Here is a 274,016-nt window from a genome sequence, read left to right on the forward strand (position 1 = left end):
TTTTCTTCCCCGAGAATTAATGCACCTGTCATCTTACAATCTTTAAGCAGTGATTTCCCCTTAATTTTTCGGCGTTTGTGTACTTATAAATGGAAATAACCGCTTCGAGGAGTTTGGACTACTTTCGGTATTTGCAAATAAGCGTATCAGGGTCTGATATTTCGCTTCCATTGTTTGTTTGGTCTGACGACCCAAACAAATAAAAACAGTCTATTTTCTTATAAACACAACATAACAACTATTCGTTACAACAATATGGTGACACTTTGTGACAAATTGCATTATACCTTTGTAGTATTAGTTATAATTTGTTCGTACAATACGTATATTGATCGTCAGATGACTCGCACTTAATTTATGACACGTAGGTCTTGGTGAAATATGCACCAATTTAATTATTATGAGATACATTTTGGTTTTTGATGCATTGTTGTATATTTTACGGTATGGAGTTTAGATGCGCAGTTATAAAATAATGAAGGACGTAGGCCTGAGTTATAAATTGCAACGATATTTATAGTTGAAGTGGATAACTAATACCCCTTACTAATCAAATTTGGACGCTTGTATATACAGTGATAGAAATTTTCCAGATATTTCCAGATCCGATATTTTCCCTTTCTACAAATGTACTTTGTACTCCAAACTTGGTATGTGTGCTTCTTAAATGACCCAAAGTGCAGTGCACTATAGAATCGTTACACTGCACTTATTTTTTAAGCTATTGCCCATTTGTTTATTCTCTCTGGGCCATTTCTCCTAAACTATAAAGCTATGGACCTGAAAATTCGTAGGATGATTTGATAGATCTCATTGAGAAGAAGTGCAGTTCACAAGAACTAGTTATCTGCACTTCATGATTTTAGAGTTTTTGCCCTTTGTTAATGTTCATGCTTAATAGGCTTGTCGAGTGAATTAATGACTTTGTTAATGTTCATACTTTATTTTTATCTGGGGCAATTCTCCTACACTTTAAAAACTTTTAACTTAAAACCACTTAAGATGATGGATCTCGTTGAGAAAAAGTTTAGTACACAAGAACTTGTACTTTGCACTTTATGATTTTTGAATTATTTCCCTTTGTTAGTTTTTAAACTTAATAGGCTTGTCCAGTGAGTTAATGACTTTGTTAATTTTCATACTTTGTCCGGGGCAATTCTCCTACACTTTAAAAAACGATTAACTTGATAATTCATAGGATGACAGATCTCATTGAGAAGAAGTGCAGTGCACAAGAACTAGTACTCTGCACTTCATGATTTTAGAGTTTTTTATCCTTGTTAATGTTCATACTTAATAGGCTTGCGAGTAAGTTAATGGCTTTGTTAATTTTCATACTTTATTTTTGTCCGGTCCAATGCCAAATCTCCGGTAGTGTGACAATGTAAATGTCTTTTTAACTCGAGGTCACACGTTATTTTTTATTGGTACAAGATTCATAATCCAGAAGTTTCATTGTGAAGAGTGTCCATTTCCGATGAAGAAAATATGGAGTGTGTACAGGTTTAAACACAACGTAAATAAACACTTTTTACATCTTTTATACCTTTTATTTCAAATTGTCAAATTGTAGTTTGCTTTGTTTGGTTTTGGTTTTTTTTTGTGTTTTTTTTCTGTTTTTGTTTTTTTAATCTAAAAAAGATTTATTGATTTTTTCCGTTTTATATAAACTTTATGAGTGAAAATAGGGTAGCTAAAAAACTTCTACACAGTAAAACACCATGTATTGTGGGTACAAATGTTCAGAATTGTATTCGTATATCTGTTATTGAAGGTATATTTATACCCTAATGATATCTATTTCAATTAACCGTTTTTTTTTAAATATGCTTTTTCTGAATATTTTTCTTATTATTCCATGGGAATGATTCTTTTAGCCACTGTTTGAGCAAAGTGCAAGTGTTGGTTTTCAATATAACTTATTCAATTTTACAACTTAAATAGTTAATATTTTTCAAACATGATTTTGAACTCTTATTATTTTTCGTGTGTCAAGAATATAAAATAGTTTTTATAATTTAAACTTTTAGATGTTTGAAATAATATCATTTGTACAACTAATAACTTGAAAATTCTAATGTAACGATCTTAATATAGAATAATTGGAACATCTATTTAAAGTAATAATACTGGTCAAAAATAAAGCATAATATAGTTATCATTTGTGTTTATTTACATATAGTTATCGCCATTTACAAAAAAAATACTTAAATGACTGAAAAAGTAACAGATACAGACGCGGTTGTTATTCCCGAAAATATTTCATGGTCATGAAAACGTTCCTATTTTTCCGGAGTGTTACGAACGTAGTTCACTTAAAAATACAGAAATAGTGTCACGTGATATAATTCGAATGTTAGAAACTACAATGGCAGGCTAAACGAAGCGAAAGCGTAGTCGTCTGCGCATTTCAGATTTGGTTAGTGAAATATGAAAAGTTGAAAGGAAATAGATAGACATTGCTCAAAAATTAATTTCGAAAATGAACTATGGTGAAATTGCATAACAATATGCAGAGCTACAAAAAATGAAAACTTAACAATATTGATGACATTGTTATAATTGCATCACTAAAAAATACTAGAACAGATCATATATAATATGTAATAAATGATAATAATAATGCGTAGTTGGTTAAACGCCGCTTTCTTATAGTGTTTAAGTTATAAGTGGCGGTTATAAATCGGAGGTTAGCAAGAGCAAACTTCTCCATTCTCCATAAGAATCAGAGATGTAGTACAAATTATTTTATTCAAAATATTTCATTTCAAATTGTCATGAGGAACTTATGCTCAAAACACAAGAACACGTTTTCTATAGACCTACACTTGCCCACCAAGCAAAGCTAAGCGGATAAGCTTAGCTTCTTATAAGTTTGAATGTTAAATAAGGTGAATGTAGCACATAGTATTCAGCGTGTATAAGGTAATTTCCCGATTACACCACCGCGGCAAATACACTAAAGTTCACTATGTTATATCGACAATGCCGTTTAGTCCAATTTGTTTTTAACATATATCCGTTTATTTTTGGTTTTCCGGCCGATATGCAATTAACAAATTATGATTCCTGCCGTAAACTTGCTACAGGCAACGGAGAATGTTCGCCAATTCTAAAAGTACAAAATTCCGTTTCCATCGGCAGTATATGTAAATATTTTTTGATATATGCCATATGATTTCTACCTATGTTAAGCTTTGAAATTTTACATTATTATTATGTTTTTTTCATATTGCTGATCAGTATTACTACTTTAAATAATAGAGGGTTAATCTAATTATTATGTATAACGATTGTTCTCTATATAATTTGATACTTAGTGCTGTTTTAAAATGATTGCTACATATACAATCCATGTTTGTAACGTGTATGGGTGAATAAACTTGATTTAATTAGATTTGTTTGTTGTTGTTTGGTTTTTTTTGCATGAATTCTAAGACATGCATGATCAGTTAAAAATAAACAATGAACATGATTTATTAAGATATCAAACTGAATGTTTAGCTCACAGGAGCATAAAACAATCTCCAACGTAGCGCCCACCCCCTTTGTTTCGCTACCCAAACCACTGCTATTTCAAGATTTTTTTATCAAAATTTTGATTAGAACGCATACAGAATAATTATTTTGATTGTGATATTTTTTTTGTATATATCATAAAATGACATTTTTCGCTAATGTTTGCTTATATTGGAAACGGAAATTAAAAAATATATATTATTATGATGCGGGTACATCTAGTCCTGTTGTTCTAGTTTGTTTGTTTATCTTAGTAAAATAAAAGCAGCATGCTTGTAATTGCAATTTTTGCCTGGAATTATATTCATTTCATGAATTAGTTTGGTTTTATTAGTTTTCTTTCCAAAATAGCAAATATAACGTTTGTTTTTTGCCAGACGTTTTCGACTAAAACAGTTTTCACTTGAGTAGTTTTAGTCGCCTCCATTTTGAAGTCACATGCCGTTTTTTATGGTCACGTGAAGTGTGTAAAGTCAGTGACTTAAGTGTAGCCAATCAAATCACTATGAGAAGTTTGGAGTACATACTGCTTTTATGATCTCAATGTGTCCGTTGTCCGTCATTGACATTTTTATTAAAATCTAAAGTGCTTGACCAATAGTGATGAAACTTTACTAAAATTTGCTATACTGCAGCCGGCGCACTGAACAAAATGGCTGCCAATTCTTTAAATTGAAAAATCGTTTAACGGCTTCTCCTCCTCGCCCACTTTGTAGTTTGTTGAAACTACAGAAATGATAATAAGGTAGTTTTTTACTAAAAACTAAAATACGCTTAAATGACATCTCATCAATCACTTGATAGATTTTGATGAAACTACATAAAATATCCTTTAGTTATCTTTTTCTAAAATTGATTTAATGTTTCCGGTCCGCTGAAAAGGAATACCGCCAGAGCTTAAAATCCAAAAAAGTAAAAGATGTATCCTTCTAATTGGTATATATTCAAAAATGTAAAATATTGCTGATTTGCAAAGAAACCAACCTATTTTGGGACCAAAACAACAACAAAAAAGCAAATACAAAAATATTTCGATCCAAATAAGGATCAATTTTAGGATCAGGATCAATATTTGGATCAACTGTAAAATGGCTGTATTTTGCAAAAAAAATAACAATAAGTTTATTCTAAAATTTCATAAACTTGCTATTGCAAATCAAGTTGTACCTTATTTATATTAGATATTTAATCTATGGGGATAAACAACATGAATACTTGAGTTTTTAAGTTTGATCCTGATCTTGATCCTGATCGGAAATCTTTGTTAACACGGGGCAAGGTGGAAGAAGACCTCAGGTGCCCCTTCGTGCATTTCTTCTCCAACAACATTATGGTCGATTCTGTATAACCTTTTCAAAGATAAAAATTGTTTAACCTATTATCTAGAGTACAACTACAATGGAAAGGGAAAAAAAACATGGATCTCATATATGGTATCTCATTTTTCTGTGTCACACAGTTTATGTGCTCCACTAGGTATTTTATTTAACAGATCTCTAGTCGAAAATATTTACCCTAATTCATGGAAATCAGCAGTTGTAATGCCAATATATAAAAAGGGCAGTAAAAACATGCCTATGAATTATAGACCCATTTCTCTAATAAGTTGTGTAGGTAAGGTATTTGAGCGAATTGTTTTTAAGCACATTTATAATCATTTACATGTTAATAATCTTATATATCACCAACAGTCTGGGTTTTTACCGGGTCATTCCACCGTTTTTCAACTTATTGATATTTATCATCAAATTACTCAAGCCTTTGACAAAAAACAATCTACATGTATGATATTTTGTGACATTTCGAAAGCATTCGATAGGGTATGGCACAAAGGGCTTATATTTAAATTGCGGCAATACGGTATTGATGGCGATATATTAAATTGGTTGAGCAACTATCTTTTAAATCGGCACCAAAAAGTTTTTGTAAATTCAACTTTCTCAAGTGAGAAAATAACTACTGCGGGCGTTCCCCAGGGATCAGTCCTGGGTCCGTTGCTATTTCTAATCTACGTTAATGATATTGCGGATAATCAATTAAGCATTACCCGCCTCTTTGCAGATGATAGTTCGTTGTCGATATGAATTTTATAGAAAACACATTAAATACCGATCTACATACTCTTCAAGAATGGTCTCATCAGTGGTTAATTAAATTTAATCCAGATAAAACAAAAGTAATGTTTTTTTCCTTAAATGATGAACAACGCCCTTCTCTATTCTTTGAAAATACCCAACTTACTTATGTTAAAACGCATAAACATCTTGGACTTACATTGAGTGAAGATGGAAAATGGCACGAACACATTAATAATATTATGACATCAGCTTTTAAAGTTCTAAGCTCAATGCAATCATTGAAATTTAAACTCAAACGAAATACATTAAACCAAATTTATTTATTATATATGCGACCAATCCTCGAATATGCCTCCACTGTTTGGGATGGCTGTAATGAAAATGATAAACATTCTCTTGAAAAGATGCAATATGAAGCAGCGCGTGTTGTCACAGGCCTAACTAGATCGGTATCTATAGACCGATTACTTAGAGAAATTGGCTGGGTATCTTTGTCGGATAGAAGAATTGTGCAAAAATTAATAATAGTTTACAAAGCCCATCAAAACAATGTTCCAAGCTACTTACTCAATCTTTTCCCAAATAGTGTCGCTAATTCTACTCCATACTTCCTCCGAAATGATAACAACTATGTGACAATCGCACGGAGAACACAAATATTCGCAAAATCTTTCATTCCTTCATCCATAGAGTTATGGAACAATTTGGATGATCATATTAGACATGCGGCTTCTCTTAATATTAATATTTTTAAATCTCGTCTCAAAGAAATTTATAAACCACATACTGTTCCTAAATATTTTGTATACGGAGATCGAAGTTTATCTGTTTACCATGCACGTATTAGAAACGAATGTAGTAATCTTAATGCGGATCTTTGTAAAAATCATCTACGAGATAACTCACTTTGTAGCTACTGTACATCCAGTATTGAAGATGCCGAACATTACTTTTTTAAATGTCCCAAATATAACGAAATAAGAGTGCAGTTATTCCGCTCAACTCGCAGTTTCCATCCTTTGAGCGTAAAGACCCTTTTGTTTGGAAAAGAATCTCTTTCTGATGAGAATAACTTATTTATTTTTGATAAGGTACAATTATTTATTAAATTATCGTGTAGATTTGAATCTTAATTTTTTTATATTATCTGTACTACTTGCCACGTTCAATTGATATCCCTACTTACTGAACTCTATCCCCTTTTTTTCTTTTCTTTTTATATAATGTTTTTCTTCTTCTTTCTCCTTGTGCATTTTTCCCTAATTGCTCTACTATCATACATTTTGGTTTGTAACTGTCTTATTATTATTAGATAATTCAATATATCAGGGAAGAACCGTTTGCTGATGTTGTAAGAACTCGTGGTTCAACCCTTTTGCTACTTTTGTATTTATACTATGATAATATAATGTTATAAATGTGTAAAAAGAGCAATAAAATATGTTTAAATCAAGTCACACAGTTTATAGTTTTTAATGTTATCTTAAATATCACATTACATGTATATAGTTGACATAATCATGTAAAATTGTATCCAAAATTACTTTCTTTGTTCATATGAAAATATTTTACTTTTTCATACATTTTCAAAATTTTCATTTAAATAAGCATGAATCTGAAAGTATGCTGCTTTAAACAAATAATAATTCTGTAAACCACCATTTTTAAACAAAATTACATAAATAAATAACTGTACATGTAGTAACTACGGTTACGATATTTGTCTTAATAAAGTGAGATTAACAGTATTTAAAAAATATATGATTATATCACATATATTTGACTGAAAGTTAATGTTCATTGGCGCCTACAAAGTTTCTTTAGCAGTTGTTTCCGTCTCTCTCTCTCTCTCTCTCTCTCTCTCTCTCTCTCTCTCTCTCAAACCATGTCAAACACGTGTCAAATGTAATTTTCTTTACAAGAATTGCGTTGTGAACTTTTTTTAATATTCAATGTTTCCTTAATTGTTTTTTTCTTATAAATTAACCTTTGCTGTTGTTTTATCAAACACAACATATGCCTTATTATCATTGACAGTAATAGAAATATCGGAAACTGATGAATTTTACAGGTTAAATTTATAAAACTTCATTTCTTTTCTTTATGTAACATTTTATTTATCTTTTCATTAGTTACTGTCAACAAGAATTAAAATACGTTATACATAAAATAATAACAGCAAAATTAAAACAATTTAACAAACGTTTTGTATCCCGAATGATTGTAGTAAAATTGCACTATTTCTGTAAATGTTAACAGTCACATATATTGATCTTGGTTCATCTGTTGATTATCCTGCAGATTTGAGTTTTTATTGTCAGTTTTTATATTGAAAACACGAACCACAATCGGTTCTAACATTATGATAACGCCAGCTGAAATGTACACGCATCCTGTGAGCAGGAATGAAGGACCCCAGTTACCGTAAATATCATACAACCAACCTGTAACAAAAGAAAATAAATATCGTATTCAAATATATGTATGTATGCAAGTAACTGTAAATGAATCATTCATAATTAATTGGGGATATTTGGTCGTAACAAAGTTCTTTAAAAGCGTTATTTCAGAAAAAAATGTCTAAAAGTATTAGACCTAGACACATGTCATTTGTGCATAAGCATGGTGTTACTCAAATGGAGACAATCAATTAACGTTTAAATTGGCTTAATAATTAAATAACTGTACAAATAGTGTTAAATGTGATCATGTACAGCAATGTGTTGGGTTAGAAACAATATGGATAACACTTAACTTATATCATGAATGCACTATTAGGTAAAACATTGTTCATTGTGACTGTAACATATTCCTTGCAACCGTTATATTAAGAATCAATTGTCATGGCAATGATTATTACATCGACAGAAATATATTTAATCATATAATTATTATATGGAATAGATCTAGTACTTTGTAATTGTAGTTTAGTAACTAAATGCTAAAATAATATAATAATGTATAACTATCAAAATAGTAAGCTTAAGAAAATAATAAAGTTTTGATTAATGGAAAATATCCATTTAACATTCCGTTCGTAGTTGCAACCATTATAATTCAAACTAAATGTGAAATATTTTATTAATTTGAAGGCTAATATTTACCGACTGCAGGATGACTAGGAATATTTGCAACTGCTAATGACAACGACAGTAGTCCAAAAGCTGGCGAAAAGTTTTCTAATCCTACAACCTCTATAAGAAGCACCGAAACTAAACTCATATATGAACCTGGAAATGTTGCCACAATTGCTGCGTACACAGCCATAAAATTAAAGTGTCCGAAACAAGGAGCTAGAACCGAGGCGATCCCTCCAATAAACATACTACCCGCGTACATATATTTCCGCTGAATGATATTTAAATCTGCAACCCACCCCATCAGTATTCTAGCTACCACTTCCACACTTCCGAGAATAGTTACACTTAAAGCCACGTGGGTGTCATCATATCCTAGTGCTTTTACATTTGCTGGAATGAGCACGATACTAGCAGCAAATCCAAATGCACAACACATAAAAGATAATACATATAGAGTAAACAATGGACGTCTAAAAAGGGAGAATTTTAGATCTAAATCTTTACAACGTATTTTCTCCAGTTTTTTAGCTGTTCTGTTTACATCACTATCGATGGACATTTGGTTTTCTTCACTATCACAGTCATTTCGCGTGTTACTAGTTCTTAACGGGTGTGGTCTTTCACTTGTTTCTATACTAAATTCACTTGGTTGGCGAAATATGCAAGCTGCTACACATATATTTGCAAAAATAGCTCCACTTATCCAGAACATACCCTGTATACCATATTGCTCAATAAGAAACCTGAAATATTGTGGAAAAACACTTAAATCTCTGTGTTTTTAATGCCAATGTCGTACTGTCATTTGAAGAATTAAGGAGAATGGCAACAAAATGATAAATACATAATATTCTAAATCGATTTCGATGTGTTGATTAACAAATAGTCGACAAATAAGTATATAAAAGTTGACTGTATAATACGATACTTGCGTAAAATCATCGGTATCTTAAAGAGTTTGTCCGATGACAGGATTGATTCTTAATAAAGATGATATCTTAAATGAACGTTTTCTAAGCATATTATCCATACTTTATTTTATACTTTATAAAAAATGAAAGGTCTAATTATCCAGGAAACGACATACTTGTAAAGAAACGGAAGTGCTACTGCTCCCAAGCCACTACCGGAAACTGTTATCCCGTTGGCAAGTGCTCGCCGCTTTTCAAAATAGAAACTTATGATTGTGGAAGATGGCGCAAAAACGAGTCCATATCCTATGCCTGAAATTAATCTATTTGAATTTTCTCTTTACAATTTACTTAATTATCAATAAACTCATACCATTTAACATCTGATAAACTTTAAATATAATTAAAACCATGCATAAATTGTAATTTTTTTTAAAAATCTAGTAATCAATTTATCCCCTTACCTAAAGAAATATGTTATATCATTTAGGAAAATCGACTGACAGAGTTAAGTGAATAACAAAGATGGGTAGAAAAAAGTAAATTATCTGAGAGTAAAGAGTGTTAAAGCTTTAATTTTAATTCATTGTTAGTAACAAGATTACAATCATCAATGAATTGATTATTAATTTTCCCCCGGACGATGCCTACAGTATGCAAAAACTGAATTTATCCATGCTATCAGTGCATACCCAGATCAGTTTATTTAAATTATATAAAATAGTTTGTATGTTAAATATACAAACCCGTGCTAAGGAACGTTAAATACATCATCTCCATCCTTGTAACAAATCCCGACAGGCAGTAACCCAGCGCCAAAAATATACCACCAATAAACGTAATTCGCCGAAATGAGTATATTTTACACAAAAGGTTGGATAAAGGTCCTAAAATAGTTGAAAGTTAGGATTATATAAAAGATATAATCTCGATAAAAATCATTTTAACTTTGATACAATTTTCTTTGTATAAAAACCAAAGTATTTTACAGACATGTTGTAAACTATATATAAAATATTAAATATGTACGGCTTTAGAAAGTATTAATCTTGTTATAAATGTACTTTAAGAAACAAGTTATGAAATGCATGATTTAACTGTACAGCTATACCATGAACATTGTACGCATTTGAAACGTATTTTAATTATCAGGTGTATTATTACACTATTGTGATATAATGAAATTTATTTTATACATGACTACGCACATCAGCTTAAATGCGAAATTATAAATGTTACATATATATTGGACAAAATATGTTTTAGTTACACGAACACTTTAATTATAGTGATATTGCGTCATTTTAGATTTTTCTGTCTCGTACACATATTAACGTCTGCCATACGTTTTATATTCCAGACACACGAATGCATATGTAAATATCCTTATTAGAGAATAATAATTAAAGTCACTGGGTCACATCGGAATTGCATGTTTATTTTCATAAACATATTTTCATATTTTAGATAAGGTTGCGAAGTATTACACCTGTATTATTTCATATGTTGTCCGCAAGTAACATGACGACGGGCTTAAGGCATAGACATAGTTTCTATAACCAGATGATCTTTGGTCCATGTACTGTGCAAATGGTTCATCAAAGTTCCTTTAACCAAATTGTCTTAGATCCCAAATGCGCCAATTGTTTAAGATATAGCCTGTTTCTTTACTTCATTTTATCCGCGTCAAATTAAGTTCAGGTGATGAGAATACAGACAACTTTTCTTATCGTTTTGACAGCTTACTCATCGGTGACTTTTTGTTTACAAGAATAATGGTTGGCCATGATACCTCATAAATCTTGTCACTTTATATGTGATAAAGTTCTGAAACAAAGACCAAAGTATACGTGCAGGATGAAGGCTAGAAAAAAATACTGAATTATACCTAAGCCAAAGAGTAGTATCAAAGCTATGCTTCCGATCCAAGCTGTATTTCCAGACCCAGATGAGTAATATTCTACCATCTCGGTGTACAAGACTCCATACGCCTTCAAACTGCCTACCACAAACACGTACATTACAAAACATCCTGGTACGAAAAACAAACATCAAAGTATTGATCAGTCAATGCAAAAATATACCATGAATAAATCTTTATAAAAAATAAATAATGACATTCAGAAATGATATCATGAGATAGCATCTTTTGCAATATGTATACATATATAAATAATATACATTGTTATATTAAATTTTATGTACAAAAATGCGATATATTTTGCTGTAATCCAGTTGCAATTACATTGTACATTTCTTTAAAATAATTATCTGGATTAACGCTAATACAGAAATGATTTTATGTCATTTATAAAAGGTTTAATGAATTCTTTTGACAATTAAAAGTTTTTGTTTTACAATAGCTCTTGTTTTATTAAAATCCAAAACTTCACTTGAATACTTCAGTAAAGATGTTATACAATAAGAAACAAGATAGAACATAATACACTATTTGCAGACGTTATGAAAAAAGCTTTTGAAGCTTTGTTTGCTTATGTATTACTTGCATTCATAAAAGATCCACCTCTGGAAATACCTAAATAGTTATAAAAATACAAAAAAAATCATCTCTATATATCCTTCAATTTAATTTACTTTAATTTCGTAATATTTGGTGTTTTGTATGGGTTTTTTTTTTAAACATTTATTTCTACTTCTGACAATAATCTTTATATTAACAGACTGAATTTACGTTATTTTATAATTTACAATAAAAATGCTATATGCTTACATACTTATTTGACATACATCGTAATTTTAGGGCATGTATAAGACATTGCAAATGTCACGTAATTAGCAACTCATATTTCAAATAAATTGAAAATAGCTTTTTACTTCCATTTTCTTTAAACAACATCGTGTGTTTTTATTCACAATTAAAGATGTAATTAAATTGAGTAAATAATTGAACATTAAATAAGCAAATAAATAAATTAATCAGTTAACTAACAATGAATGAAAAAGTTATTAATTTTTATAAATTTATTAATTAATATTTCAGATCATTCACTGAAAGTTAACGTTTCACAGAAACGTTTTTGAAAACTACCACTGTTCACAAATATAGTTCATGCATGTTATCAAATCACAAAATAATTTATGATAAATTATATTTATTTCATACGATCAGAAAAATGATGGAATAAAAGATACATGTATAATAAAAGGTATACTTTTTTACTATTTTCATTTTCTTGATTGTATCAAATTAAGATAGTGTGATTATTATTATATTTATCATAATTTTAAAGTGAAAATTTTAAAACCCGAATTTCAAAAGAATATTGGTGTACGTTTATATATAAATACTTTCTTTATCATATCACATTTATAAGTTATTCTTTTCATGTAGGCAAATCCGTACAAAGAGTATATAAACACATGTATTAATCAAAAAAATTTTATAAGATAAAAAAATATTTTAAACATTTTAAAACTATAATATTAATTTTTTTTTCTTTTTTATTATACATCTTTCAATTTTAAATTTTTATTATATTTTATTTAATTGTATGTTTCATGTTTTCCTTTTCCCGTTTTAAGTTCCCCGTTTGATCTCATTCAGATTTTCAAATTATGTTTCTTGGTATTTTTGAACCGCAGGGGGGCTCCTTTAAAACTATTACCGCTTAATATGATGGAACCAAAAGGTAAAAATCCTTTTCGACCAATATATATATAGAGCCAGGCCATCCTGCACAGCCGTGCAGTCTGTTTGGTTGCTCGATTATTTTTATGTTGATATTTGAATCTCCTAATATTTAAATGGTCAGTTTCAAATTCAAAACAGGGCCAATCCATTAAACAGATTCAGCATTATAAGAATTAATAAACTATGCCAGTAAAGCTGTTATTTTGAACTGAGAGTAAGATTTCATTATAGAATACAAACCTGCTAATATTATCCAAGCATATCCAGAATCCACATCATGAGTATATTTCCGGGATTTTCTCCTGGCACCATCTACTGTTAAATCGCTCATCTTGTCACTGGTATCAACTCCTGAATAATATTGAAAACTACAAATATTGTAGAAACTTTTTAGCAAATAGCCTAGTAATTATTAAAATGACATCTCCGTATATTTTATAATTATTAATGTTTCTACTTGTTAATGATTAACAAAACACATATAAATGATTGATCCCGTGTTATCGTGTGGATGCATCAAGACGTACTTATTGAAAAGCTTGTTAAACATTATTTAGTACGATCCTGTCCATGTAACATAAATGCCTTTTAAAGAAATTCAAAAACACACCAATCTTGAATGAAATCCATCTTCTTATCTAATTATATCACGTACCGGATTAGACATTTAATATATCTGCCTACAGCCTGTACCAGATAGTGCTTTCAAATGAATAAATAAGTAGATATAAACACATTAAAGTAATAAATTAAAAAACACACTCAATAAATTCTTCCCCATATTCCCGCTATATTTTTGTAGCATTAATAACGCGGCTAATGATCCAACAAATTACATTTTTACAGTAAACACTTTTTATGACACCTTTTTGTATAAACAAAATTCACGCATGGAGTGAGTTCAGTTTGTTTTCTTCTTTATGTATTCATTATTTTTGTATGTTTAATGTATGAATTCATCTCATATTTATGCACATAAATTAAGATTGCACCTTGTAAATTGAATGACTAATGCAATGACAACGTTGTAAAGTGAATACCTTGAATAAATTCTGTTCATCTATTATCATTTTTATTATTCTCATTTATTAATTATAATCATTTTATTATTATTATTATATTATTATTATTATTATTATTATTATTATTATTATTATTATTATTATTATTATTATTATTATCACACTCCTCTTTATAATCATTTTTATCATAACAATTGTTATAACAAGTATTTGTATAGAATCTACAATTATCGAATTTTATTTTAAAGATGATTTTACTTAGCATCAGTGCTTACATGAATTGTATATGAAAGTATTTTATTATGTATTATTGCACTCTGCAATATCGTTCCGAAATGGAATACCAAATAATAATTAAGCATAGTTGCTTTTTGTCTTCGTCGTTGTTGCTTTATTATTATTACTAGTATTATTATTATTATTATTATCATTATTATTATTATTATTATTATTATTTTGTTGTTTTTTATCTTCATTTCGCAGACATCAATTTCAATGCACGTTTTAGTCATAATTATGTAGAATGTTTTTAAAATTATTATGGTTAATATTTAAAAAAAATGATACAAATTCTAAAATTTGAAAATTGTCAACATTCCAATATTGTAATTTTATTTTAATGCACTTTTCAAAACACATCTATTTGGTTTTAAATAGTTTCATATTAAGAAGATGTGCATGCCCTCGACAATTTATGGGATATTAATTTCCTCTTACATACTTTTACTTTATTGATTCAATCTTTTATTCGTTCTATTTGAAACATCCTCTTTACTTGTATTGCGTTTGCATGATAACATAATTTATTTTAATACTTTCCATGTTAGGTTAAGGCTTTTTAATCAGTTGATACGTAGATGTCATTCCTTTCTCATATAAGAAATTTTATTTATTTGCATTGCATGCTTTCTTGGTATTCATATGAAGAAGTTTATTTAGCGACATTATTGTTTGATCTCATTTTTATATGCAATAAGCGCAAAACCGATACAAGTCATGCGTTTAAATATATATAAATATATTCATACATGTACTTTACTTCAGTGTTGTTATATTTTTCTGGTCCTTCAGGATAATTGATTCCACCACTTTTAAGTGTTGAAATTTGAGTACCTCTCAAGCCGGTGCTAGGAGGCATTCTATAATGGTGCAAGCTAACTCATATCATGCTAAAGATACTTGTTAAAACAAAAAGATACTTTGCTTCTTGTAAGCTATGTAATAGATAGTGTTTAAGACAAATTAATAAATGTATATTGCAAGAGTAACTTATGAAAGTTTCTATGACTCTCTGGTATTAGTATAATTGTTATTACATAATGTTACATTTTGTATCTATTATTTGAAAGCCGTAACCTTGCAAATAGTATGAATACTGATAATGATTGTGAAATTTATATCAAACATTGATTAAGTATGGGTAAGAGTTCGTATTAAGACGACCGTAGGGAGTCTTATCGAACTCTTACCCATATAACTGCAAATCGGCTCTTACGACTCGATATCAGATAAAAATATAGAAAGTGTCACCTCTTTAATTAAGCATAACATTATTTTTCCCCCCGCGTCCGTGTGGGGGGCCAATTCTTAATCTGGGATGTAAAACAAAGAGTTTTCAAAAATACCCAGGATTTTTCCCAAGCATCATCGTCGAAACAAGAGTATGGTCCAATTACTTTTGGCATGTAAAACAATGTAATTAATAATTAACATTTTTCTAGAGTTAAAAGGATATCAAAAAGTTAATGTGTTCTCATTTGTCTCTGCGAGCTGAGCTCCACGTGTATTATCTATGTAATAAATTTGAATGTATCCTCACATTGCTACAGTGTTATCAGCCTTTTTAGAAACACCTGACCTGGCTAATTAAAAAATGCCAATCACAATTTTCACTATCAGCACTGGTTTCTTCATGAAAAAGGGGCTACACTAATTACTGCCGAGTAAGAGCCGATTTGCAATTATCATTGGAGTAGAGTTTTTTTATGATATCTGCCCACAACGATATGTAATATACTGTGCCAAAAGACATGTGCTGTGTTCTCTGCCACTGACTCACTGAAGAGCAGAAAAATGTAGATTACTATGTATTTTGTACAATGTACAAATATACTTGTATCATGTTTAAACGTTATACAGGTAACTAAATGCTGGCTAAGATCCGGACCGAAACTGTTATTATACTTTTCATAATATCTTAATATTTAATATAATAAAGTTTATAGCGAATACATAGTAGTATATTTCATAGTTATCATTTTCAACCGATATATGATGCAAAATTAGAGGTATTTATCATTTTATCATTGTGGCCTAGATTAGGACATTAAGGATGAGTTCACTACGGTCAAATAATCATAATAGTAACCATTCTTATTATAAAAGTGCCTTGAGAGTTTGTGTGCAATATTTCAGAATGATAATACGCTCACTCCGTTTATCCAGAATAATCATTTTTATTGTTGAAAATGACCAAAAAATGAAAGCGTATAAACGCTTTTAACAAAAATAATCAGTCTTAATATCAAGAGATGTGCAAGTAATTTTTTTGGTATATTTCTTTATTACATTTTTTTTGCGTTTATCTTAATGAGATTTCAAAATTTATCACCTTCAACGGGGCTCCTATAAAGTTAATCTTTAGTAAAAACCAACGATAACATGCGCGAATAGTTGGTTGAAAACCATTTAAGTTGTTACTTTAAATTTGATAACTGTAAAGTTTTTACGATTACCTATTTTGTTATGCACATATAAGTATATTTATGTTTATGTTAAACTTGAACGATCTGATAAACTTGTGCGATGATTATATAAGATTTCAACTTTATTAATTGTATCTATTTCAATATGGATAAAATTATGATTTGAAATCTAAAATGTAAGATTGTTGTACATTAAGAAAATCCAAATACTTCAAAATACCGTTTTTTATGAAATATTTACTATATTGTTAGACACATTATAATGTTTGGCAACATGTAGTTGAATTTAGAAATTCTAGGATATTATTAAATAAACTATTTACAATGAAAATCTGCATGAGATTATAGAATAACAATGGCTAATATTAAATAGATTAAATAATGTATGGTAAATTCTTTTCTCCAAGTTTGAAAAAAAAATGTCAAATGAAAGGATTTCCTACCTTTTTCACAAACTCTTCCATCTGCGTGAAGTGCAAAATCCTATATAATACGTCACAAAATCCTATATAATACGTCACAAAATCCTATATAAAACGTCAAAAGCGAAAAATCTAACTACAATCAAGTAAATATGTAATTATGATAAATAAAACGTCAATATTCGTCAACAAAATACTTCTGAATGAGTAATTCGTGTTGATGCAATTCCTTTAAGGTAATTAACCTTTAATAATAAATAGATAATTGTTATCTTATCGTATGTTAAAACAAATAATTCAAGCTGATACAGGGAGTAACAAAACACAAGTTTACTCGGATATACAGTATATATACGAAATTACAAGCACGTATAACACCTTTCTTGAGAGCTTGAACATTTATTGCGATAACAGGAAGTAGACGTGTTTAGATACTGTAGTATATGTTACTCGCTGATTAACTTTGTGAAAATTTGCGCACTTCTGTTCTGGTATTAGTGTTTTGTTTTTTTTCGTTTTAGTCATTTTGAAACCAGTTCTTTAATTGACTTTTTACAAATATGAATGAAGATATACCTGGATGTAATTATTACATGTGTAAGGAAGGCAGTGCCATAGTATATATTAACCGGTACTTTTTCCGGAAATGCTTTTAAATTTCCCAAGGCCTCTTCATTTTCTTAAAATTTTTAATAAGTGCACACGGACTACAGAATCTTTAGCGTTCAAGTTAAGCAGTAGTTTTTAACATTTTTTAAATCTGGTTCCATACATATTGCTTTCTAAATAAAAAAATAAAACATTTTTTCTCAATTCATTTTATTTTCCAACGTAGACCCAATCATCCGAATAATATCTACTCTGAAAAATGGTAGTTTTCAACCTAAAGAATATTTCTGGTATAAAATATTTTTTGAAAGCAATAGTCAACAGTTAAACTCTCCGTTTTTTTCAACGGTAAGTAATTCAATCCCAACATAAGGGTATTCGAAATCTGAAACATGCCAGACCCAATTAAAGCATCGAACAAAAGGATTTAAAATTTAAATTTTACCGTTAATTTCGAGCATACAAAGTTTGCAGAATCATCGTGTAGGACCAGTCGTTATTTTCTAAATGCACTTTGTCAAAAACTATGCGAAGAATATTCTGGATGCAGAAGGATCAGATTTCACAGATCATGAGTCATGACCTTATAAATGGGTTAGTGTTTTGTTTTCTGAACAAAACACAGCTTATTTTATCTTTATGACTGGTAGATATCATCACTTGCATAAGGAATAAAAGAAAAACATCTTCTCAAGTAGGCCTACAGTACAGTGCACTTAAAACTTGCAAGGTAAGGACAGTTTAGTTATTGCTTCTCTTGGCTTATTTTTGTTACAGTTAGACAAACTGGGTAACAGTATTTTCCTCGGGATGATATTTTTACTGTTACCCACAAACCCATGTGTTATTTATATACTATCAACGCGGTTGTTCCGGAAAATACGTTTAATCTCCAGCGCATCGGTCACTCCGTTCACTTTTTCTTTTGAAGTAGTAACGGTTGTATATAATATGGAGCGTACGGAAACTACAGACATACTTTAGGCGATTTCGGAGCATTAAGTCTAATGATGAGTTTAATAATCTATTTTTTTTAACCATTATTCTTACATATAACATATGACTTTTGATGAAAAAAGTAAAACATCTTGGTCTATCAATTCAAAATTTTATCATCTCACAACCAGTAGAACCAAGGTCATCCTAATAGAATTCTACCTGAAAGACCCTGGTAGGGCACACTAATAATGAATATATCTCTGTACAAGTGTTTTACCTTGAAAGCAATATAAACAAAAAATAAATAGTTTAAACTCTCAGACTTTCTTATTTAGTTTTAAGCGGCTTAAGCGGTATTCAATCCTCAACGATAAGGGTATTCGAGTCATAAAAATGCCAGACCGGTATGTCAACACGAAGACAAAGCGATATTAAATTAACTTTGTACGTTAATACCTGGGCAGTAACAAAGTTTCAGAAATCTCCCATACGTCGTGCCCGTTCAGTTTTTTCTACTAAACTATTTTATTGTTATGACAGTTTTCACAAAATATGACCAGTGTGCTTTGAAAATGTAACCTTAGTAGGAACACGGATTACAGGTTGATAAAAGTGTCATGAAGATGTTATATTATGTTGTGTTGGGACATTTTCACATTTCACCACCTCATGTGTTTTCTAAATGTGTTATTGTTATAAAGTAAGGTAACCAGAATGAATTCATATAAGCACTTTATACTTTTGGTTCTTTTGACTTTAGCATTCATATAACAAAATGAAAATGTTATTGATGACATTAAACCCCTAAACATATATCTTGCTGGAATCGCAATTTTCTAGAAAATCGTGACATTCAATATTGCTTGCAAAAAAATCTCCTCAAAATTATGAATATTAAACTAAAATCATATTAAAATGTGGATATCTCTCTCGCAAAATAACCCAAGGAAATGGCCTGACCTTTAGAAAGAAAGCATTGCTGCATATACAATAACACAAGCACAAAATTGATTGCAAAAAGTTATTAACTCAAGAAATACAAATGCAATTGTAATTCAGATCAAATGAAAGAAAAGATGTTTCTTTTAGAATATATGCCCCTTTACAGAACTGTGGAGTAAGGAAGGAAAAAAGGGGATGCCAATTAGTACAACATTGGACTTGTGGGGTTTGGGTTTGAGGCGGGTTAAAAAGAGAATTTTACTTTGTTTTGATCGCCCGAACACCAATGAACTGATTTGTTTAAGTACTGTTAGACGGATGCTGATACAAATAACGATTCTTATTAGCCAGCTCATCCCGCAATATCGTTTCTTTCATCGACCATCATAAAAACTGCGAATGCATGACATAGCTATAGCTATCCGAATCCCTCCCGAGGCAGAAGGCAAACGACAGGTCAAGGTCAATTCATCTCCAGTGCCAGAGACGATTGGTTGACCTGTCGTGACTAAGGGTGGTGCTAACAAGAGCCGTTTTTGAAACGTGATGCCTTTGAAGTACTATGGTCCCAATCACCAATAAGGTATAATGTATGACTACCGCTAAAAAGAAACAACCAAACACAAGTTAGTGAGTGACATTTTTATTTTTAAACATAGTATCTATATATAACATACACAATAATAGAAATAACTGAAAAGATGATAGTAAATATTAACAAACACAGCAGAAATTAATAATACCTTTAACAATATCATATTAAAATATGGAGGTTTCTTTTAGAAAATGGCAAAAAGATAGAACTTACAAAAGCTTATCTCTCCAGGAAATGAGTAGGTATGAACGAATATATTTAATGATGTAAGGATGGTTATTATATCATCGCATAAAGACATGATTAGGTAGGTAAATTCTGTCATATTGTGAAATTCTGGTTGAGCAAATGCTGCCTTTTCAAATCAAGATGCGTCTGTATTTATTGTATAAAAAGCAATAGAGGATTATAAAATATGTACTTTATATTTGCCGGACTGACATGGACTTTACATCGTACACCTTAATATCACTTTTTATACTTTGTATTATTATGATATGTACTTTTATAACGTTTCCTTAAAGCGCGGGGAAAAAGCAATGAAAGGCGTGCAACAACTACCGAACGCTGCGCATACAAAAGTAATTTAAGTTTATACTCATCATTGCGGTGTAACTTTTAGCTATAATTGTAAAGTAATGATATTTTAATCGAGAAATATACCATAAAGAACAAAATGCAAACAATATTTTTTAATTATCAGTCTACGATATATGGTCATTGAATATGAGTCTCAATCTATCTTTAGACTGGGAAAATCTAATTCAGCCAGTGAATATGATACTATACCCAGTGAATATGATTCTATAAAAACTTATGTTGACTACTGTTTGGACCAATGAGATTGCAGCTATATTTAGATCATATAATAATATAGAATATTCACGGCATTCAAAAGCTGTGGGAATGCATATTGCAATGTAATTTGTAATTTATCAAATGTTTGCATTAGAATCAAAATAGGTGCATTTAAGTACACCATGCGCAAATGTAATTTTCCCCTCTCATTTTTGCAATCAAAATACAATTTACGTTTTGAATTTTAATCACAGACCTAAGTTTGATTTAACATTATGATTAGACTGTGTTCCATATTTTGTCAGTCACTACTCATTGTTTTTTTTCTGCAAAATGCGTTCATATATGAATATAGTCGCATGATGCCGCATATAATAAGCGATTTGCATGTCTATTTTTATAGCATAGAAGGACAAATTATTACGAATTGACATGTATTAAAAAAAGATTTAACGGTCGTTCACGTTTTGTTAAAAGAGAACACAAAAACTGGTCGTTGCTACTTTCGTCATAATATATTCTCATCTGATAAACTACTCAAACTCTTACAGATAATATAAGGTAAGAACAGTATTCTTCAAATGAAATAATCATAAGTTATAAAATTTTATTTTTCTCCATGTTTGAGAATACCTGATATTTATATGATATTTAATAAAATAATTTATTTGTTGAACAATACCAAACCTTGCACTAAAGTTTACAGGGTTGAAAAAATTGGTTAATTGATAGGACTTTAATAGTAACGGAATATTGTTAATATTTCTTCTCATAATAAGTTATACTTTTATGAATTTCTTTTAAAAGTGCCCTTTTTTCATAATGATCATAATAAAATACAATGCTTTTTTATTTCATATTGGAGAATAAGCCTCGTACTTGTTAACCATGAAAAGTGATCACAAAGAAACAGATTTTTCTGTTTTATCTTAGCAGGTTTGCATTTGCATATTTTTATGCTCCCCGAAAAATTTCGTCCGTCCGTCCGCTTTTCTTGTCCAGGACATAACTTTGAAACAACAAGAGGTATCAACTTGAAACTTTGTAGGTAGATAGATCTCATTGAGTAGGTATGCAGTGCACAAGAACCGTAACTCTGCCTTGCCTAATTTTTTAATTATCTCCCTTTGCTTATTTTTATACTTTGAACTTTGTCCGGGACATAACTCTAAAACTATAAGATGTATCAACATGAAACTTTGTAGGTTGATAGATCTCATTAAGTAGGTGTGCAGTGCACAAGAACCGTAACTCTGCCTTGCCTAATTTTTGAATAATTTCCCTTTGTTTATTTTACACTTTGAACTTTGTCTGGGAAATAACTCTAAAACTATAAGTGGTATCAACATGAAACTTTGTAGGTAGATAGATCTCATTGAGTAGGTTTGCAGTGCACAAGAACCGTAACTCTGCCTTGCCTAATTTTTTAATTATTCCCCTTTGTTTATTTTTACACTTTGAACTTTGTCCAGGACATAACTAAAACTATAAGAGGTATCAACATGAAACTTTGTAGGTAGATAGATCTCATTAAGTAGGTTTGCATTGCACAAGAAGTGTAACACTGTCTTGCCTACTTTTGGAGTTTTTGCCCTTTGTTCATTTTGACACTTTGAACTTTGTCCGGAACATTACTCTAAAATTATAAGAGATATCAACATGAAACTTTGTAGATAGATAGGTATCATTGGGTAGAAGTGCAGTGCTTTAGACTTATTACTCTGCCTTGCCTTATTTTGAAGTTATTGCCCTTTGTTTATTTTTACTTTTTGACTTTTGTCCGGGACATAACTTTAAAACTATTAGAGATATCAACATGAAACTTTGTAGGTAGCTAGATATCATTGGATAGAATTGCAATGCTTAAAGAACCTAAACAAAGCCTGGTCTTATTTTGGAGTTATTGCCCGTTGTTCATTTTTACACTTTGAATTTTACCCGGGACATAACTCTAAAAACTATAAGAGATATCATCAGGAAACTTTATAGATTGATAGATCTCATTGAATAGAAGTGCAGTGCAAAAAACATAACTCCGCCTTGCCTAATTTTAGAGTTTTTGCCCTTTGTACATTTTTTGATACTTTCCTGTGTCCAGAACCTTCTCGGGGAGCATCACCCGGTTCAACCGGCTCTTGTTGTATAAGTTGCATTTAAAAGTATGTCAAATACTAAATACAAAATTCACTATATATTAACAGGTCCTTTCTGATATGCAAATAAAAAAATGACAATTTGTTTTCTTTCCTTTCAAGTCAAAATGTTTTAACAAATACGCGTAAATATTGAGTGTATTTTCGTACAATACTACATACGCAGCAAGGTGTTCAAATGTGTTGAAACTTAGGCTTGTTCAGCTTCTATATTTAGGAACTCTCCGTTATCAATTTTAGGGATATCAATTAGAAAATCTGAAAATATAGTCTACCAACAGTTAACAGTCTGTTCAAACTGTACAGAAGTGCAGTTTGTCCTGCCTCTATACTGGTGACAAATACTAAACAGTCGTTTAATTGCAAACGGTAGTTATGTTTCTCAAACCGATATAATATATAAATCAGGATGTTGCGTAATATTTATGACAGTGGTTGGAAGTCATAGAGGTTTTGCAGTGATATACATACACATGCTAGAGAAGTTTTCCCATGGAGCGGGAAATACAGCATGGATTGGAAGTTTACCTATCTTTCTACAGTGCGGCCTTGGTAAGTATCTTAACATTGGATACTAGTATAACATCCAGTTGATCAGTGTGTTCTAACTTATCAGAATGGGGCTCAATCAAATCAAGACTGCGATTTTCACCTATCTTTTTGTCCGACATGTTTTTCTGAATTTTCACATAAACAACTTTTGTTTGTTTGTTTGTTTGATTGGAGCTTACGCCACACCGACACATGACCCATATGGCGACATTCCAGCTTAAATTGTGGAGGAAGACCTCGGGTTTCCTTCCTTGCATTACTTCAGGTACGAACGGGCAAATTAGTAAAACCACCGACACAAACAGCATCAAGTGTTATAGTAGCAGTATTATATATAAACAGGGCGTTTTGTAATGTATATGACTCATGTGGGAAGTCATACAGGTTTGGCAATGATATATATATGTTTATAGAGGTTGGGGAGCTGGTAATTCAGCATGGCTCGGTATTTTTTAATTTTTGAAACAGGTTTTTCAAAGGAAAAAACTGGTTATTAGATTGAGGTATGTCAGCGGGCGGATAGGCGGGTGGACGGGCGTAAACAATTTCTTCTGTCCTCCACTCAGCCTACATTTTTCAAGGGATTTTGACGAAACTTTCACAGAACCTTTGTCATCAAGTGCCCTGGCGCATATTGTCAGGGTTATGAGATTAAAAAATGTTTGATCTAATAATGGCCCTTTATTTTTTTTTCCTTTTATGGAATAAATACATGTAGTGAACAATTCCTTCTGTGCGCAACTCATCCTACATTTCTCAAGGGATTTTGATAAAACTTTCACAGAACCTTTGTGATCAAGTGTTCTTGTGCATGGTTTTGTCATTTGATATTTTTTTACCTAATCATGGCCTTTTGTTTTTTCTCCTTGTATAGAATTTATAGTGAACGCTACTCCTCCCCCATTTTTTAAGGAATCACAGAAGCTTTATCATCAAGTGCCCTGGAGCATATTATCGGGGTTTATGATTTGATAATTTATTTTTTTATGTAATTTTGGCCCTTTGTTCTTTTACTTATAAGGAATATATAGTGAACAATTCCTGTGCGCAACTTCTTCTTTAATTCTCAATGGAATAATATATTTCATTTAAACTTGGTGTATGGTAATAATATGAAAATACCTTACTTTGGATTGTTTTTAGCCCCCTTTGGTTCCAGGTCAATGTTACTAAAAATAGAAACTCAGTTTCTAGTCAATAACTTGAGTTTGGAACAAGATATTCCAATGCAACTTGGTGTATAGAAAGCTTAGATAGATATTTCTCTTCTGATTGCTTTTGGATCCCTAGAGTCAATGTCACTGTTACTAAAAATAGAAATTCAGTTTTCAGTTAGTAGTCACTAGAGTTTGGGATGAGATATTTCAATAACACTTGGTGTATAGAAAGCTCATGTGAAGCTTTTACTTGGAATTGCTTTAGGGTTTCCAAGTATCAATAAAAGGTCACTGTTACTAAAAATAGAAAATTGGTTTCAGGTCTTTAACTTTATAATTTAGGAATGAGATTTTAATTGAACTTGTATATTATTCCTACACTATTTGAAAGCTCGATCAATTGAGATTGCTTTTGAGCCACGTAGGGTTATTCTGTACATTGTTTGTATGACAATAAAACAGTTGTGATAATAGAAAACCTGATTTCGTGGCATTGCCATGTTTCTTGTTTCTGCAATGCGATTGTATACATTTGAACGTTGTATAGAACATAGAAACCGTCAAACTGGTCATTTGTGTAAATTTACGCCTACTTGCTTTTGTTTTCATTGCTGTTAAGGGATCACATATTTTTGAAAATAAATTCAACTGGTTGGGGCAATTTGTACGAGACATAGAAATGGGGAACGTGTAACAAATCAATGCGAAATAAAAATTTATCCACTATATTTGTTTATTTTTCTCCGTACATTTAACACAATTTGCAGGTTTTATAGCAAACCCTCTTTGCAGACTTTATTCATTTCGACGAGTGATATGTACAGGTGGTATTTTAATTGGGCTTGGATATTTCCTTTCGGGATTCGTGACAAGGATGGAGTACATGTACACTACATTTTTTATAATTGGTTTTTACACTTTTCTTTATGCACAAATGCTTCTATATAACATTTTGTAAAAAGCGCTCTTATATATTCAATACGTCCGATATACAATACGGATAAAATTACAACTGACGTTTATAGTCATCCATTTATATTCAGTTAGAGACATTCCCTGCCTTTCATAACGATTTTTGTGAGCGTTTAAACAATAGTATCAACTCGTGTTTAAGAACATTAATAAATAGTGGCTTATAAAGTAAAGAATTTGCCTCATCGCCTTTGTTAATGAATTTACCTGAACTTATTTCAAAATCATCGATAACTAAAGCTACCGTGTTTACTCGATAAAGATCACTGATTCAGGGATTGGCTTTGGTCTGACATTTACTCCGAGTATAACAATCATTACCTATTACTTCGATAAACATCTAGCACTTGCAAACGGTATCATATTGTCCGCGAGCAGTGTTGGTGGAATAGTGCTTCCGTTCCTGTACACGTAAGTGTAAAATGTAAAAGGACACTTGTTCAATTATACCTTTGAAATATTTTTAAAAAATATGAAATAGCATATAATCATTTTTAATATACAAGTTTTATAGGTGTTTCGGCGCTGAAAGTGTATTGAATTATTTAGGTATATTTTATTCTGAGTCTGTTTTAACACGTGAGTGACATTTTGAATGGTTGATGATATATATATATATATTTACATTTATTTATTTGTAGGTATCTCTTTGAGCAGTATGATATGATAGGGACGTTTTGGATTCTTGGGGCAATTTTTGCTAACAATTGCGTTGTAGCCTGTTTTTTTAAGGCAGCCTAGTGTCTTGATTGATGAAAAAAAGGCGTTTTGTTATTGAACAAAGTGAAGAGAACTGTATTGTATATAATAAAAGTGGTAAAAAGGAGGACAGAGGGTGTGTAAGTTGCAATACAACAGTTAATCGAAAACTGTGTACTATATTAGACCTATCACTCTTTAAAAACGTCACATTTACTCTGTACTTAATTTCATTCGTGTGCTGCACCTTTGGATACTATGGAAATATGCTTGTTGTACCAGCATATGTCAATTCACTTGGATACGACAACATTTACGTGTCTCTCAGTGTAACAATGTCGTCCTGCACTGAAGTAATTGCTAGAGTACTGATTGGCTACTTTGCAGAGTTAAAATGTATCAATCGTAACTATTTATTTGTAGTTTGTATGTTCATAGGAGGAACAGCTTCTTTTTTAGTTCCTTTATTGACGGATTTTACTTATATTTCAATCTACACGGTGATTTTGGCTGCATTTCCTGGCTCCTACTTTGTTCTTTTATCGGCTTTACTCAAGAATGCAGTAGGCCTAGAAAAATTTGCGCAAGCATTTGGGCTTCAATCGTTAGTAATAGCAGTTTCACTTTTTATTTGCCAACCGAGCATGGGTAAATGTAAATCATTTTGTACACACTAAGTTAATTTATGTGATAATATTTAGCCCTATTTTTTTCAAATTTAATTTATAAAAAATATTCAATCGATTAATCTTATTTTATAGGCTCTCTATATGTTATAAAGACCTAATATTATATCGAAATAATATAATACTTCTCTGATATACATCCTGGCTGAAATTCCAAATACATTTATTTATTTTGGAAAGTTCGATAATTCTTTCTTTAATTAAAAAAAAATGTCACTAAACAACAATGTTTCACCAAAATAAGGTGTAAGGGCATGTGTTAACATGGAAAAACTAGTTTTTGGGTAATTCCAAGGGTTTTCATAATTTTTTCCCTCATAGAGACGTGTTTTGACGGATTTTTGCCCCCCTCCCTTTTTTGAGGCCTCAAACAGTGAAAAATACCCTATTTAGGCTCCAAACACTGTTTTTCGTTGAGAAATGTTGTTAAAAAAGTGACCACTCTTTCAGCACCGCCCCCGTCAAAATTGTTTCATCAAGGGGTTGCCAGAAGGGAGGTGTGCCCCCTTCTGTTTGGGGGTTTTGAAGGGAGGGGCGGTAGTCCCCCTCATCGCTAAGAAAATTTTGGACATGTGACAGGCTAAAAATGGGCTCAGGTCGATCTTTGGGTAACTAGTAACCGACGCTGAAAAATCTTTTACTCTCAATTCATTGAGAAGTTGCATCACTTTGAAATCAGTTTTGATTTGAAAAACAATGCAAAGTAGTGATTTTTCGCAATTTTGAGACGTCCCCCCGTTGCCATGGTAAAAAATACGATGTTAGATCATGCTGTTAGAGAGGCTATGGTCCAGTCAACATTTGTGCCCAGTTTCGTCAGTATTGAAGCATTTTTCATAGTTTCATATCAGTTTGAACTTGTAACAGGAGGCGTTTCAATGAAATGGCCATTTTTTCACAATATGCTCATGGGGTAAAAGGTTAATTACAAAAATAAAAAATGTCACTAAACAACAATTTTTTACCAAAAATAAGTGTAAGGGCACGTGTGAACATGGAAAAACTAGTTTTTGGGTAATACCAAGGGTTTTCATAATTTTTTGTTAATTAAAAAATAAAAAATGTCACTAAACAACATTTTTTACCAAAATTAGGTAAAGGGCACGTGTTAACGTGGAAAAACTAGTTTTTGGGTAATACCAAGGGTTTTCATCATTTTTTGTTAACCTTTTCCCTCATATATACGTGTTTTCACGGCTTTTTCCCCCCCCCCTCCCTTTTTGAGGCCTCAAACAGTGAAAAAATACCCTATTTAGGCCCCAAACACTGTTTGTCGTTTGAGAAATGTTGTTAATAAAAGTGACCACTTTTTCGGCGCCGCCCCCATCAAAATGGTTCATTAAGTGGTTGCCAGAAGGGGGATGTGCCTGCTTCTGTTTGAGGGGTTTGAAGGGGGCGGTAGTCCCCCTCATCGCCAAGAAATTTTTGGACATGTGACAGGCTAAAATGGTCGATCTTAGGGTAACTAGTATCCGACGCTGAAAAGCCTTATACTCTATCTCAATTCATTGAGAAGTTGCAGCACTTTGAAATCAGTTATGATGGGAAAAAAACAATGCAAAATAGTGATTTTTCGCAATTTTGAGACGTCCCCCCATTGCCATGGTAACAGGAAATTTACGATTGAGCATGCTATTAGAGAGGCTATGGTCCAGTCAACATTTGTGCCCAGTTTCGTCAGTATTAAAGCATTTTTCATAGTTTCATAGCAGTTTGAACTTGTAATAGGCTTTTCAATGAAAACGGCCTTTTTTCACAATATGCGCATGGGGTAAAAGGTTAAATGATGGGCATTTTGAGATTAACAGATATCAACATTAGGTCATTAATGAACGTTAAATGATTTGGTGTTGTTAGGGTTTTAAGTCACCGCGACGTAGCGACTTACTTTCCAAAAATTTAATAGTTAAGAAAGACCTAATAGCTAGATCTCAACGTGTCCATTCTACATTATTGAAGGCGCAAATAATGCACCTGGTTAGAACCACCGACCTACCGTAAGCTAATTGTGCATTCTCATGTCATAACAGTACCCACAGACCATGGCATTGTTCGGACCCACAGCGCTGAATGATCGGAAATTAGCAACCTTGGCCATAGATATTAGATATTATAGCGGGAGCAATAGTATTATTCGAATCGTTATTTATCCGAAGGTGCACTTATTCTTATAATGTAGAAAGTAATATAAGTTCTAACGAAAATCAATGTGAAGAAAGACAAGTGCATGATCTTTGTGAAAATGATGTCCATATGTAATAACATCAGAAGAGACACACCTCTGACTGGACAGGAAATAACGTTTTTATATAAACCATTGTTAAAAACTGATTATATATCAGGTTCTATTGATGAAACGCGAATGAAAACGGTCTTTGTCGAAGTTTCATATCTTGTTATGTCTTACAAAATCATACAAATAGACTTTATCTTCATGTAACGGAGTATTTGTAATTTGGCGGTAAAGAAATGTATTATGAAAAGGGACGAACTTACCATAATCTTTGTTGGCAAAAATAGTAAATAAAAAATTGATACAACTGCATGATTTTACATATAATATGTACATGTATCTTGTCAAAATGTATCTTTTTGTTAAAGCAGTAATCGTAACATACACACAAAATTATTCAAAGGTTGTAGATACATTGGAAAATAAATTAGAAGATTTTCCAAACGATAAATACAGATCGGTTTGTTTGAAAATGAATTTATCTGGCTGTTATAATGATAACAACTTATTGTATGACGCGTCATCAATGAAAATGCACGTATGATATACAATGACATATGCATTGGTGTGAAAAAAAACATGAAATATATTTTCTACCCACATTGTAACTTCTAGAATGTAAACTGTAACTAGTAAATTGAGCGGTCAGATTATATACTGATAAAACTCATAAAATAAATCATAACACAATTCACACTCAAAACATTATGACATTAAATCATTAATGTGTATACAATATTATAACACGGAAGCAAGTATGTATCATGCTAACCGTCATGTAGCAAGTAATCGCTCAAGTTTGCAAAGTTGTCGTTATATTCCTCAAAAAAATGTTGTTACGTTTTGATGTTTATGTTTGTTTAAACAAAACAAACTATATAAACTAATAAAGCAGGCTCAACATTTTAATTCGTAATTATGTTGTCCGTTGGTCCAAGCATTTCGACATGGTTTAACATCTCAAATTAATTGTTTCAAATCTGTGTTGGATAACTTCAGACACTTGATTTATGCATTGATGAAACTCGTAATAATGCTACTACATGTTTGCCACTAACGGTAAACAATTGACACCTTAAAGGCAATAAAAATAACATAAAAAAGGCTAAGAATAAACTTGCCTACAATTTTTTCAAAGGAAACAAAACATTTTTTTAATTTTAAGAAAATGTATAAATAACAGGCAACGTGACACTGCATAATATGTACAACATATTGTTAATCATCGTATTTCAACAGCGTTACAGCGTACATGATTTGCTTAAATTATTATATTGTTACAAAGAATTGTGTGGAACTTTCATAAAGTTTGCATGTTAATGATATTTGCAAGCATATTACTTAAAGGGGAACAACTGAGTTGTTTGACTGTACCTATGTTTTTTCTAGATTTATATACCATTACTACAATCTTGTGCACAAAATTTCAGATTTTCTAGCAAACGGTTTAATCCAAATCGGGCTAAAAATCGCACTAAATATCGATTTACATCTAATTCAAAGTATTTTTCTTTTTTAAACTCTTTTTTGAACATATGTTCTTCTTTAAATGCCCCGGTTGATCTATGTAAGATTTTCAAATTTTGTTTCAAGCATTTGAAACTTAATGAAATTCCATTATACAAACATAATATAAATTAACGTAATTGGCTGTAATTATTGTTTCTGTTCCCTATATATTTTGAAATATACAGTTGTTACTTTTCGTGGCATCTGCAAGTTTTGTTTTGTATATTTCACAGATTAATGCCACGTTTGGTAGATAGGGTCATAACCTCTTTTGCAATAAATGTCAGTTTTTACAACGGCATTGTGATCATGTTTGACATTTCTCTCCGATAGTTACTTCCTTCATCTTTCTGGCAAGCATAGAGAATGACTGAATTATACAAGCCTTTGATGTTATCTTTGACTGACCACACATGGATATATTCTCTTGAAACTTGTCTTGAATGTCTATATAAAAGAAACAAAAGAAAACTTTGACACAATATGTTAAATAAAATGCAACAAACATAAATATTGTGTTAGAAATTTTAAAAATTACAGTTATAATTACGTATTAGAATTAATTTATTTGATTTTTTTTGTACTAATTATAACAAATTCTGAATTGCCCTATTATATCTTAATATGGTTAAGACAAAAGCATTCTTGAATTGAAAAGTAAACAACACACTTTATAATATAAATTATTAGTTTACTTAATGAAAATATCTCACTTTTGTTCCCTGCTGCCAATAAATGGCTATATTTAATTTGTTTTCGAATCTCTGCTGCAGGATGGACAGTAAATCTGTTTCTGTTAATTCCGACTAGCGCCTCTTAAAGAAAATAAATAATCAATTCATTACCAGTTACATAATTATTCAACGTGAGTTCTTGTCGGAATGATATTTATAATTTAAAATACATGTAATCATAATTTTTATCCGTAACAATATATGAAACCTGTTTAATATAGGCCACAAAGATGAAATTTTCATGAAAATATACAACGGAATATAATTCTTGTGAATTTCTTTACATTTAATGACGCTATGTTTTCCATGTCCATGTTTTGTGTGTATTCTATGTAGTACAAAACCACGGGGGGGGGGGGAAGTGTTACACGAAGGATGGAGTTCTTATGATAACTTGTTTGGAGTTCTTATGATAACTGTTACGGAGTTCCTGGAAAACGTTACGGATTTCTGTGGAAAACTTTTCTATTTACTTGGAGAACTCACGTGAAAAATGGTCATTTTAACTTTAAATGGGGAGTTTAAGGTGCTAAATTAAACTTTGATAATTAAGCTTGCCCTACATATTGTATAATGTTTCAGAAAAACCTTTTATTCCATTTTTCATCGCCTATTTATAAAAAAATTTGGTAGTTTTGAGTAAAATTTCCAAATTACTTGCTCATTCGTACATATTGACCTTTTCATTTGTGATCTTCTTCGTTGCTATACATAATTACATAATTATAATGCAGAGTTGCAAACATAAAGCCCAGGCTAATAAATTTATACCCGATTTTTCAAATGTCACGGAGTTCTTGTGATAACTCAAAATATGTCCTGGAGTTCTTATGATAACTTTTGTTACTGCCAGTGTGTTTCTTGTGCTAAATTACGGCCCGTTTAAGCGTATTTTATTAGTCAATAAGTGTGTAAATCATTATGAAGCATAGTACGCGTATCATTTGCACACACATTTGGTTATTTAACGGTGGTTTAGAGTGTATTTCTGTTCAAGAGATATTTTTCTTACCTCTGTTTCTTGTGTTTTTTTGTGTTTGTTTGCGTTTTTGGGTTTGTTTGATTGTTGTTTTTTTCCATTTCATTGGTATTAATGACTGAAAACATACTTGATGTAGAGCATTTACTTACAGGATAAAAATACGCTTTGAATTTAATATTTAAGCATGATTTCTTCATGTATACATTATTCTTGGCAGTTCTAGAAAACATAAAGTAATTATGCTATCGGTCTGCCGAAACAAATTACATGTAAATGGATGGTTTGCAGCAAAAAAGGAAGTAGTATGCACTACCTTTATCTAAATTTAATGAGGTGGGTGTCATCTTTAGATATTCAATGGATATCTTAATTTCTAAAACGTATCAATTTTGTCATAGAAACGTAAAAAGTACTATGACAATGATATGACAATAGAAAGTAAGAATTGAATAATATATGTGAGTCACCATTAAATTCTTACTTTCTATTGTCATATCATTGTCATAGAACTTTATACGTTTCTATGACAAAATTTATACCTTTTAGAAATTAAGATATCCATTGAATATCTAAAGATGACACCCACCTCATTAAATTTAGATAAAGGTAGTGCATACTACTTCCTATTTTGCTGCAACCATTTACATGTAATTTGTTTCTGCAGACCGATAGCATAATTACTTTATGTTCTCTAGAACTGCCAGGAATAATGTAAACATGAAGAAATCATGCTTAGATATTAAATTAAAAGCGTATTTTTATCCCGTAAGTAAATGCTCTACATCAAGTATGTTTTCAGTCATTCCAATGAAATGGAAAAAAACAACAATTAAACAAACCCAAAAACCCAAACAAACACACAAAAAAAACAACACAAGAAACAGAGGTAAGAAAAATATCTCTTGAACTGAAATACACTCTAAACCACCGTTATATAACCAAATGTGTGTGCAAATGATACGCGTACTATGCTTCATAATGATTTACACACTGATTGACTAATAAAATACGCTTAAACGGGCCGTAATTTAGCACAAGAAACACACTGGCAGTAACAAAAGTTATCATAAGAACTCCAGGACATATTTTGAGTTATCACAAGAACTCCGTGACATTTGAAAAATCGGGTATAAATTTATTAGCCTGGGCTTTATGTTTGCAACTCTGCAATATAATTAAGTAATTATGTATAGCAACGAAGAAGATCACAAATGAAAAGGAATGAGCAAGTAATTTGGAAATTTTACTCAAAACTACTAATTTTTTTTTATAAAAAGGCGATGAAAAATGAAATAAAAGTTTTTTTCTGAAACATTATACAATATGTAGGGCAAGCTTAATTATCAAAGTTTAATTTCGCACCCCAAACTCCCCATTTAAAGGTAAAAATGACCATTTTTCACGTGAGTTCTCCAAGTAAATAGAAAAGTTTTCCACAGAAATCCGTAACGTTTTCCAGGAACTCCGTGACAGTTATCATAAGAACTCCAAACAAGTTATCATAAGAACTCCATCCTTCGTGTAACACTTCCTCCCCCGTGAAAACATTTTGGTTACATGGTGAACATTTTTTATATCGGACCATTCTGCGCAGAAAACTTGTCTGGTTACATAATTATACAAATATATATGTTACAACTATAAATAAATGTTTTTGTTACTAATTTGACATAAAAAAGTAAGGATATCAATTATCTCGGATAGGTAAAGCCGTTATATAAATATGTTACATACAGGCTTAGAAAGCACTTTTCCGCTAAGCATTAGAGCTGCATGCCTCCAGATGACCCAAAATATTTCAAGAAAATTAAACTTGGAAAAACCATACTAAAACTTTGATTAAAGATTCAAGTGATAATTTATATCTTATGTGCAATTAATGACTGTATTTTGTAGTATTTATGACCATATTTCTACTGCGTTACTAACGCAGTAGGGGCAATTTATGCATATTTTGACCTCTTTTTTGGTAATTGACGTGGATTTTAAGTGCCGATTGTAATGTGTCAAATACTTTCTTTGTTCATTTCACAATATTTTACCTTTAAATACATTTTTAAAATTTTCATGAAAATTAGGATGAATCTGGAGGCGTTAAGTATTAGACACTTTTGCCATTGTGAATTAAAATCTGCTTCAATAACTCTTCAATTCAATTACATTTTTTCTATACCTGTATAATAACAAGAATAGTATGAATATTGTAAAATGACTTACCTTGGTTGAATTTGTTTATTTTCCATGTCATTGAGTACACTGTATCTTTTTCTACGTCGTCAAATCCAATGAAAATATATGAATTATTTTGATACCTATAAACAAGTCTGTTAAACTGAGGCGGCAAACATATTTTCTTAATCAACTCCTGTATAGACATGGAGTCTAACTGTGTGTCTATGTCCTTTGATCTTTGCACTTTTACTCGCTGTTTATTGCGAGATTTTCTTGTCTCACATATTTTCACAAGTAGTAGCAGATATAATATCCACATAATATCTACATGTATTCTCATTGTTTTCCTTTTTTTATTTATTTTCTGTTTGTAATACTATGCATTAAAAGCATACTTCTGGTATTTTAACTGTAAATAAAACGATAAATTTATTTATTATACGCGATATCGCTGTAATAACATGGCAATTTATACAAGCTGGCACGAGCATGAGCCAAAAATATGAAATAGATGTTTCATCGAGATTGTGGTAACATTTCATTTTATGTTTTAATTTGTTTCAAAATATCTACCTGTTGATATTTCATATGAAAATTATTGTAGCTATTTAATATAACATTCAATAAGATCACTTTATGAAATCAACAATCATAATTTAAAATTTAGGTATTTTAAATGATGACCATTTTACACTATATACTACCAGTAATAAAATATTCATTAAATGTTGTAATTAATAACATGTTGTTAATCGACCTGAGCACGAACGTTACATTGTAATTTTCATATTGATGTATGAGAAAAGTAATGAACCAGAAATATTAATTGCTCTGCTATTGTTGTCAACAGTTTAGCATTGTACAATTTTTCGTTTAATCTTATATTTTCATCATTGAAATAAGCCTTATCTTTTTAAAAGAAGTGTTTATATTTTTATTATTCCTGTAATAAGATATAATCAATTTTATTGTGAGCAATGGCGCAAAAATGTTTTTAAAAAATGAATTTGAACTAATTTGTCAAATTAATCTTCAGTAATGAATATAATTGAATGTATGAGATGATGCAGTTAGGTATAAAAACTTTACTTTTTTCTGTTAAATATTTATTATCCAGTTCTTATCAAACAAACAAATATCCTCATTATCCTCGAAATTTTAACACAATTTGTAATTTGTAATATAAAAGGCGTCTAACATATGCATTCAATGTAACATAATTCACCTGATCCTCACGTTCGTTTAGAATTTATAGGTGAAACTGTGGGTTGGTGATAAAGCGAACAACTGTTATCGACTTACGTTGATAGCCCACAGGAAAATGTATCTTTGCATCAAACCGACAATTACATTGGCAGCTGACAAACATATAGTTTACAGACTGTCTGCATTCGTTACATTTTTACAGATGATAAACCTAATACTTTTTGTAATGATTTGCTTATTTTTGTTACAATTTAGTAAGAAGGCATATTTTTGATAATATTACATTGCAACTGATTGTCTTATCATTGTATTTTAGATTTGAATTATTCCAGATCTCAATATAAATGTATTCTCCTGAAATTCTGTAACTAAAATATCTGATTGCTTTATGATAAATACGTAAGAAACTTTCACCCTCTTCATTACTATACATTCCGGGAACTAAGTGCAAAACGCTAGAAATAAATAACAGAGTATAAATGTTATGACTGGATGCTTTGAACTGATTTTTTATGAATGTTATCCTTTTCTTGAAAACAACGAGATTTTTTCGGATCACTTGCAGCTGTAAATCTTAATATCTTTTAAATCAAATACTCTCTCATCTCGTATTTTTGTTGTTGTTGTTGTTGTTTTTGTTGTTGTTTGTTTGTTTGTTTTTTAACTAAAATTATGTGATGACGTCTGCTATTGTAAAAAATGATTTAATGTTTATCAAGATGAATGTTCATAGTTAATTATGTATCCCTTGGTCGCTCTGTCTGGATTTAAGATATTCCATCCATGGATGGTACAAATAGTAGAAATTGTTTTAAAATGTTGATATGTTTTCCTAGATTTCAATGAAAGTCTTATTGCTGGTTGTTTTACACGGTAGCTTGGTGAGTGACATTTTCTACGTTTTTGCTAAGCTGGTCACACCTTTGTCAAGATATACAGGGGCATTTGTTGTATATCCAACTACTGCTTCAAATCACTGAACACATACCAGTAGATTTTTCCTAACAATAAAACAGACAACAATTGTACATTAAGTGTCAATAGATCTAGGTGCAAATTATTAAGATATCCTATATGTCAATAGATCTAGGAGCAAATAATTACAATATCCTATATGTCAATAGATCTAGGAGGAAACAATTACAGTATATTATATGTTAATAGATCTTGGAGCAAACAATTACAGTACATTGTATATTATATGTTAATAGATCTAGGAGCAAATAATTACAATATCCTATATGTCAGTAGATCGAGAAGCTAATAATTACAATATCCTTTATATCTGTAGATCTGGGAGCAAATAATTACAATATCCTTTATATCTGTAGATCTGGGAGCAAATAATAACAATATCCTATATATATGTAGATCTAGGAGCAAATAATTACAATATCCTTTATATCTGTAGATCTGGGAGCAAATAATTACAATATCCTTTATATCTGTAGATCTGGGAGCAAATAATTACAATGATTATATTTACAGAGTATGTTATGACTTGATGCTTTTTACTGTTTTTTTTTAAAAGAATGTTATCTTTTTTTTAAAGAACGCGATTTTTTCGGACCACTGGTAGCTGCAAATCTTAATTTCTTTTGAATCCAATACTCTCTCATATCGTGATTTTGTTGTTGTTTTTTTATTTTAGTGTTTATATGTTTTCCTAGATTTCAATGTAAGTCTTATTGCTGGTTCGTCTTAAAAGGTAGTTTGGCAGATGACATCTTCTACGTTTTTGCTAAGATGGCCTTACTTTTGCCAAGATATACAAGTACATTTGTTGTATTATCCAACTACTGCTATAAATTACTTAACACATAGCAGTAGATTTTTTTCTCAGAATAAAACAGAAAAACAAATGTATATTAAGTGTCAATAGGTCTAGGATCAAATAATTACAATATAGTATATGTCAATAGATCCAGGAGCAAAAATTACAATATGCTATACATGTATGTCAATAGATGTAAAAGCAAATATACTATAAACAACAATTAAAAACAGACTGTTTTAATTTGGTAATTTTACATGTAAAATATCAAACAACTGAACTTATCTGGTAATGAATATAAAATACTCGGTAACTGTCTCAGTTTATCTTTAAATATTTGTGTAACCCATCACAAAATACTGGTTTCTCTGCACTACATGATCAAGTTGTTTTGCAGTATTCGTGGGAAGGCAATACATTAGATTTTCTAGATATGACATAAAAGTTAATTCAGCATTTTATGACCGTGTTATTAACTTTTATATGTTTATTGTTTACTGTTACATGGAACATGAAAAGGCATGTTAGCAAGTATTATTAATGGAGTTAGCAGGTGTTGGATTATATAAACAACGTGTTTAAACATTTGGGAGATAGGAAATGAGGTCCAGTAATTAAACAAAAGCATTCAGAAGTTTTATGATGCACTTTAATTTCCACAAACAAACAATAGATTTGTAGTTTTTTCAACAATTGTCTTTTTTTTAATTGACACACTTTGCATAAAATTTTCCGTTTCCATTTTTCGTGATCCTTTGGCTGCTGATTTAAAATCATTCGCCCTTTTATTCGTGCAGATTCGAATCCCAACAGGGAAGTTTTTTCATTTGATAAAGATAAACATTTAACTTAAGAAAGGTCGGTGATTCAGATCAGGTTCTTGAATATGCCTTAAAGATATAATACAAGAAGGGAAACCTGAAGTTTTCCTTAATTGTTCTTGTTGTTTTTATTTGTTCTTTCTTTCTGATTACATACTTTTCTTTCCGGTAGCATACAGGAAAGTTGATCTAAATTGATTTTAAGCTTACCGTTGCTTTCATGGTTCCCTTGCATTTATAAAAGGAAGGAAGAGTTATAAAAGCTCAAGTTTAATTAACGATTACTCTTATGTGACATAAAAGATGTGATAATAAAAATTGTATTTCTTGATATTTTCTGATTTTGACTATCATACTTATATGCATGATAAGGATAATTTACCTTTATTTATATATGAAGAGAAAAAAAATCAGATACAAATAAAAATAAATTTGGCAATCAAACAACGGTCTTTGTGAGCAAAGTTTCATATTTAATTATGTCTTACAAAATCATACAAATATATATAGAGGACTAAGAGCGTATATCGTTCTTCATGTAACAGAGGTTTGCAGTCTGATGATTAAGAAATGTTCCATAAAAAGGACAGGTATTTATCTTTGTTAACAAAAAAAGTAATATATTAATGAAATAACATCACTTTATAGATTATATGAACATCGTATATCTTATCAACATTTATTATTTGTAAAAACAATAAACGAACATACACACAAAATTTATTCATAGTTTGTAGATACATTGGAAAATAAATTATTAGAGGATTTTCCATACGATAAAATCTAATCGGTTAGCTTAAAAATTAATTTATAGTGTTATAATGATAAAAACGATGTAACAGAACGAAGGAATTTATTTTAATGTCATGACGTGTACGTAAGGAAAAACATAAAATATATTTCTACCCACATTGTAACTTCCAGGATGTAAACTGTAACTATTAAATTGATCGGTCAGATTATATACTGATAAAACTCATAAAACAATTCACACTTAAATCATTATGACATTTAATCATTAATGTGTACATACAAGATTAAAGCACAAAAGCAACTATGTAACATGCTAACACTCATGTAGCTTGTAAACGCTCAAGTTTGTAAAGTTATCGTTATATTCCTCAAAAAATGTTGTAACGTAATTCTTAATGTCTATTTTGTTTGTTTAATCAAAGCAAACAATAATGCAGGCTCAACATTTAATTCGTTATCATGTTGTTCGTTGGTCCAAGCATTTCGACATCGTTTTACATCTCAAATAAATTGTTTCAAATCTGTGACCTCAGACACTTTTCAACATGTCTGGCCCCCAAGGTAACAAATTTAATCTTAAAGGGAATAAAAAAAATAAAAAGCTCAAAAAAAGCTTGCCGAAAAATTTTTTAAAAGAAAAAATTATTTTATTTAAGAAATGTGTAAAAAACAGGGAAAGTGACATTGCCCTAAATATTCAACATTTTTAATCTGTATTTTTCCACGTTAATTGTCCCTGCTTTGCTTTAAAAAAAAATTTTTGCTACAATTTTGCAAGTATACATTAAAGGGAAACAACTGAATTGTTTGACTGTACCTATGTTGTTGTTTTTTCGAGATGTTTATACCATTTGAATTAGGTCCATACTAAAATCTTGTGCACAAAATTTACTCCGTTTTTAAGAAAAATCACCTTTGTTTTGTAAAATGACCATTAAAATGAAAATCTTGCAAACGGTTTAATACAAAACGGGCTAAAAATTGCCCTAAATATCGATTATTATCAAATTCCGAGTATTTTTCGTTTTTTATACACATATTCTTCTATAAAGGCCCATTTATTCTATTTAAGATCTATGTAAGATTTTCAAATTTTGTTTTAAGCATTTGAACATCAGTGAAATTTAATTCAAATTAGAATCAGCATCATCATGCAAGCAAAATGTAAATGAACATAATTGGCTGTAGTTATTGTTTCAGTTCCTTGTATTTTGAAATATACAGTGGCATCTGCAGGTTTTGTTTTATATATTTCACAGATTAATGCCACGTTTGCTAGCTAGGGTCATAACCTCTTTTGCAATAAATGTCAGTTTTTACAACGGCTTTGTGATCAGGTTTGGCATTTCTCTCCGAATGTTACTTCCTTCATCTTTCTGGCAAGCACAGAGAATGACTGGATTATACAAGCCTTTGATGTTATCTTTGACTGACCACACATGGATATATTCTCTTGAAACTTGTCTTGAATGTCTATACGAAAGAAACAAAAGAAAACGTTGACACAATCTGTCAAATAAAATGAAAAAAAAAAAACATAAAAAATATGTTAGAAATTTTAAAAATTACAGTTATAATTACGTATTAGAATTAATTTATTTGATTTTTTTTTGTACTAACTATAACAAATTCTGAATTGCCCTATTATATCTTAGTATGGTTAAGACAAAGGAATTCTTGAATTGAAAACAAAAAACACTTTACAGTATAAATTTGTAGTTAATATTAAAATTATTTAAAAATATCTCACTTTTGTTGGCTGCTGCCAATAAATGGTTATATTTAACTTCTTTCCGGATCTCTGCTGCAGGATGAACAGTAAATCTGTTTCTATTAATTCCGACTAGCGCCTCTAAAAGAAAATAAATACTCAATTTATTACAAATTAGATAATAATTCAATGTTAGTTCTTGTCGAAATGACATATATAATTTAGAATACATGTAATTATCATTTTCAGTCCTAACAGCATATGAAACCTCTATAATTTAGGTCACAAAAAAAGAAACAATAGTCATGAAAATATACAGCGGCACATAATTGTAGTGAATTTCTCCACTTGTAATGAAGTTATCTTTCCCTTTCCATGTTTAATGCATATTCCAGGTTGTTTCCCGATATACAATACCTTTTGGTTCTGAAAAACTTTTATAATGAAAGTATTATTCGGAACATTCTGCACAGAAAAAATATCTATTTACACAAACTAAGGTATATCATTAATGTATATGTAACTACACCTTATATGCGTTCGTTAATCCTATAAGTTACATTGACATAAAAAACTGTGTCACAAATCAGTAAGGATTTCAGCTTTCTCGCATATATAAAGCCATTATTCAGATATATTACATTTAGGTTCCGAAAGCAATTTTACGCTAGTATTAGACAACTTTGCCACTGTGAATTGAAATTTGCTTCAATAACTCTTCAATCAAGTTACAATTTGTCAGTTAACAAACTAGTATATTGTAAAATGACTTACCTTGATTGAATTTGTTTATTTTCCATGTCATTGAGTACACTGTTTCTTTTTCTACGTCGTCAAATCCAATGAAAATATATGAATTATTTTGATACCTATAAACAAGTCTGTTAAACTGAGGCGGCAAACATATTTTCTTAATCAACTCCTGTAAAGACATGGAGTTTAATTGTGTGTCTATGTCCTTTGATCTTTGCACTTTTACTCGCTGTTTATTGCGAGATTTTCTTGTCTCACATATTTTCACAAGTAGTAGCAGATATAATATCCACATAATATTTACATACATTCTCATTGTTTTAATTTTCAAATATTTTGTTTGTATAAAGTACTTTGCATTAAATAGTGCTTCTGATGTTTTAACTGTAAATAAAACGATGAAAGTATCTATTATACGCGATGTCGGTGCAATAGCATGGCAATTTATACAAAAAATATGAAAATGATGTTTCATCGAGATTGTGGTAACATTTCATTTTTTTTTTTTCATGTTTGAATTTGTTTCAAAATATCTACCTAAGATTTCATCTAGAAATTATTGTTGTTATTTAACACGATATTCAATAAGATCACTTAATAAAAAAACAATTATAACACAAAATTTAGTTATTCTAAATGATGAACACTTTACACTATATACTACTAATATTATGTTATACATTAAATGTTGTAATATGTAGTAAAGGTACATGAACAAAAACGTTATGTTGTGTGTTTATCTATACTTGATGTATGAGAAAATTAATGAACCAGAAATATTAATTACTGTGTTATTGCTGTTTACAAATTAACATGGTACAATGTACTGTTATTCGTTTTATCTAATATTTTTATAATTGATGTACAGACTCAAACTTTTGTCAAACCGAGTCTGCAATTTTTATGTAATTTTACTAATTTTACTGCTTCCGAGGGGGTCATTTTTTTCCAAATACTTATCTCTTTATAAGAAGATATATTCTTTTTTTTTGCTGTTATAAGATCTCATCAAATAAATTTTGAGAAAACTTAAGTGTAAAAACACTTTAAAAACTAAGTTTAAATTAACTTGTCAACCAATCTTCAGTAATAATAATATTAAAATTGAACGTATTTAATGCATTTAGGTTAAAAAATCAAATAAAGATACTATAAATTTTACTGTTAAATATTTATTATCCAGTCCTTAAAAAACAAACAAATATCCTCATTATCTTCGGAATTTTAACACAATTTGTAATTAATAATATAAAAGTCGTCTAACATATGCATCCAATGTTACATAATTCACCTGATCCTCGCGTTCGTTTTAGAATTTATAGGTGAAACTGTGGGTTGGTGAAAAAGCGAACAACTGTTATCGACTTACGTTGATAGCCCACAGGAAAATGTATCTTTGCATCAAAAACCGACAATTACATTGGCAGCTGACAAACATATAGTTTACAGACTGTCTGCATTCGTTACATTTTTACAGATGATAAACCTAATATTTAAGCAACGTTTAGCTTATTTTTTGTTGTTGCATTTTAGTAAGAAGGCATATTTTTGATGATATTACATTGCAACTGATTGTGTTATCATTTTAGATTAAAATTATTCGAGGAGGTCTCAATATTGATGTTTTCTCCTGAAATTCTGTTACTGAAATATCCGACTGCTTTGTGATGAATACATTAGAAACTTTCACCCTCTTCATTACTATACATTCCTGGAACTAAGTGCAAAACGCTAGAAATAAATGATTATATTAACAGAGTATGCTATGACTGGATGCTTTGTACTGACTTTTTTAATAATGTTATTATTTTTAAATAGAACGAGATTTTTTCGGATAAGTGGCAGCTGTAAATCTCAATTTCTTTTAAATCCAATACTTTCTCATCTCGTGTTTTTGTTATTTTGTCGTTGTTAGTTTTTTGTTTGTTTATTCGGTTTTGTTTTTTGTTTGTTTGTTTTTACGTTTTTTATACATTTTATTCATAATAAGAACTAAGATTATCGCCCATCAAACTACGTGTAAAACGAACCAGCAATAGCAATAAGACTTTCATTAAAATCTAGGAAAACATATCAACACTACAAAAAAAATTACCATCCGTGTATGGAATATCTTAACTCAAGACAGAGCGACCAAGGAGTACTGAAACATTTTTATTCAATAACAGACGTCATCACATAATCTTAGTATCAACACTTTAAATGTAATGTATATTAATACCCGGTAATTGTCTCAGTTTATTTTAAAATATTTGCGTTACGTTTTCTTCACCCCATCACAAAATATTAGAATGCAAAAGAGAATGGTTTCTCTGCACTACATGATCAAGTTGTTTTGCAGTATTCGTGGGAAGGCAATACATTAGATTTTCTAGATAAACAAATTCCGTTTTGACATAAAAGTTAATTTAGCATTTTATGACCGTGTTATTAACTTTTATATGTTTATTGTTTACTGTTACATGGAACATAAAACGGCATGTTAGCAAGTATTATTAATGGAGTTAGCAGGTGTTGGATTATATAAACAACATGTTTAAAACATTGGGGAGATGTGAAATGCGGTCCAGCAATAAAACAAACGCATTCAGAAGGGTTTTTTTATGATGCACTTTACATTTCGCAAACAAATAATAGATGTGTAGTTCTTTCAACATTAGTTTTTTTAATTGACGTACTTTGCATAAAAAAATAAGTTTCCTACTTTCATGATCCTTTAGCCGCTGATTTCAAATCCCTCGCCCTTTATCCATGCAGATTCGAATCCCAACAGGGACATCTTTCGACTTATAAATCTATACACATAAATTACAAAAGGTTTTTGGTTCAGATCAGGTTCTAGAATATGTTTAAATATATAATTCAAGAAGGTAAACCTTAAGTCTTCCTTTGTTCTTGTTGTTTTATTTGTTTTTTCTTTCTGATAACATACTTTTCCTCCCGGTAGCATACAGGAAAGTTTACCTAAATTGATTTTAAACTTGCCGTTGCTTTCATTATTCCCTTGCATTCATAAAAGGAAGGCTGAAGTTAAATTTACGATTGATCTTATGTGACATAAAAGATGTGATAATAAAAATTGTATTTCTTGATATTTTCTGATTTTACTAATTATAATACTTATAAGAATGATGACGATAATTTACCTTTATTTATATATGAAGAGAAAAAAATCAGATACAAATAAAAATAAATTTGGCAATCAAGCAACGGTCTTTGTGAGCAAAGTTTCATATTTAATTATGTCTTACAAAATCATATAAAGTATGTATAGAGGACTAAGAGCGTATATCGTTCTTCATGTAACAGAGGTTTGTAGTCTGATGATTAAGAAATGTTCCATAAAAAGGACAGGTATTTATCTTTGTTAACAAAAAAAGTAATATATTAATGAAATAACATCACTTTATAGATTATATGAACATCGTATATCTTATCAACATTTATTATTTGTAAAAACAATAAACGAACATACACACAAAATTCATTCATAGTTTGTAGATACATTGGAAAATAAATTATTAGAGGATTTTCCATACGATAAAATCTAATCGGTTAGCTTGAAAATAAATTTATAGTGTTATAATGATAAAAACGATGTAACAGAACGAAGAAATTTATTTTAATGTCATGACGTGTACGTAAGGAAAAACATAAAATATATTTCTACCCACATTGTAACTTCCAGGATGTAAACTGTAACTATTAAATTGAGCGGTCAGATTATATACTGATAGAACTAAAGCAAATCATAAAACAATTCACACTTAAATCATTATGACATTTAATCATTAATGTGTACATACAAGATTAAAGCACAAAAGCAACTATGTAACATGCTAACCCTCATGTAGCTTGTAAACACGCAAGTTTGCAAAGTTATCGTTATATTCCTAAACAAATGTTGTAACGTTATTTTAATGTCTATGTTTGTTTAATCAAAACGAACTATAAAACAGGCTCAACTTTTAAATTCGTTATCGTCCAAGCATTTCGACATCGTTTTACATTTCAAATAATTGTTTCAAATCTGTATTGGATGACCTCAGACATTTTTCAACATTTTTGCCACTGACGGTAAACAATTGACATCTTAAATGCAATAAAAAAATAACATAAAAAAGGCTAAGAATAAGCTTGCCTACAATTTTTTCAAAGGAAACAAAACATTTTTTTTAATTTTAAGAAAATGTATAAATAACAGGCAACGTGACACTGCATAATATGTACAACATATTGTTAAACATCGTATTTTGCAAACGTTATAGCGTCCATGCTTTGCTTAAATTATTTTATTGCTACAAATGTTGCAAGTACATTACTTAAAGGAAAACAACTGAGTTGTTTGACTGTACCTATGCTTATACCATTTAGGTCTATACTAAAAACTTGTGCACACAATTTCAGATTTACTCCGTTTTCAAGAAAAATCACCTTTGTTGTGTAAAATGACCATTAAAGTAAAAATTTTGCAAACGGTTTAATCAAAAACGGGCTAAAAATCGCGCTTAATACGATTTTCATCTGATTCAAGTATTTTTTCTTTATACACATATTCTTTTTTAAAGGCCCATTTGATCTATTTAAAGGGACTCCACTGAGGTTTTTTGACATGACGGGACTGGAAATAATTTTTTTCAGATTATTACTCCATTTGATGTAGATCTATACTAATAACTTATGTGCAAAATTTCAGATCATTAGCTCGCTCCGTATTTCCAGAATAATTATTATAATAGTGAAAAATGACCCAAAATTGAAAAGCGTTTAAACGCTTTTCACTCAGTCAGTCGAAAATGGCACAATCATATGATTTTCAATGTTTTTCTTGTATATTTCTTGTTTATATTTTATCAATATTTCTGTTAAAAGTTCTCATATTTATAATCGATGTGAAAAAATTAAAATGTTATGTTTTACTCTTATAAACCCCAGTGGTGTTCCTTTAAGATCTATGTAAGATTTTCAAATTTTGTTTAAAGCATTTGAACCTCAGTGAAATTGAATTCAAACTAGAATCGGCATCATCGTGCAAACAAAATATAAATGAACATAATTGGCTGCAGTAATTGTTTCTGTTCCTTGTATTTTGAAATATACAGTTGTTATTTTTCGTGGCATCTGCAGGTTTTGTTTTGTATATTTCACAGATTAATGCCACGTTTGCTAGCTAGGGTCATAACCTCTTTTGCAATAAATGTCAGTTTTTACATCGGCATTATGATCATGTTTGACATTTCTCTCCGATAGTTACTTCCTTCATTTTTCTGGCAAGCACAGAGAATGACTGGATTATACAAGCCTTTGATGTTATCTTTGACTGACCACACATGGAAATATTCTCTTGAAATTTGTCTTGAATGTCTGTATAAAAGAAACAAAAGAAAACTTTGACACAATCTGTCAAATAAAATGCAACAAACATAAAAATTATGTTAGAAATTTTAAAATTACAGTTATATATACGTATTAGAAATAAATTTATTTGATTTTTTTTTGTACAAATTATAACAAATTCTGAATTGCCCTATTATATCTTAATATGGTTAAGACAAAGGCATTCTTGAATTGAAAACAAAAAACACTTTACAGTATAAATTTGTAGTTAATATTAAAATTATTTAAAAATATCTCACTTTTGTTGGCTGCTGCCAATAAATGGTTATATTTAACTTCTTTCCGGATCTCTGCTGCAGGATGGACAGTAAATCTGTTTCTATTAATTCCGACTAGCGCCTCTAAAAGAAAATAAATACTCAATTAATTACTAATTAGATAATAATTCAAGGTTAGTTCTTGTCGAAATGACATATATAATTTAGAATACATGTAATTATCATTTTCAGTCCTAACAGCATATGAAACCTCTATAATTTAGGTCACAAAAAAAAGAAACAATAGTCATGAAAATATACAGCGGCACATAATTGTAGTGAATTTCTCCACTTGTAATGGAGTTATGTTTCCCTTTCCATGTTTAATGCATATTTCAGGTTGTTTCCCGATATACAATACCTTTTGGTTCTGACAAACTTATATAATGAAAGTATTATTCGGAACATTCTGCACAGAAAAAATATCTATTTACACAAACAAAAATATATGTTTCTACTATAAATTAATGTATATGTAACTACACCTTACATGCGTCCGTTAAATTAATGTATATGTAACAAATACACCTTACTTGCGTCCGTTAAATTAATGTATATGTAACTACACCTTACATGCGTCCGTTAAATTAATGTATATGTAACAAATACACCTTACTTGCGTCCGTTAAATTAATGTATATGTAACTACACCTTACATGCGTCCGTTAAATTAATGTATATGTAACTACACCTTACATGCGTTCGTTAAATTAATGTATATGTAACTACACCTTACATGCGTTCGTTAAATTAATGTATATGTAACTACACCTTACATGCGTTCGTTAAATTAATGTATATGTAACTACACCTTACATGCGTTCGTTAAATTAATGTATATGTAACTACACCTTACATGCGTTCGTTAATCCTATAAGTTACATTGACATAAAAAAAACTGTGTCAAAAATCAGCAAGGATTTCAGCTTTTTCGCATATGTAAAGCCATTATTCAGATATATTACATTTAGGTTCCGAAAGCAATTTTACGCTAGTGTAAGACAACTTTGCCAATGTGTATTAAAATTTGCTTCAATAACTCTTCAATCAAGTTACATTTTGTCAGTTAACAAACTAGTATATTGTAAAATGACTTACCTTGATTGAATTTGTTTATTTTCCATGTCATCGAGTACACTGTATCTTTTTCTACGTCGTCAAATCCAATGAAAATATATGAATTATTTTGATACCTATATACGAGTCTGTTAAACTGAGGCGGCAAACATATTTTCTTAATCAACTCCTGTATAGACATGGAGTCTAACTGTGTGTCTATGTCCTTTGATCTTTGCACTTTTACTCGCTGTTTATTGCGAGATTTTCTTGTCTCACATATTTTCACAAGTAGTAGCAGATATAATATCCACATAATATTTACATACATTCTCATTGTTTTCCTTTTCAAATATGTTGTTTGTTTAAAGTACTTTGCATTAAATAGTGCTTCTGATGTTTTAACTGTAAATAAAACGATGAAATTATCTATTATACGCGATGTCGGTGCAATAGCATGGCAATTTAAACAAAACAAAATGTGAAAATGATGTTTCATCGAGATTGTGGTAACATTTCATTTTTTATGTTTGAATTTGTTTTAAAATATCTACCTGTTTAAGATTTCATCTAAAAATTATTGTTGTTATTTAACACGATATTCAATAAGATCAGTTAATGAAAAACAATTATAACACAAAATTTAGTTATTCTAAATGATGAACACTTTACACTATATACTACTAATTATATGTTATACATTAAATGTTGTAATATGTAGTAAAGGTACATGAACAAGAACGTTATGTTGTGTGTTTTTCCATACTTGATGTATGAGAAAATTAATGAACCAGAAATATTAATTACTGTGTTATTGCTGTTTACAAATTAACATGGTACTGTTATTCGTTTTATCTTATATTTTTATAATTGATGTACAGACTCAAACTTATGTCAAACCGAGTCTGCAATTTTTATGTAATTTTACCAATTTAACTGCTTCCGAAAGTGGTCACTTTTCTCTTTATAGGAAGATATATTCTTATTATTGCTGTTATAATATTTCATCAAATAAATTTTGAGAGAACGTAGGTTTACTTTACACACTTTAAAAACTGAATTTGAAATAACTTGTTAACCAATCTTCAGTAATAATAATATTAAAATTGAACGTATTTAATGCATTTAGGTTAAAAAATCAAATTAAAATACTATAAATTTTACTGTTAAGTATTTATTATCCAGTCCTTATAAAACAAACAAATATCCTCATTATCTTCGGAATTTTAACACAATTTGTAATTAATAATATAAAAGTCGTCTAACATATGCATCCAATGTTACATAATTCACCTGATCCTCACGTTCGTTTTAGAATTTATAGGTGAAACTGTGGGTTGGTGATAAAGCGAACAACTGTTATCGACTTACGTTGATAGCCCACAGGAAAATGTATCTTTGCATCAAAAACCGACAATTACATTGGCAGCTGACAAACATATAGTTTACAGACTGTCTGCATTCATTACATTTTTACAGATGATAAACCTAATATTTTAGCAACGTTTAGCTTATTTTTTGTTGTTACATTTTAGTAAGAAGGTATATTTTTAATGATATTACATTGCAACTGATTGTGTTATCATTTTAGATTAAAATTATTCCAGGAGGTCTCAATATAAATGTTTTCTCCTGAAATTCTGTAACTGAAATATCCGATTTTTTTGCTTTGTGATGAATACATAAGAAACTTTCACCCTCTTCACTATTATACATTCCGAGAACTAAGTGCAAAACGCTAGAAATAAATGATTATATTAACAGAGTATGTTATGACTGGATGCTTTGTACTGACTTTTTTAAGAATGTTAACCTTTTTAAAGAACAAGATTTTTTCGGATAAGTGGCAGCTGTAAATCTCAATTTCTTTTAAATCCAATAATTTTTCATCTCGTGTTTTTGTTATTTTGTCGTTGTTGGTTTCTTTGTTTGTTCGGTTTAGTTTGCTTGTTTTTTTTTGTTTGTTTGTTTTTAACGTTTTTTATACATTTTATTCATAATAAGAACTAAGATTATCGCCCACCAAACTACGTGTAAAACGAACCAGCAATAGCAATAAGACTTTCATTAAAATCTAGGAAAACATATCAACACTACAAAAAAATTACCATCCGTGTATGGAATATCTTAACTCAAGAGAGAGCGACCAAGGAGTACTGAAGCATTTTTATTCAATAACAGACGTCATCACATAATCTTAGTATCAACACGTTAAACACTTTAAATATATCTAGTAATGTATATTAATACCCGGTAATTGTCTCAGTTTATTTTAAAATATTTGTGTTAAGTTTTCTTTATCCCATAGCAAAATATTGGAATGAAAAAGAGAATAGTTTTTCTGCACTACATGATCAAGTTGTTTTGCAGTATTCGTGGGAAGGCAATACATTAGATTTTCATAGATAACAAATTCCGTTTTGACATAAAAGTTAATTCAGCATTTTATGACCGTGTTATTAACTTTGATATGTTTATTGTTTACATGAAAAGGCATGTTAGCAAGTATTATTAATGGAGTTAGCAGGTGTTGGATTATATAAACAACATGCTTAAAACATTGGAGATGATATAAAATTAGGTCCAGTATTTAAACAAACGTATTCAAAAGTTTCTTATGATACACTTTACTTTCCGCAAAAAAACAATAGATGTGTAGTTCTGTAAACTTTATATTTTACATTGACGTACTTTGCATAAAATGATTTAAGTTTCCTAGTTTTATGATCCTTTAGCAGCTGATTTCAAATCCCTCGGCCTTTATTCATGCAGATTCGAATCCACACAGGGAAATTTTTTGAACTGATAAAGATAAACACTTAAGAAAAGTTGGTTGTTCATTGAACGATCAGATTCTAGAATTTGCCTTATATAGATATAATACAAGAAGGGAAACGCAGAGTCTTCCTCAACCACTAAAGCTAAAAGTCGATGTATGACATTTTGTGACTTAGAACGAAACAAACATTTTATCTATTTACTGCATTTTGATTTATTAAGTTCAGGACCGACCAACTAATTATATATAAAAGTGGTTGTTGTTTTTATCATAATTTATTCTTTAAGAAAACACAAAAAAGACTTCTTACATAGATCAACTGGGGGTACTTAACAAATATAATACAGAAATATACTCAGAATTAAATTGAAAACCCATACTTTGTCGATTTGCTCAGTAAAAATGATTATTCTGAACGGAATAATAATAATGGACAACAGAATAAGCGATTGATGTTATTGATAAAAGAGACTTGCGTACAATGATATAAAAATCTCGTAAATTTTTTACAGTCCCGCCAAGACAAAAAAAATACTCTGTGAAGTCCTTGCAATACGAGCGCATATTATTTCTGTGCAACGTGATATATTTTTAGCATTGTTGGGAAAATGAGGGAAGCGATGCCTTTTCAGATTTACATTATAATTTTTTACCAAAAATATTATAATAATTTAAAGAGATATTTTAGAAAAATATCTACCGGTTTCACCCATTAAAGGGATCATCAAGATAATGACGTTAACATTTTGTAAACATCGCCCTATGTCTCATTAATCATTAGTTACCTTTAATTGCTTTTTAATTGAGCGAGAAGTGTTAGGTCATCGTCTTAACAAGTTGTTCTTTTTATATAAAACATGGTAATTTTTTCTACTCATCAATCATGTTTTGTAAATTATGTGTTTCCACTGCTGATAAAATTACATAGTTTATTTAGACTCGAATATAAATTGGATCATACGTACTAGTATGCCTTTCTCTTGTGCTGAATAGAAAGGAATAATAAAAAATTATATGTAACTCTGTAAGGTAACGACAAACAAATATATAAAAAAATGAAAATGAAACTGACACTTTGATATTTCAACTAAGGCGCGTGCCAGAAGCGTTTCCTTGACATTTAGATGTAACATGTGCACCAAATGTGCAACTATCGCATGTATTTATTTGCTATTCGTGAATAGTCAAGTACGCAAATCGTAAAATATGAAGTATAAATAATTGTACAAAATAAAACTCTGTATTTTGTTACCGGAGGGATTTAATTCGACTGATTAATTTTCTAATTGTTTTCTTAGAAGTATGAATGGATATTTTATTGTGCTCGGGATTGTGTACATTTCAGTTTCAACTTCCAAATGTGAATGCAGGAGGCGTCGTGATAAATTACGAGACAAAACTAAAATATCTCAAACAAAAGAAGACGGTATAAAATATTCTAGAAATGTAATTGATTTAATAGAAGAGTTATGCCTGCCTAGTGACACAAGTAGATTGTTTTACAGGATTCAAAATGAGTCGCACATATTTGTCGGTTTCGATGATGTTAAGCTTGGATTAGTGTACTCAATGTCATGGAAAATAAGCAAGGACAATCCAGGTATGACCACAGCTTCGTTGATAACTTCATTATTGAGCATGTTGAATACCTTCTGATGAGCCAAAATAAACTTGAGAAAATTGTTCCAAGATTTTAAGAAAAGCAAAATGAATCAAGATGAAATTGATTACTTACATTTTATATGCGATTAATGACTGATTTTGCAGTATTTGTCACCATATTGCTACTGCGTGACTTTAACGCAGAAGGCTATGTTTGCATTTTTACATCTTTTTGGTAATTTATGTAGATTAAGTGCCTTTTTGCAATGTGTAAATTACTATATTTGTTCCCTTTACAATATTTTACTTTTAAATACATTTTCAAAATTTTCATGAAAATTAGCATAAATATGGAGGCATGCTGCTTTAAAATATACAGTAAGCATATAGTGAGCATCTATTTATCATCGTACGTTTACTATACTATAATACTAGGTTATACTAATTTATCTTGTTTCAGAGAAGCTGACAGGGAACAATCAGGGTGGTTTTCAGGTACTCTCTGCGATCGATGTAAGAAAACAAATGAAATTAGAGCACTTGCTGGCAGCAGCCGATCAAAGTGAGACCTAACTTCATTCATTATGGAAAACGCATTAGGTCGACTCTATTTAAAATAATCAAAATAATCATATTAAAAATCAAATTAGAATGGTGCAGACGTGCCAGAATATTGATGAGAAATGTGCATTTACTTATATGTCATTTCCAACGTGTATTTTACAGAATGCTTCTATTAAATCTTGGATTGCTGCAATAATAAAGTTTTACATTTTTTTAAGAAAACTTTATGTAAATATTTATTTTATGATCCCGCTCGAATATCAGTTTGCAATATTAAATGGGAGTTTCACAATTTATACCGCTTTTTTTTCTTTACATCAGCGTTTATTTCAAATAACAGTGTTCAAATCGGATTTGGCACATTGTTGCCGTCTACCGAAATGTTAATAACATATGATATATTAAGGACTCTTATCTTGCTCGCAAATCCCATGTATGTAAACATACTGTTCTCACTTCCTATACTTTATTATACAGATATCAAGTTATGTCTGATACATTTTGGTTACTTGGAACCTTTTTCTGTTTAACTCTTTCAAACTAACTTTGGTTAGACGATTGATTACGTTTCCAATTCAATTTAGGACAGGTATTTGAAAACAAACATAATACGCCGTATATTTGTTTTAAAAAGTACATGTATATCTGAATAGTCAGTTACTATGAAAATGATATTCCTTTATCTATTTTTCTAGAGGTTCAGGACAAATTTCGAGTGAATATATCACAATGTAGTCAGGCCAGGATCATAAAAAAAACCTGCGTTATTCAATCACTTGCTGGAGTTGCCAGGAAAATGAAGGAAGTGAATATTGGACAAAATTGTAAAAATTGACACAAACAAGCAACATTTGATGTTTCAAATTTACTTCACAAAAGGAAAACTTGAAAATAAATAGTTCAACAAGAACAAAACCGTTTGTTTTTTTCTATAGATTATTTTTCTTTGTCCCTTAATTGCAATTTCTCTCCTAAATTGCAAACTCTCTAATATATATATAAATACCATCATCAATTAAATACTGATTCAAAACAAAAAAGAGATCTTAAAATGTAACAGAATGTTCATTAGATTGTATATATAAAATATATATGGACGGAATAACTGTATCACATTTGCTTTAACATAGAAAATTTACATATAATAAATAAATGATTTTCATGGAATGTTGAAAAAAAAAAACAACAACATTCCCTTTGTCTTAAAGTTTTTTCGGTACATTTTTCCTACATTTAACAATTTATTACCTTTTTTAAAAACAATTGTGTTTTTGTTTTTGGCAAAAATAAATAATACATTGAAAAAACGCTTTAAAAAAAAAAAAACAATTATAAATACTGTCTTTATAAATAATGTGTATAATAATTATCACATATCTTTTTTCACTGAGATCCAATGGACGGAATGTAAAAATCAACTTAAGTATCTAATAGTGCACAGTTTTCATGGAATTTCATTCTTTTGAATCAAAACTGAAATTTGACAATACAATAAAGTTCTCACAAACAATTCTTATATATTCACAATCATGGTTGAATAATAAACGATTTATATATTTTTCTATACTTTGTTCTTCTATCTACTCATTATGTTGATTTTATATGTTGATGATGCTGGCAACGTTTGTTTAGATATTTAAATGTTATCTTTTTAACATCACAAAGTTCAGTTTGTATTTGGTGTAAATCCACATTATAGTCTGTATTTAGTGTAAGATTCACATTTTAGTCTGTATTTAGTGTAAGATCCACATTTTAGTCTGTATTTAGTGTAAGATCCACATTTTAGTCTGTATTTAGTGTAAGATCCACATTTTAGTCTGTATTTAGTGTAAGATCAACATTTTAGTCTGTATTTAGTGTAAGACAGACTCCCTGCAACACCCAATGACTGATATGTTCAGTGGTGGCCAAGTCAGCCTCAAACACTAGACCTACTCCCATAGCATTACGTCTCTGTGACGTCACATACACCGGTGTACGGAATGTATTCTGAAAACACAAAAACAACATTCATTACTAACAATTTGTACAATAAGTTGTAAGTAACCTTTGAAAGGTATGTGAACATTTCTAAATTAATGATTAATCAAAATGATTTTCAAACTTCGAGTTTTTAAGTGAAGATACAATTTAAATGTAACTGCAAAATTGTAACAAAATGACAAATCAATCAATTAGTTTATTTATATTAGAGAATTCACTTTAAATTTATTTGAATTGGATTGAATTATGAATTGAATACATCATTTTAGAATATCTATTGCCTAGGAAACGTACAAAAATGATCAACTAACTTACAAATGAACTGAGGCCACCAATTATTAATTAAAGAACACTCTGGATATTTTTTGCATTTGTTGCACTTATAAATTTACAAACAAGTTTAAATAACCAAGGAACTAAACTGTTATTAAAGTATTTATAACAGAAAGACATATTGAATGAAAGAATTTTCTGGCATTGAGGTTATAAAACTTTTCTGTCTTGAATCTCAGGATTTTCAATGGTCAATATAATCCTATGCTGGTTTTTGAAAATTCTTAATAACCTTTGACACAGGGTCTGCTGTTACAAAGATCATGGGTATCTGATTGGCAGCAAGAGAATGTTCACTAACCAATGAAAATCCTGAGATTTGAGGCACAACGCAGAAAAAAAGTTTTACAACCTTGAAACCCATGGAGCTTTGAGAGTGTTTTTATAATCTTCTTACCTGAAGTTTCAGCCTGTGAGCCTCAATTGGTATAATCTTCAGGATAGGTAACTCTTGTATCAACTGTTTAGGTTTCTGTTTTATCAGACACATTTCCTCACGATTCCAACCTGCTCCCTCCAAATACAGGCCATGTACAAAACATCCTGAAAACCAACAAGATTAAAATATGATGTATTAAACAGCTTTACTTACATTATAAATAAATGATGAATGATTCAAAGTTATGATTTTGTTATGAATTTATACAGTGAAAGCTAAGAGAGCATTGTTTTATAGCAAATCTCAGTTATACATAAACATCTTTTACTGAAATCTTGTCCATTCTAATAATCTTTGTTTTGTACATCATATTACCAGTTTTCATTCATTTAAATTAACAAAATTAAGTTGTCATCTGTTAATGTAACATGTGAATATGTCAAACATGTTGAACAAAACAACAGTTGTTCTTTACCATCAAATGTCTATCCTTTTCCCATCAAATGTGCATATCTCATACAAAGTTCTGTGTAAACCTCTTCCATGTATTAGCATACATAAAGCAGATTTATACTTATTCTATCATCAAATTATCTAACTCTAATATATTCATAGAGTATCATAATAACTAGCATTCTAACAATGTTTTCTATTTGATATAATATATCCTAGTAGAACGTATATACCAGATATTATATAGTAGATATAAATTCTAATTTCTAGACTTACATACTTCTAAGGAAGTAAAATCAAACTTCCATGTAAGATTGTATAATTTATGATTTATAACTGATTTTATATCTCCTGACTACATCTCATGATGCTTCAAATTGAAAAATAATAATAGGTGTGGTCAGTATACTGATATTTTTTCTCAATGAATAAAGAAAGCAAATTTTTTATTTTTATTTTTGAAAAGTGCCCTAAATAGCCACGTGGTTCTATTTGTGGAATGGTTGTTATGTATACTGTGTTTTTACTGTATACTTCAAAATGGGAACCTTATTCAGATGCCCAACATGGCAAAATTGAAAATGTTGAAGTCTTGATTTTGTGGAGACTCATTCAGCTAATAATTCAGCCATCAACATTTTAGATAGTTAGATACAAAGGCAAATTTATCTAAGTCATATATATTCCCTCAGATTTTCCAACAGGTATGTATACTAGTCTATTTAAAATTTAATAAAATTTAAAAAAAGAAGAAATTGGCCAAGATCTTGAATGAGTTGGTCTGAAACTCGAAGAAATAATGAATTGTTAAATACTTTATCATTAAGATTATTTTTCAACAGTGTTTTAATGCAGCATTTTGATGAATGCAACCCTGAAATAAGCTGACAAAGTCCTCAAATATGCTTACATTTTTGTTGTTGTATTTTTTGACTAAATGCCAAACCTTTCTATTTGATATAGTCATACAGAATTGAACTTTTAACTTTACTGTATATATCAGAGGACAAAACATGTGAAGCAAAAACATGCATGCTATATCTGACTAACTTTTGCCAACAAATGTTCTGTTGTATGATTTGTCTACATTCATATATCTTTTAATAACTTTGATTGTAATTGAATATATAAATAAACAACTGCATGTTGAAAGCAAGTAAAATCTAATTGAACACTCCTTCTTCAAATGTGACTTTAGAGTTCTTTTACATTACATTTCATAATTTACAAAAATATCCTTAAATCTGTTACAAAGAAAATCAAGGAAAAAATGTTCAGCATTAAAAAAATGTTCAAAACATAAAGACATCTCGCATATGTTCATATACATATTTTGCTCTCGTAACAATTGCTATAATTATACAGAGGAAGAATAGCTAATATAATGATTATATTTTGTAGCAACATAGGGGAGAAAGATTTTAAGCAAACTTTCATTTAAAAACAACTTCCCTGACCTGAATTCAATGAAAGGGTTTATAAAACTAAAAGCAAATTATATATTCATGGGGAATTTTTTCCCCATTATTTAAATCATGATTTTGTTGTTGCGCCAATGTCTAAAGTCGTTCTATTGCATTTTAAGATTAAGTTATAAAACTTTTCTCATTTTAGTTTATAAAGCACTTTCTAAAATAGATTTTTTTCATAAGCAGAATTTGAACAATATGAAAATGGTCATTTACATAAATTACAAAGTAAGGCCTTAAATGTGGCCAACCATTACGTTTGACAGCTTAAAGCCAGAAAATGGCAACAATTGATTTAGTTTTATAACCCTTTTCATGAAATTTCAAAATTCATCACATTCTTTTGCTGAATAAAACTGTCTTATTTTCAAACACTGAGTAAACATATATGCAGGTATAATGTTATATACACATATGCAGTATCTACCATAATGGTTATGTGCATTATGCCGTGTACTGTACCTTTCATGTTGGCAAAGCTACTAGTTTCACTCGACATGATGTTACCGAGGCCTAAAAATGAGTACATGTTAGTGGTCTAGTTTTTACTAGGCAACGTCACAACAATCTCCTCTTGTTTCATATTTAGTTTTAGAACAATAAATAAAGATGGGCATGAAAATATTAGATTTTAGTGTATCAAGTAAATAATTCTGTTGTCAAGGGATTTTTGTGATTAGGTAAATAAAACAGAAACAAACAAAAAGCAAACAAACAAATAGAAAGCACTCTATAGTTATTTGATTTGATATTAATGAAAGAAATGTTGACTTTTCTAATAATAATAAATTTTAATAATAATAATTATGTAATATTTGTTAATCATAAAAGGTATATAATGATCTGATTGAGATATAAAATGAATAACAAAGTTGTTTGAAATGAATAACAAAGTTGTTTGAAATGAATAACAAAGTTGTTTGAAATGAATAACAAAGTTGTTTGATATAAATTAAAAGTGAATTATTTCACCCTTGAAAGGAAGTAACTTAATTTTAACACACAACTCTAAAAGCTCTGCTCATATTTTAAATAAAAATCTCCATGATTTATTCTCAAGCATATAAATGAGTAGTATGGTAAGTATGAAATAGTCTAACAAATTTTTTTAGAGGACTTCAACTTGAATGATGAAAAAGGAGCTAGAATCTTACAATAATAATATGAAAAAAAAAAAAATAAATAGATAAATGAAATAGTAAATATGTATTTGGTAAAAGAAAAAAGAAATAAGTATGTATTTGATAAAAGAAAAAAAAAAGAAATTGTGTTAAAATTTGCTTGAAAACAATTGTTATACAGTGAGTAGTTAAACAGTAAGCCATGTTTTATAATTTATTTAAAGAGTACCAACCTTGATGTGCCTTTTCTGTGACATCATCTGGGTTTGACCATTTTGTGACCGAGGTATACAGGGTAGACTTGTCCAGGGGCCATCCATTCTTCCTACAGGTAGCCTGCACAAGAGCAGTTAGGTAGGATTCTGGGATATGAAGACCAGACAACCACATGACAGCTGGCTCTCCCTCATTGACCTGTCATAAAATTAAAATATTTCTTGAACAAATGATATAATACATGATCAAACAATTTAGATTATACCATCACTTCCAAAGAAATGTTAAGTAATTTTAGAAAAGAACCAATTATATGGGCAAAGAAAGCATACATAATTTCATATTGAAAGCAATACAGCATAAAAACAGCCCAAAACCTACATTATTGTGTGGACAAAATGAAATAACTTACCCAGCCATTGTACTGTTTATATCTATTTTCAAAGTGGATGATCCAGTTACCGAGGGATTTGAGAGTCTCAGGTGCGAGTCTGCGCCAGATAGAGGGTATTTGACCATTGAACAATGACTTAGCTACATCATCCAGCTCACTTGACATACCAACCTCACCAGCCAAAGCCTGAAATAGTGTTATATAATCTAATAGAAAACAAAAGTGGTCAAAACACTGTGTATCTTTATCATTTGAAACAGTAACAACATTAAGATAAAAGAACAAATAAAAACAGTGGTGACTGACTACAACAATTTATATTCTCCAAAACATTTTTGAAAGTACATTTTATGAATGACTCACACACTGATGCCTGCAATTCATGAAATTAGATGCAGATGTCCATGTTTCATGACACTGACTACAGATGCTTATGTTTTATGACATCAGACACAGGTGTCAATGTATTATGACACTGGACTCAGAAATGTATTTGCATACCAAATATAATATGGCTCGGGCATAAATAAAAAGATAGAAAATCTTATTTTGGACATACCCTCTTCAGTGTAACAAGGGATCGTTTCATTCTGTTGACAAGCAAATTCCATCTCTCAAGTTCTTGCAACAGTACGACAGTTGTTGGTGAAATCTCTAGCCCAAACTTCTTACGTATCTTGTCTAATTCAAACTGCTCCGGGATCTTACCTTCCACATCAGTAGCAATCTTTTCAATGAAATCTTCACGACTGATGCCCGATGAACTCTCACCTTTACACAAAAAAACAACAAAAGATTAGATGTTACTTTTCATGCACACTTTATAAAACACTATTAAGGCTTGTTCAGGAATACGTAAATATCAAAATATAATTGATGTTATTAAAAATTATTGTTTTTCCTTTTTTTTTGTTATTACAATTATTGATCTTAAATGGTTCAATCTCTATACATCACTAATTGTTTTAACCAAAGCCTGCCAATGGAAACTGATTCTTCCCATACAAGCAGTGCAGACCCAGATTAGCTGGCACATATGCGCCGTCTGATCATGGTCTGCACTATTAGCTATTCTGTCAGAATATATTTTCAGAATTTCCACTAAAATGATTAAATGTTTGTCCGAACTGAAAGAATGAGAGATGGTTTTGTCCAGATTGAAAGAAGGACAAGCGAATTTAAGATTTTGGTAAGGCTTAATATATATTAATATTCATCTGATAGTTAAATATATTTACAATAGAATAGACATAATTGATCTGTGTTTCTAGGATGGTTTGGGATGAGTAGCTTTCAAAGTTATACAAATTTACCTCACTACAAATATAACAACAATCTTTCATCAAAAGGTACAGATAAGGTTACCAAATTTTGTCCAAAGTATTTATGGTACAATAACAACTGCATTGAATATAAGCTATAAATCCAAATTTTTACATGCTAAATGAAACAAGTTCATCAACAAAATGTACCTTTTGATGTGTATGTTGTTTACACATTGCAACAATGTAAAAGGTAAAATAAAACTGTTCCTGTCAGAGTACAATACATATGTATTTTTGTTTGGAATGGAAAGATTTGAAACTATTTGGATAGGTTGCATGACATTTATTTATAGAAGTATTTTCTCCGTACCAATACCAAGCTGTTCATTTAACAAACAATATACAATTTTTTTTTCCAATATTGACATTATATTTTCGAAAAATTTTGGTATTGTCATAACTTCTTAGATTCCGTAATATCAGCTTGATACAGGTAGGAAATCTCACCCTTAGAACCTGTACTAGGCCTCTTATAGATTATAAATTCTGTATAAATAAAATTAATGTACTCTCAAATTAACTGAAATAAATTTAACTCATTTTGTCAATAATCTGTCAAGCTCATTCAAAATTCCACAAAAGGTATCATTACCCTACATAATGTCTCTAATTAACCAAGGAAGTAGTTATTTCACAAACTTTTCATTTATTGGTAAAAAATTTTCATCAACTCATTGAGTTCTTAAAATGTTTCAGTAGATATTAATTAATATTACACTTTCATATCAATAAATGTATAATGCAAAATTAAATGTACATAAAATGAATATGGCAAAAAAAATCTAAATTAGTAATATCTTGCTGAACTGATTTTATAATTGAATAATGAAAACATTGTCATTGTAAGAGTGGCAGTATATACCTGTCTGTGGTTGTAGCTCCACCAAATGTAGCCACATATCTCTGGCAGCCTGGGTATAATACCCAATCTCAGCATTAGGATGAAGACCAAACACCTCAGGTGTGTTCGCTAGTGGTAACTCCTCTATGAAATCTACAACATACAACATAATATCTAATATATCATCTCACCACCAGAGTAAAGCCACTAACCTCAAAATAACACCAAAATTTGTGTTTGTGAATCAAAAACACTACTAAATATTGTATTTACATTCAACACATTAAAGGAAACAATACAAAAATCTTTATTAAAGTTTACTAATATCATCTCACATAGACTTTTATCTACTCACTTACAGTAACAAAAGCATGTAACAACTGATTTTATTAAGTATAAATAAGATCTTAGGATAGGTTTTAAAAGTTCTATCAATTTTTTGGGATAAGAGACTGTTCAAACAAAGACATACCAGTATAGTTGTCTCGTGGACCATCTTCTGGGATCCTGTAATCTACTTCTTCATTGTGATAGAAATGGAATGGTTGGAATGTATCGAAAATGAAGTCTCCCATGTATTCACTCATGTACGTGTTCAATATACGACGATCAAAGTTGTCAATAGCACGTCCTCCATACATCACCTACACATAACACATAAAATGATCATTGTCTTCGTAAAGCAGAAAATTTAAAACTTAAATGTAGAACAGTATTTCAAACTTTCAGAAAAAGGAAATTCCTTAATTATTCAATAAATAACATTTTATTTTCACTTTATCTTTCAACTGATGTATGTTGTCTAAAAAAAAACGCTTTTTTTTGTAAGATATGGAGACATAGACACAATATTATTAAATATAACCCTCTTTCTGAGTAATTGTTGCTTCTGCAATTTAATTAAAAAATATTTTGCAAAACCGAATGTAACATTTATCATTAGGAAAACATTTTTGATAATTCATGATCATTTGACATAATTACTCAAAACCCATGTAGAAGTACATTTGTACCTACCGGTATACATAACCTCTAAAATGCATTAAGTATAGTTTCTTACCTCACCGATGAGGTACTTCAAGCTGTTCCAAGGTATCTTAGCCTCTCCAAGGTCAAATGATTTCTGTAGATATGTTTTCAATATCTCCATACACACTGAGAAATCAGATTCATTAAAGTCATATGGAATATTCCAGCCAATCTTGCCATATTTCCTTCTCTCTTGTACAACAGCATGGAAGAATGCCAGCACAAATATGAGAGCTGGGAAAGCCTGATGTGGACATTCTGTCAAGGCTGTGTTGGAAATCTTGTGATATGTGTTCCTCAAGTTCAGTTTTAAACCATTGGGAGGTTCTGTCACAACCTAAAATAGAATTAATCTGTAAGTTACAAATGAAATTCTGATAAAATTTCCTCGAGAGGGCTTTGACATTATTAAAGATAGAATGAAATATAGTTTTCTGTCATAGCTAAAACAAAATATTTGTATCAGTTTCATTCAAAAATACATAAATCATCACAAGATGCCAAAATAACAATTAATAAAATCTATTTTCTGATGACATTATAAATAACTTTGGCAAAAGCTTATCACAAGGAAAGAAAGTCAGTTAAGGAAATATCATTTGAGTGGAAATGAAATTTAAAATAAGAATAAACTTGTACCTTAAGAGATCTCTGTAATATACCAATGGGGAAAGCAAGTATAGGTTCTGTAGTGAGCCAGAGACGGAAGTCTGGATGAGGTTTGGTAAGTTTCTCCAGCTGTTTCTCCAAATCACGCAACCATTTCACCAACAAATGACAGTTCTGTAACATCAGCCACTGACCACGAGATATAGCTGTCTCCAATAGTTGTAGGGCAACCTAAAATAAGTCAGGGCTAGATTCAGCTGGGAAGACTTTGATTTTTCTAAAATTTCTATTAGCATTCATCAGCAGATTGAAGAAATGGTGCTGTCAGAAACAGAAATGGAAAAAAATGAAGACTTGATTTGTTCCTTAAACATTTGAACAAATGAAATACATATTGATGAAAAAATTATATTTCCCACATACATACCTAAATGTGATTTGTTTCCTTTGATAGAATAAAAAGAATCATATATAATCACAAAGAACATATTGTGTATATGAGCAGCATCATGACAAAACAACATAGTGCGTTTGCGACCAGCATGGATCCAGACCAGCCTGCAAATTTCTGCAGTCTGATCAAGATCCATGCTGTTTGCCATCAGTTTCTCTACTTGTAATAGGGTTTGTAAGCGAACAGCATGGATCCTGATCAGACTGTGTGGGTGTGCAGGCTGGTCTGGATCCATGCTGGTGGCAAATGGACTATGTTGGTTTTGTCTGCTTTTTGTTAGCTCATATATGAAGATGTATTTTAATAAGAAACACTGTCTCACCTTTTCTTGACCTTGACCCATAGACAGGAACTTAATCTTGTTGCTTCCAAACTCAATCCTCTCTGCCAGCTTCATGAGATCACTGGCAGGATCAGATCCTGGACTCAGAATAAACACAATAGGGGACATAGGGGTACTCTGCTCGTATATAGCCTCATAACTGATGATGGGTGGGGTAACATATTTCTCACTCATGCATTTTGTTACAAACTCTGTGATGGCCCTGTATATACGATCAACACGGAAACATCGGAGTAACATAAGGCGCTTGAATCCTTGTAGACTGTCCTGATATTTCAGTGGGAATGGTTGAGACTCTGGTGTGTCATGATCATACCACTGTAATGACAAAACACAGGATTAAAACAGACAAACCATATCTAAATTGATGGAAACCAAGGAAAACTCACCCAATGGAAAAGGAACATTATATAGAAAAATACGTATACAATTAGCTTTACATGGCTTAAAACTACAAATCATACTGACCAATAATTAATCATCAAACTAAAAGAATGCTTTCCCCGATTCAAAAATGTTTTATAGTAAATAAGCTTATATAAACTTAATGATAATATAAAAGAATCCTAACATACCCTCTTCCAAGGCTTTTCATTCTTTTCAATATCTTCAAGCAGGGAACTAAAGTTATCTGGGAACACCTCAGCCAATCGTATCGCATCTTCCCAGCCCTCATCTGGGAACCAGGCATATGGTTTCTTACGTTTACTCTTCTCTAATGCAATATTACCCTGAAATTGTTTAATAACAATGCATTCTTAAGATGCAAGCCAACAGATGACTAAACAAACTTTCAAAATATCAAAGTGACTACTACCAATGGTGTATTTGTAGGGAAATTATTATGTGCTGAGTTTTTCTGCTATTTATATGCAACAAGTGCAGAGTGTCAGGAACTCATTTCACTGGCTTTTTAAGCAATTTTTGTTGCTCAAAAGAAAGTATTTTGTCTTCACTGGTCACATGGTAAGAATCTACTGCCACCCAGCAGGCAAGGAGTTGATAAACTGTTTCAAATAAATTCATAGGACAAGACAAATCAGTCAAATATTTACAATAGTAACTGCTTTCAGCAGAAAAATCAATTGTTTACCTTGATAAAGAAGTCCACTTCGTCTTGTTGTACATGCTGAAGATCTTGTTCCAGTTTGATACAGATTTGGAAGGAGAATAACAGCTTATGCTTCTCAAATATACCTGGAATATTTAAATTATCATTTGATTCAGAAGTAATTTACTAGGGAAAGCAATTAAATGTTTTTAACACTTTCAACCTAACCTGACATGCTACAAAACATATTTAAACTATTAAGAGATTACTTAAATCTGAGAAAATCATCATCAAAATCATGGAGTGACTTTATTATCATCATGCTTATCAAAAATCTTTTGTCAATTTTTTATCACAAGAGCAATACATAGACAAAACACTATATAAAATGTTATTCCCTGACAGGGTGAAAAAATATTTCCAAACTAAATCATTGTGACCGAGTCTAACAAAGTGAACAAGAATAAATTCTTCTTATTTCTAAATAAAAAAGTTTAATCTTAGTGAATTTGTTTGTTCTTTAGCCTTTAACATGCTGAAACTGATATGTCTTTGCAACCAGCATAGTCAGGACAGAGACCAGTCAGCATATCTGTGCAGTCTGACCAGGCTCTACCATGTTGCTAGCTGAATTTTTGCATTTTGATATAAAAAAACACCTAAAATTTCAAATGGACTGTTCCAAATTCAAAGCAGTGCAATTCCATAATACAAATTCAACAGGTTATGGGTAAAATCAGTAAACTAGACTGACTGTTAGTAAATAAAATATAACCAACCTGTACAGCCGTAATCATATACATTATGTGTTAGTGTGTCCATTATATTCTTCAATCGTTTCTGTAGGATTGTATCTGGCATACTCTTCTTCAGTGAATACTCAAATACCTCCAGGTATGATGACAGGGAGTACTGGTACATGCTGTTGATAGATGACAGATCTGCCAACACGAAAAACAAAATGGCTCCCCTCCTAGCTGCCGGACGGTACCCATCTCTCAGTTTATCAATATCTAAGGCTGTTTTGGCTCCTAGCTTCAGTTTCTCTGACACCTTAATGTGGAAAAAAATTATGAAAATAACATGTAAAACAATGTTCTTCTTTAATAAGATTCAAGCTTATTAAGTCAACCAAGATCATTTAGATCTATCTCAGAAATAAATATCCATCACATATAACACAGACTTTTCATTCATAAGGAACAGTTGTATTCTTTTGAACATTTTTTATTGATTGAAGAAATCGAAGAAAGCCACATGGGAAATGATATAAAATTTAAGTGAAATCCAAAACTTGAAAATACCAATCTCAAACAACATAAAGTGTCACTAAGCACAAACATGTAGAAGCAACAGGCTTGTGGGTATGGTGTTGGCCTCTCATCCATAAATCAAGGGTTAGAGCACCATTTTAGTGACGACAACATTTTCTCATAGACTGAATATATACTGACCAATGAAAATCCTGATAAAAAAAGTTTATTAACCTTCCTGATAAAAAAAGTTTAATAACCTTGAGGCCAGATTGTCTTGTACCTTAAGCTTAAATAAATATATTTAACCTAAACAAACCTCAGTGGCTTTTGTTTTTGTCTCCTCCAGTGTTGAAATAAGTTCAGTATTATCCAACATGTTTCCCTGTGACTGAGCTAACTCTCTCAGTAGAGAATCTTCCAGGTCTTTCAGAAGTTTCTTGTTCATACTGGTCTCCTGGATGAGTCTTTCACGTTGTTCCTCCAGCTCTCGTCTCTCAAACTTCACTATCACACTCAATAACTGATCCTCTAAACCCTGATAGACATAAATACATATATATCACAGTCAACTAAATCTTTTCATGATTACAGTGTACATTGTACTTTATTTCAGTACATAATAAATTTCTTTTTTTGCTCTATTTACCTCAGTAATCAAGGCTATTTACTGGTATTTAATGTCATTTATACAGAATGTGTACTGTTGGTTCTGGTGATGGTTTATTTGTAATGTAAAGGCATTACTTAAGTCATGTTTCAAACTGTAGCAATTTTTCACTGACTTCCTAATCATAATGATTCATTTTTCCTTAGTGGACTGATTTATTGTGTTTTAAAGCCTAATTAATTATGAATTAACAGACTTTCACCAATTTTACAGACTTTCAAAATTATCTTGATGTCTCTTTGACAAGTCTAATTAGCTGCACTTATATAATATTGTGTTTATAATTTTGACGATTCCAAAATGTCTAAGACTTTTTAATGTAGAAAAACATTAAAATCAGTAAATCATCAAAGTGAAAGCAACTAACTGCCTTACCTTCAATGTCACAGTGTAGTTGATGACCATAGATTTACCAAACACATTGGGGGAGTATTTCGGGTTGGCGAGTTTTGTGTTCAAGTAGAGACGAAAGTTGGGGTCATAATCCACCTCTTTGTCTCCAAGGATCACAAACTCACGCCCTTGACCACCTGTTAAATATAGAGGGAAAAAATTGTCAAAATTCATAAATGTTGATATAAATGATATAATAAACAAATATAAAAGATATAAATGTTACTGGTTAGAAAATGTGAGGCTATTACAAACTAAATGTGATATACAGAGATAGGAAAAGTTACAGAAATATCATTATAAACACAGAATTTTTTTGCTAAAATGCTTCATTTCACCATCTTTACAACCTTATCTCAGCTGAAAAAAAGATTCAAATTTATCAAAATATTTCACACAAACAGAGGTAAAAACATATAAAAAGTAAAAAAAAATAATATTGCAACTTGGTAAAAATGTTATTTTTTTACATTTATTAGATTAACCAAATTAACCTGACAGTCATCTAAAAAAAACTGCTTTACACAATAACATTACCTGTAAATCCTGTCAATAATAATGTGATAATTGTAATAAGGAGTTAATTGTAAATAAAGATTTCAAAGTGCATGCAAAAAAGTTTTTTAGCATTTATAAAATGATTTACTTCTTAAAATTTTCAATGATAAAATGTCTAAATGAATCATTTTCTTTTGATTAAATAAATCTAGTCAATTTTCTATTACAGATAATTTAATTCAGACATAAACATATCATGCAGTATGTTTATACAATAGTTGTATATAATATAGGTACATGATTATTGGGTGATCCAATGTACATGCAAACTGTTTTCACTTTATATTTAATGTTACATTGCCACATTGTAACATGACAGTATAAGATACACCATCATTATATCACATTGTAACATGACTGTGTATATCACATTACACATGATTATCATATCATAATGTAACTTGACTGTGTATATCACATGATCATCATATCACATTGTAACATGACTGTGTATATCAAATGATCATCATATCACATTGTAACATGGCTGTGTATATCAAATGATCATCATATCACATTGTAACATGACTGTGCATATCACATGATTATCATATTACATTGTAACATGACTGTGCATATCAAATGATCATCATATCACATTGTAATGTGACTGTGTATATCACATGATCATCATATCACATTGTAACATGACTGTGCATATCACATGAATATCATATTACATTGTAACATGACTGTATATATCACATGATCATCATATCACATTGTAACATGGCTGTGTATATCACATGATTATCATATTACATTGTAACATGACTGTGCATATCAAATGATCATCATATCACATTGTAATGTGACTGTGTATACCACATGATATCAACATATCACATTGTAACATGACTGTGTATATCACATGAATATCATATCACATGAATGTGTATATTATAACTATCACATTACATTGAAAAGAGCTGTCGGTAGGACAGCAACGCTCGACTATTCTTAGTGCTTGATAGTAAAAACAATGCTTGATAGAGTTACCTCCTCCTGTTTACAGGTTGGGGTCATGATGTTGAACAAGTGTGCAAAGTTTCAAAGCCATATGTCAATGGACTTTGAAAATATTTGAGGTATTACAAAAACTTTAACGTAAATTCTAAGTCGAAAAAGGGGCATAATTCTGTCAAAATGCTTGATAGAGTTACCTCCTCCTGTCTACAGGTTGGGGTCATGATGGTGAACAAGTGTGCAAAGTTTCAAAGCCATATGTCAATGGACTTTGAAAATATTTGAACTATTACAAAAACTTTAACGTAAATTCTTAGTCGAAAAAGGGGCATAATTCTGTCAAAATGCTTGATAGAGTTACCTCCTCCTGTTTACAGGTTGGGGTCATGATGTTGAACAAGTGTGCAAAGTTTCAAAGCCATATGTCAATGGACTTTGAAAATATTTGAGGTATTACAAAAACTTTAACGTAAATTCTAAGTCGAAAAAGGGGCATAATTCTGTCAAAATGCTTGATAGAGTTACCTCCTCCTGTCTACAGGTTGGGGTCATGATGGTGAACAAGTGTGCAAAGTTTCAAAGCCATATGTCAATGGACTTTGAAAATATTTGAACTATTACAAAAACTTTAACGTAAATTCTTAGTCGAAAAAGGGGCATAATTCTGTCAAAATGCTTGATAGAGTTACCTCCTCCTGTTTACAGGTTGGGGTCATAATGTTGAACAAGTGTGCAAAGTTTCAAAGCCATGTGTCAATGAACTTTGAAAAAAAATGAGGTGTTACAAAAACTTAAATGTAAATTCTAAGTTGAAAAAGGGGCATAATTCTTTCAAAATGCTTGATAGAGTTACCTCCTCCTGTCTACAGGTTGGGGTCATGATGGTGAACAAGTGTGCAAAGTTTCAAAGCCATATGTCAATGGACTTTGAAAATATTTGAACTATTACAAAAACTTTAACATAAATTCTTAGTCGAAAAAGGGGCATAATTCTGTCAAAATGCTTGATAGAGTTACCTCCTCTTGTCTACAGGTTGGGTTCATGATGGTGAACAAGTGTGCAAAGTTTCAAAGCCATATGTCTATGGACTTTGAAAATATTTGAACTATTACAAAAACTTTAACATAAGTGGTTACGCCGACGCCGACGCTCGGGTGACTGCAATAGCTCTACTTATTCTTATCGAATAGTCGAGCTAAAAATGACGGCATATCATAACATGATTATTATATGACATTTATATTATATGACATGTAGGCATGCAAGTGCCATGGTTATATGTACAAAATCTAACGTAAATTGCATTATTAAAATTGGATATTTCATTAAATCATTGGTAGAAGCATTTCTTTTATAGTTTTTTTTTCCAAGTAACTTCTTAAAATATTAGGTATGATCACAATTTTTGTTTTTTAAATTCCTCAAGTTATGATATTTTTATTATATTTGGAACTGATTTTTTAAAAAATATATATTGATTGTTCAATCAATGAAACAAAAACAGCAGTATAAGTCATTTTAAAGAAATGAGCATTTTAGTATGTATTAGGCTTGTAACAGAAATATGGATTATTAATTATAGGATGTTACTGTCATTTGCAAGGTCCAGTAAATCAAGTCCCTTATTAATATCAATTATTTCAAGAATTATCATCTTCAATATTGTACTTCCACAACTTATGACAGAATTTGACTGATTAAATTTGCTCTTTTATTTAACAAATAGTCAGTAACAAGTGATGTTTGTTTATGCTATATATACATATATATTAGACATTTATATATACATGTAGAATTACTATACAAGTACTACCTTTATCCTTTACTACTGCTTTATCTTTTTTAATCCTTTTTACTATCCCAACTATTATGTATACATATATAAAATAACATGCATTAATCATAGTGTATATAAAGTAAAAAAATTACAATATCTAAATTTTAAAAAATAATGATGAAATATTTTTCTAAAATATTTTTTTTTAAATATAAATTAATATTTTTCTAAAATAATTTTTATTGTAAAATATAAATAGATATTTTTTCTAAAACATTTTTATTTCAAATATAAATATTTTTCTAAAATAAATATAAATATTTTTCTTACATTTACTACAAATACCAAGAATTTTGTTCTTTTCAAAAGTTTACAAACATTTCAATTGAATTCACTGGTTTTTCTTTTTTCACTTTCATTTACCAGTGAACATTTAATATAAACATGTATAAAATTATAAAAGTGAATCTGGTATGTAGAATATTGACTTATGTATTCAAGTGAAAGAGACAATAATAAATTGTTACAGTGTAAAACAATCACCTGCAGATTTGTCAGATGTAGGAATATCTGTACAAGTAAATACAGGATACATTGAACTAAACTAATATACACAAAAATGTACAACAATTTACACGGCATTTTATTTTCTTGTCTGAAATTATCGCTGCTTTGATTTCAATATATCAAATGTACAACAATTTACAAAGCATTTTATTTTCTTGTCTGAAATTATCACATGAAACCTGGATACTTTGCTTTCAAGATATTTAAACTATCACTTTGAACCTTGTTACACATTTGTCCACTTTATAAACATAGGAACTTTAATATTACTTGTTGTTTACGTGATATGAAGCACTGAAATCACAATTTTATGTTTAAAGTAAAGGGAGATTATATAGTTATAGACTTATGTTTAGGTCTATATATTGAGCTTGGATCTGAGAAAAGTTGTACTGACTGATGACGATCATAGTCTGTGGCAGATAATACTTTTATCAAGTCAAAAAACTATATATTGACCTCAACATTAGTCATATGTTAAACTGTAATAATTATACCGGTTCTAAACACGTATAATTTTCCAATATATTTTTCATATTGTATACCAGTCTGACTATAATAGAGTATATTGTCACTTTAGTGCAGTAATGGGTTAACTCCTTAAATAACTTAATAGGAGTTAACCCATTACTGCACTAAGGTGATGATATGTCTATCATTTGAAAGAATAAGATGCCGTGATAAAACAATCTGGTCTACACATTCTTTTCCAACTTGTTATGTCAACACAAATCAGCCAATTAGAATGGCTCTTTTATAGATGGTATACAATATAACAATAAACTTATGGAATATTCTAACAAATTTCTGCAACATTAAATAATTGATAGGAAATCTGTCTTTATCAGAACTAAATTGTTTTAAATATTTATTCTAAACATTGAACGGTCATTTAAACAACACTGAACTTATTCCTAAAGCATTTACCAATATAAACACTGCAAAAAAAAAATTTCTTTAGCACAATAAAAATCTGTCTATCTTGTTTCATATTTTGACTTCCATACAAAATACTAAATGACTGTAACTGTACTTATAGCCAAAAAGCAACATAAGAAAAAGATGGTTCAGGTAATTGACCGAGTAACATTTTTGAAGAAAAAAAAACATAATGAAAGTACACCAAAAATAAAAAGCTTTTGCAAAATAAATTAAAACAATTGCTTAAGCATAATGGGCCTTTAAACCATGAAAGTATACAATATTTGATGCATTTATGCTATTTGCATAATTATATGCTAGTATTACATGTCATATACAGTTAAAATACCATGTATGTATCAAAGCTGGGACCTTTTTTCAGACTACACATTTAAAATATTAGATATGTTAACCATTGGGAGATAAGATTGACAGATTTTTTTGTATAGATACAAAACAAGACATCAATTTGTGCCTACCGGAACCTCTCAATGCTTTCTTTTGCTCAGACTTTTTTGCGCCTATATTCATTAAAACATATCACATATACTACAGTAAAATCAGAAAATTTCACAAGGAATTGAATTTCGCTAATTTCACAAAATGATCACTAAGTATCAAAATTATTTATCAGAACTGAAAGAAAAAATCTGTGAAATATATTACTTTGCCAATTAGTCTCGAAAAGTTGACTTTGCAAAATTTTAGCATCACAAAATATCTGGTTTTACAATATACTTTACAAAGTTTTCATAAATTTGTTAATAGTATAATAAAGTTTATCTGTATACTTTATATACATGTATGTCTTAAATGAGAATTGCACATTAAATTTTAATTCATTCTAAAGATTTAATTCATCATAAAACTGGTATTTAATTCAAGTTTTACATTATTAAGCTATTCAATTATCAATTTAATGAGAAACTGATTTATATTTTCAACCATGTGAATCATTTATGTTCTTGTCATTGTTTAATCATTTTTAATAAAATCATTCTTGAAGTTCAAACAGAAAATGCTGCAAAACTCAACTGGTCAATTAAAATAGAAGTATAACATAAAACAGTTTTAACTTTGATAATTATATAAAATTACTTTAAACATTTGTTGTCAACAACAACATTACTTACCAACTGTTTTTGCAAAAATAAGTAAAAAAGAATATCATAATATCAATGATCTTAAGATTTCTCAGTAAATGCATAACTGGTTGTTCAACAGAGTAAACAAGAGCTGTCACAGGAGACAGCGAAGCTCGACTAATAAAATACTGGACGCAGTAAGGAGGACACAACTATGAAAGAAAAATCCATTATGTATAATTATGTATTAAGTTATAGAAAAAAAATAACATTTGTTAACATTAATTCCAAGATCAAGGGGAATAATTCTAGAAATAGTCATCCTAGAGTTATGGACCTTGTCACACAACATTTGTGTAATGATAAGAAATATATATTTGAAGTTTGAAGTAGATACCTTAAAAAGTAAAGAAGTTATTATATTTCTTAAAGAAAATCCTAAGTTCAAAGACAGATAAATCTGTAAATATTGCTTCAAGAGTTATGAACATTGTCACATAAAATGTAATTGATGATAAGGAATAAGTTATTTGAAGTTTGAGGTAGATACCTTTAAAAATAAAAAAGTTACAATAAAAAATAACATTTTTCTAGTAAAAAAATCTAAGTTTATGGAGAGATAATTCTTGCAATATTGGTGCTAGAGTTATGAACCTTGTCACATAAGATGTGGATGGTGATAACGTAAATATATTTGAAGTATGAAGTTGATCCCTTTAAAAATAAATAAGTAACAGTAAAAAATAATATTTTTTATGGAAAATTCTAAGTTCAAAGGGAGCTAAATCTAAAAATATTGGTGCTAGAGTTATGAACCTTGTCACATAAGATGGGGATGATGATAACGTAAATATATTTGAAGTATGAGGTTGATCCCTTAAGAAATAAAGAAGAAACAGTAAGAAATAGTATTTTTTTTAGGAAAATTCTAAGTTCAAGGGGAGATAAATCTGAAAATATTGGTGCTAGAGTTATGAACCTTGTCACATAAGATGGGGATGATGATAAGGTACATATATTTGAAGTATGAGGTTGATCCCTTAAGAAATAAAGAAGTAACAGTAAAAAATAGTATTTTTTAAGGAAAATTCTAAGTTCAAGGGGAGATAAATCTGAAAATATTGGTGCTAGAGTTATGAACCTTGTCACATAAGATGTGGTTGATGATAAGGAACATATATTTGAAGTTTGAAGTTGATACCTTAAGAAATGACAAAGTTATAGTGAAAAATATTTTACTGCACCAAAACTTTAATCTAAAATCTGGACGCGGACGCGGACGCCGACGCCGACGCCGGGGCGAGTAGGACAGCTCTCCATATACTTCGTATAGTCGAGCTAAAAATGTTTACCCATATTTCTGTAAAATATACTAATGTAAGATATTAAAGAAACAATCAAAAGACATGTTCCAGGCAGTAAGTAACCACACTTAAATGTGAATTGCATAGTTATTTAATCATATGACTTTATAACTGTGCGAGTAATTTACAAAGCATCTACATAGGACCATATTAAGTAACTTTAAAGAAGAACAGCTGGACTTTCTTGAAATTCTATAACGCTTGGAAGAAAATGAATTTCTATTAAAACAGAAGGCAGTTCATTCAGCCGAGCTATTATTGACTTGATAACACAACACCAAATAATGTCATATGCATCTTGTACAATAGCTCCAGATTATCTAAATTTTACCTAAAATTATTTTACTTCATTGTTCAGGTATCCTTGCCAAGTTATAATTCCTATCATTGCAAATTAGCATTAAATTACTATATATTAAGGTTACATATTAGAGAGAAAGAAGAATGGATTAATATTTATCTATTTATAATGCACAAAGCTTTTCTTCTTGGATTTTTGAAAAAAAAATCCAATTAAAAGATGAAGAAAATAGAATGGCATAAAAGTAAACAATAAAATCTATAGTAAGATATATAGAGGATATTTGTTTGTTTTGCATGTAAGATTGAAATATAATTTCACTGAGTGAACACCAGATGCAATATTTTCACGAGTGGCGTAGCCACGAGTGAAAATATAATAGCTGGTGTTCACGAATGAAATATATTTCAATCTTATATGTAAAACAAATAAATTTTCTTTTTATTTCATGCTTTTTAAGTGATTTTAAGTATTTTTTACTGATTTTGCCGCGTAACGTCGCGCATTCTCCTTTGTGACGTCATCACATCATGACGTCACATCATCAATTTTGAAATATAGTTCTGTTAAATTTCTCTAATTTTGTTACATTTTTAACATGATGTATGGTGACATCGACTTTCTTTTCCTAAAGAAGCAAAATTTACGTATGACGGCATTTATTTCTGCCTGTTATTCCATTTAGTTTAATTTTCTTTTCATCCGCATTCAGATATAGTCCGGCTACAGTGAAAATTATATTTTATAAATTTCACTAGTGGTTTATCAGAATATAATCATCTGATATATTACAATAAAACACTGGAAAGCATGAAATAAATATATATATATATATATATATATATATATATATATATACAGAGGTCAGGTGATAAATAGCTTCACTGCAAACTCAAACTGTGATAGATGTAAGAGTAAAATGGAAACAAACCTTTAATGTTCTTCTCCAGTACATTGTCAATTACAGGATCTATGTACTCATCTACGTCTTTAAACAGGAATGGGAAACCATACTTGATGGCCAACTCTAGCTGCTTCAGGAAATCTGGGTCATTGAAGGTGCACACCTAAAAATGATGCAGATTTGTTTAATATATTGTATGGCAAAATATGCTTATACTTCATTAATGCGCTTTACTGATCTAATCTGGCCTTTAAAGTTTTATTAGGAATGTCATCTGACTGTCTACAGACAGAATTTCCATTGTGTAATACTGTAAGTTTAAATATAGAAATCAACTCCAGTTTCAATTTAAAACTGTAATTATTTTATTTGAAAAATATACTTTAATACAAAATACAACCTAACCTTTCCTAAAGAATGGGTGGGGGAGCAGGGGAGACACTAAATTAATGACAAATATTGTAAGCAATAGTAAATCACTTATGCTGCAGATGTTATGAAATGTCCCAGAGTGTTATAAGAGTGGCATAAACTGACCTTGAGATTATTAGCCTCCTCCTTTTTCTTGATCCAGTTCAATGCTTGTTGTTGTGGATCTATACATAGAGGAAACCTGCTTGCCCGAGTGGTCAACATTCCGTTCTGTATAGATAACTCATCTGGTGGCAGATTCTCTGATGTCCATCTATGAAAATATACCATCACATATTAGTCTTGTGAAACTTAAAACATCAAACTATATAAAACAGCAACAAAAACAGATATATGTGATAGCATTAACTTTATTTAGTCCAGGAATCAAGATAGGTAACTTCAACAAATATTCAACAAATATTTCTTAAATAACTATTGTAAAATGGTCTCATTATTTTATGTTGTTGCTGTAGTTGGGTTTCAAGTCACACCGGCACTGTAATGGTCATATGGCGACTTTCAAGATTTACTGGTGGAGGGAGACTTCATGTGCCTCTCTGTGCATTATTTCAGGTACAAACGGGCACTAGAGTAGAACCACCAACATTTCAAAGCTTCCTCACAAGAAAATTTTTAAGAGTCCCTAGCAAGATTCCAACCTGTGGTGAGAGGCAAGTGGTTCAAAATTATCAGATACAAGTTAATAACATCAATTAAGCATGTGTCATACTTGCTGATTTCCACATCATTTGTGAGCAGATCTTCCAGTTTAAAAGGATCACTGAGAGGTACTCCTTTTTCCTTGAGATTTTTCAGCCACTCAAGATTGACAAGGTCATTACGGAACTCCCAGCTGAAAGCTCCTACATAACTGAGGAAAGCTGAGCCGATCAGACAGTCACCTAGCAACCTTACACGCTGGCCCTTTAACTGCTGTAAGTCATTGTTCCATCTGAAATTACACAATGAATCATTATAACAAACTGAATATAGTGTTTGAAAAAATAAAACATGATCAATAAAAACATACAAGTCAACCATAATTACAATATATCTTCATGTTTAAAATCAGATTTGATTCTTCTTTTTTTGGGGGGTTGGGCTTAGCATCGCACCAACACAGTATGGGTTAAATGGCAACTTTCCTGCATTTACTAGTGGATGAAGACCTCAGGTGCCCCTCTGTGCATTATTTCACGCAAGAACAGGGAGCTAAGTAGATGTTCCATAACCTGGCTGGAAAGCTTCCTAACAGAAAGAATCCAAAGACCCTGGCAGGATTTGAACCAGAGCTGTGAGGGCAAATGGTTCAATAACAAACTCATCTTAATTATTTCAGAAGCAAATGTTTTAGCTATATATATCACAGTTTTTTGGGGTTTTTTTTAAATCTGTCAGCAAACTTGGCATAACTTAATCTCAAAAGCCATATCAACCTTATAGAAGTATCAAAAATTCTTTCATGTATGCTAAAGAGTGTTTCAGAGTATAAATCATTAACCTACCTAACATTCTCAGAGCCTAGACCCGAGATCAACTTATCAGCAGCAATTAAACGTCGTTCCATAATGGCTGCTTCATCAGACAGCTTCTTTTGTTCTGCCATGGCCTCCTCGTATTTAAGTCCCAAATCTGCAAGTTCTTTCTCTAGAGAGTTTACTTCATTTGTAATCTTATCCAAATCACGCTTGGCTTGGAAGTAATTTCTTTCAAGTTTTGCCACCTGCAAAAAAAAATTTAACACATGTAACACTTGCTCATACTTATGGTGCAAGAAATATTTAAGAAAGGCATCTTTTTTTTCCCCATACCTGGTTTGTCAACTTTACTCTGGAGCTCACAGTCCATGGAGAAGCAAATAGACTCAGTCTTATGGCAACATGCATTATTCTGAATACCATAAGTTTTACTTTATAAATGAATAAGGATGATATGGTTTACAAGTGTTGAATGAGTACACAATTTACAAACAAGCTTTACTATAAATTTATCTCTACCATACACATAATTTATAACAGTAGTTCAGTACATATTGACATTATCTTCTTATGTCATGATATATATATCGATAGGTAACAATCTGAAATTTAATTGCTATATACATGTCAACAAGACTGACCTTTTCTCTCTTAGGTTTGATTTCCCTAGCAACAGCACAGTAACCAAGGATGGCATCAACAAACTTGAGGAGACCAGCACCTGCTCTACTGACTGCCTTCATCTCATCTATACTGATATCTATCTCCTTTAATAATGCTGAAAACAAGATCGTATGTTTATTACAAATCATTGATACAATAATATTAACAAAATCAAATATGCTATTGTAAATAAATTCCAAAATAATCTTTGTAATTATTTTTTTTTTGTTGGGAGTCAAATAATGCAATAATTCTCACTTTTTGTAGCTCCTGTCTGTTTTTGTGTTATACTGTCAACATCCATCTTTTTCAGAGCAGCCAAAAAGTTAGCCTCAGCCATCATAGCTTTGGCTGATTTCCATGAAACTTCACGGATACCTCTCAGAATGACTACACATTCACAAATTGTCTGTACAGCTTTCGGGGGCTTGGCAAAAGATCTGAAATCATCATAGACAAAAATGGTCTGAATGTCTTCAATGTAACAGTGTCATCATAGAATAGATGGCACAGAAATGATTCATATTCTGACCGTTTTACCTTTAACTGCTCTTGAAACAAAGATGTTTCTACTTTAACAGCAAGCCTTTCTAATCTTTAAAGGGGAAAAATGCATCTGAATAGGTATTCTACCATATCTTAACAGTTGATACAAATATTCTAACTGTAAAGGGATATGAGAAATATTGCCTAGTTTATTGTTTCTTATGTGAAGATTCAGTCGAAACTTAGTCATTGTTCTCATTTGTTTGCTTTCTATGCGCACATGGGGTCTTCACTTTTCAAATACAAAGTCTAAATATATACAATATTATCATGTTTTTACTATGGTGTTTACCTAATTTCAGTGACATCAGACTTATCAAGGTCATCAAGAGCCAGTCTGGCAGCTTCTAGAGCAGGAAGAGCAGCGGCTAGAGCTTCCTCTGCGTCTTTCTGTAACACAATACATCATTCATACAATCAACATGTTTCAAATCACGAGCAAAAAAAAAGAATGGTTACGCTACCAAAATTTTATCAAATTGAAATGGACTGAAAAGTCTATTTCTTTATATCTGCAAAGTCTCACATTTACTACATTTGGGCCTACTTCCTCTTTTCAAAATGTAATGCAACAACAAGTTTACCTTTTCCACTTCAATGATTTTGCTGGATTCTGCAATTTCTTTTCCCTTAGCTTCAGCGAGCTTCTTCTTCTCTGTAGCACGTTTGGTACCCGAGGCAATTACTTTAAGAAGCTCTTCACAAGCAGCTGTTTTCTCTGTTACAGCAACTTTCTGTACAGCTAACTTTTCATTGAGAATGGCAAGCTGTTCACTAGCCTCGGCAATCTTCTGTAAACCTCCGGCCAGACGGTCACACTGAAATCATGTGTTATATGATATACTGTTTAATGTCCTAACATATAATCCATGCAATCATTAGCTATGGAAATTTTATTAGAACATCTACATCTTCAAATAAAGAAATCAACTTTATGATTCAACCATAGATTTACAGATGAAAAAAAACACACATGAGATCTGGAAACTGTGGTTTTTTTTTGTTTTTCTTTCTACAATTTTTTTATATTAAAAAAATGTAAAAGAATTCTGTATGTATCTTATTAAAGTTGTTATCTAATACTGAGGCCTTTTGATACAGTGAGGCCTTTTGATGAATGTGCTTTAAATAATATAAAGAATTCATTTAAAACATTATTAATATTTTACCTGTGCTTGATTGAAGTTATCTTTATCTTGAAGAAGTTTTAGGTATGTGTTTATAAAGTCAAGGTAATTTTTGGGTGTTACGTAATTGCTTCTCCTCAATCTCTGGGCAAACTGCTTACTGTAAGCACCGACACTGCTGTGTACAAGGACGATATGTTCTACAACATGATCACGCATGTCGTCTGCTATCAGGGGATTCTGTAATAACATATTGTTATTTCTTTTATTCGTTACTACATGTTAAATTGTTCAAAAACATTAAAATATGCCGTAAAGACTGTTCACTTAACCAGCAACAATTTTTCATAATTTTATCAAGGGCAAGTGATACTTGATATATCTTTCACATACAGAAAAGGTTTGAAGATAAACCTGTGAAAATTTTAAAGTATGGATGATGAACAAATTAAAATAAAACTCAATCGCACATTTTTTATACTTTTTCAAACAACATATTTTACAAGAAATGGAAGGTGATTTTAAAAAGCCACTTATTAAAATACATCATACTTCTGATTTTAAATCATTAACATTTCACTGTATGGTGCATTTAATATTAATCATTTTCTATTGCTTATCAAATCTCATACCAATACTTTCTGTCATGAACAGAAAAGTACCAAAATTTAGACACAGGCAACAACAAATATCACTCACAATATAATATTTAAACAATTTGAACAAAGAATGAGAAAATGGTAATTTTCAATATAGATGTATAGACAACATGTTATAGTTCACACTCACACCATCCTGGCGCCTCAATGCACTAGATGGCATTTTACTCTATAAATATTATAACAGTATAACTATCAAGATATTATTGTAAAATATATACTGACTGAACAGCAAACAGTGCAGATCAAGATCTGTCCCCCTATTCCATACACAATCTTACATGAGGAGCCATTTCAAAAAGATTTTAAATTATTTAAGGAACCTTACATCATTTCCAAGGCAGATTTAATATGAGTATATAAAGACAACTTAATGAAAAACCACTTAACATTTACAGAATAACACTTCAAAAAGGTAACAGATTGAAATTTTTCTATTAAGGCTTCTTGAAAAAAGAAATGTACTTTTAGTTCTATACATAAGATTGGTATTTCATGAAGAAATTGAATACCACATCTAAGTTAAAGTATATAGGAATAGAAGTTATCATAACAAAAAACAACCAACTTACATCTGGTGAAATAAAGACACTAGCTACAGCGTACAGGGCTTGTTCTGGCCATGGGAAAAACCAATCAATGTTTGCACAATTAACCATACCTGCAAATAACAACACAATATTCTATAATTGTTGACAGGTATTTGTTTCAACTGTAATAGAATACAAAATATGTCTAGCTTGTAAATATTTTTTTACTGTTGTTTTTTGTTAAGTCACAATGAATACATTGTAAGACATACCATTTTTACTGGTGGAGGAAGACTGCCCACATTTGTATGTGCATTATTTATGGCACAAGCGAGCACCAGAGTAATATATATTAAATATATATTTAAAGAATTACAATGGTTTCAGTGAACCCTTTATCTTATGAATTTGTGAAATGGATTTGCCAAGTTTTGAATTGTGAACAGTCCATTCAAAGTATTTAAGATTTCAGTATCAAAATTAGAAAAAACACACAAAAAACACAAAAAACTGAGTTACCAACAGTATAGAGCCTGCACATCTCAACTCTAAACTGATTGCAAAGGCCAATCATATTTTGCTAGCTGGTTAAGGGGTAAACAAAACGAAAAAACATAAAAAGATATGTTAAATTACCGGGGAAGTTTCTGCAGCGTGTCCTGAGGGCATCTCCAACAGGTGACATAGCTAATACAATATGTAAATTGTTGGAACATTTGGTGACAAAATATTGCCAGATACTCTCGCGTGCGTGTCCAGCACCAGCATTCATGGCCTCTTGTCGGATCTGTTCAACAAAGTTAAATATATAACATTACATATCAGATATCAGGTAAAACACATATCACTACATACCAAATAAATGCTGCAGCATTGCATAAACCACTTTTTATACATTTTAAAATGATAAGACTTATTACTAATAACAATCTTAAAACATTTATTAGATTATGCATGAATCTGACAGCATACTTTTAGAAGAGCAGGAATTAGTTAATGTTTTCAACAAAACAAAATGGTTTGCTCAGATTCTCTTACAGAATCACTGATATCTCGTAAGGAAAATGTTAATATGTTGTATTATTGAACTGTAAAATATTCCCATTTGCTGAAGTTAACAAGAAAGTAATGAAATATCAATCATTTCAATAAAGAAGTTACCACAATCTACAGGTGATTTCTGACGGTATTACACAACTTGTGATATCACAACATGGATGTTGTAGATAAATAGTGTATAACCCAAATCATACACATTATTTCAAGTAATGATGATGACTACAAGAAGAATATGACAGTCATCACACTGATCATATAAACACATTATTTCACACCTTATAAACAGTAAATATCGAAATTCTGGCTTTTGCACCATGTTATATCTCCCAATATTAATCACTATCGGACCCAATTAAGCCTCTTTTTCTTTTCCCAGTCCAAAAAATCCATATTAAAACACTATTGTAATTTACCTTGCCCAGTTTCATTTTCCAAGTCAAAAAAAATCATTTTAAATTCTTTTTGTACTCTTTGGTAACAAAGTTATGTCAAAAATTTGGTGGTGTAATTATACATTGTTGAGTACAATATTGCTTCTATTGGACTCATACACAGATACAAAACCTAAATCAGACTTGACTGGTGTCAAATCACTTTTGGCAGCTGTATATTTGCCCAATAAAATTCAGTATTGTACTCAACAATGTACTATAACGTAATATCATAAATTTATCAACAACAAGTTCACAGTGAGACATTTAACCTTCCCTACCTGACGATCTAACATTAGCTAATAAATGCAGAAAAACACCAGTGATTAATCATGCAGCATAATCAAAATAAATCAAGAAATCATCGCCATATTAAATGAATAAAATAGGAGAAAGATAACTGATAATGATGAAATAAAACATTTGCTAAAATGATTTTCTTACAATATTTGTAATGAGTGAGTAAAATAACAAGGTGAGGATTTTAGATGTACTGCATACAAGTCACCTCTGTATTGTTTTCAACCTTTCCAAAATGCAACAAATATTTTAAAAACAATTTTGTGATCTTAAAAGATAAATTGTTTCATGCACTACTAAGATAACTGAAATTATGTATGTATGTTCATCATAAGCTATTTTCAATCATTTCTAACATCAAAACTGTTAAACTTACATTATTTAAAGATTTTCCACTCAATAAGAAGAAGCAATGGATTCTTAATTATGTTACATGTAGCAAGAAATGTTTGTAGTATTTTTTAACATGTATGTATTATTTGCTTCTATTTTTATTTTTTTTTTTTTTTTTTTTTTTGGGGGGGGGGGGGGGTATTTTTAAAGTCTTATCAACACAGTAAATGTCATATGGCCTCTTTCCAGTTTTACTGGTGGATGAAGACCAAACATACCCATTCAAGCATTATTTTATGCAGAAGCATGCACACAAGTAGAACCATAAACTTTCTCTAAGCTAACTGGGTAACTTCCTCACATAAATGAATCTACATGTACTTCCCTAGTGGGATTCAAACCAAAAGCAGCAGTTAGGGGCAAATCATTCCATGTTAGCAACCTTAACTACTCAGTCATGGAGGATTCTTAAGTTAGCAGATCAAGTAAAAATATAATTCTGAGGTAAATCAACATAATCTAGGTACAATACTAACTATTCAACAGCCTCTAAAACTAATACTGTCTCACTATGGCACAAAGCAGACAAACTTTTATAAATGAAAGTTGAAATGGTAAGATTGTTACTAAACAAGAAGCCATTCCAAGACAATATAGGCAGAATAAGCGTATTTGTAATTTTATTAGGAGCTGTGATAAATTCTGTAAAATTTGTATAAAATGTTGTTGATTTTAATAGATGTATAAATAAACACATACATTTCCAATAATTTGTTCTTTTTCATCATCTGGGTAGAGTGCTGGTACCATACCAGATGTCAACATATTATTGATGTTCTCCAAAAACCCTGAAAGTTAAACAAATCTTCATTACTTTCATTAAATATTTTTATTCTCTTGGAGATTACAATAGTTTTATTTCACTTTTCTTTGTCTTTCAAGTTTGTATGTAACTTTTCCCACAATTGAATAATGAAATGACCTTGTCTGATTATACAGTTTAAATTGTCTCTTGTTTTTAGATAAATTTAAGCAATTTCAAAATTTTTTAATAACTGAGCATCTAAAGATTTATAATAGTGTCATTATTGTGACATAGACCCCATATTACTTGCCGTCAGACTCAAAGATCTGTACTTGATAGCAAAAGCTACTTTTTTGCACCATTACAGGTGGATGGACCCTTATTAAACATAGACAACAAACTACATAAAATTAAAAATTAATGAGTATAATACTTCAAGATAACAAACCACTTTCCAACTATTCAACATACCTTCTTCTGCAACATGCTGATCTGTAAACAGGAATACCATTTTCTTATTTTCTGTTCCGAGTTTATTATATAAAACCTTTAAGTCTTCTCTAAATGATTGTTCACTATATCCTCTACTAAGTTGTATCTCAAACACCTCACAGCCTGACGTGAATGAAGCTAATTTACATAAACTCTGTTTGCCACTACCGCCCACACCCACTAAGAGGGCGTGTCCTTGGTCCATACGGATTACACGACATATACGTGTTAAATGTTCTAGAGCATCGTCAAACAACACAAGATTCATAGCTGTATGACTCTCATTATATTCCTCGGCAATCTGAAACATAATTAAAATACTTTGTCATCTTACCTCATACAAAATAATGGACTTAATTGATCTTCGAAGAATTTGATGCAAATTGCAATGGAATTTTAAAGAATTTCAACATCAAAATCCTTACAATAAACAGCTATACATCATAATCAGATGGTAACAATTATGCAGGCTGGGCTGGCTATATAGTGGTGGTTTAATTAATTTCTGTGTTAAGACTGCCATCACTCTGGGAGTAAGGTAATACTTAGGTGAATGGAATGTCTTTTGTAAGTCTTAATGGCTCTTTCAATACAAATCATGTCTTAAATCTAAAAAGAATCTCAAAAATGACTGAATTTTTAAAACAAATAACTATTTTCCAATACAGTTATCAAAAGGAATTTTATAGTATTTAGTCTTTTCATAGAGTATTTCTGTAAACATCACCAGGAAACAAAAGATTTATATCTGATATCAGCCTTGTAAGCTGATGATGATGTTAGAGGTAATGTTCATACCTCCTGGAATAAAGCTTTGGCAGCATCGTAATCTTGGATATCCTCATACAATCTTGGTTCACTCTCTTCCAGGGCCGTACGGAAATCACCAAACAGACATGGGTCACGCATGGCATACTCTGTATGCATCTTGAAATTATCATCCAATAATTCCTTGATCTGTTCCTAAAATTATAAACAACAAACACGAATGAAACACAATTAATTCACAAAATTAATTCACAAAAACTGATCGATTGAAAATGTTGTATGTTCACATCTACAGAGCCTCCAAAAACAGTTGCTCTATAGAGGTTGTACTTGGGATATGTTTTGTGACACATGGGCACAAATCTTAAAGGAATCAGACTCACAAATGTTAATGGATCAAGTTAAGAATTCGTAAAAGCTAATTATAAGTTACAAGATTTGTATATTGTGTAGCAATAACAGTAGAGAGTTATCACATATATTTCAATATGAGTGTGCAAAATGAAATTGTGATATCATAATAAGGATTGATCAGAACAGAAGCTTACGTTTAGATAGTTTTTGTCTGTATCACTGATCAGTCTGTCACTGATTACACGAAGACATTCATTTCTCCACACACGTACAAACTGATCAATCTTAGTAAATCTGTCTGAAGTTGTTAGACACATTCCGTGATAGATGCGAGACAAATCTCTCAAGTTGAAAATGTAGTGGAACTTTGATGGTGTTGGTGGCAGATCTTTGATTATTTTGCTGAAAATGGAGTATTGTAGATTAGTTAAAAGAAATTATCTAAATATAGTATAAAATATATGAATATTAAATAAAATTCTCTGACCCCTTAACCTGATGAAACCTCAAGTGATTATTGTTAGCCACCAGTTTAGAGCCTAGTCATTTGTGAAGCCTGACTAGCATTATACTTTTGGCCGACTAACCTTAAATTTTTATATTAATACCCCAAAATTGATGATGGACAGTTAAAAAAAATGGAAGGTGAACAAGTTCATTTGTGAAATCCTGCAGGTTAAGGTAATACATCCTGGCCCATCCATTTTAAACATTATTGCATGATTTAGTATCATTCTTTGTTTTGTAATGATCAGATAGACATTGACAGTATATAAAAAATACCTGTAAAGAGCCATTGTCATCCTGGTTATAGTTGAGACAGTTCCTTGTATATCAGCAGACAGGGCCTGTGCATGTCCTGACAGAATAGAATTATAGATCTTGAATAACGACTCCTCTGACGGGAACGTCATGTTGAATACACAGAACAGAGATACAAATCTTGGATCTGTCTCATTTCTACCACCACCAGCTTTACCCATAGCAGCGAGGTAACCAATATCTCTCATGTTCTTCCAGTTCAGATCTTTACCTCTATCATAACAACCTCCTCTCTCAAGTAGCAGTTTCAACAGGGCAATAGGCTGTTGTGTACCATATGTGTCAACCTGAATTTGTCAAAACAAGGTAATGTTAATTAAAGGTACCCAATGCCAAGTGAGTAGGACAGCTCTCCAAATGCTTTGTATAATCAAGCTAAAATTTGATTGGTTGAATTAGAATAATTTTTTGGAATAGACAGCATTACCAATAGAGGTAATACAGTGTCACATTCAGTTAAGCAAAAATTTCTTCTCGACATTAATATATTTACCTGAGGCATGTTCATGTCATCTATAAAGATAAGGAGACGTTTGCCAGGTGGTGGACCGTACATGTCTTTTGTCCTCTTCTCTACGTTCGCTTCTAAGTTACGCTGTACATCAAGGGACGTAGTTCTGCTAGAAAAGTTCATGTTCAACAACAGATGAGACTCCTGATCTATTTTACGGAGGAAATCTGCAATAGTTGCAGTTTTTGATGTACCGGTCTCTCCTATCAACACAACTGGGCGTTTGATACTGACCATCAGGTTAAGGATCCATGTTGTTCTTACTGTATCTATTGTAGGTACTAGAATTTCATTGTACTTCTTTTCAGGAGCATGGACATATTTTGGTACAAGTTTGGCCCATGGAATCCATTTCTTCTGTTCCAAGTCCCAGAAATATTCATACAAAGTTTCATGTGTTGAAGGGAGCTCCCCTGTAATAAAAGTTTTATTTTTATTTTGTGACATGATTTTATATTGTAAAAACAAACACATTTATTTTACATACTTGTATATACTTTCTGTAAAATCTCCTTACAATGTTTTTTGCCAATTAAAAATTTTAGTAGAATTATCTATTTAAATTCTTTTAAAAAAAATTAAAAATGACGATCAAGCCCAAAATTAGAGATCTTCAAAGCTAAAAATCTTATACAAAATGTATTTCAGACAAGATGGTTGTTTCTCTATTGATACATGGAGCCAAATAAAAACATTTGAGAATCAGTTACAGACTTACCAAGTCCAGCTAAAGTTTTGTCATCATCCGTGACATTTGACATGGCTGCCAGAGTTTTCACCTGGGCATCAAACTTGATCCTGCCTTCCTCCACCAGGCCAGCTCCAATAGACCAGATCAAGGACTGTATAAATACTGCCTCTAGTTCATCTGCCTCAATTAGCTCCTTCACCAGGATTGAGTCTAACATATGAGACAATTGTGTCACCTGTAATAAAATATGTGATTAATGTAGGATTTTCATTTTTAATTAAAAAATGTTATACACCATGTTGAACTATGCTCAATATACTTTTAACATTGTAATACATCAATTCCTTATAATGATTAAAGTTTGTGTTTCTTTTTTTACGCTGATTTCACCACATTTTATCAGCAGTTGATCCTTCTAACAGGCTTTCCTGGATAAATAACCAAAAATTACCTATTTCTCAATAAGTGACCAACTTCTTACCCCGAATGATTTCTATATCAGTATTGAGAGAGACAAATAACTATTGGATCAAATGCCCAAATTCACTGGTAACTGAGAAATTTCCCCTCGCTTGAGGATCAAACCAATGGTGCCTTGATTAATAATATGATGCTCACCTTCTTGAGCAAGGCAGATGGACAAGAATGATTAAAAAGCAAAACAAACAACAAACAAAAAAGCCCATGCATGAAGAAATGCACGCGCTCAAGTTTAGTTTAGAGTAGTTATTCATACTAACAAGGTTGAGATTTGTAAGTGGGATGATGGTTTTCATCTTCTCTCCTTGACGACCATCAACCACGCCTTCTATCACCATGTCAATCAATGTTGGTACATATTTCTCATACAATCTCTGTAGGTTGTCCTTCTCCACCTTTGTTGTACGTGAATTTGACCATTTTGTCCAGAAAGGTTCGTACCCGAGATTCTTTGGATCAACGTAAACCATACCACATCGAGACACAGTGGCTGGCGAGGCATACTGTAGATCATACACCTGAAATACACACAAAATAATTCACTCATACAATCCTTATGCCATTTTACTTATCCATATATAAATAAAATTATGAATATTCTTCAATCAACTGACTCCTACCAGTATTTTTCAAATATAACATATATTTGTATGTGTTCTTTAATCAACATAGAATTTATCAGTTGAATGATTACCTCAAACAACATGGCACAATGTTTCTGTAGACGAATTCTTTCACCGTTGGCCAGTGTCATCAGTCTGTTGTCGTCCATGACAGAGTTCATGTTCTCTACCCACAATGCATCAACATCACCGTCATACACAATATACTTCTTCTCGTTCTTGTCAGTCGGTTTGTTAATTTCACGGAAAATGTTGGAGAGCAGACCATCAGTCCAGTCACGGGTGATTGGATCCAGTATACCATATAACTCTATCACACTTCTGTCTTTAGGATTGATGGTGAATAACTTGGTATGAGTACCCAATCTTTTAAAGAAAAATTGTATACTTTCGTAAATGATAAATAAAACAATTTGTATTACTTGATTTTACTATCAATGAATATTACCTGATTTTACTGTCAAATAAAACAATGGTATCTGAAATCTTTTATCACTTCAATAAAATTTACAACTAGTATTGTTTTAAAAATGTTCGAGGTAGTCCCAAAGGCTAATCAGAAATAAAATATTTAATAATGATAATTTTTTACAAGTATAGGTTATTTAACATAAGTATAAAGAAAGGAGTTACCTGGTTTGAGCTTGAGCTAGTGTGTTTATAACAACAGATTTTCCTCCTCCTGTAGGTCCTACTATCATAGTGGTGTGACGTGTCATCATTGTCTCATACATCTGTACTACTTTATCAACCTTAAATCATACAATACATAATGTTCATTATAACAAGCAATACACTTTTCACAATCATACAATAATCATACAATATATAACATTCATTATAATAAACAAAACACTGTTCACAATCCTACAATAATCATACAATACACACTGTCCTCAAACTATGTTTGCAATTCTGAGGGCCATAATACACAAAATCATGCACATACATAACACACAATATTCACAGTCATACAAAAAACATTGTTCACAATCATACAATACACAATATTCACAATCATGCAATAAAAATGGTCATGATCAGACAAAACACAATGTTCACAATCTAACACTACCAAAATATTCACACTCTATTCTCGCACTTCAAGTTAACTGATCTATAAAATTAGTTCCATGCCTACATCTAATAATATTCTTCAAATAAAGCATTGTTGTGTTTATTTTCAAATTTGTTTTAATTAAGTCATTAAAAATTTACAGTTTTACATCTACAAGCACTTGTGCTTACTTTTCTTATAAGATTTTCTCTAAAAAGCTACATTACTACACAAAGACTTATGTTTAAGGAGTGAAAATCTGAAAAATGGACTATACCTGTACAGGAAGGAGAACATAACCGTTTTCTTCCAAAATGCCCTCTACAGCATCGTTGAAGTTTGGATAACGTACACGTGGGCAGTCAAGACCAGGGAACAAATCACCAATAAGACCAAGGAAGAGTGGTACATCCTCAAACACAAACTTGGGCAAGTTCATATCTCTCAAAGCTCTCATCAGTACAACATCCTACAGTAATATTGTATATATTAGAGATTACCAAGAATTTTGTTTAAACATGTCATAGGCTGAGTACCATGTTTACGGTTATGAAATATGTTTGAAATATGTTACAGAGTTTATCCAGTTTGCATTAGAAAGGGAGGTAAAAATTAATATCATCCGGGTTCTTGTCTCGTTTCTACCAAGCCAAAAAAACAACTCCTTTTGTCCTTCAATTTCTAGGTGTATACAGTGTAGAAGTTGTTCTGAAACCTCTAAATTAAGTATAATAGACAACTGTTTACATGATTATTTACAATATTATAATTTGATAATGTTCTTGTGAATATTTGAGGCTCAACATAACATTCTTTGTTTATATAGATAATGCAGAACATGAAATAAGATGAAACATGAAATTTGTGTGTGATTCTTAAATACAGAACTTTTTAATCATATCGCATAAAAATTTAGGAATATATCAAAAAGACCAACAAAGATTTACTAACCTCATGAAGATCAGGGGCACCTCTCTTCAACTCTCCTGCCATCACCAGCACAGATTTCAGCGCTCTCAAACCAAAGTCATAATGGTATTGTTTGGATAATTGTTCCTTAGCAAGTTTGTACAATACTGTCATCTTCTTTGCCAAAACCTGATTTAAAAGCAAAACACTGGTTTATTTCTCTGGTTTTTACTCCAATTTTAAAAAATTTCTGGTCATGTCACAGTGGTCAGTCTATTTTACCTTGGATAACTTACCAATAATGACAGATTTCGTTACAATGGACCAATTACTTATTCTACATAAGCAGTCACGAGAAATGACCATAAGACTCAAAGTCTGAGATCAACTCTAAAAGAGAAATTTCGCATTGGCTGAGGATCAAACCTGAAACCCCTGGATTACAAATCAGATGCTGAGGTGGGCAGGCAGACCAAAATACACCATTTAAACATTTAATTTTAGCATGCACATATTTTATACTGATTACAATCATACATATATGTATATATATTAACAAAACTTGTCAAGGTCAGACAATCTGACATAGATTCTTTTACAAATTTATTGCAACCTAATCCAGACTGAACTTTGCTAGAAATATTTAGTACAAAAGTTTATCCAGAATGATTGGCCAATGCTATAAAAAGTAAAGATTGGCCATATCTAGACTGAGGTTTTTATTGATTTGAAACCAGCCAATAATGTGACTTCATATCTGATCTTGTACAGAATTTCTATTATTTTGGTTCAAAGCATATTTCATCTACCTTGAATATTTTTTTTTATCATAAACTTAAGTTCACAAAAATTTAGCGCCTATGATATTAGTATAATATATAAAACAAACCTTTGCTAGAAGGAAACCTTCAGAGAACAACATGATCTCACAGATTTGTTGCAGATCTGGTACAATTACAACTACAGGACGGAACAGTGCCTTCACAGACTCGGGCAACTCTGTACGTCCAGCGTAACCGGGGTTCATGGTAATAAATATACCAACTCTAAGATCCATGTTAATCTCAACACCCTCAAACTGTAAAAGTAAAAAAAAAAACTCATATAACATTATAACACCATAATTTGTATTTTTGAAGATGATCTTCTCTAAAAGAATATATAAAACAAGAGCTGTCGGTAGGACAGCAACGCTCGACTATTCTTAGTGCTTGATAGTAAAAAAAATGCCTGATACAGTTACCTCCTCCTGTTTACAGGTTGGGGTCATGATGGTGAACAAGTGTGCAAAGTTTCAAAGCCATATGTCAATGGACTTTGAAAATATTTGAACTATTACAAAAACTTTAACGTAAATTCTAAGTCGAAAAAGGGGCATAATTCTGTCAAAATGCTTAATAGAGTTACCTCCTGCTGTCTACAGGTTGGGTCATGATGATGTTGAACAAGTGTGCAAAGTTTCAAAGCCATATGTCTATGGACTTTGAAAATATTTGAACTATTACAAAAACTTTAACGTAAATTCTAAGTCGAAAAAGGGGCATAATTCTGTCAAAATGCTTGATAGAGTTACCTCCTCCTGTCTACAGGTTGGGGTCATGATGGTGAACAAGTGTGCAAAGTTTCAAAGCCATATGTCAATGGACTTTGAAAATATTTGAACTATTACAAAAACTTTAACATAAGTGGTTACGCCGACGCCGACGCTCGGGTGACTGCAATAGCTCTACTTATTCTTATCGAATAGTCGAGCTAATAAGGTTTTTTGTACTTTTCAGAACTGTATTTATACTATATATGAAAAGTTTTTACAGATTCAGGCATGTAACATGTCATATCATTTTGTGAAAAAGCATTCTTTATGATAACAACATACAAATATCAAATCGTAAAGTCCTGTTATTACAATATTCCACTAATTGTAACCATAATAATTTTACAAGCAACTTACATGAAACCTCTTTAGTTTCAGGATGAGAGCATTTTGAATTGTCTTCAGCTGTGTAGAGATGACAGACAACACGGAGACGTCAATACGATTAAACTCGTCAAAACAACCCCACGCTCCACACTGACACAGACCAGAGTAAATCTTACCAACTGCCTATAAGTACAATCAAAACATATGATATAATAAATACATCTTTTCAAAATATAAAATACTTTTTGCTCTCTATATAGGAATCATTTAGAAACCTTTTTGTACAAAATTCATTGTTCCATCTGACAGTTTTCATGGGTGAATGATCTTTAAAGGACATACAAAAACGTGGAAATAAAGAAACCTTTTTGTCTTTCACTCGTGACTTTCATGGGTAAACGCGGGTAAAAAAAATGATGTTGGTAAATTAAATTTGATAATTTAAAGAAAACTATGGTGCAATTATAAAAAAGCTAAAAAATAAGTTGTATAATACATGTATCTACATACCTTGTAATCCATACCTTCACCACAGTTGGTGACAACGCAGAGCAGACCAAGAGCTTTAGCTAAATCTTTCACGGTCTCGGTTTTACCTGTACCAGCTGGACCGGCTGGGGCTCCACCAAGCTGCATGGACAATGCCTAAATACAGAATGGTACATTAATTAGTTTAAAACATTATTATTTAAGTTAAATAACAAATCAATTTTCATAAAGTCATAATAAATCTAATCTCTGCATTGTGTTATGATATCTTTTGAGTGTAATATAACCTAAAATATTTGTGAATGAAGGAAAAATAAACAAGAGTAAATTTTATTGATAATCTTATAATTCTGCAAAATAAGAAATTTTTGCCAGGGATTAAATTTACTAATTTCCAATAAAATAATACATGTATTGACGAAATAACGAACACTGCGGACCATGAGTAAAACGCATATAAGCTAGCTGATCTTGTTCTAAACTGGGTGCATGGGAAGATGAAGTCGCTGCCAGCATGCAAAGAGTTTTGATATACATAGTCCTGAAAGCTATTTCATAATTATGAATAGATAGATCTAATTTTAAAACACGACACTTCCAATGCATATATTGTTTGTGGCAGATGATACATACCTGTGTTATTGTAAGATAGATCCTGTCCGTAAGTGGTGTGATAACAAGACGTCCATTAAGACCCATATACTCGTAACCGTAGCCAAACTCTCCTGTACATTGTCTTACTAACAGCTCATCTGGTTCCTTCACCCAGTAAAATCTCAGCTGAGATTCCCACTCAAACTCGTTAGCCCCCATGATACTGTAATATTACAACCAAATCAGTTATTTCATTCAATATTTAACTAAATACCTGTTATCTATTAAACTTTTAACTTCCAGTCAACTGAATTAGATATATCTTCAAATATTTATTAACTTTTAAATATTTATTTATTGTTCATATTTTTAATTTGAATTTCTTTAAAATGTTTAAAAATTTGTAAAGCTAAATAGTTAAACATCTAAATTTTAACTATTTTCATTTCCAAAATGTCTTACTGTTTATAACCATTTATCTGAGAGAAATAACAGTTTTGAGACAATAACAATTCTGCACTTTGCTACAGCAGCAGTTACAAATGGAGTAATAATAAAACAAGGGAGCTAACCTGTCTCTGACAAAGCTGTCAATGATATCTCGAGCATGTACGTCTATAATCAATACAGTGTTAAACTTGGATCTGTCATTCTTTGACAGTTGTGAACGGATCTACAAAGGAGGGGAAAAAAAATTTGAGATGGGAGATATATAGTGAATGTAGTAAATTAAGAATTTACAGTCATAAAAAGTACAATATATGTATTTATCTATTGACTTACAGTCATTACCAGTATAGTTTAAGCAGTTATCTATTGACTTACAGTAATTACAAGTACATTATATCTATTTATCTATTATTGACTTACAGTCATTACAAGTGCAGTATAAACAGTTATCTATTACAGTCATTACAAGTACAGTATAAGCAGTTAAATATTAACTTACAGTTATTACAAGTTCGTCAATCTGACCATGAAGTTTTTTAGCATAATCTTTCAGTGCTGTTTTCTGTCCTTTCTTCACCTTGTTAAATACATCTTCTACCTCCCAGGTCCACCATACCTGGTTCCCAGCAAGACACACCATGCCCTGGTACCCCATCATCCATTCTACCCTAAAATTTTATTACCATATTTTGTTATTCAACCAAAAATAATATCAATATTAATAAGCAAGAAGCTTTAATTTTTCTACCTTAGTTTATATAGTCTACACCAACATCAGTTCAAAAGATTGAACAATAACACAAAATTAATTCACTGTAACATACATATGAGCCGTGCCATGACAAAACCAACATACTGCGTTTGTGACCAGCATGGATCCAGACCAGCCTGCGCATCCGCACAGTCTGATCAGGATCCATGCTGTTCGCTTTCAGTTTTTCTACTTGTAATAGGGTTTGTAAGCGAACAGCATGGATCCTGATCAGTCTGCGTGGATGAGCAGGCTGGTCTGGATCCATGCTGGTCGCAAACGCACTATGTTGGTTTTGTCATGGCACGGCTCATATAATATGACAATCCTAAAATTTTCCTAAAAATCTACCAAACACTTTCCAGTTTATTGCTTGTGCCAATGACCATCTGAATGCTTTATTTAAAAAGTAGCAATAAACAATTCTACAATATTATTTTTCTGGGGGGAAAAGTTTACCTTAAATCAGCACACAAGTATATGTTGTTTTTTTTATAAAATACATTCAACATGATAAAAGGAACTCATTACTTTAAAGAATATTCAGAATTTAACATTGTTCCGGAATAATTATGGTCATTCCCTCATATTTTTTCTGTCTGTTTTGTAAAGACAATGTTATATGATCAGATAGTGAAAAAGTTTGACAAGTGAGTGAAACATTCAATGCACATGTTGTAAATTTACAGTGTACCAAGGTTTCCCTGTTGACATACATTGTGGCAACAATAAAGTGACATAAAACTAACGCAGACAATATGATACCTTAAATAAAGTTTCTCCTCATTGTCCCAATCATCGCTCTCAATATTAAAACTATAACACCAATTCGTATATGTTCATATAATAAATTAGATTCTTTCAATAAATTGACAAATAGATTGTTCATTCTACACCAAATGCAACTATATTCTTCAAATCCAATGAAGGACGATAAAAGTAACAACCCAAAACATTTAATTTTAAACTAGAAATGTGTTTATTGAACAAGGATGCTCCAAAATTCCACTGCTTTGTCAGTCTAGCAACAAACAACATGACAGCAAGAAAGCAACATCGACAGGTTGCAGCAAATCTCTATGTCCCCCCTTTAAATTGGGGCATAAAAACAGACTAGTTTCTGATTAAGATTTATTTTTCTACAACAAACTAACATAATTCATGTTTATATACCTTTTCTTGCTTTCACAATAGAAGAAGATAGCCTCCTTGGTGATCAACCTGTTAGTAGCCCTCATCTCCTCCAGCATACTTGTCATCCAGTCTTCAACACGACCCTCAGCTGACACCTGGGTACGGAAGTCCATCACTTCACCCTCAGCTGATATCATGGCTGTAGCCAGAGCCTCATTGTTGTTTCCCTTACTGAACCTCAGTGATGAGATGTTGTCAAACATCTAAACATACAAGTTACACATATATTTCATCATATACATTATTCTCAAAAAGAAACCCATAAAACTTTGATGTTCTACATCTCATTTGAAAGCTGCATATTGGCACTTTTAATGACATACAGCAACTTTCTACTTGTGTAGTAAGACCTTAAGTGCCTCTTAGTGACTTATTTCAGGCAACAGTGGGCACCAGAGAAGATCTATCTATTGAAGCTAACTAGATAGCTTATTCACAATGACACATAAAAAATTAAATTTTCAAAAACTTACAACTTCTTCAATCATACAACTCTCAGGTTTTCCTTTTATAATCAAATTTTCTCTAAAATATCCAATATATAATTAGGCACTTTACAGAATTACTGATATAAATTCAGATAGAAACCTTTATCATGTGTTCCTGGACACACTCAGGGTCACTGCTACCCAATATACTCAACAATTCATCATCAGAAATGAAGAAGAATCTTGGGAAGGCATTTCTCTTGGAGTCAAGGTAGTCATTCAGAGATTTCTGACATTTCTCAAGACCCATACTGAGTGCCTCGAGATCTTGTAGACGATTCTGGGCGTGACATGCCAGCTTGATTGTCGGTACTTTATGAGTGTCAGTCATAATCTAAAATAATTAAACACAACCAATAGTAAAAATCAATGTATATAAAACAAGAACAGACTATTTTCAGTGTTTAAATAGTAGAACAAAATACTAGATAAAGCACATATAGTTTATAATGCTAAAGTTATAGACTTTAGTCAGTGACTGACAATAATGACAAAAAAGGCACATGTGAAACATCATGAGAATACAGTGGCTGTGAAAATAACATTTCAATTTGAAATACTTAACCACATTTTTTTTCCTTTTTGATTTGTTAAATTTCTTAGTTCCTAAAAGAAATATAGGGTCTTAAATAGTAACCTATAGATCTCATGATCCAAAAGATGTAACAAGTTTAAACATTTTTTAAATTTAAAATGTCTCTTTCACTAATCTTTTCATAATTATTGAATATAAAATACATATATTAATATATAAGACTATAAATAGATATAAATACAACTAGGAAATTCATTAAAGATCCTTTTTTTTACATATATTTCATTACTGAAATGATATTGGTGTGGAGAAAAGAGCACATAATAAGCTACCTTTTTGAATGTTTTGTCAATCTGGTCAAACTTTTTGGCCTCCTCTGGTAGCTGTGATCTGATATCTCCTCCAATAAAGATACCCTCTAGATACATCCACTTTCTCTGAACAACCATCCATACCTAATATACAAACACATGGCTACATTTATCATACATGAAACAAATCATAGTGTAATTAATAAAATTAGAATCAAGAATCTCCATTGATCCCAAGCATTTCTTGTAGAATAGGATGGTCCATTCTGCACAAATCCTTTGAAGCATTGCCTTATTAAGTAAGCATATTGCTTTACAAAGGAAGCTTTATTTCAAATTACCTGTTCATGTCATTTTAAAATTAACATCATTCCTAAAGATCACTGCTTTTGCCTTGACCTTTAATAATATATCATTGTATGACACAAATAATTATTGAATCTTTACAACTTGAATATTCTAGCATATGATACAGTGAATTTGACTCATATCTAAATACATATATGTTTTTAAATACACTACAACTTCTGCATAGCAAGACAAAAACTTTAGTTGTTGCTGGGAGGTGTTGCTTTAGTGAGATTATCTTATTGTCAATTATTTTTGAGAAAAATTGAAAGTACTGTTGTAAAGAGGTAGTCACTATACAGAGGGCTTCTTAAAGCAGAAGTTGCACTTCAATGTAAAATAAGAATTATTCTTATTAAGAAGTAAGAAGAATTTTATGCAAAGAACAGATGTACTTACATCAAGAACTTCTGAGATATGTGACAGACTCTTCTCCCAGTTCTGTACACTGTTCAAGAATGGACCAATAAATCTTGATGCAGACATACTCTGTAAGTTCATGGAACTGTCGTCCAAACTCTGTACAATCTCATCAATGGCTCCGAGAATAAAGCCACGATGTGATGTTCCTTTCATGTATGGTACAACAGTAAACTTCATACTGTTCCATGTTTCCTCTATTTCTTTCACTCCCTGAGGAATAAATATTCTAAATGTATGTTTTTTTTTTATATATTCATTTATATATATATATATATATATATATATATATATATATAAGTAATATTTGCTCCCTTTCTTTCATAATTTAATCAACTGCATGAATTCAATACTTAAGATAGTAACAAAGTGGTGGCATGGCTGTATTGGCCGAGTGGTTAACACATTGGAACTAGTAATCTTAGTATTGCTATTTGCGTGGGATCAAACCCTGTCATAGACAAGCTGTTGTTCCTTGAGCTAGAAACTTTACACTCATTGCATAGAACTGGTTTGTTCCAGGAATGGGTTCAAAAGTGTGTCTATAAGCTACAAGCTTCCTACACAATTGAAATGAAATAAATTCTGTATAAACCAAGAAAGTAACATTTGCTTGTTATCTCCAATATAAAGTGTTTTCTTACAAAAAAAAACAAAAAACATGGAATAATCACATAAACTTATCTTTGACCAATCATAAATAAAAATATAAAGTAATGACATATATATGTTTTACATAGCTGATTCTTAATTACTGAATACAACACTGGATAGCACTTCTATCATGTAATACTTCACTCTACCTTTTCTATTCCCATTTCCTTGCTAGCCATGGTGACAATTTCTCCAATGGTTTCATGGTATCTCTGTAACTCCATAGCAAAGATGTTTGCCAGGGTAAATGTCTCTGGGTTAATATCAAACTTCTGTCCGGTCTTTGTCATCAACTCTTTCCAATGACTGTAAACAATAACACACATTATTTCTTTTATTTTTATTTGGTTTTACGGAAAACCAACAAAATTTAGGTCATATTGCATTAAACTGGAAAAATGATTTTGGCTTTCCTTGGGTGTTTCAAACTCTTTCCTTGGGTGTTACAAACTTAAAGCAACACCAGAGGTCAAAACCACCTTACCTGCTGGAGCTAAGAAATTCATAGACTCAAGTAATTCAAACCCATTTAGTCGCCTCTTACAATCACGCAAGGATAATCGGTGGCTGCAATTCTGATGCCTCAAGACTTAAAAGCAATCCCTTAGCCACAGGCCTTGGTAATATGTTGCTAAAAACTAGAACTGCCACTATCATGGCGTGAATACCTCCGCATACCACTTTGTCAGAATCAACAGTGGCCATTAAGAGCTCAAGGACAACCTCCCTGCCAAATCTGAGGTTACTAAGCCAGTACATTGCTAAGTTATGTATTCTACATGCTTCAAATGTGAAAATGTCAAAATCAATACATTGCGGACAGGACATTCTTTAGCAATTGAGAAGAAAAGCTTCTTTTTTTTGTCAAGGTCCCTGTGACCTTGACCTTTGACCCAGTGACCTTAAAATCAATAGGGGTCACCTATAGTCATGATCAACATCCATGCAAAATATGAAAACTATGGGTCAAAGGAATCATAAGTTAATGGGTGGACAAACTTTTTAAAGTCAAAGTCCCTATGACCTTGACCTTTGATCCAGTGACCTCAAACTCAAAAGGGGTCATCTACTAATCATGACTAACCTCCATGCCAAATATGAAGACTGTGGGTCAAAGGAATCTTAAGTTATAGGGCGGACAAGCTTTTTAAAGTCAAGGTCCCTGTGACCTTGACCTTTGACCAGGTGACCTCAAAGTCATTAGGGGTCATCTATTAATCATGACTAACCTTCATGCCAAATATGAAGACTGTGGGTCAAAGGAATCTTAAGTTATTGGGCGGACAAGCTTTTTGAAGTCAAGGCCCCTGTGACCTTGACCTTTGACCTGGTGACCTCATAGTCAATAGGGGTCATCTATTTATCATGACTAGCCTCCATGCCAAATATGAAGACTGTGGGTCAAAGGAATCTTAACTTATTGGGCGGACAAGCTTTTTGAAGTCAAGGCCCCTGTGACCTTGACCTTTGACCTGGTGACCTCAGTCAATAGGGGTCATCTACTAATCAGGACTAACCTCCATGCCAAATATGAAGACTATGGGTCAAAGGAATCTTAAGTTATTGGGCGGACAAGCTTTTTGAAGTCAAGGCCCCTGTGACCTTGACCTTTGACCTAGTGACCTCAAAATCAATAGGGGTCATCTACTAATCATGACTAACCTCCATGCCAAATATGAAGACTAAGGGTCAAAGGAATCTTAAGTTATTGGGCGGACAAGAAAAAACCGACGGACAGCCGGACAAGCTGATTCCAGTATACCCCCCTTACAACTTTGTTGTGCGGGGGTATAATAATAAAAAATAATAAAAAAAACTTAATAAATACTAAAACCATAAATTGATATTATCCAAAGATAATTACAGATTCTATGAACTTACCGATCTCTGAGAGCCTCATGTTTCAGGTCAACAAACAAGGGCAGTGAATCTCTGAACTCCTTCATCTTCTCCTCTAATGATCGAGCTACGGGCATCTGTCTCACATCACGTGGCATCTTACGTAAGTTCTTCAAGAAAGATTCAATACCATCCTGTAGAATCTGGATGTTCAAATTGGCCCACAATGTCTCTGACCATTGCTCCCTGGCAGCCTGTATACAAAATAACAAGTGCAAAATATTACCATAACATCATTAACAATTATGCAAGATTTAGAATAAACCTATTCATTTAACATTTTATCAATTTCGAACATTTTTGTATCTTCAACATTATATTAGCAAAATTCCAAAGGTCCTGTTTAAGGAGGCACAAACGAAATCAGTTTCTGAGCCTTTAAATGCTCGGTGAAACTAAACAGCTTGAAACAAATTCAGTTTCTTTGCCTTCACATGTGAAAATGTGAAAGCTTCAACTGTCGTAGTTTAAATAGCTTGCATTTATCATATGATCTAACAATTCAAGCTATATTGACTGTGACTTTGATTCTCACCTGTTGTTCCTCGTACAGGGCATAGATCATCTCAAGACCTTTCATCTGTTTCTGTACTTGTTGAAGATCCGGGTACATTGTTATTGGTAGATCAAACAGCTTCTCAGCATTGGCTAACTCTTGACGTTCTGCCTCGTACTTGTTCACCTCCACACGATATGCTTTCATCAGCTCAACACCTGATTTATACAAATTTATATGGTTAAATTTTGATGTAAAAGAATGAGGTTTCCACATTATTAAGTTCAATTCTGATAACACAATTATGTTCCTTAAACATTAAGTTGATCCCTCATCATGAATCATGACATTAGAATTCATGTTTACTCAGGACAATATACAAATAGTCTAAGCATGTAAATAACAAATAATAAGAGAGATTAGTTCACATAGGATAATCTGCCTTCACACAACAAACAAAAACTTACAAAAATGCCTATCATGTTTAGCTTCCAATAAAACATTTTATATAAAGAAGCCTTATTTTACCCTTGTCAAGATTAGGTCCAACAGCACCAGGTCCTTCCAAGTAGAATCTGTCAGCAAACTCCTTCAGTTCCCCACTGAAACCCTTTATCTGCTCTTGTGTTATCTACAATATAAATCATATGTCACAAAACTGATAAATTATACCATTACATTCCAACCAATCAAATTTGCCTCTGCACAACACCTCCATTTGTGTAACAATTTACATTTCTTACTTTTTTCTAAGCAGTTATATTAAGAGTAAACGTTCTGTGAGCAATTATCAAAACAACATAGCATTTAATTACACTGATAAGAAAAATGGTTTTGAATTTCAAACACATCACGCTGATGCTTTTAATGACAATTACTTCAAGCTTTAACACTGGCCCAAAAGTTGTGTGTAAAGATATTCTCCATAGTTTTGATATATTATTAATTTTTGTGAGCTGACAATACAACATTCAGCCAAATGTGAAACAATGATTACCTTATACAAAAACAACAGTGCTTTAAATTCATGACACCATGTATACATTTTTATCATTTACCATGCAAAAATTATAAACAATAACCTATTCATATCTGAAATGAAAAGTTCAACAACTGAAACGTGTTCACTGTAAAGTGAGTATAAAACTATTTGTTTTGTGATGGACAACATATTACATCATCTTACCCCTCCTTTTCCAGTTGTAAACAACCCTTTCTAAACAGTCAGCATAATCAATGAGTAATAATTATAAAATCAGAAAAGCCTAAAATACCACCAGAAATCAACTATCTGCCAGAAAAAAGTCTAAAATCGTCACCTTAGTGCAGTAACGAGTTAACTCCATTTAAAAGTTGATAGAAGTTAACCCATTACAGCACTAAGATGATATAACTTTTTCGAGGCTTGACCTGCAAAAGGCTAATTATTTACAAAGTGACTGAGATTCAGGACTGTCCAAATCACTCCTTGCACCTTACACTCATTCAAGGTAATTTTACATTTATTATAGAGTAAAAACAAATCTCTTTAATCATAATCTAAGAATAAAAGAATATTCCATGTTAACAACATTTTCTTCATATTTCATACTTGTTAAGGTATCTAAAGTATTTGAAAAATTGTAAATACCTCTTTGAATTTTTTCTTGACGGCAAAGAGACTAGCATCAACATTTTTAGATTTCCAGACAAGATCTTCCCACATCTGTGGCATCTTCCATTGTAATTCTTTCTCTTGATCCGTAACCTGTATGTATCATATAGAAATACTGAGTGTCACATGTTTATTTACTGTTGCCATAGTAAACACATATTACGCTCCAGAATTATCATTAATTCTATTTTCTGAAATATAGTGCACAGAAATTCACTGTTTCAGAAAAGACCCCTTAAATTATGCATAGAATAATGTAGAGCATCATTGAGAATAAGGGGATTTGTAATTAGACAAACAACTGGCTGGTCTGCCAATTGAATGGACAATGTATTTGAGAAAAACTAAATAATCATAGTTATCATACCTCGATGTCATACATGGAGAGTGTCCTGTATCTCTCTTGTATATCTCGAATCTTGTCCTCTACCTCTAGTGACATGGCTTTAATGTCGGAGATTGTAGTCAACACAAACTTCAGGTCCTCAAGTGTGCTTGGAGTCTGCTCTAAATCATCTGACTTGGTCTATACAAATACATATAAAATCTTATCATACAAAATTTCAAAGCATGTTTTTCATTCCGCATTTTATATAATAAACAACAACAATATAACAAACATACAATAATGGCAAAATTATGACTTTATTTGATCGAAAAAGTACATATTATTATCAAAATGTTTCATTATACAATTCTATTTTTTGGAACGGCTGGAAGGGCTTAATCTAATGTTGCTAGAACTTGTTGCCGAACCCATTTGCTTTTTCATTATTTGTATATTAATTGACAAGTATTTCATGCAATAAAATACGTTTAAATTTTTTGATTTACAAATTAGTTAGACAACTGAATGCACTTACATCTAGGTTGTCACTGAGCTGGAATAGATTATCCTTGGCCGAATCTCTCAACAATTTACCAAGACATCCAATCCATTGTTTGGCATGCTCTGTAATTACAGTATAACATTTAGCCCTTATGTTCATCCATCATTAGTAACTGCTTTTTAATTGATTTGAAATTAATCACCAAGTTAAAAGACAGATTTCTAACAACTTAACACTATGCTAAACTGATAAAACTCAGAATATGGATGTAAGGGTGACCAAAACAATGTGTGGTCCTTATGATTTGAGAAAAGAAACATTCAAATGAAACTAAGAAGAATTCATTGTATATTTCTCTGGGCAATATCAAACTCTATAACATGTTAAATGTTAGCAAAATCTGTAAATACCTCATCTACCTAAAGATGTTTACAGTGAGACTATTTTATCTATAACCTGCTGGAACTGGAACAAAAAGCCACCAGTATAGAGCCAGGCTAGTCTGCACATCCAGACAGTCTGACCAGGCTCCATACTGTTCTTAGCTCAAATCGACATTTCATTTTTGTTATTATATCTGTTAATAATTAAATGGACTGTTGCAAATTCAAGGCAGAGCAAATACATTACACAAATTCAAGGCAGGACAAGTCCATTACACAAATTCAAGGCAGGGCAAGTCCATTACACAAATTTCAAAGCAGGGCAAATCCATTACACATATTCAAGGCAGGACAAATCCAATAAACAAATTCAATGCAGGGCAAATCCATTACACATATTTAAGGCAGGGCAAGTCCATTACATAAATTCAAGGCAGGGTAAATCCATTACACAAATTTAAGGCAGGACTAACCCATTACATAATTTAAGGCAGGGCAATCCATAACACAAATTCAAGGCAGGACAAATCCATTATACAATTCAAGGCAGGGCAAATCAATTACACAAATTCAGCAGGTCAAGTGTTAAGGTCAATATTTATTGATGTTACCTTTGACAGATGAAGCTAGTGGACCCATGTATAGTCTGATACATTCCTGATCCTTTACTACGGGTATAGTCTCTACTTCATCTATTGTCTTGAAGTAATACTGCAGTTTGTTGTCAAACGATACAACAGTTGGGTCCTTCTGAAACCAGCGGTCTGCAAGGGCTTGCTGTAAAAGAAATTGAAAATTATTTAACTGGGTTAAATGTCAAAAAAGAACTGTATAATCAAACTCATATGTCATCTTTTAAATCTCAATAAATTCAAATCTCAGTAAATTAAAACCTCAATAATCACTATGATCAGAGGGATTGGTCTAAAATGGTTTACTTTAAAATGCTTTAAACTAGTGTTGTCAAAGTTTCACATTGTCAAAAAACTGTTACAGTATTTTCATTTACATTTTCTTGAATCTGCATAATTATCATATTCAAAATTAAGTTTTGCTGAATGATACATAATATCTGGCTAAAATATTTATTCACGTAATTAGGAAATTGCAAAGAAATTATTTAGTGACTATTAATAGGGAAAATTAATCTAAACCAAATAAAATCAGTCCGGCAGAAAATAACATCACATAAAGAAAAAGTTAAGAGTTTCTTGAAGACCTGGCATCTGACTATAAAGACTGCAATTTTCTTTTTTAACAACACTGGTCCTCAAAGACCGGTTTAACTGTACATTAAGCATATAGATAGTATTACCTTGTCCACCTTCCAGATGCTCCTGTATTTCTTCCACCTGTTAAGGTATCTCTGCATGTTAGTGAGTGTATTCTTGATGTTATAGTGTATAGTCTGCACCGTGTCGATTGTCTCGTTGTTCACGGATATATCGGTGAAGAATGTAAACTGATACAGCTCATCCTCGCCCTCCACTTTCTGCGGCTGACATTCTATACATGTACCATTCATCCAGCGCACAAACAGCTTTGTGCTGTAACATACATATCATCGTAATTTATAACACTAATATTTGTTGTTGTTTTTTTCAAATTAAAGGGCGTAAGAGCAAAGTCTGAGGTTTGTTTTTTCAATCATCAGCTTTGAATGATTAGGCCACTTTTTTATTCAATTTTGTACACATTTCACACATACAGTACTTACAACCTTTGCAGAGCAACCCACTGTGGGGCAATATTCTCTAAACAACAGCTGTAACAATTCGTCCAAAAGTAACATTTTCACATTTGATAAACCTTTCTAGAACAACACCTTTTAACAACAACTCAAGTCTCTATCCCAAAGGATATTGCTGACCAGAGGTGGAAAAGTATCAAATGTAACAATGAACAAAATTCTTTCAAAAATTGTAACATTAATTCATGTTATTGATAAATTTCTTCTTTTGTTTTTACTGAATTTATACTGAATTATCATCTACATAAGAAGGAAAGAGTTTTACCATTCAACACAGTCTCTGACACATTGAAGTGTGAGCTTATACACCTCGTTGGCCTGGGGATGTAGGACAACATCGGGTGCTGCTAGAAGGGTCTCCACTTGAAACAGTGGCTTCTCAGATCTCAAAGCAATCTCAAATCTCTTCAGATTATTTAGAACCAACTGAAAAAATGAATTTCAAATATGAGGTAATCATCTTTAAAATGGATCAATGAATATAAGATATCAAGAGGACCCAGAAGACCACAAATCCCTCACTTGAAAAATCAGCCATGTAAAAACTAAGGTTCATGTCATCTACAGCTTAAGTTGAATTGTATAAAAATTACTTCTACTATAAGCTCTTTTGGTCATTTTATGATGCTTACCTGAATAATTTCAGCAACTTATGTTCAGGATCATCCAAAGATCATTCCTGTATCATTTCATCAAATTTAGCCATGTAGTTTAGAAAATGCTTCTTAAAAACGGATGTGATATGACAATTAAAATATTAATTACTGAAGTGTTTTAAGAAATATTTAAAAGTTGCATACCTTCAACAGTGCCTCATAGACTTTCTTCTCCCAGTGAGCATAATACTGATGTAACTTGGGAGATTTCCCAGAGTTTGTATGTACAACGAGACCCTCCATCTTTGTAAGGAGTGGACCTATAGCTCTATATTTCCTTGCAAGAATCTCGCTGTCCTTGGACCGTTCTCGTTCTATATGCTCGAAATATTCCTTGCAACCAGGCAGTGTGTCTGGGTATTTCTGTGGAGGTGACTTGAAGAGGTTGGCATTCTCAATCATCACAAGACGTTGATTAATGTCCTTGGCATTCTTCTGTATCTGATTCACGAGTGACTCAAACTTGGCTATAGCCTGAAATATAAACATAGGCATTATTTAGAAGTTAATCTAATAAATTGGAAGAGCAGGGCTCAAAGGTGATAATCGTTCCTCTAAATGAACAATATCATTAAAACATAACATTAAAGACATTTAAAGCTCCGGCTACAGACACCCTATATATTAAATATATTAACAAAATGGGTGTTTTCAATGATAATTCTGCTTGGCACAACTATCAATTACAGTAAACTCCTTGCCTTTCATTACAGGTCCACTAATTTAAACAACTCAAAGGACAGAATAATTAGGAAGATCCTTACTTGTTCACATTTATGGCAGTAATCTTTGATACCCAGGGAGTTCCAGTTCAGACGTTTAGCACCGGGACGAATTACACGTCGCAATTCACGTACATGGTCCTCTAACAATACACTCTGAAAACAAAAAGATTTTGCACTTCCTCAAAATTCAGTTTAAATCTAAAAACTTTATTTTACACATAATTAAATCAATTAAAGAAACTTAATTGGAACTTAACGGGGGATAAAACAAAGACGTTAACTAAAACAACATTAACAAATCAATCAATTCATGTGAACATGAATCTAACATAAGAACATATAACATGTAACAATAACTTTTCATGGTAATAAGGTGACAGCATTGAAATCCTAATCCTTCATAGAAGTGAGGGCTATCATTGTTACAACCACATAGGTCAAGGGTGTTAACTCATGTAAATCAAGGGAGTTTACTCATAAGTCAAGGGTGTTAAATCATGTCAGTCTTATTTTTTTTTTTTTTTTTTTTTATTTATTTATAAACAAAACTCATGGCCCTTAAGGGCATAAGAGTGAACAATCAACAAAACAAAAAATAATAATACAAACATGGCATGAAGTAAATAAGTAAATAAGGAAGATGACTTATTGAAATTTCAGCATTATAGCTTTGACAACAAGAGCTGTCCGTAAGACAGCGCGCTCGACTTTTTTATTGCTTGCCAATAAAAAAAGTTTTTGCAGTAAAAGGCAATACAAGAATCTCTGTATTTTTAAAGTGAACAATGGCCATGAGCATTAAGATATTTAGTGAAGAATTATTTTACTGAATTGTGTGATACCCTTGAACACTGCAGCAAAGTTTGAAATGTTTAAGTCAAAAGAGGGCTGGTAAGAAAGAAAAAAAAAACTGAGTTGAGCCTTAAATAAATTTAATAGTATTAAACCCACTTTGAGAGAATAAGGTATTTTTACGTCACTCAGAACACCTTGGTAAATGATTGTAAACAAGTATTCCAACTTTCAAATTAATATCTCAAACAGTTCAGTCAAAAAGTGGACTGGTACTAAAAACTTAACCAAGATTCTAAGTCGATAAAAGGCCTTAATTTTTAAAACAAATCCTTGACAGAGTTACCTTCTCTTGCGTACAGATGGGGGTAATGATGTGAAATAGCATTAAAAGTTTCAAAGCAATATCTCAAAGGGTTAAGGCAATAAGTGGATTTTACCCATATTCAATGTATTTTCTAAGTCAAAAAGGGGCATAATTCTGTCAAAAACCTTGACAGAGTTATGTCCTCTTGTCTGTTGATGAAGGTCGTGATGGTAAACAAGTATGGTCAGTTTCAAAGCAATACCTCCAATGGTTTTGAAATAAAGTGAGGTGGTACAAAAAACTTAACCAAGCTCAATACACTTTCTAAGTCAAAAAAGGGCCATAATTCTGTCAAAAACCTTGACAGAGTTATGTACTCTTGTCTGTAGATGGAGGTTATGATGGTGAACAAGTATGGTAAGTTTCAAAGCCATACTTGTAATACTTCTGAAATAAAGTGGGGTGGTACGAAAAACTTAACCAAGGTGTGACGCCAACGCCGACGCCAACGCCGACGCCAACGCCGACGCCGGGGCGAGTAGGATAGCTCCCCTTTTCATAGAAAAGTCGAGCTAAAAATGGCTAGATTAAATAAAGTATTTCTGTTGTCGCTACACATAAGAGCCTGAAAATTTAAAATACTAGGAAACCTTGAATAATAGTTACTGATATACCTGTGTCTTTCATGATTAAAATAAGTACATTTAAAAATATAATGAAATTCATCACCTATTTCTTGCTGATTACAAAGTGAGCATGTTCTATTTTCTCTTTCAATTCCAAAATAGCGACCTTTCTCTATAGGAATATTAGAATTGAGACATCTAAATTTACAGAGAGCAATTGCTAAATTTCTTGGTAAACATAGTAAATAATGTTCTAATTTAAATTGAGTTTTATATATTCTATAGTTTAAACACTTAGCAGAATCAAAAACATCACTATTCCATACTTGTAAAAACTGATCACGTAATCGTGATTTTATTACATATTTAAAATTATTAAAATTGGCAACATTCCGAGTTATCCAAAAATCAGAACAACCAATATTATTCAAAGTAGATTTTACTTTCTCAATCCACTGACAATGTAAAATACCCTTTTCATGAAGATTATACATAGTGCGGTACAAAGAAGCACATATTTTATCATTTTTACCATTAACTAATTTACTCCAAAAATTTAACATTCTGCAAGTAATATCATAAAACTCATTTAAATCAAGGGAGTCAAAGAGTACTCCTGTAAGTAAAAGGAGTTAACTTACATAGTCAATGGGAGTTAACTTATGTAAGTCACAGGAAGTAACTCTAGACAACGACAGTGATGAGAATGTTTTAATTTAAGATCAATTTCAGGTTGGGATACCGATACAACTACATTACTTTTCAAATATTTATACTATAAACATGGTTTGACTTTTTCAGTCTATAAAATCAAGGTTAATATGCTTGTAAAATATTTCCATATATATATCTGATTTTTGGGGATCTTTTTTAAATGATTATTTTGGTATTAATAACAGAATTAAACGGACAAATTTATTAGAGTAATTAATGTACATATAATGTACTCAAATATTTTCACCAAATAAAGGTGGCCAAATTTTTTTCATAAATATCAAAAACAAGTATTAACATTAACAAATACAATTCAATGAAGAATTATTTTGTTTAAAAAAAAAAACAACAAAAAACATGCAGCACATGTAACATATATATAAGTGTAAGAAACAACATTTTACTGAGAGTTATAAACCTTAATCAGTATATTGTATAGAGGTTCAAAAGATAGTGCACACATAACAACTAGATCAATAAAATACTTCAATATTATCTGATTACGTTTAAAATACAATCTTCAGTGTTTACTGATTACGTGAATTAACCATTGGTATCATGAATAAATCATTCAATAATCAATACTGTTATAATGGGTATTGAAATCTGTGGATTATATAGACTAGTACCTGTTGTATCATTATATAAAAGATTAGTTTTAATCAATATTTAAAAATACCTATTAATGCTATTATATCATTTCTAAGTCCTATTTAACACCCTGTTTATCTTATACCAATTTATCATAAACATCGATGTTACATACAAAATATATCTATATACATAATTTTTAACTAGATTTTGTGAAAGAGAAATTTTGGATTGCTTTCAATACAAAATAACCTGAAACAAGCAAAATTTACAATATTCATCCATTGTACATCATTTCTGACTGCTTTAAGAGTTTCAAACAATTATCTATTGACCATTTATATGGTTCTTAATTTTGTACTTAAAAACATCAAAAAAGTATTAGCGACACTTTCAATCCCTACAATACAAAATATCTTAAATGGACTTTCTTTTATTCTTGACAAAACCATTCATTATTTTAGGGGAAAAAAATTCAAAATTAATAATGACTGAACAGTGTAGACCATGATGCTGATCTTGGGCTGCACTCGTCTCATGGGTAGCATTAGTTGCGGCCCGTAGGCTAAAGGTTTCAGTAACTATACGCTTAAAAGCTGTGTCACATGAAACAAATTTACTGTGATTTTTGCCATGTGAACCTGAATTATAATAATTGTTGCAATATCCAAAGTTTTAAGCATTTTTAATACTGATACTAAAACAGTTTACACTAAGCAAGACAAAACTAACATAGTATTGCAAGGTGGTCAAATAGCTATATCATTCCTATTCTTTATTGCCTCTCTTAATTAAGTCAAAGGGATTTTTCATTCTTATTTCAATTGCTTTTTTATGTCCAAGTGTCCAAGATCTTTATTTAGTATGACAAAATAGTTCAAGCAAAAAAAATTGTTAGAATTTGTATGCATATATATGTAAATACTTAAACTTTAAATCATTTTAAAATGTTAAAGAAAACACACTTGCTTCCATTAATAGTTAAAATTTTATAGCAATTTTGGGGACAGTTTTACAATGTCAATGGAATTATTTAAGGATAATTAAATTCAAAACTGGAAAAGATGTCATTTTGGGGCCAGAAACATTCATTATTCCTTAATAAATGTATCACTGACATATCACATTTTTACAACAGATAATGATCTTAACCCTTGACCTCCTGGAAATAATAATGCTTGGCTTTTACCATCAATTTATTGAGCCAAGCCAGCCTGCATTTGCATGCTGTCTGACCAGGCTCTATACTGTTGGTGGCTCTAATTTTGTATTCTGATATTGAAATCCCTATAATTTTGAATGGACTGTTCTAAATTTAAAGCTGGGCAAGTTCATTACACAAATTCAGTAGGTTAAGGGTTAGAGAGCTGTTGAGAGGAGCAAGAATTGACATGTGCAACATGACGAGTACCTGTATCCTAACTAATGTCTGGACATGCAGTTAACATAGGGGAAAACAACAATCAGGGTTTGTCAACATAAAATAATCATAATATCATAACTAAACAAATTGTAACTTTCCTTGAATTTCATGCAGACTTGTGAATTTAAATTCTCTAAATTGTGCTTTGAAACAAAAAGAACAATAGGGTGACATAACATATTTACAATCTATATTTTACTTAAGTTTTATTTCAATAAACCTTACACATACTTTTCATTCATAAATTTAACAGTTATTCAATATTGCTATTGAGAGTAACAAACAAACTTTTGCTTGTAGATCCAAATCTAGACAATGAAAATATGAAGTGCAAGTTCTAATGTATCATTATCATCTTCATGGTCATCAACAATATCATCATCAATATCATCATCCATAATATCATCATCATCCATAAAATCATCAACATCATCATCATCAATATTTTCATCATCATCCGTTATATCATTATTAGCATCAATATAATCATCATCAATATTTTTGTCATCATCATCTGCCATCATCATCATCATAATCATAATTTTCATGGGTTTTATAATGTTTGATTTGAAAGATTAGCTGGGTACATGTATTTGCTCAAAACTAGGGGGATATGTAAATACTAACCATGAAAGCAACTGACTCATGACATGTTTTGAGAGATTTTTACCCAATAACTGAGTCATAATAAAATATATAATAGGATCAGCGTGTATTATATGAACATTACCTCTGCATGATCAAGACTGGCCAGTAGCCTGTTATATCTTTGTAACATGTGGGTCAAACTTTCTACATACTTTATATACTTCTCATCCTGAAATATAAACATATAACATGGTCATCACTTGTTTGTAATATACAGCAGAAAGTTATGCCAGGTCTGAATGTGGCACCTTGACTAGAAGTTTCTTTTTCTTATATAGCTAATTCCTCAAGTTCCTTATCCCTTGACCATTTCTGTGCTATCATCAAAATAGTGGGATGCAACAAGGTAGGATTGCTCTATGCTACACTATAATTTTCGCAATTCAGAAAATTTGGCAATTTTAAGGCCAATTAAATTTTTTTAAGCAATTCCAATGCTATGTAAAAAATATATCGCAATTTTGATATGCTGAGTAAGCACATTTTGTGATTTTGATGCTTAAAGTAAACAGAACTTGCTAAGTAAACAAATTTTTGGTAATCTTCACTTTAAGTCAACATATTTTGGCAATTTTAATGCTAGGTAAACAAATTTTGGCAATTCTGATGCTAGGTAAACAAATTTTGGCAATTCTGATGCTAACTAAATAAATTAATTTTGGTGATTTTAATGCTTATTTAACTAAACTCACCTGAAGGGCAACATTTCTGGCAAGCTCTGGTACAGAGAAGCCTAGCTGCTCCATGTACTTAGTCTCAGAAACTATCTCAGCTAACATTGGATCAAAGTCAACCATATACTTCACCTTCATAAAACATTTGGCTGAAATAATTTAATAAACCCAAACAAATAATGAAAATAGAAGCAAATATCTTAACCTTTTATTTAATTTTTTAAATTTGAAGAAAAATAAAATTTTCTTTGTTAATTCATGAACAGGGAATGTTAATTAAAGTGTTTTGGTTTCTTTTTTAAAAAAGAAGAAAATATATTGTTTTAATTTTTATTTCTTCTATAACCATATTTTGTTTTCACTCTGATTTAAATATTGAAATATTGTCGGATATTGAATGATTTGTGACAATATGCTATCTAATTTTTCTCCACCAAGCCTGACTTTGGTGATAAGATACTAATACTAGATATGTATTTTTTCCTTTGGAATAAAAATTGTATTTACCAAATTATAACAATACATGTAATTTGAAGACACCACAAACACAAATCTATTCAGAGATATAGGGATATATATTTACAGAAAAAAGTTATATCATGTAACAAACTATAGAACATCCTCCACCAAGATGAAACAATGCTACCAAAGGTTCACTCTAATATAACTAGAAGTAGGGAAAACTTTTCCAGGAATAAAAGACAAACCAAGTGTACAAAAACACAACCCCCAGAGATCACCTCAAACTTTGAAGAAAAAAAAATGTTTGTACAAAAAAAATATTTAGAAAAAAAATACTGTGCATTATTTTCTTGTTTCTGTACATATCTTTTTATTCTTCACAATGAATAAAATTATCCAACACTTTCAATATTTTAATATGACATAAAAAAATAATTATAACAAAATAAATATTTATCTTTTAAGTTCATAAAACTTCTTTTACTGTGGCATGTATAAATTTTGAATTAAACTGAAAGGTGCACAATAGAATCAGCCAATGCTTATGTAAGCACACAAACACACACAGTGTACGGATATTTACTGCTCTGTGTGGGGGCATGACTACTGATAGCAGGACTGTGGGGTGTGGCTCGAGACTGACTGTAAGGGGAGGATACACTGTGTTCATCCCCAGAAAAGATTCTCAAATTTTAGAAAGTCATTTTTCATAAAAAAAATAAGTAAAAATTTAAACAATTATAAAACAACCTTTTTAATTTTTTTGAACATTTAAAATCCTAACATTGCTTTTAAAATTGTCATGATAAACCCTTTAAAGATTAATAATTGGCATTGAGTGTTCAAAAAAGTAAGTTTAGATCAGAATTCAACAAGAAGATATATAGGGATTGAAAAGATGAAACACCTATTATCCGCATTATACTAAACTAAATTATATTTGGAAACTAAATATATAACTTTAAGGTCAGAGTCAATTATTTGTTTAAACATAAAAGAAAATTCTAAAAGAAAAAAAAAATTCTAAAAGAAAAAAATAAGAAATAACAAATACATAAAGAAATTGTCAACAATTCAGTGTAGAATGGCTATAGATCTAAGAAAGGGAGAGATCTAACAAAATTGTTTATAACCATATTCTAACAAATAATTACCACGAGAATGTTTTATAGATCTATCTGTGTGGACTGATGCACCTATAATTACAATTACTCATTTAAAACAACAGAAAAAAAAATACTATATTCACAGGCAGGTGTTACAAATTCTCTTGAGGCATTTTCCCCCTAGTAAGTCAAACTTTATGTTAAAACATTAAATAAAACACAAACAGAACATGGGCCAATTTGTGCAGTAATAGTAGAATCAATACTAATTCTATATCATTTAAAGAATGGAGATATTATCAATGAGATATACATTATATCACTCACTGTAGTTCATTTATTGTAATTTGTGTTTCAATCAATAAGCATTATTAATAAAAAAAAATGAAAAACATTTTAGTTTTTTATTGATTTTGGTAAATATCATTATGAAACATACACATTGAACTGTTTTATGTCAAAGTAAACTTTATAACATTTTAAAAGCACTGTATTGAATTGTTTACTCCTTTGTAAGACATGCTCGAATATTGTTACAAATAAAAGAAAACAACAAAATAATATGATGAACATGCCCTCTACTTACCATCTCCCTCCCCACCTTCCTCATTCTGTTGTTGTTGTTGTAGCTGTACTTGTTGAGCATGTGTAGGTTTGATGATAAGGTTCCTCTTCAGTAACGAAGGTAGGATTTGTTCTACATGTTCCCGCCATTGTTCGTATCGACTGTCCTCATACTGCTTCATTTGTTTACCTACACTCAGGTACTTAGCTCTTGTCTAAAATAAGTAACATTAGATGCCTTCATTTATTTTATAACATTACCAAAGTAAGCTATGAATTATAATCTTTTGAAATGTAACATGCTTTTTTACCTAGAAATGGAGTTTTACTGCCTTTATAGTACTGCTGATATGTTTAAACTGTAGTTAATTATATTTTGAGCTTTATGTCTATTTACAAAAAAAATAATTTTATCACTATTAATAACAGAAGTAAGTTTTTAAAATGATATAGAAAAACGTAAGAAACTTTCAGTTCAACTTTCTTTTTAAACATTGACAATAAATTTTTTACAGATAAGCTATTACAAAAAAGTTTCTTACCGCCTTGCCCATGTCACTCTGCATCATATCTTCCATTGACTGGAATCTAATGATGACATGTTTGATACGATGAAACAGGGATCTCTCCCAGTAAATAGAGCCAGCTATAGGAGGGTGGTTCTTGTGTAGAGGTGGTGAATCTCTCTGTGTCATAAACAAATTCTCCATAGTGTCCACCTCTTTCTGATACTGTACTAAGATATCACGAAACTTCTGCATCATCTGAGCATTAATGGCCTCACGAGATCGGATATGTTTGAATTTCAGGAGCAGGTTAAATGCTCCCTCGGCAGATCTCAGTGACTGGAAGGACTCGTCTATAAACATCTTTGCTTCATTTTCAATGGCAACAACCTCCCTGTTGAAGTGGTCCATAACACTCTTCCATGAAGAGGAGTGGCGGATAACAAAAGGATCAAAGGCAACCTGCAAGAAAAAAACAACAGATTTATCTGAATATATAGATTTTGAAAAGTGCTAAAAAACATCATAAAAAATTTATCACATGAAAAGTAAAAAAAAAAGTCATGTAAAAAAACTTGGTTTCATCAGAATTGAAATGACTGTGTGTAAATCATGAATTATTCCAAGTGTTTTTTTTAATTTCCAAAAGTGATCAATATTAGGATCTTTACAAAGATACAAGTAAATATCATTAATACACACCTCCTCCAGTGGGGTTACAAGGGCATCAACTCTCACAAGTACTTCCTCAATACGTTTTGGATCTCCTGTAACTGCCTTCAACTCTGGTCCAAATATGTTGTAAAACTCTTCTAGCACCTGTACAAACATTCATTATTAAAAGTCTATTACTTTATACATGTACAAGTCATAAAGTAAAAGCAGGAATAAGTACAACAGACAAAAAAAAAGATATAGATCAAGATATAGCATTAAGTTAGCACTTCAAAACTGATAATTGTATAATATATATTTAGTTTGTGTTTACAAGCGCTATCCAATTACCTGAGCAACATCATATAGGTCCTGGCAGATATTAGACATATAGTCAGTCCTCTCAAACAGCTTCTTTCTATCAAACTCCCATCTTTGATCTCGTCCAGACTGCTCGATCTTTGCTCTAACCTCAAAATAACTTTCCTTCCATACCTGCAACATTCTCTTTGCCTCAGAAGTTCTTCTCTTAACTTCATCAGTTGTATCTCTTTGATAAGAAACATCAGTTATTTGATTTTTTGGTACATTTTTACTCAAACATACTATTCAAGATTTTAAAATTTGTATATTTTAACAAAAAGAAATATTTATTTTACAATCCCCTGATTATAATTATAACAGGTAACTGGTTACTCTACCTAAGAAATGTTAAATGAATTAAGTTATAGTGGATAAAAGAACTTATGTTCCCTAATATCTACATGAATCAATCTACAATAAGTGTGATATTTACTTGAAGATATTCCTGATGTTAATGACTTTATCAACTCTTTCAGCCAGCTCCCATGCAATTCTTTCCATCAACGGAACCATTCTCTCATCTTTGTTATAATGTCGGGAAATAATCCACACCATACGTAACGCATTCATCATTGACGGTATTGTTTCTATGACTACCTGAAATGTTGCTCCATGAGCTATGTTCTTGAAATGTCGTTCAAGGGTTGAAAGAAATCTGACATTGTCTTTAGCTTCTACATAATATTTATTCAGTTCAGATTTAACATCATCAAAGTCAGCCTCAAGGTGGGAATATGCTTCTAACATTTTAGCAACCTGCGGGATTTTAAGCTGTTCTGTAAGAGCACTCAAGGCTGCATTACGCTCCCTCCAGAAATCAATCTCTGCCAAAGGACCTTTACCATGTGGGACTTTCTTCAGCTGAAGTTCTAGTGCACCTCTGATCTGTTTTGTCCATTCATGACAAACTTCTCTAATCTGGTCCATCAGTTCAGAGTTGGCTACAATTTCATCAATATTGTCACCAAGTTCCATCTCCGGAACTTCTAGTCTTACTTCTCCCTCAATCTGCTGAATTGTACGAGTAATACTTGCTGAAAACTTCTGCATACTGATGAGAAATTCATCTCTTAACATGGCTTTAGCACGAGACTCTGCGACATTCACTTTCTTTTCACCTTCTTTGTTATCTTCCTCTTCAGTTTTATGTGATGCCCGGGTGTCAGTCCGAGTCTCTGGGCGACTTTTGCCCTCTTTTACTTCACCATTTCTGTGCTGGTTGTATGATAGCAGGGGCATGTACACCTGAAAAACATAGAAAAACTCTACTGTTTCATTTGTTTGTTTTTTTTGGGGGGATGGGGGTGAGGTTTTTAGTCACATTGGTAGCTTCTTAGTCATATGGTGACTTTCCAGCTTAACTGGTAGAGGAAGTAAGAATATCATAACAAAAAGAAATTTTCAAAGAATATGACTAAAGACTTTTGTTGATCAAGTCAATGCTTAAGCAACATGTGGTTGTTTTATCATCCTTTTGGGAATGGGTCTTGTCTACAAAATTGGGAAAATGAAATAAAATTGAGCTGCAACAAAAGCCTAATTGAGACTAAATGATTATTATTGGGAAGAATAGGAATTTCAGGCAATTTCCAACAAGTATGTTTACTGGGTCTAGCTGTCTAAACAAGGAATGCTAAACCTGATGTTAAGGCATACTTACTAAGAAAATGAGAATTATCTGACAATTTCTTTTGAAAATTATTGTGATCTTATACCAATGTGCTTTCTCTATACAATTGTTATTACTACAGACAATCGCATGCATATAACTCAAAACTTTACCTGGGCAATAATGTGCTCCAACATGACAAGTGAATGTCCATTCAAAATTCCCATCTCAAAGTAGTTAGGTAAACTTTCCTGGGCTTCTTCCTTGGTATTGGGTAGAGGCACCATACCAGGTGTGTTACGTATAAAGTACATGCTGTCATGATCAGCAAATTCCTCTGGTAGATGCTGGTAACACATGTACAGGTATGTTCTCAACACTTTCTGCACAACTATTTTCTAAAAAAAACAAACAAATACATTGATTTCTATAAATAAAAAAGTAATTTATCCCAATAAAAACAGTTTCATATCACTTTTAGATCTGCTGTGAATCAATGGTTCCAAAAAATTTCTATTTACATTGGAACCTATTCATGCAAATACTCTGTTTTGAAAGGAAACCAGTGGTCTTATTTGAAGAATTTTAATTTACATTCAAGACCATTATATGTAAACTATTATCTAATTTATCAATCAAAAGAAAAAAAATCTTGAAATAAATGATTTAGTTTAGCAGTTGTTTTGTTTATTGTTATCTAAACAAAAAATCAATTTAAAACTTCTACAAAGTTTAAAATAAAAAAAAAATAAAATTAAAATATTCAGACAATTCTTACTGTTCTAGGGGCCTTGTCCTCTTCCTCTTGATCTTCCCCTTCACCTTCTTCTTCCTCTTCATTCTTTGATTCAGCTACTTCAGGTGTAGGTGCCTCAGGTTTTGGTGTAGGAGTTTCAGACTTGGCCTCACCTCCTGGTGTGCTGGCTTTACGCCTCTTCTTACCACTTGCACCTATCATCAAAGGAAAATAGAAGGTGAAGAACAGCTGATGTAAAACATAAAGGCTCAGTTTTAGATATACATCAACAACAGTAACAAAGAGTGCCAACTAAGGCTCTACAAAATTTCAGATTTCCAGTACCAGGGTTCGACATTAACGGGGTCCCGGGATTCCGAGGATCCCAAAAAGTCGGGAGGAATCCCTGTGATTCCTAGCTGGGGATTCCGTTGGGATCCCTGAAAAATTGCTGTGTAAATTTTTGAAATTTTCTGAATTAATATCATTGAATCACAAATATTCAAGAAAAGTGGTTCAAGAAAGAAATGAAAAACCCCGCCGGTAAAAATTACACTCTTGAATTATGTACGCTAGTTTTTCTTTGTGCAGTGACTCATTTGTGATATATATTAACGAAAAAATTGTTTTGGCAAAAGAAACATTCTTGAATAATTTGATATCATGCATTGACTTCATAAAATAGAGTTGTGAAAATTCAAAAAAGAAATGTAATTATCGTATAATTATTACACAAGCGATGTGTACTTCAAATTTGTGTTGATCAGCAATGCCGGCGGTAGCTACAAAGTCATCCAGTGTTTGTTGCTTGGTTTTTAAATTGCCAAAATTCGGCACTTGTGATCATTGTAAATTTTCGTCAAAATTGTGAAAAAAAGATAACTGGTGTATTTTTTTTCCATACAGTAAACTACAGCAAAAGAATAATTAATAAACAAAATAAAAAGAATCCATACTTTTAAGTTTAAAATCCTTTTTGAAACTCACAGCCTTCAATGCTTAAAAAACATTGTCTAACTAAAGTCTACGGTCACGCAATATTTACCGACAAGAAATAGAAAAATCCTTAGGTGAAACATACAGCAAATGACGAAATATACAGCAAATGACGTATATTTCATCTGACAGTGCTTGTTGTGAACTACATGACTGCTGTATGCGGTGAGTGCCTTTGATGTGACAGGTGTCAAATCTTTCAAAAAAAAAAAAAATCAATACACAGGGAGGAAAGGGATCGGACATTTCAGTGTAAAAATTGAGAACAATAAATTTGGATATTGCACATCCTGTCATGGACTTGGAGCAACTTATTATTTTTAAAAATGAAATCATTTAAAGGTACCGTACTTGTAATGCAAACAAAACTTTTTCTTGATATTTTTATTAGCTTATGTAAAAAATTATCAAAATATTTAATTTACAACAATCTATGGGATTTTTCCTTTTAAACACAAAAAAAGTAAGATGGAATCAAATATTTTTTTAAAGTGATCATAATTAAGAATTTCTTTAGAAATGACATGAAAGTAAATAATTTTCTAAAGTTATCCATACCAGACCTTTCTGGAATATGGACCCTAAATTAAAAATCATTACATGTAATTTTTTAAAGATCTACAGATGATAAGTGGGCTCTATTTCAGTGAACCCTAGGCTATCTGGGAAAATGTTTCCCCAGTTCCTACTTAACTTCAAAAATTCAAACCACAAGTCCCTTGCATTATACCTTCATTTAGATACAGAAACTGGTTCACAATTATCAACTCCAGGGAGAAAACAGGTTTTAGCAAAATAGCTATTTTCAAATCCAACTCTTTTTCAGTGAGCTTAATGTTATTCTGCTTCCATGTTCATGTAAAACTATATTATTATTTAATATTTTCTTAGCAGTCCAAATATATATATACTGGTAAAGTAAACACTTTGAAACACTTTTAAATATTTAAACAGCAATATTTCCAAAGGGCTCATAAACTTCATTTTCTGCATCTGAAACAAGACAATATATCCTGTATGTAGTCTCAAAAATAAAAAGAATTTGAAATCGAATTGATGCACTCCCTTGCTATTCTTCGCCTTCATATTTTACTATTTTGATCTGAGGAATCCCTGACATTTAGGAGGAATCCCTGAATTAAATCTCAGGGATTCCTATGGGATCCCTGGTAAAAACAGTTAGTGTCGAACCCTGCAGTACCGTACCGTTCTACAATACATACTGTGTAATTACATTGTTTAATTATTAAATTGTCAACCAATTGATTGATAAATAAGTACAACAAAAATATATGATCACATTATTTTTACACTGATATAATTTTTCCAGAGTCAAACAAATTTAATTTAAGTAAATGTCTATATCTGTCAACATAAAAATATTGTTTAAGTGGTAAAAAATGAGTAATATATGTTGCAACTAAATACAAATATTTTTAAACTGACCTTTCTTTGCACCTTCCTCAGCCTCGCCTGTGGGGGTAGAAACTCCTAGGGCTTGCTCTTTGGGTTCAGCATCCTCTGCTGGTGCTGCATCGCCCTGAGCTTGTTCACCACCTTCACCTTCTGCAGCCTCTTCTTCTTGTGTTATATCTGGGATCTCAGGCTCTGCAAGTTAAAGGACATCAATAAAAAAAGAGGTAATATTGCCAATCTCTAGGGCTGTCATTGTTTGTTTGTTTCAATTTACGCCTTTTCCAACAGTATTTCAGTCATATAGGCGGGTAGTTTCCTAACCATCAGTCCTGGAGAGTTACGCCAGTACTAGCACTAAACTACCAAAGCATCTCATGGGGATCGAACCCACGCCAAAGAGGTAACTGGATTAGAAGTCACCAACTCTAATCCCTCGACCACGGAGGCAGTCCAAAGCTGTAATCGATATTCATCAGCCAATACAATATTGATACACACTTTCACATATTGATACAAGCTAAAAAAAATTTTATTTCTGTTAGTGAATATTCCTCTCTTAGTATTTTGGATTTTAAGAGAAGTCACTTTTTTCTAGTCTTCTTGGCTAACTTGAACTTTGAACTCCGTTTTCAAATGTCAATGACAAAAATAGCAAAAAAAACAAACTTTCCGTAAGTTTGTAGTATTTGTAATGTGTAATACAAGCATGCATAACACAATGATCCCAATTTATAACACACATATAAATGTTTTTCATTGCATCTACAAACAAAGTTGATATATATCAATGTATCGTCGATATTTATCTCTCGATATATCGATACAAAATTTTCCATCAATGACAGCCCAACCAATCTCCATGGTCAGCTTTGAAAAGTACTATTAATGTGAGTGCAGCAATCACAAACACTATCCGAACATTGCAATGGCACCACCAGTGGAAAGAAGCATTATGATAGCATAGAATGTAAACTTAAGTTATTGTATATTTGATTTCAGTTTCTTCAAAATGCTTAAAGCAAGCACTGTCACACAGCGTTCCCAGAAGAGTGCAGTGGAATTGCTGTAATGACCCTGTAGTGACGCAATAAAATCTCCTAGCTACAAAACAGTCAGTAACCTTGAAGTTGAAAACGCATTGTGATTGCTCAGAGAAGGCAATGAATTAACCGTGCGAGTGCTGACAAATACAACACACTGTCGAAAAACAAAAGAATGCGAATGCAGTACTTGGAGATTTGTTAAACAGTAGCAGGGGTTTTATGTCTAGATAAATTAAACGTTGCAGAGGTCTCTTTTTTTCTTTTTTTTTTTGCGGGGGGGGGGGGGGGGGGGGGGAGGGAGTTTCCTGCTCTCATCTTATCAGCTAATTTTCTAAATAACTTTATCAAATATAATTGTTGATGTCTAGAAATAATAAACTGATATTGGAATAAAATAAAATACTGGCAAAATATTTACCACATTCAACTTCTACTTCCTCTTCTTCCTCCTTCGTGATTTTATAGAAAACAATCGACGATTCATTTTCTTCTGGAGTGTCATTCAAAAATTTCCCCAGCTCTCTTTCCCAAACACCATCATCACGATCTAATAGTTCTTCAAAAACCTCTAGATCTGTTTCGTTAATGTCTAGACCAAGATAAACTTGGTGCCGTATCCAATCTATTCGCTCGTCATCCATGATTTTATTCTGACATTATTTTTCAAAAGTTCCAAACTTCTCGAGACGCTGTCATGGAAAACAGGTGTCCGTCTGAATGTAAAAAACTTACTGATAACTTTCCGTGATTGAAAATAGTTCGAAATATCTATCAGTACCAGAATACTCTGTCCGTTATATCACCAACAAAACTAAATTTAATTACAATATATTTCATTTGCATACGATTTTGTTATATGGTGGTTCTGAAAGTAAAAATATCCAGAAGCGGAATAATTAAAAAAATCTGGAACTACTTTTGTGTATTTTCTCCATCGGCCATATTGTTACAAAATTCTCTTAGCAACGACGGGTTGCAGCAAAACCGGTCACGCACCTGTATACTTGATTGAAATTTATTGAACAAAATTCTCTAAAGAGCTTTAGGCTACATAGTACTAAATAAATGTTTTTGATCCTCAATTCATGAAAATTTGAAAATGTATTTTAACAGTATAATATTGTAAAGTTACCAAAAGAATGCAATTTATACATTATCAATGGCACTTACAACCTATGTAAATTGCTATATAAAGAGGTCAAAATATGCAAGAATAGCCCTTACTGTGTTAGTAACGTAGTAGTAATATATTTATAAATACTGAAAAAATCGGTCATTAATCACACATAACATGTAAATTTTTACTAGAATTTTGAATCTTCATACTTCCCTAAAATCTTAGTACATTTATCTCAGGTTTGATTTTATCGAAATATTTTTGCTCATCTGGAGGTGTGCAGCTTTAACTCCGTTAGGAGTGATAACAACATTATGTTGTATGCTGAATTGGACTGAATTAAGTTTTCTTAACAACATTATGTTGATAAGAAAACTTAATTCAGTCCGATTCAGCATACACCTTGAAAAACGTTTCCTTGATTGTGACATTTCTTAGACTATCTTTAATCAGGGTCTTTCAAATAGATTCTATTAGAAAGACCCTATTTTAATAGACTATTTTAATTTACGTCATTTTTGCAAGGTTTATTCACTCACCTGGAGGTGTTACTTTAAATTGAAATGAAAATCAATTATTTTTTTATTCATTATAGTCAATATGAAATTTACCAACAGTTACAACTGAATAATTTTAACAGTGGAATTATTAAGTTTATGTTTGTTCAAATTATATATAAGTGCAAAACTAAATTTTCTACATTTTCTATATTTAGTAACAATATTTTCTTGTTCAGATAAATGCTATAGTTTTAGAATAAAACTGTCAATTTATGCATTCTTTCTTTTTTGTGAATATTTATCTAAACTTCAAGAATAAAATTCAGTTAACAGTTTATTGATTGTAATATTATGGCAAAGTTTTTTGAGTTTGCTTAATAATTTATTTCTGCCTCGTGCGTCAATTTTTTAATAAGCCTTTTTTTAAAAATGCGAAATTGTACAAATTCCATAGCTTAGTTGCTAAATATCTGTTTAACTGAATGGTAAAAATGCTTGGTGCAATAAATTAAAAACTTGTTTATGAATGAGACAATAGTTTGTTTTTCTTCTTAAGATAATTGCATGTGGACCAGTATTACAGTGTGAGCATTTCAGGTAACCCCCTTTACCTGCTGTATTTGTGTAGTGAACTTGCCTTGTTTTGGATATGGATTAAGTTCATTCAAAGTTTGAGTGATTACATCAAATTACAAAAATTGATCAAGGAACAGTATTTAGTGTGGCCATACCATACAGATGTGCGACACTCTACTGGTGACGAAGGCTTATCAGTTTTGGTTATTAACAATCCTGAAAACGGATTGGTGACCTGCCTGGCTCTCGGCCATAAAACGTTAGTTTGAGCCTTAGTTTTGATCACAACCATATTTTCTCACGTCACACATATACGGCTGAGTTAACAGACTGATATTGTTAAAAATACTTCTTTCAGAATTGAGCTGACATAGTTATTCTCGAACATTCTTATTTCTAAGGGGAGGCATAGCCTACGTGTTCAAATCATTGCGCGGAGTTTGGCAAAATATAGGCGATTTATCTTCTGTATAAATTACTAATTGTCGTAAGAAAACACCTGGCGTGACTTACCTATTGGTCCATTTTCTATGAAATCTATACAGTGCAAAAGCTTAGAGTGTGCCCTTAACTGCAACATTAGAAACTTTAGAAACTTTTAAGCTCATTTAAAAGCCTGGCCTCTTAAATGTCTTCGTATCATACTCTTTTAAGCCATCGCATTATTTTTCCTTCTCTATATAAACTTTACGAATTTCGTAAAAAGGGACCATTTTCTGGAACCCATTGTGACCTACTTATTTTTCGGTATCGTTGCCAATTGACTAGAATAATTGCTAAGAAGGTCCAGTTATACATGTTATAAGAGTCTTGGCATAAGCTTAAGAAACATAGCCTCCCAATGTCAGCATGGCATGGGTGTTAGTTGTTATAGAAATTTATTACATGCTTTTCGATTGTTTATAGAAATAAATCAGTGAATTAAAACTGGTAATTTCACTGTTTGAAGCAGTGAAATTACCACTTTGATAATTTCATTGTTTTAAACTTAAGCCCCTTACGTTGTTTCAGTGAAATACCAGCATGCACAGTACTGGGTACCAACTTAATAACGTGAATGACGTCACGTTGTATTATTATTTAGCGCTTTTCGTTCAGTATTAGGTTTAATGTCTTTTTAAACGTTTCTTTGCATATAATAAAAAGAAAATTTGTTTAGTATAGTTTTGCGCCACTCGTGAAATATACCTTTAGGTGCTCACTCGGTGAAATATATTCCGATCTTACACTGAACTAAACAAATATCCTCTATTTAATCTTTCTAAAAACCCTATAAACTCTTCTAATTTTGTAAAAAGCAACACTTTCTGGAGCTAATTGTGACCTACATTTCGGTCTAATATCTTGCAAATTAAACAGTGCAATGGTTTGGAGCGCAATTTGCTCCCATGGTTCTCGCACAAGAATCAAGGTGGCTAGATGGCCGTGTTGTAATAGTCATCATTATAACAGTCAATCTTTAGAAATACAGCTAAACTTGACAATGAAAAAATGAGCATTTTAGTCACTTTAAAAACATGGCTTCCAGATGCCCGCTTGTCATTGGTATGACTTGGTGCATCTATTTGTTCTTTCTGTGTATATTGCAAATGTATATTTACTCTGCGATCTTCTAAAAATCACCATTTTCCGGAGTCTAGGTAGACCGTGATCTAACCTTATATTTTATTTTCCTTGAAAAATAAACAGTGCAATAGTTTTGATGATTCCCTTCACGGCAATAGGCTTTTTACTAGGCACATAAATGGTCACCTTATACCCGCGTATCAGAGGCCTGCTCGGTAATCCGTGAACAGGCTCGAGAGCTCTAGCTATAGATCTATATATCGAACCGAAATCTGTAACATTTTTAGTTTTGCCCTGTTTCATGTTTAATCTATTTTTATTTAAGAATCTACAATTAAAATAAAATATTTATGCGTGTTGACTGTCAAATCACATAAGACATTGCAAAAAGCATCATTGCGTAAAGTCACATCATGCACAACACATATGATACACAAGGTCAACAAGGAAAGGCGGCGTTCAATGAACGCAACCCCCATATGACCCAGCAACAAGAACCAACGGCAAGGAGCCCATGCAGGCGGACCCCAAACAAAAACAGGACAGGGCAAAGACAGAGCACGGACAGGTCAACCACTAAATGATAAATAATTTGCAACTGATTAGGAATTCAAAGAAAAAAACAATAGGCCCACAAAGGGAAGGGGACCGGGGAAGTGGGGGGGGGGGGTAAATCAAAGATTAAAGTATAAAAACTAGAGGCAATGGGGAAGATACTTACCGTAGACGAGAAAACAACAAGGGACACAAGCAAAAGTGTCACCAAACAGTATGAAACAACATAGATATATGTATACATCTGAGGAACACAGAGGGGCGCCGCCTTGAAACGGTCAGCAGCATAACAATGACTGCTGGGGAGTTTAAACCGGTAAATGAGACGCAACGGCTGTGTTTTTACTAGACATTTTTTTCATTGAAATATGAATTTCAAATTGTTTTTGCAGTGCATTTAATGATTGCCATCGTAAGTTCTGCATGTTACTTCATTTTATTCCTGAATAAGTGCATTCAATTGCATATTATCAAAAATAGAAGCTGCTTTTATTCACAATTTCACAATTTTGACTGAAAATGCACAGAAAATTACCGAGAAAATTCACATATCAATGAACATTGTGGTAGAAATGTTTTAAAATATTGAGGAACTGTACACTTATTTATTGTCAAAAAACAGAGCTCAAATCTGATGCGTAGTTATTTTAGAAATAATGTTTTAATGCAATTAAAAAACACAAGTTTGGTGCCCGCGAACTTTTGAATGCTAGTTCCTGATTGGTCGACTGGATAGTCGGCACTGATTGGTCGACCTACCCCCTGGATACCATATATAAAGAGCCTTGTTGTCAGGCTTGCACGTTTAGATTCATACATCTGCAGTTAAAGCTAACATTGAAAATATGCGCTCTGACAGGGAAAGAAAATCTTCATACTATTCGTAAGTGTTTTAGCATTTTAAACACTTGAATTAACGTATGAATATTATATCTTCAACCTATGCTATCCGGTTACTGTTATTTCAGTTTCATTTAAATGATTTTTTTATATTTCAATCGCGATTTCAGTCTGCTTCTACATCATAGTGGGCGGGGTAAGGTTTACCAACACAATGTTAATTTCTGAACCAGAAAAAAATATTGTATACTATTTCCATTGTTTAATTTTATTTCAAAAACCTTTATGTTGTTATATTGGTGCCGTTTAATATCGATATAGTACCGGTAAACAAAATAGTAAGTTTTAAAAATGCCGCCGAAAAAAACTTTTCAATCTGACAATCATGCAACTACAGTAGATCTACCTGAAAATTCTACCGAAAATGCAGTGCTCACAATAAGTTTTATTCAAAACACGATAAAGCTATAATAAAAGAAAGAAAAATATACATTTCTCAGACTAAATTGGATTGGAAATGACCATGCATCAAAATCAGATTGATTTGATTCCGCCACATTTTTCTTACTCTTAGCATAGCAACCGCCACTTGTTCTATTTATAGATTGTGGTTTTTCCGTTGATGGTAAGACATATCACATAATGATACAACATCTTTATATCAAAAATTATTTATTATTTAGATAATTTTGAACGAATAGACGATTTTCGTGCATGAAAAAAACCGATACAAGACATGTACATTAATTCATTTGCGGCGGACTATTTTCTTTAAATCCGCCATTGTATTTGAAAGCTATGTTTTGATTGGTTAGACTTCATGCGCAGAATCCGCTCCTTAGATACGAGTAATGGCCGCACAATTTGATTTTTGCATGTTACAGTGAGATTCTATTTTACTATGAATCTATCAATTTTTCTTCACAATTTTTATTTGAGGTAAAAAGCTCGATATTTTTTCTTTCCCAATTGTTTTGTAGTTTCAGATGACCATGTGCTTTTTTGAGGAGTTGACAATTTCTTTATGGGTCTATTCAACTATTATCACATTGCAAACAGCACCAGCAATCCACTATCACTATTAATATATAGTGACTAAATAAAGTAAATTACTACTGTAAAAGAGACATCAAAATATGGGGAAAAACAGCTCCTACTGTGTTAATAATGTGCAGTTAGATACTGCAAAATCAGTCCTTAATCGCAAATAACGTGTTAATAATTACATAATATTTTTACTTTTCTTAATAAATCTTAGTTCAGGCTCGAGCTAGCTTTAAGACCTGGAAAGAAATAATGTACGTGCATGGTCATAAACAAGGAATACATCTAGTTTAGTGGGTAAAGATAAACAAATAACAATATTAACACACTTGCTTCCCTCTCAACCCCGCCTTTTTACATGTTTATATTCAAAACTTAACAAATTTGAACTAAATTCAGAATAACCCTAATAATAGAAAGCATAGTAATTAAAATGCACCAACACTCAGTTCTGAGGTCCACTAAACTAGATTCTATCAGTCCTAAGATTTTACTGCAGTAGTGAAAAATAAATTTAGAATTCTTCATATTTTAGCTAAATACTGTTTTTTCAGTGCCTAAAATTGACATTTGTTGGTTTGAATGCTCAAGAAAATTGCTATATTTGAGTAACAATTACATAAATTTTTCTTAATTTGAAATTAGGACTAGCCTAAAGTTCAAATACAGATCAGACCTTCTACTTTATAGATCCAGTATCAACATTTATATTGGACAGTCACAGTTATTTTTACATTGTTGTAACATTATAATTTTTTTTCATTAATTTTTTTTTTATTTCATTTATTTTAATATATTTTCAGACAAAGAAGACGTTCTAGATCTAGGTCTAGGTCTAGACGTCCCAGGTCCAGGTCGAGATCTAGATGTACCAGGGACAACTGCCATTCCAATAGATGTAAGGCTCCTAGTCCCAGGTCGAGATCTAGATGTACCAGAGACAAGTGCCATTCCAATAGGTCTAGGACCCCTAGTCCCAATCGGTCTAGGGATATTAGACCTAGTGGTAGTGGTACTAGTTCTCTGGTCATCAAGATAGACCGGATATCTTCACCTGCAAGAGAGGAAGTGCCTCTATTACTTGATCAGCTCAACGAACCAGAATTCCCTGAGCTCTTCGGTACACAGTAAGTACTTTATACAAACTTTATACAATGTCTTTGAATAAAAAATAATTAAAAATTTACCTATAATTAGGTATTTTTAGATTGTAAAAATGTAACATTTTTTTCTATTAAATAATTACAGATTAACAGTCTCCTTTTTTAAGTAACAGTGATTTGAGTATTTTCTAATTATATTGTAATAATAATGATAATATTATAATAAGGAAATTATTTATGTTAATAGGCCCTTTTTCCATGTTAATCATCAAAAAGATGGAAAACATAGCTATAGATATATAAAAGTAAAATGAAAATGTAATTTTTTTTTATTTAAAGTTTAACAGTGCAAAATTTTACTATATTAATTTACAGCTCTGACAAAAACAGGGTTCGGGTTGGGAAAAAATGTATTTTAGATATCAATTTAATCAATTTTTTTCCCCAAAAAATATTTCAGAAAAGGGCCTGTTGTCACACTCATGTCATGACTGTTTTCATTGTTATTGTGAAACTTAGATTTATACTAAACATTTCTGTTATAAATTGTTTTATCAGCCTCACAAATGAGATGATCTGTCAGATGGAGGAATGGCGTGTTGAGGCTGAAGAGCACTTTGACTTCAGTCTCCTGCTGTCTAAAAATAGCAAGGACAGCAGTAAGAAAGGTGCTCATCTCAATTATATTATAATGTTTATTTATGTTTGTTAATGTTTTTTTCAGCCCTTCACCAGTGTAGATGGATTATTATTATTTTAATGTTGCATATTCGAAAATAAGATTTGGTCAGTCATTTCATATTGTTTTCACTTTAAAATAATCATGCATTCTATATACTTTTTTACTAAATATTTCCATTTATTTTCAGGTAATGAACTCCCAAAACAACAAATTTATAATTCTCAAATGCCATATGTAAAGAATGATGGCCTTTACAAGATGGAAGTGAATTTAAGTGTTGTTATTATTATTTTATAAAAATATCTTTGAAATAAACATGAGTTACTATATATTTCAGTGAGCCGTAAGCGTGGTAGGGACGATGATCCAGATTGGTATCCTGCTGCAAAACGGTCCGCCATCCACATCAACCCAAGTCATCCCAACTTTCGGAGGTATTTTTACTAGTTAGTTATTGTAGTGTAGTAATGCTGTAGGGGTGTAGGGTAGTTAGTTATTTTTTCTGATAAGTTTTTATCCAATGATGTTGTCAATAAACCCTTCAGTTAGTAATTTCACCAGTTTTCTGAATATCTAGCTATATTTTTGCCTAAATACTTCATTTAAAACATTGGGATCAAATTTTTTATCTAAGTATTATTTATTTATGTAGCAACCACTTAACCTGAAAATACTAACTTTTGCAAACCTTCATACAGATGTCCCAATATGAACTGTTTTACAAGTTACGTAACAGTACTTAAAGAAACATATAATTATGTTCATTTAAGTGTCAATTTTAGTTTTTAACACAATTAATTGGTTTGGTTTTATAACACACAGACACTGTAACGTTTATATAGCTTCTTTTAAGCTTTACTGTTGAGGAAGACATGAGGTACCCACACATCTACCCATGTGCATCATGTCATGTGTTCTATTAAAGCTAGCTGGATAGCTGGCACACATGAAAGGAAGCAGAGCCCCTGGTAGGATTCAAACCCACTGTAGTGTAGTAAGGGGGAAAGTGGTTTTATGTAGACAATAGAAATTTTATTCTAGGGGATATGTTGATAATTTCATTTTCATTTAAACTTCAATTTTCTTTCATCTATAACAAAATCTTCAGTGTCTTTTCATCATTTGATCTTGGTTATTTTGTTTCTAAAATTGATTCCTGTTTGAAATATTAGTGCTTAAATCTATCTGTTTATTAAAAGTTTAACATATTAAAATCAAACATAGACAATATCCATTTTAATATTTTATATTAATATTTATACCAGATTATAGGCCTACATTTTAATATTTTATATTAATATACATACCTGATTGAAGATAATATCACATTACTGAAATGTTAGTCAGTTCAAATGTATTTTTTTTTTTCTAGAAAATAGTAATTAACCAGAAACATTTTTTATAACGATAATTCTTTCAGGATTTCTTTATGGTAAAAACAATAATGCAATTTTATCTTCGCACAAATTGCTATAATCTTTGATGCTTTTCACTGACCTTTTAAGATAGTATTAAAGGCACCTTACTAGTAAGTAAGATCTAAGAGCCATACCTCTTCTTTCATTTTTATAAGAGTAGAGTAGATTTTAATTATGACTAAATGTTGTTGCCGTTTTTTGTGTGTATTAAAGTTTTTGAACATGATTTGAAGACAGTGTTTAAATTTAAATTAATTTAAATTTGAATTTTCAATTTTTTTAAACATTTTGGGTTTATCAAATTCATTGGTTTAAATAGTAGATATCAGCTACAGCATTTGGTAGATATTAGAATTTAAAAAGATTTAAAAAAAATACAAAAAAATATTAAAATTTTAGAAAAACAAAATAAAAAAAGAACAAAATTTTTAAAAAATACAAAAAAATGTAGATTTATAATTATATACATTATAGGTAGACAGGAGGTCAGTTGTCAAGTACAATAACTTAGGTATTAATTAGTGCATGGTAATTATACAGGCAGTTCTAATCTTAAACTTGTCTGTGGGAAGTACAGCTGTAAGGGGAAGTTGGAGACCTTATAGGTAAGGCCAAAGGGGAGGTCTGTGGTCATTTAGATAGTGTAAATTAATGGTCTATAGATAGTAAAGTGTGGTAAGTGTAAATTTATGGTCAATAGGTAGTTAAGTGGGTAGTAAAGTGTGGTAAGTGTAAATACATGGTCAATAGGTAGTAAAGTGTGGTAAGTATAAATTAATGGTCTATAGGTAGTAAAGTGTGGTAAGTGTAAATTAATGGTCTATAGGTAGTAAAGTGTGGTAAGTGTAAATTAATGGTCTATAGGTAGTAAAGTGTGGTAAGTGTAAATTTATGGTCTATAGGTAGTAAAGTGTGGTAAGTGTAACTTTATGGTCTATAGGTAGTAAAGTGTAAATTAATGGTCTATAGGAAGTAAAGTGTGGTAAGTGTAAATTTATGGTCTATAGGTAGTAAAGTGTAAATACATGGTCTATAGGTAGTAAAGGGTGGTACGGACGGCTGTAAGGGGAGGTTGGAGGCCGTTTAGTTAGTGTTATTATCATTCATAGCTGTTAGGGAGGTCAGATAGTGTTATTATATTCTAAACATACTAAAGTATGATGTGAACTATGAGTTGTTAGGGAGGTCAGATACTGTTTAATTATTGTTATTAAATCCTGTTAGTGGTAAAAGGTGGAATGGACGGCTGTAAGGGGAGGTTAGAGGCCGTTTAGTTAGTGTTATATAATCAAAAGTACAAAGATGATTTTGAATATGATTTGTTAGGGAGGTCGTTTACCTTTAAGATAAAATAATATAATTATTTGTTAGTGGGAAAGGGGTTCTACAGCTGTGTAAAAGGGGAGGTTTGGGGCCCCTTTTTTGTTTTTTTTATATGATGTGACTGGTCAGTTCCCTTTAGGGTCAAGGTTTTTATTTCTATTATGGGAAAAAGGGGGTACACGGTATTTGGGGGTTGGAGGTGTTTAAAATTTGTGTTACATATTCTAAAGGTACAACAGTTGTTAGGGAGGTCAGATACCATATATTCTTTTAGTTTTAGTAGTAAAGGGTGGTTTGGACGGCCATAAGGGGAAGTTAGAGGCCGTTTAGATAGTTTGATTATTTATAATTTTTTTCCTCCCCTTTTACAAATAAACCGTGTAATTTTTCCCCAAAATTAAGGGCTGGGCTGCTTCCCCAACCCAAAAAAGCCCTGCTTTCAAATAGAGAAATGCATAAGAAGTCTTAGAAGAAGAAAGTTGGATCATCAATAATTGAATTTTTAGAGTAGTAAATTGGAAAAGCAATCATTATTTTAGAAATAAATAAAGGATGTTGAATGAGTGTAATTTTTGTTTTATACTGAATTTATTGAACAAGTTTAATAAAATTATGTTATGCAAGGTCTGGCAAACATGATATTATTTTATTCAACAAGTTCATTAAATTCAGTAATGAACTTACACAAATTTTTTAACATTGTATTCTCTTTATCACATACCAAAAATAAAGTCTGTTTATAGTGAAAAATAACCATTTTTCTTTCACACGCCTATAGTATAATGCTAACATTTAGCGTGTCTTATCGCTATGTTTGTATAACACAAATGACATCACATCAATATATATGCACGGCCTTGTAATACGATTTTTACGGAGTCGCAAAAGCGGCGTGGGTATGTGATAAATGCATTTACTGTTACATCAAAAACCTTTTGAAGGAAGAAGTCTACTTGATTAGCAGTATCTGGAGTTGAAAAATGAAATAGTAATATATATAATGAAAGGAAAAAATCAGACATATTAGAATTTATCATTTTTAAAGAAAAAAATCAATCAGCAGTTATTGAGGTAGAAAAAAAGGATAAGCAGTTACTGAAATAAAAAAGAGCCACGGATGATGCTCCCCTGTGAAATAGGTCTTGAACACAGAGAAGTAGTTTGTCCATAAAGTATTAACAAATTTCAGCATAAAGGTATATGTATTATATACTGGGTAGTTGCTGAAAAAGGTTAAAAATGTTTTAAATATGCTTTGAAGAAAGTATCAACACTTTAAACGGTATCAAGGGCAGTAACTTCAAAATTAGGAAGCAGAGTTATGGTTCTTGTGCGCTGCACTTTTCCACTATAAGATCTATCCGTCTGTAAAGTTTCAAGTCAGTAGTTTTCATACTGTTGGAGTTACATTGTGGTAAAAAAAAAAAGTATGAAAAATGACAAAGGGCAGTTAATACTCAAAAGTTATGAAGTAATGGTTTTTATGCACTGCTCTTTTACTAAATGAGATCTGTCTACCTACAAAGTTTCTTGTTGATATCAGACTAAGTGTAAAAATGAAAAAAGGCATTAACTTCAAAATTAAACAATGCACAGTTACCCTTCAGGGAGCATAAAAAAAGGACCAGCTATATATGAAGCAGGAAAAAATGGATCAGTCATATTTGAAGCAGAAGAAAAAGGATCAGCAGTATTTGAAGAAGGAAAAATTGATCATCAGTATTTGATGTAGAAAAAAAAAATATTTACAGTATTTGAAGGAGAAGCCAAGAATCAGCAGTATTTGTAGTGGAAAAAAGAGATCAGCAGTATTTGATGTAGAAAAATGGATCAGTAGAATTTGATGTTGAAATATGAATCGGCAGTCTTAGAAGTAGAAAAAATGGATCAGTAGAATTTGATGTAGAAAAAATGGATCAGCAGAATTTGATGTAGAAAATGGATCAGCAGTCTTAGAAGTAGAAAAAAAATTGGATCAGCAGAATTTGAAAAAGGTTAAAAATGTTTTAAAGAGTAAATGTATCAGCAGTATTTGATGTAGAAAAATGGATCATTACATTTGAAGTAAAAAAATGGATCAAATGGAATAAATGGATCAGCAGTATTTGATGTAGAACAAGAACTGTCGGAGGACAGTAACGCTCGACTATTCGAAAAGTTGTCACAAGGGTGTTTCATTGAGTATAATAATGCTTACCTATATGAATACATAAAATTGTCCGAAAAGGTACAAACCCTTCAGTAGTTATGGAGATACCAGCTTACACACAAAAACTTAACCAAGAATTTCTAAGTCAAAAAAGGGGCATAATTATGTAAAAAAGCAAATCAGAGTTATGGGACTTGTGCCAATCATCTTAGATAATCACAGGGAACAAGTGTGTGAAGTTTCAATCCATTCCCTTCAGTAGTTATGGAGATACCAGCTTACATGCAAAAACTTAACCAAGAATTTCTAAGTCAAAAAAGGGGCATAATTATGTACAAAAGCAAATCAAGAGTTATGGGACTTGTGCCAATCATCTAAGATAATCACAGAGAACAAGTGTGTGAAGTTTCAATCCATTCCCTTCAGTAGTTATGGAGATACCAGCTTACACCAAGAATTTCTAAGTCGAAAAAGGGGCATAATTATGTAAAAAAGCAAATCAGAGTTATGGGACTTGTGCCAATCATCTAAGATAATCACAGGGAACAAGTGTGTGAAGTTTCAATCCATTCCCTTCAGTAGTTATGGAGATACCAACTTACACACAAAAACTTAACCAAGAATTTCTAAGTCGAAAAAGGGGCATAATTATGTAAAAAAGCAAATCAGAATTATGGGACTTGTGCCAATCATCTTAGATAATCACAGGGAACAAGTGTGTGAAGTTTCAATCCATTCCCTTCAGTAGTTATGGAGATACCAGCTTACATGCAAAAATTTAACCACAGGGACGCCGACGCCGACAAATGGGTGACTGCATTAGCTCGATTATTCTGCGAATAGTCGAGCTAAAAATGGATCATTACATTTGAAGTAGAAAAATAGATCAACAACAATTTGAGGTTAAAAAAATAGATCATCATATTTGAAGAAGAAAAAAAGGAATCAGCAGTATTTGAGGTAGAAAAAAATGGATCAGCAAGAAAGAAAAGGTTCAGCAATATTTGAAGTAGAAAAAAGAGATCAGCATATTTAAAGTAGGAAAAAATGGATCAGCAGTATTTGAAGAAGGAAAAATTGATCATAATATTTGAAGAAGAAAAGGATGTAGTAAGAAAGATCACCATATTTGAAGTAGAATATGGATCAGTAGTATTTGAAGTAGAAAAATTGGATCAACTCCATTTGAAGTAGAAAAAATCAACAGAATTTAATTAATTAAAAAAGTGAAAAAGGCAAAATTTTGGCAAAATTAATTTGAAAATGCATGACAGAGTTTTGTCCTCTTGTCTGGAAGTGGGGATAATGGTCTTAACAAGAATAGAGTTGCAAAACAAAATTATTATACCTCAAAGTGTATAGAAAATGGAAATAAGTGGAGTTTAATAAGTATGAAAAAAAATATAACCAAAAAGTGTGACAACGACTCTTGGGTGAGAAGGATAGCTTGACTCCCTATTATATAATTGTCAAGCTGAAAATGGATCAGCTTATAATCGTTGAAGTTGAAAAATTGGAGCAGCACTCTTTCAAGTAGAAAAAGTGGTTTGTACCCTTTGAAAATGTAAAAGTGGATGTATCTTTAAAGTTGAAAAAATTGATCAGAACTCTTAAAATTTACTTTTGAATTTATTTCAAAGGGTGCTGATCTTTTTTTTTCTTTTTTAAGAATAGAGATAGAAAATATGAACATTAATCTTCAAAGAAGGTTACATTGGATCAATAATGTTGCCCAGTTTCCGGAGCATAACTTAAGTTCCATTTGGGCCACAATATTATATAATTTATATTAAAGGATGATTGTCCATATTGGGTGGAAGACCCCTATTGATTTTGGGGTCACAAGGTCAAGGTCACTATTACCTTAAAACTGAAGACAGTTTCCAGAGCATAACTTAATTAAGTTCCATTTGACCTACAATATTCAAACTTCATAGGATTATTGTCCATTTTAAGTAGAAGACCCCTATTGATTTTTGGATCACAAGGTCAAAGGTCAAGGTCACCATTACCTTAAAACTGAAAACAGTTTCCGGAGCATAACTTAAGTTCCATTTGGCCCACAATATTCAAACTTCATAGGATGATTGTCCCTATTGGGTAGAAGACCCCTATTGAATTTGGGGTCACAAGGTCAAGGTCATTATTACCTAAAAATTGAAAACAGTTTCCGCTCAATAACTTTAGTATTAATCAACTTACAGCTCTAATGTCAAAGGTCAGGGTCACAATGATCTTGACACTGAAAATTGTGGTTTCTGGAGCATGACTTAAGTTCCATTTGGCGCACAGTGTTCAAACTTCATAGGATGATTGTCACTTTTGAGTAGAAGACCCCTATTGATATTTTATTTAATTCCCATGTCTTACAAATGCTTTATCCTTACTAAAAAAAAACACTAACGGGCATATAATGCTCTGCCTAGCAGTGCTCTTGTTTTTTGTTGTTTTTTTTTTTGGGGGGGGGGGGTTGTCTCTGAGAATGAAAGGATGGTGTGATAAGATTCAACTGAATAATTTCTTGAAAGGACATTCAACCAAAACAGGAAGTCTATAAGGAAATTCTCAACCATTAGAAATGTGGAGATTGTGGCCGAAGACAGGACTTTCAACACAACCAGTTGAGCACCTTCTGTTGACTGGTGTATTATTTTCAGTCAAAGATTGTGAAGTCTTCTGGTGAAGAATTGCAACATGGCATTGTGGGAATAATACAAGACAGTAACAATAAAGAAATATCTTCAAAAGAGAAGATATTCCAGCCTTGATGAAGACAAGAATAACCCATATGAGGACCAAGCAATATAACAATGAAAATTTCAATAATTTGACCTTCAAAGACAATGTCATTAATGAGTGAAGGTCAAGGTCTTTCGGTATATTTTTAACAGTTATCTTTGAAGATTATTATGTTCAAGTTTGAAGACAATCCATTCAAAAATAACAAAGTTACAGCCAATCAAAGCCAAAAAAATGAAAATTTCAATAATTTGACCTTCAAAGTCAAGTTCATTGATGAGTGAATGTCAAGGTCTGACTGGTTATTTTTAAGGGATATCCTTGAAGATTATTATGTTCAAGTTTGAAGACAATCCATTCAAAAATAACAAAGTTACAGCCAATAACAGCATGAACAAGCAAAAATTGGACTTTTAACCTTGAAGGTCAAGGTCATTTATGGATGAAGGTCAAGGTTAGTGTGGTCTACTGAAAGGTCTTGTCCCAAGGGTTGTTGTGGCCAAGTATGAAGACAATACACCAAGAAATAAAAAAGTTATGATCCAGGTACAAGTTTTCGGACGGCAACGGCAAAGGCAACGCCGACCTGACTATAACAATACCTCTACTTTTTTTTTCAAAAAAAAAAAGTCGAGCTAAAAAAATCACATAAGTGAAATCTGATATCTCAACTGATATCAACTTTCAACTATGGACATGAAACAAGGTTCAACAATGTCTTCCGAAATTAATTGAAATGTGCTTTCTCCAAGTTTGAATCCAATTCAATAAAGATTGAAAAAAAAAAAATAAAACAATTTTAACAGAATTTAATATAAAAAAATGAGCATACAAACTCATCTTTGTTATTAAAGTGCAGAAAACAAAATCTTTCTTTTGGCCTATTTTTATTTCCTGGAGAAAATTCTGTTCAATGACCCTATAGACAGTTTCTGATGTAATCAGTGTATCCAAATTCTATGGCAGATTTTATGCTTAACAAGATTGCATTTGTGAAAAAAATCAGAACTTTATTTTTTCAATACCATTGAACTTTGCCATAGTGCATGTCTAGTGAGTTTTGGGATCAGGGTTTAATTTTAGCATGTATAATGAAAAACTATGTGCAGATATGTTAACAGTTCAGATACAAAACATAATAATTTTTTTTTTTTTTTTTTTTAAGAATTACATATTTATTAAAGTTTAAATACTATGTATGATGAGCAATCATATTTCCTTTTTTCTAATTGTTTTTTTTTTTTTTTTTTTTCTTTCAGGCCCCGAAGGTGACCCCATTTATTGCCTCCGTCGCATGACTATTTAAGGGTCGGAGGTCCATCCCTTAACAGCCTTACAATAATGTGTTAAAACATGAAAAGTTAACATAGTATTAACATAAAGTAATTTACGGCAAAACTTTTTTTTGAAAAATTGAATATGTAAAGGAGGTTATAAGTTCAAGACATAGAAAAATATTACTAAATCTACATTATGCCTTAAACAAACTAGAAATGTGTCATCATGCCACGGATGCCCCCGCATGCAGCCAAAATTTCAAATGTTATAATATTTAGTTCCAAATTTGTTTGCACAAATTATTTTTTTCATTCTAAGTTCAAAGCCCTTAAAACTTTTCAATGTTAACACAAACCATTTTTATACAATGTTCAAGGCACTGAAATTATTCAGTCTTAACCATTTTTATACAATGTTCAAGGCACTGAAATTATTCAGTCTTAACCTTTTAAAAATAGCATATTGCATATTTGTAGCCAACATAATGGCTATATACATTTCCACAAAAGTATGAGTGCTGAAACTGAAAGTTCAAAATATTTCCAACATTCAGGAAAGATAAGTTTGTCTAAAATCATTGAACCACGACCAAATTAAAACTTAAACTGCTTATTCCTAAGATGTATCTATATTATTTTCAAAGTGAAAGGGACATAACTCTGCCAAAAAATCATCGAACCATGACCAAATTCCAACTTGACCTGCGCATTCCTTTGACATATCCATATGTCAATTTTGAGTTGAATATGTAACACTGTTGGGTTGATAATGAACAGAAACTGTAAATTTCATATCATTTTCAAAGTGAAAGGGACATAACTCTGCCAAAAATCATTGAACCATGACCAGATTCGAACTTGGTCTGCGCATTCCAAAAACATATCCATATGTCAAATTTGAGTTGAATGTGTAATATTGTTGGGGAGATAATAAACGGAAACTGAAAATTTCATATTATTTTTAAAGTGAAAGGGGCATAACTCTGCCAAAAATCATCGAACCATGACCAAATTTGAAATTGACATTCCTTTGACGTATCAATATGTCAAATTTGAGTTGAATGTTTAATACTGTTTGGGAGATAATAAACAGAAACTGAAAACTTCATATTATTTTCAAAGTGAAAGGGACATAACTCTGCCAAAAAATCATCGAACCATGACCAAATTTGAACTTGACCTGCGCATTCCTTTGACGTATCAATATGTCAAATTTGAGTTGAATGTTTAATACTGTTGGGGAGATAATAAACAGAAACTGAAAATTTCATATTATTTTCAAAGTAAAAGGGGCATAACTCTGCCAAAAATCATCGAACCATGACCAAATTTGAACTTGACCTGTATTTTCTCATGACATATCAATATGTCAAGTTTGAGTTGAATGTGTTGTACCGTTGGGGAGATAATGAACGGAAACTGAAAATTTCATATTATTTTCAAAGTAAAAGGGGCATAACTCTGCCAAAAATCATCGAGCCATGACCAATTTCGAACTTGACCTGTATTTTCTCATGACATATCCATATGTCAATTTTGAATTGAATGTTTTGAACCGTTTGGGAGATAATGAACGGAAACTGAAAATTTCATATTATTTTCAATGTAAAAGGGGCATAACTCTGCCAAAAATCATCGAACCATGACCAATTTCGAACTTGACCTGTATTTTCTCATGACATATCCATATGTCAAATTTGAGTTCAATATGTGCAAGGGTTATTAAGATAATGAACGGAAACTGATGATGACGGAAGGACGGAAGGACGGAATGACGGAATGACGGAATGACGGAATGACGGAACAGGGTAACACTATATGCCCCTGCCATTATATGGCGGGGGCATAAAAACATAATTACTTTTTTCTATATTTATGAGTAATACACAAACTAATGATACTAATGGGGTTAGCTAGGAGGCTTGACGATAGAATAAATAGACATACGAAAAAGGATGATTATTTACAAAAGAAAACAACAATATAACACAACAAAAACATCAAAGACAAATAATTTGTTCAAAAATACTACAAACATGAATATATTCTTCCATGTATGCTCAAACAAAGCTAGGTATGAAAACTGAAAAGACAAAGGTCGCTCCTAACATCAACATACGAACAAGTATTTTGATGATTCACATTAATCATAATCAGATTGGAACAAAACATTTGGATAAGTCTCTATTATATTATGATTAATGACATATATTTAAAATAGTATGCCAGTCTTTTTTAAATTGGTCAAGATTTCCACATTGGATAGCTTTTTCTTCATTAACCTTTAAAACATATGAAATATACTTTATAGCACCAGCAAAAGATAGCATTGTTTTATTAGTTTTACATTTAAAAATATACATTTTGACATATAAAAGAACTAAATTGTTTACAATATTTATTGTATTGTTTCCTTTAGTGTAACCAAAAAGCATAGTTTCTTTATTCAAGTTTGGCATGTTTAGTTAGCGTAATAATTGATTCAATGTGAAAGTATTCAAACTTGAAAAAAAGCATTTACTGTGTAACATAGCTGTATACTACCTTTTCAATTAAGTATTACCTATTTCTGAAAACATTTATGATAAAAATCATCACTATAAAGTTTGTTGTTAATCATTAAGTTCAAGTGATTTTGTAAATATCAATTTTTCTCTCCCCATTGGTCATGACCTCAAATAATTTCATCAGCAAACAGGTCATTACTCCCAGCTTAGAATAATTGCGTAACAGATCACATTTATGAAAGACATTCCAACATAGGTTGTTTCCCTTTCATCAAATTTCATATTTGATCATACTTATAATTGCTATACAGTCTCTTTGTAAATATAAAATAAACGTGTTTCAACTTCATACAAAGCTGTGTTTTAAATTCTACAAACTAAAGGAGATTACAATATAAATATAAAGTGTCATTAAAAAACAGGCACTTATTTTTTAAGAAAAGACCAATTTTATTAGACCCGTAATAAGGCACACAGCTTCCATAGATAATTATACATTCTTTAAATATTTTTCTATTTTTATCTTTAGTGGCCCCTTAAAGGGGCCAATCAAATTAATATGAGCAAACTTGATAAAACACTACTCAAGAATGCTACAGACAAAGTTTGGTGATCATCCATCCATTAGTTCTGTAGAAGAAGATGTTAAAAGGTTTTTCTATTTTTAGCTCTGCTGACCCCTAAAAGGGGCCAATTGAAATGACATGAGCACACTTGATAAAAGACTACCCAAGAATGCTTCAGACAAAGTTTGGTGATCATCCATCCATTAGTTCTGTAGAAAGAGACGTTTAATGGTATTTCTATTTTTAGCTTTAGTGGCCCCTTTCAGGGGCCAATCAAATTCATATGAGCAAACTTGATAAAAGACTACCCAAGAATGCTACAGACAAAGTTTGGTGATCATCAATCTGTTGGTTCTGTAGAAGAAGATGTTTAAAGGTTTTTTTCTATTTTTAGCCCTAGAGTCGACCCCTAAAAGGGGCCAATCAAATTAATATGAGCAAACTTGATAAAACACTACTCAAGAATGCTACAGACAAAGTTTGGTGATCATCCATCCATTAGTTCTGTAGAAGAAGATGTTTAAAGGTTTTTCTATTTTTAGCTCTGCTGACCCCTAAAAGGGGCCAATTGAAATGACATGAGCAAATTCAAGTGTGACTGTCACAAGCATGCTACAGACCAAATTTGAAGTAAATCTGCCCAGCAGTTTCAGAGAAGAAGACAATTGTTGACGCATGACGACGGACGCCGGACGCCGGAGTATCCCCCTTTGATACTAATAGCTCACCCTGAGCCTTCGGCTCTGGTGAGCTAATAACAAATGGCGATAACTCAAACATTATAAAAGATAGAGTTATCATTCTTGCGCACAACATTCCTCCTCAAAAAGATCTATCCACGTATGAAGTTTCATGTTGACATTTCAAAGACTTTTTCAGAGATATGCTCCACTCAGGTGAAAAAATTAGTATGAAAAATAACAAAGGGCAATAACTAAAAATTATGAAGGATAGAGTTATCACTCTTTTGCACTGCATACCTCCTGAGTGAGATCTATCCACTTTTGAAGGTTCATGTACATATCTCAAAGGCTTTTGTAGTTACACCCTGGACAAAATTAAGTATGAAAAATAACAAAGGGCAATAACTGAAAAATAATGCACGGTTAGTTATCATTCTAGTGTGCTGCACTTCTCATCAAAAAGAGCTATCCACCTATGAAGTTTCAAGTTGTTACCTCTAACACTTTTTTAGATATTCTCCGCACAAAAAGTATGAAAATAACAAATGACAATAACTCAAAAATTATAAAGGGTAGAGTTATCATTCTTTCGCACAACATTCATCCTCAAAAAGATCTATCTACCTATGAAGATTACATTGACATCTTAAAGTTTGTTTTTTTAGTTAATAAATGCTCCACTCAGGTGAAAAATTAAGCATTAAAATTAACAAAGGGCAATAACTCAAAATTTAGAAATGGTAGAGTTATCACATTGCACACCTCCTGAGTGAGATCTATCCACCTATGAAGTTTCATGTTGATATCTCAAAGGCTTTTCGAGTTATGCTGTGGACAAAAATTGAGTTTGAAGAATAACAAAGGGCAATAATGAAAAAAATATGCAGCGTAGAGTTATCATTCTTGTGCACTGCACTTTCCTAAATATGATTTATCCACCAATGAAGTTTCAAGTTGTTACTTCCACCTATGAAGTTTCAAATTGATACTTTTTGAGACATGCTCCGGACAAAAATGTAGAGGGGCGGACGGAAGGACAGACGGACGGATGGAGACTAATTCTATATCCCCCACCGTCTTTTTGGCGGAGGATAATAAAACATTTTCTTGCTCATATCTAAAGGAAACTCAGAATTTTGCTCACAATAACGAGACATGAATTCTGAATGAACTTTGATGTGGTAAAAACTGATTTAACCCTTTACCTCATGTATACGCGAAACAACGCGGAGTCCCCCTCATCGCCAAGAAAATTTTGGACTTGTCAGAGGCTAAAAATGACCCCAGGTCGATCATAAGGTAACGTGTAACCAACACTGAAAAGCCTTTAACTCTATCTCAATCCCTTGAGAAGTTGCAGCACTTTGAAATAAATTTTGATGGAAAAAATCGAGGCAAAATAGTGACTTTTGGCAATTTTGAGATGTCCCCTCGTTGCCATGGTAACGGGAAATTTAAGACTGAGCATGTCGTTACAAAGGCAATAGTCCAGTCAACATTTGTGCCAAGTTTGATTAGTATGGAAGCATTTTTCATAGTTTCATAGCAGTTTGAACTTGAATTGCGCAAAGAAAATGAAATTATTAAAAAAAAAAAGACAATTTAAGTTCTTTAAATTATTGCAAATATAGAAACTTAGGAATGTAATGTTCAAAGACATTTTACACGTGAAAAGATTCACTCTGAGAGAGACATATATCCGACATGAGAACACATTAGTCAAAATATGTCGTCCCTTCGTGTGTTCGCATTTTCGCATTTTGAGGCGAAGACGCGAAAATATACGGATGGCGTAAATCAGCCACCATACATTATCCATTCAAGGCGAATTTCTCAAGCATGTCGAAAGGATGTCCGGAAATGTGTTTATATAAAACGCTGACATTTCGTGTGTTGATACAAATACTGTTTAGATTCTATATGGTTTTGAAAAAAAATCAAAGCACTGAATGTACTGATGGGGAGGCTATGAGAGAATGTTTCAGACTTATAGTTTCTTTTCTTTTTGCTTGAAATATGCTACCAAAATAAAAAGATATGCACATTGCGCTATTTATCCTTACTGTTGTGTTCAACCATTCATATATATGGTTAATGTGGTTGACTATTCATTTTGTTAATATTCCAGAACATTTCATTGAGGTCTACATTCGGACTGTTAATCATACAAATTTTGAAAAACCTAAACTGTCAATAATAAATGGCATACCAGCAAGTATGACGACTGTTCAATATCAGATAACAATAACATTTTACAACTGACGGTTCCTTATCAAAATATTCTAGGACTGTTCATCATAAATACTTTATGTCATTTTAATATTATTGAATGATAATAACAACTGCAAGTGATGCAACATTTTTATTGAACATAAAAATTATACACGTTTAGATGTACCATAATTGAGATCAATAAGATACTGTCTTGTGATGAGTATTAATATTCATGCTCTACGGACAGAAGGTTGTCTTCTCCAGAAGCAAATCTCGAATAAAATCACGTTTCAGAAAATTATTCCCATTTCATTACTGACGGCGTCGGATAATATTTAAGCTAAATATTTCTTGAAAAAATACACATCTGCAAAGCTTATTCAAAACTGAATCAACCTAAGTGAAAATTGATCAGGAAGTTATATCTTCTTTTTTTACCGCCAACACTCAACCAACTTATGGTAGTTATTTGATAGATTCTACGTGTATTTTTAAATCTCACTAGCTTGAAATATATACTGCGGAAAATCTGTTGTTAACAGGGTGTGCGGTTATTACGTAGGGTTTTCCCTGTCGACCATTTCCCGCAAATAGATGAGAACATCGAAGCCGTCAGTGCTATGAATGGTGTTATAAATGGCGTGTTTTGGAAGTTTTTGTTGAAACTTCTCCAATTTCCTCCAGAGGCGTGCACGTCGCGGAGAAGGCACACGGAAGGTCATAGTCAAGTCATCATAAGTACCAGAGGTGATTGGTTGACCTGTCGTGACTTACTCTGGAGGTTTGGCGCTAATAGATGCCATTTTTGTTGTCGTCAGTCAGAAAGTTGATGTCTTGACGGTATTGTCGTCTCCTTTACCACCAAAGAACGAAGAATGGGCTTCCAGGAAGAATCTGCTTGAAAAAGACGTCCCAGATGCTATAATCTCGGACATATGGTTATTCCGGCGCCGAGTATAAATAAACTTAAAACACACTCACTTTTGTTGAAAACAAAACAAAAAAAACAACAACACATTTTCTGTAGTAAATTTTCAAGTGTTGTAAAATGAATAAGAAATTCCTCTTATGCCGCCGATTATTTTTAGAACACAAACATAAAAGTTTTTATTTTTTATTTTTCAAATAAACATTAATCACTTGAACAGCGCGCGCAAATATCGTTTTCAAATTAAAGTTTCGTAAGATATGTTAATGACTTCCCGATGCTCGCATGTAAGTAATTTGTATATGTATGCGGTTTTTTTTTTGTTTTTTTTTAATTAAAGCTTCTTATTCTTTAATATTTTTTTATATATCTCATAATCTGTATTGAAAATTTGAATTTTATTACACATGGACTATCAAACTATGATGTATGCCCTAGAATTGAATAAACTTTCTAATTACACAATACGGGGTCATACTGATCTTTGCGTCTTTCTCTGAAATAATTATTTCCTTGTTAAAACATATTTGACCACATATTTCTGTCAATTAACTGTTCACTTAACTTCCGATTTTTGTTGTACGGAAACACATGTTTCTATTTGTGTTTTCTAATCAATTCGAATCTATAATCAGTTTAATGGGATCACCACCGGGTAAACGACTACTAGGTACTTTGGTCATGTTTTTTACCCCAAATATTTGAATGTTTCTATCGGGATTAAAATGAGCATAGTTAAGTAAACAACTGGTTGTATAAATCCTTGACCTGTCTAATTCTAATTATGAGATCAGTGAATATATAAGCCTTTTACTACAAAATATTCCTAAACAAAAGAGCACATGTTTAAATTTATTCCTATACAAATAAAAGATCAGAGTAGGGATCTGTCAATTGCCAAATATACTTTTATGTTAAAAGTTTGATTAATGAATTATGTAAGATGAAAATATAAGTATTGTTTTTTTTATTTTGCTAATGTAAAATGTAATATTGTGCTGGAATTTTGTCGGAAAGTCCTTAAAGGGTTTTTGTAGTTAAATAGTTTTTTTTCGGCGATAATGGTTCAAGAATATAATGTTTTCAAACTATATGTTCATCACCATCAGTGAATTTTTAGTTAAATGTATGCAAAATATTTACTAACAGCTATATGATATAGCGGTTTATGACCGTTTTCCGCGTACAGCCTCCTAGGGTGTACTAATAAGTTAGTTTTCCTTAGTTATCACGCAAGCATGATCCATGTCTCTGATGTAAGCGACAGTTTACAATTATTTGTCTTTAAAAAATATTAAGGACTATTAATGGTTTATAACAACAAAAGAACATGCATGATATTGAGAATACGGCATTGTATATACACCGGTCTCAAATATCGTCAGTAAGACCGGTGTACACAATGGAGAATACGGTTTTGCAACGTTCTAGTTAATGACCCGTCATAAACAGTTGGTCGCTGCGTAGTAATTGGAAAATTGTTATCAACAATAATAAAGAATATTTGCCACAAAATTAAGGCATTTACTTATAAATTTTCATTTATGCTTTTTGTTAAAACAAATATTGATAAAGTTATTATTTTGAAGGGTTTTCATACCAGAACTATTTATTACAGACGTACGTATGTCAAACCTGATTACCGCGGCAGTATGACGTCACTGAGTAGTGATTTAAACAAAAATCAAGAATTTTTCAGAGAATTATTATCTTTACAAATTGCAGATATGAAATTAAAGAATGAAAATATTTTCATATTGTAAATGTCTGTGATGAGTGATGAGTCAACTTAGAAAAAATCAAGGTACTATTTTTTGACCTGATTACCGCGGCAGTAAGATTTGACATACGGTTATTAACATTGGGTCGGCATAGCCTCCCCAAAAACTGTTTCTATGTAACTTTTCACAGAAATGGGCTGTACAATGATTGCGTAAAAACAATAAAATGTCGGCTGTAGAAATCGAAAGGCATTTTGTCACGTGACTTTTGCCCATGCTACTGAAAACTACCCATCACAATATCAGTTCTACTTCCGATTCTCGTGGTTTGTTTACATATTTTACTAGGTCATGATATGAGTTAACCTTCGATATTCTAAAAATAGATTCTGCTTTACCTGTTCTGATTTTTGGACAGGCGATTAGGAAGTACACATTAATAGTAATTAATAAACCAGCGGATTGTAATGCAATACTTTTAGAAATGCTATACAATTGTAAGAAGCAAACAAGTTGAAAATGGAATTTAGTGTGAAGTTGAAAAGGACAAGTAAACACTGTAGTGCTTAAGTGACATTTAAATTAAAATAAAAACGATGTGCTCTGGCCTCTACATCTTTACGTACCTTGTAAATAAAAAAATCTAAGAAATACACTATTAATTGCTGATGATTTTAACCAATTTTTTTTAATGAGACGATATCAAGAGAAATAAAAATACAAATGACTTATATTTTATTGTCTGTATGCCCACTATGATAAAACACGAAGCAATTCTAAATAGCATTCTCAAATGTACAATGTCAGGGCTGGGAATCAAAACTGCGTCGTATCCTACAAAATGTAAACAAACGCCGCCATCTTGGAGTGAAAAATGTATGTTTTTGTTTATAACTCTTTTTGTTGGAAATGACTGAAAACAAGATATATGTATTAACACGCTACACTATTTTCCGCTTCGTTCGGTATATGTTGCTTGCACAACTATTTTGTAAAACAAAAGTTATAGCGAACTTGCAACTCGAAGCGGGGCAGAATTTTTATGAAAATGTGTGGATACGACGCAGTTCATATTGCTTTATCTATCGTTTTTTCCTTCAAATCAATTATATACTCGTTTTCAGAGTTCACCATAAACTTCAAAATATAATTTTGCATCATTTACTAAACTTTCATTTAAAAGAGATGTTTATTTTCAAAGAAAATAATGATTTTTACGAAATGATACGACGCCGTTGAAAATAAAATATGATACGACGCAGTTGTATTTTCATTGCAGGCTGAATATTGGTTAAACTATTTAAATTATGTGCTAGGTATGCTAATAACGTCCAACAACATTTCTTGTTTACAACTTAAGTCAAAAGCAGAGGTCACTCATTGGTTTCATAAAAATGGAAATGTAATACATTTCTATTAAGGCTGCATTTTTCGATCGCATTTTAGTACTAATCATACGCATCTACAAATTCCGACAAGCAATTATCATAGTATTGCAAGCAATCCATAAGTCCCCTACCGGTTAGAACCCCAGCAACATTCTGATGGGCCATTGGCCATTCAATTTTACCATTGAATGAATGACATGAATGAACTTAAATCTTATGAGTTCTAAGTTTATCTATATCACAGTAATGTGTTAAGTTTCCCTGCCTAGTAAGGAAATTATGTTTATTCAACCTTGTCATATTATTACGATGTGGGATTTTAAAGTAAATCCTATAAGGAATGAAGAAGTTGGAGTGAAAAATACCAATTTCTCTAAAAAAATCTAAGTTCAAGGGGGACATAATTTTGGAAATAGTCTTGCTAGAGTATTTAACCTTCTCAAAAATGTTGAGTGATAATAAGAAACATATATATGAAGTTTGAAGTAGATACATTAGGACATAAAGAAGTTATTTAAAAAAGACAACCTTTTTTTTCATAAAAATTTTAAGTTCAAGGGAGGTAATACTGATAATTTTTGTGCTAGAGTTGTAAACCTTGTCACATATGATGTGGTTGCTGACCAGAAACTTATATTTAAAGTTTGATGTAAACACCTTAAGAAATAAAGAACTTATAGTGAAAAACATAGGAAGAAAAGAAAAAGATGTGCATAATCTCCAGACTGCCATCTACCCATATTTCAAGTTTCATAAAAATATTTTCAGTACTTTTTGAGTTATCACTGGATCCAGTTTATATGTTAAATTTGCCATATTTTCAGACTATTTGTTGCCATAGCAACCAGAATTTTCAACATAAGAAGAAGAAAAAAAAAGATGTGCATAATCTCCATACTGCCATCTATCCATATATCAAGTTTCATAAAAATATTTTCAGTACTTTTTGCGTTATCGCGGGATCCAGTTTTGTGGACTGACGGACTGACAGACAGACAGACGGACGGACAGACGGGCGGAAGGTAAACTTAAAGTCCCCTCCGGTTAAACCGGTAGGGGACTAAAAAGCTGTATCAAATGCAATATACATTGAAACACGTGATCGCACACCCATATGACAACGTGTTCTAGTGTTGCCTTAGCATGCTTATAAACTTGTTCCCGTGAGTTCGAAATGGGAGTGATTACAATTTTTGATACAAAATTCAATATTCCAGCGTAACCTCTCCTGGACCCTGTATTAATCAGGAATGACCTTTTTAAAAAAAGAGAAAGAATTACAAATTTTGAAAAGGTCTCTCGTTATCGGGAATGCGCAAATTGCATGCCTACCTTTGTTACTTGTAATTAGCAATAATTTCCGTCAATTCCGTTATTACTTATGTCTTTTACGTGCCGATTTTATTGTATTCATTTTCTTAATAATCGATGAGAACAGATGAGCTTAATTATTTGAAACTGAACATTAAATTTTTAAAATTAAATTATAAATAGTTAAGCTACAATATATTTTTGCAAGTAGGTTATGCGTTCCGTTTAGTCATTTTATGTTCAGCGCCGCGGAACGTTACCCCTGATTTTGTCGTATTGCGCCGATGAGGAAAGGTCTACGGAATGTATTTTCTATATTTGCACTTAAGTATCATTCTTCTCCATCAAAAAACTTTAAATTTTCAAAATCGAGTTACATATGATACAACTACAAATTATTTTGTAAAAAAGGTGTCCGTTTTGCAAAGGTATTTTACGCTATGCACCGATAAATTTGATACAGATATAGGCAGACATGATCTTTCAACAGTATTGAAGAATTATTAAGTTTTCACAATATTGAACAGAAAATTTAGGTCAGATTATCGTATCGAATTTTCAACAGACTAGAGACATGACATCTTAACATACCTTCATACTAAAGTGTGATTTTTATTTGATAATGAATTGCCTGAAAACTTAAACAAAAGTTTTCAGAAAATGACTTCACAGAGGATTACCCCCTGTTTACATTGAAAATTTCTCTGCTAGTTATACCGAAATAAGAAATTTAAATTTTATTCTCTTTATAATTAATTCAAATACATGTAGTTATAATCTTAAAACTTCACGCCAGAAGTAAATAAAAAGCTGCTTATTTGTACAGCTGACGTTAACAAATTTTGTTGAAAAAACAAATCAGACAGGTGTGTCCGACCGAGGCCGAGCTGTTTATGTTTACTGAATTCAAATCACTTGAACTGAACTGCTATGAATTCGAAAACCACCAGGGACTTTTTATTCTTTCGTGTGGAAACCTATCAAGCTAGTTTCAAAATGTCGATGGTTCTCTGCAGGTACAACATTTTGCCTGAAATAATGCACAAAGGCGCACCTGAGGTCCTCGCCCCTAGTAAAGCTAATGTGTAGAGTGAAAGTTTGAAAATAAACCACAAAAAAGCAGTCATTACCTATAACATGCAGAACCACAGTTAACTTAGAGCGTGGCTAGCCAAAATGAATTCAAGTTAATAGATTTCTACATTTTTTTTTGCGAAAAAAATTAGGGATAATATTGAGCATACAGGAAAATATAAGAAATTATTTCAGATATTATGATCAATAAGGTAACGTGTTCATGTTTAACTGAAAAGTAGCTTCCGCAATGTAAACTTTCAAATTAAATGTTATATTGGATATGACACATTGTATTCTAAATAATCAAAAGCAACAGAACATTGCTATACACCGCAAATGATCTGGTTTTTTTTTATCTAGCGCAATTAAGTGATTATTCCATAAAATAGAAATATATTGCCAAAATTATCCCTGTTGAAAAGACTGCCGAAAATACAACTGCGTCGTATCATATTTTATTTTCAACTGCGTCGTATCATCTCGTAAAAAATATTATTTTCTTAGAAAATAAACATCTCTTTTAAATGAAATTTTAGTAAATGATGCAAAATTATATTTCGAAGTTTATGGTGAACTCTGAAACAAATATATAATTGATTTGAAGGAAAAAACGATAGATAAAGCAATATGAACTGCGTCGTATCCACACATTTTCATAAAAATTCTGCCCCGCTTCGAGTTGCAAGTTCGCTATAACTTTTGTTTTACAAAATAGTTGTGCAAGCAACATATACCGAACGAAGCGGAAAATAGTGTAGCGTGTTAATACATATATCTTGTTTTCAGTCATTTCCAACAAAAAGAGTTATAAACAAAAACATACGTTTTTCGTTCCAAGATGGCGGCGTTTGTTTACATTTTGTAGGATACGACGCAGTTTTGATTCCCAGCCCTGAATGTATTATGTTTGAAGTTTATTTGCCTGGATTTATTCTAGAAATATTTCGTTGATAGTTTTTTTTTCTATTTACATATCATTTCTTAGAATAAATCGATAAGGACACTGATTTACAAGTTTGACCAGAGTTTTTAGGCATAAATTTCATTCTGTATTTAAGTGCTTGAAAGTAGAAAATCTGAATTATATCAATTTGGGACACAAAATATATTGCTCTACAAATCTCGAACTTGTATGGAACAAATTTTTCTCTGTTATATATTTTGTGTTTTGTTTTTGTTTTGTTTTGTTTTTCTAAAAGAAGCCTTGGTGTCTCTCCGGTTGCATGTCCGTCGCATTCAGTGCTGCAGCACTTTGATTTAAACTGCATGTAGTAGTGACTGTACTGGTTCAGAACTGTTCACTATTTAGGGTAGAAGATGTGTCAGCTGCCGGTTAGCTAAGTGGGTAGAGCTGCAAAACGGTATTCCAAGGGTCCCAGGTTCGAGTCCCGGTCAGGCTGCACATTTTTCTCACTCTGTGATACAAGTTTACATGACTGTGTAATATTTTCATCATTCATTTGTATCAAAATATTTGTTCTTTTATGCTGAAGGCAAGAAGAAAATCAGACAGATTCCTGCAAAATGGTGGGAGGTTTAAGTGAGATTCTGGCAAAAAAAAGGTGAGAGGTTTAGGTAAGATTCCCCCAAAAAGATGGGAGGTTTTTACTTTTAGAGAGATTCCCACAAGTGGGAGGTTTTAATGAGATTCTCCCAAACAGGTGGGAGGTTTAGTGAGATTCTCCCAAACAGGGGAGGTTTAGGTAAGTTTCCCCCAAAAAGATGGGAGGTTTTTACTTTTAGAGAGATTCCCACAAGTGGGAGGTTTTAATGAGATTCTCCCAAACAGGTGGGAGGTTTAGTGAGATTCTCCCAAACAGGGGAGGTTTTAATAAGATTCTCCCAAAAAGGTGGGAGGTTTTAGAGAGATTCTCCCAAAAAGGTGGGAGGTTTTAGTGAGATTCTCCCAAAAAGTGGGAGGTTTTAGAGAGATTATTCTAAACAGATGGGAGGTTTTAGTTAGATTCTCCAAAAAAGGTGGGAGGTTTAAGAGAGTTTCTCCAAAAAAGGTGGGAGATTTTAGTGAGATTCTCACAGAAGGTAGGAGGTTTTAGTGAGATCTCACTAAAGGTGGAGGTAAGTTGAGATTGTCTAAAAAAGGCGGGAGGTTTTAGAGAGATTCTCACAAAAAAGTGGGAGGTTTAAGTGAGATTCTCACACAATGGTGGTAGGTTTTAGTGTGATTCTCACAGAAAGGTGGTAATTTTTAGTGAGATTGTCACAAAAAGTGGGAGGTTTTATTGAGATTCTCCTAAAAAGATGGAAAGTTTTAATGAGATTATTCCCCAAAAAGTGTGAGATTCTCACAAGAAAGTGGGAGGTTTTATCTTAAAATAAATTGCAATCACTTGGTTACAAAGAGATTAAATGCTACAGTTTAATTAATGGCTTTTTATTGTTTGATTTCACTCCCCTTATCTGTGTAGAAATATGGAAGATGGATCAATTCAAAATTCAGTTCAGTCTATTTCTATTAGCAACTTTTAATACATATTAGAAAGAATAAAGATTACTCAGAACACCTGCCAAAAAGTACCCAAATACTGTAAAAAAGATATTTTTGAGTGTCAAATATTTTGTGAAAGACCAGTTGGGGAGCTTTAATATTTGCAAATTTCTTCTTTCAGTTCTAAATTATACTTAGTGAGAGAAGTTACATCACAAGTTACCATTCACGAACCATTGTAACTGGGAAACAAAACAACAACAAAAAACTAGAGATTGTTGTGAGACCCTATTTTTATTTCACAAACTGTAGTAATTGATTTTTCCTATATAAATATGTATACAGCAAAATATTAGCTGATATAAGAAATGCACTTGTTTAAAATTGATTTACAGCAATCTTTGTAACATCACAAAAATCAACGTTGAAGTAAACAAAATTCAGAAGGTTAGAAAAACACAATAATTTATGAAATTGTGTGTTTTTACATAGGAAAAAGTAAAGTTTTTCAATTTCTATCAAATACATATTTTTGTTTTAGAAAAAAGAAAACTAAAATTTGCTTTGTTGACCCTGGCAAAATACAATTTGCACATGATAACCATTATTATGCATTATAAGAAAAACCCTGCTAAAATCTACAAAAATGTACACTTGAATTAAAGAGTAAATTGGAATTGCAAGTTTAAAGTTAAAAGTTGTTTCAACTGCAGAAAAAAAATGTGCAAAAGAGTTGAAAAAGAATAAAATTATCTAACTTTTCAGACACAACGTAAAAATAAACATATAATAATTTTGTAAATTATTTAAAGTTTTTCACTAAGAATCAAAAATCTACTCTAAATAAGTAGAAAAGGTATAAAAAGCAGCTCTGCTGCAATTGCTGAATTATAATTAGGTAATTCAAAAGTTTCAAAATTTAAATTGATATTTTTATTTTTTATATGAACGACCCTTGCAGATAAAATTCGGAAAATTTACAACTGTAACCAATAGAAAAAAGGAAACAGTCAATAACAAAACCTTTTAAGACATTCATTTATAATAAACTTTTAATGATGTTTTCCATTAAAAAAAACACAATTTTTTACCTCTAAATAACTGAGGGATTTCAATAGTTTGTGAACTGGAAAGAAGCCAGTATACAGGCGCCTCATATTTCCAAGGTACTTAACTGTTTAACACAGACAACAAAAGTTCACGCCCGGCAAACTGTCGCTCCACTTCAAAATTGTGGTGTACGGTAAAACGAGCGAACGGCATTTCCGAGACAGAGCGGAAGGCCGATTTAAACGCCTAATTGTAAGTATTGTTTATGTTTTTGTCTTGTTATTCATTTAATTTGTATTTTTCGAAAAACGGAAAATGTAGTTCCGTGTAGGATTGATTTAGGCTTCCAATGATCTAAGCTGTTACAAAAAGAAAATTATATTAAGCCCGGGAGAACTTTTCTCCCTGACGAAGCGAACGATGATTTGTAGAATATTGAACTTCCCAACCATAGAAATGCCATACCCTTCAGATTTCTTGAAAAAGTGTATTAGTAAATGATCAATCCGTATTAAGAACTTGTCCTTCGTGCAAAATAAATTACTCCTGAAGGATTTGTTAATTTTGTAAATCGATATTTTTCGAAAGTAGTGGAGCGAAAGGGCAAGAGGTGGAGCAAAAGGTTCGATGTTGAGCGCAAGGCGATATTAGTTTGACGTATTAGGAGGAGCGTAGTCTATGAATTTTTACATATAAAAGCTATAGAAGTTAAAATAGACGCGATCAAGTGTTGAGACCGAGATATATATATACCTTTTGTAGACAACTAATAAAGTATGATATCCTTTCAACGACTATAGCGTAATAGATGTAATCGCGAAGGTGTTCACCTATGGCTGCCGTGTAGATTCCATTATCTATGTTCGAAATTTGGATGAGGCCCGACCATTGAATCATACACATGTATGCATGGCATAATACAGGATGCCACTTATTCGAGGTCAATCATGATTTTTCGCACGGTTATGTACATTTAAAAACGAATATTTTCAGTTCTACCGCGAACAAATGTTTCCGAGCAGGTAGGTGTAACGCGATTGTTCACGCCAAAATGTTATGTTTTTCAAAAAAATTAGATATTCAAGGTGCAAAACAGAAACAAAATTATGCAATGCATGGAACACATTAAATTAAATGGATCACCACTACCGAGTTCAGATCACAGTGACTTTCTGTCATTAATAGCTCTAACGTACCTGTTCAGAGCAAACACAAATAAGCCACGTTTTCATGAATTTGTAAGGTGAGGAATCGCTATGAAAATGGTTGACAAGGTGTCAGTCGTTATAAGGATATAACACGTGTTTCAGTTATGTTTCAAGATACTTCCTCCCTTATTTAGCATTGTTGTTTAGTTTTTTATTTTCCTCTCAAAGTGTAAATAGAAATTTCTACTATAACTAGGTCTATTATATTATTGATAATTTTAGTCCGTACACCGACTGAGCTCTGCCTTTTTTTATTACGTTCGTTTTGTTCATAGTTTAACAAACAAAATCTTAGATATTTATTTTAACTTAATTTTTTCTTAAACCAAGATTTGTACTGCAGTGTTTGATTATAAAAGTAAACATTTCTATTTACACTTGACAATGATAAATAAGGGAGGAAGTATCTTGAAACATAACTGAAACACGTGTTATATCCTTATAACGACTGACACCTTGTCAACCATTTTCATAGCGATTCCTCACCTTACAAATTCATGAAAACGTGGCTTTTTTGTGTTTGCTCTGAACAGGTACGTTAGAGCTATTAATGACAGAAAGTCATTGTGATCTGAACTCGGTAGTGGTGATCCATTTAATTTAATGTGTTCCATGCATTGCATAACTTTGTTTCTGTTCTGCACCTTGTGTAGGAGACATGGCTAGGTCATCATGCACTGAGGTTCGAGAAACAGAGACATATAGATTTCAATTTTTATCTGGTTGCCCCTTCGTTGGCCTGTCAGAAGACAGATTTAATTGCTATGTGCCAAAATCTTGTTTATATATCGTTCATCAAAAATGCTCGTTAGACCCTATCCATAAGCGGCAAATCTAATTTTGGAACCGCGTCTAATATGAAAATTAACATTTTTGATTGGTCAGAAATTACAGAATTGTATATTTTTAGGAACAATACTCATCGGGCACGTCCCCTAAAATCGCGCACCAAGACCGCATTCGAAAGGGCGACTTGGCGAGCGAAGCACGCATAAATGTAAATTGTTGAATTTGATGTTTAATTTTCTAAGTGTTTTGGGATAAAGATTGCATTGTTCAGTAAGTTTACATTTTTTCCTTGTATTATTTTAATTTATAAAATACATTTCTATTTACATTTTTGTAACCTTTAGAATATTTAAATAGATCTTCAAGAGACAGAGATAAACTATTTTTTGTTCAAGAGATTTATGTTAAGGGCATATTGACTTTAAATTGTTATAATTGAAGTAATTCTGTTTGCTTATTGTTATTTACTGAAATTCATGTATTGTTATTGTAAGTCGGTTATCATTGTTTCAGATAACCGTTTGACTAGCTGTTTAGTAGGATTATTGTTGTCTACAAATAAACATAAGAACGAGTATATTGCACTGCAGAGTTTTACTTATCCCACGAACGACTTTAACGACTTTTACGGCTGCGCCGTGCATGGGCAGTCCCGTACACCTTGAATATCTAACTTTTCGATAAACATAACATTTTGACGTGAACAATCGCGTTACACGTACCTGCTCGGAAACATTTGTTCGCGGTAGAACTGAAAATATTCGATTTTGTCGAATTTGCACGGACACACGTTTTTAAATGTACATTACCGTGTGAAAAATCATGATTGACCTCGAATAAGAGGCATCCTGTATTATGCCATGCATATATGTGTATGATTCAATGGTCGGGCCTCATCCAAATTTCGAACATAAATAATGGAATCTACACGGCAGCCATAGGTGACACCTTCGCGATTACATTTATTACGCTATAATCGTTGAAAGGCTACCGGTATCACACTTTATTAGTTGTCTTTAAAAGGTATATATATCTCGGTCTTAACACTTGATCATGTCTATTTTAACTTCTATAGCTTTTATATATAAATAATGATAGACTACGCTCCTCCTAATACGTCAAATTAATATCGCCTTGCGCTCAACATCGAACCTTTTGCTCCACCTCTTGCCCTTTCGCTCCACTACTTTCGAAAAATATCGATTTACAAATTTAACAAATCCTTCAGGAGTAATCTATTTTGCTCGAATGACAAGTTCTTATTACGGATTGATAATTTACTAATGCACTTTTTCAAGAAATCTGAAGGGTATGGCATTTCTATGGTTGGGAAGTTCAATATTCTACAAATCATCGTTCGCTTCGTCAGGGAGAAAAGTTCTCCCGGGCTTAATATAATTTTCATTTTGTAACAGCTTAGATCATTGGAAGCCTAAATCAATCCTACACGGAACTACATTTTCCGTTTTTCGAAAAAATACAACTTAAATGAATAACAAGACAAAAACATAAACAATACTTACAATTAGGCGTTTAAATCGGCCTTCCGCTCTATCTCGGAAATGCCGTTCGCTCGTTTTACTGTACACCACAATTTTGAAGTGGAGCGACAGTTTGCCGGGCGTGAAGTTAGAAGAATAAAATTTGGGAAAGTACGTTGAATATTGTAGCAAAGACATTGAAGGTCAAGGTCTTTCTGGTTATTTTTAAGGGCTATCCTTGAAGATTATTATGTTCAAGTTTGAAGACAATTTATCCATTCAAAAATAACAAAGTTTAATACAGCCAATAATAGCAAAAAAAAAATGAAAATTTCAATAATTTGACCTTCAAAGACGTCAAGGTCATTTATGAGTTTAGGTAAGGGTCTGTCTGGTTATTTTTAAGGGATATCATTGAAGATTATTATGTTCAAGTTGTAAGACAATCCATTCAAAAATAACAAAGTTACAGCCAATAATAGCAAGAACAAGCAAAATTTGGACTTTTGACCTTGAAGGTCAACGTCATTTCTGAATGAAGGTCAAGGTTAGTGTGGTCTACTGAAAGGTCTTTTTCCAAGGGTTGTTGTTGCCAAGTATGAGGACAATACACCAAGAACTAAAAAAGTTATGATCCAGGTACAAGTTTGCAGACGGCAACGCCGCCAGGACTATAACAATACCTCTACTTTAAATCGAGCTAAAAATGTCTTTTCCGGGATTCAAATAAAGAGTAACACTCAAAGTTTACGCTAATATTACGCTGATCGTATAATACATGAGTAATTGTTTAAGTGGTAAATATTTATGCAATTAATAGTATGCTTTTATATAAGAATTATCGACATCCTTACATATTTGTCATCAATATTGATGTAAAGAGATGAATTACAAATTTCTTGTTCGATTACATTTTATATTTGATTAAAATCAAACGCAGGAATGTCAACAACAACAACAGTCAGCTACTTTCAGTTTCACTTGCGGTTTATGTCAAAATAACAGACAACCATGTTTACAGTGTTAGAACTATGCAATATTTTAATTGAAAACTCTTTTATTGCTACATTACTGGTGGTAGCAGGTTTTTATTTTATTAGTCGACGTTATAGATTTGCGTTCATGAAAACAGAACAGATCACCCATGAGTCAGAGTATTGCAATGATCCAAACTGTGTGCGTTGCAACAAATATCACGATACCGTTTCCAAAGCATTAAACAAGATATCTGGAGTAAAAAGTAGAGTTACATCTTTCAAAATACAGAAAGGGATTGATTTCGTATACAGACCTATACCAGATGGTTATAGACAAAAACCAAACGTGTTCTATTATGACAACTTAGAACCGAGGAATATCTGGGACAAACATTCCAAGATGAGAATTAAAGATTGTCAAGAACTTGAGAAGTCTGTTCAAACTATCAGAGATGATATAAAGTTCCTTCTCGAAAACCCAGACAAAGGTATTTGGAAGAGAAACCAGACTCCAAATGGATCTTGGGATGTTTTTCATTTTATTAATCAAGGGTCAGCTATTACAGTTAATCAAACTATTTGTCCTAAAACTATGAATATTGTTAATAGACTTTCATCTGTAATGAAGGAGAATGTCTTTGGTAATGTGCTGATATCCGTGCTGAAACCAGGAACAGTGATAACTCCTCACTATGGACCTACAAATATCAGACTTAGATGCCATTTAGGTAATTAAATGATTCAGTGAAATGGAGAATAAATGTATTTACATTTTCATTTAAACTGAACATAAAAAGGCACTTGTTCTGTTCCAGATAATTAATTTATGCTTCATATTGAGATGGTCAGACATGCAGAATTCTGTTCATAAATCACAGGAACCTGTATTCGAATTTCATCAATAATTTACCTCTGTGAAATATGTTAAAACTCTGTCTTGGTTTATACAGAATTTATTTTAGTTCAGTAGTGCAGAAAGCTATAAGCTTCTAGACACACATTCGAATCTGTTCCTGGAATAAACCAGTACGGAGCTATGAGTGTAAAGTTTCTTGCTCAAGGAAACAGTGACTTTTGTTGGAATTTGATTTCAGACTTTCCCCCTTTTTTGATTTATTCACTATATTTTACCCTTCAGAAAGCCACAGGTTGTTTTGAAAATTGGAAAAAAATCACTGTTGCTTGTTATAAATGATTTGATTTTTTGTCAGAACTTTATACAGATATTTCATTATGCTACAGGACAGCCTGTTGAAAATGTCATATTTGTGAATTTCTATCATAAATATTTATCTGCCTAAATTCTTTTTGTTTTTCTGCTTCTAATTGAATTAACTGTTCACACCTTTTGAAATATTATATTTTCAGGCTTGAAAGTATCTCCCGAATATCTCCTTACAGTTGATGGACAAACCACAACATGGGAAAATGGAAAATGTCTCGTTTTTGATGATTCGTATCTGCATTCAGTGAAGCATGAAGCAAACAAAAATTCAGAACAAGAGGACCGTGTGGTTTTAATCATAGACTTATGGCATCCAGATTTATCAGAAGAAGAAAGAGATGCTATCAACTTGTGCTTTCATCCTTAGGTTATTACAAAGAAAGTTCTGGGTCTGAAATTATAAAGAAATTTTAACAGGTCCAAACTCAGATCTCAGGTATTGATTGGTCACAAACCAGCACAGATTGTACACTGACCAATGAAAATCCTGAGATACGAGGTCAAATTGAGGATAGAATTTTATAACCTCAAGTCTAGCTCTTACTTATGAAATTTGCAAGCAGCATTAGGGTTTATGATTAAACAAATATTGTTTTATTTTTGTGCTCCGTAAGAATACTTTTTAGAAAGCATCATTTATCATATTGTCTAGGATTTAGGGAGCCTTTATTTATTAAAAACACATATATTTATTATAGTCTGGTATTTTATGTATCTTGCCTGGACCTCTATCCTTCCCCAGGGTTTCAGCAACAAGTATGTGGCCTCTTTTCTTTTCCTTGCACAGCTTTTATGTAGAGATTGTTATCGTAATTATTTGGTATGTTAGTTACCTTGCATTGACATACTTCTTAGTGGGAATTGAAGGTCACTGTATAGAGCAATATCCAAGATGCTAATAAAGATTGAATATCTACTTTACTACATAGTTTGGCAATATTTTAAGCTGTGAAGAAGACACATGCTTTAGTTAAATGATATTAATATTTATTTTTTCTAGGCATTTTGCATTTGCAAGACAAAATACAATGGAACTCTTTACAAAAAACAAAAGTAATTATTATGAACTTTGTTCTCAGTGGTTCTGAAAACCATTTCTTTCTACTTTTACTCATTTTTTCTCCAAGGAACGAGAAAACTATATTTTTAAATAAAGTAAATGAGGCTGAGTTTTACCTAAAACTTCACAGCCAAATTGTTATTACAGTTAACAACTTTATTACCTGTATGACTAACATTAGTTGTCTTATTGAAATATTCTTTGCATTATTTTTCAGCCCCAAATGCTTTATTGCCAGCACTAACCATTGTTGCTGGCCTTTTTATATTCCTTTGCCTGCCATACATGTGTTGTTTCCTTTTTCCTATGTAGATTTTTTTTTTGCACTTCAATCTCTTAATAATTGCCTTTACTACCGATTTCTATTCTATTATTTCTGTAATAGAAATCCGTGCCCTTACTAAGCTTTTTTTCATTGTACCTATACTGTGTTGGTGCGGCATGAAAATTGCCTGCATCGAAACTTTTTATTGCCCACACAAAGCCTTTTTATTGCTCACACAAAAATATTTCTTATTGCCTTAACTGAAAAGCCAACACCAAAACTCATTATTGTAAGCATTGAAACCCTTTTTATTGCCTGCACATTAACTCATTTTATTGCCAGCACCAAAAACCTTTTTAACGCATGCGCTAAACCTTTAGTTGTAGGCTATATAATTTTCTATGAGGTCATTAACTTTTATTTATTCCTTAGCCTCCTTTATAAGGAAGGGGATCACTAACAAAACATAACATTATATTTCTGGAACAATTAAAAGTGCATGCTAATTGTAATTGTTCAAGTTACAGCAAGCTTTAAATACTGTAGCAAGAGGACTTGCACCGACAGACTGACATTGTAGGGCTGTACAAAAAAGAAAAGAGCAAAACCATAATGAAGACTTTTACCATTTTATCCAAAACAAAATACAGGAGATAGATGAGCAAGACAAAAGATAATAAAATTTGATACAGTTCTAATTGAACTAAATGACACATTCACTTCACAATCAATATAATAATGAGTAAGTATTATAATTATATCTAAATTGAAGTTTTATGTGGCAATTTACAACCTTTATTATACAAACAATACAAGATTCTTTTTTGTTCCTTTCCTTTAACTAACAAATTAAACTGAGTATGATAAAAAACAGTTTAAGAAACTTGAAACTCACTTGAAATTATTTTTTTTTTTTGGTAATTCAAAATATTGTTAGGTAATTATCACATATGTTTAATATCAAACAGGACTAGGCTTATAACCCAAACATTGTAAGTAACTTGCAATATGTACTTTGTAACTAATTAAAGATTGCCTATAAAGACCTTATCAGTTAATCTTGACATTATAATGCATCATTTACTTGTAAATAACTATTCAAGAAAACAGAAATTTGTATCCTGGCCACTGGGCCACCTTGAAAATTTCAATTTGTGTTTACACTTAACTCACAGTTCCTGTAAAGTACATTTCTTACCTATTTATGTAAGAGCTCTTAAAGCAAGGAAATACAATTTTTGTAATTTTAAGAGGGAGGGTTGTCATTCACATAAACATTGTAAGATTTTGAAGGTGACATTCTAGCTATACTGGTGGTGGTTCACATTGTTTGACAGTTTATACAGTACTGGTATATCCGAGCACATACAAGCAAACACCATTAACTTCAGCCAGATACCCCCTCTTGTATCACTATAGTTTAAACTTGTTCACAAAATCTTCTGTGTCACTCACATCAAATTAAAGATCATACAAAATTCTACAGATTTATACAAGCTTCAGACATTTTCATATATTCAAACATATATTATGCAGTAGCATCCTAATTAAGTTGAATAAAAAAAAGGAGAGAAGATACATATTTTTTTCTGAAAAAAATAATCATAAAATAGAAATGATATGTTCAAGTAAAAAAATATATTGCAACAAAAAAGAAAAACATACATGGACGGACCATTTTATCTTATTCAGTTTCCATTTAGATATATCACTCTTTGGTATAGTTTGATTAGCATGACTCCTAAAGAGGACAATGCTCTTATTCAAAGATAGCTGTTCCTTTATTGAATACTAGACTTAGTGTAGTCATGAGAATTTTGCACAAGATGCATCTTAACAACCTCCCTAGTTTATTTTTCAGGAATATTCAATGCAACCACTCTAATTTAGGACAGATTTAATTTATTCACTTTATGAAGAATAAATAATATGTAAGTTGGAGGTCATAACTTATAAATATAACAGGTTATTTGATAATCAATACATCATTTTAGCAAACATAATTTGCATGTGCTTTATTGTAAATAATTTTGCACATTTGCTCATAACAAAAAAGCAGCACACAAAAACTATGACCATGCATTTTCAAATAATTTCCTTTTACACGATGTTACATTCACTTTGAAAGTCCATGTACATAGACAAAAGATTTCCCATGACATAGTTTGAAATATGTGATCTTAACCTTTCACCTTATAAACCCTGCACATTGAAATTTCTTTTTAAATAATAAAACATAATTCTTCAGTAAAAATTAATTTATTTTTTTTAATCCAGAAAAAAAATATCAAGAACTATGGAACACTTGTAAAAGGAAATTATCTTCTAAAGTTTTACCATAAATTTGACAATATATAGATTATCATCAATGAAAATTCTCAGTATTTTACAGAAATCACTAAGGTGTTCAAAAACATAATGGGACAGCATATTATTTTTTTCATAAATGGATCAGAGAAGATAAAATAAGAAAATGTATGTCTTATGTAAAATGTACAGGTGAAAAAAGTACAAAGTTTACTATATCAATTTACAGAGCACATGACAACATTAAAGGCACACAAATACATCACAAATCATTAGAGCTTACATCTCAACTCTACAATAATTTAATCTCTAGTCTCACACATACAAAAAAAATTGTTTTTTACAAAATACAAAAAGAATATGCACTATCTAGTCTTTATAACTTCTGAGGTCTTTTTACAATGCTTATATCTGTGAAGAAAACATGGGCATTTTGATCTTTCCTATATTCACAAAATACTTGCTTTGTATAGCAAGATTTGTAGCTGTACTGGTGCAAGGAGACCACCATGCATTAGGTGTTACCATGGTAACACTATCATATCCTACAAAGTTACTGTAAAAATACCTTCTACTTAACCATTCTGCCCATGTTAAAACATAATCACATTGTCATATTATAGGTTATAATGCCAGTAAATGGAACAGCGCTGTTATAGTGAGACTCCCTTGTTAAATATGTGGAGAATATATGTGTGACAAAAAAATTACGGGATGTACACATGTGAAACACTTCATAATGAAATATATTATAATAAATGAAACTAGTGTGTACAATTATATGGAGGGTCATCAAAACAAGCTACAAGCATACATGCATTAAGAGCAACAATCATTGATTGTCATACAAAAAAAAAAAGCCTTTATAAATATATTTTATATATAACTTAACTTTTCCTGAATAGTCCAGAACAAACAAAAAATAAAATATTACAAACATAAGCATAGATAACTAGATGTTATTGCTAAGAATTTCATTTGGACAATGGTTTTAACATTTTATCTTTTATTTTCTGCAAACAAAAAAAACTACATATAAATTTTTAAGCTGTTTATTTTATTATTAAATCTTCTTCAATTTTGCTTTCCAAAACTTTCTAATAAATCTATTGAAATCAAAATATAAAGATATCATAAATTCGTCAAACTTTACTGTATCTTAAAGTTTAGAATGATCTGATAAACATTAACTCCACTTCAACTAATCTCCCATACATACATGTAGACAATATATTACATTCTATCTTTTACAAATAAATACAAAAACAGCTTTTTGTAGTATTTACATAAATATCGGCACTAAAGTTCACATAGATCATCACTCCTAGATATTTCGATGCAAACAAAATAAAAGATAATATTTTACATAAATGATAAATCAGAACAAAAAAAAATATGTTAATACAAAATAAATGAATAGATGAAACCATGTTAAAGTCACAAGTATCTGTCAATAATTATCAATAAATTAAAAATACTGTAATTGGACTTAATTGTAAGACAATTAGAAAAACAAATCATAAATTACTATTAACACTTTAAATAAATAATTCTTAAAAAAACTTATTCGGCAAAACATTCATTATGCAAGTATTTCTCTAGAACTCTTTGGTGATTTCATTTCACGGCAACTCAAAAATATATACACATGTTTAGTTAAGAAGTTCAAGCTAAAGCATTAACTAAAAAAATATGGAATGGTGTACAAACAAAAGTATGCGAGGTATTTGCTTTACAAAAAAGTGAATGACTTCTTATCACTCTGCCATTTTGGTGAAAATGAAACATTTTGTTATTTTGTAATAAGCAATCGACAATTATCTTGATATCATTTACTCAGATATTTTACGAGCAAAAATGGTCAAATTTCACAACTAGACACTTTAGTCCTAATTATTTGTCAGTGAAAACTTTATAAGAAAATAGGCTTTACCAAATCTATAAACAAATGTAAGAATCATGACTGTAGAGAAAGTTTTAAAGCTTTCTAATGCATTGTTTGTTCCATTGAAAATAAAACAATGTGGATTTCATTCTAAAAGTATGTAACTCGTATATACAATAAATATTAACCTCTAGTTTCCCCTACATATAAGATAATGCTTATTGGATAAAAACACATTTTACAATGTATATATAAAATACTAAAGGAAAAATGTCACTTTCCAAGCATCATATGGAATGTATCCGACTATTTGGACTGGTCCCTTAAACCAGATAATGTATACTATTATACTGGTGTACAGAATGATGGTAACAATATAGGCCTAACATATCAATGTTAAGAGTCATAACATTTTATATTGTCTACATTATCTATACAACAGATATGTAAGTAGACACTGTAACATATTCTTAAAGGGGGGGGGGGGGGAGACAATAATCTGACGTCTGAAAAAATATTTTTCTATCATGCGACAAATTCTATTAAAGTAGAAATTTTTGTTTATGAAATAAAGCAAGAACAATATTCTTATTTGAATATTAAAACAAATAAATGTAAAATACATGTATCCGATAACACTTTCCAAAGGCAAACTTTCCCACAGACTATTAAATTAAATTGAAATTTATTTTTATCTTTTAATTTGAATCTGCTTGTGAGTAAAACTTTCTGTAAATAAGAGTCCTGCTCTATGTGTAAGGTTATTTTAAACCCATTCTTTTTATTTTCCTAAGAATAAAAAGTTATCGACAGTTACATTAATTGTTTTAAAGAGTCAATCTATTTTTAGACAAAGTTTATAGAAAAAATAAATTGTTAACATACATTATGGTCATTTATGCACACAATTATCTATATTTAACATAATAAACATTCATAAAACTGTTTAATAAAAAAAAAAATACTACATTTACAATATGAAGCTAACAAATTGTTTGGACGTATAAATCAAAAACTTGTGTAGTTACATACGATTGATTCTACACATTGCACATTATGCATAAAAAAAGACTTAAAAACCAGTCATACATGTAAAACTAAAATCATACTTCAGGAAGCATACAATTTATGACATTCTTTATAAGTTAACCCTTAACCTGCTGAATTTCTTAAATGGACTTGTCCCGCTTCCATTTTTGGAACAATCCATTATCAATTTTAGGTAAGCTTATACCGAGATAAATATTTGAAGTTAAGTCAGCCAACAGTAGAGATTGTACCATCTGGTCTGGCTCTATACTTGGTGGTCACTTCTTGTTCCCACAAGGTAAGGGTTAAAACATTTTAAAGAAATGTCAAACAAAAGTAAAGAAGTATTCTATAAGTTCAATATCATTTTGCTTATAATTTTTGTTGAACATTTACCCTGCTTGATTTATAGAATTGGCATGTTTGAACCATTACAAGGATTTGTACATTTTTGGAAAAAGAGTTCCATATTAAAATGTTTAAATCAAGCTGTCAACAAGATTAATTAAGAAGGTATGTGAAAAAGTGCAGACTTGATTTGCTCTGTACTGGCGACATATGTAAGTTATTGGGCCGCTTACTTTCACAGAAGTTAAAACATACAAGTGTGCTATCTAATTAATTTGACCTATGTAACACTTGCAAAGTCAATCTTTTAATCATTAACTTAAAATTCAAATGTACAGTCTAAGTTTCAAATTCATATAATCATAAGGTTTCTGTAAACCTTTTAAAGAATAAGGAACATGCAACTTTCTGAAAGGTACTCATTTTTTCATTTTTCTTTATAGTTCAGTCAGAACCAATAATCTTATTTCTAGCTTATTTCTATATCAGTTTCATAAACAGATTAGTAAAACAGTATTGAACTCTTACATTTTAGATACATATATATCTCATTGATAACTAACAGCTGCTTCTTACATAACATGCATTATCTCCCCTGATTGCCATTCTGAAGGTCATTGCCAATATATCATATGTTTTAAAAGATTAGATCCACATCTGTATTAATTCTACAATTTTTAGGCGAGCTGGTAAATTTTTTTGATATTTGTACTAAAGCAACACTTTTCTTCACATATATAAAAATGTTAAGTGATTTGTTTACTTATTTTCAATATTTCATCAATTTTACATATTGAATAATGACCAACAAAATGGCTGCCACTTCAATCAAAGGAGGTAAATTGTAATTATCAGCAAACTATCTATATGGCAACTTGCACATATTTCAACGGACAAATATAAGAATGTAAAAGTTCTCTACAGCAATTCTTCAGCTTCCTATCTGAAGAGCATGATAAAAACATCAAAGGTTTCCATGGCAACCATTGAGATATGCGGTACCATCAGCAACATTTACATTCAAATCAGTATAAAAACTAGTCCAATTTTATATGATGAAGTTTTTATATCATTTACACAGACAGATGGACGGATGTATGTTCAGGTCTCAGGTACCACCATTGTAGGCGTAATCAGCTTTATTATGCATGATGAGTTTATCCTCCACAAAGTAATAACTATCTGACCTTGTCTCGTACGGACATTCAATCATTTCTCGAACTGAAATATATCAACAAATCAAATTATAGTCATTCCCCAAATTTTCACATAGTTATCATATGTGTTTGTACATAAGCACATTACTGAAATTTTTCAATTTTCATATGCTACTCTTCAATCATTCCAACCAGTTATTTCTTTTTTTAAAATAATTCCCACTGAGCTTGAGAAGAGATTTGTATGTAATATCAGTGATTTTTTTTTTACCTTATATATCAGAAGCTTATAAATGGCCTATTCCCAATTGAGATTTTCTTTAAAATCATGCAGTTTCCTCAAAAATCTGAACTTGTACCAGCTTTTTTATTTCCTAAATTACCAATTTTAGTGATTATCTTTCCTAAAATCAAGAGGTAAAGGCCTCTTCCCAATTAAGTGAGATAAACCACGGTATGTTAAACTCACTTTCATCCTGATCAAGTTGCGGGAACTCGTATATATGTTCTACTGTATTGCGACTATGTGGTATACAGAAACCAAACTCAAAGTCAAAGCATTTCAGTATACGATCTTTGAAGTAATGTTTCTCTATCATCCTGAACTTGTTCACTGGCTGGTCTCCCACAACAAACTCTACCCTGTAAAAGAAGTATATAGCTTCCTCATTACACTGTTGTGTACACATATATATGTGTGTAATGTGCTAAGTAAAATTTTCAATTAATTATTTCTCCCTGATTGTTATTTCTTTGCAATGAAGAACCATGAAAAATGATTCCAAAATGAATAAATAAAATAACAGAGAAATTAAAATAAATAGAAAATAATCACAACACAGGAAATATCTGATTTCACATAACTGTATGATGATGTAATGGATAATGACAAAATGAAAGCATACAGAAGTACTACCAAGGATTATATCAAGTTACACGTACTATGCATAAACACAATCTCATGTTATCAAACAATAATAACATGTAATGATATAATGGTTACATGCATAAGTATAACCCTTGGTTGAGAATCTTACAAACTCAATAACATGTTTTGATAAAGAAACAACAATTATCCTCCAAAGAAAGCAATGAAATAAAATCCAAGAAAAACTACAAGAACAGAAGTTGATAGAGAACAGGAAAATTTTATTTAGAAGGGCAATTCCAAAATAAATTATCATAATTATCTTAAATGCACTAAGCCAATTGTCGTCTGGAGAAGCTGAACATGAAAAGAGGAATCAGAAAACTTACGTGGCACCGACTGTTTTCAGTTTGAGGAACTGAGGTGTAAATTGATAGCGTACAAATCTTCCAGCATTTGGATCCATTTCATCTTGATCAAACTCAAACTCTCCATTATCTGTGAAATACAAATTTGTTAATATTACTACATACATTAACATATGCTTTTTTTTGGCTGCTGTTCTTTTTTTTGTTTTATTCTGCCCCAACATAATTTAGGTCATATGGCATCAAAACAGGCAAACCTCATGTGTTACAAAATTAAAGCAACACCAGGGGTCAAAACTATCTCACCAGCTGGAGCTAAGAGATGCATAGACTCTTTCTGTATAATATAATGTGACTTCCAATGTCAAACATTTTGCTGTCTCTGACTTCCAAATTTTGAAACTTAATGAAAGCTCTGATCATTTTATCTTTTTGGATTTGTTTTTCAGTTGCATAATATCAAATTGCACGTTTAATTGAGAACATTAACAAAAGATCTCCCTCTGTGCATTATTTCTAAGAGGAGAAGTTCTGATAACTAACAGTCTCAAGAGAGTGATAGTCTGTTGTAAATATATCTCATTAGATCTAGTGACTGTCTAATAATTATTTTATTTTATTGTGACCGCAGATGAACTGCTGTATTGATACAAGTAATATAACACTAGCAAATATACTCTATACCTTTAAACAATTGTGTATAAAATTTGTTGTTGTTTTTTCATCACTATAATACTGTATACTCTAGATAAGTTCATAACAAAGTTATTACATGTACCTGAAGGTGGCGGTTTTGCAACCTCAAATAACACTGTCTGACTATCCATGTCTCGTAATTTAAATCGTGTAAAATCTATACCATATATGTTAGCTTCAGGAGGGCACAGATAATCTGAAAAAACAAAACATAACAAAATATTACATTTAGAGTTCTATGGGCAACATTTTTAAAAAATTTCTCTTAAAAATAATGCATTGTTTTATCCAGAATGAACGTGGACAAGTCCATCTAAGGTATTATAAGGTTTCTAACTTGTGGTACATGAACGTGTACATAAATTCAAGTTTTAAACCTTTGCAATTTTTTTTATAACAAACTAGACTGTGTTACCACAGATGAGCTAAAAATGGTAGAAGATGAAGTTTGTTTATGAAACTCAGTAGGTAGAGGGATAAACCCCAATCCTCAATCCTATCTACATAACTTTGAATATTATCTTCTTATCTTACATGTACATGTATATATATAAATTCACCATCTTATTTATAACTCATTTTTTGTTTTTGAAGACTAAAACATCATGTAAATTACATGTTCAGGTGACCAAAGGATAATTCTCAGCACTTATAAAAGGAAAAACATAGCTTGAAAACAAGTTAACAGGAGAAGTCAAGGTTCATCTCTGTGTATTTAATTAGGTCTTAATGTAATATCCCTTTCTCTGTCTGACAGATATTGATTAAAGGTGTTCTTACAATATAGGAGAAAGAAACACCATAGGAATCTATTTACACCTTCAATTATCTTATCCTCTTTATGTATATTTCAATTAACAGGAAAATTACACTGTGAGAGGGAATCGAGATTTTATTCAATTTGATGATGAACTAAAATGAACTTATCATTTTAATTATTATTCACATTTTATAGAATGACAAAGTAGCTTCTATTTTACTGATGATTTTTTCATTGGGTTTTATGTCACAACAACACAGTATAGGTCATATGGGGACTTTCCAACTTTGCTTGTGGAGGAAGTTACATAAGCTACAATGTTGCTGGATGAAAGAATCCAAAGATGCTTGTGCAGCTCGAACCTACAGCTGGAAGAGGCAATGAGTCAATGACCTTAACCACTTAGCAAAAGACTTCCCTTTTACTGATGAAGTATACATTTTGTATTATAAACCAAGTATCCGTCCAAAGCTTGATTAGTTTTCCATAGTATTACAAAGCACAACTTTTCTGGTATGTTCACCTACAATTAATTTCAATGGCTGAAATTTAATAACAGTGTGAAATACCACACAGCAATTATGAATGACAAATATATTTTTAAACAATATGTCACTATTAAATATGAAGGAAATTTTAAATTTCTCTTGACATTAAAGGAACTCTTTTTCTTATTTTGAACAATATTACTGTAAGGAACAAATTACCTATCCCTATCAAACAATGTTTAACACTACAGTCGTTCAAAAAACAAAATTTAATGTAAACTCAAAAACACTTTACAATGATTGTAGATTTTATTATTACTGTAATAATCATAATAATCAGTTTATAATCACTGTCAAAGAATTTAGAGAAAGAAAACTACAAGCCATTCAGGTTTGTGTTGTGGCTGGCAATATCTACTTGTATAAAGTTGGAAGTAAATTCAAAAATTATCATTTATACACTTTTTAAAAATTTCATCCCCACCACCTAGGATAAATGAGGTGTTCCATTTGAAATTCATTTCTTAAATTTTCAGGAAATAAGGTGATCCGCTGCTAACATTTTACAGGCCAGTAGGGCTACTGACTTAGAAAATTTTACAGCCCAACCCCAAAGTCTAGTAGCCATGACATATGGGGCCTACTCCTCAGTTTGTAGACTGATACAATCTTTAATGAAAACAATGATTTATTGTGTAACAAGAATGAACCATAGACTGTCAAATACCTCTCTCAAAAGAAGTCTTTGAACAGTGGAAGAAAAAATTATTGAAAGTTGCAATCTTGCATTTCTCCTTTAGTAATGATATTTATCCACATATGAGGTTTCAAGTTTACATATCAAATACTTTTGAAGTTATACAATGTACTATGTACTGACAAATGTTAAGTTTGAAAAAGAATATTGGACAATCACTTAAAAATTATGAACAGTAAAGTTATCATTCTTGTGCACACAACACTTGTGCTCAATCAGGCATGGCCTAACGAGATTTATCTTCCTGCAAAGTTTCAAGTTGTCACAAATTTATACTTTTTAAGGAGACTGAACAACAATATGGGATGAAAGATCAATGCCTATCCATTCCCGAATGAATTTATGAAAAGATTGTTGACTAGAGAGGTCTGTAATGAGATAATAATTTATTCATGACATAATGCAAACTTCAGAAGAAAATCAAGTGCTAATGACTGATAGACTTGAGATTTGGTTTGAGATGTGCCACATATAATACTATAAAACACTTTTTCACTCAAGCAATTTTTCTATAGAAAATTATTCATCCTAAATTAATAGAGCATTTCGATCGACAGATAGTTCACAACTATTTACAATTTTACTGATTTAATGTGCTAAATCATATTTTAGAGCAACAAGTTAGGCAAGCTGAGGAAAGTACAGATACAGACATGGGTAGCTACTGTCTGATATTGATATCAATTGCTGTTGATTTAAAATTGCTTTGATGTAATAAAAGAGCAAAATCAGCATCACAAGGGTGACCACTCTTTTTGAACATTTTTCCACACAGTTTTCTGAACATGTCAACCATGACTGTCATTCTCAGCTAGACACTCATCAATATGTGAAATCCAATTCACCCTGAGACGTCATCAAGATATAGGTGTTCACACCACTAAATTAGCTTGGTCATTTTCCCTCTGATCAATATAGCTAATATGTTTCAAAATCTTGGGTATATTTTATCATCGTAAGAAGAATATTTTTTTTGCTTGTGTGTTACAATAAACTTACATCAATATTAAATATTATACAGTAATTAGGTCATAAAATGGACTGTAGGTAAGCACAATTACACATGTTCAATTATACATTTTGATAAATGGATAAAATTGTTGAATCAAGTGTCAGCTAATACTTGTGTAGTTTTTAGTTGATATATGTCCTTACAGTGAGTGTTTTGTACCAGAAATTTATTTACATTCACAAATTTATGGGAAGTTACAAATCAACAAGAATAAGGCATTTTTAGGATTGTCCCCTATATTTGGTACCACTGTTCTTATTATTTCCAGCAAATTGTATAAAAAGAACTTGTATTTACTATTTTATTGAATTGTGTTTTGTTGTCGCATCTTGACATTAAAATTCACATGTCATTGATAAAATAACTCCATGATTTAAATGAGAAACATCTATGGTCAGTCAGCCATGTTTTGAATGGGAGCTTAAACGGAGAGCACTATGGTACCGTTGTATGTTAATTGATGGCCCTTTTTGGATTCAGTGTAATTGTTTGTAACAGAATATGATGTCACTACAGTTTCAGCAGACGACCTTCACTTGTCGGAACATGAAATTATAAGTTTAACCGTTAAATATGGGGTAAAATAAAGAAGTATTTTTAACACACATCGGGCAGCTTTGGATTTTCCTATCAATCATCAATGACAGAATTTATTTGAAATGAACGAAAAAAAATTCTAACAATTTCTATCCAAATTCACAAAAAGCAGCACTTTCACTTTAATGGTGGAAACAGTATTTGGTGGCATTCTATGTGTAAAGAAACAAATTTTCTGGTTACATCGGAATGGACAAGGACGCGGTACACGAGGGGAGTACTATATTATAAACTATATGCAAATTATCATAATATAATTAGAATTGTAAAAGAATTTCATTATTATTCAATATCTATAGGTAAATCTAATCTTAATTCTTCACAGCTTTAAGTATCAAACAAAACAAAAATAAATGTGGAGTCCCTGACCAAATTATGATTGGGTCAAAATATGGAACATCAGATCTAATTTCAACTGTTCAACATTGCCTAACCCATTAAGACAAATACAATATCGTACATGAAAATAAATTGACCTGAGGAAAATCTGTACAAGAGTATGACAATTCTTAACAAATTATGTATAAAAATAAAAAAGAAAGCACCTTGTTCAGGCGAGAGATCATCTAATCTATTTAGACAATGAGAAAAACATGCTTATTTGGATGTAAAACTCGTAACAACATTTGTTTACTTATTATCTACCTTCTGTTATTCTATTCAACCTTAAAACGTCATCGGGACATATTGTATCTTTTTTCATGAGCTCTTCCTCTGTGACAGGATCTTTTTGTTCTTTTCGAAGTAACCCAGAAAGCCCTCCTCCTTTCTTTTTCGTTTTTCTCTCGGCACTAGCGACACTCATGGCTTAGATAACACTTATTGAAATAATTTAAGTAAGTTAATGGCTGATAGTTTATGCAAATGTATGGGCTTTGTTCTTTTGTTCTCTAAATATTTCTGCGTCTTCCGCTTCACAATGGCGGCGCTGGCAACGAGAATTGTGGGAACGGGCACTTCCTTAGGGGAGATAACTAATATTATAATTTTTAGGTATTACACTCCTATATGTTTGCTTTAAGGTGAACATAACTAAATGTATACTGTGTCAGAATCGCTTACTGCGACCATGTAGTCTGGGAGTTCCTTCCCCTTTCGCTACGCAAAGATACTAATACTTGTTAGATGCCGGGAACCAGAATAGCGACCATGGAGCTAAATATAGAGGAGTTCAATAAATTTAGTATTGAATATACACGAATATATAGAGGATATTCAAGTTTTTTCTATAAATACATGATTTATTTTCATCGAGTGGTATGAAAATAAATATTTCATGAGTGGCGGTAGCCACGAGTGAAATATGGTAATTTTCATGCCACAAGATGAAAATAAATCATGTATTTATAGAAAAAACTTGAATTTTCTGTTTATTATATACATTTTTCTCTTTTTTGACATTAAGATTTGAAAGACTTTCCCTTAAATTTTGTGTACAGGCAGAATTTAAAAGAAAGTAGTCCGGCAAGACACCAGTGAAAATACGGAAAATATGTTTCACTGCAGTGAAAAATAAATTTTTACAGTGAAAATACGGAAAATGAAAATACGCATTTTATTTCATCAATATTTCTCAATATTTCATTTATAAGTATATTTAACAAATAATACATGGCCTTAAGGGCAATATGCAAGTTTACGGACTTATTGGTCACACGGAGGAAGGTATATGGCCCGAAGCGCAGCTGAGGGACATATACCTTCCGAGGTCTGACCAACCAGTCCGTAAACTTGCATTTTGCTCAAAAGGCCATGTTTTATTTGTTATATTATACCGAATCTAAATCCTTTCATCCCTTTTGTTGCTGACATTTTTACTATAATTTGCTTTCAAATAATAACTTAGTTGTTCAGTGTGTGAAATATCTCAGACCCTAGTCGGATTTATTATTATAATTTTCAAGCGATCAAGCAAAAAATCATGCTCTTCTTTTGTTATTTAAATTTTGTTAATCAAATTAAACAGGCAAAAAAACCGAACTTTAAGATTTAATATGACGTCATCCAGTCCATATAAGAATTATGGACCGCCCCCGGTCTGTATGCGGTTTATGGACCGGATGACGTCATATTAAATATAGAAGGGCGTATGCAAATGAGGTATAATATAATAAAATATTCTATTTATCACATATATAAAATGAGAACAGTTAACTGTTAAAATGAGTAGTTTTTCAATGACGCGCCTATAGTGTAACGCTAACATTAGCGCGCTTTAACGCTATGTTTTTAGCGCAAAAGACGTCACGTCAAAGTGTTATTACACTAGTGTAATATCGTCTAGTGTTATATCGTGTCTATTAAATGGCTTTGTTACACTACTGCGCCGCGGGTTATGTGGTAAATGACTATCACATAAATTGCGGCGCATGGGTTTAATAAAGCCAGTTAATAAACGATATTACACTAGTGTAATAACACTTTGATGTGACGTCATTTGCGCTCTATATAAAGATAGCGTTAAAGCGCGCTAAAATTAGCGTTACACTATAGGCGCGTCATTGAAAAATTACTCATTTTAACAGTTTACTGTTCTTATTTTATATATGTGATAAATAGAATATTATATATTCGTGTAGATTCAATACTCAATTTATTGAACTCATTGAATAAAACAATATTATGCTCGCCAGAGGCTCGCATAATATGATTTTATTCAACTCGTTCAATAAATTTAGTATTAAACTACACTCATTCAATATCCTCTATTTATTACACTCCTGCGCCGCGGTTTATGTGATAAATAGTGGATATTGAATAAGTGTAAGTTGAATAAAATTATATTATGCGAGCCTCTGGCGAGCATAATATTATTTTATTCAACGAGTGCAATAAATTCAGTAATGAACTTACACGAATTAAATATTTTATTTATCACATATCCAAAATAAAGACCGTTTAAAGTGATATAAGAGTCATTTTTCATTGACGCGCCTATAGTATAACTCTAACATTAAGCGCGTCTTTACACTATGTTAATGCTAATGACGTCACGTCAAAATATATGCACGGCCGTGCAATACCATGTAAATTTACGGAGTCGCAAAATCGGCACGGGTGTGTGATGAAGATTGTATACATGTTTGTGCTACGACCACCGAACAAATTCTATAAAGATATTAAAATAGATTTTCAAAGTATTGCACCATTTATAGACATGAGTTAATGGGTACTGCTGATGGTAACACAACATTTTGGTCTCCGAACTCTAAAATATTGACAAAGTTGAGATGATCCAGATACATGCAATACGATGGGTAAAAAGGGATTACTCCCCTCTCTCAGTGTCACAACCATGCAGGAAGAACTGGATTGGCGATCCCTTGAACATCACAGACTGTAGACTCATCATTTTTCATAAGATATGCCATAACCTAGTTGCAATTAATCTCCCACCATATGTTCAAGCCCCACACAGATTAATCACCTTACTTTGTGTTCAATTCTTTTCTTCATATATTTTTTTATATTAAATCCAATGGTATTTGAATTAGCACACATGTTAATGACAATAACATTGATGGTTTTGAAAAAAAAGGATTATAAATATGTTCTACCCTATTTAGTTTGAACAAAGGTCTACTTTTTCAGTAATGAATTCTTATTGTTATTAAATTTATAAATCATACTTGTATATAGTTTGGAAACAAACTTATTTAAGTTCTTCATTTCGCCCAATTCTCGGAATTCTGTTTTCAATCTGGTTATGTCCCGGGACCTGCCTCATTCCATGAAAAAAGGATTGGTTTCCATGTGGGTTCCAATTTTATCCAGGGCACATCTTGTTATGATTGATTTGTCTCGTCAAAGAATGTGGTCAGTCTGTCTCCATTTCCTCGGAGATATTGATTCGTTAGTGAACACATGTATAGCTTGTGGTCCAGTGTCTTTCTCATCACTGACCCAAACAGGCCAGTTTTGAGTTGACCTCGAGATGTATGAAATTCCAGGTGTCCTTGAGGAAGTTCAATGTTTCTGTTTTATCATAAGAATGATGCGTATTCATTTTGTACGAGGATATGAGCTATATAAAATACAACAGTATAAAATAAAAGATGCCATGGATGTAGAAGAAATAAGTTTACTATTTGAAGATGATATGATTATCGCTTTTGAAGAGAAGAGCTACGGTGGCACAGAGGTGACATGTGTGCGTTTTTATTAATCTTGTGCGCACGAAATACTATGTCGTGGCCACACGTTACTAAGTCTTGAGCACGAGATACTATATGTCGTCGCCACGAGTTACTTAGTCGTGCGCACGAGATAATCAGGTGGTGCGCACGAGATACTAAGTCGTGGCCACAGGTTACTTAGTCAAGGGTTATCTCGTTCGCAGCACATAGTAACTTGTGCGCACCACTTAGTTATCTCGTGCGCACGATTTAGCAACTCGTGGCCAGGACATAGTATCTCTTGCGAATATTGCAAAGGTTAACCGAAATATCGAACTGCCAGAATATGTTTACAAAAATCTCCATACTAACATATAATATTATTTGAATATTAATAAATAAGCACTCACGCAAAATGTTAGAAACAAATATTTTTATATTCGGTGAATGGGATGTTTTATTTTGAATTTATGATATATCTGGCCCTATAAATGTACTATTTATGCTTTTGTTTTTGCATTTTACGTATTTAAAGCATTATTTAAAATATGCCTTTTTGTTAGTGATGCTATGTGAAAGTTTTTTTTGTTCTGCTAAGACATACAGTATTAGTATGTTCAATCATTAAACAAAGAAATAACGTGAGGAAATTCAATTAACAAGGGAATTTTGATAAAATGGTTTTTGTACAATTAAGTAATTAAATGTTAATATTAGTTTGAAAGATGTAATTTTATCTATAATAATAGATATATTTATGATAATCTGTAGTTTAATAAAGTTATGTACTTTTTGATAGAATATGTAAAATGTCGGGGACTTAAGAAGATGACTTATTTTCATTTTTCAACTAAAATATTTCAAAGTGACGGCGTGGCCGAGTGGTTAACGCATATCGGACTACACAATGTAGTAATCTAAGGTTTGCTAGCCGCAGGGGAAAGCCGATATTTCCTTGAGCAAGAAACTTTGCATTCTTTGCTTAGTACTGGCTAGTTCCAGGAACGGATTCGGGAGTGTTTCAATAAGCTTATAGCTTCCAACACAGTCGAATTAAAATAAATTCATATAAACTATAAACAAAAGTGACAAACACATTGCAAACACTTAAAATAAGGCGCAGAACTGCGGTCCCATGTTTATACCTGTAGCATCGGACAAAAATAATAATAAATGATGCTGTTCTTACTCTCGACTCTAATTACTAGGAACTATCAGTTATCAATACAAATATAATTTTGATGTACATATGCTAAGATGTACACCTGAAGTACCATGCGTACAGCTGAAGCACCAAACAATATGATTGACTACACGCTGCTGTATTTGAATTTACTCTTTGACATTTATAACTTTACTAGTTTGATCAAATGTGTGATATAAAATAACTTGAAGTATAATAATACATTTATATTAAGATTTCAGAGAAAAGGTCATTAGAGTTTGCACTCTATTATCTAACCGATTTATTGAGGGAATATACATAAACACATACTATATTGTCGCATATATTGTCAACTTGTACATAAAACACACACACACGCACGCATGCACGCACGCACGCACGCACGCACGCACGCACACACACACACACACACATAAACATGCACCAAAATAATTATAAAATTAAGTAGTATGTTGTATATGTTACCCTAGGAGTGTCCATTAATCTTAAAGCTTATTTTCAATGGGGGTCCAATGAATTATATAAAAAAAAATACACGCGATGAAATAGACACTAAATCAAAATTAATATTTATTTTTTTAAAAATATTTGGTGAAAATTGTCGAAACGACCAGCAAATGAAACCCCTACCTCGAATTTTAGTGCACAACAGTAGCACCAGAAATCGGGCAACTAAATATAGTAATTTGAGCCGAAGAAGCTATTGCGCTAAAAATGTGCGTTGAGGAATTGCCATCACAGTCCTTTTGCATTTAAAAGACATACACAATGTTGACTGCAGTTGATGTACATGTATATACAAACATTACAATATGACAATCGTAATAAACATGCTTGTTTTAATCAATATCACAGATGATCATGTTTTATGTATAAGGTGATTAGTCGTAAGTCATGACTAACCATTCTGATCTGACATTCTTATTAATAATAAATATTATCTAATGGTCTTATTTCCATGGTTACATGGTCTTATGGAGTGTCGTATACCCATCCCTTTCATAATAACCAAGTCAGACACTTGGTGTGAATTTTATTTTACATTCTCACATTTTCTGATTCTATATTCCACTGTATTCAACCAGTTGCCATATATGTGACATATATTTGGCACACTGGGTTACTAATCAACGTTCTTGGATTTCTGAGCTAAATTGTCAGGGAGGGATTCAATAAATATTTTATTTGGTTGTTTTCTGCTGAACAAGATCGTTTTTCATACATTAAAATATCAACACCGCTCGATGACATGTGGCACACCGGGTTTCCAATCAACGTTCTTGGATTTCTGAGCTTGTCGGGAAGAGATTCAATAAAAAATGTATTTGTCTTTCGTTGTTGTTGTTTGTTTGTTTTTCTGGTTTGTTTTTCTCTATACAAGAACGTTCCTCGGATCTAAAATATCAAACACACCGATCCGTGACATATTGTAGAACAACTTATAAATTGTTGACTTATATATAGCTTTATAACTGCATGCACCTGCTACAAGTATATAAAATAGAATGTATCTTTAATGTTAATTATACTTGGGAAATATGTAAAAGCAACAAATTTTCAAATTCATGTAGCTTGAAACGAAAATTAAAAAAAATCGCATTGGTAAAAATGTTGCAAACTGTACTTTAATCTTTCCATAAACACATGCCAATCAACATAATTTGTCTACAACATGTCAAAATATCATTTTCGTTAATAACGGGTAAAATATAAAAAAAAATGTAAATTATTTCAAATTTAAATATAATGGACAGCTTCAATAATATGAAAATCATTTACTCATGTAATTCACGGTTTCACATAAAGTTAATGATATACAATACGTATTCTTTACATGTACATTTACCAGTTTTCATTTTGTGATTGACTTTTAAAATAGTAAGCAACTAGTGTTTCCGTCGGAATGCGTATATGAAGAAAGGTGTATGATTGTTAATGTCTCCTTGTTGCTGTTTTTTATATACATGTAAATAAATGCAATATATACACGTTTAAACTGACGGAAAGTTCCTTTTTTTGCATAAAGCATAACAAGTATAAAATGTAATATATACAATGTTTGGAGATCAAAACACGGATTTTACATTAGTTAAAAGATGATTCATGGAATGTTATGTTCAATATTCAATATTTTGCGCTTGCATGTATAAGTCCCAAATAAACAGTCGCAAACCTACAATATTCTAAAAAGTCTGCACTTCACTTATTCTATTATTACTTTCTTAGATATAAGAACACTCAAATCCTACAGACTAGAAGTAATATTCAATGTTGCAAGTCAGTTCCTTCAGAGATGTAGCTCTGGTTCTTTTTTGAAAGATATACATGCACGCGCAAACCTCTTAAACAATAAGTTATGGTTCAAGGACAAAATTTCATTTTCAGATATTATTAAAAATTGTTATGAAATGCGTTGTCTATTTAAAATATTACAATATTATACAAGGGTATTTACTATTATGACCTGTTATTTTTCTGGTGATAAAGAGCGTCCATCACGCACGTGCTCCTACAGTTGTAATTACCTACTAATTAGGAGATAAAAGGGCTTTGTCGGGGATAATTTGTAGTATGCTGTCCTGTCCAATATAATGTGATGTTACAATAGCTTATTAGTATAGGCTTATTAGTAGTAATTATGAAATAGTTACGTATTTAATCACCGAGCTTATTCTGAATTATTTCCTTTTGCCTTCCGAGGACCAACAAGATACATCACAATTCTTTAACACGGAAGTGTGTTTCTTTTTTCCTTTTTCTGTAAAAAGTGCCTGACTTAGATGGTTATGAACCTTTTCTATGGTGAGTTTTATCAAACAATTATATATTTTTAAATTTGCTATTTTATTATTAACATTATTTATTACTTGTTGTTGTTGTTGTTGTTGTTATTATTATTATTATTATTATTATTATTATTATTATTATTATTATTATTATTATTATTATCATCATTATTATTTGAGACATTGAAATATGAAGTAATTTAAGCGAAATATACATTCGGTTTGTTTTCTTTTGTAAGATTTTTTACATACAATCTAGAGATCTGATATAACCCTAATTTGATTAAATAGGATTTGTGTATATACTATTGAAGAAGTCCCTTCCCGTTTTATAAAATTCCGGTGCATCTTAAAACTCAAACATATGACTAAATATTGTGGCAATCCGAACAATAAACTGAACAAACCAACAAATGTATATGTATTTATCTTTTTTTTCCTATTAAAATAAACGTCATTTATTTATATAAATATATATCACATATTAACAGTTACTTTGATCATATTTTAAAAATATCTTTTGTTCAAAGTGGTGAACCTTATGTTATTGTCGCATCTTAAGATATTACCTAGAATAAACGTGTTTTTTTCATACAAGTTACTCTCCTCACCATTTTTTTTTCTCATGGCTATTAGTGCATTCCGCGCGTTACTGTCCTGTTAAATGTTGTTTTTTGTATATATAGAAAAATAAATAAGTAAATATCTGACGACGTTCCTAAAAGGTTTTCGCATTTTAAAGAACATTTAACTTGTCTTGTCTTTATAAAAATAAAACCGCCCCAAAACAACAGAACGTTTTAAAGTATCATTAATTAGTTGTCCTGTTGTTGTTGTTGTTGTTGTTATCTTTCTTGTTTGTTTCTTTCTTTACTACTAATAATGCCTGTTTTTTTTCAGTAAATATTATAGTAAATGTTCTTATATTTCAACCATTTAAGATAGATTTATTTCAATACATAATGGGATATCCTGGCACCTTAAAAACAACAACAACAGCATCCCCCAACAGACACACGCACAAAGAAGGGAGAAAAAGTTGAATGAGTATATAAATAGCATCAGTGAAGCCATATTTTCAAACTACCAGCCATTTTTATAATATTATATTTTTACATATTACATTTTTATATTTTTATACCTACGTTATCCTCTTTGAGAATAGTATCATTATATTCTTACACAAAATTTAAAAAAAAAATCAAATTAGTTAGTAAAATTCCAAACATACAAATAAATTACATTGTAATATGATATAGATCCAACGATAAAAAATGATGAAATGTCTTCTTTTTTCCTTGGCATCTTAAATAACTAATATATTACTTTATCACTCGTTTTACTCCCCCCAACTCCCAAACACACACACATTTAATATCAGAACCCTAGATAAAGTAAGAAAATCAAAAAAGAGTTGGCATAAGGCCCAAATACAAAAAGCTTTCCAGGAATAAAAACGCAAGCATAATGGACCTCAAAGTGATGATTGTACTTGTATTTATTTCAGCTTTGTGCATTCTATTGCACGTTGCTGTAGCATACCCAAATGATATGGTCCGCGAGAGGCGAATAGTTGGTGGTCAGACGATGAAGAGAGGAGAATGGCCCTTCTTGGCCTCCTTACATTATCTGAAGCCGTTTCCATTCACACGTAAAACCCACATGAAACATCTTTGTGGAGGAGCCCTGATTCATCCCCAATGGATACTGACAGCTGGACATTGTGTTGGGTAATGTTCTTTTTACGTTTCGTAATTTTACAAATTTACTAGTTATATGACATTCCTGAAACACAGTTACTAAAATGCTATACCCAGGAATATGTTATAATGCATGTTCTTAGAAGAGATTTAGTTAAAAGATGAATATAAATTACGGGATCTGTCACCCCTCCTAAAATTCATTATTTTTTAGTCACAGAATTTTTTTCTTACATTAAATTTTGATGATATGTTTAGTTTCAGCGTGCTCATTGGCAGTGTATTTGAACTGTTTTTTTCTCTTTATCACTCGTAAAGTTACAGTGATTTAGTAATTTCTATTAAAGACAAAAACGTAACTTTCTAACCATCAAATTTTTATCATACCACGCTATTTTGTTTACATGATAAGCGTATAACTTTTCCTTAAATTGTTATATAAACATTTATAAACGCAGGTTTGCCTATTCTTCAGATGATAAAATCGATCGTACATGTTTTAATTTCTGTGACTTATTTTGTCAGAAAATGTAACACACATATCTCGTCTCACGTGTTTATGTTGAATTTGTTAAAATTTGCACGTTACACCAAATATTCATTTGATATAAATAGCTTTCTAATTAATATCTTATAAGCATAATCATTCATCACAGTTAATTGCAGAAAATAGTGCAATATCCCATTCACAGCCTACATGTCAGGCAGTCGTTCCTACACTCTGTACCCCAGACAAAAATGTATACACAAATTTACCTTATCACACACAAATTGTTGGCGCGACGCCCCGCGACGCCCCTTATGGAACGAGAAAGGGCAATTGCAACTTCTCGGGCCTTTTAGTCGGTGATAATAGCCTATCATTCCGATTGTACCTTCTGGGAAGTGCTTAATCTAATGTTGTAACTTGTTGCCCAACCCATTTGCATTTTGATGTATACTCATTATTTGTATGATATGTTTATAAACATGTATTTAATGCAATAAAATATGTTTAAAGTTATACTGTGCGAAACAATGGTTTACAAAATAATTAAAAGTGATGCATAAAAAATATTCTGCTCGAACATTTTGCAGAAAATAAGAGATTGTTGAAAATAAAATTAAGTCATGAATTATTTAGTATTTATATGATGATGATATATTAAAGCACAATTTTATTTTTATTTTAAAAGAAGGAAGATGTAGTTATATCAGCTGATTAGCTATATTATAAATATAATTATGCACATTGTGAATGCTCAATAACATGTCTAGCAGGGACTTTAGGAGAATAAATTTACATGTGTTCGTGTTATATCACTATTTTGTGAAGTGAATTTGATTATTTTAACTCCCAACAACACCAAAATATTTCAATGTCTAATGTAGAATAATATGAATTCGGAGTTGAATGTTCAGGTTTCTATGCAAAGTATAAAATGAAGCTTCAAACATTTTTTTTAATGCGAGTATAAATATTTCACAGATACAAATATATGAAGGGTTTTTAAGACATAGAGCCTATATTTTATACAGATGTTTATACATTGCAATATTTGCACTTTTATGATTTAATAAATTCTACAGTGTGTGTACGTATATTACCCGATTGTTTTAGTTTTACCACATTTCATTGACAGATTTTTCGAGGAATTGGCCGTGGAAGACAATTGGAACGTTGTTCTTGGGGAACACAATCAATATCTAAGGGATCTCGAGGAGCAAATAATCAAACCAGAAAGCTTCTTCCTACACCCTGGCTTCCTACCACACGTGACAAGTAAGAAAGTTCCGCATTTTATATGCACGTTTGCTTTATGGTCATAATATACCAATGTTATTTTAACCTCACGTAAATGTGGCAGTGGCAAACGGGATTTTCCATATAAATTGTATATATTGGGAGTGCTGTGCTTCATCAGAAAAACAGACGTGATTCGTGAACGTTATATATTCATATATTCTCTCATAAAATAATTCATTTGATACAATAAAAGAAAACAAATTTGGTAATTTTGTTTATGAACATTGTTATACAAAATGTAATATTATATACAATGTACAAATACGCATCTTTTTGTACTTACTTCAACATTTTTGATCTTCACACTTTTGTTTACTTTCAATAAAAACCTGCATACTTCCGTCTCGTTTTAGATACTTTACAGAATGACATTGCGCTTATCAAGCTGACGGAAGAAGCGAAATTAACAGCGTATGTCGGAGTTATCCCTTTATCTAACACTAGCAGTATTAAAGACGATACAGAATGTCAGATTGGAGGCTGGGGGCAGCTGGCTAGTGGTAAGGTTGTTTTTTTTTCACATGAAATGTCAGATTGGCGGCTGGGACAATGGTAAGGGTCTATATCTGATATTTAGAGGGTAATCTTTCACATTAAATGTCAGATCGAAGGCCGTGGGAAACTACCAACTTGTAAGGATCATAATTAATATTTAGAGGATAATCTTCCACATTGTATATCAGATTGGAGGCCAGGGTAACTAGCCAGTACTAATGGTCTGCATATGATATTTTGAGGGTTATTTTCCAAATTGAATGCCAGTTTGGAGGCCGAGGGCAACTATAGCCAATGGTAAGGGTCTATCTAAACTGAAATGTCAGACTTGAGGCCGAGAAAGTCTGACGTGCCTCAAATTAAACGACTCCTCATGATATTTTTATTCGTCTTCAGCTTTATTACTCTTTGTACATGTATAGACCTTTTTACGACGTGGTCCGTTGCTATGAAAAATTGACCGGAAGTAGTATATTTCATATACCGGCCGGTATACATGTGTAAATTTTAAAGAGTTTATTGCAACGTTGTCGATTACAGTATAAAATGTATATTCATTAATTTTCCAATATTTATAACGTTTAATTACCCTTCCAGATTTTTTCCGCCTTTTTGATTGGTTATTGATCACCCGAAAGAAATTGATATTACCGAGCCAGACGGGTAATATACACACTAAATTTCCCCGTTGGGTACCCCACGTTGTAAACAACACGCGCTGAGGTGATGCGCGTACGGTTTGATTTTACGAGGTGTTAATTCCGATTTACAAGCACTTTTTAACTGTCAAATGATAAATGTTTACCAAAGTAAAGTAATGATACCTATCCTCATCAGTATTGAAAACAAATATGACCTTGTGAAAGCTTGATATTAATTACAAATAAAGTTTCCTTTTAAAAGGAAAGGCTTGCACAGTTGTGCCTTCATCCCAACATATTTAGTTGTTTTTATTTTTGTAAAAACGAATATTTTTGTCAAAACGATTTGAAATCTATTCTCTATTGTATAAAACTAATAAAGAAAATAATCAATCGTAAAAATACTAACGTGGAGATCTATCTATCATACTGAAAGGAAACAAGTGTGCACATTTCATTTCCACTTCGTTACGTGGTACCAATTAATAAGCATCGCTATCTATAGATCATCACGTGGTAAGGTTAATGATATGCATGGACTATTTTTAGATTACCTCACCAAGTTCAGTAGATCTAAATATAACTCGATCATGCACTAATATTCTGTGTGAGTTGGACCACCCTTTGAAGACGGAATACGTACTACTACAGTCAACATCCTCTATTGTATAAAACTAATACAGACAAAAAACAATTATAATTTGCGTCTTGAAAAAGAATTGAAACGGAACAATTTCGTTTATAATTTATTACGTTTTAAATCAATAAATCAATCCTATTTATATAAACAAACTGGGATTACCGAAGTAACTAAAATAGTTTAGATTTCCGTAATATTACTTCGTCTGATTCCGCAGCATTCGATTGATTCTGCAGTATGACGGAATCGCCCGAATTGTCACGATTGCAATCGGAACTACATCGGCTATTATCATTAATCCGAAGAGTGACGAAAAAGGCCGAAAAGTTGCGATTGGCACGATTGCAGCTGGTTTCCCGTTCAATCATGCACTTACAAATGTAAGCAGAAAAACACCTAACCGGAACAAGTTTTCCATATGAAATGGCTTGCAGCCGTGGCTGCAAGCCAAAAAGTGCGTTCAATAGACTACTACTTTTCTCTTGTTTACATTCGTTAGTTACGGGAAAAATACGTCATGTATTTATGTGACGTCATGTTGTGATGAAGGGGTACCCTAAAGGGAATCTTATCTCAACGTTTCAGTAGAAACAACAATGATTTTTTTAAAAATCGTCTAAACTCGGCTGGGGAAGGGTAATAAAATTATTATTTTGGTTTTGGAGTGATATATGTGGATATATTACCTGTCAAGATAAAATATCACCCTCGCCTAACGGCTCGGGTGATATAAAATCTTAGCAGGTAATATATCCACATATATCACTCCAAAACCAAAATAACATATAATGTTGTCGGAATGCATAGGCTACAAGGCAAACGTTCTTTTTTCACTGAAATTGCTAGGAACAACGCTGTTATCTGAATTGTCAATAACTTATATAGCTGTTATAATGAATCTTTGTGTAAGGTATATGTGAGTCAAACAGATCGTGTTTTTTCTTCCAGATCCTTACGGCTGGGGTATGTATATACCTCTCAAAACCACGCTGTACGTGATCAACAATAACACGTGCGATGAGGTATACAAGAAGCTCGAGTACAATGATGATGATATACACATGGTTATTGACCACACAGTGCTATGTGCCGGAATTCCGGAATATATGCAGACACAAAACCAAAATGATAACAACGGGAATCCGGACGCATGCAACGTAAATATTTCAAATTAGTAAAATTGAAGATGTCCATTTTACCTATCTTTAATATCTATTAATACCTAGGTCTCTTTTCCGGACACATTTTGCAATCATTTATGTAATAGATGTTGACAGAAATTATGTGAAAAATATATGCTAATTGAATGCAAATTACGGAAATTAGTACGACGTACAATGATAATGATAGTGTTTATGGAAATCAAATAACATTGTTTAATATGAGGAGATTTGTCATCGTATGTCTAATAGCTCTATTTTAACGTATGTGATAATTTGTCCGAGTATTTAATGGCTACATTTACCGTATAAGATACAGAACTTTAACCTAATATTTCTAATGGCTATATTCTACCCCTAACATGCGGAGCTTTATCCTAGTATGTCTAAATGATAGATTTTACCTATAAGATACGAAGCTTGATTCTAGTATTTCTGAAATGGCTTTGTATACCGTATAAGATGCGGGGCATATATAATTGTAGAATATTTCTATATTGGATATGTTCTACCGTATAAGATGCAGAGCTTGATGCTAGTATTTCTATAATGGCTATGTTTTACGGTATAAGATGCGGAGTTTTGTCCTTGTATTTCTTATATCAATGTTTACCTATATGATGTGAAGCTGGATCATAGTATTTCTAATGACTATGTTCTACCGTATAAGGAGCGTTGTCCTAATATGTTTAATGACTGCATTTACCGTATAAGATGGAGAGCTTGATTCAAGTATTCTAATGGCTATTTTCTACCGTATAAGATGTGGAGCTTTGTCCTTATGTGTTTAATGGCTATATTTACGTATAAGATGCAGGGCTTGTTTCTAGTATTCTAATGGCTATTTTCTACCGTATAAGATAAGATGCAGCGGAACTTGATTCTAGTATTTCTGAAAGCATTGTAATATTTTATCATAGCTATATTAATGAAAATATTATCATTTTCGTTTCATCTTAATTATTTCAGGGTGATTCAGGATCTCCACTTTTGTGTCCAACAGGTCCCGGCGGAGAATTTGAGGTTGCCGGAATCGTATCCGCCGGCAAAGGGTGTGGCACTGGTGTTTACCCCGGAATTTACGCAAACACCGCACACTACGTTAACTGGATCAGAGAGGTCATGGAAAATAACTGAAATCGGTCATTGTCTATCTAATAATATATCTAATTATCTATATGTTCATTTGTAGGATATTATTTTTTGTTTAACTTGCTCCATATGCATCTTATCGAGAACAACTTATTAAAGAAGCATGCCTCGAGATGAATGATAATTTTCATGAAAATTTTGAAAATTTGCAAACAACACTAACAACCAACGTAATCTACCAAAAAAGAGGTCAAAATATGCCATAATGGCCCTTAATGCGTTAGTAACGCAGAAGAAATACAGTGATATATATACACGGCAAAATCAGTTATTAATACCGCATAATTTGTAAAACATTACTTGAATTACATTTTTTTTTAAATCTTAGTATATTTTTCTCGTGCAGAGGCATGCAGCTAGCATATAATAGTACTGTCACATGAACACGCGCAATCTAGTCTTAATATGTTTCGGCATTAAAAAATTTACAAAGAGATACCATTAAAAATAATAATAACAGTATTAATATTAATTATAATTATAATATTTGAAAACAAAATATTAAATATTTAGTAATTTTATAATATTGTTGTTTTTTTTCTTTTTTTTCCTTCAATAACGAGCGAAGCTTATTGACAAAAAATATATAATCTGTATATAAATTTTATCTAAATGTATGTTCAATAATACCCCTGCTTTCGTATAAAAGGTGGCGTATCCAGTGCAGTGTTTGCTGCAGTGTTTGCTGTAGTGTCTGCTGCAGTGTTTGCTGCCTTGATTTGTAATTAATGCCAATCATACAATACTGCCGGTACGAATATCTTTAGGCGGATTTGCCACCTTGTAATAAATGGATACTGTCCGGAGCTGGTCTGGAATCAACTGAATAGTCAGTGACCATGCATGTCTATCACAACTTCCGGCGCATTCACAAAAGAAATAGTCTTACAGCTTTTATAGACTTCCGATTTAACTTACCTACTGTACGGGTGCTTAATAGAGGTAAGAATCATGAATCAGTGTATTAAAAGACCTCAACAACTGAGGTCCAAAGGTAATTTGAATTTCTTACATAGGTCAAATTGGAAACATTTTAACGGAAAGATGTGCAAAAGAGAATAAAGAAATATTCTCAAATTTAAATTTATAATCGATTTTTTGAGTAATTCTTAGCCATTAAAAATAATGTTGCACACATTGTGCGTTTTGTTTCAGACCTACATCCAATGGTGTATGAATCTCGAAAAAAAATGTTTCCAGTCTCGTAATGTCAAAAAAAAACAACCCAAAACAACAACAACCCAAAAACAACAAAAACTGCAAAAAAACAAGAACATGTGGAGTCCTTTAATGGTTATTATTGATTTAATAAATATAATTGTGATATAAACGCAGTACTGGCGTACGTGAAAATGGCCTGCTAAAGTTACCTAGTTACCTAGAGAAAATTGCGACATAACATATAATTAAACAAAACAGGATGCCACAATTTTAATAAATTCATATCTAAAATGATAGGGTGGAATGTTTTGAGTCCTTCGCCAATCCCATTCATTGTTTCTTTCCATTTGGCTCCTTCTTTTTACATAAAACTTTCCAGATATAATTATGGAAAATAAGTTAAAATTTCAATTTCAGGGAAGGGTTATGGAATTTACTTTCTTTCCTTATGATCTTCTACAATTATTTTTTTCTCTCTCTCATTTTTAAAATGAACAAATATCATGTAGTTTGTTCATAATAAATACAAGTAAAATCTGTACACAATACATAAATAATAATAATAATAATAATAATAATAATAATAATAATTAATAATAATAATAATAATAATAATAATAACTAGAACTATCACTAAATGTGATTAATACCCCCGCAAGACTGCTTCGGAAATGAGGAAGTTACTAGTAACAGAATACCTTGCAAAAGAATTGAAATAGAGTTATGGTTGTGGGCAATTAAAGATAGTTGTGGTTCTTGTATGTTGCATTTCCTTTCAATGTGGTTGACCATTGATGAAGTTTTATTGAATTACTCTGTAATAAGTCCAGAAAGAGTTACGCTTCTTGAGCACTGCACTTCCTCTCATTGCGCTTGACCATTGTATGAAGTTGCATTGAATTCTAAACATTAGTTTTTAAGTTATGCACCGGACAAGGAAAAGGAACAAAGGGCAATATTTCTACAAATACTGAAGATGGAGTTATGGTTATTGTACACTGTACTCCCTCTTATTGCGCAAGACCATTGTATGAAGTTGTATTGAATTCCAACTACTAGTTTTCAAGTTTACTCTGGACAAAACAAGAGGGACATGATGGCCCTAGATCGCTCACCTGACCCATCTAACTCATCTGAACAATTACCTAGACAAGCATTCTGACCAAGTTTCATGACAGGTGAGTCAAAAATGTGACCACTAGAGTGTTAACAAGGAGTATCCATATTTGAGCAATGTGACCTAGTTTTTTACCTAGGTAACCCATATTCGAACTTGACCTAGAAATCATCAAAACCAACTTTCAAACCAATTTCCAGGATACTTGGATCAAAACAGTAGCCACTAAAGTGTTAACAAGATTTTTCTATTTTTAGCTCCTGTGACCTAGTTTTCCATCCCAGATGACCCATGTTCGAACTCATTCGAGCAATTACCTAGACAAGCATCCTGACCAAGTTTGATGATAATTGAGTCAAAAATGTGACCACTAGAGTGTTAACAAGGTTTTTCCATATTTGGGCGGTGTGACCTAGTTTTTCATCCGAGATGACCCATGTTCGAACTTGACCTAGAAATCATCAAAACAAACTTTCAGACCAATTTACAGGATATTTGGATCAAAACAGTAGCCACTAGAGTGTTAACAAGATTTTTCTATTTTTAGCTCCTGTGACCTAGTTTTTCATTCGAGATGACCCATGTTCGAACTCATCCGAGCAATGACCTAGACAAGCATCCTGACCAAGTTTGATGATAATTGAGTCAAAAATGTAACCACTAGAATGTTAACAACGTTTTTCTATATTTGGGCAGTGTGACCTAGTTTTTGACCCCACGTAACCCATATTCGAAATGGAACTAGAATTCATCAAAACAAACTTTCAGACCAATTTACAGGATATTTGGATCAAAACAGAAGCCACTAGAGTGTTAACAAGATTTTTCTATTTTTAGCTCCTGTGACCTAGTTTTTCATCCGAGATGACCCACGTTCAAACTTATCCGAGCAATTACCTAGACAAGCATCCTGACCAAGTTTGATGATTATTCAGGCAAAAATGTGACCATTAGAGTGTTAACAACATTTTTCTATTTTAGCTCCTGTGAGCCAGTTTTTCATCCGAGATAACCCATGTTCGAACTCATTTGTGCAATAACCTAGACAAGCTTCCTGACCAAGTTTGATGACACTTGAGCCAAAAATGTAACCGCTAGAGTGTTAAAAAGTTTTTCTTTTTTAGCTCCGGTGACCTAGTTTTTAATCCGGGATGATCCATGTTCGAACTCCTCTGAGCTATCACCTAGACAAGCATCCTGACCAAGTTTGATGATGATTGAGGCAATAATGTGACCACTAGAGTGTTAACAACGTTTTTCTATTTTTAGCTCCTGTGACCTAGTTTTTCATCCGAGATGACCTATGTTCGAACTCTTCGGAGCTATTACCTAAACAAGCATCCTGACAAAGTTTGATGATGATTGAGGCAAAAATGTGACCGCTAGAGTGTTAACGAACAAGTGTGGACGGACGAAAGACGACGGACGACGGACGACAGACGACGGACGACGGACATTCAACGATCCTAAAAGCTCACCCTGAGCAAGCTCAGGTGAGCTAAAAAGTAACAAAGGGCAATAACTGTCCAAATAGAGGTATGTTTCTTGTGCACTGCACTTGATCTCACTGCCCTTGACCATTGTATGAAGTTTCATTGAATTCCAACCATTAATTTTCAAGTCATGCTCCGGAAAAGGAAAAGTATCAAAGGGCAATAACTCTGTAATTTGTCAAAATGGAGTTATGGTTCTTTTGCACTGCACTTCCTCTTAATGTGCTTGATGATTGTATATAGTTGTATAAAATTCCAACCAGTAGTTTTCAAGTTATGCATCCGGAGAAGGAAAAGTAACAAAGGGCTATAACTCTGTTATTAGTCAAGATGGGGTTATGGTTCTTGTGCACTGCACTTCCTCTCAATGTGCTTGACCATTGTATAAAGTTATATTAAATTCCAACAACTAGTCTTCAAGTTATGGTCCGGACAAAAGAAAGCAATGGAAAAGTAACAAAGCGCAATAACACTGTAATTAGTCAAAATGGAGTTATGATTTTGCGCACTGCACTTCCTCTCAATGTGTTTGACCATTGTATGAAGTTGTATTGAATTCCAACCATAAGTCTTCAAGTTATGCTCTGGACAAGGAAAATGCAACGGACGGCTGGACCGACCGTCCAACCGACCGACCACCGAGTGACTCCTATATACGACATAGTATCTCGTAGCCACGACCTAGCTATCTCGTGGCCACGACTTAGTAACTCGTGGCCAGACATAGTATCTCGTGACCACGACTTAGTAACTCGTAGCCACGACTTAGCTATCTCGTGGCCACGACATAGTAACTCGTGGCCATGACATAGTATCTCGTGGCCACGAGATAAATAATAACACACACATGTCACCTTTGTGTCACCGTAAAAAATTCATAAACATGTTATTTCAAGTCCAGTTTTATCAAGTTAATATCAAATATTTTATCTGTAATGATAAATAATGAAGAATATTTTATTTTTTAAATTTTATCCCGATCATAAAATCTGAACACGGCATGCACGGGCCAGTATCTTTATAAAATAACATACACGTATATTGAAATCAAATTACCTTGAACAATCAAAATCTTGAATCCGAAGATCCTTTACCGCAGATGTCAGGTTTAATTTCTTTAAATAAAGGACTCTTGTGGCTTATTTTTCTACATATATATCTTTTATGTAATATTAAGTCGTTGTCGGAAAGTGATCTTTTCCGCACGTATCTGATAAGTGGATTCAACTTCTTTAACGGCTATAGAAACAAGGGACTAGGGACATAAAAGATACTGAACTTACCATTGTTTCTCCTGGATAGAATGGTTCAAACTGAAAGTGGATATATTTTTTCAAAATTGTTAAAATATTTAGAACGTATTTTTATTATCATGTAAAATTTTAAGAAATCAGTAGATCTTGAAGTGGATATAATTTTCAAAAAAGATTTTTTTGGTATCATTGGTTTCATTGCGCACCGATTAACGGAATATATTGATCAACCATAACAGCTGTTGCAAGCAAGTACCGTTCACGTAGCTCTATAGGTAGAGCAATGGACTGTGGATCGGGCGACCCTGGATCGATTCTCAGACGCTGCAGGTCGATTTGTGTTTGAGCATAAAATCGTTTCTACGGTCATTCGCAATGAACCTTTCCTCTGGCATGTACAGAAGTTATCAGTTTCTTGAGAAAGTGAAGGCACTAGTACTGGTAAACTGCTAGACAGCCTACCCAGGAACGATGGGGAATAAACTGTGTTCTGGCCAAAATGGCTTACCGATCGTTCTAATACACCCTATTCTTTAAACCAATCGACACAATAAATTACTCTTCTTGGACTGTCTTGGGGGAAATTAGACCGATCTTACTGCCGTAATCCGGAGTGTAAACTACCAACACCCCAACGATCCACAGTGCCAGCAACAAATGGAGAGTGTATGTTTAGTTGACTGTTAGAAAGATCAACAACCCTTATGGGTTATATCTGCGACCGGATAAAAAATATATCTACGTTGACCCATTTATTAGATTTAACATTCCACTTGAAAGCTTCCAATGAACCTAAAATGATGAACATCTGCCACCACTATAGAGTATATCCGTGCAGTGTGAACTTTCATCTTTATATCCTCAAAATTGATAAAGGACAGTTTCAACTAGAACTGCCACTATCATGGCGTGAATACCCCCGCATACCACTTTGTCAGAATCAACAGTGGCCATTTAGAGCTCAAGGACAACCTCCCTGCCAAATCTGAGGTTACTAAGCCAGTGCATTGCTAAGTTATGTATTCTACATGCTTCAAATGTGAAAATGTCAAAATCAATACATTGCGGACAGGACATTCTTTAGCAATTGAGAAGAAAAGCTTTTTTTGTCAAAGTCCCTGTGACCTTGACCTTTGACCCAGTGACCTCAAAATCAATAGGGGTCCCCTTATAGTCATGATCAACATCCATGCCAAATATGAAGACTGTGGGTCAAAGGAATCTAAAGTTATTGGGCGGACAAGCTTTTTGAAATCAAGGCCCCTGTGACCTTGACCTTTGACCAGGTGACCTCAAAATCAATAGGGGTCATCTACTTATCATGACTAACCTCCATGCCAAATATGAAGACTGTGGGTCAAAGGAATCTTAAGTTATAGGTCGGACAAGCTTTTTGAAGTCAAGGCCCCTGTGACTTTGACCTTTGACCTGGTGACCTCAAAGTCAATATGGGTCATCTACTAATCATGACTAACCTCCATGCCAAATATGAATACAAAGGGTCAAAGGAATCTTAAGTTATTGGGCGGACAAGCTTTTTGAAGTCAAGGCCCCTGTGACCTTGACCTTTGACCTAGTGACCTCAAAATCAATAGGGGTCATCTACTTATCATGACTTACCTCCATGCCAAATATGAAGACTGTGGGTCAAAGGAATCTTAAGTTATTGGGCGGACAAGCTTTTTTAAGTCAAGGCCCCTGTGACCTTGACCTGGTGACCTCAAAATCAATAGGGATCATCTACTAATCATGACTAACCTCCATTCCAAATATGACGACTGTAGGTCAAAGGAATCTTAAGTTATTGGGCGGACAAGCTTTTTGAAGTCAAGGCCCCTGTGACCTTGACCTTTGACCTAAAAATCAATAGGGGTCATCTACTAATCATGACTAACCTCCATGCCAAATATGAAGACTAAGGGTAAAAGGAATCTTAAGTTATTGGGCGGACAAGAAAAAACCGACGGACAGCTGGACGGACGGCCGAACGGACGGACAAGCTGATTCCAGTATACCCCCCCCCTTACAACTTTGTTGTGCGGGGGTATAAAAATGGCAGCTATGCACTAACTCCATATGCATTAAATGGGGCTACTGTACATATCTGTCACGTATGTTGTTTTACAGATGTTCATCCCCGTATGGAAAATTACATTAAGATTTTTTTTTCTGGAATATTTCATGCGCCATAGATTTGGGTCAACGTCATTTATTCACAGAACAAAACTTCAACATTCCATAAATATGTAGACAAGTCTGAATTGTTTCAATGTAAACACATTTGCTTATCGGTTATTACAAATGTCTAGGTTATTACAAATGTCTACGTAACTGTTTATACACGGAAATAACATTTGGTAATTAAGTGAAATAACTAAACACATTTTTGTATAGAAAATAGTCTTTTATTCATCAAGAGTGATGTACTATTCACATATGACTCCGTACAAATTCCATTTTCAAGTTCTACAGGTAAGATTTTTTTTCCTGTCTGTGTTGAATTATTTGAGTTTGTGTGAAAAAAAGAAATAATACTTTCTTATTTATGTATTAAGACAGTAACCAGTGATTCAAAATCGCATTTTAACAATATTCATATAAAAACAAGCAATTCATAATATAAACATGAAAATCAATTCATACAGTTCACAATTATATACTTTGTATTGAATGAACTTAGTTAAAAAAAACACAATTTAATTACATGTGGAATATGTAACAGTATGCAACTACATGAGACTAATTAATAAATTTATTTTAGGAACTTAATCAATGCATTAAACACAAGTCCCTCTTATAGTATAACATTAAATTAAAGATATACAAAATGTACTTTGCTCATATTAATCACAAAAAAACTTAATAAAATCTATAAAATTCTTACTGAAAATGTTTAAATTTGAATAGAATAATGTACAAATTATGTATGGGAAGCTGCATTCCCAATAATGGGTCAAGTACTGTTGGTCATTTGTTTAAAAAAAAAAAAACAAAAAAAACTTTTTAATGACACTATTTATTAATATTGTGTCCACCTATAGTGTGTAGAGTTTAGAACATAACATATCTACTTTATGTGATGTCAAAACATGTTTATTTTATACATATAAAGAGACTGTGTAGCAATTAACACTATTTTCAAATATATTTTTTTTTTCAAATTTGAACATAGTATATCTGTAAAAGATATTGCCAGCATATAAAAATTGCTTTACAATGATTTTAAGTTTGGTTCGAAGGTTAAATGTATAATGATTTTTTTTCGAAATTATAAGAAAATACACAATGTTAATAATGATGTTTTTTTAATAAAATATTACAGTATGTGATAAAAAAATGGGTTTTAGCCTTTCTAAATACATTCGTTTGATTCAATCACTCAAAAATTAACACAATAAATATTTTTCTAAAAAATCAAGCCAAAATGGTTATCTACAAAAAAATGTCATTAATTACAAAAAAAATAACAGATAGAGATGAACAAAACATGGCGAACACAAAGATGTTTAAACATTCATTTAGAACACAGAACTTGAAGAGTTTTACACATAATCAAAATCAAACTTTCAATTCACTTAACATTACCTTTACTCCGCACATATGATGTGTTGTGTATTGCCATAAAAAATCATCAACATTGAAATAACAAATCATGTAGGCTTGATAAATCTTGTTGACAATTTGCAATTATAATAGATACAGGACAAAAAACATAACTCAGAGTTACATCCACATGGTAAATTTAATAAATAAATAAAAACAATTTAAATCCAGTCTCATTAAGAAAAAAGGTTTTAATAATCATTTATATTTGAACAGCAATACAATTCATATACTTCATATATATTTAAGCTCTTAGCTCTGGAAAATTATTTACCAACATTTCACTAAAGTATATGTCAGGTATAAACTTGTACATGTGTAACAAATAACCACTTAAATCATGACTTCAATTGTTCATACAGAGACCTGACAACAACCTTAAACTTGCCTCTCCTCATTTTTTGGCCACTCCCACCCCTACTCTCAGCTTCTTTATTTTACAAGTGGCGGCATGGCTAACATGTCGGACTGGTAGTCTAACAATAACCGGCAACACTGTTGTTACACAAGTTAAACCCAGTCGGGGGAAATCTTGTTTCCGAGCAAAAAAACTTGAAACTCATTGTTTACTAATTTTTGGTAAAAAACGTTTTTGAGAGAGTTTTTTTTAAAAACCGAAATTTTTTCCCCCCAGCTTAAAAATTTGTAATTTTTCTACAAAAATTTACGATATCGGTATTTTAAAATTTAAATGCACTTTTGATAAATATGTAAAATGTGGGGACTTAAGAAATATCGTTACAAATGAAAGGGATTGCGGGTTTGCAGGGCAACCCGGTTTTTTTCCCCTTTTGAACTTTCCCTTTTAGAAACTGGTTGTTTCCGGGAACGGTTTCGGGAGGGGGTCAATAATTTTAAAGTTTCCCAACCCACACCCGAATTTAAAATATTTTAATTAAACTTTTTTTCGGGGGAAAGAGTCTAGATTTGGGGGGAAACTCCCCCGGGACATTTTTTAGGAAACAAACGCGACAAAATGCCCTTGAAATGTGTTGGGAAAAAATGGAAAAAAACAAACGAACAAACAAAAAAATAAAAGTGAAAAAACCCATTGCAAAAAACTTAAAAAAAAGGGCGCGAACTGGGGGTCCCATGTTTTTTAACCTGTGGGCATGGGGAAAAAAATTTAATTAAAAATTTGATGCTGTTTTTAAACCTCTTGCCCCCAAATTTACTTGGAATATCAGTAAAAATTTAAAAATTAAAATTTGATGTACATAGCTAAGATGCCCCACCTTAATTTTTTATGCGTCAGCTGCAGCACCAAAAAAATTGACAAAAACCGCTGCTGTTTTTAAAAATTTTAAACCTTTGCATTTATAACTTTACATTTTGACAAATTTTTGATATAAAAAAAACCTTGAATAAAAAAAAAAACTTTTTATTTTAAAAGATTTCGGGAAAAAGGTCATTGGGATTTTGCACCTTTTATCAAACCCGGGATTTATTAAAGGAAAATTTTACAAAAAACACATACGATATTTTGTCGATATATTTTTCAACTTGACATAAAACACACCACCCCACACGCACGCAACGCACGCAAACGCATGCAAAAAACACACACATGTACCAAAAATAATTATAAAATTAAAGTACTATGTTTTTTTGTTACCCCTTTTAGGGATTGTCCCATTTAATCTAAAAGCTTATTTTCAAATGAATTCCCAATTAATTATTAAAAAATAAAAATACACGCGGTGAAATAGACACTAGGTTGAAATTAATATTTTTACTTTTCAAAAATATTTGGTGAAAATTGTCGAAACGACTAGCAAATGAAACCACCTACCTCGAATTTAGTGCACAATTTAGTAGCACCAGAAATTTCGGACAATTCTAAATAGTAATTTGATGCCCAAAGCACCAATTTGTGCTACAAGGATATGCGTTGGAGGAACGCCATCACAGTCCTTTTGTATTTGTAATCAAACATGTAAAAGTCATACAAAGTTGATGTACATGTATATACAAACATTAAATTATGACAATCGTAATTAACATGCTTGTTATAATAAATGATAATCATGTTTAATGTAAAAGGTGATTAGTTTTAAGCCATCACTAACCAATCTGACCTGACATTCTTATTTATAATCTTATTTAATGATCTTATTTCCATGATTTCATGGTAATATTGAGTGTCGTTTACCCATCTTTTTCATGATAACCACGACAGACACTTGGTACGAATTTTATTTTACATTCTTACATTTTCTGGTCTTATATTCAAACATATATTTGGCACACTGGGTTACCAATCAACGTTCTTGGACTTCCGAGGTCTTTATCGGGAAGGCATTCAATAACTATCTTATTTGTCTTTCGTTGTTATTGTGTGTTTGTTTTTCTCGGTTTTTTTTGGTGTTTTTTTATTGTCTTTTTCCTCCCTACACGAACGTTCCTAAAATACACACCGATCCGTCACATATTGTAGAACAACTTATAAATTGTTGACTTATATCATGTACAATGTATATAGCTTTATAATTGCATACACCTGCTACAAGTATATAAAATAGAATGTATCTTTAATGTTAATTCTACTTGGGAAATATGTAAAAGCAGCAAACTTTCATGTTAATGCACCTTGATATGAAATTTAAACTGTACTTTAATTAAGAAATAATATATCCCAAACAGTGATTTTATCGCTCAATAACATCACTGTTTGGAGTTTGGATGCGAGGAATTATATCACGAGGGCGTAGCCCGAGTGATATAATGATGCGCATCCGAACGACAAACAGTGATTTATCAAAAGCGGATAAAACACCGATTTGGATATATTTATTTCGATTCTAAACATGGGGGAAATCCAAACCCAAAAATAAATGGTTGCCGTAACTTGATAGATAAGCAAATTTGCGCCTGATTGTTTCCGCTACTTATTTCCTCCGCGCGTCGGATTTTTAAGTGGTTACGTCACGTGTTCCCTAATGATTACGTCACATGTCTAAATATAGAACGTCAAACTGTGCATCTGTGTTGCATATTCTAACACGACCCGCCCATTTTTCCCTATTGAAACATAGAAGAACCGAAAGTGTGTGTTATTAGCTATAAATCACTGTTTGACGTTCTATATTTAGACATGTGACGTAATCATTATACACGTGACGTAACTGCTAAAAATGTGACGCGCTTAAAAAGTACGGAAACAAGATCAGGCGCAATTAAGCTAATGATAATATGCGGCAGCATTTATTTGTTGATGTCGTGTTAGAATCGAAATAATATATCCAAAATCGATGATTTTATTGCGTGATAACATCACTGTTTGTCGTTCGGATGCGCATCATTATATCACTCGGGCTACGCCCTCGTGATATAATTCCCGCATCCGAACTCCAAACAGTGATGTTATTGAGCAATAAAATCACAGTTTGGGATATATTATTTCTTAAATAACACACACTTTCTGTTCTTCTATGTTCAATAGGGAAAAATGCGGGTCGTGTTAGAATCTGTCCTTAAGCACATACAATCAAAATATTTTTACCTACAGCATGTCAAAATATCATTTTCGTCGCGAACGGGATAGAAATATAAAAATTCTTTTAAATTTAATTCTAACACGACCCGCATTTTTCCCTATTGAACATAGAAGAACAGAAAGTGTGTGTTATTATGCAACAGATGCACAGTTTGACGTTCTATATTTAGACATATGACGTTAATCATTATACACGTGACGTAACCACTAAAAAGCCGACGCGCTGAAAATAATTACGGAAACAAATCAGGCGCAGTTTTGCTTAACTATCAAGTAAGGCAACATTTATTTGTTGATGTCGTGTTAGAATCGAAATAATATATCCAAATCAGTGATTTTATCGCTTGATAACATCACGGTTTGTCGTTCGGGTGCGCATCATTATATCACTCGGGCTACGCCCTCGTGATATAATTCCTCGCATCCGAACTCCAAACAGTGATGTTATTGAGCGATAAAATCACTGTTAGGGATATATTATTTCTTAAATATAACATGCACACATTCAATAACACGAGAAATGGTTTATTCATGTGACGTTTTACAAGATAATGATATACGAGTACAATGCATATTTGTAGAATGCTGCCCTGTCCAATGTAACGAAATGTTACAGGTGGTTTATTAAGTAATGAAAAATTTTTCTACAATGGTATAAGACTTGAAATTTTGGATAATTTTAACTATTTGGGTACAATTTTTAATTATACAGGTAGTTTTGTTCTAAATCAAGAGCATTTAGTTGGTAAAGCCTTGAAAGCCTTAAATTTGTTACTTATTAATTGTCACAAATATAGATTAAAGCCTAAAAATATTTGTCATTTGTCTGATTCATTTGGTGGTTCTATTTTAAATTATGCATCAGAAATATGGGGATTCAGTAAATCTAAGGAAATTGAAAGAATTCATCTCATATTTTGTAAAAAATGATTAAAGGTCAAAACGACGACATATTCAACGGCTGTATATGTTGAACTTGCACGATATCCACTTTATATTATGAGATATGTAAAAATCATTAAATATTGGTTTAAACTGACTAAAACAGATAATATAATATTACAGCATGCGTAAAGAATTGCATATGATGATTGTTTATTGGGAAAGTCAAATGTGAAAAAAATATTATATGATGATGGTTTTTGCATATGTGTGGGATTCGCCTGAGACTGTTTGTGAAAAGACTTTTATATTATGTTTTAAACAACGGATTATTGATAGTTTTGTTCAAGGGTGGCATGTTAATAAGGAAAACATTCCTGTTTTAGAAAGTTATAATCATGTAATAAGTAAATTTGAGTACGAAAAATACATAGATATTTTGCCTCGCAACTTAAGATGTTATTTAACAAAATTAAGGTTATCTTCACATTCTTTGAAAATTCAAACAGGTCGATACAGTACACAAAGAATCGATAGAAATCAACGTTATTGTATATACTGTGATAAGCACGACATTGAGGACGAGTATCATTTCATTTTGATTTGGCCATGTTATATTGATTTAAGGAAACTATATATAAAAAAAATATTATAAAGTCAAACCAATCATGTTTAAATTTGTAGAACTATTAAAAATGATAAAAGAACAATTATTAAAAATTTTGCTATTTATAGTAAACGTGCTATGACTTTAAGAGCATCTGCTACACATATTTAAGTCCATCCTCTTAGAAAAAAACCGATGAAACTGTATGCTTAAAATATCATGATTATATTATGTAATTGTAACTTTATTAAATGTAAATGTGTTAATGTAATGTATGTGTTATTGCGATTCGATACTTATAAACACTGGTTTATCATGTGACTGTATTATATTACATGTAAATGTATTAAGTTTGTAAATATGTTACGATGATGTACTTATGGTACAAATCTAATAATATAAATGTTCTGTTCTGTTCTGTTCTGTTCGTTAATTAAACCTGCTACAATAGCAGAAAATAGGCTTATTAGTAGTAATTATGAAATAGTTAAGTATTAAATCACCGAGCTAATTCTGAATTAGTTCTTTTTGCCTCCGTGCACCAACAAGATACATCATAATTCTTAAACACGGAAGTGTGTTTCTTTATTGTCTTTTTTCTGTAAAAAGTGCCTGACTTAGATAGATGGTTATGAACATTTTCTATGGTGAGTTTTTTAAACAATTTATTTCTAAACTTTCTATTTATTATTATTATATGTATGAATATATAAATTAATTTAAGAGAAATATGCACTCGGTTTTGTTCTCTTTTGTTAGCCTTTTTTACATACAATCTAAAATATGATATAACCCTAATTAGATTAAATAGACTTTTTATAGACTTTGGAAGAATTCCCAAGCCCTTTTATAAAATTCAGGTGCATTTTAAAACTCAGACAATCGACTTAATATTGTAGCAATCCGAAAAACAAACTCAACAAATCAACAAAATGAACATGTTTTATCTATCTGTTTGTTTTGATTTTTTTTGTTGTTTTATTTTCAATTAAAATAAACGTCATGTACTTTAATAAATATACAATACATATTAACAGTTACTTTGATCATAACATCTTTGATTCAAAATGATGAACGTTTATGTTATTGTCGTGTCTTTAGAAATTCCGTAGAATAAACGTGTTTTAATCATATAAGTTGTTCTTCTCATAGCAATATTTTGCAAAGGAAAATCTAAAAAAGTGCATCTCCTGTTAAATGAGATTTTTTGTACATGAACAAAAATAAATAAAGAAATAAATATCTGACAACGTTCCTTAAAGGTTTTCGCATTTTAAAGAACATTTAACTTGTCTTGTTCTTTCTTTATAAAAATAAAACCGCCCCAAAACAACAGAACATTTTAAAGTATCATAAATAAGTTGTTCTGTTGTTGTTGTTTCCTTTCTTGTTTCTTTCTTTACTTCTTTTCTTTCATGTTTTTTCAATGAATATTATAGTAAATGTTCTTATACTTCAACCACTTAAGATAGATTCATTTCAATACATATTGGGATATCCAGGTACCTTATAAAACAAAAGCAACACCCCCCCCCCCCCACACACACACACACACACGCGCACAATGAAGGGAAAAAAGTTGAAAAGTTGAATGACTTTATAAATAGCATTAGTGAAGCCATATTTTCAAACTACAAGCCATTTTTATAATATTATATTTTTTACATATTACATTTTTATATTTTTATGCCTACGTTATCCTCTTTGAGAATAGTATCATTATATTCTTACACAAAATTTAAAAAAATACAAATTTCAAATTTCAATTCAGTAAGTAAAATTCCATTATACAATTAAAATTACATTGTAATAAGATAAAGATCCAACAATAGAAAGGATGAAAAGTCTTCGTTTTTCCTTGGCATCTTATAATTAAATAACTTATATAATACTTTTCAACTTTACTTAATTATCACTCGTTTTACCCCCCCCCCCCCCCCCTACATTGAATACCAAAACCCTAGATAAACTAAAAGGATAAAAATAAAAAAAAGTTGTCAACAAGCCCGAATACAAAAAGCTTTCCAAGGAATAAATATACCTACAAGTTTTCTGACAACAACTTTGGTGATGATTGTACTTGTATTTATTTCAGCTTTGTGCATTCTATTGCACGTTGCTGTAGCATACCCAAATGATATGGTCCGCGAAAGGCGAATAGTTGGTGGTCAGACGATGAAGAGGGGAGAATGGCCCTTCTTGGCCTCATTACATTATCTGAAGCCGATTCAATTTACACGTAAAACCCACATGAAACATCTTTGTGGAGGAGCCCTGATTCATCCCAAATGGATACTGACAGCTGGACATTGTGTCGGGTAAAGTTCTTTTTACGTTTCGTCATTATACAAATTTACTAGTTATAGACCTTTTTACAACGCGGTCCGTTGCTATGTAAAATCGACCGGAATTAAAATTTTCTCTCGCATGTGCAATCTGCGTAGGGTAAAAAATACTTCGCCCTACAAAGAAATATAGTAGAAGTTCATAGACAATTCTGAGTTTGTTCAAGGTAAACGGTAGAAAATTATATCAAATATCTTTCAACAAATAAAGAAAAGATGACTTTATAGCTTTGTGGCGAAGAATGTCATAAAAAGGCATGGAAAAGATACTTGTTCACGGACCTGACACTGAAATCAATTTTTTAAAGAAGATGTTGAAACATATCTATAAGCAAATGAAAAGTCAACTTGTTTGCTGTTGAAATAGTTCATTTAAAAACAAAAGAAATTATATAACATGAAATTGAGATTAATTATCATTCAGAAAAAATATCAGAACAGGTGATAATGCATTTTTAGTGTTCAATATACCTGATTATACCCTTTATCCGCTTTGTCTGTGATGCAAACAGAAAAATATAAGTCAAATAAATAGCTTTTAAATAAAAAAAATTTCAAAATCTTGAGAAGTTAAGATGGGTTGTTTGGAAAAGATATAACACACATTTTATCCGCTTCTTCGTAATACATGTTATTTTTAATAATGCACGTCACACAGTTTTTGTCTTCTCAAAATCCATAAACAGTGATCGGTATATTTAAAAGTTACATGAATTACCATTTTAATAAGCGTACTGTAAATGATTAACTATATCATGATATTTAAACGTCCCGGTTGAATGAACAAACGTTCGCGTGCCAATCTGTTTGACACTTGCCGCCAGACCAATCCTGTTATTCAGAGGAAGTGTACAATACAAATTGTGTAATATTATGTAACACAGGGGTAATAAAATTTTATCTTTAACAACCTGCTGTTTCAGTGAAAAGTCGTCTACCTTAAAAAAAGACATGTGTGTGCCCGTTTTGACCATTGAATTATTACTCCCGCACGTTTTCGCAGATCTGTTAAAAAATAAATTCACGTTTTCAGTACTCACCGCCTCCCAAAATTAATATTTTTTGGGTGATATAACATGAAATAGCATCTATTAAAACCTTAAAGTATGATAAACTGCTGACATCGTTATTGCTTTTTGCCCTACGCAGAATGCGCATGCGCGAAATGCAACATTCGTTGTTATGGAAAATCGTATTGTAAAAAGGTCTATATGCCATTCTTGAAACACAGTTACTAAAATGCTATACCCAGGAATGTTTTGAGAAGAGACTTAGTTAAAAGATGAATATAATATTCCGGGATATGTTCGGTGTATCTATCACCCCTCCTAAATAATCATTATTTAGTCACAGAAGACTTTTCTTACATTAGATTTGAAGATATGTTTAGTTTCGGAAAGGATACTCATTGGCAATGTTTTTGAACTGTTTTCTTTCCTTCTCACTCGTAAAGTTACAGTGATTTAGTAATTTCAATTAAAGACAAAAATTCAACTTTCTAACCGTCAAATTTATATTATACAACGCTATTTTGTTTACACGATAAGCGTATTTATAATTTTCCCTAAAATCGTTATATAAACATTTGTCTATTCTTCAGATGATAAAATCGTACATGTTTTAATTTCTGTGACTTATTTTGTCAGAAAATGTTACACACATATCTCGCCTCACGTGTTTATGTTGAATTTGTTAAAATTTGCACGTTACACTAAATATTCATTTGATATAAATAGCTGTCTAATTGATATCTTATAAGAATAATCATTCATCACAGTTAATTGCAGAAAATAATGCAATATCCCATATACAGCCTAAATGTCAGGCAGCCGTTCCCACACTCTGTACCCCAGACAAAAATGTAGACAATAATTTACCATAACTGCAAATCGGCTCTTAACTCGGCAGTAATTATTTAGTGCACCGCTTTTTTCATGAAGAAACCAGTGCTGATAGTGAAAATTGTGATTTGCATATTTCAATAAGCCAGTTCAGGTATTTCTAAAAAGGCTGATAACACTGTAGAAATGTGAGAATGCATTCAATTTATTACATAGATTATGCACGTGCAGAGACAAATGAGTACACAGTATGGAACGCCACAGCTGCCTAAGTTGTTACATTTCGTTTTATTTTTCCCTAGAAGTGTCTTATTATGTAAACAGAAGTGTTGGCTTGCCAACATTTTATGGGAACATGTCTTAACGAAGTCTTATTAGGTCAAATATTCATTTTATCTTGTCAAAACGTAGTGCTGACTTGTCTAAACACTGTCTTATTATTTCAAAACGTCATGTTATCATGTGCAAATCCGGTGTTAACATACCGAATGGAAGTCTTAATATGTCTAACATGCACGCCATCTTTTCGAATTAAGATTTCATTATGTCTGAACAAAGACATGTGGTGTTGAATTGTCTTGAAATTGTCTTATCATGTGAAACAGTAGTGTTATTTTGTCGGAAGTTGGTGTCATCTTGTCCAAATGTGATCCTGGTATGTTATGACACTGTTGTATTATGTTATACTGTCGTTTTGTCTTGTCCAAATGTGATATTGACTTGTCTAAACACCTTCACATTTGGCAGACTGCCATGTCATTGTGTTCAAATTCGGTGTTTTCTTGCTAAAAGAATGTCTTTTATGTCAAAAAAGCATGCCGTCTTGACCAACTGTGGTGGTAATTTGTCTAGAAATTGTCTTATTATGTGAAACAGAAATGTTATCTTGTCGGAACTTGGTGTCAACTTGTCAAACTCATGTCTTATTATGTCGGCTAGTAGTGATATCTTGTTCAACCGTTATATTGACCTGGCAAAGTGCTGTCCTGTTTTGTCAAACTGTTTTGTTTCTTTGTATGAGGTGGTGTTATTCTGTCTAATTGTGACAAAACATCATGCTGTCTTGTCTAAAAGTGTTGTTATCCTGCCTAAAAATATACTTTTTATGTGAAATACTAATGTTGACTTGCCAATTAATCTTGTTTGTTTGTGTAAACGTTATTTTATTATGTCAAACAGTATTGTCGAAAGTTGTCGTCGAAAGATGATATTGACATGTCTAAACACTGCCATATTTTCTCAGATCGCCATGCTATTTTATCCAAACTTTATGTTAACCGGCCTTAACACCGTCTTATCATGTGAAATAACGGTGGTATCTTTACAAATTATGGTTATGAACTGTTAAAACGCTATTTTAATTTGTCAAAATGTCATGCTATTATGTCCAAATGCAGAATCAACTTGTCTATCTTCGTCTTATTATGTCAAATAGTCATGTCATCTTGTCGAAACGTGGTAATGACTTGCCTTAAATTACTATCTGTTGTCAAAGTGTCATTTTATTTTGTCAAGGTTCGGTGTTTTCATTACTAAACATCGTCCTTTATAGCGAAGTATCTTTTTTCGTTTTCAAATGTGGTGTTTACTTGTTGAAACACAGTATCATTATGTAATCCAGTGGCGTTGATTTGCCAATTTATGACGTTAGCATGTCTTTTTTGTTTGTTTTGTTTGTTTGTTTCAATCTACGCCTTTTCCCAATAGTATTTCAGTCATATAGGCGGGTAGTTTCCTAATCATCGTTCCTGAAGAGTTACACCAGTACTTGACAACCTTCCTCCGCGCTAAACTACCAAAGCATTCTCGGGGATCGAACCCACGCCAGAGAGGTAACTGGATTAGAAGTCATCGACTCTAACCCCTCGACCACGGAGTTAGTATGTCTAAATGCCGTCTCGTTATGTCAGATAATCGTGTTATCCTGTCCAGATGCGATGTTGTCAAAATTTAGTATCACGTGACAAGAGCCCGCGCGGAGCGATAAATGAAAGACCAAAAAAAATAACGGGACAGTTAAGCAAAATCAGGCAGCTCTTTCTCAAGACAAAACTAAATTTGAAGAAATTTACACAATTATTAGACATAAAATGATGTTTCTTTTGTTTTTAAAAGAAAACATCAAAAATTTTGCAAAAATAAACCTTTGTTTTACATTTTTAAGGAAAAAGTTTAGACCAAAACTATTACCACAATTTTGACAAGAACCGCAAATGTTTTTGACCTTTTTTAAGAAATGGAAATTTTAACCAGTCCAAAAAACTTTTTGACAAAAATACAATTTCAGTTTTTATTAAGGCATGAATTTAGCTTTAGCAACACCACATTTCCGGGGGAAGATTTAAATTTGGGAATATTTTTATATAAAAAGGGCCCAAATTTAGTAGTAAAACGTTTGGGAAAAATTTAAAACAGTTGTTTGACACAATAAACAATGTTTTGGCCCTTTAAACACCGATTTTTACAAAAAAACATTTCCCTTTGATTTTAAAAAAAAGCTGTGCTTTGACAAGAGGGAACACCAAAATTTCGACAAGAGAACAGTACTGTTTCAAATGATCAGACAGTCTTTAAAAAAACAGCTCCACAATTTGACCAAATAGCGCAACTAGTTGACATAATATGACACATTTCAGACAAGCCAAAACGACAGTTTTAACATGTGCACTACTGTTTGACATAATTAAACAATTTTAACAGAAGTCAACATCACATTTTAAAGAGACAAGACTACTGTTAGGTATAATAAGGTAATGTTAAGACAAGTCGACAAATTACAATGGCATTACAACCCTTATATTTGACATAATAAGACGTTCTCTGGGCAAGATAAAAAGAAATGTAATAACATTAGGCAGCTATGGCGATCCATAACACAGTAACTTTTTGATATCCTTTTAACTCTAAGAAAAATGTCAATTATTAATTGCTGACTGTTTATATTTTCTAGAAAAAGTTATTTTGTTTCATATGACAGGAATGAATTGCATTAAAATCCTTGGTATTGTTGAAAACTCATTGTTTTACTTCCCAAATTAAGTAACATATTACAAAAGTCATTATCAAAGGACATCATACAAAAGCCATTATACATAAGACATAATACAAAAGTCGTAATACATAAGACATGATACAAAAAAAATAAAAATAAAACCTGACAATTTAAACATACACTTTTTAAAGCTCAGGAAAGCTATTATGAGATGTTGATTTTGAGGCACTCAACCTTCAATCTCTTGTTTTTTGGGTCTTTTTTTAAAATATAAATAGTACTGCGATGAAACACACCTATAGATTTAAATTATCTTTGAAGATTTGATTTGATATATCTTCATTTGGCATTACAAATTAATTCTTGCATCTCTTTCTCTCTGTCCGTGCTGTCACTTGTCAAAATTCCCTGCGAATTTCATGAAGTCGTCCAAACTGTAATTTATATGTGAAATGCCTCCCAGGACCCAGCTGTTTCTGTAAAAAAGGATATTAGATATAATTTAATAAAAATAAACCAAGGCATACATATTTATCTAGAAATTTGATGTTTAAATTGTCAGGTTTTATTTTCTTTTTTTATCATGTCTCGTGTATTACGACTTATGTATTATGAATTTTGTATTATGTCTTATGTAGAATGAATTTTGTATTATGTCTTATGTAGAATGAATTTTGTATTATGTCTTATGTATAATGACTTTTGTATTATGTCTTATGTATAATGACTTTTGTATTATGTCTTATGTGATATGAAATTGACAATTTTATATTTGGAATAAAAAAATATGGTTCTTGTTTCCTCAGTATCAGTATTTCATATATTCACATAATTATACTGTTTAACTATCAAGAATTAAATTAGATAAAATATCATCATTCGGCACATTTGGCTTTGTAGGAGTCAGATAAATCATAAATCGATCTCTTGTATTTTCCGTTGTAAAGAGAGTCACAGGTAAAAGATGGATGTCCAATATGTTTACCATCAATGGATTTCCATAAGTTAATCTTTTTCAAGGTTTTCTGGGTCTTTTTCTTCTAAGTGAACTGCTATGCATGAATACGTTTTCTACTCGCCTTCTTTACTACTCGCATTTACCTGAAAGAGAAATAATTTATATTTTATACAGAATAAAGTTTCACACATGTTTTAAAACGTGTCAATCTTGCAAATATCTTGATACTTAAACTTTAACAGTTAACACGATTGTTGTGTCCTGTGACATACTTTTTCATCTGAGATGACCCATATTCGAAACCTTACCTTGAATGGGTGATAATTATTCTAGTTAGGAGAAATACAGTACTGTGATACCTACCAAATCGTCTTCTGTTTCACTATCAGATTTACCTCCAACGTCCATGAAGGGTACATGTGATGAAACTTGCCCTTTTGCCGCTTTTTTTGTCAAGTCATAATACATAAGACAAAAGTCATAATACATAAGTCATTAGTCATAAGACAAAAGTCCAAAGACAAAAGTCCTAAGACAAAATGATACCTATGGGCTTCCGTAGATATAAGGTTGCAAGAGCCGATTTGCAGTTATATGGGTAAGAGTTTGATAAGACTCCCTACGGTCGTCTTAATACAAACTCTTACCCATACTTATCGCCGATTAGTAATACTGTGCGAAACAATGGTTTACAAAATAATTAAAATTGATGCATAAATGATATTCTGCTCTAACATTTTGCAGAAAATAAGAGATTGTTAAAAATGAAATTAAGTCATGAATAATTTAGTATTTATATAATGATGATATATTAATGCACAATTTTATTTTAAAAGAAGGGGATATGTAGTTATATCAGTTGATTACTATATTATATATATATATATATATATATATATATATATATATATATATATATATATATATATATATATATATATATATATATATATGCCCATTACCATGTATAGCCAGTTTCGATGTTAGGGACTTTGGGAGAATAAGTTTACGTTTTGTAGAGTATATATGTGTTTGTGTTATATCACTATTTTGTGAAGTCTACTTGATCAACAACACCAAAATATTTCAATGTCTAATGTAAAATAATATGAATTCGGAGTTGAATGTTCAGGTTTCTATGTAAAGAATAAAATTGAAGTTACAGTCTACTCGATTGTGAAGCTTCTAAACTTTTGTAGTGCGAGTATAAATAGTTCACAGATACAAGTATATATAGGGTTTTTAAGGCATAGGGTCTACATTTTATGCAATATTTGCACTTTCTTTGATGATTTAATAAATTCTACAGTGTTTGTACGTATATTACCCGATTGTTTAAGTTTAACCACATTTTACTGACAGATTATTCGAGGAATTGGCCGTGGAAGACAACTGGAACGTTGTTCTTGGGGAACACAATCAGTATTTGAAGGATCTCGGGGAGCAAATAATCAAACCAGAGAGCTTCTTCCTACACCCTGGCTTCCTACCACACGTGACAAGTAAGAAACTTCCGCATTTTATAAGCACGTTTTCTTTAAGGTCATTATACCAATGTTATTTTAAAAGGACTCCACTGAGGTTTAAACATTTGAATTTCTTACATAAATGAGCTGGGGCACTTTAGACAGAAATATAAGATAATAGTTAAGAAATATACTTTGTAATACTTGAAAATCGTATTTATATGCTTCCTTAGTCCGATTTGAGTGAAAAGCGTATAACTTTTCATGTTGGGTCATTTATTTACAATGTGAATAATTATTCTGAAAAACGAAGTGCGCGAATGTTCTGAAATTTTGCACAAAGATTAGAGGTCTAAATTAACCTACATCAAATGGTACATTTATATTGAAAAAAAATCAGTCCCATCATATAAAAAAACTTCAGTGGAGTCCCTTTAAATTAAAGTGGCAAAGTGGCACACGCGATTTTCCATATAAATTGTATATATTAGAGGTGATGTCCTTCATCAGAAAAACAGACTTGTTTCATGAATGTGACATATTCTCTCATGAAATAATTAATTTGATTTAATAAATGAAAACAAATTTGGTTATTTTGTTATTGAACATTGTTATACAAAATGTGCACATACAATGTACAGGTACGCATCTTTTTGTTTTGTCTTTACCTCAACATTTATGATGTTTACATTTTTATTTACTGTCAATAAAAACCTGCATACTTCCGTCTCGTTTTAGATATTTTACAGAACGACATTGCGCTAATCAAGCTAACGGAAGAAGCGAAATTAACACCGTATGTTGGAGTTATCCCTTTATCTAACACTAGCAGTATTAAAGACGGTACAGAATGTCAAACTGGAGGCTGGGGGCAGCTAGCTAGTAGTAAGATTTACAGCTTTTCTTTTACATTGAATGTCAAATTGGAGGCTGGAGGCAGCTAGCTAGTAGTAAGATTTATAGGTTTTCTTTCACATTGAATGTCAAACTGGAGGCTGGGCGCAGCTAGCTAGTAGTAAGATTTTCAGCTTTTCTTTCACATTGAATGTCAAATTGGAGGCTGGAGGCAGCTAGCTAGTAGTAAGATTTATAGGTTTTCTTTCACATTGAATGTCAAATTGGAGGCTGGGCGCAGCTAGCTAGTAGTAAGAGTTATAGGTTTTCTTTCACATTGAATGTCAAATTGGAGGCTGGGTCAGCTTTTATAGGTTTTCTTTCATATTGAATGTCAAATTGGAGGCTGGGCGCAGCTAGCTAGTAGTAAGATTTATAGGGTTTTTTTTCACATTGAATGTCAAATTGGAGGCTGTGGGCAGCTAGCTAGTAGTTAGATTTATAAGTTTTCTTTCACATTGAATGTCAAATTGGAGGCTGGGGGCAACTAGCCAGTAGTAAGATTAATGGATTTTCTTTGACATTGAACGTCAGATTAGTGGCTTGGGACAGTAGTCAGGTTTATAGGTTTTCTTCACATTGAATGTCAGATTGTAGGCTGGAAGCAGCTGGCTAGTGGTCAGGTTTATAGGTTTTCTTCACATTGAATGTCAGATTGTAGGCTGGAAGCAGCTGGCTAGTGGTAAGGTTTATAGGTTTTCTTCACATTGAATGTCAGATTGTAGGCTGGAAGCAGCTGGCTAGTGGTCAGGTTTATAGGTTTTCTTCACATTGAATGTCAGATTGTAGGCTGGAAGCAGCTGGCTAGTGGTAAGGTTTATAGGTTTTCTTCACATTGAATGTCAGATTGTAGGCTGGAAGCAGCTGGCTAGTGGTAAGGTTTATAGGTTTTCTTCACATTGAATGTCAGATTGTAGGCTGGAAGCAGCTGGCTAGTGGTAAGGTTTATAGGTTTTCTTTCACATTGAATATCAGATTGGTGGCTTGGGACAGTGGTAAGGGTCTACATCTAATATTTAGAGTGTAATCTTCCACATTGAATGTCAGGTTGGAGGCAGGGCAATTAGCAAGTGCTATATTTGATATTTAGAGGGCTATCTTTCAAATAAAATGCCAGACTTGAGGCCGAGCAAAACTGACTTGCCTAAAAAAATGACTCTTCGTCATATTTTTATTCGTCTTCAACTTAATTACTACATGTAATTCGTAAATATTATTTGCCAGATTTAATACTGACAAACCCTTAAACTGCATTTATGATCCCAGCTCATGATGTCATACACGTTTACATTTTAAGGAGTTTATTGCAACGTTGTTGATTACAGTATACAATGTATATTTATTAATTTTCCAATATTTATAACGTTATGTTGTCCGAATGGCTATAAGTCAAACGTTCTTTTTTTTCACTGAAATTGCTAGGAACAACGCTGTTATCTGAATTGTCAATAACTTATATAGCTGTTATAATGAATCTTTGTGTAAGGTATATGTGAGTCAAACAGATCGTGTTTTTTCTTCCAGATCCTTACGGCTGGGGTATGTATATACCTCTCAAAACTACGCTGTACGTGATCAACAATAACACGTGCGATGAGGCATACAAGAAGCTCGAGTACAGTGATGGTGAAATACACCTGGTTATTGACCACACAGTGCTATGTGCCGGAATTCCAGAATATATGCAGACACAAAACCAAAATGATAACAACGGGAATCCGGACGCTTGCAACGTAAATATTTCAAATAAGTAAAATTGTAGATGTCCATTTTACCTATCTTTAATATCAACTAATACCTAAGTCTCTTTTCCGGACACATTTTGCAATCATTTATGTAATAGATGTTGACAGAAATTATGTGAAAAATGTATGCTAATTGAATGCAAATTGCAAAAATAAGTACGCTAATGATAATGACAGAGCTCATGGCAACCAAATAACGTCGATTAATATGAGGAGCTTTGTCATCGTATGTATAATGGCTCTATTATTCAACATATGCGAAAATTTGTCGTAGTATTTAATGGCTACATTTACCGTATAAGATACAGAACTTTCACCTAATATTTCTAATGGCTATATTCCACCCCTAACATGCGGAGCTTTATCCTAGTATGTCTCAATGCTAGATTCTACCTATAAGAAACGGAGCTTGATTCTAGTATTTCTGAAATGGCTCTGTATACCGTATAAGATGCGGGGCATATATAACTGTAGAATATTTCTATATTGGCTATGTTCTACCGTATTAGATGCAGAGCTTGATGCTAGTTTTTCTATAATGGCTATGTTAGACGGTATAAGATACGGAGTTTTGTCCTTGTATTTCTAATAATAATGTTTTACCTATATGATGTGAAGCTGGATCATAGTATTTCTAATGACTATGTTCTACCGTATAAGGAGCTTTGTCATAATATGTTCAATGACTGCATTTACCGTATAAGATGGAGAGCTTGATTCAAGTATTCTAATGGTTATTTTCTACCGTATAAGATGTGGAGCTTTATCCTTATATGTTTAATGGCTATATTTACCGTGTAAAATGCAGGGCTTGTTTCTAGTATTCTAATGGCTATTTTCTACCGTATAGGATAAGATGCAGCGGAACTTGATTCTAGTATTTCTGAAAGCATTGTAATATTTTATCATGGCTATATTAATGAAAAAATCATAATTTTCGTTCCATCTAAATATTTCAGGGTGATTCAGGATCTCCACTTTTGTGTCCAACAGGTCCCGGCGGAGAATTTGAGGTTGCCGGAATCGTATCCGCCGGCAAAGGGTGTGGCACTGGTGTTTATCCCGGAATTTACGCAAAAACCGCACACTACGCTAACTGGATCAGAGAGGTCATGGAAAATAACTGAAATCGGCCGTGTCTATCTAATAATCTATCTAATAATCTATCTGTTCATTTGTATTATTTTTTGTTTATCTTGCTCCATATGCATCTTATCGAGAATAATTGATTAAAGAAGCTTGCCTCCAGATTAATGATAATTTTCATAAAATTTTGAAAATTTGCCAACATTACTAACAACCAACGTAATTTACCAAAAAAGAGGTCAAAATATGCCTGAATGCGTAAGTAATGCAGTAGAAATACGGTGATATATATATACGGCAAAATCAGTTATTAATACTGCATAACTTGTAAATCATTACTTGAATTACATTTTTTTTTAAAAGCTTAGTATATTTTTCTCGTGCAAAGGCATGCAGCTAGCATATAATAGTACTGTCACATGAACACGCGCAATCTAGTCTTAATATTGTTCGGCATAAAAGAATTAAAGAATTTACATAGAGATACCAATAAAAATAAGTATAACAGTATTAATGTTATTTATAATAATAATATTTGAAAACAAAATATTAAATATTTAGTAATTTTATAATATTGTTGTTTTTTTCCCTGCTATAACGAGCGAAGCTTCTTGACAAAAAATATAAAACTTGTATTCAAATTTTATCTAAATGTATGTTCAACAATACTCTCCCCTGCTTTCGTATGAAAGGTGGCGTATCCAGTACAGTGTTTGCTGCAGTGTCTGCTGTTGATTTGTCATTATTGCCAATCATATAATACTGCCGGTATGAATATCTTTAGGGGGATTTGCTACCTTGTAATAAATGGATACTGTCCGGAGCTGGTCTGGAATCAACTGAATAGTCAGCTAGCTAGTGACCATGCATGTCTATCACAACTTCCGGCGCATTCACAAAAAAAATCGTCTTATACAGCTTTTATAGACTCCCTGTTTAAGTTACCTACTGCATGCTTAATAGAGGTAAGAATCATAAATCAGTGTATTAAAAGAACTCATTAACCGAGGTCCAAAGGTAATTTGAATTTCTTATATAGGTCAAATTGGAAACATTTTAACGGAAAGATGTGCAAAAGAGAATAAAGAAATATTCTCAAGTTTAAATTTAAAATCGAATTTTTAAGTAATTCGTAGCCAATAAAAAATTTTGCACACACTGTGCGTTATTGTTTCAGATCTACATCCAATGTTGTATGAATCTCGAAAAAAATGTTTCCAGCCTCGTAATGTCCACAAAAAAAATGAACATGTGGAGTCCTTTTAATGGTTATTATTGATTTAATAAATATAATTGTGATACATACGCAGTAATGGCGTACGTGAAAATGGCCTGCGAAAGTTACATAGTTAAAAAGAAAATTGCGACATAACATATAATTAAACAAAACAGGATGCCACAATTTTATTACATTTATATCTATCAAAGAGGTTGGAATGTTTTGAGTCCTTCGCCAATCCCCTTCATTGTTTCTTTCCATTTTGCTCCTTCTTTTTATATAAAACTTTCCAGATATAATTATAGAAAATAAGTTAAAATTTCAATTTCAAGGGAAGAGTACGTTATTGAATTTACTTTTTCTTTCCTTATGATCTTCTACAATTATTTTTTTTCTCTCTCTCTCTTTTTCTAAATTCAATTAATATCTTATAGTCTGTCCTAAATAAATACAATGTACAAGTAAAATCTGTGCACAATACATAAATGCTTTTTTTTAAATAATAATAATAATAATAATAATAATAATAATAATAATAATAATAATAAAAATAATAATAAATAACAGTAATAATAATGTCAAACATTTCTCACACTCAAATATGTTTATAATTTTACTTGAAAGTGAATTCTAAATGAGCAACTTATGTGCTGTAAACATGAGTCAGTGCTCACAAATAGACATTTTTATTTGAAAGAAATGGATCTTGTGTTCAAAAACGTGCGTGTCGCACCAAATAAATATTCTAAGCGGTAAGACTATAATTTTTTCTGATCTGTCTGCCAAGTGTTTGCATTACGCATAGTTATTATCATTGTGATAATATGTCATAACTTTATTAAAATGTAATGATGTAGTATTAAATATATATAAAAGTGATATATGAGCCGCGTCACGACAAAACCAACACACAATGCACATGCTTTTTACATAAAGTTATTAAATACAAATATAACAACATATTTGTTAACTGGATTTTTACGAATCAAAATAAAACTAATTAACACAACATGACATTAACTGCTTATAATTACAGCTCCTTCCATAGTCCAAAATAAAAAGCATTCCATAAGAGACGACGCCGTTCACCGGCGTCGCCAATAATCAGCAGTCTGATCAGAATCCATGCTGTTCGCTTACCAACCATTTTACAAGTAGAGAAACTGATAGCGAACAGCATGGATCCTGATCAGACTGCGCGGATGCACATGCTGGTCTGGATCCATGCTGGTCGCAAACGCACTATATATGTTCATTTTGTCGTGACGCGGCTCACATATAAAATTGATATATGATATCTCAAACTATTGACGTCGTTAATCGAACTTATTAATAGTGCGTGAGCATAATGTCATTTATAGTTCCTGTAAATGGACCAAAGAAAAGATCAGAGTAAGGATAAAATAAATCCTGATTTTATTTTCATTGTTTTATAACACTAATTGTATTATGCTAGAATTAAATGGTACATATTCGAAATATAAATAATTGCTTATTTGCAAAGAAACCAACATATTTTGGAATAAAATCAACAAATATAACAAAACAAATATAAAAATAATCGGATCAAAATGAGATCAAGACCGAAATTTGGATCAACTGTAAAATGCCCGTTTCTTGTAAAATTAACAATAAATTTATACTCAAATTTCATAAACATACTTTTTCAAGTCCAATTTTATCAAGTTAATATCAAATGTTTTATCCGCAATGATAAACAATGAACAATATTTTAGTTTTTAAATATGATCCTGATCGAACACGGGGCAAGTATCTTTATTAAATAGCATACATGCATATTAAAATCAAATTACCTTGAACTTGCGACGATTCTTTACAGCGGATGTCAGGTTTAACTTATCTAAATAAAGGACTCCGGTGGATTATTTTTATACATGTATTTTTTGTAATATTAGAGCAGTCGTTGTCGAAAGTGAGGTTTTCCACATATCTGATTAGTATATTCAGTTAATTTCTTAAACGGTGATAGAAACATGGGACTAGGGGCGTAAAAGATACTGAACTCACCATTGTTTTTTGTCGATCGAATGGTTCAAACTGAGAGTGGATTTTCACTTTTCAAGTTTGTTAATATGTTTATAACGTACTAGTATTTTTATTATCATTTTAATTTTTTAAGAAATAAGTATATCCTGAAATGGATCTAATTTTGAAAAACGTTTTTTTTTTTGTATGAACATGTATACATTAGTATTACGCAACCAGTAACGGAAGAAAATGATCCACCATAACAGCTGTCAATAATGTTCCATGCAAGCGTAGCTCAATTGGTAGACCGTTGGACTGGTCTTTGCCTACTCACAAAATACATGCTCCAAATCTCACTCTGCGGTTATTTTTACAACATTTACAACACAAACCCCAGAATTTGATGGATATTCATATACAGAATGGCAGCCGTCCACTAACCAAAACCTCTTTTTTGAGGAAAAAAAAAACGTGTGTCCGTAACACGAAGAACTTTCGATCTGTCAACGCTGGCATTAAGACAGGAGTTCATGCAGTGTACCTCAGGGGAGCTGTCTTGGTCCGTGGCTCTATCTCACATATGCGGGAACCCTTTTTGATGTGATACCACCATCCATATCTGTGTACGGCTTTGCTGATGACCACATTGCTAGTCAACGCTTTCGACCAACTTCAGTGACCAATGAACTTAACGCTATAAAGCAACTTGAAGACAGTGCTGTAATCATCAATGACTGGATGAATGCCAATAAACTCAAAATGAACACCACTAAGACAGAATTCATTAGGTTTGGTAGTAAAGCCCAACTTGGTAAATGTTCAATTAATGAAATTGATATCGCCGGCGATAAAATTCAAAATGTCAGTGTCATAAGATACTTAGGTGCCTACTTAGACGAGGGCCTAAGATTCTCAACACATGTTAAGACCAAGTGTAGAACTGCTATGTTAAATTATTTGAGAATAAAGAGCATTCGCAAATATCTGACTCAGGACGCCACAAAAATCCTAGTATTGTCGCTTGTAATCTCACATTTGGATTATTGCAACGCTATATTGTTTGGCATTTCAGACAGTGAGTTACAAAAATTACAGCGTATCCAGAATATGTGCGCTAAACTTGTTTTGCAACGCGGAAAATATGATAGTTCCAAAGACTCTTTGTTGGAACTGCATTGGTTACCAATTAAAGCTAGGATCAATTTTAAAATACTATGTACAATGTATAACTGTTTTATGGGCAATGCTCCGGTTTATCTAACAGAACTGTTACACAAGCCTGTCATAAAAAGACCAAATCTCAGATCTGTTGATAATATGGATTATTGTTTTGCTGTCCCCTTTAACAAAAGGAAAACATTTAACGACAGAAGTTTTAGTACCGTTGGTCCAACTCTCTGGAATAAATTGCCTCTGTATATAAGACAGTCTTCGACTTTGGACATGTTCAAGAAAAATGTCAAAACCTACTATTTTAGAGATTTTTACGCATTGTTTTAAGTTTGTGATTGGGCTGTAAACTGATAGAGATGTGGAAATGTGTTTGAAATTTTACTGAAATAACCATTAATTTTTATTTTCTTTTAAATTATTTTTTATTGTTATTTTTTATAACTATTCTTTCTTTTTTTTTTTTAAAGTTTTTAATACTTTATATTTTACACGGCTGATATCTTTAACATATTTTTTTGTAGTTCATTTGCCATGCATGTGTGTTGTTTTTTTTATCTATATGTACATACTTTTATTATCATTTTGTACAACGCCATTGAATATGTATATAGAAATAGGCGTTTAATTAAATAGAACAGTTTCAGTTTCACACAACGTACCCCAGCACCGCCAGATATAAAGAACGCCTAGCTGAGCGATTTGAATCGTCCATTCCTCCGAATATAGGATCCTAGCATGTAATTTTAGTTTAAAGGGCTACTTTTCTTACATACGATGATGCTCGTTCTTAATTACAATTATGTATCATAAAACAAAATATTACAGCTTAAACTAGACTGTATGTATTAATATACATGTCATCATTTAAATACAAAACAACTTATCAAAATTGCTCTATGAATTGTTCTCGAATTTGAATAAAATTTACGCCTTGAAAGGAAAGAAGTCAAGCCTAGAACGAAAACCCCGCTCTATTTTACCGCCAAATACAGCCTAATACCACGTGACCGTTATGCACAAATGACTCGCGCATTTGTGAATCCCGCCATGTTAAGACATATGTTCTGTACTATACTATGTAACGTACAGAACTTTCAATTCACACGAATCGGCCGACCCTGGTTCGAATCTAAGAATGTGCAGGTCACTGTGTTTGAGCATTAAATCCTTTCTTCGAAATGTACCTCTTCTCACGCATGTACAAAAGTTATCAGTTCCTTGAGGAAGTGAAGGCACTAGTATTGGTAAACTGCTAGACAGCCTACCAAGGAACGGTGCGGGAATAAAAAGTGTTCTGGTCAAAATGGTTTAATTACTGCCGTCATTCAAAGAGTAAATAAAACTACCAACACCCCTACGATCCTCGGTCCCAGCAACAAGTGGAGACTGTATGTTTGGTTGACTGTTGGCGAGATCAACAAACTTTATGGGTTATATCTGCGACCGGATATAAAAAGACATCTACGTTGACTCTTTAATGTGACTATAGAGTATATCCGTGCAGTGTGAACTGTTCATCTTTATATACCCAAAATTGATAACGGACAGTTTCAAAAAAAAATATGGCAGCTAGACACAAACTCCATATGGATCTCATAGGGTTACTGTACATATCTGTCACGTATGTTGTTTTAGAAATGCTCAATCACGTATGGAAAATTTCAATAAGATTTTTTCCTGGAATAGATTGGGTCAACGTCATTTATTCACAGAACAAAACTTCAACATTCCATAAATACGTAGACAAGTCTGAATTGTTTCAATATAAATGCATTTGCAAATCGGTTATTATAAATGTCTAGGTTATTACAAATGTCTACGTAACTGTTTATTCACGGAAATAACATTTGGTAATTAAGTGAAATAACTAAACACATTTTTGTATAGAAAATAGTCTTTTATTCATCAAGAGTGATGTACTATTCACATATGACTCCGTACAAATTCCATTTTCAAGTTCTACAGGTAAGATTTTTTTCCTGTCTGTGTTGAATTATTTGAGTTGTGTGAAAAAAAGAAATAATACTTTCTTATTTATGTATTAAGACAGTAACCAGTGATTCAAAATCGCATTTTAACAATATTCATATAAAAACAAGCAATTCATAATATAAACATGAAAATCAATTCATACAGTTCACAATTATATACTTTGTATTGAATGAACTTAGTTAAAAAAACACAATTTAATTACATGTGGAATATGTAACAGTATGCAACTACATGAGACTAATTAATAAATTTATTTTAGGAACTTAATCAATGCATTAAACACAAGTCCCTCTTATAGTATAACATTAAATTAAAGATATACAAAATGTACTTTGCTCATATTAATCACAAAAACTTATTAAAATCTATAAAATTCTTACTGAAAATGTTAAATTTGAATAGAATAATGTACAAATTATGTATGGGAAGCTGCATTCCCAATAATGGGTCAAGTACTGTTGGTCATTTGTTTAAAAAAAAACAAAAAAAACTTTTTAATGACACTATTTATTAATATTGTGTCCACCTATAGTGTGTAGAGTTTAGAACATAACATATCTACTTTATGTGAAGTCAAAACATGTTTATTTTATACATATAAAGAGACTGTGTAGCAATTAACAATATTTTCAAATATATTTTTTTTTTCAAATTTGAACATAGTATATCTGTAAAGATATTGCCAGCATATAAAAATTGTTACAATGATTTTAAGTTTGGTTCGAAGGTTAAATGTATAATGATTTTTTTTCGAAATTATAAGAAAATACACAATGTTAATAATGATGTTTTTTTAATAAAATATACAGTATGTGATAAATAAAAATGGGTTTTAGCTTTTCTAAATACATTCGTTGATTCAATCACTCAAAAATTAACACAATAAATATTTTTCTAAAAAATCAAGCCAAATGGTATCTACAAAAAAATGTCATTAATTACAAGAAATAACAGATAGAGATGAACAAAACATGGCAAACACAAAGATGTTAAACATTCATTTTAGAACACAGAACTTGAAGAGTTTTTACATAAGCAAAATCAAATTTTCAATTCTCTCAACGTTTACTTTTTCAACACATATGATGTGTTGTGTATTGCATAAAAATCATCAACATAGAAATAACAAATCATGTAGGCTTGATAAATCTTGTTGACAATTTGCAATTATTATAGATACATGACAAAAAAACATAACTCAGAGCTACATTCACGTGATGATTCATATAAATAAATAAAAGCACTTTAAATCAAGTCTCATTAAGAACAAAAGGTTATATAATAATATTTGAACATAATGAATAACAGCAATCTATGTTTACAATTCATATATATACTAAGCTCTTAGCTCTGAAAATTATTTACCAACATTTCACTATAGTATATGTCAGGTATAAACTTGTACATGTGTAACAAATAACCACTTAAATCATGACTTCAATTGTTCATACAGAGACTTGACAACAACCTTAAACTTGCCTCCCCTCCTTTTTTGGCCACTCCCATCCCTACCCTCAACATCTTAATTTCACAAGTGGGGGCATGGCTGAGTGGTTAACATGTCGGACTGGTAGTCTTACAATAACCAGCTACACTGTTGTTACACAAGTTTAAACCAGTCGTGGGCAAGCCATTGCTTCCTTCAGCAAAAGCCCTTTAAGCTCATTGTTCACTAATTCAATAATGGTTGGAACTGCTTGGAGTGTTTCTATAACATAATAGCTTCCAACATAATCAAACTAAAATAAATTATGTATAAACTAAATTTCTCAGGTTCATTCAGAATTATGACAATAGAAAACCTCAGAAATAGAGGATATTGAATGAGTGTAGTTTAATACTAAATTTATTGAACGAGTTAAATAAAATCATATTATGCGAGCCTCTGGCGAGCATAATATTGTTTTATTCAACTCGTTCAATAAATTTAGTATTGAATCTACACGAATATAATATTCTTTTTATCACATACATAAAATAAGAACAGTAAACTGTTAAAATGAGTAATTATTCAATGACGCGTTTGTAGTGTAACGCTAACATTAGCGCGCTTTAACGCTATGTTTCTATATAGCGCAAATGACATCACGTCAAAGTGTTATTACACTAGTGTAATATCGTTTTTATTAAATGGCTTTATTACACTCCTGCACCGCGGTTTATGTGATAAAATGTAATATTCTAATGTTGCAATAGTCTCTTTATCATTTATATTCCCCAAGATAAACAGGAAATAAACAATACTGTTTCGCTTCCAGTGGAAATGCAAAAATATACATGCTATAAAACTTTCAAACAACATACAGTTCAAACTCTCTTTAATATTAACAAGAACACATTGAGCAAACTTTATGCTATGAATTGTGGTTCTCAAACCACTATACACTCAACAGATTAACATGTTGCCATTTAGGGTGGTTCTAATGTATTTCATTTTTTTTTTACACAAGTTAAAAATACTACAATCATGCCAACAAAAATTTCTGCCAGAAACACAAATACCCCTTTCTAAAATCGGTGAAAAAATTATTTTCTGGACTTTCAATATTTGACCTTTTAAGGTCAAGGTCAATTTGTGTTCAAGTTCATATTTCAATATCTCAAAGTCAAGAAGTATAAGATGAAGATGAAATGGCCAAGTGTTAGGTTGTCTGCACACATACAAAACATGAATTATATTCCCATTTTATATATATGGACATTAAAATTATATGTAAAAATCAATAAACAAAAGTTTTCAAATAAGAAAGGGTTGCCAAATACAATTTTCTTGTTCGGAATTGTCAAGGAGATTATTGTGGATAAATCTGTTCATTAGACAATCCATCTTCACACATCCACCTTCTGCAGTTGTCTTCAAGGTCATTTCGTGCAAACTTTCCAGATCATTACAATTTTTTTTATGATTTTTATAGGCCTTTTGCTGGTATTTCCACTTCTTTGTCCACGACCTCATCATAGCCTGCATTTGTTTCTCCTGTTTCCATGGCAACCTCTGAAATAAAATACAAAAATTATGTTTAAAACTAACAATTATAACATAATGTGTTATGTACTCTTAACTTAATACATCACACATAGCCATAAATCCATCATATGACAAATATTAAAGGCCATTATTTCATGTGAGATATCTCAAATTACTAAATAAGAAACTAGAGTAACAATACATATATTTTAATCTAATGTAATTTTAATGTAATATTTTTATCAGGATTACTAAGAGTTTGCTTTTTGATTGACCTTTAAATAACACATCTGTAGATTAATGAAGATTAAATAAAATTTAAAAATTATTTTTATTTTAATACAGTAAAGAACTATCAATTGTGCAATCATACATGTAGTTATTTAATCTAAGACAACATTACTATTCTATGATGTGTCAGAATAAGCAGAAATAGCTCATTCATTGTTAGTAACAGGTTAGAAATATGTTAAAGGCCCATTTAGCCTGCAAAATGCAAAGTTCATTTTCACATCAAAATCTGTAAATATAGTCCATATCTTATAGCTTTACATGCAAGAAAGCAGGTCAAATGATCAAAATAAAGGTATCATTGTTCAATTTAGCATCTACAAAATTTCAATGTGCATAATTTTTGGCATTTAGTCAAAAATTCATAGTTGTAGCTTTAAATACAAAAATATAGGACACTGGGTTAAAATCTAGGTCAACATTTACGTCTGCATCTGAAACTGAGCTTCAATTCTAACTTTCATAGCTCTACATCCGTTTACAAAAAGTAGGTCAATGGGTCAAAATCAAGGTGAACATGTCAACGTTTAATTTTGTATCTACAAATATTCATCTTAGGTGAAAAAAGAGCATTAAACTAATAAATTAAAATTTACTTTATTTGTTCTTTAATGTTTTTTATTTACTTAGAATTGTTCATTCATCTTTAGTTGTGAGACTTTATAGAAACTGGTTATCATATCATACAGGTATCAATAAATAAAATATTAACGGTATAAACCCAACATAAACATAAACAATACAAGATGCATTCCAACTGCCAACTACATGTGTGTGATAGACAATAAAACAAAAATCAAGAAACATCTAATGCATGCAAAATATACATATCAAAATGAAATCTACCCATTAACTTGTTTTATACATCATATTTTTCTTTTTATCTTTAAGGCTTATCTTTAACAATGATTTTTTTTTTCTTTTTAATTCTTACTTAACATATCAATGATGGCAACGATTAAATTCTGTAAAAATATAGGAACAATATTTTCAGATTTTTAAAATTTCTACCATTTCTCCTATTCAGCACAAAATTTATACTTCCATAATCAACAATCTATAAATTAGTATGTTAACCAAAAAATTTATTCATAATTTTCGCCCAAATCTATTTAACAAACATTCACAATTTGTTGTGATAATAATTTTAGTAATGAAACAATAAGCTAAAACAGTGTTATCTTGAACTGAATTAAAAAAAAATATAGAACCAGAAACACTCATCACTGTTGTAGAAAAAAAGCCATATCATATGTTATTACATGAAGTGAAATAAACATTAAATGAAATAAATCGTTGTTAATAATGACTCCGCCCAACATAGAAGATAAAAATAACAGCAAAACAAATAGAATAACTAGAATATGAAAATTGCCTGTATCATTCCAGTGTTAGTATTTCATTTCTGACAAGATTGCATCGTCTTTTTATAAATAAAATACAAATATTTGCATGTTTTAAAATGCTATTCATTTCATTTTTTTGTCATGCATTAATAAATCACACCTGAATTAATATCTATTGTTTTGCAAGGCAGATATCATTGAAAAAGAGCATTATTATGGCCTTAGACCAATTACTAAAATTAGATATTTTCACAAAGCCTAAATTTATAATTACAACATTTCAGACTAAAATGGAAATGGTGAGGTTAAATATTTGCCATTTTTTTACTTTCAGCTCTGTTAACTTTAAATAATACTTAATGAACATTTTTCACGAAAAATCTTCAATACACGAAGTATGAGAACTTTTATCCCTCACCAATCTTTTTGATTTTACAGCACATATGTATATACCAGTTAATAGTGAAATTCAATATACCATTGATAAGAATATCCAAAAGACCATGCACAACTTGTCAAAAATGATAGTATAAAAGATGAGAAGTAAAATGTTATTAACAAGCAGTGTACATGTATTATACTTGTATATCACAATGGCTGAGATTATCCTATCCCCCTATACTATAGGATGTAAGTCATCCTCCGAGTATTCTATAATTAACTGCTCGTCATCCGATACATGATCTTCTTCTGCTGGTAAACCTGTGTTAAAATTATCATATTACATATACATGTACCCTCTGTATCTCTACTTCATTAAATCCTTACAATGCTAAATACATATATCTTAAGTGGGTTTTCATTTTTATCTGAGGCAAAAGATTGTGCCATTGAAAAAACAGATTTAGCAAAGGTTCAAATGGGATATTTTAATCTACAAGCTGAAAATATAACCCATTTTAACAATATTTCATCCGATGATATGTATCCCCAAACTGTTAATAATGAGGACCCTGTTATGTATCTTTAAATTAAGTCAAAACCATTCATCATTTTACGGAAAATTACAAAATATATACAGACTGAGTACAGTGCAAACCATGATCAAAAGACGGCAGATATGTGCCCACTGTTCATGGTTGCACTGGTCACATGGGTAAAATCTTCTGCTGCCAGCAGGGTGAGGATTTATTTGCTAAATTAACAAAATAGACCTGTCCCATGTTGTCTCAGTTGAACCTGGAATTGTCCATAAGGTTTTCAAACAAAGAAAATTGCCTAAATTGAGCACACAAGAGTATAGAAACTGGTCAGATTGCATGGATATGCAAGCTTATTTAGCCCTATACTGGTAGCATAGGCAAATTATTTCTGTTTCTAGTAATTCAAGGGTCACAAACATTGAAGAGAGAAATATCTTAAATTCTTTGTGTTAAAGAATAAATAAAAGATAGTAATACTGCCCCTTTATAACATTGATTTTCATTGGTCAAATGTGATGCTTATAAGTTCTATAACACGGTTGCTGCAAATTAATTTTAACCACCAAATTCCAAGAAGTAGCATCATCATTTCAATGAGAACACTTTAACAGGTTATTTGGTCATATATATGGTTATATGACCTTCACCTAGTAACTAAGTTATAATATGCTTAAAATTATTTGTAATAGGCCATATAATCAGTCAAAAATCATAATAATAAATACAATATATAATATACCTGATGAAACTTGCTTCTCTAACTACTGTATAAGTATTTCTGTATGTTGAAAAGTAAGCAAATTTAAAAATTCATACATTTCGCTTTTGGAAATATTAGCGAAAATTGCCAGGGTAAAATTTAATGACATGTTGTTTGATATTTATGCTAGAGGAAATTATAGCAATTTTCGTCGATTTACAAAATTCACCAATATTTCAGCATTGCTAACTTCACCACTTATACAGTATAATTTGAACATACCAGTAATTTTGCTTAGTGATGCACACAAGTACCTGCTTTTGTTTTAATATTCATAAATACAACGAAATATAATTAACTGTAATAGTAACAATTCTCACCCCTAACTTGTCTTTCTGCTGCCTTTTTATCCTGGACTATAAACAAGGCTGTAGCCAGGAAGAAGCCTCCGCCAAGAACACATACAAATGTTGTTATATATAGTGACTGTTGTAACGCTACATACTGTATAGCAGGACTACTGGGATTTCCTTCATATTTTGCTGAAAATGCATCAGCTACCTGAAATTAAAACAAACATTTTGGTCTTTGTCCCAATTTTTTATTGTACAATATTGAAACATGAATTATTTCAGTAGTTACTTTATTTAAGTTTTTATTTAAACATAGATTCATTTGAGACATCTAATAATTTTCTTTTTTAACATTGGGTTTTAAATCATATCAACATTGTAGAGATTAAAAGGCATATTTTGGTATTTACTGTTCAAGGAATATCTTAGATACTTCTTCTTAAGAACATAGGACAGAGACTCCCAAACATACCACATAGACGGCATGACAGTGAGAGGGACAAGGTTAATTTCTCGCCTTAAGTGGGGGCATTAAAATGGTTAAAGCTGGTTTTTATACACATGTAACATTGTTACACCTTTAAGGAAACATGCTAAGGCTACGATTCTTGACAAGAAATTGTAACATTTTGTTTGTAGACTAACTTTAACATGTTCCAACTAACCAGCTTTTATAGAACTCAAATTTTACTAATTTCACACACTATGAATCACCTATTGTATGATTTCTGAAAAACTGGTGAGACAAATGACCATTAGACTCAATGTTCTAGATTGTCAACGAAAATGTTCACTTCCCCCAGAATCAAACCAGCGGCACGTTTTACAAATCCAATGCTCTCCCTATTAAGCTAAGCAAGCTGACCACACATACTTACAACACCAATAAGGTACGGACTTCCAGCATCACCCAGTAAATGAGACATGAGTATCTGTACAGATTCTGCTGCAGACCTTCTAGTAGGTATGACTGTATACTGTATTTATAAAATATAAGAATTAATGCTACCCTTTTCAAGTAATATGAAGATTTCTGCATTTCTGCTTCCAAAACCCAACTGTTATAAACTTTATTTAAAAAAACAACAACAACATATTTGTAAATAACACAAATCATAAATAAGCAGTTTGTAAAATACAAAGTCATTGCATACCGTATCATTTTAAGCAAATCATTATTTAAGTTCTATTGTGTTGGAAGCTATAAGCTTATTGAAACATTCTTTTGTTTTGTTTACACTTAGATAGCCCCTGTAAATAGCCCCCTGTTTAGTTTAAATAGCCCAGGGTGACAGATAGACAAGGGCAAATCTATATTCCCATAACCCCCTAAAGAAACACATTTCAGGATATTTTAATATAAATGCAACTTACCAATAAAATATCAGCTATAATAGCCCAATTTAAACATAAGGCAGTTTCTCCCAAAAATATTAAGATCTGAAAATAGAAAGTTGTAACAAATCTCACACTCATGATAAGTGAATAAACCATAGTTGCATTCACAGTGTGATAATATGAATATGCTATTAATAAATAAAGTTGTCAATATATATGGTAAAATTATATAATGGAAATCAACACTTTCATACTATTTCAAGAAATGGAGTTAAACATACTGAATCATCAAAGTTATTCAAAAATAAACATTTTTACTGCATAACTTAATCCGGACCGTGCTGGAAACCATAAGTGATAAGCCTTTGCCACCAGTATAGAGCCAGGCCAACACATATGCCCATGCCATTTGACCAAGCTTTATGCTGTTGGCTGACCAACTATAAATTTTCATCTTGATATTCCAAAAATTGAAAGTGCATAATTCAGCAGATAAATGATTAAAAATTCTGAACGATGTGAAAAGTTTGAGCTTACCCATGTAGCTATAGTATTGTATCTTGACAAAACTAGGGCAAAATACAGGAATGGAGTACAAACAAGTAGTCCCAGGGCACAAATTAGAGGATCAGCTCGCGGGTTTATCTTCTTGTATCTCCGTGATGACTCCGCCCCAAGTCCAACACCCAGAAAACCAGCTATGACTGTGATTATACCAAATGTCAATGCAACACTGAAATTTAAATGTAACAAGAATTACAGTTAATTTTATCATATTTCATAATGACCAATACCAGCAAACTCCTCCAATCCTATAAAAAAACATTATGCAAAGAATATTATAATACCTCTTTGCATGTTGAACTTAACATGCATTATTTGCATATCCTTATTTCTTACTATTATGCCTCAAATGATTTATTTACTATAAAGCCTTATGTGACGTCAGAATGTGTCATATGGCATCATAACATTTTGGCCTGAAATCATGCCCAAACAGTGCTCACAAACATACCAAGCATATCCATTGGGAAGTATATTGCAGTTCCTTGCTCTTTATGCTTAGGTCAGCTATAAAAGTGACAAGCTTGTGTTCTATATTTATATATAATAAATATTCATCAATGATAAAGTATTAACTGTATTATATAAAACATACCTTGATTCAGATGTCAGTTGCCCTTGTATAGTTATAGAGTCCTGCATAAAGATAGGTGCCCAAAGAGCAAGAGCCCCTGTTGTAAATGCTACACATGTGAACCCAAATGATGAAAGCATAAAGCTTTTACTGTAAGTACAGGAATAAACAATAAATCAAAATAAAACTTAATAAATAAATAATTAAAAGAATGCTCTGACATAGGGCTTTTTTTGTATACACTTGATTTTGATAATGGGTGGCTCCCCAAATGAAAAAACTTCACTTTTTCTCAATTATATCTGCAATTTTCCTAAATAAAGAATGACTTGTGTAGACTATATTTTTAAATTGCGATGTCAGCTTAACAAATTGATGTTCTAATGTAGATCCAATGCATACACAATGCCTACAAAATTAATTGGAAGTTTACTGACCTACCAAAGGCCTTTAAGCATTGGCTGCATCCTTTGAGATACATGTGACACTGTAGTACACAGAGATAAATTTAGTTTCTAAAACATGCATATTACTTGTTGAATAAAAGTCACTCCACTTTTTACCCACAAGACAATATATTGCACTTGAATTTCCCAAAAATGAAAAAAAAGCCCTGCTGACAATGTGCGGGCCAAAACAATGAGTTCCTTTGATAAACAAAATATTTTATATTTGTCAAGGTAATTAATATTTAAGTTACAAAGAAAAGTCATTTACATTGTTTTATAAAACAATTTATGCCACTATCTGACTTAAGTTCAGATCTTATGCCCTATTACATTTTGTTTTTCAGGAGCAGATTTTAATCCTATTGCTTTACGACTCATATGTAATCATTTTAAATCTTTAAACTGAATGATTCATATATAATGATACATGTATTGCTATTTTTAGTTACATAAAGTCAGGCATACAATGGTCATGGAAAGCTATTGTCAAAGAAATTCTATTTAAGAGGGATGATTCTTCTAGTGTATTTTAATTAGTAATCTAGGTTGTATATTTGAGGAAGTAAACGCATCATTAATAAAGTAAACATTAATGTCCCTGAGATTGCATTCTAGACAAGGAAATTGTAATAAACCACTTTCAAACTAATGAATGAATGAAATAACATATAAAGATAAGTGACATAGAAAATAATGAAACATTCTTGAGGTGCAAGCAGATTTAATGGGATTATAACTTATTTTCCTTTTAAATCAGCATGCCTCAAGATTCATGCTAATTTTCATGAAAATTTTATAATGTATCAAAAAGATAAAAATATTGTGAAGTTAACAAAGTAAGTAATTTAGACATTGCAAATGGCACTAACAATCCAAGTAAATTATTAAACAGAGGTCAAAATATGCGAGAATAGCCCTTATTGCATTAGTAATGCAGTAGAAATATGGTGTATTAGATAACTTCTGCAAAATCAGTCATTAATCGCACATAACATGTAAATTATTACCTGGATTTTCATTTTTTTTTATTTTCTTAAAATATTTGTACATTTTTCTCAAGTTTGTTTTTCTTGAAATATTTTGGCTCTTCTGGAGGCATGACGCTTTCAAATTTGATGTTACAACAGTTTTGTTTTTTTCAAATATTTTCAGCGTTATCTGATCTTTATATCAACTGATCAATTTATCAATGTAAAATACATACTTTTTAACAAGTTCTTTCAGATCTGTGAAGAAAGATGTATTATGGAGATGCTCCCCACCGTCAGCCGCTCCTCGCACAGGCTCTTTCACAATAAACAATATCAATACAACACAACATACACCTAGAAACGGTGTAACCTGAAATAATAATACCCAATTACCCACCTGAATGTGCAATGGATTTGCCCAGATTTGAATTTGGAACAATCCATTTGAAAATTCAGGGATTTTACCATAAAGCTGTAGAAATTGAGCTATCAACAGTATAGAGCCTGGATGTGCAGACTGGCCTGACTTGCTGATAGCAATGGCTAATCACTTTTGGTATCAGCAAGGTAAAAGTTTATGCTTCCAGTGATGACACAAACATAAATGAGCACAAAAAATGTCCTAAAAACTTCTATATAGAGGATATTCAAGTTTTTTCTATCAAGATTTAACAGTTTTTTTTTATTGAGTGGTATGAAAATAAATATGATAACTTTTATACCACAAGATGGCAATAAATCCTGTATTTATAGGGGGAAAAAAAGAATTTTTTTGTTGACTATATACGTTTTTCGCTTCTTTTTTTTTACATTACAATTTGATAGACATTCCCTTAAATTTTGTGTACTGGCAGAAATTTGAAGAAGGTAGTCTGGCAAGACACCAGTGAAAATATGAAAAATGTGTTTCACTGCAGTGGAAAATAAATATTTACAGTGAAAATACGGAAAATGAAAACACGTGTTTTATTTCATGAATATTTTATTCATAAGTATATAATAAATATCTATAAACTACTATTAAGGTAGTAAAAATATATCAATCATAACCTCATGAAAACTTCAAATTATTTCCCTACTTTCAGATTCTCATAAACATTATTATGACCAGCAGCTATAATAAACTTTGTCAAATAACTACAGTACACATCAAATATATATCAGAAATTGAAAGTAATTAAGTTGGCCAAATTTATATCAATTTTAAATAATTTAGACACTTTTAAAGGAATTTACACTATAAAAATATTTGGCAAGTTTTTCTTTTCATGTTAAAAAGAATGACAAAGTAGGATGCAAAATAATAAATTTGAAAAAAGGCATGAAAATCAAACTAACCCTGAGAGCATACTGCCATTGACCAAATGCTTCAGCAACATTTGCTCCTACAATGTAACCCATGCCACTAAAAATACAAACATAGCATTTTATAAGTTTTTTTCCTAGGTCATTATACAGTGTCACATGTATGGTGACTTGGTAGCATTTCTGGTGAAGGCAGACAACAGGTTACCATCTATATAAAGTAAATGTTATCAAGAACTCAGCAAATGTTGATTTTTCCAGTAGTCTTAATTTCAGAGTAAATCTATTTCAAGCATGGTGGTTTAAACTTGGATAGAATGATAAACATCTTTAAAGCAATCTGGGTAGGATATCACATGAAAAAAGTCAATATTCTAAATATGTGTCAAATGTGTCCACCTTACAAATGGTTTTTACTTTCTATACAAATTTTAAGGTACTGACCCTTCTGTATATACTTACAATTATTTAAATGAAAATAATTACAATGGTGGATGATCACATTCGTGTCACAGCTAACAAAGATATAAAGTGGATTGAAAATGATATAAACATAAAAAGTTACCTTCCTACTGGTATTGCAAAATAGAAAATCATCAACATTTTAGTTCTAGAATCTTTGCTAAACAAGTCTGCAATAATGGTGGGAGCAATTGTTGAATAGCTAGCTTCACCAACACCAACAAGTCCCCTTAGTAAGATGAAAGCCCAAAATGACTGAAAAATAGAACACTTTCTTCTTTTATTTTAACCCTTAGAAGGCTTAATATCTTATGACTTGTCCATCTTTCAATCTGGACAAAACCAAACATCATTTTGTAGGATAATTTCAAAACATGTACAAACTGAATGACAAAATATGCAGACAGAATAATATGTTGGCTGATCTTGGTCTGCACTTGTCATACAGATATTATAATCTATACATTATAATCAGTAGACTAAGACAAAGGGTTGAGTAATTGAACATATCCATTAACACAATTAAACAAAATGTAAATTCAACGTATCACATCTAAGTACAATTGCTGTAGCATTTTTTCTGACCAAAAGTTTTCAAAAGATAAACTTTAGCTCAAATTTACCAGGTTCAAATTAGCATGAAAGAAAACCAAAACACTTACATCTGCTGGAATAAAACTTCCTGCTAAAGTAACACCTGCCCAGAATGTTATTCCACATGCCATAATAATTTTCCGAGTGTATCTATCCCCCATATATCCAAATACAGGCGAACACACCATGTAAAATGATATGAAAGATGTTTGTAACAATCCATCTTCCGAGTTCTTTAGTCCATAATATTTCTGAATAGATTGAAGTACACCTGAAAGTGAAAACAGTATCTAGAGTTGTAAATTATTATCATTTACCCTGTAATTTTAAGTTCTTGTATATTTAATTGATTATTTTTTTTTATTGAAATGCTATTAATATATCGGTTTAGAATACATTACTTATTCTGGGGCCGATTTGGTAAAGGGCCGAAACGTCCGGGGCCGAAATGTCTTGGGTAGTTTGGGGCCGATACGTCTTGGGGCTGAAACGTCTCGAAATCCCAAGTTCCATCCACTAATACTTCAAAAATGTTTCACTATTTGGTTTATAAAGAATTTACATTAGTTTGATGGTCTAGGAAGCTATAAGCTTATAGACACACTTCTGAATCCGATCCTGGAACCAACCAGTACTGAGCAAAGATTGTACAGTTTCTTGCTCAAGGAAACAACAGGTTTGAACCCATGCGGCTAGCTATCATTAGATAACTAGTGTGACGCATTAACCACTCACCCATTATTTAATGAAGCCAGGCATCTGTTCTCCTTATTGACTGTTAAAAAGAAATGCTATCAACTGATCTAAAGTGTTATTTGTATGGTTTTATGGTAAAATTGATTTTGGGAACTATATTGTAAGTTGACTGCGCCTGAAAATCATATAACCAGTAATCACACATGACTTGAAGGCAAAAGAAAATCCCATCACTAGTCGAACCCAATACCAATAAGGAGATTTATATGAAGATTAAAGATTACCTGCAATAGTAAATCTGTCCATATAATTCAGTAGATTTATGAAGAAAAGAATGGCCACAATTGCATAGCCTCTTCTCTTAGAAATCTGATCTCCATTACTAGCCATCATTTGTACCTCTGGCATATCTGCTGCATTCACAGAAGGTACATTTCTTTCACCATTCTGTATAGGTGCTGTAACGATAGGAAGATCATCAGTATCATCAACCTGCATATCTGCTAGTTGAACTGAATCGTCAAAAGGTGGTTCTAAACTAGAATCATAAGTTGACATTGTCTGCCAATAAAACCTTGAAAATATGTCTCTATCGAGAACTATGCTACATTTTTAGATTACATTGTTTACGTTTGTATGCCGATATATTTGTCAAAATCACAAGTTATAATAACCCGGAAGTGATTCCAGCCTCGTTTACTTTGCAGACGATCTAGATCAATCAAGAGTTTGTTTCATCGTTTTTCAAAAGCGTTTTACAACCCTGAGTAATTTGCATGGTCAGATGGACGGATCTCAATATTTTCAACATGTACACGCATAATTTAAATTCCCATTATTTTATTTTTCAAAGGTAATTTTAAACCTGAAATATTTCTGTTAATTTCCATTTACGTCTAAATTTTAAGTTAAAGGTATCCCGGAACAACCAATATTCAATCAGTTAAGCCATTTTTAGCCAATAATAAATGGAAGGGGAAATTATACCCTAAATTTATTTTAGCTATTAATGCATCTATCAACACTTATTCATTTTAAGGTTGTTACATTTTCAACAAGTCTTGATCTTTCATAGAAATTCAATAAAAACGATATGACCCACTCGGGTCCACAGGCAATCGGTGCGTGGCTTTGATAGTATACATGTACATGACCACGCCACTTACTTTTTTATAAAAAAAAATTTTTTCACTAATAAAATATTTTTTTATTCAAAATATTTTTAAAATATCTTATTTTCAATAAATCAACAAAGAAAATTTGTTTTTAAAAAATTTCATCCATATATACTATTAATATAGTAAAGGTAGAAAGGTTCGCCAGCGGACCTACCACCAGGCCTTATGTTACCTCCCAGATCTTTGTTAATTGTCAACCAATTTTCACCAAATAAAGTGCAATCTACGCAGAAATGATTTTTCTTTCGAAAAATGTACAATATTAGGACAGTTGGTACGACAAAAGATGGAATTTTAAAGCAAAAATGCACTTTTTGTCTAGGTCGGCCATCGCATGACCGAGCCGAAAGTAGACGATTTTGAGCATAAATCGATCTTTTTCTTAATAACAAACTATTGTCAGTGCATGCAAACAGTTGAAACAGAAAGGGCAGCTATAATACTATCGCTTACCGGTCCAAAGTTAATCCAAAACGTCTGAAGGTACGCACTTTCGGTAGTTATTTGCACTAACTTTTTAAATTCCCTGACATTACATGTATACAAATGCTGACCCGGATGTATCTGATGCGTACCCCTTTTCGCATAATAAAAATTGAGCGAAGCTGGGTACCAGCGGGAACCGAGCATGCGTACCTTGAATATCCGGATCAGAATTTGTATACATGTACAATGTCGGGAAATTTAAAAAGTTAGTGCAAATAACTACTGAAAGTGCGTACCTGCAGACGTTTTGTATTAACTTTGGACCGGTAAGCGATAGTTTTATAGCTGCCTTTTCTATTTCAACTGTTTGCATGCACTGACATTAGTTTGTTATTAAGAAAAAGATCGATTTATGTTCAAAATCGTCTACTTTCGGCTCGGTCATGCGATGGCCGACCTAGACAAAAAGTGCAATTTTGCTTTAAAATTCCATCTTTTGTCGTACCAACTGTTCTAATATTGTACATTTTTCGAAAGAAAAATCATTTCTGCGTAGATTGCACTTTATTTTGTGAAAATTGGTTGACAATTAACAAAGATCTGGGAGGTAACATAAGGCCTGGTGGTAGGTCCGCTGGCGAACCTTTCTACCTTTACTATATTAATAGTATATATGGATGAAATTTTTTAAAAACAAATTTTCTTTGTTGATTTATTGAAAATAAGATATTTTAAAAATATTTTGAATAAAAAAATATTTTATTAGTGAAAAAAAAAAAAAAATTATAAAAAAGTAAGTGGGCGTGGTCATGTACATGTATACTATCCAAGCCACGCACCGATTGCCTGTGCTCGGGTCACTCTCAGAAATATTTTAACCTAAATTCAAACAGCAAGGTAATCACTATGGAAAATTTGTTCAAGATAAATCAGGGCCACTTAAAATTGTAGAAAATTTCACAACAGTCTATTCAACGATTTTCAACAGTTTTTTTTCAAGATTTTAAAAAACTTACACTAAATGTCATAACATATGTAAAGTACAATGCATTGGTATGACTTCTGTTAATGTGTATAAAAAGGCAGTTAAAGGTGTCACTTCTTAGTACGCTATTTGGGGTGCAAAATGATAAATGCATCCAATCTTTACAGCAATTTTACCTTCCCCACTTTATAATACTAGCAAATACGGAAACTTGTCTAGATCTGCCAGTTGGTATCGCCTACAAAACAATTATTCTACAATCATCACATGAAAAAATTTGATAACAATAAAAGATTTTATTAATAAGGACCCCTATGTAAAGTCTGATGAATATTTAGTGGTACATCATATAAATAAATGTTTTAAATACACCTAGGACTGAGGTAAATGGTTAAACTTTTTAGCCAATACTTTATAAAAAAAATTAACTTGCTTGGAAAAATTTTTACCACTATTTTAAACAAGTGACTATTTTGATATAGTTAAAGTTGGACAATTTATATTGTGTCAATTAAAACAAGCAGTTTCTTATTGTTTTACTCATAACATCTGACAATTAATCAAGTATGGCATTTCCGCAAGTTTTGAAGTTAATACAACATGTGACTTTATGCAATTTAGTCAGACATGACATCAGTGCCACAGAATTAAGAATGTGTTTGAATTTAGGTTGTGATTGAAAATTGGTTGTTTCGGGATAACTGATGTAAATTCTAGATAAAAAAAAAAATACGCAATTTATACGGTAAATTGAATAAAACTTTCATTTTAAAAGAATTATTTGAAAATAGTATGATTAAAGAAATTTACTATAATGATATAAAATAAAAAAAATAAAATAAATATCAACATATAAATATAAGTTTTGAAATAATATTATTTAAATCTGTAAAAAAAAGTCTCGGAAAAAAGAATACTTTTCCAAAAGTCAAAAGGGGCATATAAAATTATGAGAAAATTTTCCCAACCATTTTGTGTTGCCTTCATGTAAAGGTCGATAATTATCGTTATACTTTCTCACTGCTGGTAAACCAGAAAAGGGGGCATAATTATGAAAAACTGCTTGGCAAAATTACCTTTCTTTTCATGTTTTCAAGTTTGGATAGCTTTTTAGAAAATTAGGAACAATATTTACATAATAAAAGAGATTATCACACACCCGTGCCGATTTTGCGACTCCGTAAATATGGTATTGCACGGCCGTGCATATATTTTGACGTGACGTCATTAGCGTTATACAAACATAGTGTAAAGACGCGCTAAATGTTAGCGTTATACTATAGACGCGTCAATGAAAAATGACTCTTATTTCACTTTAAACGGTGTTTATTTTTGGTATGTGATAAATAGAATATTAAATTTGTGTAAGTTCATTACTGAATTTATTGCACTCGTTGAATAAAATAATATTATGCTCGCCAGAGGCTCGCATAATATAATTTTATTCAACTCGTGCAATAAATTCAGTATTGAACTTACACTCATTCAATATCCTCTATTAACTGAACGAAAAAGACCTACAGGGCCATATCATTCTGAGGTTAAGATTTTGACAGTGAATATATATTCCAAGTTTAAATTGAACATCTTTGTTAATTTTTAAGAAATTTGTTTTTGTTTACATCTCAATTAACTTGCATGTAGAACTATAGGCCAGTCATAATAGAAATTATGGTAAAACTAATTCCTTCACAAATGTTTTCACGATTAAATAAAAGATAAACGTTATCTACATTTTGAGAAAAAAGTCCTCAAAAAATCTCCTTGCAGAATCCTGAAAAATCGATCATAAAGATTTAGTAAAAATCGATATTTAAATGTGTCTCTTAAATTACACCATACTTTAATGTTATGCACGTTCGATGACGTCACGTTTATTATTATTTTGTTGAAAGATCTGAAGTTACTACAATTCCAGCATTCCTAGTGCAAAGGTAAGTAATTTTAGTCATTTTTATATTCTTCTGTATAAATTTTAGGGGAAAATATGTCAGTAGATATATATAACTGACCACCAATCAATCGATTATGCAGATGACAAAATGTGTCATATAATTTCGCGATTTTAAACACAATTTTGAATGAAGTAATCATTAAAAGAGAGTTTATCTTTTACTCACTGTTCTACATTGTTTTCTTTTGTACAATTATCTAAAATGACGCAGAATTAACCACACATCTTACTGAGTATTTAAAAAAAATGTATATGCACAAGATATGTAAAGTTTTCTTTTCTACGGAAGCGTGTTGTGACCAAAATCACGAAAATCTAGGGATATTTTTAAAATGTTCAATTTGACTTATTACAAAGAGTTGGCATGTTTTACGAATTGTGGAAATCATAATTAAATCAAATAATGTGTTAATTTGATGTAAACAAACGTATTTTGTAATACATAATGCATTTCTAAGCGAAATGATAATATTCCAGCATGTTATACCGGTATGAAAAATTATATATTTAAACAAAGAGTTATTGATAATTATATACAAATATGGCATTCATCTCTAGAAAATAATTCTGGTTTAGAACTTTATAAAAATTGTAAATAATTATATTCATACGAAAACTATCGTAACATATTACCAAAAGATCTTAGATTTTACATAACAATAATAAGAATGTTTGCATATACACTAAGAGTACCAACGGGTAGATATGGTCAAAATAGAATCCCAAGGAGTGAAAGATATTGTTCTAAAACTATGGATTTAGAAGACGAATATCATTTTGTTTTGATATGCCTATGCTGTGTTGACATAAGGAAAAAAATATGTGAAACGATATTATTACAAATGCCCATCAATGTGTAAATTTATTGAACTGATTTCTTCTAATAATAAAATTATACTTACTAATCTAGCTAAATATTTGAGAGAATCGATTAAAATCAGGAACATTATTGTTAGTACTAACAACTGAATTTTGATATTTTGTTACAAATTTATACTTAAAATTCAATTGATTTGTTGTATACTCTGCGTAACAAATTGTTTTATAAGTGGTAATAATATTCTCTTAATCCATTATTGTTCATTCTCCAGCTTTACATGAAATTCAATACTATATATTAAATCCTATATTATTTGTTAAATAGAAACGTGACATCTTTACAATTTGTGTATTTATATTGTAGTGATGATGCACTATGTACAAATCCAAAATAAAATTCTGTTCTGTTCTTTACAAAGTTTTATATCTTATGTTTTAACTATTTTTTATTCTATCATTCTAGACAATTTGGATAAGTCTAATAATCAAATGTCAAAATGCAATAGATTTCACTTACCAAAATGGTTTTAAAACACAAAATTTACTTAAATACTAAGATGACATATTCGAAGAGAAAAATAAAATGAGGTGTTAACAGACCAGACTTCAAAATTGCATTTGATATAGATTTTAATCATATCTTTTCCGATCCTAAACCATTTTATTCTCATTATTACATATTAAATCTGCTTCAATTGTTTTCTTTCTAAATGTTGTGTAGCTTGATACTCTACCCAGGTCCCTCATATGATACCAGTGCCAGTTATATGTATATTTTAAGTAATGTTTTCCATGTTGTTGTCAGCATTTATAGAACAGTTGTTGCATAATTAGTTAGAAGATGGATAGACACGTGACTTCTACACAAGGTGTAATGTGATGTGAGAGAAAAATGGCTTTTTACGTAGATATATCTTATTGAATGAATGAAAACAAAACAATTGGGTGTCTTTCAGGTTTGTTAATACAACAGAAATTGATATATCAACACAAATTTACATCATTATTTTACAGCATGATTATAATAAATGCACATACAAAAGAGTTTGCTCATACCAACATTTTCTTAGGCGTTTCCCTATTATATCATTTCAATACTATTTCTTTTTAATATCTTTTTGATAATGTTTTATGGACTTTATATATCTTATTTTCAGAGGAAGGGCTAAACATAGTATGGGATGGTTGATTGCAGAAGACAATATTTAGCGAGAGTCCAGCCTTTTATATTTTGGCGAACATAAATCAATCCGTTGATTGGATGTGGCAAGAGTTTTCCATATTTCCAAGTTAGGAGCATCCTCGGTAACCCAGGCTATTTACCGTATACATGTATTAAATGTAGTATATACGGAATGTGTACCGTGGGTTCCGACGATGAGTTAGGAGAGGCTAAATGGGCTCTGTTTGAAAAGATCCAGCATTTTTGAAAAGCAATTAACAGGTAAATCAAAGAAAAACCCTCTATATTTTTAATACATTGTTGCTGTACCAGATTCAATTTTGTGTGCTACTGCATAGATAACCTTTCTAAAGGGAATTCACATCTGTAAAAGCTAAATGGTTTTCTTATTTTTAGTGTCCAAACCTGCAGTTTTCTTACATTCTCGGAATTGCTAAGATCAGAGATTTGTTTGTTGGTTTTTATGTCGCATCAACACTTTACAGGTCATATAATAACTTTCAAGCTTTACTGGTGAAGGAAAAAGTGTGACATAGGTATTATTTTTAGCACGTAGAACCACCAATATTCTATTAGCTAGTTTGGGATAGCTATGTCAAATAATAGATTCCAAAACCAAGGCAGGACTCGAACCTACATCGTTTACACCGTAAGAAGCAAGTGTTTTGAAGTCAGTGACCTTAAACACTCGATCAAATCTTCCAATTTAGTTATCTGTATGAAAGTATAGCTGCTGTTATGTTCAGTATTAATTTTCCTTCTGGCACATTATGATGTTTCACAGTCAGCGCTTCTTTCAGCGGATAGGCAATTTACATTTATGCTTAAAATTTCATACTATCTAAAGAAGAATTAAAGCTGAGGCACGTTTTTACTGAGGCTAAACGTGCCTCATTAATGTATGAATTATTTTTAGATAATCCAATATAAAAATATAAACACAATCCTATCTTGCTTTTCATAGTACCTACATTTTCAATTTCACATAAAATTGTTTTATTTTAAAAGCAGAATGCATTTTTCGCATTTTTATTTATCATAATTTATTATGTTGTATTTTACAGATGCGAAACAATGTGTCTCTGGCTAAAGGTTTCAACAGCACCAGCCGAAAAAATGGATAATATAATTTCAGCATTGAACAAGGGCAGGGCAATATGTATATATATATGTGTAGCCTTGTCATACTATATGGATATTCGGGCCTCGGTGACAAAAAATGATGAAATAACATTGTGTTTTTTCAGTGTCTTAACATTCAGAAGATTCATTTTATTTTAAAATGTCTTTTTACAATATATTTTTAACAAAAAATCTATGATAAAGTAAGTGCAATTTAGCGTTGGTAAGATATTTACTAGAAGGATTGATTTTCAGAATAGAAATGCAAATACAATGTATATAAATAATAATTATTCGTGTAAAATGTATTGCAATTTTGAATTATAAAATGAATCTAGATAGATTCATACAACTTTATTCTTGGTAGAGCTAACTTGTAAGAATATTAAATGGAATCTGACTTAAAGTAAAAAAAATATTTTATTATAAGTGGGTGGGGTAATGTTTTATACCAGTCTAAATGGTGATTTTTAGATTATGCAGTGTTGCGACTTTTGAATGTAATGAACATTTGTTGAAGTGTTTTAGATTAAATAAAGCATGGTTTGTATTAATGTGTTACTTTGTTAATGACCATATTTGCGTAGAATATCTGGGTTATTTAATTTCACAGATTTTTCTAATTGAAAACACATGATTTCAAAACATGACATTTTTAGCATTTTATACTTCGAATTTTTTTGAGGACTTTTTTCCTGTAGCAACACATATATAGTAGATAACAAATATGCAAATATCTTTTCTGAAGGAATTTGTTTGAGGTTGTGTCTTATTTTTGGCTAAAATGCCTATATATAAGCCTACTACTTTCAAGCCGTGTTAACCCTGTGATTATCATTAATGACAGTCGAGGTTTTCCGATTGAATGGCATTGATTAACACAACTTCTAGAACAACATGCGAGGATTTATGATGCTAAACACCTTTGCCAACTGAGTTCAAAATCCCTTGATGCATATGTACCGGACGGGATTTTCAAACTCCTGACTTTTGACCTTTAAGTGTGACATTGTCCTTGGAGCTATGGCTCTAGTTTTTGCGTAACATTTGTGCCAAATGGATTCAAAATGCCTTGATGCATGACAGAGTTATGGGCCCGACAAGTAAAGTTTTCGAACACACATACGCACGCGTGCAAAGGGGTTACTATGTGCCCTTTGCCATTATCATGACGGAGACATAAACAGACTAACCGATGAAATAAGTAAGTAAAAAGGACATAAATTAAAAGAGTATTTCACGGTTATATTTCCTTTAGATATGGCATCACATTTTGATAATGAACAAGTTAGAAGTTAACAGCTTTAACAGTTTTTGAGAAGAAAAAAACTATCAATTTTTACAGCGACCATGCAGTAACCTTCACTTTTAGGTATGTCAGGAAGAAATGGTCAAGGTGTATCCACATACAAAGTTTCAATGTAACAGGTTACAACCACAGGTGCTAGTTGCATTGATTTGACCTAAAATGTGTTTGACCTTGTTATTTATACAATAAAATATCAATATATTAAAAAAAAATCACTGTTATATTATTATAGACTATAATAATATAACAGTGAAAAAAAAAATTTTTTTTTTTTTTTTTTTTTTTAATATATTGATATTTTATTATAACCAAAAAAAGTTAACCAACACCGGTGTCAACGCCGAAGCCAACGTCAACAGTACCATCCAGTTGGTCATGACAATACCTCCGCTTTCATAAACACCTTCCGTTCAATAATCTTTTTTTTTTCGAAGACGTTTACGTAAGTTTTGGGTTTTTTTATTTTAATCACGAAGAGAACAAGACATTGAAAGAAAAAAATCTTGCAAACACATTAGCAATAATACATATGAATTATCATAGACGTTGAAATATGATTTTTTTCAAAACGGCTTATATGAAGTTTTTTTTGATATACATGTATATGACCAGTACATGTGCTGGGATTGACACATACATTTTATTTGGAGTTTAAAGGCGTTTTGAGCTCCACACCCAAGTGTCTGTGTTTTGTAACATAATGTTATTAATCAAGCCATAAATTTTGCAAGAAAATTATCTTCTTTCATATCCGGGGCAGCGACAGTGAACACAAAGTCCATAAATATATTCATTCCATCTGTAGCATTTGCTTGAATGATTTTCATGATTTTAAATGTGTCCGAATTTCGTTAGGTATATGTATTTCTGACAATAAAATACCGACATACATTTGTATATGACTTAAGTACATTTATATATGAGTTTAGTTGATATCAGTCACCACATACATATCAAGCAGACGCGGGATCAACGGTGTCTTTTGATAAAAATAAATGAACACAGTGCAACAAATTCTTAACACTGACTAAACTAATTAGGCTAATCACCAATACATATGTGTTACTGGATCTGTTAGGTAAAATATAAGAACAGAACAGAACAAAATCTTTATTGTAGACTTGAGCTCTACGCTCCTCGTCTATATAAATACAATTTCTGAATATAACGTCAGTAGATGAGTGGATTTATACTTTACGAGACTATAACAGTTTAAAAAAATCGCTGTTTTGCCTTTATTATGAACAAAAGCTATCAACAAATTGTTCTACTCTATTTTCTTTCCTTTTTCTGTCGATTTTATTTGTCGAAATCGAGAATGTATAAATATATTTATTATTAATTTGTTTCCCATGGTTTTGTATGTTTGCTTGTTTTGCTTAAGAAATAGAGCAAATTTATAAGTTTTAAAATTTGTAGGGCATCGCAATACTCTAGCTATTATTGCGACGGACGCGCCCTCAGGCGCGTTTAGAGCTAAGTCATCTACACATGGGAATTCGTTGGCTACAATCGCGCAATGTGTCCTAAACCGATTAACAGCCCAAGAAATAGTACATGAATTTGATCCTTCAAAACTCCCATACTTTGTCTGGATATCTTAAAATCTTCCATATTTAGCCTTTTCAATTTCAAATTAAGTTATCCAAGTTAACATATGAACGTATATTATTGATAAAAACGTTGTAGTCCCGTAGTATTATTGCGCAATATGCAAATTACTGCCGAAACGATTTACCGCTGTCGAAAAAGTAGGACAGCAAATTATACAACAATAAAGGTGTAACCTCTGAGTTCCAAGACATTATTAGTAGTAAATAAATATTTCTACATTATACAAAACATTATTATTAACAAATCAAAAGTTTTTCGTGACTCTAGGATAACTCGCGCATTAATAAAAGAAGAACTACTTTCGTGACTCATACCGCGGGTTTAGCTGAATATTCAGCAGTTATTAATATATTAGATACAGTACAATGGTTAGTATAAATATCTATTTTTGAAAATGCATGTAAGAAGAGAGTTTTTCAACCCTTTACCGCCATGTAGTCTTTCACGGTAAGGAAGTTATAATATCGATCAGTTCTACTTCCGATTCTTGTGGTTTGTTTACATATTTTTCTAGGTCATGATATGAGTTAACCTTCGCTATTGTAAAAATAGATTCTGCTTCACCTGTTCTGATTTCTGGACAGGCGATTAGGGAGTACACATTATACATGTAATAAACCAGCGGATACTTACTTTGTTTACATGCAATACTTTTAGAAATTCTATACAATTGTAAGAACCAAACAAGTTGAAAATGGAATTTAGTGTGAAATTGAAAAGGACGACTCAACACTGCATGTAGTGCTTAAGTGACATTTAAATTAAAATAAAAACGATGTGCTCTGGCCTCTACATCTTTACCTTGTAAATAAAAAATACTAAAAAATACACTAATTAATTGCTGATGATTTTAACCAAATTTTTTTAAGGAGACATATCCAAGAGAAATAAAAATACAAATAACTTATATTTTATTGTCTATATGCCCACTATGATATAACACGAAGCAATTTTAAATAGCATTCTCAAATGTATAATGTATTATGCTTGAAGTTTATTTGCATGGTTTTATTTTAGAAATATTTCGTTGAGTTTTTTTCTCTATTTACATATCATTTCTTGGAATAAATCGATAAGGACACTTTACAAGTTTGACCAGAGTTTTTAGGCATAAATTTCATTCTGTATTTAAGTGCTTGAAAGTAGAAAATCTGAATTATATCAGTTTGAGACACAAAATATATTGCTCTACAAATCTCGAACTTGTATGGAACAAATTTTCTCTGTTATATATTTTGTGTTTTGTTTTTGTTTTGTTTTTTTTCTAAAAGAAGCCTTAATGTCTCTCCGGTTGCATGTCCGTCGCATTCAGTGCTGCAGCACTTTGATTATATTAACGGGATATATCAGGGGACATAAAGCACTACATGACTAACCAACAAGGGACGCGAGGATTTTCATCTGCCTATATATTCTTATTATGTTTACGCATAAGCAATAATCGTATGATATGATTTACAAGGACTTATATCCATCAATGATTTCAAACAACTTAAGACTCTTGCTTGAATGATTTTCATGATTTTAAATGTGTCCGAATTTCGTTAGGTATATGTATTTCTGACAATAAAATACCGACATACATTTGTATATGACTTAAGTACATTTATATATGAGTTTAGTTTATATCGGTCACCAAATACATATCAAGCAGACGCGGGATCAGCGGTATCTTTTGATAAAAATAAATGAACATGCACAGTGCAAAAAATCTTTAACACTGACTAAACTAATCATGCTAATCACCAATACATATGTGTTACTGGATCTGTTAGGTAAAATATAAGAACAGAACAGAACAAAATCTTTATTGTAGACTTGAGCTCTACGCTCCTCGTCTATATAAATACAATTTCTGAATATAACGTCAGTAGATGAGTGGATTTATACTTTACGAGACTATAACAGTTTAAAAAAATCGCTGTTTTGCCTTTATTATGAACAAAAGCTATCAACAAATTGTTCTACTCTATTTTCTTTCCTTTTTCTGTCGATTTTATTTGTCGAAATCGAGAATGTATAAATATATTTATTATTAATTTGTTTCCCATGGTTTTGTATGTTTGCTTGTTTTGCTTAAGAAATAGAGCAAATTTATAAGTTTTAAAATTTGTAGGGCATCGCAATACTCTAGCTATTATTATATTAACGGGATATATCAGGGGACATAAAGCACTACATGACTAACCAACAAGGGACGCGAGGATTTTCATCTGCCTATATATTCTTATTATGTTTACGCATAAGCAATAATCGTATGATATGATTTACAAGGACTTATATCCATCAATGATTTCAAACAACTTAAGACTCTTGCTTGAATGATTTTCATGATTTTAAATGTGTCCAGAATTTCGTTAGGTATATGTGTTTCTGACAATAAAATACTGACATACATTTGTATATGACTTAAGTACATTTATATATGAGTTTAGTTGATATCAGTCACCACATACATATCAAGCAGACGCGGGATCAACGGTGTCTTTTGATAAAAATAAATGAACACAGTGCAACAAATTCTTAACACTGACTAAACTAATTAGGCTAATCACCAATACATATGTGTTACTGGATCTGTTAGGTAAAATATAAGTCAGTAGACAATGTATCCCGTGAGTGGATTAATACTTTACGAGACTATAATTAACAGTTAAAAAATCGCTGTTTTGCCTTTATTCTGAACAAAAGCTATCAACAAATTGTTCTACTTTTTTTTCTTTTCTTTCTGTCGTTTTTTTTTAATTTTATTTGCCGAAATCGAGAATGGAAAAATATATATTTATCATTAATTTGTTGCCCATTGTTTTGTATGTTTACTTGTTTTGCTTAAGAAATAGAGCAAATTTATAAGTTTTATAATTTGTAGGGCATCGCAATACTCTAGCTATCATTATTTTAACGGGATATATCAGGGGACATAAAGCACTACATGACTAACCAACAAGGGACGCGAGGATTTTCATCTGCCTATATATTCTTATTATGTTTACGCATAAGCAATAATCGTATGATATGATTTACAAGGACTTATATCCATCAATGATTTCAAACAACTTAAGCTCTAAGTCTTGTCAACAGGGCATGTTATTTTAACAAGAGCTGTCGGTAGGACAGCAACGCTAGACTATTCTTAGTGCTTGATAGTAAAAAGAGCATTGATAATGTAAAATTTTCTAAGTTAACAAAAGGCTTTTTTTTATTAAAACCATGTTACAGTTATAGGCCTTTGAGAGAGTCCTATTATGCTCTCAAAGAGCCAACGTCCTCTTGACTCACATTACATGTAGGGAAGGTCGAAACGAATACAATGATTAAAAAAATCTCAATTAATACGGGCTGGTCTGGTCGCCTGACCATTGTTAAAACATTATTTCAAAATCGACACGATTTACTCTGTTTATCATTAGAGACTACCATAAGAACTTGCCGGAAACCTTAGATCATCCGTGCCAGAACATAATTATATATAGATCTTTAGAACAACGTAGTGCTTGTACATGCATTTATTAAATATTTTGTTTGTTGAAACGTGTCCTAATATTGTAAAATGTGTATACATGCTATAAACATTGGACATCATGCAACATGTGTTACGCGGAAATAATTTTCCTACATGTATTCGAATAGATTTTGTGCTCAAAATCAATCAATCAATCACTGATAGATCGCAGAAACAGTGGATAAATATGGCTTCCAGTTCATCTTTTTCATATCAGACAGGATTATATGCGGTTTCAGCCGGTGTTAGAAAAAGCTGTCTGAAAGACAAACTCTGTGTGACCATTCGGAAGCATTAATCGCAACAAAAATAACATAAAAAACTGCTGACTCGCGTTGATTGAGTCTGTACATGAGGGACAATGAAAAGGTGCAACATCCCTCAAGTCCCCCTAGGACCGGCTTGAGCGGTACTGTAGTCGCGTGCTTCAAACGACGCCATTCCCGCGCGCCTTTATGAATGAATTGCGTTCTTAAGAATACGTCATTTTCTCGTTACGAAGGAAGTTGTAAATCGCTACTGCACGCGTAAGAAAAACATACTGTATAAAATAATATAAATATCATGTAATATGCTAGAAAAAGAATCAAACACCGCGCTGCCGTTACACACGAGAATATCTTGCTCTCGAATAACTGTTGGGCGGAAACTCGGCAGAGCCTCGTAACTGCTGTAACAGTACGTTTACATTCAAGCTAGATATTCCGGTCTATACCGGCAGGCGGTGCACGTGTAAGATCCTTACACTCTTAATTATCTCTGGGACTTGAATGCTGCACTGAGCACTGCTGCGATAGATCCAACGGCAATATTGAGGTCTGCCTAAACTTCCTCCTTACATGGAAACAATAAACAAGGAAAAAAAAAAATGATACATGTAGATCTACTAAATTCATTCATTTCGGCAATGTTACGGTGGTTGGTCTTACATACATGCTTAATTATCCCTTGGAATGCAAACCAGATATTTTTCAGTAAAATGGCGTAGAGGGGCCCCAGTTGAGTTCCGTCCGATTTTTCAGACAAGAAAAAGTATCTAAAATCAAGGCAAGTGAGTTGAAGTCTGCGACCATAACCACTCGAAAACAGAAGCCGGACAAGTAGTTTTAAAGGGTCTCACCCGTGTTTTTACATGAAGGGATTCAAAATATCTTTTTCCCCCTGAACTGTGTCCCGTTTGATGAAATCTGATTTGTGTGCACTTTTTCATTTCATTTTTTTCACCCCGTTGTTTTTCCAGAATGATGTTTTTGTTGCGCAATATATCTGTTAAAAAGCTTTTCAAGTCCCTTTACCTCAAAATTTTATATAAATGTAGTCTAATATGCTAAACTGGGTGCTCAAATGAAAAATTATCAATATCATACCTTGCAAAAAAACTTACAAAGATATGACAGAATTTAACATTTCATAAAGGGAGGTAATTAGAAATATATTTCTGATAACGTTTTGTTCATATCTTCAATAAAAACTATATTTATTATATACTTATAAATGAAATATTGAAAATATTGATAAAATAAAATGAGTATTCACATTTTCCGTATTTTCACTGTAAAAATTTATTTTTCACTACAGTCAAGCATATTTTCCGTAGTTTTATTGGTGCCTTGCCGGACTACTTTTTTTTTCTAAATTCAGTCAAAACACAAAATTAATAGGGCATTCTTTCAAATCATAAGATTAAAAAATGAATGGTATATAATAAACAGAAAATTCTAGTTTTTTTTTCAATTAATACAGGACTTTTTTTTTTTTTTTGGGGGGGTTTAAAAAAAATTATCATTTTTTCACTGGGGGTGGTGGGTGCCACTCATAAATGTTTTTTTTAAAATTCCCCCATAAAAAAAATTTCCTTTTATTTATAAAAAAAATTTAAAGTATCCTCTATGTCTTCTTTTGAAGAAAAAATATGTATTATTAAACTTTTTTATGTATTATTAAACTTTTTTGTATGAATATAACAGATTCTTGAAAATGTATTGGAAAAAATGATAAATACGTGTATATAATTTTACATCCTTTATTAAAACATACTTGTAAGATCTTTAAGACACAAAAAAATCAAAAATAAAATCGATTTTCAATGTAAATCTGACTCTTCATTAAGGTTCGGGCCATCGCGACACATACACGTAACAACGAAAGCACGCCATTACGATGATGAAAAGTAGAAATATGAAGTCACGATGGTGCCGAAGGGACGATAGTGAAAAGTCGAAATACATGTAACGAAACTCGATACATTTTCTTATTTTCACCATTGTACTTCCACCCTTTCACCATCGTGGTTTCGTTTATGTATATATATACAATAGATCTAATAATAAAAAAAGAGTAAAAGAAGAATGAATTATTTTTATGTATCACAAAACGTATAACTTGTAAAGGATTTTTTTCTATTTAATTATATATAGATCTATACTGCTCTATGAGAAATACATATATAATTATCTAATAAAACTATGAATATTTAAATACTTTAGTGGTACTGATTAACAGACAATACGTACATGTATGCGTCATGCCTTATGCATCAAGGTCCATCAAGGACAACTTATGTTTACCATAATTAAGATGTCAACATATAAATACTAACGTTAAAAAAATTATAAAAAACCCCATGTTTTCCTAAAAAAAGTTTTCACCCAATTGGGATATATAATAACGGAATAATTTTTTTTACAGCCTGTAAAAATTTTTAATATTTTATACCGAAACGTCATTTGAAAAACCCATATGCACCCCCCCATCTCCTCCCCCCAAACCAAAACCACTCGGGAAAACACCAAAACCCCGTGCATAGTCAGATGTAAAAACAAAATCCCGGGCGGAAAGGGCATTTGGGGGGACCAAAACTTTTACCCTGGGGGGGACTTTACGTAGGTGAAAATTTGTTTATCTCCCTTTTCCTCCAAAATCCCCCTGGATACGGGGCGCATTGATCCAATAAAAGCCAGGTAAAATGCTTGCAAGTGAAATACCAATTAAAATACTGCTAGGACATATAATGTATATACCAATTAAGCCCTAAAGAATTGTCTCATTTTGCTTAAGATTAACACTTTTAGGTATCAATACACCAGGTATTTTATATCAACAAAGTTGGAGTATGAAAAATTTCTTTTAATATGCCCATGCATTTTAAATACCCTTTTAAGTCCTAAAAATATACGCTTTTTAAAAGTCCTAAAAATACCCAATCTGTTTTGACAGTTAAATGCACGGTTCTTATTTACCCCTGATAAAGTGTTATTTCTGATAATAGGTGTAGCTAGATATTTACATCATTCATGCTTAAAAATATTCCTCTACCACTCCCAGGCATTTCCATTTTCTTAAAAAAGTAAGATGCCATTTATGGAAGGAATCGGTAATTTAAACGGCGCTGCGCATGCGTGTAAATTATCAAAATAAGCAAAATGGCGGCTGATGGAGAGGAAGATTGAATTAGAGAGAAAACTTTTACCTCTATGATGGCCACACAGAAGCCCGGGGAGTGGGTTCAGTCTTTGATAAACAGATTTGATGCACAGGTAAATATTGTACATGTATTTCAGTTTGTATCATCTTAGTTCTCGGGCATGTTGACCTCGTTTTTTAACAGGGATTGGCCGCAAATTTATGAATGAAAATATTGGCTTGCCACTTACCGTGGGAATAGTTATTATTAGATGCATCAGGTATGGCTTTTGTCAAGTCGTTTCCTGTATGCATTTATCATTTTCAACAACTGTAAGGTCATAAGTAATTTGTGAAAAATTCGTTGACAGACGATGTTTATTTATTATCATATTTGTGCATATTTAATGACCGTGCGTGGGTGAGCGTATCAGCTGGGTTTTGTGGTCGGGTACTGGAAATATGTCACACATCGACGGGCACCTGTTTAATCAATGAATGACCTTTGTCACACCTCAATTCACACACAATTTGGGTGACTGCCAGCTGTCATTTGTTACCTATATTTCATTCATAAAATCTATACAGTTTTGTATGTAGGCTAATGTATGTTGATTATCAACTCTAAACCAGATATTTTATAACCTGACAAGCCCATCCTCTTTGGGCAGGAAATTCTCTTGGCATATCTCCAGTTGATGTTATTATTGTATGAAAAAAATTAGTGACTCATGTTCTGACTTAAATATAAACATCATTCTGTTGGAAAAATAGAAGTGTTATTATTTTGATACTTACTAACTTAGGTAATGTTTCTGAATTCTGCAAATGAAGGCCCTTTTCTGCAATAATTTTTGTGAATAGCCCACTGCTCAATTACAGGAAATTGTTTCATTATCAAATGTTTTTTAATATTTTTTTTACAATGAATGTTTTTGTAAATCATGAGTGTGTTGGATTTTTTAGTGATCACTGACTGATGTTACAGATAAAAAATCTTTTAAAAAAAAATAAGTTTTGGAATTTTAAATACAAGAGAAGCGGCTGCGGCCTCGGTGGGAAAAAACTTTTATAAAAACAGAAAGAATTTTTTTTGATTTTAAGGGGATAAAACATGTTTTTCCTGCTAGATCTTCTAACCCAATCAACCCTTTAAAACCCTTTTAAAAACAACTTTTTTTCAGCTTAGTTAAAATTTAGTAAAAACAAAAACATTTCTTATTTGTAGGTTTTTGTTCAATAATCAAACATAAAATCTCTGTACAAGTGACACATTGTCATCTTTCTATGGGTGAAAGAATTCCAATTCCAGGAAAAAAGCTGATTTTCATTTATAGAAAGAAAAAATAAATTACAATAAATAAGTTAATTGAAAAAATATTTTCAAGAATTTTAAATGCATTATTTTAATCTTTTTCTTAGACAATGCATTTTCTAACCTTTATCACATGATTTTTAGGAATTCTTGTATCAATGCTTTTTCGTACAATTTGTAAAGTTTCCTAATGTTAGATGAAAAACATTAAAATTTAGAAGATTTTCTATAAAATAAGAGGTGCTTTTTTATAATAAAAAAGTTTAAAGATGATAATTTTGTATTGGACCTTATAAAAATGTAGATAAGTGTACAATGTAATATTGCCTTCATTTGTGTATATGTTGTTTTCAGTTGCCAATAAAAACAGGCCTACACACTACCCAAGCTATACAGAATGTTGAACAGAACAAGGAATGTTTGATCAATGTTTCAAGATATAAGTTCCGAGAAGTTATAAACGGTCTTACGAAAACATTACAATCTGTCAATAATACCGTAAGTAAACTTATTTATAGTCATCTAGTAGTTATTTTATTTTTAAAAAAGTTATTTTCCTCCTTTTTTCCCACCTTTTTTGTTCATATTGACAATTTGGTTGATACCATTTGGTTCATTTCTCTAAATGAAATGATTTTTTACCCAAATGAAAATTGTAAGATCTACTTTACGTAGATAATTTAAATGTCTGATGAAAATTATGTCTTTTACTAAAAAGGGATAAGTTTAAGTTGGTCATATGACAACTTCCAAGCACTGTACTGGTTGGGGACCACCTGTCCAAAACCGGACAACCACCAAACCCGGACGGCCCTGAAAATGCTTAATTTAGTATTTTCTTTGTTCAGTGGTTGTCAGTCACTTTTTTTATCAACAATAAATGCATGTTTCTTTTAAAATTAAGTAAATAAATTTATTTCAACCTCTGTAAATGGTAATATTTTAATGTCTATTTCAAGAATGTTGGATGTTGAAATTCGGGGGGTCAAGAAGCAATGCCTGACCTCATATACCAGCTATAATCATTTGCAGAGTGAATAATAGAATATCCAAACCTTCAGCATTTGTTGCTGACATACTGTATATCATGTTTACAAATCAAAAATCAAACACCCAAGCTTTTATCTGAATTAAATCACATCATGTACATATCTGTCCGGACACATGGTAACTGTAGTGTAGACAATTTAGGTATTTTTTGATACCCCTCCTTGTCGAGCCTCAGATATAAGTGTCAATACAATCAGGAATAAACAAACTAGTTTGTTAGTTAGGGAGAACAACCTAGCTAAACTGTGTCAAATTTTTTGGTCTCTAGGTTAAAAATTATGAAATCTGTATGGAAAAATGTTCCAAAAGTGTCCGGTTGATGGTCTCCGACCAGTATAGTTCTTTATTTGTGTGAACCTCTCCCTTGGATTATTCTAAATGTTTTAAAATTTGAATAAAACAATGTTTGACAGTATGGCTGAAGTCTCTTACTTTTAACATAGAAGATCATGATAATGTGAAGACTATATTGTTAAACTACTGACTAATTAACCTTGCTTATTCCCATGATATAAAGATTGAAATATGAAATGATTTAAAAAATATGGATGTTGACATTGATTAATGCTGGTAGAATAAGTCTTCCAGTATCACAGCTAGTATTCTAAGAGTAAATTATGATCATGGATTCCAAAGTAGCTAAATTTAATTTTAAAGCAACACACCCTTTTCACACTTGGATAATTATATTTTGCCGGCACACTTGCAAATACTGACAGATTTGATTATCTGTTATTTTTATATACAACATTAATAATTTGTTTGTCCCTTGGAGATTGATCAAACTTTGTACAATCTCCCCCATTTGAAAAAAGGTAATAAATACATACATGTAATATTGTTTTGTTCAAGATTCAACTTGCGCTAAACCATTATTCTGCCCATTCTTGAAGAACCATTGGGAATACCATATAGGGTGATTATGTAGATTTGTAATTAAATCATAATTGAATACATGTAATTTGTAAAAATCAAAAAAAGTTGTTTGTATCTTGTGATAAATTCTTACTTTATGGGGTTAGGGATTTCTTGCTGATTTTTTATGTAGGCAAATTTTTAAAGGATTCAAATCCTTTTAAATTTTGGTGAGGACATGACTTACAAATCTAAATGATTCAGATTGCCTCACTTTAATTTTATGTACACAAATTTTGGAAAAAGGCAGTTTTAGCGTTAAAATTTGAAGTATTGGCAAGTTGTCCATGGTAAGAGTTACAAGATAAACTTTGAAATTAATGCTAAATTTATACAGAATTTATTTTAGTTCAATTGTGTAGGAAGCTATAAGCTTATAGGCAAACTTTCGAATCCGTTCCTGGAACTTACCACTACTGAGCAATTAGTGTAAAATTTCTTGCTGAAGGAAACAATGACTTGCCCCTGATGGGTTTTGAACCCATGCAGCTAGTGATCGTGGATAATAATTATTTTGTCACATCAGATAGTCCACAGCTGTGTTGAGGGGACTTTTTGTACAAAAAGAAATTAAAAAGTTGAGGGGTGATCTTTGTAAATTACTTTAGAGGAAAAAATAGTTGAGTTGAGGGGTAACATGATCATTTACACTTCATAATATTTGGATTGCTGTTTCCAGTATTTATTCAATATCATTAAAATTACCATTTTCAGTTTATTAAAGGGCCTGTTCAGCCTTCAGAATGATAATATTTTTAATTTTCAAAACTTTTTATTTTTGATATATCCCCAGTGATTTTTCTTACTTAATTGGGAAGAGGCCTTAGCCTCTTGATTTTGGGAAAAATTAGTGCTGAAATTGCTGATTTGGGAAGTAAAAAAGCTGGATTACAATGTAAGTTAAGATTTTTGGGAAAACTGCATGATTTAAAAGAAAATTTCAATTGGGAAGAGGCCTTTTTTTGGAGTCTGTTATATAAGTAGGAAAATCACTGATCCCATTATAGTTTCCAAAAAGTTACATGACATACCGGTACTTATTGACATTGTAATTTAGCTTAGCAATATTTTGCTTCCTTTGCATTTTGGTAATTAGAACAGTTAACAGGAAGCAGTCAAAATACAAGAAATTATTTCATATTCAACACTATTGTCTTCAAATGATGAACATCTAATATGTACTGATTCCATAATTACCACATTGTAAAACTTATGTTTACCCTTTGTACAGAAAGAAAAATACATGTAATTATTTCTGAGGCTTAATGCACCTTAAAATACATTTCTGTGACCAAAAATCACTTAAAAATGTCTCATTAACTGTGAACAATAAGCTAGAAAGGAATGCTATTTTTGAAAAGTGAATGTTTCTGTGCGAACTAAATCATTTATGTGTTTACTAATTATTCTTGACACATATGGTTATTTTTAGCTTGTCTTAACTCACTGGAGGAAGTTCATTACATGTTTTTGCTTGAAATGACATTAATTTGTCAGAGCCGGGGTTAAATCTGAACTGTGTCAGGCTTTTTAGCTTCAGATGTTCTCTTATGTATGACAAGACAGTTAACAATAAGTGTCTAAACAGGTGCTTGTCACAAACTGCTCGTGTTATAATACTGACAGGGTATTCTTTTTGTCGGAAGTGTCAGATGATTTTAGGTGTGTAAAATGTTGAGGATTTTAGAGGTGTTTCTCTGTGTCTATGATTTTGTTCCTATGTACGGTTTTAAAATGATGTAAATTTCAAATGATATTTTCTGAGCTATTGAAATACAGTTATAGAATAAAACATTTTTAGATCAGACATGTTATACATATTTTAATGAGTACCCTTGAGAATCATTAAGATTACTTATTAAGAATTTTACTTATATTAGATTTGTATAAAGTTTATCATTTAGATATGGGTAGGGATAATTTTTCTTCAAAATTAAAATTTGTTCTCATTTCATACACCCTATCACCATTCAATTTACAATTTAGGCTTGGAATTAAATTGAAATGCTGACTTATCGCAAAGTTATGATAAACTTTCTATTACTAAGATCTTGCTCATGCTGAATTAATCATTATTAAATAATGCTAATGGTTTAGTTGTCAACAAACAATGAAAGCAGGAATATAAATGGTTAAAAGTTGTGTAACTCACTTGCGACATTTAATTCTACTTCTTCTGGAACACCATAAGATGATTTTGCAGCATTTAATTCTACTTCTTCTGGAACACCATAAGATGATTTTGCAGCATTTAATTCTACTTCTTCTAGAGCACCATGAAATGATTTTGCAGCATTTAATTCTACTTCTTCTTGAACACTATCAGATGATTTTGCAACATTTAATTTTACTTCTTGAACACCATCAGATGTTGATTCTACTTCTTCTGGAACATCATCAGATGATTTTGCAACATTTAATTCTACTTCTTCTAGAACACCATCCGATGATTTCGAGTTAATCCTAGAGACGTTATTATCCATCACATGTAACTGTTATCAACCAATGAACTTGTATATATCGGTCAACTTTCTCTGATTTATTTGACTTTAGAATCAATGATCAGTCATCTATGATTATAACGAATTTCAGGTGATAAACTCAGATAAATTTGCAGAATTTACATGTTCCATGTCATATCTGATTCACTTCAAACTGTTATATTTGCAGCTTTTACACATGTATAGTTGTGTTCAAATATTAGGTTTACACATTTAAGGTCATAATGCCAAATTGCCGCCATTCATGTTTAAGATAAATTTCCTTGACTTCTTTGGAATTCTTATCGTAAAATTGTTCACATTTTAATGTGTTAAGGTAGTATTTTCATTCACATTGTGTCATTTTCTCTGTGTATTTAAATAGTCATTGATATATCCTTTAGAAAAGCCATGATAACAAAGTTTTGTGAGGAGAGGTTAATCAAGTTAACAAAACATGTTGTGATATTGTAAGCCACTGGCTGGAGATATGTGAAAGATATTTCATACAGGAGTTGAAGAAAATTCATAGTAGATCTATCTTTAACATGAAATTGATTGATATACATTGATTTAAATGTAAAAAAAACAACTATATGACATGGAATTTTAATTTGTATAAAGGTGTGATTTATTGACATTCAAAATTAATCAAAAACCCCAGAGAAGGACCTCAGAGGAAAAGGGACTTTGTTCGTTGTATAAACTGATAAAAGTGGAGATAATTTCACCAGTTATCTTAGTCAGTAACTCACTAGTTTTGAGGGATCATCTGTGTACTAATTTGGTGATAGTTAAGATTGTGTATGCACCAGTAGGTCATCACTTTGTAAACTTATATATTATAATAGTTTACAATCAGTATTACAATGGAATCTCTTTCTTTAACATTGCACGATTGACCCTTAACGTGCTGAATATGGATAATGGATTTGCCCTGCTTGGATTGTGGGATAGTCCATTGAAAGTTTTAGGGATTTCAATATCAGAATACAAAAATTGAGCTTCATGTACCAACAATGTAGGCCTATATAAATAATAGGGGTCAAAGGCCGAAATTGAGTATTATTTTTGTGTGTCTGGTCCATAACTTAATTCTTTAATTAATTTTGAAGTTATTCTGCATAAATCTTCAACAGTAGTAGACCATAGATCAAGCATCTAAAACAGAGTTTATTTGAATTCACATTCCATATCTTTATAAAGTTTTGATGGATTTTGAAATTACCTGTACAAATGTTCATCACTTAGAATCTAACACAGATCCTTAGACCTATTTTCAAGTATTATCTCCATCACTTTAAATGACACAGTTCATGTAATGTATAACAGAATTTTGTCAATTTTGGGTAAAGAGAAAAATAATTAACATGGAAGAGTTCTGATTTGAAAAGCAGTACAAATAGAAGTTCTTATTTTTGATTCATGCATTTTTATTGCAAAAACTCCAAAAAAGTTTAATGTCTTGTTTTCTCCACTGACAAAAGTATTTTCCTAATTTGTTGCTGTAGTTTTGCATTGAACAATAAGTGATACATTTTGTTATATATATATAATACTATGTATACATGTATATAAACTTGGACAGCAGTGACCGGACAAGATATATTGTAACCACTTGTTATGTAGACACTTGTACATTCATATACTTATGATTAAGTAGAAACTGAAAATTATACCAAATTCTGTATAACAACAAGTTCTATGTTTTCTTTATATTTTAGAGAATAATTGGTTCAGAGGCAGAGAGAAACTATTTTGAATCCCAGCTGATTATCCTTGATACCCTTGTCAAAGTCCTCAACTCCGTAAGTTATTACTGTTTAACAGTGTTGTCAGAAAAAAGTAAGGAAAGATAGGACCTGTATTCATTATTGTGTGAAAAAAAACTTATCCAATATCATTTTAAGTTTAGTATCAGGTAGGTAAAGCCTTATTCTACTGAATTTATAGGATGGACTTGTATTGTTTTTATTTTAGAACAATATTGTAAATTGTTAGTTGATGGGATATCAAGATTAGGGTTATAAACTTGAACACCGGTCAGTGTATAGTGTTTGGTCAGAATGCATAGAAAAATGCAAGGTAATCTTGGTAAAAACATGCATGAATGGCGTAACATGTCAACATACAAACATTCATATTTTGGCATTTTTAAGATAAATTTGTTACTATAATTATGTCATATGTGTATTCTGACCTATATAAGTCAAAAGCTATGATATTCTTAACCTATACACTGGAATATATGCAATATATATACATATTGCAATATAATACTGTGTATTTTGATTTTTTTTAAAATTTTTATTTCAGCAACCAAAAGATACATCGCGCCTGGATGAGGCCATCTATGTGAAGCTTTTGTTGCCTGAAATATGTAAAGTAAGACAACTTTATTATTCCCCTTGTTCTAAAACTACCTATGAGTTCTACCTGGCTAGCTTATGTTATATATGAAATAAAGGGGTTTTTTTTTTAACGCTTGTCCGATGCTTTGAAATGTAGAGATTCTACACATTCTATGTTTTTGGCAGTAAATTAGTTATTGAACTGAATTTTTTAAAAATTTTCTTGTAAAAACAGTCATTAAGCATTTTATCTGTACATCAAGTATGTTTTTGTTGTAGAATGTAACAATGAAATAAAATGTGGTAATATTTTTGTTACAGTTTTTGAACCTGCAGTCAGATACACCATATGTTCTACAGTTAAAGAGTTTAGCATCTAAGGTTCTGTTTGCGCTTAGCTTGAACGCATTTAATGCTGTTTTCAGTCGGATATCTGCAAGGTAATAGTCATTTTAATTAGTGATGGAAATCGGATGAAATTTGTCCCAATCGATCATCGGTTCAGTCGGATGGGACATAATCGATAACTTTCGAATAAAGTCGCGTTAAAAAGAAATAGGGAATTAACATTTCTTACCAAGGGACTTGATTATATTTAGTAACATGAACTTCATTTAACACTTTTCAACACAGTTTTAACCTAATATAGTCATAATTTTACGATATAGATTTTATTTTTCAATGGATGTCGAATAAGAACATTCACATCACATTTTATTACTATTGTTTACATCACTTATTGATCCTGTTCAACTCCAAATTGTCTCGGAGTGATTTTTTTGCGATCGGCGAGGTGTTCCTAAAAGAATATTACCGTCAGAATTAATTCCCTTTGATACTTTAAACATTTTCGACGATCGCGGAACAAATTTTTGTGAATCGATAATTGTCGTTTTACATAACATTAACTGATCATCGGCGACTTGCGACAATCGGAACATCACTAATTTTAATTATTTGTTAATTTATCTTATTAACATTGATTTTATTAATCAGCTGTATGTAAACCCTTTATACATGTTATGATGTATAAGTATCTCTCTGCAGTGATATCTGTATGGGCTTTATGGTTATTGGTATAAATGTAGAACAATTTGGGTTGAAATAACCATATATTTGCCTAAAAACAAAGTGAACTGTCAGTGTATCAAATTTATTTATTGAAAAACAGTTACAATTCTATATAAATAGTACTCCTTTTATACAGTCTAAAATTTCCCCATTTCTTTCCTTAAACATATTTTCTGGAATTAAATTTATTGATAGCCTTGTATGTAAAATACTCATGATTTTATAATTAAATTTACCAATCACACTAACAGTTAAGTGTTTGTGTTAACTATGATTAAAATTAAAAATATTTATCCGGGAGAAAAAATAATCTCATACATGTAATATTAGTCAAATATGATAAGGCTTGGAAAAAATGAGTGTTCAGCAAGTGAATTATGTTTGGGCTATTGTTTCGAAAGGAAGATAAAAGATGAAAGTATATCATTGTTGTGTCTAGGTTGATGACATTGTCTACATGCAGTGAAGATCAATCTGATTTATCTGACCTTGAACTTATACAACATCTCAACGTGGATGTGACACGACTTACAAAACTCCTCAGTGGTAAGTACTCTGCTGAATGGATTCTGGTTTCTAAAATATTTTCAGAGTTTACTGTATATACAAGGTTGTTTTCCTGTATATTTGATTCTTTAAAGATCAGTTTTTTAGGTGCAGATTTCATTATTGTTTTAAAACTCTTTTAATGCTGATTTTACTTAACCCTTAACCTGCTGAATTTGCATAATGGATTTACTCTGCTTTGAATTTGGAACAGTTCATTCAAAATGTAAGAGATTTCAGTATCAAAATTTTAGCTCCCAACAGTATAGAGCCTGGTTAAACTGCACATATGTACAAATTGGTCTGGCTCTATGCTGTTGACAAAAGCAAAATCATTTTCCTTTCAGGTAAATATTGTGGCTTCAAAAGCTTTGTAGTAAAGATTTTTGACTTGGAATTTTTCACCTTACATATGTGCTTGAAAATCCTGCCTTGGACTTTGACCATTAAGGTTCATTATACCTACCAAAGAGCTTAAACATGCCTGAAATAAACCTCCACTGTGTAACAGGAAAAACTGCAATTCGGGTCTTTTTTTGGCCAAACAAAATGAACAAAATACATGTTCTACTGTTCTAAAATTTTACACATACAGTATAATTCAGTCTGAATTCTTTTACAGATGTGGTGTCCAAGTTTCGTCTGTTGAAATCCAAACAGGTTATATCTGCTTTAGCACATAACCTGGAAAAGGTAAAGGATATTTTCATTTAAGACTTTATAAAACTTAAAGTATTCAAGATCTTAAAACTACAAAGAAATATATAAGTAGGTTGTTCCTAGGGTAGCTTGGTACAAAAAGATTTTGGTTTACAGATTTGATAGTCTTAGTGGCAAGATTGTTACAGTATTGCTGTTGTATTTCAGGCAATATGGAATTGGATGGACAATTATCCTGAGGAGTTTACAGATCTACAAAAACAACCAAATGAGGAACTACAAGGTTTGAACATTATTTCTGTAGTTTACTTTATACACATATAACTGTTTCTAAAGTTTTTATAAAGGATTTTGAAGATTTTAGTTACCTATTTTATGTATTTTTTTTTTTTTATAATTGGTGAGAAATATGTCAGTTCTAATGTTAATTACAGTATTACAGCAGCTTTTGCATTCATGTTAGACACTACTGTAGTTTATAAGGTAAAATGGCATCTTGGGACAAATTTCCTTTTGCAGATTAAAAATTATGTGAAAGTTTAATTTTACTAATGGTTTACTAATGGATTTGTACTTTTGATGATAATTATTCAAATGAAAAATGTATATTGACAAGTATGTCATATATTGACTATGTACATGTATGTTACAGATTGTTGTGACAAACTGTTTGAGCAGTATCTATCCTTCATGGAGAACTCGACAAAAAGGAAGGCCTCTGTGTGGCCATTCCAGATGATGTTGCTTATTCTCTGTCCGGTAAGTTTATTTATACAGAAAATTTTGATTTGTTGTTTTTTTTCAGAGAATATAGCTAGTCTTATGAAAATATATGACTGCTATTGTACAGATGATCAGTTTTTGAGTGAAAAAATTAATTTAAGATGTTTTAGAAAGTTGTAGTTATTATTACCTGAATATATGAACTGATTATGCTTGTAGATAAAGTGTTTTTTGTATGTTTATTTTTTGTAGAAAATTTTGGAGGAGATCAACAATGCAGATGGTGGAGCCCCATGTTCACCCCAGCATCTTAAAAAGGTAAAAAAAAATGGTCAGATTTAAATATACTACAAACAAATGATAAATCTAGAGTTAAGAATTAGACAAATAGTTATTTGTCATTACCTCTGTCTTTTCATACACTGCACTTTATATTTGTGATATTCCATAATACCAGTACAAAGATTTCCTGTATTGATGTCTGGATCTTGATATAGAGGCTGGTCATTTTGGTTTTTAATCTATCTGGCTTAGTTCAAGTGATATTGCAACTTTACATTGGCTTGATGAATAAAAACTAAAAACATTAAAATGCTTTGCATTAAGTCAATTTTAATCTACTCTATATTTAAACATACTTTTTAGTACATGCTATTTGTAATGTTAAAATGATATTCATATTGTATAAGGGATGTGAATTGTTTCTTTTTCAGAAACATTTTATAGATGAGGTGAAGAAAACAATAGCCAATCATCATAGTTGTCATAAATCTCTAGCTGAGGGTGCAGCAGTTACGTGTGTCCGTCTGTGTAAGGCCTCAACATATATCAGCATTCATGATAGACTCAATGTTCTCTTCAGTTTAGTGCAGTCTGTGATAGGAGATCTGAAGGTAAGTGTGACCTTGTCCAAATTATTATCTTTGGCATATTCAACTCCAGTGAGAGTTCATTCACTCATATGTCAAAATTTCATGCTTTTTTGATTATGGGAAATATTTCATCTGTTATCTGTTTGTGAAATTTTAGTTACAATTTTCTTTCCGGTTAGAAGTCTAAGTATTTTTTTTATGGAAGAACATGTTTCCTGATAAAAATGATTTCATAAGTTTAAGTCTCAAGAAATCAGTTATTTGTTTCTGAAAGTTTCTATGTGATGGGATAATAATGGTTTAACAATTTTTGAAACAGAACTCTATTGTCTAGTGATTAATGGTATTTGTTTTCCAATACTGTTGAACAATTAAAGCAGTATATAGTTTTTATTTCATTTATGTGTATTTGATATGTTTATCTTCCAGTCTCTGTTATTCAACCCGCCACCAAACAGTAAGACATTCACGAGAGGTCAGAGCATTGTGGGCCAGGATTTGGATCTATATATAGACTGTTTTGTTTCGTGTTTTCGCATCACACCACACAACAATGATGTTCTGAAAGTCTGCCTCAATCCCCACTCCCCACCAATCTACCACTTTGTTCTTGTCAATGCTCTACATAGAATTATAACACAGGTATATTGCTTCATATAAAGATTGTGAAATGGCTTTAATTATATTTATAGTTTTTCGATTGCACTTTCTTGATTTTAAATCTTTAAAAATCCGTATAATGTCTGATTGGAAGGGTATATTATAGGTGTAAATGTTGTGGTAGCATGAAACTGTAATCTTTTAATGAATATGATGGAAAACATGCCAACCATTAGTGGAAATATATGTACAGTCTAACTTGCCCATGCGACCACGTGTATTAAGCGACTTTTGTCTTAAACGACCACTTTAAATTCCCCCTGATCATTTTCTCTCTATATCTTTAATGTATTAAGCGACTTTTGCTCAATGCGACCAGCGACCGCTAATTAGTCACCTAATTGAGATAAAGCTTTTCATTAAACGACCACTTTTACCTGTCAAGTAATTGTGTTTTTAGAGAACGCCGCTTTGTAATATCACAAGTGTCAACAATCAAAACACAACAAATAAACGTGTGAAAAACTATTTCCCAAACCGTTTTAGCGTATGCAAATGAAGTTAAGTATACGTGTGACGTGTATTATCCAATAATATCGGATAAATAATGCAACGCTCCGCCCCTACTGAGATGGTGTATACGCTTCGCTTGTTGACATTTAGACTGCATTGAATTGACCTTGAACTTTATCAGCAATTAAATTTATCGTAACAATTAGATGTGGTTTGTTTATTTCAAATGAAAAAATGCACAACAGAAAACATCTTCACTAATAGGGTTTTCGTGTTGGAGACAAGGAAAAACAACGGAGAAGTTAACAAATTCTGGAAAAAATGTCAAACATGTATGTAATGGATCAAAACTATTTTGCACCCCGTTTTGTCAATAAATATCAGAAAGTTATTTATTACATTTGCATCCACTTAGATTAAAAGTTGAAAAACATTCCTACCGCATAAGAAAGATGTCATTTATAAATTTTGACTTCTATATCATGCTGACTGTCTTAAGAGACTGTTTCATTAAGCGACCGTTTTGGGTCTTTCCCTTGCGCGGTCGCTTAATACACGTTTGACTGTATATTGTAAAGTCACAGACCCATTTTGCCTATTATTAAAGGTACAATGTATAACCTGCCAGTTAAGTTATCTGTATTATTTATTTCGTTGTAATGTTTTTAAGGTTATATTAACGTTACAAGTTTATGAATTCCTCTGTACTTGTTGTTACAGCGACGTTTGTCATGGTGGCCCAACATCAGTATAATATACGGGAAAGCGGCAGAGTTACGGAACATGTTTACAGATACATTAAATAAAGTTACCCAAGGAATGGGCACACATACAACACAGAAACCTACAGGGGTCGGAGGACTGCCATACGTATGTGTAAATAGTCTTTAATGTTTATTTGTATGAAGGCTAAAGTGTTAATTTGTACACACAAAGTTACAAATGTTAACCTATGGTGAGACCTAAATGTTGTAATTGTAAATGTATGATAAACTAAGTTTGTTCTGTACCATGCTAGCTTTACATTGTACCTACTTACCTAATCTGGATAGCTGAACCAACATGGAGAAAATAGATTATGTTTGGTAGCATAGAAATGAACAGCAGTAACATAGTTGATTTAATAAATTGATGCTTATCAGTTTATATCACAGTCCAAAATTGTTCATATATGTCATATATAAGAAGATACAAGCATTTTTTTTTCCAGAATTTTTGTAAGTGTACAAATGTTTCCTCTTTAACAAAATCTGTTATGATGATGAAAAAGCATCGTTTTAAGTCTCTACTATGCTTATGTACTTATATATTTTGTAATCCAGATGAAATTCTACTTGAACAAAAACGATCTTATTATAGATTATGGTATGTTGAATTATGGTACACATATGTTAATAAGCTATTATGTATATATTGTGTACTGTATAAAATGTAAGATTTATGTGTATTACAGAGTTTAACGAGAATTAGTATACTGACCAAGCCAACCAATGAGACAATGACGACATACAGATATCTTCTACTGTGGATTGTACGACTCATTCATGCTGACCCTAACCTTATGTTACATGTAAGTCAATGCCCTCTAAACTCTATGTTAATTTGCATTCTTGTCAGTTGCAAGAATCTTAACTCTTTCCTGTCTGATATTTGTGGAGTGAACTTGTTGAAGGTAACTTTGGAACTGTCAGTTGATAATGTGAGGGATATAATTGCTAGAAAAGCAGACGGTATGAAAATCTAGTTAGACTGCATAGATGAGCTGGCTTGTTTGGTTCTAAATTGTTGGCTTGGGTTTGCCATGATAATCTTGTTTGTACAAGTATATAATGTTTATAGAACTACAGTACACTGGCGTATAATATTAATAGAACCAGGGTAAATTGGTTTATAATGTTATTCTAGCCAGTGAAAACTGGTATATAATGTTACTAGAACCAGGGTAAACAGGTACATGTATATAACAGTTATCATTATATGATGTTAATAGATCCAGTTCTAACCAGTTTATAATACATTTTAGAACCAGGGTAAACCAGGACATGAGATACAGAGCAGTACACTAGAGTTGATCAACGGCCTTGTATCATTGGTACATCAACAATGGATGCCAGAAGATGTGGCCCAGGAGGCTATGGAGGTATCTTTTACTCTATGAACTAACTAGATATGGATTTATGTTGCAGCTTTTGTGGTTAATCATTAAAAGAATTTTGGTTTGTAAATGAAGTACCATTAAAGCTTGTATATAAAATCACAGAACTTACATTATGTAAATACATGCGATGATATCTGTAGTTAATTAATTGTAATTCGTAAATGAACTTTACTTTTATTGTTGTAAATAATGGCTTTACATTCTTTATATGTATAGGTGATATAAAAATGTTTTTACCTTTCCAGGCATTATTATGTTTACATCAACCAGTCAACATTGAACTGTGGAATCCTGAAGCCCCAATTAACACATTCTGGGATGTCAAGTGAGTTAACTTTCCTTTTATCATGTAATGCTGCACCAATGTCTTTCTGTGTTTCATCTACATTATAACTATAGTTTGTCATGTTGCATTCGAGTATTGCAGAACTTCTTGGATACATTTGTATAACATGCAATGAACTTAATACACTTGTTACTCTAAATAGTTACAAAATTGCATAATGAAAGGGAAGCAACTCTGAGGTTTTAGTAGGGTTTAAATATTGTCCCTCTAACTTAAGGGCTATTATTTGTAAAGTATGTCAGTTTAATAAATCATTCCAGTTTTAACTTTAAATTGTACATGACTATATTACAGCTCGCAGGTATTGTTCTCAATCTCGCAGAAGTTGATACAGCATCAAATTATAAACTATACGGAGATACTGAAGTGGTTACAGGAGATCCTTGTATGCCGTAACAGCTTCTTGCAGAAACACAGCTCCAATGCCAACGTAGGCAGTAACATACCAGTCTGTAAACAAGCTCATATCAAGTTAGAGGTGAGATATTTTAAATGTATTTAATTATACTATCTTTTTTGTGCCTGAAATTGTATTTATAGTACATTTTATAATTTCTTCATAGATAGTTAATATTATAAATAACAATTGTTCCATCATGTCAGAGTGGTTAAGGTTACCTAATGCTGACTCAAAATCACTTGCTTGTTCAAATCCTTCCAGGTATTGTTTTATTAAAAAAGAAAAGTTAAGAATTTAAGTGTTGTATCAGAGACAATTTAAGTTTTCATAGTTTTGCATGTATCCTTTGGCAAGTTGTCTGAACAAAAATGAGATATTTTTGGGGATGTGTATAACCTTTTGTGGTTAACTTGCTTAAGATATGTTTGAAAATATTATTTGCAATGTGTAAATATTGAAAAACTATTGACATAATTTTAGTAACAATTTATACTAATACCTATATATGACTTGATTTCAGGTTGTGTTTTTCATGTATCTATGGAGTATAGATATAGATGCGGTGTTGACAGCAATGTCGTGTTTCCACCTGCTGTGTGAGGAGGCAGAGATACGATGTGGGGTAGATGAAATGGCCGTCACTCAGTTACTGCCCAATTATAATGTTTACTCTGAGCTCGCTGCAGCAGCTACTGTTCTTACTACAGGTTAGACAATACAAATCAATCATTTCAATATTCATGGTGACTTTAGTGAAATGTGATATAAATGAATTTTTCAATCTCTTAGTTAAAATTTCATTATTCTAGGACTCAGTAGTTTATAGTTAACAAACAAACAACAACAAACTGTTTATATTCTATTTATGTAACGAGGCACGTCATCAGACATTTCATCGATAAAAACATATTATTAAGTATTTTCAGTTGGTTTATGAAAAATGGCGGAATCGGTCATGACAGCGCGATGAATCTTCATCAGACAACCACTAATGAAGATTAAATTGATCTACCTACAGACTACCACTATAGGAGATAAAAGGTGCGACCAGGAGCGATATGCCGTACGCCCAAAATAGATCCCTACCCCTATTGCACTATTATTTTGTAATGATAGCCGCCGCCTGGCGATATATATAGTATGCTAAGAAGGTACACCGCCGTACCCAATATAACCAGCAAACATGGTACTCCGCCGTACCTAATATAACCAGCAGCCAAGGTACTCCGCTGTACCTAATATAACCAGTAGCCAAGGTACTCCGCCGTACCCAATATAACCAGCAAGCAAGGTACTCCGCCGTACCTAATATAACCAGCAAGCAAGGTACTCCGCAGTACCTGATATAACCACCAGTGCAACATAGTTATACAGTGCTTAACATAAGATAGGCCTAACAAAATTAGAGCTCATCAAAGAACGCCTATTCATAGCTATCCGGCCAGTTCTTGAAGGCCCATTTAAACCAAATAAGTAATTTTGAATCCTACAGATCGCAGTCTACCCACAGACAACCACTATGGAATATTCCACGACCATAGGTATGCAATGTGAATTTTTTATCTCCCTGCATGAAAGACACTAGCAAATTGTAGCAAGTGACTCCTGGTCGCACCTAAGAAAAAGAATTTTCCGCTGTCATAACAATAAATAAAGTATGAAAACTATTGTTTTGTAAACGCTGTTAATATATATGCCTGTCTCCAACTTAAGTTTGTAATTAAACACATATGTATTGAAATAAACTGTTTATCCTTGTCTAGGATGGTTTAACACGCTCGATTTTACACAATTATAATTAACAAAGTCGTTAGTACTCTCCGACCAAAGGGTGCTGCACTTTGTTCAAATTGTTTGTTCATTCTTGAATCCCGGCGTATATTGTTAATAAACACATATGTACAAATAGTAAACATTGTTGATCCTTGTCTAGGATAGTTTTACACAAGTCGTTAGTACAATCAGTCCGGTGAATGCTGCTATGGAACTCCGGCATTGGCTGTTCATTGTGTATATTCGTCCATTTAACGTTTAGCGTGCCTCCCTAAAGTCAGCAGTACGGGCGCAGTTACAGCCAGAAACATACTGAAATATAAAAGCTAAGCAGCACCATTTGACTTCAACAATTTCATAAAACATCAAATACTAAGATATGAAAACAGATAACATGATACTTCTGGGTGCGGTGGGTGGGTTTTTTGCTTACTGCTTTGTCGAGAAAAGAGGGCGAATACCGAAATGATCGCCTTTATATATGACTTGATACGTATAATGACTTACTTTCTCCCGGCGCGAAGATTTTGGCGTGTACTTAAGGCCAGACTAAAATGCTTTATAGGTTATGGACATGTCACTGAGCCATAATAAAGTAGATTAATATTAAGAATTAATCTTGATTATTCTAGGACTCAGTAGTTTATAGTTAACAAACAAACAACAACAAACTGTTTATATTCTATTTATGTAACGAGGCACGTCATCAGACATTTCATCAATTAAAAACATATTATTAAAGTATTTTTCAGTTGTTTTATGAAAAAATGGCGGAATCGGTCATGACAGCGCGATGAA

The 274,016-nt window shown here is 31.7% G+C and overlaps 13 protein-coding genes across 29 annotated transcripts; 6 read left to right on the plus strand and 7 right to left on the minus strand.

Moving 5' to 3' along the window:
- Positions 1-7,056: 7,056 nt before the first annotated feature.
- LOC132737593 (monocarboxylate transporter 12-like) lies at positions 7,057-17,746 on the minus strand. 4 transcript variants are annotated; one of them, XM_060724908.1, is made up of 7 exons: positions 17,411-17,746; positions 13,481-13,591; positions 11,477-11,620; positions 10,335-10,475; positions 9,765-9,900; positions 8,702-9,420; positions 7,057-8,041 (listed from the first exon to the last, which is right to left on the minus strand). In XM_060724908.1, exons 2-7 carry the CDS (start codon positions 13,569-13,571, stop codon positions 7,857-7,859), a joined length of 1,416 nt encoding a protein of 471 aa, XP_060580891.1. In that variant the 5' UTR covers positions 13,572-13,591; positions 17,411-17,746; the 3' UTR covers positions 7,057-7,856. The 4 variants fall into 4 exon arrangements, with proteins under 4 accessions (XP_060580891.1, XP_060580890.1, XP_060580893.1 ...); XM_060724907.1 differs by lacking the exon at positions 17,411-17,746 and adding an exon at positions 14,003-14,196; XM_060724910.1 differs by lacking the exon at positions 17,411-17,746 and adding an exon at positions 13,896-14,187.
- Positions 17,747-29,601: 11,855 nt separating this feature from the next.
- On the minus strand, positions 29,602-36,681 carry LOC132737596 (uncharacterized). 4 transcript variants are annotated; one of them, XM_060724916.1, is made up of 4 exons: positions 36,424-36,681; positions 35,167-35,530; positions 31,947-32,048; positions 29,602-31,680 (listed from the first exon to the last, which is right to left on the minus strand). In XM_060724916.1, exons 2-4 carry the CDS (start codon positions 35,459-35,461, stop codon positions 31,541-31,543), a joined length of 537 nt encoding a protein of 178 aa, XP_060580899.1. In that variant the 5' UTR covers positions 35,462-35,530; positions 36,424-36,681; the 3' UTR covers positions 29,602-31,540. The 4 variants fall into 4 exon arrangements, with proteins under 4 accessions (XP_060580899.1, XP_060580898.1, XP_060580897.1 ...); XM_060724915.1 differs by lacking the exon at positions 36,424-36,681 and adding an exon at positions 36,347-36,370; XM_060724914.1 differs by lacking the exon at positions 36,424-36,681 and adding an exon at positions 36,211-36,349.
- A 3,940-nt stretch (positions 36,682-40,621) lies between these two features.
- LOC132737594 (uncharacterized) lies at positions 40,622-43,690 on the minus strand. Of its 2 annotated transcripts, none has more exons than XM_060724913.1 (4): positions 43,431-43,690; positions 42,161-42,523; positions 41,426-41,527; positions 40,622-41,148 (listed from the first exon to the last, which is right to left on the minus strand). In XM_060724913.1, the coding sequence occupies exons 2-4, from the start codon at positions 42,453-42,455 to the stop codon at positions 41,009-41,011; spliced, it is 537 nt and encodes a 178-aa protein (XP_060580896.1). In that variant the 5' UTR covers positions 42,456-42,523; positions 43,431-43,690; the 3' UTR covers positions 40,622-41,008. The 2 variants fall into 2 exon arrangements, with proteins under 2 accessions (XP_060580896.1, XP_060580895.1); XM_060724912.1 differs by having other exon boundaries at positions 43,302-43,458.
- A 2,049-nt stretch (positions 43,691-45,739) lies between these two features.
- On the minus strand, positions 45,740-51,326 carry LOC132737597 (uncharacterized). 9 transcript variants are annotated; one of them, XM_060724925.1, is made up of 4 exons: positions 51,100-51,326; positions 48,892-49,254; positions 47,776-47,877; positions 45,740-47,503 (listed from the first exon to the last, which is right to left on the minus strand). In XM_060724925.1, exons 2-4 carry the CDS (start codon positions 49,184-49,186, stop codon positions 47,364-47,366), a joined length of 537 nt encoding a protein of 178 aa, XP_060580908.1. In that variant the 5' UTR covers positions 49,187-49,254; positions 51,100-51,326; the 3' UTR covers positions 45,740-47,363. The 9 variants fall into 9 exon arrangements, with proteins under 9 accessions (XP_060580908.1, XP_060580905.1, XP_060580906.1 ...); XM_060724922.1 differs by lacking the exon at positions 51,100-51,326 and adding an exon at positions 50,958-51,092; XM_060724923.1 differs by lacking the exon at positions 51,100-51,326 and adding an exon at positions 50,221-50,549.
- A 1,413-nt stretch (positions 51,327-52,739) lies between these two features.
- Positions 52,740-54,709, plus strand: LOC132737600 (uncharacterized). The gene is made up of 3 exons (XM_060724930.1): positions 52,740-53,228; positions 53,691-53,792; positions 54,490-54,709. The coding sequence occupies exons 1-3, from the start codon at positions 52,931-52,933 to the stop codon at positions 54,627-54,629; spliced, it is 540 nt and encodes a 179-aa protein (XP_060580913.1). The 5' UTR covers positions 52,740-52,930; the 3' UTR covers positions 54,630-54,709.
- LOC132737599 (dynein axonemal heavy chain 10-like) lies at positions 54,645-124,288 on the minus strand. Of its 2 annotated transcripts, XM_060724929.1 has the most exons (72): positions 123,806-124,288; positions 122,375-122,536; positions 119,975-120,147; positions 119,370-119,594; positions 118,021-118,832; positions 117,576-117,774; positions 117,273-117,389; positions 116,607-117,032; positions 116,102-116,279; positions 115,583-115,590; positions 113,951-114,058; positions 113,341-113,427; positions 108,197-108,310; positions 107,577-107,906; positions 107,042-107,202; positions 106,342-106,573; positions 105,638-105,803; positions 104,677-104,765; positions 104,181-104,339; positions 103,790-103,906; positions 102,688-102,790; positions 102,199-102,377; positions 101,646-101,857; positions 99,914-100,070; positions 99,090-99,323; positions 98,364-98,486; positions 97,597-97,830; positions 96,988-97,211; positions 95,563-95,731; positions 95,186-95,286; positions 94,653-94,836; positions 94,041-94,175; positions 93,561-93,713; positions 92,499-92,687; positions 91,652-91,798; positions 90,978-91,169; positions 90,277-90,395; positions 89,715-90,009; positions 89,281-89,538; positions 88,568-88,775; positions 87,832-88,262; positions 87,300-87,625; positions 86,711-86,918; positions 86,193-86,357; positions 85,374-85,695; positions 84,857-84,945; positions 82,611-82,761; positions 82,017-82,105; positions 80,828-81,025; positions 80,243-80,476; positions 79,951-80,048; positions 79,371-79,552; positions 79,091-79,227; positions 78,477-78,694; positions 77,702-77,923; positions 77,095-77,242; positions 76,585-76,720; positions 68,096-68,250; positions 67,370-67,588; positions 66,577-66,850; positions 65,840-65,943; positions 65,322-65,477; positions 64,726-65,064; positions 63,980-64,180; positions 63,372-63,677; positions 62,784-62,955; positions 62,333-62,464; positions 60,705-60,916; positions 60,164-60,331; positions 59,769-59,949; positions 56,511-56,656; positions 54,645-55,786 (listed from the first exon to the last, which is right to left on the minus strand). In XM_060724929.1, the coding sequence occupies exons 1-72, from the start codon at positions 124,026-124,028 to the stop codon at positions 55,640-55,642; spliced, it is 13,968 nt and encodes a 4,655-aa protein (XP_060580912.1). In that variant the 5' UTR covers positions 124,029-124,288; the 3' UTR covers positions 54,645-55,639. The 2 variants fall into 2 exon arrangements, with proteins under 2 accessions (XP_060580912.1, XP_060580911.1); XM_060724928.1 differs by lacking the exons at positions 115,583-115,590; positions 116,102-116,279; positions 116,607-117,032; ... (5 more) ...; positions 122,375-122,536; positions 123,806-124,288 and adding an exon at positions 58,877-58,927 and having other exon boundaries at positions 113,951-114,060.
- Positions 124,289-128,531: 4,243 nt separating this feature from the next.
- On the plus strand, positions 128,532-132,579 carry LOC132737588 (serine/arginine-rich splicing factor 2-like). Its single transcript, XM_060724900.1, has 3 exons — positions 128,532-128,584; positions 130,389-130,712; positions 131,708-132,579. The coding sequence occupies exons 1-3, from the start codon at positions 128,547-128,549 to the stop codon at positions 131,715-131,717; spliced, it is 372 nt and encodes a 123-aa protein (XP_060580883.1). The 5' UTR covers positions 128,532-128,546; the 3' UTR covers positions 131,718-132,579.
- Positions 132,580-160,425: 27,846 nt separating this feature from the next.
- Positions 160,426-162,542, plus strand: LOC132737601 (aspartate beta-hydroxylase domain-containing protein 2-like). The gene is made up of 2 exons (XM_060724932.1): positions 160,426-161,350; positions 161,991-162,542. The coding sequence occupies exons 1-2, from the start codon at positions 160,657-160,659 to the stop codon at positions 162,212-162,214; spliced, it is 918 nt and encodes a 305-aa protein (XP_060580915.1). The 5' UTR covers positions 160,426-160,656; the 3' UTR covers positions 162,215-162,542.
- A 1,245-nt stretch (positions 162,543-163,787) lies between these two features.
- LOC132737602 (protein unc-119 homolog B-like) lies at positions 163,788-176,391 on the minus strand. Its single transcript, XM_060724933.1, has 5 exons — positions 176,090-176,391; positions 171,913-172,026; positions 171,156-171,264; positions 170,368-170,540; positions 163,788-169,962 (listed from the first exon to the last, which is right to left on the minus strand). Exons 1-5 carry the CDS (start codon positions 176,247-176,249, stop codon positions 169,850-169,852), a joined length of 669 nt encoding a protein of 222 aa, XP_060580916.1. The 5' UTR covers positions 176,250-176,391; the 3' UTR covers positions 163,788-169,849.
- A 7,031-nt stretch (positions 176,392-183,422) lies between these two features.
- Positions 183,423-191,131, plus strand: LOC132737589 (trypsin I-P38-like). Its single transcript, XM_060724901.1, has 6 exons — positions 183,423-183,547; positions 185,039-185,261; positions 186,854-186,993; positions 187,371-187,517; positions 189,742-189,950; positions 190,923-191,131. Exons 1-6 carry the CDS (start codon positions 183,526-183,528, stop codon positions 191,088-191,090), a joined length of 909 nt encoding a protein of 302 aa, XP_060580884.1. The 5' UTR covers positions 183,423-183,525; the 3' UTR covers positions 191,091-191,131.
- Positions 191,132-205,239: 14,108 nt separating this feature from the next.
- LOC132737590 (trypsin I-P38-like) lies at positions 205,240-218,564 on the plus strand. The gene is made up of 6 exons (XM_060724903.1): positions 205,240-205,364; positions 206,813-207,035; positions 214,216-214,355; positions 215,058-215,204; positions 216,738-216,946; positions 217,918-218,564. The coding sequence occupies exons 1-6, from the start codon at positions 205,343-205,345 to the stop codon at positions 218,083-218,085; spliced, it is 909 nt and encodes a 302-aa protein (XP_060580886.1). The 5' UTR covers positions 205,240-205,342; the 3' UTR covers positions 218,086-218,564.
- Positions 218,565-224,895: 6,331 nt separating this feature from the next.
- Positions 224,896-238,662, minus strand: LOC132737604 (protein spinster homolog 1-like). Its single transcript, XM_060724935.1, has 12 exons — positions 238,236-238,662; positions 237,324-237,526; positions 236,765-236,916; positions 236,233-236,299; positions 235,128-235,264; positions 233,496-233,624; positions 232,874-233,069; positions 232,373-232,438; positions 231,877-231,975; positions 231,026-231,206; positions 229,604-229,724; positions 224,896-227,412 (listed from the first exon to the last, which is right to left on the minus strand). The coding sequence occupies exons 1-11, from the start codon at positions 238,507-238,509 to the stop codon at positions 229,639-229,641; spliced, it is 1,590 nt and encodes a 529-aa protein (XP_060580918.1). The 5' UTR covers positions 238,510-238,662; the 3' UTR covers positions 224,896-227,412; positions 229,604-229,638.
- A 16,762-nt stretch (positions 238,663-255,424) lies between these two features.
- LOC132737603 (neurofibromin-like) lies at positions 255,425-272,152 on the plus strand (the record flags this gene model as incomplete). The annotated part of the gene is given in 18 exon segments (XM_060724934.1): positions 255,425-255,579; positions 257,115-257,258; positions 262,930-263,013; positions 263,522-263,590; positions 263,878-263,996; positions 265,067-265,173; positions 265,796-265,866; positions 266,041-266,116; positions 266,486-266,592; positions 266,809-266,874; positions 267,270-267,449; positions 267,858-268,070; positions 269,262-269,411; positions 269,995-270,111; positions 270,565-270,681; positions 270,945-271,024; positions 271,340-271,523; positions 271,966-272,152. Coding segments are annotated over 18 exon segments (2,134 nt in total), but the record flags the coding sequence as incomplete, so codon positions are not given.
- Positions 272,153-274,016: the final 1,864 nt, after the last annotated feature.

The sequence above is a fragment of the Ruditapes philippinarum genome, unplaced genomic scaffold, assembly GCF_026571515.1.
Source record: "Ruditapes philippinarum isolate M1 unplaced genomic scaffold, ASM2657151v2 ctg3159_1_1_1_1, whole genome shotgun sequence".
In the NCBI taxonomy this organism is placed as follows: Eukaryota; Metazoa; Mollusca; class Bivalvia; order Venerida; family Veneridae; genus Ruditapes; species Ruditapes philippinarum.

Bases quoted from the DNA above. Each gene is read 5' to 3' on its own strand.
- LOC132737601 (XM_060724932.1), top strand. From the start codon at position 160,657: ATGTTTACAGTGTTAGAACTATGCAATATTTTAATTGAAAACTCTTTT. The intron at 161,351-161,990 runs GTAATTAAATGA...TTATATTTTCAG, and splicing joins CAGACTTAGATGCCATTTAG to GCTTGAAAGTATCTCCCGAA.
- LOC132737590 (XM_060724903.1), top strand. From the start codon at position 205,343: ATGGTTATGAACATTTTCTATG. The intron at 205,365-206,812 runs GTGAGTTTTTTA...TATTTATTTCAG, and splicing joins GGTTATGAACATTTTCTATG to CTTTGTGCATTCTATTGCAC. The intron at 216,947-217,917 runs GTAAATATTTCA...TAAATATTTCAG, and splicing joins GGAATCCGGACGCTTGCAAC to GGTGATTCAGGATCTCCACT.
- LOC132737593 (XM_060724907.1), bottom strand. From the start codon at position 14,045: ATGCTACAAAAATATAGCGGGAATATGGGGAAGAATTTATTGA. The intron at 11,621-13,480 runs GTTTGTATTCTA...TTTTCGTACCAG, and splicing joins TGCTTGGATAATATTAGCAG to GATGTTTTGTAATGTACGTG. The intron at 9,421-9,764 runs GTATGTCGTTTC...ACAATATTTCAG, and splicing joins GCACTTCCGTTTCTTTACAA to GTTTCTTATTGAGCAATATG.
- LOC132737589 (XM_060724901.1), top strand. From the start codon at position 183,526: ATGGTTATGAACCTTTTCTATG. The intron at 185,262-186,853 runs GTAATGTTCTTT...TTTCATTGACAG, and splicing joins ACAGCTGGACATTGTGTTGG to ATTTTTCGAGGAATTGGCCG. The intron at 187,518-189,741 runs GTAAGGTTGTTT...TTTTTCTTCCAG, and splicing joins CTGGGGGCAGCTGGCTAGTG to ATCCTTACGGCTGGGGTATG.
- LOC132737604 (XM_060724935.1), bottom strand. From the start codon at position 238,509: ATGTCAACTTATGATTCTAGTTTAGAACCACCTTTTGACGATTCAGTT. The intron at 235,265-236,232 runs GTTAGTTTGATT...TTATTATTTCAG, and splicing joins AATGGCAGTATGCTCTCAGG to GTTACACCGTTTCTAGGTGT. The intron at 232,439-232,873 runs GTAAGCTCAAAC...TTCTATTTTCAG, and splicing joins ACAATACTATAGCTACATGG to ATCTTAATATTTTTGGGAGA.
- LOC132737602 (XM_060724933.1), bottom strand. From the start codon at position 176,249: ATGAGTGTCGCTAGTGCCGAGAGAAAAACGAAAAAGAAAGGAGGAGGG. The intron at 172,027-176,089 runs GTAGATAATAAG...TTGTTTTTTCAG, and splicing joins GTTGAATAGAATAACAGAAG to ATTATCTGTGCCCTCCTGAA. The intron at 171,265-171,912 runs GTACATGTAATA...TGTATTTCACAG, and splicing joins TGCAAAACCGCCACCTTCAG to ATAATGGAGAGTTTGAGTTT.
- LOC132737588 (XM_060724900.1), top strand. From the start codon at position 128,547: ATGCGCTCTGACAGGGAAAGAAAATCTTCATACTATTC. The intron at 128,585-130,388 runs GTAAGTGTTTTA...ATATATTTTCAG, and splicing joins AGAAAATCTTCATACTATTC to ACAAAGAAGACGTTCTAGAT.
- LOC132737600 (XM_060724930.1), top strand. From the start codon at position 52,931: ATGAATGGATATTTTATTGTGCTCGGGATTGTGTACATTTCAGTTTCA. The intron at 53,229-53,690 runs GTATGACCACAG...ATCTTGTTTCAG, and splicing joins AATAAGCAAGGACAATCCAG to AGAAGCTGACAGGGAACAAT. The intron at 53,793-54,489 runs GTGAGACCTAAC...CTATTTTTCTAG, and splicing joins GCTGGCAGCAGCCGATCAAA to AGGTTCAGGACAAATTTCGA.
- LOC132737594 (XM_060724913.1), bottom strand. From the start codon at position 42,455: ATGAGAATGTATGTAAATATTATGTGGATATTATATCTGCTACTACTT. The intron at 41,528-42,160 runs GTAAGTCATTTT...ATTTTCTTTTAG, and splicing joins AATAAACAAATTCAATCAAG to AGGCGCTAGTCGGAATTAAT. The intron at 41,149-41,425 runs GTGAGATATTTT...TCTTTCGTATAG, and splicing joins ATTGGCAGCAGCCAACAAAA to ACATTCAAGACAAGTTTCAA.
- LOC132737599 (XM_060724929.1), bottom strand. From the start codon at position 124,028: ATGGATGACGAGCGAATAGATTGGATACGGCACCAAGTTTATCTTGGT. The intron at 117,775-118,020 runs GTAAATATCACA...TTCTTATCAAAG, and splicing joins AACATCAGGAATATCTTCAA to AGATACAACTGATGAAGTTA. The intron at 90,396-90,977 runs GTATAGTCCATT...GTATGATTTAAG, and splicing joins ATGTTCTCCTTCCTGTACAG to GTTGATAAAGTAGTACAGAT.
- LOC132737597 (XM_060724925.1), bottom strand. From the start codon at position 49,186: ATGAGAATGTATGTAAATATTATGTGGATATTATATCTGCTACTACTT. The intron at 47,878-48,891 runs GTAAGTCATTTT...ATTTTCTTTTAG, and splicing joins AATAAACAAATTCAATCAAG to AGGCGCTAGTCGGAATTAAT. The intron at 47,504-47,775 runs GTGAGATATTTT...TCTTTTATACAG, and splicing joins ATTGGCAGCAGCCAACAAAA to ACATTCAAGACAAATTTCAA.
- LOC132737596 (XM_060724916.1), bottom strand. From the start codon at position 35,461: ATGAGAATACATGTAGATATTATGTGGATATTATATCTGCTACTACTT. The intron at 32,049-35,166 runs GTAAGTCATTTT...ATTTTCTTTAAG, and splicing joins AATAAACAAATTCAACCAAG to AGGCGCTAGTCGGAATTAAC. The intron at 31,681-31,946 runs GTGAGATATTTT...TCTTTTATATAG, and splicing joins ATTGGCAGCAGGGAACAAAA to ACATTCAAGACAAGTTTCAA.